The sequence below is a fragment of the Lissotriton helveticus genome, chromosome 5_1 (genome assembly GCF_964261635.1).
Source record: "Lissotriton helveticus chromosome 5_1, aLisHel1.1, whole genome shotgun sequence".
In the NCBI taxonomy this organism is placed as follows: domain Eukaryota; kingdom Metazoa; phylum Chordata; class Amphibia; order Caudata; family Salamandridae; genus Lissotriton; species Lissotriton helveticus.
Window position 1 is genome coordinate 95,250,610 of NC_136065.1, and position 243,793 is coordinate 95,494,402.

The 243,793-nt window shown below is 47.7% G+C and overlaps 1 protein-coding gene across 1 annotated transcript; it reads right to left on the minus strand.

Moving 5' to 3' along the window:
* Window positions 1-16,343: 16,343 nt before the first annotated feature.
* LOC144754205 (E3 ubiquitin-protein ligase TRIM39-like) lies at window positions 16,344-239,482 on the minus strand. Its single transcript, XM_078641791.1, has 7 exons — window positions 239,028-239,482; window positions 218,129-218,224; window positions 188,693-188,923; window positions 152,766-152,788; window positions 104,901-105,128; window positions 56,912-56,961; window positions 16,344-20,419 (listed from the first exon to the last, which is right to left on the minus strand). The coding sequence occupies exons 1-7, from the start codon at window positions 239,442-239,444 to the stop codon at window positions 19,908-19,910; spliced, it is 1,557 nt and encodes a 518-aa protein (XP_078497917.1). The 5' UTR covers window positions 239,445-239,482; the 3' UTR covers window positions 16,344-19,907.
* Between the last annotated feature and the right edge of the window lie 4,311 nt (window positions 239,483-243,793).

Genomic DNA, 243,793 nt, shown 5'->3' on the forward strand with positions numbered 1-243,793 from the left:
CAAGGGGGGCACCAATAAAGTCAACTCCCAAGGGAAAGGGGGCGTGTGGGAGGAATTTGTGTGTTATTAAAGAGGGTGCTATCCAAAAAAGAAAGCGTAATACTACATCTGCCTACTCTAGGAAGAAGGCTAAAATGGCAAAGGCCCAGTATTTTAAGGGTGGGAAGCCCACTGTAGTGGGTGGGGGGGGGGGTACACCCCCTCATGTACCACCAGTTACTGAAATAAACAGCATGAACGCCGATGAGTCTAGCTTGGCTGCAGCAGAAGGGGAACAAGACTTAGTAATTGAAGGTGAGAATGACGGGGTACCTGTATGTGTGGTAGAGGGAAGAGATGTGGAATTTTTGAAAATTGTTTGGGAAACGTTAAAAAAAACTCCTAACCCCTCTGGAAGTTAGATTATCACGCATAGAAAACCAGCTACTCGAGGCAGAAAAGAGCATTCTAACCTTAGCAACCCTTAGTATAGTGGTAAATAATTCTAACAACACTCCTGGTGCAACTAAAACTACACCAGCATCCACTGTTATCCCATCCACAATACCTGAGATTAAACCCATACCTAAACCCCGGTCTAAGGCTCTCGAAATCAAAGCCCATAACACAGTAACGGAGGTGCCTAAACAGTTGCCTGCGCAATCTGTATCAGCCCAGAAAGATATGACCGCCCTGAGGGTTAAAGAATCTAAGACACACCAACACAACCTACAGGGGGTCAAATCTAGGGAGAAACAGCGTGGGGGTTTTATAGATCTTCCCCCAGACGCAAGGCCGTTTGTAGTGGTGTTAACAGGAGTTCCGGAAATTGCCTATCACCATCGGGAAGATTTTGGGTCATTGAGAAATAAGGTAACACACTGGCCGAATGAAAACAGGCCGCTACCCCTTCATCTGAGGAGTAAAATTCTAATGGTGCGAAGGGTACCTTGGATAGGTACTTCGCATAAATCTATTCCAGGTGATTGTATTATTGTCTCATTTGAAGATCCAAACACAGTACATCATATATGCTCATGGAACAACTATGGGGGGAATTCGCCCATCGAAGTTAAACCACTTACTTACTTTTATCCCACGCAAATACGTTCTAACTACGGGGGGAACTGGGCATCGGCTAGAAACTGTGTTCGGGGTGGGACTGGAGACGGTTGGCAGGGCACTCAAAGCTGGTGGAATGGGGCACCCACCTACAACAGATTCAGCTGCCTTGAAGATGTAGATTGACTCTCCCCTGGGATAGTTTGTTCAACTTGTTTCGATGACACACTCTCTACATCTTGCCCTACGCTCACGTTAACTCCATGCATCCTTGAAAATAGTAATCTTCCGGCTAGTATGGCCCCGATCACAGGGGGGGAGCTTCCAATCGTCCAGATGTTGATGCAGTCCCCAAGCTCTCCAGCGAAAAGATAAGCCTGGTAGTTGCAGTTGAACATGGTGGGAAGGGTATTCCCTCTCAAAGGGAGGTGTATGAAACATGTAGGTTGCCCCACGATGTGTTGACTTTTCCGGTGCTACCCCTACTGGATGTAGCCACCCGAAATGAAGGGTCCCCTGGCAGCAGTCCCAACCCGTTATCGCTGTTGGCTATGGGGGGGGGTGTCTGCCCGGTCCCCTGCGGAGGTCCCTGGGGGGGAAGTCCTATCCTTGTTTCCGGATGTGGCCCCTAGTATTGCCTCTGACCCTCATGCGAGAGATTGTGTGCTAGGTTTGGAAGGAGTTGGTGGCGAAGCGCTGAAAGTGCTTAGTTGGAACATAGCAGGCCTTGCACGGAACATTGACATACCCGATTGGAATCTATTTGTAGAATCCTTCGGGATTTGTCTATTCCAGGAAACCTGGTGCTTGGAACCACGACACAAGGTGGGCTTTACCACCTTCTTTGTGCCTGCGTTACAACCACCCGGAGGGAAGGGCCGCCCCTCCGGCGGCCTATTAATCTGGGCGAGCATCTCACTGGGTCTCTCCATCAGGTCCATTGCCACTAAATCGCCTGATCTGCAGAGAGGGGGAGGAAGCTCAAATTCTTTAATATCTATGTCAGAGGATCAAGGGGTGGGTCCTCCACATTGTCCCTTACGGGCATTGAGGATGGCCTCAGTTCTTGTGGTTCTGACTCTTTTGTCATACTAGCCGGGGACTTCAATTGCACATTGAACTCCTGGCTAGGGAGGATATATTGGGTACTAGGGAGGATGATGCTAAGAGAGGTATCCCCCCTCTTACACTGGCCCCTATCAGAATTTGGACACAAAACACCATTGACCTTAATGCTCTCTGTTTGGAATATGGCCTGATGGCAACCAATGGCAGATCAAACTCAGATTCCACAGGAGCACATACGTTTAATAGAGTGGGTCATTCCTCGCGAATCGACTTCATTCTTTTGAACTTTAGTCTCTGGGCCCACCTGATAGATATGGTGGTTTTACAGTCCTCTGCTAGCGACCATAACCCTCTATCTTTGTCCCTGTCTTCCCTGTGGACGGGTGTGACCCCAGCCCAAACCCCACAAGCGTGGTAATCAACGCATGAAGTATTGCCCTCTAATTGTGGTAGGCGCCTAAAATGGAATGTTGTTGCTGCAAACGAGGGAAAGATCCTGGGTGTTAAACACATAATGTCTAATACCGCGTTGCGTTTAGACTCCATTGAAGCCAGCATGCTTGAGGTTCCAATTTTGTTTACCGAAACAATAAACGCATTAGGCGAACTGTTCATGGTCCGCTCCTCAGGCACAAGGGGCAATGCAAGAGGTAGACCCTTGGGTAATGTGGGCTGGTTCTCCTCTGCCTGTCGTGTTGCCAAAAGGGAGCTAATCAAAGCAGTGAAGGCTAAGGATGGGGTCCAGATTAGTTTTGCTAGGCGTAACTATAGAAGGACTTTATCAAAGGCAAGGGCGGAGCATGAGAACCAGTTTTGGTACGATTTGAAGGCGGCCAGCTCAAGGAAGGACTCTAAGGGTTTTTGGGACCTAATAAGAGCTAGGGACAGACCTGTGGACTCTCTTATTATGTGTAACATAACTGAGGGAGTGTGGTTTGATCACTTCTCCAAGCTTTATACAATGGTTGAGGGCCCTGAGACTACCCTGACGGAACAGTACCCCTTGGTTCACACAGAGCCCGAAGAAGTATTTCTATTTACATCTAAGGAAGTAGAAGGGGCTATTAAGTGCCTTGTCCCTAATAAGGCAGCGGACCCTGACGGCCTCCCGGGAGACTTGCTCCGCGTTAACCCAGCCGAGTGGGGGAGACTTATTGCCTCCTTAATGAATGCTGGCTTGGCTGGTGCGGCACTCCCGGACTCATGGAAGGGCGCAGAGGTCGTCCCGATCTTTAAGAAAGGGAGACGGGATGACCCTGCTAATTATCGCCCTATAAGCCTTTTGGATTCCACGCAGAAGGTGGCAGGGAAAGTGGTTCTAGGAAGGGTCTTGCAGTGGGTCGAGGAGAACGATATTCTTTCAGACTTTAAGGCTGGTTTTAGAACTGGTATGGGGACGATCGAGCAAGCATTTCGGTTAATGATGCTCTTCTGGAAAGTGGTTGTACTGGGCAAAGACAGTTTGTACATTGCATTTATAGATCTAAGGACTGCCTTTGACCTGGTCCCACGTAACCACCTCTGGAGTGTACTTGGCATTCCCCCATACTTATTGAATATGCTAATAAAGTTTCATGCAGACAACTTTGCACAGATCAGGTGGGGTAAGCAGGGACAAAAAACAACACAAATACCTGTAAATAGAGGTGTCCGCCAGGGTTGTGTGCTAGCCCCCACTCTGTTTTCATTATATGCTAACGGAGTGGTGGACCACTTGCTCCAACACCCTGCAGATGCACCATCCCTGGCTGGCAGGAGAATACCTACCCTCTTATTTGCAGACGATACCCTCCTGATCTCCAAATCACCGGCGGGTCTGCAGAGTCTCCTAACCAGCTTTAAGACCTTCTGTGACTCAAGGGGATTAGTTATAAACACAGAGAAGACTAAGTTTCTGGTCTTAAACCCCCCGAAGAAGTCAGTTAAACCACCTACCCTAGATTCAGTTCCACTCGAGAGGGTCAAGGAGTTTGATTACCTTGGCATTCGTCTCTGCAACTCTATGAGTTGGAAATCCCACCATCAAAAGATGCTGATGACCCACAAGAGGGTGGTGGCGGCCCTCCTCAAGGAACAACGTGCCTCCTCCCTCAAACCAATTGCTCCGGTTCTCGATATCTACAGGGCACGAGGTGTCAGTGCAGCTCTCTAAGGGGCAGAACTATGGGGTGTTGAGGTACTGGGTTTTTAAGAACCGGCACAGACCCGGTAACCCAGCGGTGTCAGGGTACACCCAGAGACCTCAGGTTCCTCCTGATCCAGACCAACAGAAACTCAGAGTCTTCTAGGTGAAGTCAAGGATCGATTTTATTGGCTGCAACCAAGGTAACAAGTGTCCTAGAATACAACACACGGGGAAGTATATTCTCAGGAGACTGCTCGCCTTTGCAAAATCAGGCGTCTCTTCTTATACACAATTTTGGGCTTCAGGCAAAACATTCTTGGTTGTAAAGTAAATCATTAACATATTTTTAGTACAATGAAAAAGCAGAGTCATGATGACATGTCCATATTTCACTTCGTGCTGCCTACAACAAATCATTTGGCAAGGCCCAACATTTCATCAGATATCACTGGACCCCTAATAAAAACGGGCACCTCCCCACCATAAAGTAAGTGAAGCAAAAGAGTGGAGATAGATGTGAGTCGAGATATGGCAGGTGTGCGTGCTGAAATGGTTTTATGGTTTGTTGAGCCTAGATGCTATCTTGCTCGGCCACTGGGAGGGGAACTGACCTAACGAGTTCGGCCTGGGGCAATGGTTCCAACTTGTACAGGTCATGGAAAAGTCGATTAAGGAGTATGTGTCCTTGTGGAATTGAATTCAGCTGGATTAAGGCCTATGTAAAGGGCAACACATAAATGGGAGCCAAGGGTTTAGAACGAAAATGACGATTTCTAGGTGAAATCGTCACTCGAATATGCTGAAAATATAGGTACATGATGTGCTCGTCATTCTCGGTCTTTTGATACCAAATTCGTCATGTTTCGACGAAGTTTTAATTCTCGAGTCCAGAACGATTATACGAATCCAGATTTTCAGAACCACAAACCCTCCTTTTGCCCTTACATAGGCAATTAATCTATCCTCATGTTAGTCTGAGTCCAGATCTATATTCCTGAAGTCATTGAGATGTTGCTGTAACATCATTCTAGTACTTAGTTCATCTCTTGACACAGGCTTCCTTACACATGATGTAACACAGAGGCCACATATTGCAGGAGCACACTGTATGCATAGACAGAACAGGAAAAGAATGGCTAAGACCATCCCAATGACCATTAGAATTTTCCATCCCCAGGCGGATATCAGTTCCCAAAACCATCCCATTAGTGACCAATCTCCTTTATCCACATGAATAGATTCGGAAATCTTGTGTAGTTTGGAGATGGCCTGGTACACTGTTGGAGCGTTATCAGGGATGAAAATACAGCAACTAGATTGGATTAATCTGCATACCCCACCTCGGTCTGCAAGTATGACATCTAAAGCGGCCCTGTTTTGAAGGGTCATCAGTCGATCCGACTGGAGCTCAGCAGTCAGGTTACTAAGGGCACCAGCAGTTTCAATCACGGTGGACTCAACTACCCTTGTCAATTACCTTATGTTCCTGCTGTTAGCCATGGCTCCCCAGAATGGCAGAAAACCCATTGCAAAGTCACCAAATTCTTGACCTGCAGTGTCCTCTTCACTCAAGACACCTCTAACTATCCTTGTCCTGTGGTAGTTTGCCGCTGCTGTGTAGGTGGGAGGCAACAGGAATGAAACAAAACATGAGCCCGAGAAGTCAGGGGGCAACCATGTATAGGCTCTATCATGGCAGATAAAATAAGTACCCTTAGCGGCTAAAAACGCAGGGGAAGTCTGAGATCCAAAAACATACGTTTCTGTACAGATGCTTTTTCCTAGCTGAGCTCTGGGATTCTTGCCAATACCTTGCAGACATAGATGACCCTGATGGGGTACGATCCAGATTGGGGAGGATCTTTTAGCTTGCTGTTTCTCAGTTAAAGTAGTTCCATATCCGGGAGGAGCCAAGCTCGCGAGCGTAATGGTCGCCTTTTAGCTCGGCTCCCGCAGCCCTCCGGCCTGATCATCTATCCTGTATAATATCCTGTCCGGGGACGACACATTATCGGAGAATTGGAAACGGAACACCTCGCTTGTACTCACCATTTGGCCCGGAGGTTTCGACGTGCAGCGGCTCCGTAGTTGTGCCCTCCGCAAGACCGGGGCCTCCGTGGAACCTAGACCGGGACCTAGCCTGTGGGATCCGATGACTGTCGGCCCCGGTCGAGAGAGTGAACCAATGATGAGAGCCGTTGTGCGAAAATCCCGGCGATCCTGATCTGGGCCTGCCCTGGTGACCGCGCGGCCGATGTGGGTGAGATGCACCGGGGACTGATTCTGTGAAGGGGTCCTCCCCCCGCCGCTGCTTGTCCGGCGGCCCTGGACCTCAGCGCCCGGACTCTGCTTGTTGGGGGCGCCGGTGCTGGTGTAGGCGGAGACCCGCACTGGGCGGACATCCTTTCGGCACCAGGGCTGCCATTGCTGGGAACCCCCCGGAGCTCTGTAAAGTCCTACATTTTTGAACTGTTTTTTGGGGGTCGCGGAGGGCGGCGACTGGGCTGACTTCGCGAAATGGCGGCCGACCCTCTGAAACATGACTCACCTTGTGGCGGCGGGCTTGGATTGCCTAATTGCGCGGGGGTCCGGTCTGGTGAGCGTGAGCTTACGGTCAGAGATATCCTGGAAGCTCTGAGATCCCTGCGCGCATCCCTGGCCCCCGATGTCCCTGTGAGTCTGCCACGATCTGCCGCCATTTTGAGCAGCCGTTTCTTCTTGCCATCCTCTTGTTTCAGTGACTCCATTGTTTCGCCCCCCTCGATTGCTGCAAGTGTTGCTGCCGCTGATCGAAATTCATTTTGTGTGCCGGTGCCTTTGGAGCTCCCTGTTTTTCGAGGTTCTGACCCCGGAGACTTAGACATTGTGCAGCGGCCCTGTTCGGCTCGGATGCCTAGAAATATTGGTGGACTGCCGCCTGCACCTGCTCCGATGGCTTCGCCTTTGTCTATTACAGAGACCCCCTCGCCTTCCCAAGCGGCGAAACTGGACTCCTGTTCTTCATCACCCGTGTTGCGATTGCTGATGTATTTACACTATCTGCTCGGACTTTTGCTCACTTGCGGACCGATTTACCCCCCATGTCTACATGGTAGTCCACATTTTTTTCGATTGTGTGCTGGTCTTGTATTGAGTAGCTCGTTTTACACTGTCATGTGCTGGGTGGGATTTGTGGTTCGGAAGGGATGGGGGTGATATGCACGACTCCTGGTTGATTATTGGTATACGACTTAGTGGCGCAGTTGTTTGTACCCATAGAGCGGTGGGAGGTCCCCTCCTCTGTAAGTGTTATGGCGCTTGATGGGGTGTCGTCCTGGTCTGTTTTTGCTGCGATTGTCTGGTTGGGCGGAGGGCGGCGGCCGACCATATTGATTTCGGCTCTTATGCTCCTCCCTCCTGTTTTCTTTATTTCTGTTTCTGTTTCTTTTTGTCTCGTTCTTCTCTCTTTCTTTCTTGCTATATTTCGGGTTCTGGTTTAGGGCGACAGGCACGCTGTCTGAAGGGTAAGCCATAGCCTTCTACAGGGGTGCAGGGAGGGATGGGTGGGTTGGGTTCTATTTGTTGTTTGTTTTATGGTTCTATGGCCCTTTTGTATCTCTTTATAGTAATGCCGCGTCCGTCCCTGCCTCCCGTGGTGTGTTCGGAGTGGGGTGTGTGGCGTTGTTAACCCTCCTTTTATGGTTCGGTTGCTTTTCTTCTCGATTGCTGTACCCTCGCTGGTGCTGATACTCCTGTTTTCTCCTGTACTCCCGCCACGGGACGCCTGTGTCGGCGTGTCTTCTTTCTTTCGTTTTTGTATTTCATTTCTTTTTCTCATTGTTCCGCCTTGTCCTCCTCCCCTCCCCCCCTTTCCTCCCTCTTCCCCCTCTTTTCCTCGCCCCCGCCCTCCTTTTTCCTAGAGGTCACTATGACGGGTTAATTTTGATGTAACGTTTATCCGATCCCTCTGTTCTGGCTTAGCTGTGGTTTGGGTGGTGGGCCTGTAACGATGATAATGCTCAAGTGTCGATTATGTCTAAATTATCCTGATCTTCCTGTGTAAATTGTGTTGCCTCTCCTGTATTGCGGCCCCATACCCCCTTATTGTCGCTGAGGCTGGTTCTGGGACTTCGGACGTCTCTATATTGAAAGTGAGCCTGTCGTACGCCTTATCCCCATATTATAAAATTAACCTTTTTTGCTCCTGTGTCTTGGCCCTCTGGTTCCTAGGTATATTCTCCCCTTTTTACGATTGTATTGCCTCTGCTTCTTGCTGATTGACTCTGTAATGTTTGCCTTGGAACTTCTGATTGCTTTACGTATTGAGGCCGGCCGATTTGGTTGTAGGCCTAGACTTGTATATCCTTTTGACGCTAATAAAGGTTTAAAAAAAAAAAAAAAAGTAGTTCCATATCCGCTCACGTTCCAACCTACATATGCAAGTATCTCATCATCCGGAGTATCTTCATAAGAAGTTACTTCCCTAATCATGTCAACTATACCTTTGACTAGGGCGCTAGTCTTGAGGTTGTCCTTTACAGAACGCAGGGGTTGGACTTCTCGTGCGTATATGAATATTGTTCTGTATGCCCACACAGAACCATTGCGGCTGAAAGGCAGAACCAGATAAGGGATACCTTTATCCGTAGTGTGAGGCATAAGGCCACACACCCAACAGTTAGTCGTGTTCATTACTAGTTGGTGTTGGTGCAAAAGCTGAACGAAGGAGTTATTAATGAACTCTAACCTTCTACTGGATTCGTGGTCAGGCAGAGGGTGGAAAGAATGAGAGGAGACAGTAGGAGGAGGTATGGGTGATGCAGTGGGCGCAAATGTTACATGGAAAGAGAATAAAACATAACTTATCAAAAAGATCATTACGCTGGATAGCATAAAAATACACAATATTATAAAACTTTTCTTTGTCATCGTGTTACACAGTCTCTGCTTAAAGTTCATTTGCTTGGCAGGTCTCTCCACATCAGGAAACTCCATCCTCTCTAAGGTGCTGCCTGCGGTGGTAGGTTGATTCTGCTAAAGGATGCTTCCGTCAGTCTAGGGCAACTCCCTTGGACCAGCCAGAACTACCGACCTAACGTCGTCAGCTGCACCCCAAAGACTTTTAATCAACCGCGGCCCTAGCAGCGGAACCCGGATGGCGGTTCGAAAAACAAAAATAAGCAAGTTTCCTAAATGGGAGAGCTGCACTTTCAAAAAGAGTACTTGGGAGGAAAAAAAGATTTTATTTGTCCATAGGTCTTGGTTTCAAATCATAAAAAGGAATCAACTCTTATCATTTCGTTTTTCTCGGTCTCAGATTGTAACGTCTTTTTCCTGGTACTGTCTGGTCCTGAAACAGGAGTTCAGGCTCCAAAGAGTTCAATCGTTCTGATGGTGGCACAGTCTCTTGAAAAATGTTCTCGCTTTCACATTCAGGGTTAGTTTCTTTTACACGGTCATCGCTGAAAGGTATGACACGTGGCACAGTTGTAAGTTCTGGGTCAGTGACACCCTTCTGGACCCACTGGTCATGTGGCGGAGGTGAAGGGATTCTTTTGCAGTGGACCCCGTGGATCCAGTTGGCCTTCCCCTCCACTCGAACGGCTGACCTCGTGGAAAGAAGGACGAGGTGTGGCCCGGTCCACCTGGGCTGGTCGTTCTTGGTTCTCTGGAAGTTTTTCACGAGTATCCAGGAGCCAGGGAGAATGGAATGGCCTGGAGTCTCAGAGACCGGAAGCAGGGTGTTGTGGACCTGTTGATGCAAAACACGCAATTTAGCCGTCAATTCATACAGGTAATCAAGCAAAATAGGGTGTTGTAGCTCACTGAACTTCGTGGGCCTAGGCACTCCCCATATGTTGGCTGGCCGGCCAAAGACAATTTCATAAGGGCTGAGTTTCACTCGCGAATGCACAGTCATTCTGGTGGATAGGAGTGCTAAGGGTAGAGCGTCAGGCCATTTAAGACCTGTGCTCGCTTGGATTTTGGCCAATTTAAGTTTTAAAGTGCCATTGTAACATTCTACTAATCCAGCTGATTGGGGGTGATTTGCAGCGTGGAACTTCTGCCTAATGCCTAGCCCTTCACACACTCTTTTCATCACACGACCCACAAATTCACTTCCGTTGTCAGACCAGACCATTCTAGGCATTCCGAACCTGGGGAAGTACTCTTTTACAAGGGCTTTTGCTGTGGACAAGGCAGTATTGTCTTTTAGGGGATAGGCTTCTATCCATCTTGAGAAGGCACAAACAACAACGAGCACGTATTTTAAGTTGTTGCACCTCTCCATGTGTATGAAATCAGCTGCAAAACCTCGAACGGATACGTAGGAGGTGCAAAATGACCAGCTGGAGTTGGGGTTCCCCTACCAGGATTGTGTTTCAGACATACCATGCAATTCTTGACAACATTCTCTGCACACTTGGGAATCCCTGAATTCTTCCACACTGGGGCCAACAACTCGCAAATCCCTTTCACGCTGATATGAGCCATTCCATGAGCCATTGTAACCACTGCAAGCACATATGCATTGGGTAACAACCATCTCTGGTGCTCTGCCAATTCAATCCAACAACCATTTGCATCCATTCTACCCGTACTCTCTCTCCACGTGCTCAACTCTTTCTCTGTGGCCTCAGCTTGGATGGACTTCACACTCTCTATCGTGTCCTCACATATTCCAACATCACCAGTCCATCTTTCAGGGCCTGCAACATACATTCGGCTCATCACATTCTTTGCCGTCTCTCTCGCGATCTCATTAGCAAATGCATTTCCACGACCTACATCATCAGTCACCTTCTTGTGAGCACTACATTTCACAATCGCCATTTGCAGAGGCAAGGTCAGTGATTCAAGAAGCTCATTCACTAACTGACCATGCTGAATCTTAGCTCCATGCGAAGTCAGGAACCCACGCTCTCTCCACAATCGTCCGAAACTGTGAGCCACGACAAAAGCATACTGGCTGTCGGTGTAGACATTCACTTCCATTCCTTTAGACAATACACATGCTCTCGTGAGTGCGACTAGTTCTGCAGCTTGAGCTGAACCATGTGGTACTCGTGCAGTTTCGACAACTGTGTGCAAAGTTGTGACACCATATGCTGCAGTCACGTTTCCATTTGGGAGCTTGAAGCATGAACCATCCACCTATAATGTACCATCACATTCAGCAAGAGGGGTGTCAGATAAATCTACTCTCTCTTTTGTCTCTTCCTCTGTTCTGAGAAAACAATCGTGCTGTTCTGAAGCATCTGATTCCTCTGCGATTGGCAACAATGTGGCTAGATTTAAGGTACTGCACCTTTTTATGTGCACATGACTTGCTAACAGCGTTAATTCGTAACTTGACAGTCGAGCACTAGTTAAGTGCTGTATCTTGGTTCTATTTAACAATGTGTCTACTGCATGTGGGACCATCACGATTAGTGTATTATTCATTACTAGACCAGCAGACTGTCGAATAGAAACAGCTGCTGCTGCTGTGGCCCTTAAGCAACTTGGCAATGCTTTAGCTTCCAGATCCAAAGTGGACGAAAAATAGGCGCATGGCCGCTGTCTACCTCCAAATAACTGAGTCAGCACAGACAATGCACAGCCCTCCTTCTCGTGGACATACAATGTGAAAGGCTTACTGTAGTTGGGGGTACCTAACACAGGAGCCGAACATAATGCTGTTCGTAATTCGAGAAAAATCTTCTGACACTCATCAGACCAGGGAATGGGATTGGGTGTATTTTTACACGTTAATGCCACCAAGGGTTTGGCCAATAACGAAAAATTTGGGACCCACTGTCTACAGTACGATGTAATGCCCAAGAAAGCACGCACTTCTCTCTGTGTTCTTGGCACATATAATTTCGCTATTGCCTGAATTCTTTCTGGGGTCAGTTTCCTTCCCTCCTTCGATAAGAGGTGACCTAGGTAGGTCACTTCTTGTCGGCAATATTGAAGCTTGGAAAGTGACACCTTGTGATGTAAATCACACAGATGACGCAATAATGACAAAGTTGCCTTTTTACAAATTTCCTCAGTATCTGCAGCGATGAGCAAATCATCCACATACTGCACAAGAGTAGCACCTGTAGGTAAAACAATCGTATCAAGCTGTGTTTTTAGAGCTTGACTGTATATTGATGGACTTTCACAGTAGCCCTGAGGAGCGCGTTTAAAGCGGAAGCTGCGACCTCCTAAACTGAAGGAAAAAATATCCCTGCTTTCCTCAGCAATCGGGATACTGAAGAAAGCATTCTTCAGGTCAATCACCGAAAACCAGGAGGCAGAGGCTGGAATCATAGTCAATAATGTGGTAATGTCGGGGACAACTGGGAATTGTGGCACAACTATTTTATTCACCTCTCTAAGGTCAATCACAAATCTGTACACAGGTGGCTGAGCAGGGTCAGTTCGTTTTAAAACAGGCAGAACAGGACTATTGCAAACATTGCCTCGTGTTTCTTCAATTACATCTTTTTTAATCAATTCGTAAACGATCGCTAGCAAAGCTTTTTCACCCTCATTAGATATTTTGTATTGGGGAATTCATGGCATTTTGACATTGGACTTTAATGTTACAACATATGGTGGAATTTCTAGAAGACCTACATCATTAGGACCAGTGGCCCAAAGAATATCTGGGAGAAGTGACAATTCTGCTGGAAGTGCATCTCTCGACAAATACATGGGAGAAACTACTTTCTTACCTAGAGTAAGTTGTACTCCTGAAGGAGAACAGTACAACGTCGCATACAATCTTTTCAGCAAATCCAAACCTAACAAATTTTCACCACAACCCGTTGTCAGAATAAGGGGTGCTTCGAATTCGCAGGGACCAACAGAAAGAGACAAAGGGTCAGAAATTGGATTTCTAACTGGGGCGCCAGAAAAACCTACAGAAACGTTCATTTCGCCAGACAAAGGTGCGCCAGGGAGTTTGGAGTGCACAATAGACTCTTTGTAATAACTCTTTGTAGCACCAGTATCCAACAGAAAAGGCTCTGACACACCTGATGTAATCACCTCAACATAAGGTTCACTCTGATCTACTGAAACTGAAACAACTCCCTCTCTTTGTCTAAGGCTGTCCTAGCAATCATTACCTTCCCAATGCTCATCTTCTGTGTAATAATCATCAACGTAGTATTGAGCTGTCCTGTCAGATACGTTATTTTGCTGATCAAATCTGTTCATAGAGTTTTGTGGTGGAAGAGGACGTGTGTTCTGAGGGGCGTTTCCACGCCCTCTACCTCTAGGTGCTTGCTGACCGCCACGACCTTTCACACCAGAAACTCCATTTGCAGGTTGTAATAGAATAGGACAATTATACTTGAAATGACCCTCTTGTTTGCAATATAGACACTGGTTGGGGCCTACATATACACGGGGTTGGGTATACTCGACTCTCTGCGAGTTCCTCTGATACTGTTGAGGCTGCTGAAAAGTATTTTGGTAGTGATTCTGACCATTATTATTTTGATTACCACCACCACGTGGCGGATAGGCTTGCTGTAGCAAAACCTTCGTTTTCAGTTCTTTAGTTTTCTTTTCTACTCTATCTTTCTCGTCTTTGTCTCTATTTTCATAATATTGGGCAGTAGCCAATATCTGGGCTGAAGATGAGACTGCCCAGGAACTTTCTGAATCTTTTAATTTTTTACACAATTCTGGAAGCAGATTGTGCACGAATTTATCGACAAACAATCTCTGACCACCTTCTGTGGTCATATCTTGACCGCTGTGGTCAACGAACGTTTCTTCAAATCTGGTGAAGAAATCTGAAACGGTTTCTTCTTTCTTCTGCTTGCATGCAGACAATTTATCCCAATTTACGCGTATTGCAGGCATTATCGTTTTCATGTAATCTACTATTTTACCAGGGAGTTCTGCGATCAAAGGCTCAGGCTTGGCACCACCAACTTGTCGGGCATCTGCAGCAGTAATATTAGCCCATGTGTCACCTAATTCCTGGTCATGATCTATATGACGAATTTTACCCCATAAAGGCTGTGGAACAACATTTCCAAATAACATATCGATGTCGGCTAAATTCATTATACATGACCCAGCAGTTTGCGACAACTCTTTACAGTACCCTGCAGGATTTTTACGCGGATCGGGTAATGTTTGTTTGAGTGCAAAAACTTCAGCTCGCTTCCATGGGACATGTACCCATACACGTTGGAAATGTGGCAGAATAGGTGGGACAGCAGTTGTGTCACCCTCTCTCCATTGTGGGGGAACTTCTCTCATAGGGTATTGTCGCACCTTTTTCCTACTAGATGCACTAGGCTCAGATTGTGACTCAGAACTGCTCCCCTTACTCCGATATGATAACAATAGTTCAACTGCTTTCTCCACATCTGGACCTACAATCATACCCTCTCCGAACTTAAACCGCACACGACACATCTCTTGTGGGATGCATTCCTGATCATTGTCTTCTAAATCCTCGCAAAGGAAAACACACATCTGTTCGAAAACATATCTCTGTGTCGCTGCTTCCCATTGATGGAAGACTTCCATGACAGACTCTACATCATATTTTACCGTGCCCATGACCCATTTCCGTGCTAAACTATTCAGTGAATCTCTCTCTTGATAATCAGGCAGTCGACTTCGCAACTGTCTTCTTCCCATGTTAGGGGTCGTAGAAGGCGACCCGAAAAGAGGTAAAAGAAGGTTAGGAACAGTGTTGGCCATTTTCTGCCGAATGGAAGGTGAAACTGAAGGGAGGACGGATGGAAAAACGGGGTGAGATAAGGCAGGGGCAGAGATGGCAGAAGAGGTATCAGGGGAAATAGAGGGGGCACTAGGCAAAATCGTAGAGGGAGTATTAGACGACGTGGAAAATACAGTAGGCAAAATCGTAGAAAACACAGGTGAAACAGAGGTGGTCGGTGGGCCTGGAGAAGGCTGCACCGAAGAAGTAGGAGCCAGCTGAAGAACAGCTGGTGGGTGCTGTGGAGGAGCAGGAGGCGTAGTTTGCGTAACTAAAGGTTGCGGGGGTGCTGTGGCATTCTGCACATAGGGGGGTGGTGAATTTAGTAAATGCGACATTAATGGATCTTTTTCACGCTCTTTTGCTGCCTCTTGCTGAAGAGACGGCAAAACTGGATAACACTTATCTATTGCCATTTTACGTTGCCTGTGCAACTGCTCATTCATCTGCTCTTCTTCATTGTCTTTAAACTGCACAGCAGCTTGTATTACTGAAAGTCCCCCTTCTCTCTTATTTTTCTTAGCTAATTTGATTTCCTTTTGCTTGGCTTCTTTACGCCATAGGCGGAAAGAGTCAAACATCGCCGGCCGGGCTTTCTTTTTAAAGAGTTTTACTTCAAGGTTGTCTAAGATTTCGGAATCAAAGCTACCATATTGGGGCCATTTTAGAACACCATCTTTTCTGGTGTATTTAATCCATACTTCATTGTAGGTGATGGGGCCTACCCCGTGTTTCACATATAGCTCGTAAGTTGGAGTTCCAACTGGAGGAACGGGACAAGAGTCCTCCAATTGGGAGTCCCTATTATTACCACCAAGACAAAACAAATTCCCAAGTCTAAGACCAGGCATCTTCGCTCTCTAGTCTAGTTCCAAACTTCAAAGGATTATCGATTACGATATTTCTCGTGAATACACGAGTCCTTCGGTTTTGGTGCTTGCAGGTACCAACACAAAACTTTTTTATCCCAAGGATACCAAAAGTAAGACCAACGAAGGTCTGGGAGATGCTCCACTTATACTTAACTGAAATATCGTTGACGTCACCAGAAGACTCGTCTTAGTGTTTCGCTCTACCAAACTTCAAGGGTCCAAATCAGGGCGATAGCCAGGGCAGCAGTCCTTGTAGCCGTCGGGAAGCGGGGAACCTCGCAGCAAAGACCTTCGGACCACGTCGACATGCAGGGGTCGATGAGGTGGTTGGCCGTCCTCTGGAATTTCCACACGAAGCTCCTCACGATCTTCTGGCTGACTGGTACCACTGGAATCGCCCCAAACGTTGGGCGCCAGCTGAGGTACTGGGTTTTTAAGAACCGGCACAGAACCGGTAACCCAGCGGTGTCAGGGTACACCCAGAGACCTCGGGTTCCTCCTGATCCAGACCAACAGAAACTCAGAGACTTCTAGGTGAAGTCAAGGATCGATTTATTGGCTGCAACCAAGGTAACAAGTGTCCTAGAATACAACACACGGGGAAGTATATTCTCAGGAGACTGCTCGCCTTTGCAAAATCAGGCGTCTCATACACAATTTTGGGCTTCAGGCAAAACATTCTTGGTTGTAAAGTAAATCGTTAACATATTTTTAGTACAAAGAAAAAGCAGAGTCATGATGACATGTCCATATTTCACTTCGTGCTGCCTACAACAAATCATTTGGCAAGGCCCAACATTTCATCAGATATCACTGGACCCCTAATAAAAACGGGCACCTCCCCACCATAAAGTAAGTGAAGCAAAAGAGTGGAGATAGATGTGAGTCGAGATATGGCAGGTGTGCGTGCTGAAATGGTTTTATGGTTTGTTGAGCCTAGATGCTATCTTGCTCGGCCACTGGGAGGGGAACTGACCTAACGAGTTCGGCCTGGGGCAATGGTTCCAACTTGTACAGGTCATGGAAAAGTCGATTAAGGAGTATGTGTCCTTGTGGAATTGAATTCAGCTGGATTAAGGCCTATGTAAAGGGCAACACATAAATGGGAGCCAAGGGTTTAGAACGAGAAATGACGATTTCTAGGTGAAATCGTCACTCGAATATGCTGAAAATATAGGTACATGATGTGCTCGTCATTCTCGGTCTTTTGATACCAAATTCGTCATGTTTCGACGAAGTTTTAATTCTCGAGTCCAGAACGATTATACGAATCCAGATTTTCAGAACCACAGTGTACAGAACGTGGATCAGTTGGCCCGCTCAGAAAGTAAATTCCATAAGGACTTAATGGGCCTCCCTTACAGCACACCAACTCTTCCTCTTCTTTTGGATATGGGCACCCGTCCTATTAGTGATCAGGCGAGGCTGCGCCCACTCCTCTTGTGGGCACGTATCTGGAGAGTCCCAGACATGTCCAGCTACGCAGAAGGTTTAAAAGAGATCCTCCTAATGCCTGGCTGGGCTAAGGTCCATTGGCTAAGGGATGTCAAGCGCCTTCTCATTGACCTGGGCCTTGAAGACGCCTGGATTACTAGAACCGCCCCGCCCAAGTCAATTTTGAAGAAGCTATTTTGGAGTTGGGTGATTGGTGGCAGGAATAGTAATCCCAACTTGTGCAGGTCCAATGTGGAATTTCTCTCGGTCAAGGAGGTGCATTTCTGCGAACCATATTTGGATACTATCTTAACTACTTGGGACAGGGCTCTATATTTCAAATTTAGGGTAGGCGTACTTCCAGTGGGTAAACGCACTGCCAGTTGGAAGGTCCCGGTGCAGACAACTCCCTTTTGCCCTTGTTGCTTGGACAGAATAGAGACAGTTCCGCACTTATTGTTCGAATGCCCGGCCTATGCAGCCCCTCGCCGCAGATGGCTGAAGCCACTCTGCAGAGAACTCGGGACTAGATCCCATAAGGAGGCCTTAAGAATTTTCAAAACGGACCCTCGGCCCCTGTTTGCAAGTGGACTGGCGAAATTCTTAGGCTGGGCATGGCGCATTAGATTTAACAGACTCTCATACATTGTTTGATATGTATCTTAGATTGTTTTTATGCAATTTCCATGTAATTTGCTGTCTGAATTGTATGTTATTACCTATACACTGGTTTTACTGTCTTTTAACATACATGTTTTGCTTTGCACTGGTTTTTACTGTTTTTTAATATACAAGTATTGCTTTTTATGATATGAATTATATCGAAATAAAGCTATTACTACTGCTATTACTACTGGTTACAGACTCTCTTCCAAGGGAAGACACAGTCATCCAGGATTCACGTGCTTTTAGTCTTCGCACCTCACATATTAACTCTTTCATGTACAACACAGGCAAAATTATGGCATTTCCTCCTTTTTAGGAACACCTAAAAACTCCAGAATGCCCTCCCAACACACATGAAGATTTCAATCTTTTAACAAAAGTCTCAAAGCCACTTTCTCATTAAATTCACTTAATCTATATGCCTGGGAAAATGAATGTTTCCTTGTATAATGTGAGTGGCGCTCGTTTAAAGTGCTGCGATACCTCAGGTTGAGTTTACGAAAAAGAAAAAATAATACTGCCAGTATGTGAGAAGTTTGAATGTGATGGAAGCATGTTCGAACGGGGGCAGCTGCAGTTGCACCTTCGTGAGGTTGAAAGGCTGCGCCACACTGCAGGAGCAACAGTGAAATGATTGTGCCACATTTTGGAAGTGAAGGTGAAAAGATATGTTTTGGGCTCGGCTGGTCCCCGGGCTCTAATAGCCAATTCAGAACCTTGGCTCGGCCCTGGTTCGGCTCGTTTTGTCGGCTCGCGCACCTCTACACATGACACATCGCTCCCTGTGTAACCATAGCCACAGCGCCCCCAACAGCTGACAAGCTTTCACCTTGCGCGTGTGTGACATCCGCACCTCTTCATGGTGTTTGTGTGACATTTAACACCTTCATGTGACGCTGCCAGGAGATGATCAATGCAGTCGCGTCCATGTGAGGGGTTCGGATATTGCCACCGTGTGATATTATGGCAGAGAAATGACCTTGAAACACTGCCCAGGCTCCAGGAGGGCTCACGCACGGTCAGGTACATCCCTTCTGTGCGTGCTCAGTACCTTGCATCCTTGGAGCTTTGTTCTGTTCTTTGTTCATAATGGGTAAAAGCCACCAGTGGCTGTGGCTGGTACAAGCACCACTGATGCTGATGCTTTTGTAACATGTCCAGGCAGTGGTGTTTTGTTTAAGCCAATGGCGCGGTGCACTCTGGGGTTTGTGAGCGCCTGTTACACGGACTCTTGACAACTTAGGCTATTAACACTTCAGACGTTGCTACTCAAATGAGTTTTTATTTTAAGGAACAGCTGCAGTTGTACAGAAGGGTCGGGGCAGCAGCAGGTGCCGGGCACTTTAAAGGGGGGTCTCTTCTTAAAAATCAGCAAACGTAAACACCTAACGCTAACTTTAGTGACAACAAAATGCAGGGCGACACAAAATGCATTCCTGGTGAGACCCGGGTCCAAGGCCATATTACGGAGGGGACGGGTCCTCGGCCTCAACTAACTCAGAGAGGGTCCCAGACACGCCCTATGCCCAGCAGTTCACCCCGACACAGCTGTGTCATGTTAAAGACACATGGCCCAGGCATGCAAGGAAGTAACTATCATGGATTAAACAAGTGACAGTAAGCCATTGAGAGGAAAGCTGTCGGGGATGGTGACTGAGCAGAAATTACAGTGATCCCACGCCCCCCCATCTAACTCCCCCAATCTCCTCTTTCCTTCAGTGTAAAACCACCTTCCTCTGGGCCTTCTGGTTGTCAAGGCAACATGTGGGCATGTCATTCTGAAGAAGATTCTATGGAATGTTGGAGTTGAAACTGTAGATGACAGTTGAGGGGTCACTGGAATTACTGCCCCCCTCCCCTGCAAGCGTCTCTGCTTGTGCTCCTGGAAGGAAGGATGAGGGGCTGAAGCTCCCTGCAGCTCTCACACCAGCCTCAGCTCCGTTCCTCCCCTGTAGGGGGTTGGGAGGGAAGGATGAGAGTCTGAAGCTCCCCGCAGCTCTCACACCAGCCTCAGCTTTGCTCCGTCCCAGAGCCAGAAGATCGGGAAGAGCGTCTCTGTGAAGGGGGCCTGCGGGAAGGAGTAGAGAAGCTCCATGGAGTCAGCATTGTACAGGGACAGCCGCCCCCCCTCATAGTCCAGATACACCCCCAGCTTCAGGGGCTCCTCACGAGGGTACAGAGAGGTCTGAGGGGAGGTGAGAGCCCTGTACCGACCGTCACACCCCTCCACAGCCCAGACTCCCCCCTCAGGTGACCGTGTGATCTCTCCCTTCCTGTTCACAGACTCCGCTGCGACCCCCACCTCCCACCCATACCCCTCCCGCAGCAGCTGCACCTCCCAGTAATGTCTGCCGGAGGTGAACCCCTCGCTCCCCAGCACACAGGGGTCGCAGGTGAATCTCTTGGGGGTGTCCGGCAGGGTCCGTGCTGTGTCCTTCCATCTCACTCGTCTCCCCCCCTCAGACACGAGGAGCCGACGATGAGCTGTGTCAGGATCCAGAGTCACCATCACTGCAGAGAAGAGATTCACAAATAGAGATTTAATGACACAAAGAAAGGCTGTAATTACTGCTTCTGTTTTACATATGACTGATTTACAACACACCTAGAAGGAGCACGCAGCGCTAGAGAGCACAGCACTAGACTGCTGACTACACTAAAGCGCGCATTCATCTAGAACACACAATGCACCAAACAACACAATGCACTACATTGACAGGACATTCAACTACACACTACACTGCACCAGCATATTACATCACACACACTACGCACATTGCACTACACAAAAAAATTGCAGCAGACAGGACACTGTTCTAGTCCGTACACTGCATTAGATGGTACAGACTGACAGAACTACTGGAAGGTATACTGTACTAGTCGGAAAACTGCATTAGATGACAGAGTAACAGAGCTACTAGAACGTGTACAGTACTACTCAGTGCATTGCATTAGATGGTACAGATTGACAGAGGTACTGGAAAGTATACTGTACTAGCAGTACACTACATTACAAGGCACAGAGTGACAGAAGTATTGGAAGATATACTATACTAGGCATTAAACTAAATTAGATGGTACAGAGTTACTGAGCTACTCCTAGGTATACAGTACTAGTAAGTACACTGCATTAGATGGAACAGAGTAAGAGAGCTAGTAGAAGGTATACTATACTATTCAGTACACTGCTTCAGATGGCACACAGTGACAGAGCTACTCGAACATATACCGAGATAAGAGTGACCGAGCTAGTGGAAAGTGTACTGTAAGAGCACTACACTGCATTAGATGGTACAGAGTGAAATAGCTACTAGTAGGATTACAGCCCCACTCCAAAGTACTATTCAGTACTCTAAATTAGATGGCATAGAGAGCTACTCCAGGGTATACAGTACTAGTCAGTACACTGCTTTGGATGCTACAGAGTAAGAGACCTGCAAGAAGATATACTGTACTAGTCAGTACACTGCATTAGACGGCACTGAGTGGCACAGCTAATCCAAGTTATGCACTACTACTCAGTACAATGCAATATATGGTACAACGTGACAGAGCTACTAGAAGGTATACTGTACTAATCAGTACACTGCAGAGAGACAGAGTTACTCCAAGGTAAAGAGAAGTACTCAGTACATTGAATTAGATGGTATTGAATGACAGAACTGCTCCAAGGTATACAGTACTAGTCAGTGCACTGAATTAGATTGTACAGAGTGAGTAGAATGTGTACTGTACTAGTCAGTACACTACGTTAGATGGTACAGAGTTACAGAGCTCAGTGGCAGCTCCTCCGTATTGGCGGAGGAGCGTCGCCCCACTGCCTGGCTCAGAGCCAGCAAACGTAAAATAAAACAATGTTCTTGCATCATTTTCTTTTACACTTGCTGGTTCTTAGCCAGCGGTGTTGGGAGGGGCGGGCCGACCAAAACAAAAGAGCGCACTTAGGTTTTCTCCAGCCCAGCTGCATTGAGCTGCCCGGCAGTAGAAACCCCACAGACTACCTGGTCTGAGCAGGGCATCTTAGCCCGGGTATTGGACAGGGAGTCTGTTCCAGGGGCTGCTGGGATTAGCAGGCAAGAAGAGGAGAGGCAGCGTGAGGAGACGGAACGCTAGAGGAGGCAAAAAGTAAGCTGTGAGTTTATTATTATTTTTATATTGTATTCCCACCCTCCCCACCTGGCGATGCCACCAGCGTGACGCCTCCCATGCGACCACAACCGCCCCACCACCCTTTGTTTATGGTGGCTGCCGATGCCAGACCTACTTGAAGGTGTACTGTTCTATTAAGTACACTGCATTAGATGGCACAGAGGGCCAGAGCTACTCGAAGATATACCACACTAGTCAGTACACTGCATTTGAAAGTGCACAGTAGCTACTAGAAGGTATACAGTACTAGTCAGTACACTGTATTATATGGCACAGAGTAACAGAGCTATTTGAAGGTCTTGGTACTAGTCAGTACACTGTCATAGGAGTAGCAGAGCTAGACGAAGGTATATTGTATAAGTCAGTACACCGCATTAGATGGTGCAGAGTGACTAAGCTACTAGAAGGCAATAATACTAGTCAGTACACTAAATTAGATGGTACAGAGTGGTGGAATTACTCCATGGTATACTGTACTAGTCAGTACAGCACATTAGATGGTGCAGAATGACAGCGCTACTAGAAGGCAAAATGTACTAGTTTGGTGACCCAGGTAGAGTCCATCCTTTAGGGATGCTTCGATTGGTTAGCATTGGCAGATGTAGTGAGTGTAGATACAGCTGTGATTCCAGATCGACCACACCAGGTAAACTCATGCAGTCACCACTCTGCAGATCTTGCTGTTGGTCCCCATCTGTTTTAGATTCCCACAGACTTTGCAGACACTGCCTTTGGGTTTAGCAGTCCAGACACTGGCTCCCTATCCCTAGTAGACCTCAGCCAGGATTTGGGGATCAGAGTTAAGGTTCTGATTAGACGTTGTGTAGACAAGACAAATTTGGTTGTGACGTGAAGGCCAAAAAGACGAGGTCCATCTCTTGGGATGTCCGATCTCAGGTCCGTGTTTTCAGGGCCCCTGTCTAGTCTTAGGAATGTCTAAGAGGGAATAAATATTTCTACCTCAGTCAGTGCTGCTAAAAGAGAGGGTAGTTTTAATCTGATTAACTTCCAGCAGGTGCCGGTCCCAGGTTTTAGCTAAGCTCTAGTTAAGACAAGACTAGTTTTGTGTGGGAGGGTTTTCACTTTGCCCCAAAAATGTATTAAAAAATGCCAGTATTTAGAGAAATAAAGCACCGGACATCATTTGTAGGTTAGAAAGTTACAGTGGGAACAAAGCAAGATTAAAATTTGGGTTTCTGATTATTTACAAACATATTGAGGCCGGTTATCTTGTAGAAATACTACAGGGGCTGAGCCAGAATATCTTACTGAACTCCACCGCCCTATCAGAAGCCACAGCCCAAAGATTCCTATTTGCAGTTTTGTGCCAACACCAATTTGACAAAAAGCTGTAGTTTCTACCTAACTGGTATTCCAAGTTACACAATATTACCACACACAGTATAACCACATGTAGTATAACCACATTCAGAATTACCACATGCAGTGTAATGACATGCAGTATAACCACAAGCAGCATAACGCACTCGGCGACTCCAATAACCTAATCCTTGGGGATCTGAATCTTCGCTGGAATGAGACACACAATCCCCTAATCCAATCGTTATCCAGCCTCCTTCATGATAACAACCTGCAACAACATTGCACCGAGGAGACTCATTACAAAGGAGCCACACTGGATGCTATCATCTCACAAAAGAAATCAATCACGATCAACCACATCCTTCCCGTCGACTGGTTAGACCACCACATGATCCTCTTTCATATCAATCACCCCATTACCTCACATAAACCCCCCCAAGACCCCCCCAAATGGACGAGAAACCTCTCTCAAATACCCCTGGATATCCTGGATGATCAGTTAAGCTCTCTTCTTCCGGCCAATAAATCGCACCTTTCCACCAATGAGCTCCTCGACTGCTACAACTCCGAGCTAGTGTCCATACTCGACAAACTTGCGCCACTAAAGCTCAAAAGAAGCAGAGTTATCCCTTCCAGAATGTGGTTCAATGCTGACCTCAACGCAGAAAGGAGAACTCTAAGAGCCAAGGAAAGAAAGTGGAGAAACAACCCAACGGCCATCCTTCGTGATCAACTTAAAGCAGCCCGAAGGAAATACAACAACCACATCAAAAACAAAAAATCCAGCTTCTTCCGCGAGGGTCTGGACAAAGCCAAAAATAGACCGAAGGAACTTTACAGCATCATCAGGCAACAAACGTCCAAACCACTGTCTTCTTCTGTGCTAGCGTCCAAAGATCTTTGTGACAATTTCGCCCACTTCTTCAATGAAAAGATCACAAAAATTGAACTTTCACTTGACCCCAACAATTCACACCCCAATAAGACCAGTTCGGCTGCTCCTCAGGCTCTCTCTCCCGGCTCTTTGAGCACCCCCTGGCTTAGCTTCCGCCCCGTCCCAGACGCAGAAATAATCTCGCTGATCTCGTCCTCCAAACCATCAGCTCATATCTCTGACCCCATTCCTCCCTCACTAATCATGAAAATGAAACACTCCCTTGCACCTATATGGGGCAACATCATAAACAGCTCCCTAAAAAACGGAGTGGTCCCTGACTGCCTAAAAATTGGGCAAGTTACCCCCCTGCTGAAAAAACCAGGTCTTGACTCAACAGACCTGAACAACTTCAGACCAATATCTAACCTCCCTCTACTAGCCAAAACATTGGAACGCTGTGTACTCCTGCAACTGACTCATCATCTGGACAACATCAATCTCCTAGACCCCCTCCAGTCTGGCTTCAGACAAGGATGCAGCACAGAAACAGCGATGCTGAACATCATAGACGATATCCACCGATCTCTGGACTCAGACAAATGCTGCCTCCTCATTCTCCTTGACCTTTCTGCGGCATTCGATACGGTGGATCACAAACTCCTCACCAAGGCTCTTCAAGAAAGAGCTGGCCTCGGCGAAGTAGTTCTCAAATGGTTCTCCTCATTCATACACAACCGAACACAAATAATAAAAATCAAGAATTTCACCTCCGAAATCCAACAGGTCAAAAAGGGCGTCCCCCAAGGTTCGGTGCTCTCGCCTCAGCTCTTTAACATCTATATGGAACCACTCTCCAAGCTACTCAGAAAAGCCAACATCCGCTTTCACCTCTACGCGGACGATACACAAATCTATCTGGAAACTTCCTCTCTCACTGACATACATAGACTAAATGATGTCCTGAAAGATGTTCAACAATGGCTGATAAACAATCACTTGAAACTGAATCCAGACAAAACTGAGACACTCCTCATCTCGAACAAGAAAGACAACCCTCAAATCACCGAATGGCTAAAAGCTATCGATGCGCTTAAAGGAAATCTTACTCTAGCCGACTCTGTTAAATCTCTTGGCATCATCATAGACCCCAAACTAAACATGGTAAAACACATCAAGAATGCAGCCAAGGGGGCGTGGCTAGCAGCCGACTGGAATGGCTGCCTAGCTGAGGAGCTCTGTGGTGAACGAGACCCCATCCCCTTAATCCGCCTATTAATCCGTGATATCTGCTGATTTACCGATTGCTCTGCTAGGCGTCTCCAAGCGGCAGCCCCTGCCGCAACTCCGGTGTTCCTCCGACGCCGGAATCAGCCCGTGCTGGAGTGCCTGCCTGCGGCCTGCTACCATCGAGGCTGCACCGGCCTGGCCTGGAGCACTGTCCGGCCGGAAGTGGAGGACTCCCGGGTGACCAGACCGGAAGTCCCCGCGTCGCAATTTTGACCGTCGCCCGGAGGGGTTTTCCGGCATCGGACGACGGACATCGCCGGTGGCGGCGCTCTACTGAGGTGGGTCGGCCCCCCCCGAGACCCCCCCCCCCCTCCTCCTCTGGCGTGGGTTGGAACGAGGGGGCCGGTAAAGTACTCCCGAAGGACGGGGACCCGGGGACGTCTTTGACGGCGGGTGGGACCGCCACTGTGACTTCAGGCGGGCACCCGACCCACCACCCATCGCCACGCCTGCCATTGCCTGTGCCGCCGGAGGGGGAGAGACACTCACTTGCTGCAGAGTCGGAGCGGCCCTGCCCCTTTCCTGCCGGGCGAGTCCTCCCTCCTGAGGCTCCGACCCCGCTTGCGCTGCTGCTGCCCACGGGACCACGCCAGTGAGGGGACGACTTCCCGGGCATTCACCTGGGATCGAGCGAGTGCCGGTGCGCCCCAGACGGGGGCCACCGACGTGTGGGCCCGGTGGCACGGTTGCCTACATCTACGGCGGACTGGTTCTGGCTGGGAGGGGGTACATTGGACCAGCGAGGTTACCAAGTACTGACTATTGTGTGCACCCTCATCCCCCCGGGACTAAGATCACCCAAGGTGACAGTGGGGCCGCTGTGGCATAGTGGCCTGCAAACCACCAGACGACCTACATTGGGGTTCCCCTCTGCCGGCGCCTCCTCTCGCCCCGATCTGTCTCCATTCACAGCACTGACCGGCCTGGGCATTGGAGGTCCCGCCCGCTGAGCCGTTCTCGGAGCCTGCCCCAGACGCCTGATTGGAACGGCCTCCTCGACGGCCCATCGTCCTTGAGCGGCCAAACCTGAGGGGATCGCGACGCATTGGGACTCCAGCCGTAGCTGACACGCCTGTCGGCCCACGAAGGAACGGCGGAATGGCGGGGAAGGGAACGCGACACAACGCTGCCCAGTCACGACTTGAAAAATTTGCGTTCGAGAAGAACCCCTCGCAACACTCTGATGGACGCGCGTCTGTAGGCAGAAGCCCCGAAGGTGACAGAGGGAAAAAGGTGACGCTCGAGGATTTGATGAAGACGCTCACTAATGTCCAAACTACAGTGGGGGCCATCTCCTCGGATGTCGGCTTACTGAGGGCGGACCTTCACAAAATGACCGAGAGGGTGGCGCAGGTTGAAGTGGTCGCGAAGTCCCTGGTTGAGGACACCTCCGAATTGCAGCAGGCCATGGAACGAATGGAAGCGGTCACAAAGAAATTGCAGGACAAGCTGGACGATCAGGAGGGGCGGGCTAGGCGTAACAATGTCCGAATCCTAGGAATTACGGAGTCGGAGGGCAAACGGGCAATGGACCTTTATATAGAGGACCTTATCAAGACCGAACTGAAACCAAAAGGTCTATCGAACTTCTTCTCAGTGGAGAGAGCGCACAGGGTCCCGGGTGGAACACCGAAACCGGGGGCAGCACCGAGACCTGTCTTGGCCAGGCTGTTTAATTTTCGAGACAGGGATGTCATACTCCAAGCGGCCAGAAATGCCCCGCCCATCAAAATACAAAACTCTACGTTGGCCTTCTTTCCTGACTACACGGCCGAGGTGGCCCGGCGCCGCAAAACTTTCCTTGAGGTAAAAAAGGCCTTACGAGCAAAGGAATTGCCCTACTCGATGCTGTTCCCGGCGAGACTTAGGGTCGTGGATAACCATAAAGCTTGGTTTTTTGATACCCCGGAAGCGGCGTGGGACTGGCTGGATGGTTGGCGTCAGGTGGCAGGAAATGGATGCGCGGGCAGAGGCCAGCGTAATCACCGCTTCGAGAGTGCAGGGACTCCTCCAGCGACGGCCGGAGAAAATCACGACAGGGAGCTGGAGGAAGGACCGGAAGCCGACGAACTGGGCCCTGATGTATAGGTCTTCTCCACAGATGGCCAAATGAGATGGCGAGGCTGCCGTTGATCTATGAACAGGAAGAGCAGAATGTGACTGATGGGGTCACTAGTACCACGGAACACTTACCCCGCAAGCAAGTACATTGGGGGAAATGGGTGCAGGCACTCTGCTACGTTGGGGGAGCGGGCGGTTTTATGTCCGTATAGCAGGGCGGCAGGGAGGGGGGATGGGCGGGGGGGTTGTTTACCAAGTTTTATTGTTCTTTTATGAGTCTCATGTTTTTCCTAGGGTTATATGTACACACGACCTCAAGACACTTACTCTGGAACCAGGGTACACTGCTGGGTCCTCCACGCCAACAGGGGCAGGTCTGCCTGGTGCGCCTGGTGTTCTATATGGGCCTCCTGGCCCGACAGGGAGAGGGTTTTGTAACCACTACGTTAGTTAGGTCCCGAGGCCTCAATAGTCGCAGATTCCTGTATGGGCTGGCACAGCACACTAGCGCGGGACACTCCCTATGTGGTTTCTACACAGGACTAGGCACTCTTTATCACGGCAGTCAAGGCTTCCCATACTCCATGTTGCGGGTCCCCGGTCCGAATACTATATCCGAAGTTCCTGACACACGAGAGCACCTGCGGTCATGGCTAACCAAGACCTTTTAATGCCGCCCCCACACTCGCAACCACTGGTAACTGCCCCGCTTACTGTCATCTCTTGGAATGTCAATGGGCTGGGCCACAAAATTAAACGGGGCTTGGTCCTCCAATTCCTTAAGAGAAAGGCCCCGACCATAGTTTTGCTCCAGGAGACACATCTGGTGGGAACAACCTGTCAGGCCCTTAACCGCTGGGGATTTAAAATGGTCACACACGCAGAGTTCTCCTCGGGTTCACGTGGGGTTGGTATCCTGGTTTCCAAAACTGCACCCCTACTTATCAAGCACACATGGGCTGACGACCAGGGGCGCTTTGCAGCGATCAGTTGCCAATGGGAGGGACGGCCATATAATATACTGACGGTATACATCCCCCCAGCGTTACATCAAGGAGCCTTCCAAGACCTGGGTAACTTATTGCTTGGACTCCCAGAGGGGGAACTAATTATTGGTGGCGACTTCAATGCGGTGCCGGACGCAGCTGTGGACCGACAGCCTCCTCGTGAGGCTACCAGAGCGGACCACCTGTTCCGGGAATTCTTAGATGCCCTGGGACTGGTGGATGTATGGAGGCTCAAGCACCCCCGGGATCGACATTACACATTTCTTTCAGGGGTACATGGTAGTCTTTCCCGGCTGGACTACTTACTGACACTAGCCGTTCCCCCAGAAAAGATTGTATCCATAGAACATCTACCGCGGGGGATCTCAGACCATTCCCCAGTGCTACTCACCTACGCAATGCACCCCACCAGACGACAACGAATGTATCCGATCTATCCTGGGTATCTTAGAAATCATGCCATTGCTAAAGCGCTCAAAACAGCTACCACGAATTACTTCGACGACAATGTGGGCTCGGTCGACTCACCGTCGGTACTGTGGGAGGCATACAAAACAGTGGTCCGGGGTCAAGCCATCTCCACTATCACCAGGCATAAAAGGGCACAGAAGGCAACCATAGAATCGCTCGAGACAGCGGTCCAGACCGCGGAGTTGGCACACGCCTCTGAACCCACGGAGGACACAGCACACACGCTGAAGTTAGCTTCCCAAGAATTCAGATCGTACGCAGAAGACATGACAAAGGCAAGGTTAACTGACACATTACACAGGGTCTATGAATTAGGTGATAAGACTGGGAAAATGCTCGCATGGATTGAAAGGAAGGAAAGGGCGAGTAGGTGGATAGCCGCATTGACACTCTCGGACGGTACTTGCACGACCTCTCCCCCTGTCATAGTGGAGGAACTGGCTTCCTACTATGAATCTGTGTATACAGCTTGCGCGGGAGTGTCAGAAGACGACTGCACGCGATTCCTCCATGACATTCCTCTCACCACACTCTCACAGGAAGTTGCGCAATCCCTAGAGGATGATCTGACGGGGGAGGAGTTGGGGGTGGCCCTAGCAGCCCTAAACACTGGAAAGGCGATGGGACCCAACGGTCTGCCGATCGAACTCTATAAGACACTGTCGTCAACCCTTACCCAGCATATGCTTCCCATGTACACTGACTGCTTGGAGCGTGGCTCCCTCTCGCCGGATCAGAGGTTGGCCACTATTGTCACTATACACAAGCCTGGTAAGCCACCGGACCTGGCTTCCTCATACCGGCCGATCTCACTGATGAACGCAGATGCAAAAGAGCCAGCGAAACTCCTGGCCCTGCGTCTACAACCTCACCTCACAACTCTAGTGCACCCAGACCAATCAGGCTTTATGCCTGGGCGTAATACCTCCCTTAATTTGAGGAGACTAAACGGAATACTACACCGCATTCCCCTACTCCGGGAAGATGCTGCAATTCTCTCATTAGACGCTACCATGGCGTTCGATCTGGTGGAGTGGCCGTTCCTTTTTGCGGTGCTCAGGAAGATGGGCTTTGGCCCTAACTTCTGTGGCTGGGTTCGACTACTTTATACAGCACCCTTGGCACAGATCATTGCGAATGGGCACACGTCACGCGTGATCACATTGGGTCGTGGCACCCGCCAGGGCTGCCCCCTTTCCCCACTATTATTCGCCCTCATACTTGAGCCGCTAGCAGTGAGAATCCGTATGGATCCACAGATCCGAGGCATCTCGTGGGGAGAGGGATGGGAAGACCGCATCTCCCTCTATGCGGATGACGTCTTGCTGTATTTGACGTCTCCAACCTGTGGTAAATAAATAATTAATTACCGGATCTATTTTTGACTATAATCAATAAACAGGTAGCTCAATAAATAAGAGACAAGATTCGAGGTAGCTGGAGTTGACAGGCTTTAATCAAGCATAAAGGACAGGAACAGGACAGCCTGTACGGGAATAGGATGGCAGCTGCCGGGGGCAGGAATAGGCTAACTTTTAATAACAGTGCACAATATTTATAGTTAAACAGAATACATTACATTCAATATAGTAGGCGTAGCAGTAGGCGGGGTTTGTAGCAGTCGCGAAAGATAAGGGCAACATGATGTAACAAGAAGGCGTGTACAGGGCGTATACATAGACATGTGATGTAAACGTAACAGAATATGTCATAAAAGGGGCGGAAACATGGAGGGGGCTACCTGAGCAGCTGGGACCTCTAACCTAGTGGTGCGCGCAAACGGGCAATGACGTGTTACCAGGGAGAACTGGGGGCTATGACTTCTGCGCTAGAAGAGGAGACTAAAGTCTGGAGTGTCAGAGCGACATGTACCCAGGCATATCTAGTATCTGTTGTTTAGAGTACATGTTGATAGAATCCAAAAGTTATCAGGGCAAAGGCTAATAGACTCTAAGACTGGTGCATGCATAATTCTATATGTATTGCGTGTGTGAGGAATATTCTATGAATATTAATACAGTATTTCTCTTACATGGAGACATAAAGGCTAGACCATGACGGAAACTATTGATGCGATTCAGTAGCTTAGGAATGCAGAGAAGGAAGGGCTGAACTGATAACTAGAAACATAACATACTCTTGGCAGACTGGGAGGCAGAGCCAGGCCGGGCCGGGCACTGCGTGGCAAGAAGTAAGCTAAGGGTCAGGGATGCAGGTGGGGGCTGTATCGCTCCTCGGAGAGGGTTCAGGAGACTGGAGCTCTTTTGAGGCCTAGAAACGGGGACAATTCAATGAATTAACGTGCACACTGTAAAATGTGGCAACGCAGGTTTACATAGGCCTAATATTCGTTGCTTTCACGAAGACTGGAAACTGGCATACTAGAGATGGACACAACTGTAATTGCGTCTTTAATCGATCAGAAGGGAATACATGCATATCGATCATGCACATATAACAAAATATGGGGAACACGTAGGCACATACAACATGGCAAAATTTACTTTTCCACATTCCCTCCTTGTGCCCTACGTTTCCATCAGGAAACATCTATATTCATGATACCATCTATCATTTCATATAGCATCATCTGTTCGTCTCGAATTGTCTTGGAACGGGACTTAGGACTAGGAATACAAGAGGTAGCACACATACCGCAAATCGCAGGGCCACATTGTATACAGAGGCAGCAACTGAATATGATCATTACTGCAATACCTAGGAATGACAATACTTTCCATCCCCAGGCAGATATGATACTCCAGAGCCAACCGGACCATGTCCAGGTGCCTGGATTCTGGTGTAACTGATGGGCAATTTTATGAAGTCTGGTTATAGCTGAATAAACAGACGGCGCGTTATTAGGAATGAAAATGCAACAACTAGATCCGATGACTCTACATGCTCCTCCTCTATCGGCCAGTATGACGTCAAGAACGAGACGATTTTGGAGCACGACAAATCTCATAGCAGATTGCTCTTCGGTTAAGTTACCTAGAGCAGAAGTAGTCTCATTCACTACTGCTTCAAGGGTTCTGGTTAGTCTACGTATTAGCTTACTATTCTGGACAGGTCCTATAAAGAAGAAGAAACCTTTATTAAAGTCTTGATACTGTTCTAGAGTAGTTTCAGTTTGATCGACAATTGGGGACTCGATCTCCCTTCTATGTCTGACGTGTACTAGATGTGTGTTTCTGTGATAATCAGATGGGGCTAGAAAAACTGGTGGCAGTAGGAAGGCAATGTAACATGTTCCATCCCAATCGAGGGGCAGACGAACATATGCGGTCTGACCACAAACAAAATAAGAATGACGTGAGGCTTTGAAAATAGATTTCCCACTGTCACTATACTCGACAATAGTAGTACAATCACTATGTCCTACATATGCGGAACCATTCTTTCTAACACATAATTCGCCTTTGACTGGTAGTACTGAAATAGCAGGCAAATCTGGAGTAGTATCAGACTGAACATTCAGGACCATAAAATTCGAAGAATAATTACCTAAGTCATATACTTCGTTTTCTAGATCTAACCCTGTTCTACGGGAGAGACCTTGCTTGTCTGGAAAACATGTTCTATTCAGAAGGGACATATCATTGGAGGATGACGTTAACGTGGACCATGCTCCACACGAACCATTATGTGAAAACGGATAAGGAAAAAGTGGCAGAACTCCCTTCGGTGTCTGGAAAGGGGGAGTCGACCACACACCCAACAATTAGTAGCATTGCTGGTCTGGTGTGAATAGTGTAACATTCTTATCAATGTATTATTACGCATAGCAAGACGATAGGATAACACGTGAGGAGGCAGATCACTAAATGTGTGCTCTACTGTAGTATTAGAAAACTTATTTACATGTGAACTTGGAAAACATAAATGTAATGCATAACTTGTGCAGGTAACCATCAAACTTAGAAACAATATAAAACTTAGAAAAACAATACATCTTATGGAGTTTTGACTAACTCTCTCACTATGGGGGTCTATCTCATACATGTCAGAAACCTGTCTAACCGTTTCACCCGAGAGGGACTTAGACAATTAAACTGGCTGACTTATTTTACTAGACCTTAATTTCTTTTTATACTCCTGTTGCGGAGTTTCCTCTAACAGAGGAACTTTCAGTTCAGGATTCAGATCAAAGTCTGGTTTCAGGCAGTCTTTAGAAATGGAACAGTTCTTAGAAAATGTTTGTTCTCGAACTCCATGGAACTTCTTGACGTGGGACAGATGGACCCACCCCTTGCGGCCTTCCAACTTCACGGCCGTGCGGGTGGTCAGGAGGACAAGTCGCGGCTCTTTCCAACGAGGCTCCAGCGGACTTGAACGATCAAAGTTCCTTACAAGGACGAGGTCGCCTGGAATGACCTCATGCGGTTTCACTTCGGTATTGTCTGGAAATGCAGCGGCAACCTGTGAACGACAAGAGTGTAGGGCAGACATCAAGGAAGCTAGGTAATCTGTCAGCATATTACTGGAAACATCTGTAATACTGCGGGGTCTAGGTGTACCCCACATGTTTGGGGGGCGGCCGAATACGACCTCATAAGGGGACAGACCTGATCTGGAATGTGCAACCATCCTCATGAAGAATAAAGCAACTGGCAGGGCAACTAGCCAGTCTACACCTTTCTCTTTACATGTCTTAGCAATACGGATTTTCAGGGTCTGATTATGTCTCTCTACGAGACCGGCTGCTTCAGGATGGCGTACACAATGGAACTTCCACTGGTACCCTAACAAAAGGGAAACATGTTTCATTAACTCGGATGAGAATGGCTGGCCGTTATCAGAATACACGACCCTAGGGAGTCCATAACGGGGAAAGAATTCACGAACCAACTGCCTGGCAGTGGTCGCTGCTGTATAATCTGGAACTGGATATGCTTCTGTCCACCTGGACAAAGCGCATACAACTACGAGGACATACTTGAAACCTCAACATCGCTCCATCTGAATGTAATCCATCTGGAGGACTTCAAAAGGGTGGTCAGGGGGTTGGAATCCACCTTGTTCCACCGGGACACTTTTACCTGGATTGAACTGACAACATATCATACATATACGGACTTTCTGCTTGGCTGCAGCTCGTAAATGCTTGTTGAACCAAAGGTTCTGAATACTGTCTAACATAGCTTTTTCTCCTAGATGTGCTGGACTATGTGCGGTATTAATAATGACTTGAACCATAGAGTCGGGGAGAAACCATGTGGCTTTTCCCATCGTCAACCATCCTTGATCTGTCTGGACCCCTCCTTGTTCGGACCATTTCTTGATTTCTTCGGGAGTAGCATGTAACTGTATGTCTATGACATCTTGTGTAGGGTCCTTGACAGTCATACAAGTAGTCTGATCTAGAGTGAGTGTCTGTGTCGTGTTAACTGGAATGTCTGGAGTCTGAGCTGTAAGCTGTGGCTGCAACTGACTTGAGGCACGCAGGCAGAGCCTGGGCTACTGGATCTAATGTGCTCGAAAAATAAGCACAGGGCTTGTACTGTCCTGCTTGATCTTGTGTGAGAACAGATAATGCAGTACCATCACGTTCAGTGACAAAAAGTGTAAAAGGCTTACTGTAGTTCGGTGTAGCTAGAACGGGTGCTTGACATAAGGCTTTCTTTAATTCATTGAAAACAAGTGTATGTTCCTGGGTCCAAGGGAGGACAGTCGATACGGCTGCCTCCTGTATCGTTAACTGTATCAGTGGCTTGGCTAGAAATGCATACTGAGGAATCCATTGTCTGCAATAAGAAGTGAGGCCAATAAAAGCTCGTACCTCCTTCTGTGTCGTGGGCTGTGGAAGACTCGCTATTAACTGGATACGGTCTGGTGTCAACTGCCTACCCCACTTGGACAGTAAGTGGCCTAAGTAGATCACTTGCTGGACACAGAATTGTAATTTTGAAGGGGACACCTTGTGCCCCTGTTAGGCCAGAAAATACAGAACTGTAAGTGACGCACGCTCGCAGTCACGTTCAGAACGGGCTGTGATCAGTAGATCATCGACATACTGGAGCAGGGCAGTGTCAGTTGGCATGTGAATATTGTCTAGTTGTCTTTTAAGTGCTTGACTGTAAATACTAGGACTTTCTGTGAAACCTTGAGGAGCTCGTGTGAATTTATAGCTCCTTCCATTTAAACAAAAACCGAAAAGGTACTGGCTGTCTGGGTGAATCGGAACACTGAAAAATGCGTTCTTGAGGTCAATAACAGTGAAAAATGTAGCTTCAGAATCAATAGCTGTCAATAGGGATGAAATATCTGGGACTACTGGATACTGGGGTATGATACATTTATTAAGCTCTCGAAGGTCAATCACTAATCGATATACTGGAGGTGCATTTGGATCAGTACGTTTCAGGACTGGAATGATAGGAGAATTACATACATTGGAGTCAGTTTCTACAACCACTCCTTGAGCAATGAGCTCGTCAATAATTTTGGATAAGGCTGCTACAGCCTCAGGTGGCAATCTGTACTGTCTGATTCGTGGCAGGACTATACCTTGCTTGAGAGTCACACGATGGGGTGTGATGTGCATAAAACCTACATCAGTTGGACCTTGCGCCCATAGATGCTGCGGGACATTTAGTAACCTTGGATCAAAATCACGTAATACATAGTGACCTTTGAAGTCACGCAAAAACAATCGGACTCCTTCTGGAGAACAGCAAATAACTGCACCTAATTCTTTCAGTGTTTTAATACCTAACAAATTTTCTGGACATGACTTCGTAAGTAACAAATCAGTAGTTCGGGACAATGGACCAACTTCTAGGGAAACTGGTTTTGAAATTTCATTAACAATAGGCTTTCCTGAAAATCCAAGGGAAACATTTCTAGAGCCTGAGAGCGGAGCCCCTGGAACCTCGTCATGACTGATAGTAGTCCTACTTGCCCCTGTATCAATCAGAAACTTTCTGTCTTTCCCTAATACTTGACTGTGTACATAGGGACCCTCTTGATCTACAGGTATCTCGATGAGAGGCAAGCCTACCTCCCTCTCTAGGCTGTTTCATGAATACTGTTGATACTCTGGATACTCTGTCTGGGCATACTGGTACATTTGCTGTGTAACATGCTGTGTTGCAGCGATAGGCTGCGGTGCTGGAACTGTCTGTTGTGCATTCTGTGGTGGCTGAGAAGTCTGTGAAACTTGTTCTTGTCTAGGCGGACGTGGTCTTTCTTTAGTTTTACCAGTAGCTATGTTGTGTTTCAGAACTGCACACTCGTTTATAAAATGACCTGGCTGTTTACAATAATTGCAAGTCCCTTTAACGGGAGCTGCAGGATGACTGGCTTGATTCGGACCCCTCTTCTGACTGTCTTGTGGAACAGATTGTGCAACTAATACTTTCATTTTCGTGTCTTTCATACGTCTCTTTTCGTGTTCTTGCTCTTCCCTGATTCTATTCTGGTGATACTGGAGCATCTGGAGCATTTGTGACGGAGTATTAGCTTGCCAACTACTTTCGACTTTCAAAACTCGATTTTTAACTTGTGGACTTGAATTCTCGACTAGTTTGGTAACAAAAAGATGAGGGTACGACTCGCTACTTGTCTTCAAACCACTGTTAATAATAAAACATTTTTCAAATCTAGAATAAAAATCACTAGTGTCTTCATCCTGTTTCTGTTTGCATGCTGAGATTGCATCCCAATCTTCCTTTTTCGTGGCTAGTAACCTTGGCAAAACCTGAATCAATAACTTGGGCAATTCTTTAACCTTAGCCCCTAGACCGGTACCTGGTACTCGTATATTATCCTCAGCTTCTAGAGCTGTCCAATCAATCTTTTTCTCTCCCACCTCCCATTCTTTTTCCTTGAGTTTTTCATATACCCCTGCGGGCAACAGAACCTTTAACATTTTAATGATATCTGGATACGTGTATTCTCCCATACGGAGCATGTCTTTTAATTCTCGATGGAACCCTGCTGGATCTTTGTCATGACAGGGAATTAACTTTTTCATCTCTAAGAGTTCCATCTTGGTGATAGGGGTGTAAACAAATACTCGTTGCATTTCACCACCCGCTGTCCTAACTGGGTGTACTTCTCGTAACGGATGCTGTCTATCTATGTAAAATGATTTACTTTCTGGAGGTGAGACATGAACAAAATGCGGATTCAGAAACGTTCGATATTTGTGGCGCTGTTCTAGAATGACGCTAATTAAATCGGTACCTAGACCTCTCCATCTATATTGGAGTAACTCGTTCAGAACATCATGTAACGGACCTGGATCAGAATGCTGTCCCTCATACAGTGTAATGAGGTGCTGGATCATATACATACCCACCAGTCGCTGCTCGGCTGGGGGCAGTTTCAGAAACATTTGTGCCACTATTTCATCTGGAAAAGTGGTAGAATCAGTAGTCCATCGGACTGCTGATCGGGCTAATTCTTGTTCATGCATGGTACTAAATTCACTATAACCGATACGTGATTTCAGAATGTGATCGGTAGCTTGAAATACTTGCTCTAGAAAACCTTGTTCTGGTGCCGGAAGATGAAAAACTTTCTTGTGTTCTAGGCGTGAATGTCGGTCGGAGAGTCTAGTTCTACCTACATACGCTATTCTGGTGGGATTCTCGTCGTCTACCTCTTCCGTAGAAGAGTTGTCTTCTTTCTCGCTTACTTGTGCTGCTTTTCGTTTCTCGTGTAACTTTATTATTTCCCTACGGATCTTCTTATACATACTATCTATACAGTTCTGTGTCTTGTGTCTTCCCTCGGCTATATGGTCACTCCACCTGGTCAGGACTTTCATTTCTTCTGGATCTTTATCCGGATAATCTTGTTCTCTTATCAAACAATTAATTAGAAACTTTAAAAGCATGAGCTGGATCTCGACTTTTCTTTGAGACATGGCCTCGCCAATACTTTCTGGATCTACTCCTGTACAGATGAAACGATATATTCTGTCTAGATATTCTTTCATATTTGGTAGGGTGTCCAAGTACTCGGTCACCCGTCTTACACGCAATGAATATATAACCATATTATCATCGCCTGGGACTGGATCATAACGGCATTCGGTAAGGGCTCGCTTGATATCTGCAACGGACTGATGTTTGGGCGAACGCTGTAACGCTCGGGCATGTAACTCGATTAATGTCAGACGTTTGTGTTGGGGCGGGGTACAAGGAGGACTTCCCCCCGAGGCCCCTAAACTAGAATCGTCGACGGGTATCGTACGGGCTGGAAGAGTAACTGATGTAGCTGGTACATGTACTGTAGGCTGGACCGGGGGTACCGTAACAGGTGCTGTAACGGGTGCCCCGGTGGCTGGAGGAACAGGAATTACATTATTTGCTGGAGCTGGCGGAACAGGATTTGCATATTCTGGGACTGTGTCGTCCAAATAGGACGAGAGAAAAATATCAGCTGCGGTCGGTTTGTGACATAGCTTAATCGGAACTAATGGCGGCGGGAAATTACATGGTGCTTCCGGGGTTGCTTTCGGCAAGCCCTCGGCAAGAAGAGGATACATACCCTTAATAAGGGCATTTCTCTGTCTGTCTGACTGTTCGGCTTTAACTCGTTCACCTACTTCGATTAGTTCCCTTTCTTGGGCTCGTTCTGAGGATTCCCTACTTAATTCTGTTTTTCTGATTTCTTTTTCTGTTCTTCTATGAGATTCTTTGCGCCATAACTCGATGGCATCTTTCTGGGATTGTCTGGCTTTCTTTTTCCATAATGCTTCTTCTACTCGCATGATGCACTCGGCATCCCATGTACCTGACATGGGCCATCTATATTTCTCGTCTAATTCCTTGGTGTACTCCACCCATAAGTCTAGATATAATATGGCACTTATGCCATGCTTATGATACATAAAATGACCTGGACTGTCCCTAGGCGGGACAGGAACTGCTTCCTCTAGCAGACCTTTTCTAGTTCTTAGCTGACGTAATTTCGAGAACAAAGGCATAATTTAGGCTGGAGTCTGGACACAATACAATACACGATAAACACAATAATAACTGAAAAACGAATCACTCATACCACGACATTGAAAACACATGGAATAACATTTAGAATAACAGTTCGGACAAAATATTACCTGGAATACTGAGAACAGAAGCACATGAATTTCTCGAGAACAGAACTTACTAGAATTTACTAGATGCACTGCTAAAACAGTACGAAACTTACCGGTCCCATAAAGAGACACGTCAGGACCCGCATCCACCTAGGTGGACACTTCGTGTTGGATCTGTGTACCCAAACCCACGGACCAGAGACAAATTACTTTTGACCCTGTCTAGATACTACCCCAGCAACGGTACTCACCGGGCAGCAAGAACGGAAGGCCTCGGACTGGACTGGACTGCTACGACGACGGACTACGAACTTCGGACTTCAGTTACAGGTGGGCCTCCGGATACCTCGGACCTTGGACTCTCGGCTTGGGCTCTGGTCGGGACTCGCCGCGTTCCTCCACCGCCTCGTCTGGATGCTGGACCGCAACCTCCGTCTCCTCCGTGGGCCTGAGGGATACTTGAAGCAGAAATATCTGCACGTGCACGGTATGGTTCCGTCACGGCTGCAGAGGATCAGGGGGCCTGCGTGGCTTCTCCGGCGCGTGGGGAAAGGGCAAGTCCCTATTCGGGCGCCATTATGTGGTAAATAAATAATTAATTACCGGATCTATTTTTGACTATAATCAATAAACAGGTAGCTCAATAAATAAGAGTCAAGATTCGAGGTAGCTGGAGTTGACAGGCTTTAATCAAGCATAAAGGACAGGAACAGGACAGCCTGTACGGGAATAGGATGGCAGCTGCCGGGGGCAGGAATAGGCTAACTTTTAATAACAGTGCACAATATTTATAGTTAAACAGAATACATTACATTCAATATAGTAGGCGTAGCAGTAGGCGGGGTTTGTAGCAGTCGCGAAAGATAAGGGCAACATGATGTAACAAGAAGGCGTGTACAGGGCGTATACATAGACATGTGATGTAAACGTAACAGAATATGTCATAAAAGGGGCGGAAACATGGAGGGGGCTACCTGAGCAGCTGGGACCTCTAACCTAGTGGTGCGCGCAAACGGGCAATGACGTGTTACCAGGGAGAACTGGGGGCTATGACTTCTGCGCTAGAAGAGGAGACTAAAGTCTGGAGTGTCAGAGCGACATGTACCCAGGCATATCTAGTATCTGTTGTTTAGAGTACATGTTGATAGAATCCAAAAGTTATCAGGGCAAAGGCTAATAGACTCTAACACTGGTGCATGCATAATTCTATATGTATTGCGTGTGTGAGGAATATTCTATGAATATTAATACAGTATTTCTCTTACATGGAGACATAAAGGCTAGACCATGACGGAAACTATTGATGCGATTCAGTAGCTTAGGAATGCAGAGAAGGAAGGGCTGAACTGATAACTAGAAACATAACATACTCTTGGCAGACTGGGAGGCAGAGCCAGGCCGGGCCGGGCACTGCGTGGCAAGAAGTAAGCTAAGGGTCAGGGATGCAGGTGGGGGCTGTATCGCTCCTCGGAGAGGGTTCAGGAGACTGGAGCTGAATCTGAGTCCGGGCCCTTTTGAGGCCTAGAAACGGGGACAATTCAATGAATTAACGTGCACACTGTAAAATGTGGCAACGCAGGTTTACATAGGCCTAATATTCGTTGCTTTCACGAAGACTGGAAACTGGCATACTAGAGATGGACACAACTGTAATTGCGTCTTTAATCGATCAGAAGGGAATACATGCATATCGATCATGCACATATAACAAAATATGGGGAACACGTAGGCACATACAACATGGCAAAATTTACTTTTCCACACCTAGCGACGCTAATGGCCGTGCTTAAGACCTATGGTGACGTCTCGGGGTATACCATTAACTGGGCCAAGTCGCTCCTGTATGTATTACGTGGTCCGACGCCCATGCTGCCACATGGCTGCACCTTGCAAACGGTATCCAGAGGGTTTAAATATCTCGAGATATACATCACCCCAGAGGAGACAGTCTTTATGGAAGAAAACCTACTGAAACCTCTACAGAGGCTGAAGTCGGATGTGAAGCACTGGCGTTCCCTTCCCTTGACTCTACTGGGCAGGGCGGCCCTCTTTAAAATGCTCTCACTCCCTAGACTCCTCTATGCATTACAAAACACCCCGTTTCCAGTCCCTCTCACATATTTAAAGTCGATCGATGCTGAGATCGCCGCACTGCTATGGGACGGTAAACCGGCCCGTATAGCGCAGGCTAAATTATCACGCAGTTGGTATGACGGAGGCATTGCCTTGCCGAACGTCAAGCTATACTACTGGGCTGCTCAACTTATGGTGGTGAACCAATGGCTGCACGCCCCGCAACAAGATCCGGCCTACGCCCTTGACAGGACCGTTCTCCCTCCAGACAAACTTCTGAAGGCGCTATACTCAGACAAACGCCGGCACACACTCACGGGCCCCACGGCACACACGATCAAGATTTGGCATGCTGCACAGAGAGCACTGGGATGGGAGGGAGTCCTTACGCTGTCCACACCGTTATGGGATACCCCCAAACTTGGCACACTGTCAAACTCAAAAGGTTTCAGGCAATGGGATCTAATTGGCATATCGACAATCGGGGACCTATGGATACGGGGGGGGGGTTATTTCATTCCCAGCCCTGCGAGAGAAGTATGGAATGGGGGAGAATGAACACTATAGATATGCACAAATTAAACACGCCTTGCAGGGAGCCATCCCTTCTGACTCAATCCTTGCCGCATCATCCCCCCTGGAGGATAGACTCCTCACTGACCACTTAGATAAGAAGGCGATCTCCCTTACATATCGGAAACTTGTCAATAATCTCCCTGACCCCACGGTAGTCCTCCGTAGCAGATGGGAGGTGGATCTGGGGGACATGGCTGATGAGGACTGGTTACATGCACTGGCCTCGCCCAGGGAGACCACCATACCTTCACGACTGAAACTGGTCCAATTAAAAATACTACATAGGGTGTACTATTCCCGTACTCTACTACATAAACTGGGGCGGACCCCGGAACCTAACTGCCTCAGAGGTTGTGGATCCCCTGGGACTTTTTATCATACTTTATGGGATTGCCCCAAAATACAATCTTATTGGGAGGAAGTGTTGTTTGAGATCTCGGAGGCGACGGGGGTTGTGCTCCAGAATGACCCTAAGTGTTGTATACTAAACATTTGGTCTCCTACCGATATGAACAAGGGACTGCAACTCTGGGCGGCACTGGGTATGGCCATTGCAAAGCGTAACATTGCTAGGAGGTGGGGATCTGGTGTGAAACCCTCATGTACTCGATGGTGTGCTGATATGGACTCGGCAATGGTAGCAGAAAGGGCAGTATATGTGCATAGAGGGTGCCCTAAGAAATGGTCGAGGATATGGAAAAATTGGAATGAATATCGAGGGAACCTATGTGAGCCCCCGGAGGAACTGCTTGAACCTGATGATGACCCATAGGGGGTGTGCTACAGTGTCTTTGCTATCGGATGGCCTTCTGTGAGTGGGTTGTTTGGGATATGGCGGGGACGTCTTTGGAATGAGTATGCTAAGGAACGATTTACGTCCCTACGTTCTATACTGGTTAACTTGGAGTACATCTGGAGGAGGGTCGTGGTTGCAATTATGAGATGTGCCGTACTAGGCGGGGGGAGGCGCGGGGAGTGCCGGGCAGGGCTAGTGATGTAGCTTATGAAGGGGACTGTCTCCATGATATGATGTTGTGCTTAAGACCCTATAGAAAATGCTTGTATAATGTAACCCTGTAGGATGCTGATATTGAATGGTACAATCCTGATTCTCTATGAGACAAGTTATGGTTGTTTATTATAAAATGAGACGGATTAGGTCAGTGAACACTACTATCCGAAAGTTTTCAGATGTTATTTACACGATTTATGACTCGGCAAGGATGACCGTTACCACTGATTTGATGTTTATATACTTTACGTGTGATAAATAGCGGCCAGCCTCCGGGTTGTGTGCAAGACGCTGTGTATTACTGAAGCTTTAATAAACGTCTTTAAAAAAAAAAAAAAAAAAAAAAAAGAATGCAGCCAAAGGTGCTTTCTTTAACCTCAGACTGTTGAACAAGATCAAACCCTACATTCCTAACAAAGATCTCAAACTGGCCACTCATTCTCTGGTATTGTCAAGGCTAGACTATGGGAACGCAATCCTAACAGGCATCCCGAAATCAAACTTGGCACCGATCAAAACAACACTACATGCTGCAGCTAGAATGATTACCGGCATAAAAAAATCGGATCACATCTCCCCAGCGCTCAAGGAACTCAAATGGCTCCCAGTAGAAATGCGTAGTAACTTCAGAACGGCCTGCCTAACACACAAAGCCCTCCATACCGGCAAACCCGAATACCTGGCAAATAAACTCAAAAAAGCAGGCCAAGCCAGGAATCTGAGAAGCTCTAACTCCTTCCTGCTCATCCTACCCAAAACCAGAAAGAAAAGAACAGCGGACTGCTCCTTCACTGGAAATGCCCCCAAAATCTGGAACTCCATCCCCCCGCACATCAGAACTATTCCTTCTTTTGTGGAATTCAAAAGGCAACTCAAATCCTTGTTCCTGATCCGCTCCCTTGGCTGTGGGTAACCGGGGTCTGCAAGCAACCCCTGAACTATGTGACTACAGTGAATCCCATAACCAAAGTAGCTCGGCAACTCACCCATGTTCCGCTTACAATGTCACTCATTGAATGCTTATACATTACATATGTTATGTTCATGTTTATGTTATGTATATGTTTATACAGATTTTTGTCAGTCTATTACTGTAAAGCGCTCTGCTACCTCCGGGTCTTGACAGCGCTATAGAAAACTTCCTAAATAAATAACGAATAGTTTCTTACCTGTCGGTGTAGTTTTGCAGCTTGAAGATCTTTCTGGATTCACTATGCTGTGCATATTCCGCAATCTGGTGGTTGGGTCCGGATTCGTAGTCTTTTTTCTCTTTTTTTTTTTTTTTTTGTCGTAGCCCAGGTGGGCGTCGACGTCCCATCATTTGGTGTACCTTCGGTGACGTCGGCGTGCTTCCGGCGGAAGCTACCACCCTTGGGCGCCATCTTCGGATTCTTTTTTTCTGTCTCTTTCTCCTTTTCTGTTTTTGTAGTGAATCCATGGCTTTGTTTGTTAATCCTTTTTTCAACGTAATTCTTTTCACGTATCTTTTCACATATCTTCTAAGTTTCAACTTTCTTTCTTTCTATGTGTTTCCACCTTCTTCTCCAGCCTCATCTTTCTGGCGGAGGCGGGTGGGTTCGCTAGTGAATCCAGAAAGATCTTCAAGCTGCAAAACTACACCGACAGGTAAGAAACTATTCGTTTTGCAGCGTGAATCTTTCTGGATTCACTATGCTGTGCATAGATTTTGTAGTGGTTTTCCTCACTTTTGTGGCGGTTGGGTGGAAGATGAGCGTTGGTTGTTGAATATATGTTGAAGCACTTTCTGTCCTACTTGTGCTTCTTTGTTCATCTGTACATCCACGCAATAGTGCTTAGTGAAAGTGTGCACTGAAGCCCATGTTGCCGCCAGGCATATGTCCTGGATTGGTGTGTTGGCCAGAAAGGCAATTGTTGCTCCTTTCTTCCTGGTGGAGTGGGCCTGTGCCCCTCCAGTTAGCTCCTGGCCAGCTTGTTTGTGGCAGACTTGTATTGTCTGTGCGATCCATCGCGCTATGGTGTTTTTAGTGACTGGTTTGCCCATGTAACTGTTTGCGAAGGATACGAAGAACTGTTTAGTTTTCCTGTGTTCCTTCGTTCTCTCAATGTAGTACATCACAGCCCTTCTAGCGTCTAGGGTGTGGAGTGACCTCTCTGCGCTTGTAGTGGGGTTTTGGAAGAAGCTAGGTATCTGAATACTCTGGTTCATGTGGAACCTTGACACCACCTTTGGCATGAAGTGTGGGTCTGTTCATCACGACCCTGTCACTGTGTATCTGGATGTAGGGTTCATGCAGTGTGAGTGCCTGCAGTTCGCTCACCCTCCGTAGCGAGGTGATTGCTACCAGAAAGGCCGTCTTCATTGTTAACATTTGCAGTGATGCTTTGTGGATGGGTTCGAAAGGTGCTTTCATGAGCTCCGTCAGTACCACATTTAGGTTCCATGCCGGTGGCGGCATTCTTTTTGGCGGCGCTATTCTTTTAGCTCCTTCCAGGAATCTTTTTACGACTTGGGATGTGAAAAAACTTCTCCCTGTTTCTCCTCTTGTGTATGCCACAATCGCTGCCAGGTGCACCCTCAGCGAGGATGAGCTTAGCTTAGCCTTAATTAGGTGCGTGAGGTACCTTAGCACCGTGGATTCCTTGGTCAGTTTCCTTTGGAGCTGTTTCTTGCAACACCACTGAGTGAATCTCTTCCATTTTTCCCCATAGCACTTGCGTGTGCTGGGCCTTCTTGCCTCTCGCAGCACCCGCAGGGTGCTCTCTGGTAGTTTTAGGTGTGCGAATTCTAAGTCCTCAGGAGCCAGGCTGAGAGGTTGAGGCTCTCTGGTTCTGGGTGTAGGATATCTCCGTTTTCCATGGAGAGTAGGTCTCTTCTTTTTGGGAACTTGTGTGGTGGCCCCTGCGCCATCTCCATTATCTGAGAAAACCAGGTCTGTCTGGCCCATTGTGGTGCCACAAGGATGAGCGTCATGTTGCTCTTCATGCATTTGTTGAGAACCCTCGGGATCAGTGGTATCGGGGGAAAAGCGTAGGCAAATGTTTTCGACCAGCTTATCCATAGGGCATTCCCCTGGGACAGTGTCTCTGGTTGCCTGGATGCAAAGTACTGGCATTTTGCATTCCGGTGTGTTGCAAATAGGTCTATTGTTGGCGTGCCCCATTTCCTGAATAGTCTCTCTGTTTTCTGAGTATTGAGTTCCCACTCGTGGGACGCTGAAGTCTGCCTGCTGAGCCAATCTGCTTCTACATTGTCCTTCCCTGGCAGGTGTATGGCTAGCAGGTCTATTTTTAGTGGTATAGCCCATTTCCAGATCTCCTGTGCCAGGTTTGACAGAGGGAACGACTGAGTTCCCCCTGTTTGTTTATGTAAAACATTGTTGTGGTGTTGTCCGTTTGTATTAGCACCTTCTGGTTGTACAGGTGCTTCTGGAAAGCCTTGAGGGCTAGCAACACAGTTTTCAGTTCCAGGTAGTTGATGTGCCTGACTGCATCTGTAGAGCTCCACAGACCCCTCACTCTGAGCCTGTTCATGTGCGCGCCCCACCCCTTCTGGGATGTGTCTGTGGTGATGGTCACTGTTGGGTCCGGTGGTGTTAGAGGTTTTCCTTCTGTTAATCTCTCCCTGGTCCACCACCTTATCTCCTCCTGCACCCTGTGCATTACAACCACTAGATCCTCCCAATTTCCTGTAGCTTGTGACCATTGCTGTGGTAGCCACTCTTGGAGTGGTCTCATCTGTAGGCGTACATTGGGGACCAAGTGTATGCATGATGCCATCATCCCCAAGATCTTGCTCACAGTCCTCACTGTCAGAGCTCGCCCCTTCTGGTAGTGACGTTTCTCCCTCAGTAGGCTGAGCGTTCTCTTTTCGCTCGGTAAGACTCTGCATCGGACGGTGTCGATCTGGGCTCCTAGGAAGATCTTCACTTGCTCTGGTTCTATTGAGCATTTGGCCCAGTGTATGGAGAAACCCAGGCTTGCTAGTGTTCTTGTCACCTGTTCTGCATGCTCTTTGCATGTCCTGTAAGAGCTTGCCTTTACAAGCCAGTCGTCGAGGTAGGGGTATACGTGTATCCCCTCTCTTCTTAGGTGTGCGGCCACTGCCGCGAGGCATTTGGTGAACACCCTTAGTGCGGACTTTAGGCCGAAAGCGAGGGTCGTGAATTGGTAGTGATCCTCGTTTACTGTGAACCTTAGCATGTGCTTGTGCTGCCTGTTCATGGGGATGTGCAGGTACGCGTCTTTGAGGTCTATGGTGGACAAGAAGTCCCCTGCCTTTATCTGTGGGATGACCTCTTGTAGGGACATCATTTTGAATTTTTGAGTTTTGACGTATTTGTTTAGGAACCGTAGGTCCAGGATGGGTCTTAGACTTTCGTCCACTTTTGGCACTAGGAAGTAGTTTGAGTACACTCCCTTGTTCCGTTCTTTGAAAGGGACTCGTTCGATGGCCGCTTTGAGGAGGAGTTCTTTGGCTTCCTCTTGAAGTAGTTGCAGCTCTCTTCCCGAGTGCTGTCTTTTCTTTGGTTTTCTGTTTGGTGGCCTCTTTTCCAACTCTATGCAGTATCCGAACTGCATAATATTGAGTATCCACTTGTCTGTTGTTATTTTTCTCCACTCCTGGAGAAAAATTCTCAATCTTCCTCCTACCGGCGTTACATGTTCCTTTGTGTCTTGTCCGTGTAGCCCTCTCCTCTTTGTTTTTCCGTGCTCCTCCCCCGGAGGGTTTGGGTGATGGAGCACCTTCTCCCGTGTGAAGTCACTTAGAGGGTGGTTGTTCACCGCCTCTCCTTCTCTGGCCCGTCCATTTCCTCTTGACCGAAAGGACTGGCCCCTGCTTTGGTAGTTCCAGCCTTGCCTCTGCTGGCCCTGGTGGCCTTGGTTGTCACTCTGTTGCCACTGGTGGAAACTCTGGTGAGAATCTCCTCGCTGACTTCCACCTCTGTCGTTCGGCCTCCGTGTAGGAGTGCCTCTTCTCATCCCCCTGAACTGCAGGGCCCCCACGGACCTTGCTGTCTCGTTGTCCTTCTTCAATTGTGTGAGCTTCTCATCAACTGGGGCTCCGAACAGTGATTCCCGTTGAAGGGTGTGTTCAGGATGTTGTTCTGGACCTCAGCCTTGAAGCCTGAGATCCTGAGCCAGGCTTGCCTTCTCTCAGTGATGCCTATAGCCATCAGTCTGCTGGATGTTTCTGCCCCATCCAAGGCTGTCTTCAGGCACGAATTGGTGATGCTCTTCCCCTCTTCCACAAGGTGTGATGCCCTCTCACGGTATTGTTCCGGGAGGTGCTTGAGCAACTGTCCCATCTCATCCCAGTGCTGGTATTGATGCCTATTCAGGAGGGCGTTGGAGTTCGCCATCTGCCAGTGTGCTGCGGCGTTCCTCTCAATTTTCCTGCCAGTTAGATCCATCCTCTTGCTTTCTTTGTCAGGTGGGGGTCCAGACGTTGTTGGGACGTTTGCCCTTTTCCTGGCCGTTGCAGCGATTATAGAATCTGCTGTAACGGATCCCTTGATGTAAGCCGGGTCTTGGGAGGAGAATTTGTATTTTTTCTCCGTCCTCGGCGTTACTGATCTGCACGTAGCCGGATCCTTGAAGGCTTCCTTCCCCTGGTCTGTGATACTCTTGAGCATGGGCAGGAACTGACTTCTTGTCTGTATGGGGAGCAATGTCTCGAGCAAGAAGTCTGCTTCTGGCTTCTCCTCCTCCATCTTAACTCCATAAGCTGCTGCCGCCTTTCTGACCACCTCATTGTATGCCCCAATGTCATCCGGTGGTGAAGGCCTCGAGGGGTATGTTTCTACCGCCTCCTCTGGGTTTTCGGCCTCGATGTCCTGCCATTCCTGTTCTTGGGCCGTCGAGGAACCTGAGCCGTAGCTTGACTGCTGCTCCCCGTAATCCCCTTCTGTGTAGTAGAGGTCTTCCTCCTCTTCGTGCTCCGAAGGCTCCGGAGTTTTCGGCGGCTCTTCGACGTCGAACTCCTCGAGCTCCTGTACCACAGCGACGCTCGATGTCGGCTTCGAGGGGATCTTGTAACTTCTCATTTTTTCATCGATATCCTTCCTTCTCTGAAGGATGTTCTCCATTTCGGCCTTGAGCCTCTTTCTTTCTCTGCATCTCTGCGGCCTGTTCGTCGTCGAGCGTTTCGGCCGCCCTTTTCGGCGGCGCCGTCGACGTCGAAGCTTTCTTCGGCTCCTTTTCTTTCGACGTCGAAGTCGAAGGCCCTTTTTCGGGGTTCTGCTTTGATGACCTTTGCTTTTCGCTGGTTTTCGGCCTCCGGGAGTCCTTCTCGGAGGATCCGCTGGGCTCTTTTTCGGAGGATGCAGCTTCGGTCGTCGATTTGTTCGGCGCCGGTGCTCCTTTCGAGGCTCTGGGCTCAGACTTTCGAGAGTCTGCCTCTGGTTTCCGAGGCCCTGTGGGAGTTTTCGGGGTCGTAGACTCTCCTACCTTATCAGGCGTTTTCTTATCGGTCTCAGCGACCGTGAAGTCATCTGGGCCTTCGGCGATGTTGTCCTCGTCGTCTGTGGAGAGGCCAAGTTCGTAAAGCGTCGGGGCTTGGCCCTTGCCCTGCATTGTGTGGTGAGCCGTCCTCTGTCTTTCTCGAACTCGGAGTGTCTTCGGCTTGAAGACGGAGCAGGCGTTGCAGTCTCTGCTCTCGTGGTCGATAGGCAGGCACAGGTTGCAGACTGGGTGCTGGTCTTTCTGTGCGAACTTGTGGTGGCAGTTCTTGCAGAATTTAAAGGGCGTCTTGTACATCCCTGCGCTCAGGGGGCCCCCTGTGTGCGCATTCCTCCAAGGACGTCGAAAATTTCGAAATTCTCTCCTTTCTTCGTCGTCTCTTCTCTAAAGGTCCTCTTCTCCCGATCTTCTCAGGTCTTCTCTGTTGAAGATTTGCTATATTTTCTCCTTTCCTCCTGCAAAACTCCTGGAGCTTCACGCGACGATCTAGACCCAACGGCGGAAAAAAGAATCTGAAGATGGCGCCCAAGGGTGGTAGCTTCCGCCGGAAGCACGCCGACGTCACCGAATGTACACCAAATGGTGGGACGTCGACGCCCACCTGGGCTACGACAAAAAAAAAAAAAAAAGAGAAAAAAAGACTACGAATCCGGACCCAACCACCAGATTGCGGAATATGCACAGCATAGTGAATCCAGAAAGATTCACGCTGCAAAACCACGTGTAGTATTACCACATGCAGTATAGCCACATGCAGTATAGCCACATGCAATAAAGCCATGTGCAGTATAGCCATGTGCAGTATAGCCACATACAACATAATTGTGTGCAGTATTATCACATGCAGTATAACCACATGCAGCATAACCATGTGAAGTATTACCACATGCAGTACTAGCACATGCAGTATTACCACATGCGGTACCACTGAACCAGATATTATCGGAGACACATTCCGCTTTGGTTGAATTGGCACAAATTATAGCAGGAAAATGACATGGAATTTGGGTATTATCTGCAGAAATCAGTGCAGCAGTACTCTACTGTCGTCTTTTATTGTGAGTGTGTGTGTGCCTGCATGAGCGCAGATGTGTGTGTTGCTGCGGGCCTCGGTGTGGGTGCAAGGTGTGAGTGTAGACTGTTAGGGAATATCTTATAAACTATATGCGTGCACTAGGTCAGTGTAGATGCATTTGTTGGGTCATTGAAGATGCATGCACATGGTCATTGTACGTGTGTGTGTTAGGTCAGTGTAGGAGCATGCACTAGGTCAGTGTAGGTGCATGCGCTAGGTCAGTGTAGGTGCATGTGGTAGATCAGTGTAGGTGCATGCACTAGTTCAGTGTAGACGCATGCGCTAGGTCAGTGTAGGTGCATACGCTAAGTCAGTGTAGACGCATACGCTAGGTCAGTGTAGACGCATGTGCTAGGTCAGTGTAGATGCAGACACTAGGTCAGTGTGGATGTAGACACTAGGTCAGTGTAGGTGCATGTGCTAGGTCAGTGTAGGTGCATGAGCTAGGTCACTGTAGGTGCATGTGCTAGGTCAGTGTAGGTGCATGTGCTAGGTCAGTGTAGGTGCATGTGCTAGGTAAGTGCAGGATTATGTGCTAGGTCATTGTAGGTGCATGTGCTAGGTCAGTGTAGGTGCATGTGCTAGGTCAGTGTAGATGCAGACACTAGGTCAGTGTGGATGCAGACGCCAGGTCAGTGTAGGTGAATGTGCTAGGTCAGTGTAGGTGCATGAGCTAGGTCACTGTAGGTGCATGTGCTAGGTCAGTGTAGGTGCATGTGCTAGGTCAGTGTAGGTGCATGTGCTAGGTCAGTGTAGGTGCATGTGCTAGGTCAGTGTAAGATTATGTGCTAGGTCATTGTAGGTGCATGTGCTAGGTCCATGTAGGTGCATGTGCTAGGTCAGTGTAGGTGCATGTGCTAGGTAAGTGTAGGATTATGTCCTAGGTTATTGTAGGTGCATGTGCTAGGTCAGTGTAGATGTACACACTAGGTCAGAGTAGACACATGTGCTTGAAACAAACTAGTCAGCTTTCGTCCACTTTTGGCACTAGGAAGTAGTTTGAGTACACTCCCTTGTTCCGTTCTTTGAAAGGGACTCGTTCGATGGCCGCTTTGAGGAGGAGTTCTTTGGCTTCCTCTTGAAGTAGTTGCAGCTCTCTTCCCGAGTGCTGTCTTTTCTTTGGTTTTCTGTTTGGTGGCCTCTTTTCCAACTCTATGCAGTATCCGAACTGCATAATATTGAGTATCCACTTGTCTGTTGTTATTTTTCTCCACTCCTGGAGAAAAAATCTCAATCTTCCTCCTACCGGCGTTACATGTTCCTTTGTGTCTTGTCCGTGTAGCCCTCTCCTCTTTGTTTTTCCGTGCTCCTCCCCCGGAGGGTTTGGGTGATGGAGCACCTTCTCCCGTGTGAAGTCACTTAGAGGGTGGTTGTTCACCGCCTCTCCTTCTCTGGCCCTGTCCATTTCCTCTTGACCGAAAGGACTGGCCCCTGCTTTGGTAGTTCCAGCCTTGCCTCTGCTGGCCCTGGTGGCCTTGGTTGTCACTCTGTTGCCACTGGTGGAAACTCTGGTGAGAATCTCCTCGCTGACTTCCACCTCTGCCGTTCGGCCTCCGTGTAGGAGTGCCTCTTCTCATCCCCCTGAACTGCAGGGCCCCCATGGACCTTGCTGTCTCGTTGTCCTTCTTCAATTGTGTGAGCTTCTCATCAACTGGGGCTCCGAACAGTGATTCCCCGTTGAAGGGTGTGTTCAGGATGTTGTTCTGGACCTCAGCCTTGAAGCCTGAGATCCTGAGCCAGGCTTGCCTTCTCTCAGTGATGCCTATAGCCATCAGTCTGCTGGATGTTTCTGCCCCATCCAAGGCTGTCTTCAGGCACGAATTGGCGATGCTCTTCCCCTCTTCCACAAGGTGTGATGCCCTCTCACGGTATTGTTCCGGGAGGTGCTTGAGCAACTGTCCCATCTCATCCCAGTGCTGGTATTGATGCCTATTCAGGAGGGCGTTGGAGTTCGCCATCCGCCAGTGTGCTGCGGCGTTCCTCTCAATTTTCCTGCCAGTTAGATCCATCCTCCTGCTTTCTTTGTCAGGTGGGGGTCCAGACGTTGTTGGGACGTTTGCCCTTTTCCTGGCAGTTGCAGCGATTATAGAATCTGCTGTGACGGATCCCTTGATGTAAGCCGGGTCTTGGGAGGAGAATTTGTATTTTTTCTCCGTCCTCGGCGTTACTGATCTGCACGTAGCCGGATCCTTGAAGGCTTCCTTCCCCTGGTCTGTGATACTCTTGAGCATGGGCAGGAACTGACTTCTTGTCTGTATGGGGAGCAATGTCTCGAGCAGGAAGTCTGCTTCTGGCTTCTCCTCCTCCATCTTAACTCCATAAGCTGCTGCCGCCTTTCTGACCACCTCATTGTATGCCCCAATGTCATCCGGTGGTGAAGGCCTCGAGGGGTATGTTTCTACCGCCTCCTCTGGGTTTTCGGCCTCGATGTCCTGCCATTCCTGGTCTTGGGCCGTCGAGGAACCTGAGCCGTAGCTTGACTGCTGCTCCCCGTAATCCCCTTCTGTGTAGTAGAGGTCTTCCTCCTCTTCGTGCTCCAAAGGCTCCGGAGTTTTCGGCGGCTCTTCGACGTCGAACTCCTCGAGCTCCTGTACCACAGCGACGCTCGATGTCGGCTTCGAGGGGATCTTGTAACTTCTCATTTTTTCATCGAAATCCTTCCTTCTCTGAAGGATGTTCTCCATTTCGGCCTTGAGCCTCTTTCTCTTTCTCTGCATCTCTGCGGCCTGTTCGTCGTCGAGCGTTTCAGCCGCCCTTTTCGGCGGCGCCGTCGACGTTGAAGCTTTCTTCGGCTCCTTTTCTTTCGACGTCGAAGTCGAAGGCCCTTTTTCGGGGTTCTGCTTCGATGACCTTTGCTTTTCGCTGGTCTTCGGCCTCCGGGAGTCCTTCTCGGAGGATCCGCTGAGCTCTTTTTCGGAGGATGCAGCTTCGGTTGTCGATTTGTTCGGCGCCGGTGCTCCTTTCGAGGCTCTGGGCTCAGACTTTTGAGAGTCTGCCTCTGGTTTCCGAGGCCCTGTGGGAGTTTTCGGGGTCGTAGACTCTCCTACCTTATCAGGCGTTTTCTTATCGGTCTCAGCGACCATGAAGTCATCTGGGCCTTCGGCGATGTTGTCCTCGTCGTCTGTGGAGAGGCCAAGTTCGTAAAGCGTCGGGGCTTGGCCCTTGCCCTGCATTGTGTGGTGAGCCGTCCTCTGTCTTTCTCGAACTCGGAGTGTCTTCGGCTTGAAGACGAAGCAGGCGTTGCAGTCTCTGCTCTCGTGGTCGATAGGCAGGCAGAGGTTGCAGACTGGGTGCTGGTCTTTCTGTGCGAATTGTGGTGGCAGTTCTTGCAGAATTTAAAGGGCGTCTTGTACATCCCTGCGCTCAGGGGGCCCCCTGTGTGCGCATTCCTCCAAGGACGTCGAAAATTTCGAAATTCTCTCCTTTCTTCGTCGTCTCTTCTCTAAAGGTCCTCTTCTCCCGATCTTCTCAGGTCTTCTCTGTTGAAGATTTGCTATATTTTCTCCTTTCCTCCTCCAAAACTCGTGGAGCTTCACGCGACGATCCAGACCCAACGGCGGAAAAAAGAATCTGAAGATGGCGACCAAGGGTGGTAGCTTCCGCCGGAAGCACGCCGACGTCACCGAAGGTACACCAAATGGTGGGACGTCGACGCCCACCTGGGCTACGACAAAAAAAAAAAAATGAGAAAAAAGAATACGGATCCGGACCCAACCACCAGATTGCGGAATATGCACAGCATAGTGAATCCAGAAAGATTCACGCTGCAAAACCACGTGTAGTATTACCACATGCAGTATAGTCACATGCAGTATAGCCACATGCAATAAAGCCATGTGCAGTATAGCCATGTGCAGTATAGCCACATACAACATAATTGTGTGCAGTATTATCACATGCAGTATAACCACATGCAGCATAACCATGTGAAGTATTACCACATGCAGTAGTAGCACATGCAGTATTACCACATGCGGTACCACTGAACCAGATATTATCGGAGACACATTCCGCTTTGGTTGAATTGGCACAAATTATAGCAGGAAAATGACATGGAATTTGGGTATTATCTGCAGAAATCAGTGCAGCAGTACTCTACTGTCGTCTTTTATTGTGAGTGTGTGTGTGTGCCTGCATGAGCGCAGATGTGTGTGTTGCTGCGGGCCTCGGTGTGGGTGCAAGGTGTGAGTGTAGACTGTTAGGGAATATCTTATAAACTATATGTGTGCACTAGGTCAGTGTAGATGCATTTGTTGGGTCATTGAAGATGCATGCACATGGTCATTGTACGTGCATGTGTTAGGTCAGTGTAGACGGATGTGTGTGTTAGGTCAGTGTAGGAGCATGCACTAGGTCAGTGTAGGTGCATGCGCTAGGTCAGTGTAGGTGCATGTGGTAGATCAGTGTAGGTGCATGCGCTAGTTCAGTGTAGACGCATGCGCTAGGTCAGTGTAGACGCATACGCTAGGTCAGTGTAGGTGCATGCGCTAAGTCAGTGTAAACGCATACGCTAGGTCAGTGTAGGTGCATGTGCTAGGTCAGTGTAGATGCAGACACTAGGTCAGTGTGGATGTAGACACTAGGTCAGTGTAGGTGCATGTGCTAGGTCAGTGTAGGTGCATGAGCTAGGTCACTGTAGGTGCATGTGCTAGGTCAGTGTAGGTGCATGTGCTAGGTCAGTGTAGGTGCATGTGCTAGGTAAGTGTAGGATTATGTGCTAGGTCATTGCAGGTGCATGTGCTAGGTCAGTGTAGGTGCATGTGCTAGGTCAGTGTAGATGCAGACACTAGGTCAGTGTGGATACAGACGCCAGGTCAGTGTAGGTGAATGTGCTAGGTCAGTGTAGGTCCATGAGCTAGGTCACTGTAGGTGCCTGTGCTAGGTCAGTGTAGGTGCATGTGCTAGGTCAGTGTAGGTGCATGTGCTATGTCAGTGTAGGTGCATGTGCTAGGTAAGTGTAAGATTATGTGCTAGGTCCATGTAGGTGCATGTGCTAGGTCCATGTAGGTGCATGTGCTAGGTCAGTGTAGGTGCATGTGCTAGGTCAGTGTAGATGTACACACTAGGTCAGAGTAGACACATGTGCTTGAAACAAACTAGTCAATGTTCCTATAAGGAGGAAAAACATCCATAGAAAAGGAGAGATAACTTGAGTCGTTCTACTACTCAATATGCAGATGTGAGTTCTGCAGGTGTAACGGCTCCTTTATTCTCGAGTAACAGTCTTGAGTGACCCACAGACCGATTTTCATGGGGCAATATCCCCGCTCTCAAGTGAGTACTACTCCTTGATCTTTCTCGTGGCACTAGATTAATTCAGGACATTGGACTCTTTTTCTTTCCTAAATAACTTTATTGATTGGTCCTGAAGAAGCGCTTTGGATCTCCTCCAGAGACCGTGAGATAGCACAAAACATGTTGACCTAAAGCATCCAATTAGGGCTATACTACATAACTAGCTACAGAGGGACATAACACCCCTCACAGCAGCACTCATTTCTTTGCATCTTTTTAATAATGACAGTGGGATCACTTCTTTAATAAAATGTCCTATACTCCCTCCAGTCATTTTATAACCACACATTTAGGACTTCACTGCCACTTAACCCCACGCACCCAAACAGCTTTATCAAAAGATGTCCGAAAATTATGTTTGACAAAAAAAATTATGTTTGACAGAAGATGTCCGAAAAAGTGAACCTTCGGGGGACCCGTAGGGCTTTGCAGCGCCGGACCGACGAGGAGCACCAGCCCAATGATGAAGCATGACATTCTTCGGGGCATCATGATAAGGACACACTGTCCCCCACACACAGAGTAGTAGAACGACTCAAGTTATCTCTCTTTTTCTCTGGACGTTTGTCCTCCTTATAGGAACATTGACTCTAGTTTGTTTAAAGTATCTACTTGGGAGCACGTGTCACTGGACCTCCCAATCGCTCCCTGTGTCCCCCCTCTTTGTTTAAATAGTGATACATGGGCTTGGTCATTGTAGTCACTAGAACTCTGGAACACAGAATGTATTATGCGGTAAATACCGAATTCTGAGGTAATTTCCCATTCAATAGTGAAAACCTTAGAATACTTCAATAACTGTGTTGGCCGCAGTTTTCAGTCCTAGCAGTATCATTAATTTAAGGTGTAAAATTACTGCATCTTAAATTCCAATAAACTTAACATGAATGATTTAAACAAAGGAAATGCTGCAGCACATATACAGAATGAAGAAGTAAAAATCTTGAAAAGTCTGGAAAAGACACAAATCAAGTAACTGTACCCTGACTTGAGTGCACATTACAATTAAATAACATACCATATCCTTATTTACGATACCATGATCCCACCCCATAGCACACCACACCATCCCATCCCACATAACATTCCATACCATACCATTCCATAGCACACCACACCATCGATCCCATCATAATGTTCCATTCCATACCACCATAGCATTCCATAACATACCATACCACTATAACATTCCATACCATACCACACATGCCATAGAATTTCATAGCACACAACACCATACCATACTACCACATCCCATTTTCATGAACAGTAACACACAGAGCTAGTCATCACAATGACATTTACCTTTATAAGTCTTCACCACCTCTGGACACCGAATCTTCACATTATTACACCTGTAATACACACATCATCTTTGTATTAAAGAGCAATGACAGCCACAGGAACAAAGAATGGACATCACATAAGACCTGTATTTCAAATAAGATTCAGTATTAAGAGCAGTGGCTGAGGACTAGTGCTTAGTGTGTGTGACTATTTATACACAACCATTAAGATGAAAGGGGTCACCCTGTATCCCTCGAAACCTGGGTTAATAGTTATAAAGCTACAAGCGGTTCCGTTGGGTAAGTACCACGGGGTACTGGTTCAGAACCCGATTATTTCTTTCTCAATCAATTCTATAAATGTACCACACCTCAGTAAGTTTTAATCAAAAAAGATATTTATTAAATTATTTGTTCTGTTTTTCTAATTTTCTTGCCAATTGTGTAAACAATTCTATACAATAAGATGATACCAATGGGGGCTGTCTGACAAATAAAACACAATAACAAATACACAGACAATTCAATGGGTGACTGTGGTGACATATAGTGCAAAGGGATGACCTTTCAAATTCAAACAATAAACAAGACAATAATATAAAATCTCCGTCTTTGTCATGTCTTTCACTTTAGCTAATCCTATTTCTTAAATTAATTGCTGTTGTGAGCCAGGACACGAGGTGGTTGTACGTCGAAGTTTCAACCCAGTATATATATATATATATATATTACCTACTGGCGGTCGCCAGTAGGTAGTTATAGTTAGGATTGTTTTCCGTAGGAAATCCGCAACATTCTATTGGGAATAACTTTGGCGCCGGTGGACGAATCTTCTCAAAGAAGATGGCCCGCTCCGCTCTGCTCCTTCCCTGAAAGTTTGGGGGAGATTTGTCAAGCGGGGGCCGAGATAAAAGGGGGGTCCCAAAACGTGTTTTCCCCATGTTAATTTCCATAGGGCGGTTAGACTCACTTTTAGCCCGAACGGCTGAATGGATTTCCACCAAACTTGGCAGAATTGTAGGGACTGGTAGCCCGATGTGCTTTTGCTATGTCTCAAGATATGCGCTCCAGTGGATTTTAAGTATATTAGGTTAAAAAAAAATATATATCTATAAGCGCGCCCCGGTACGCGCACCGGGGCGCGTACCAGCGCGCGACCCGATTTCGCGAGCGGAAAGCTGATTGGCTCTCGGGTGTCTGTCAACATTCCAAACAGTCCGGAGCGGCCGCCATCTTGTGTCTCGGTAGGATCGAGACACAAGAGGTGGCAAAAACAAAGGGGGAAATGACCAAAAGGGGGCAGAGTAGACACCCCCTGACCCCCTAGGTTTTCTGAGGTGGGCCTAGAAGGATTCTTAAGGGCAAAAAAACGTTTTTTTTAAAAAAAAAATTAGTGGGGTAAGCGCTGGGTGCACTCACAGGTGCGCGCTCCGGTACGCGTACCCTGAGCGCACCACGGGGAAAAACTGTAAAAAATTAGAGTGAAAATACAGCTCTTTTTTGAGAATTGGAGGTAGTTCTGAAAATAACTTTTTTCTTCTTTTTTAAATATTTTTTTATACTTTTATATATTTTTGGGATTTTTTTCAGGGGAAAAACAAAAACAGGGATTCCAAAACTGCTCAACAGGAGCAAAAAATTGTGAAAAATTAGGGACGGGGAGGGCAGCGGTGTTCCTGTCTCTTCATAGCAATGAGTTCAACGCTCTGCTCCCCATAACAGAGCAGTTCATCACAGTCCACGCATAGAAATTTTATGCATGCAAATTAATTAATTAATTGTGGGTTTATATAGCGCTAGAATCGACTCCCGTAGGAGTATCTCCGCGCTTCGACCGCTGGGGAACCCGTCCTGGCTCACCCTGAGAGATGGTCCCTAATGGGTATCTCTAAGGTGCAACCAAGCATCCCCGGCGGTCTGGGGGGGCCGTTGTGAAGATGAGGCAAGCTAATGCCCAGAGTTGCCGAGTGTGGTCCCTGACTGGAGTAGGCACCGAGGCGAGAATTATTGAGCCCGCTGACCCTGGTCCACGACCCTGCTGCGTCGGGAATCGAACCCTGGTCCCGGGCCGTCCTCTGCTTACGGGTCTGCCGCCTCTAACCAGTGAGCCACACCACTCCACTGACCGGCTGCACGTTAGGGACCAATCTTCCACGTGGTGTTCCTGAAGGTGTTGCTCCACCAGTGGAGGTGCTGCCGCCATCTCTTGGTAAATTCCGTGCCAGGTCCCTGACACTCTCCCTGGCATAGTTATTTGGATGTATTCTCTGGACATGCATAATTAAAGTGGCATTTCCAAAGCTATATTTCCTATTAGGATTGCCTCTGGATAAAATAGAGCCACTTATCTTGCAGGTTACCTTAGCAGCATTAACCTTTTTTTTCCTTCAGGGATGTCAAAACATTTCAAAATGAAGTGGTCCTTTGTTTTGTGGTGAGGAGGGTCCTCAGGCAAAAAACCATCAAAATCATTGCTCGATGACTCCCTTTCAGTCATTGCTGTAGATCAGGAAACTTTGAGAAGCAGATAATGCACAGAACACCTCTTGCTCTCTCCAAGTACAAAGCAATAGTGAGAGAAATGGGTGGGTTTCTCAATATTTGGAAAAAAAAATGTTCTGAACCAATGAAAAGTTTTATTTTAAAGTCACATGGCTTGACGCGCTTACGCTACGCGCTCCGGAGCGCTTCCGGGGGCGCTTACGTTGCGCGATCGTATGCGCTCGGGCGCATCAGTGATGTCATGAGTGATGTCACTGACCATGTCATGAGTGATGTAATATGTGACGTCATCAGCAGTGCATTGCACGCGCAAGTTATAGTGAGTCCAACTAACTATAACGTGGGAATTTCAATGGTTTTATGCAAGTAAAATTTCCAGCTAACTATAACTGGTGTGAAACCTATGGTTTTTTCAGTGAATATATATATATATATATATATATATATATATATATATATATATATATATATTTGTAGATACATCATGTAGGGTCTTCTTCAGGACAAAAGAAGAAAGCACGAGTAGTAGTGACTGACCGTTAGATGGTGAGAGACATTCGAGAATACAGTATTTTACGGAGGTGTGGGAAGTAAGCACTCCTTGGCATCAATACATGACGATCTCCAAGGACTGAATACAGCGAATACCTTGACCCCACTACCCCCTGAAGGCCGATTAGCACATCCAGAGGGGTACACAGCTAAAGTATGAACAGCTGGTTGATTGATGATCCTTGAATAAGAACTCCTTCCAGGCTCAGAGGAGTTAATAGATTTAATCTTGTGAATTCCCAACCACCAAGTCCTGAAGAAGACCCTACTTGATGTATCTACAAACACCCCCCGATTGCAATTGGTTGTTATCTGTGGCATTCAGAAATGCTGGCATGGTATTAGTGCATTTTTGTCACTGTCCCTCCTTTGTGTTCTTAGCTCCCTCTCTAGCAATTTCACTCAGAGAACATTTTTGCTGGCCATCACACTGTACAGTATGTGATGGCCCCTTCCTCCTTGTAAGGAGGAGGAAAGCGGGGCAGACCGGAAGTGGACTATGACTGTGCCGCTTCAGTCCAACCGAGAAGCAGGCAGCAGTCTAGTTGTGGACCCTGCAAGAGGGGAGGAGTCGCGAACAGAAGCAGACGCGGGACGCATAAAGCATCCAGAGGAGACGTTGAGGGTCTGCGGTATCGGAGGACGGAGAACCCCGAAGAAGGCGAGAGCGGAGCAGGAGAAGGCGAGAACGGAGAGGAGGAGGACGAGAATGGAGAGGAGGAGGACACGAACGGAACGGAGGAGGACAAGAGCGGAGCGGAAGACGGGGGTACCAAGGCGGAGCAAACAAGACGGAGCCAGGAGAGCATTATCCTCAAGGGGACGAAGGGGAGAGAAGATGCCCCGGGTCCCAAAGCCAAGGTCCGAGGCACGGGCCGTGGCTTAAAGCAAGTGCCTATCAGGGGACCATTTGGGTGGGGGGGTGGGGTGGGGACACAGGGAGGTATGGCACTTTAGTGGTGGCAATACGCTGCAAAACTCCCCACAAACCCCTCCTGCACTTTATCTCCGGTGGTGGTAGCACAGACTGACCAAAACTAGTATCGGTACTGACCCCAACCGATTTTTGTTTGCTTTCCTCCCTTCCCTCATCTGACGAGCATACCTACTGAAGACCAAGATCCCTCAAATTCAAGAAAGACCCGAAAGAGGAAAAATCTGGCTCCTGACTGATTATTTTTGTTTTGTTATTTTGGCCTGAGCTACATTTGAGAACAATCTCGGAATACAACCCCTGCCCTACCTTTAAGAAGCACAATAAAGGTGGAGCCAATACATAGCCCCTCTCTTGGCCGGGGAGCTCCAAGCTTCCTACCAGGCCGTCAACCCCGCTGGAACAACCGCATACGAGGATGTGAAAAAAGCTATCCTAGAACGGTTAGGATGCGACCAGGAATACTACAGGGCCAAATTCCGTAAAGAAAGGTGAACCACTGGAGATAATCCGCGCGCTCTATATTACAGGATCAGGGATCTGGGAAACCGCTGGCTGACTCCTCATGTGTCCACTGTGGAAGAAGTGACTGAAAAGGTGTTTGTTGGACTTGGCCCATCTGGCAGGTTCACACCTGAACTTTTTGACTTTTAATATTACATAATGATAGTGATTTCTGGCTTCTGCGCACTTTAGCACTGTGGCCCAGTGTAAAGTGTGTGCGCTCTCTGAGTGCATGGGGCAAGATTGGCCTGCCCTCCCATAGGAATGCATGGGGGATATGAGTGTCCATGGTAGTTCCTGATGAGAGAGGAGTGCAGGGTCGAGTTTGGTATGTGCAAACTCGTGAGATTAAATGCTGCGCGACGGTGTGCGCAGATTTAATGTGTCTAGTGTAGAAGTGCCACTTTTAGAAGTTGGCATTTCTGTGTGCAGTGAATGTGAATTGAATGTCTGGCTAGTGATTGACAGGAGCTGGCTGGTGTGCTTGGCTCCAGGAGTCAGCATGGGTCTGCCCGGTGGTGAATAGGGAGATCTGCATGTTGATGGGAGGGAGGAGTTGCACCCGGGACCTGAATAGGGCTGGACCTGAATAGGGCTGGGCCTTCCCTCCACAATACTGGCACCACCCCCTGTGGTGTGTCTGCTGTCCCTGGCCTGTCCTGTGAATAGAGAGGGGAGCTGAGCACAACAAAGTGCTCCAGTACCAGTTAGATCTGGTTCTCCCCTTGCCTGCACCTTTGGAGACAAAGGAAATGTGTGTATAAAAAGGGGCAGTGACCCCCATGTAAAATGTTCTTGTTCTCCTACTTGAATCTACCAGGGGCGTGCTGCTGCTGCTGGGGCCCAGGGGAAGGCTTGCCTCCCTGGGCCTTGCTCTGCCCCTGGATGCCTGGAAGACTTCTGCCTGGGGCTCTTTTGCCCTGGAGGGCTTTCCTGTGTGGGGAGCAGTCTGCTCCATTCCTTTGCCCAAGTCTTGAACTGAGTTCCTTGTGTTCCTAGGAGGGCTGCTTTCGCTTTGAGAAGCACCTGGTTCTTCTTTTTTTTTTATCTAAAGAAAAAACGCGCTGCCGGCGTTCCCCTGGGGCACTGGAGCTTTGCTGCCCTGGGGCTTCACTGCGCTGCTGGAGGGGGAATCCCCAGCGTGGGGACTCCCCTGTGATGGCGGTCTTGCGGGTGCCACCTCCCTTCCCTCATCTGATGAGCATACCTACTGAAGACCAAGAGCACGGAGGTCCAAGATCCCTCAAATTCAAGAAAGACCGAAACAGGAAAAATCTGACTCCTGACTGATTATTTTTGTTTTGTTATTTTGGCCTGAGCCACATTTGAGAACAATCTCGGAATACAACCCCTGCCCTACCTTTAAGAAGCACAATAAAGGTGGAGCCAATACATAGCCCCTCTCTTGGCCGGGGAGCTCCAAGCTTCCTACCAGGCCGCCAACCCCGCTGGAACAACCGCATACGAGGATGTGAAAAAAGACGTCCTAGAACGGTTAGGATGCGACCAGAAATACTACAGGGCCAAATTCCGTAAAGAAAGGCGAACCACTGGGGATAATCCGCGTGCTCTATATTACAGGATCAGGGATCTGGGAAACCGCTGGCTGACTCCTCATGTGTCCACTGTGGAAGAAGTGACTGAAAAGGTGTTTGTTGGACTTGGCCCATCTGGCAGGTTCACGCCTGAACTTTTTGACTTTTAATATTACATAATGATAGTGATTTCTGGCTCCTGCGCACTTTAGCACTGTGGCCCAGTGTAAAGTGTGTGCACTCTCTGAGTGCATGGGGCGAGATTGGCCTGCCCTCCCATAGGAATGCATGAGGGATATGAGTGTCCATGGTAGTTCCTGATGTGAGAGGACTGCAGGGTCGAGTTTGGTATGTGCGAATTTATGAGATTAAATGCTGCGCGACGGTGTGCGCAGATTTAATGTGTCTAGTGTAGAAGTGCCACTTTTAGAAGTTTGCATTTCTGTGTGCAGTGAATGTGAATTGACTGTCTGGCTTGTGATTGACAGGAGCTGGCTGGTGTGCTTGGTTCCAGGAGGCAGGATGGGTCTTCCCGGTGGTGAATAGGGAGATCTGCATGTTGATGGGAGGGAGGAGTTGCACCTGGGACCTGAATAGGACTGGACCTTAATAGGGCTGGGCCTTCCCTCCACAATACTGGCTCCACCCCCTGTGGTGTGTCTGCTGTCCCTGGCCTCTCCTGTGAATAGAGAGGGGAGCTGAGCACAACAAAGTGCTCCAGTACCAGTTAGAACTGGTTCTCCCCTTGCCTGCACCTTTGGAGACAAAGGAAATGTGTGTATAAAAAGGGGCAGTGACCCCATGTAAAATGTTCTTGTTCTCCTACTTGAATCTACCAGGGGCATGCTGCTGCTGCTGGGGCCCAGGGGAAGGCTTGCCTCCCTGGGCCCTGCCCTGCCCTTGGATGCCTGGAAGACTTCTGCCTGGGGTTCTTCTGCCTTGGCCCTGGAGGGCTTTCCTGTGTGGGGAGCAGTCTGCTCCATTCCTTTGCCCCAGTCTTGAACTGAGTTCCTTGTGTTCCCAGGAGGGCTGCTTTCGCTTTGAGAAGCACCTGGTTTTTATCTAAAGAGAAAACGCGCTGCCGGCGTTCCCCTGGGGCACTGGAGCTTTGCTGCCCCGGGGCTGCACTGCGCTGCTGGAGGGGGAATCCCGAGCGTGGGGACTCCCCTGTGATGGCGGTCTTGCGGGTGCCACCTCGCTTATTTGCCTCCTGATCTCAGATGCCCACCCAGCATTATTGCCACTAGTTGTATATTTTACGTAGCAGGAGCCTACCCTGCTTTTTAGCCCGATTTGGAGGGAGCCTACCCCTCATTTCGCCTTTTTAAACTAATTAAAACAGAAGCGGGGGCCCACCCCGTGCTTTCACCGCCGCAGCCTGGGTGAAGCACCGGAAGGAGATGTTCGGCCTGCTGCCTGATTGAGGACGGGGCCGACGACACAAGCCAGAGTCTCGCGGGCTCCACTTCCGCTTCTCTCCCTTGCCGGGGAGAAGCCGCACCGAGCCTCGCGGGCCCCACTCTAAGTCCCGGTCCCGAAATGGGGAACCGGGTGAACCAGGGCACTGACGGGCGGGGCTCCCATGAGTAGGGAGAGCCCCGCATGCCACCGCTGACAGAGGACTTCTGCCTCCCCCCCCAGCCGGTAAGTTCGGCCAGGGAGTCCGGGTGGGGAGAGGCAGAGTGGGAGCGGGACATAAGAGCGTGGCACAAGTTCCTTTTAGTTTTGTACGAGCGGACCCGCCGTTGCGGGCCGCTCCACCGATGCCCATCTTTTGTTTCAAGGGCCCTGTGGGGGTCCTGAGGTCCCGGGGGCCCTGGTCACCCCAGAGCCAGTGCGATTCACCGATTGGGCATTGTTTTGTACTTAGAGGGCCAGAGTGGCCTATGGGCAGTGTCAGGCCCCACAGTTATTTCCCGAGCCAGAGGGCTCTACCAATGGCACCCTTATTTTATGGCTGGCCCAGAAGTACCCATAATTTCCTCATCATTTCCGGAGCCAGTGCGCTCCTTGGGGAACATGTTTTCTTTTAGAGCCAGAAGGCTCCGTTTGGCGCAATTTGTTCCTACAGGCTAGTGAGGGCCCCTACCGCATTTCTGCTTTCCAGCTGCCGAGCAAGTAGTGGGCAGCTGCACCGTTTAGGCGCAATTTGTGAGAGAGTCCCTGAGAGGGACATAAGTGGCAGAGAGGTGCCAGGCCTTCCCCAGCTGTGCAGCACTTAGTGCCAGCTGCATCGTTTAGGCCTCCCAGGTATTGTTCTCAGCTGCCCAGCAATTAGTGGGCAGCTTCAACGTTTAGGTTTTTGCGCAGTTGCGCAACCTTGACCTTCGCTGCCTAGGCAGCAGCCCTGACTCTGTGGACATAGGGTATTTGAGCCCCCTATTGGAGATGGCCAGTTGGCCAGGGGGGTGGTTACTGTTATAGGGTGCGAGGCCCTAATGTGATTTATGTGCTAATGCTTTTGGGTGATAGGAAATGTGTTGTGTATAGTATGTTTTGCGCAATCTATTTGATTCCGCTAGATATGATTTATGATTATGAGGTTGTTTTACCTATTTAGGTTTGTGTTAGGGAGATCATACTACCCTGTGTGATTTACGCCCTTAATATAATTTTTACTTAGGTGGTTAGGTCTAGTGTATGTAGACTTGTGGGATACTGTGCGTGATGTAGTTCATGTCCCAGACTGTTGCAAAGTACAGTGATTACCAGTGTTTACTGGTTGTACTTTCTATGACCTATTTTACTTGTATGTTAATGATCTAGTTCACTTTTACCTAGTTCACTTTGTGATGGTTCTGACAGTGGCCCATGTGGCCATGTCCGGTGTACATAATCAGTTGTAAATATTGCCCAGTGCCAGTTGGCACAGTGTACATGATGTGTTTACTATTCTAATGTGTTTTGAGAGTACAAAGGCTATTTTTGATATACCCTTGTGTGTAGTTCCTTTTGTAGTGTGCCTAGGATGTTGTTGCTGTTGTGTGCGTGCGCAAATGCTTTACACATTGCCTCCGGGATAAGCCTGACTGCTCGTGCCAAGCTACCAAGGGGTGAGCAGGGATTATCTTTGGAGTGTAACTCCCTTGCCCTAACTAGAGTGGTGGTCTCTGCCTGGCTTTGGCGCAAGCCTTAGCCAACCAGGGATCCCATTTCTAACAGTGTTCCTGGAACAATTCCTCGATGCCCTGCGCGCAACAACCCGTTCATGGGTAAAACAACATCCCAATCTCACAACAGCAACGGCTGTTGACTTGGCTTGTGCTTTCCACTGATCTCCAGGATTTAAGGTTGGTGTACCTCAAACCCCCCTTTTTACCCAGAGAAACACACCCAGACCTGATCCAAAACCCAAGTCCGTTCCCCGTATAAACCCTAGACCGGTCCACCCCATCACAGGCCCAAGTGGGCAGGTTCCCCAGTGCTATCATTGTTCCGAGTGAGGACACATAGCCCGACAGTGTCCCAACAAAACCCCGACAGCAGAACCCATGGAAGTAGGGTATTCTAGGGGACAGATATATGTGACATGCCAGGGTTCCCATCAGTACAGGAAAGAAATGTTGCTTAATTGAAAAAAGCAACAGGCGCTGTTGGATACCGGGTGTCATGTTTCAGTGGTGGATAGAGCCCTGGTTTCCCAACCCCAACTACGAGAGATAGAAAAGGGTACAGGTTACCTGCGTTCACTGGGATACCAAGTCATACCCCATGGCGGAGGGCTTGCTAGACATTTCAAACGATCCCCAAATGCAGAAATTAGGGGTCATTCCATAGTTACCAGAGGCAGTCATTATCGGTAAAGACCACCCCATGTTTGAACACTATTTAGACGAGACAAAAAAAGATATGCTATCTTGGTTACACGAAGCGCCCTTTAGTGACAGTGCCTTGGAGGATAGAACAGGCAAGAACAGGAAAAGTAAAAATGAGAGACCGAGAGCGAAACATCTGTATACCCAGAACCAGAAATCACACCATGCTTTTCCCATCTCCCTTACAGACCCAGTTGAGGCAGCCCCGATTAGCTTCCGTTCAGCCCAGAGGGATGATAAGACCCTTGTCCATGCCTGGGAGCAGGTACAGGAGCAGGAACCAGATAAGGTAGGACTATATTTTTTTGTTAACAAGGGTTTGCTATATCGATCTGTGAAGGAGGGGGAGCATGTAAAAACACACCTATTAGTGCCCCTTTCTTTTTGTGGCCACGTAATGCAATTAGCCCACAATCACACAGGGTGGACACTATGGGAAAGAAAACACACTGAAATACCTTTTGTGCAGATTTTATTAGCCGGGGGTCTATAAGGATGTGGCAAAGCATTGTGCGTCCTGTGTAAGATGTCAATACCCCAACCCCGAAGGGATAAAGAAGGCCCCTCTGTTCCCCTTACCTATCATAAAAGTCCCATTTAAGTGTGTCGGAATGGACTTGGTAGGCCCACTTACTCCCTCCGCTAGAGGCCATAAGTATGCCTTGGTCATCATAGACTATGCTAGCAAATATCCAGAGGTTTTTCCGTTGTCCACAATGACCTCCCCTGCTGAGGCTAGGGCTATGATTTCTTTCTTTTACCGGGTGGGGTTTCCTTCCGAGATACTCACTGACCAAGGAACCCTTTTTATGTCCCGTTTAAAGGCACAGGTGTGTAAGATCCTAGGTATCCGTCAACTCCGAACATCTGTTTACCATCCCCAAACAGATGGCCTTGTGGAGCGCTATAATAAAACCATCAAAGGCATGCTCCGCAAGGTCATCTCCGAGACTGGAAAGGATTGGACCAGAACCTACCCCTTATCCTCTTCGCAATACGGACGCATGAGCAGAAATCAACAGGGTATTCCCCGTTTGAGTTACTGTTCGGGGGAAAACTCCAAACACTGCTTGACATGGCAGCAGAACAATGGGAAGGGGAGGATGAGAAGGGACAACCAATATCCAAATATGCAGCCGGTTTAAATTCCGCTGTATCCAGGATTTGGGGTTTGGTGCACGAGCACATAGAAAAAGCCCAAGCCACCAAAACAGATATATTATGAGCGAAATAGCAAGTTAAGAGAATTCGCTCCCAGAGAAAATGTTCTTCTCTTACCCCCAACGACGGAGAATAAACTTTTGTCCAAATAGCAGGGTCCATATGTCATTGAAAAAAGAATAACCCCAGTCACATACAGTGTTCTATAGCCTCTGCGGGCCAGGGGCAAGCAAATTTACCATGTTAATCTTCTAAAGAAATGGGAGGATCCCGCTTTGCCCGATAGCACAGGACAACAGGCTCTTATAGTAAATACCGAAGGCCCCTAGAGTTATCCACAGCAGGCACACAGGAAGCCCTAGACTAGAAAGCACCTGTTGGAAACATAATGTCCCCCAACCAGTAGACCCAATTATCTTCCATGCTAGATCACTTCCCTGGTCTCTTCCTCTTCCACCCCTGGGTTGACCTCCATGGTTCAACACAATATCATTTCCCTAGACAAGACTATTTTAATACAGAAGCCATATCGCATTCCAGAAGCAAGGAGGGAGGCAGTAGAGCATAGGTCTTCGAACTGTGGGGCGCGCCCCCTGTGGGGGCGCAGCATCCCCTCAGGGGGGGGGCGCGCACTCCACCCCACCCCACCACTTCGCTTCCATTGTTGCTTTCAGCGCGAAATGCCAGTAAGGCTCAAAGTGCTTAACCCCCTGCAGTCGTGTGTCTCAGCTCGAGCTGCTGCGACCAGCTGGGGGCTTGGCTGGGCAGTGTCTGGAGTCTTATCTCCAGCACGCCTAGGCTGTGCCTGCCTGGCTGGATTTCCTCAGCACTCCCAAACTTATTCATTTATATGTTCATTTTTATAAAGCGCAGACATTACCTGAAGCTGTCAGAGCACTGTACAATAGAGCCTGTTACATTACAAAAGAACCGTAGAACACAACAAAACATTGCATAGAAACACAATAGTGGTTTACAATAGAGCCAGTAACGTTACAAAGGAACAGTGGAACATAATAAAACATTACAAAGAAAAACAGGAGACTTAAAATGAAGTTTACGTAGACATAAATTCTGATTAAGCACGCAGGAGAGAGGAATATACAGATAAAATTTTAAAAAATACAATGAGGACCGAACTTCCAAGAGGGGCCTGAGAATGAAAGTATTAGAGAGGGTGGAAATACATGTTTTCCAGGGAGGAAACATTCCTAGCAGGAAACTGTACCAGGAAGGCGATCAAAGGCAGGATTCACACCAGTGGGGCTGGAATCTTGCAAACTATTCAAGAACTGTTAGTCTTTCCTTCTTAGTGTTTTATCATCTGCACCATTTGATTTTCTTAAAGGGAGAATCTTACAAAGAGACATCAAAAATTTCACCGGGTTCCCCTCAATCTGGGAACTTTTTCTCTCTGGATTTTGAGCAGACCTGTCTAGCAGAGCTTTTTTCACTACTGTTATAAAACATTTAATTAACGTTCCCCAGTAAACATGTCACTCCTCATTCTAGAGACAGTTAAGTGTATCGTTTAGCCTACTAGACAGCACATTCTTAATAGTGCATTAGATGCATTGTTTTCAGCATATGGTAAGGACTCTTTGGTTTAGCTAGGTGCCATCTTGGAAATAAGGCTTTCCTCTCTAACAGCAACATGTTTTGCATTATGAGCAAATGTTAAATATGTAAATGCTCAATATTATTGGTCATTTGTTTTTTTAAAATAAAAAGGGCCTCATTTATGAGGTTTTGCCGTAGGGAAGCGCAGCAGGTCTTCCTGTTGTGCTACCCTATGGCAATAGAAAAGGGCAGGAATGCGCCGTATCTATAAGATACAGTGCATTCCTGTCCTTTTCCCCTGCGCTGGCGCACAATGGGCTGCCTGCGCCAATGCAGGCACCTTTGCACCATGGTGCAAGGGTGCCAGCATTGTGGGATGATTATTTTTGTACAGGAAGGGAAACCTCTCTGTACACAAATAATCACAAGAGGCTTTTCCTCTTTCCATGTGTGCTGCAGAATGCAGCATACATAGAAAAATGAAAAACAAGGAGAAAAAGATATTTCTCCCCGTTGTGCCTCCTTTACGTCTGCCCTGGGGAGGCGTAAGCTTTTGGCACTGCCTCAGATTTACGATTCCTCGTAAATCTGCGGAAGTGTCAAAAGGCCATGGATGTTTCTGGGAACGCCCCCAGCAACACTCATTGCACGCCCCTTTAACGTAGAACACTGATATTTATCAGGCAGCATTAAGCCAAAAAAAGTGGCTTAGTGCTGCCTGATAAATATCACGCAGGCTTCTGCGCCACGGAACATCACAAAAAGGTCACTTTATTTAATATTATTTGCCCTATATGACCTGGGCTCTGCAGAAGGGAATGGCCATCTATGATGCAGAGTACAAGCTTCAAGAACATTTTTGTCAGAAGGTGGTGGGGGGCTCGATGTGTAAAAAGGGTTAGATGGGGGGGCTCAGCCGACAAAAGTTTGAAGACATCTGCAGTAGAGAAAGAGGTAACAGCCATGTTGCAGGCAAACATCATAGAACCCTCCACAAGTAACTGGTGTTCACCAATAGTGATAGTACCGAAACCAGATGGGAGTCTGCGTTTCTGTATTGACTTTCATCAGGTGAACTGTGTCACTAAAATTGACTCCTATACGATGCCTTGCATCGATGAACTAATTGAGAAACTAGGGAATGCCAGTTATATGACAACCCTCGACCTTACCATGGGTTATTGGCAAATCCCACTGACCCCTCAAGCCAAAGAGAAAACCGCCTTCTCAACCCCCTCCGGACTCTATCAATTTCAGGTGCTCCCTTTTGGCCTACATGGGGCACCGGCAACGTTTCAGCGCTTAATAGATCGCTTGCTGAGGCACCATACAGTTTATGCAGCCGCCTACTTAGACGACATAGTCATTTTTAGCCCAACATGAACAGACCATTTACGCCTACTTAGACGACATAGTCATTTTTAGCCCAACATGAACAGACCATTTACAACACTTAGCTGCTGTATTTTCAGCCATCCAGGAGGCTGGTCTGAAAATAAACACCCAAAAATCCCTGCTGGTCACCGATACCATACAATATCTTGGGTACACGATAAAAGGGGGTCTGATAAAGCCACAAATGAACAAAATCGAGGCAATCAAGTCCCTTCCTACCCCCAAAACCAAAAGCGACATACGTTCTTTTCTTGGGTTCATCGGGTACTATAGGAGATTCATCCCAAACTTCTCTTCCTTGGCCAGACCCCTAACAGACCTCCTAACCAAAACCTATCCATCCTGAATAGAATCCTGGAAAACGGAACACAAGCACAGCTTTCAAGCTCTAAAAGACGCCATATGTACAGCTTCCGTCTTACACTGCCCTGACTTCCACAAACACTTTGTCCTCCAGACCAATGCTTAAGGTCTAGGTCTGGGTGCCGTGCTACATCAGCCTGACTCAAGGGGTGATCTCAAGCCTGTTATATATATAAGTAGAATGTTATTCCCCAGTGAAAGCCATTACTCCACCATCGAGAAGGAATGCCTGGCAATCAAATGGGCAGTTGAGGCACCTCAATATTACTTACTAGGATGCCCCTTCACTATACTCACAGACCATGCTCCCTTAACATGGCTTGTGAAACACAAGATTCCAATCAACGCATACTCAGGTGGTTCATGTCTCTGCAACCTTTCTTATTTCAGACCTAGAACATGCCCGGTGCCAGACAAGGCTGTGCGGACTACCTGCCCCGGAATCCCTCCACTGAATGGCCCGACGTCCATTCCTAGGGGTGGGGGAGATCTGTAAGGAGGAGAAAAGCGGGCAGACCGGAAGAGGACTATGACTGTGCCGCTTCAGTCAAACCTGGAAGCAGGCAGCGGTCTAGTTGTGGACCCGGCAAGAGGGGAGGAGTCGAGAACGGAAGCAGATGTGGGACGCATAAAGCATCCAGAGGAGACGTTGAGGGTGTGCGGTATCGGAGGATGGAGAACGGTGCACCCCGAGGAAGGAGAGAGTGGAGCAGGAGAAGGTGAGAATGGAGAGGAGGACTAGAACGAAACGGAGGCGGAGAGCAGAGCGGAAAGAAGGTGGAACCAGGGTGGAGCAGATGAGGCGGAGCCAGGAGAGCATTATCCTCAAGGCGAACAATCCCGGTGGGCTGAAGGTAGGAGGAGACGCCCCGGGTCCCAACTCCACGGTCCGAGGGACGGGCCGTGGCTTAAGGCAAGTGCCGCTAAGGGGACCATTTAGGTGGGGGTGGTGGGGTGGGGACACAGGGAGGTAGGGCACTTAAGTGGTGGCGATACGCTGCAAAACTCACCACAAACCCCTCCTGCACTTGATCTCCGGTTGTGGTAGCTCAGACTGACCAAAACTAGTATAGGTACTGACCCCAACCTATTTTTGTTTTCTTTCCTCATCTGACGAGCATACCTACTGAAGACCAAGAGCACGGAGGTCCAAGATTCCTCAAATTCAAGAAAGACCCGAAACAGGAAGAATCTGGCTCCTGACTGATTATTTTTGTTTTGTTATTTTGCCCTGAGCTAGATTTGAGAACAATCTCGGAATATAACCCCTGCCCTACCTTTAGGAAGCACAATAAAAAGAGTAGTTACGCATTCCTGAACCTCGGGTCTTGTGGTCTTCTTCCCATTGGGAACCCTTATATCCTACACTCCTTCTTCTGTAACTTGTTTTGGTTTGCCTGCCCCTGCTGGTGTTTTTGCAGGCCTCCAACTTCCAAGCTCTCAGCACTGGCTACTCCAGCCCCACACTCACACTGAGGAATGCAGACTGGGTTTAAAGTCGTAAATTGAAATAATGGCAGAGCCAAATCACAGGCTGTCTCTTCACAACACAGCAGATGGTCTGCCCCAGTGCTCTGTGACTCATCTCTGCCATCATTTCAATTTACAACACCAAGGTTGTGATTGTTTTTTTTTGGTTACATCTTTTACTGATTTCAGCTGTAATGGGTCTCTGAATGTCCGTGCAGGTTAAGCAGCAGTGTCAGCACTCGCCGGTCTCACTGTTTCTTCCTAATCATTTCTCACTGCTAATTTCGGTGTCACCCTCATTTCTTTTTAAACAATTGCTTTTGAGCGTGTCTGTGAATGGCTCTGATGTGTGCTTCAATTACGGCTTCAGCCTGCAAACCTACGGGGAAGCTCAACATCAGATTCATTTGGAAACAAATGCTCTTTACTAGGCCTGGGAATTTTCTTTGGCACAACAGAGAAGTGAAAATATTGCAAAGATCCACATTTAGCATTGCTTCACCTCCATTAAATGTTGGCAGTTCGCACCAGTTTTTTACAGTTTACATATGTTTGGGCGTGTTCGCTAGTTCATATGTGGATGACATTGCTTGAAAAGCATGACATCCGTCCAGCAGAACAGATTCAGGAACAAACGGAGAAATAATTCCTAGAGTGAATGTGTACATAGGTAGATTTTGAAGAATTTCGCCAGCCACTGCTCTTTACTACAGGAAATGTTTTTTTTCTCACAGAATTACACAAATGTATCGATCACACAGGGAGTTGTTTTACTAGCTTTGACCCATTATTTCGTTTTGTGTAAAGTGTCAAAACCTCTGCCGCTGATTACATTTTTTATTATTAGTTTAAAATGTAATTGTTTCCCGTTTAAGGCCTCTCTGATGCTTTGGAATTCGTCCGTTCCTCTTTCTGCTGGCACGAGAGCGAGTTAATCGCGCAATGTCGCATAGTGTGAGCTGCATCACATAAGTTAGAATCCCAGCTCGGCTGACAAAATCCACTGACCTTGAATGATGCGCTGTTACATTAGGGGGCAGTCACCCTGTTATTTACTACAAAACGGCGAACATGCAGTATGTCCTTTTCAAAGATACAAGGTGAAGCCGTAATTAGCGCAGGCCTTCTCAGCGCCTATCACTCAGTGCTTTGCATGGGGAAAAGTAAGTGCAGGTACTCATTAAAATGAGCTAGAGGTGTAGTGAGTGGGCGGGGCTAGGGGCGGGGCTACGGGCAGGACATGATGATACTTCACGAATTATATAATAGTTGCAGCACACAACAAAACACATGATAAATGTGTTTATATAAACAAAGCAGGTTAACTCGTTACACAAAATGAAAGCGAAATGCAATAATAAGTTAACATTTCCTTTTTTTTGCAATAGTTGCACCTTCTTAATGCCATACTGTTAATTGCTGCTGTTTGGCACAAAACCATATATTTTTGAGCAAGTGAGTAGGAAGAAACTGAAAATACTCCCACTTCGAACCAAAGTTCTTACGCACCAAGCAAATGAAGCAAAACATCATGACCCTCCCCAGAAGATATCTCTAGCTCTTCCATCGATCTATCAATTCATCCTTTCATCCAACCATTTACCTGCTGATGTCCACCATTTACCTTTTACATTCTGTTGTCTATTCAGTTTTTCGACTCATTCCGTCTGTCCACCCTTCATATCCAAACCTATCCATCCATCCTTAAACCTATCCATTCATCATTTCACTCATCCAGCTCTTTATCCACCTTTCACTCATCCATCAATCCTTTTGCTCATCTATCCATCAACCCTTTCACTCCTTTATACCATCCACTCTTTCATTCCATCCACCCTTTAACTCAATCCCTCCTTTCACTCATCCATCCTCCCTACTTTCATCCATCCTCCCTCCCTTTCATTCATTCAATATTTCACTTATCCACCCATCATCCGCCCTTTTATCCAATCATTCATCTTCTTTCACCAATCCATCCATTCACTCATCTATCCATTCATCCATCCATCTGCACATCCACCCTTGCTCACTCATCCATCCACTCACTTACTCACCAAACCTCCCTACTACGTTATTTATGAACCTTTGTCGCCGAGCAGACATGTACACACAAAGGGCCACCCATTTTCCTTAAAATACCTCCTGAGAGTGTCTTTATTCTCTCTCTCTCTCTCACTTTTTTCTTACAATGAACAGGCATACAAATGCAGGCAAACGCACAAATATAAGCAGACACACAAATGACTTCGGTATGTTAAAAGCCATGTTATAGTCTTCACCATGGCTTTTTTAATTGCCACTGCCAGGGGACTGCCATGATTCCTGTGTTTGCACAAATGCAGAGGATAGTGTGAATGTGGTTGACAGCAAATTGCCTAAATGGACCCCATAGCTGCCAAGGTTTCAGATTGCTATGTGTGACATTTTCATATTTTCATTGTAATTATGAGTGACATTTCAATGATATACGTGACACTTTCTCGCTAGCAAAATGAGGTAATCTTATAAATATCAGAAATGACACCGATTTGAGTATAACTGCTAATTTTTCAGATTGCTTATGTGTGACATTTTTATAGATTCAGTTGATTTACAAGAGTCAGGCAACAACTAGATGTGTAACACTTAGAGTGGCACTTTCTTGCGACCAAAATCATGGAATGAATTCAATGCAAATAGATAAATATCAGCAATCACACTCGTTTGAGCAACAAGGAAGTCAAACACTGCAGCAGCTGCTTTTGAAGCTATTATTTAATTTCTATAAAAATCAGCACCCTCCACCCCAACCAGCTTCCGGTACGGCTGAACCACATGTAACGAAGGGATCTCTGTGACAAAAACAGCAACTCACTGAGCTATCCACATACAATACAGAACAATACCATATGCTTTTTTGAAGGAGGCACATTAATCCTCTACGCTACTTAATGGTGAGAGTGAAAACTGCCAGTAGAGAAAACTCTGAACTCTTTCCAGCGGGAACAATATTCACATGACTTACCTCTGACTTAGCAAGTCTAACTGTGCTGAGAAAATAACCCCCGCACTCTGCCCCACTCCAACATGCATTTGCTATCACATTTCCTTTCAGGACTTCCCCTCCGGACAAGAAAGCCACTACACTTTTTCGTCTCGCGGTGGTCATTTGTTGGCCGCAGTTTATTAGGGTTACAAGGAAACATGTATATCTTTCACTAGTTATGTCATTATACATTTCCTTGATATTGTCTCTAGGCCCTTCTGGGCAGGTTCTTTTGTAGGTTGGAATTTTCTTGCGATTCATTTGCACGGGAAGGGGGTAGCCATTGTCCCAGAGTTAGGCCGCCTCACTACCTTGTCTGACTTTGTTGTGCCTTGCCATCCGCCGGGGGCTGGGCTGCGAGCGTCGTCTCTGTTTGCTACCCCTTCCTTTGGTAGCCATGTAACCCAGCCGTGACGCATCCCAGTGTCGCTGTCCTTAGGCCACCTCACCCAGCCGTGCGGCATCTGACGGTGAGTGTACCTATACTGGCGCAACGCCCTCTGGTGTGCCTCCGTACCAACCGTTCTCAGAGAACTCCTTCGCCACGCCGTCAGGGAGGCTGCCGTCTTCCTGCGGCTCCCCCCACTACGTCCTGACTTGTTATTGACAACCAGCCAACACAATGGCGCCCCACAGGTTGCTCCAGAACATTGAAACACACGAGAGGTACTAACAGTCTGAAACCAATGAATTTGCTGGAACCTAATAGTGTCCCACTTTATACTAAGACCACAAAGTTGATCTAGAGACATAACATTGTTATCCCAAAAGACATGAGAAGGAGAAGATACAAAGTCTGAGGAGCTAGAAAAAAGTACCCATCAGCCCACTCAAAAGTGGAATCTCGTCATCTGGGTTTGTTTGTGTTAGAGAATGGTGTCCTATAGGCTCCTCCCCAAGGAGAGTTCCCGAGGTTGCCTAATTTTGGACCCAATGATCAAACATTCAACCAACAGATGGCAGTGTGTGAGCGGAAGGGGCAGAAGTTGCAGTGCTCAAAAGAAGAAAAAAGAAGAAGGAAGATGATCCATGTGATTTAAAAATACCTACTTTGATGTCATAAGAAACTTTATTAGGTCTGCCCATCAATGTGGTATGATTAAAAAGCAGTATAGTGATAGCATGCAAGGAATTCCTATCCACCATGTATGTTATTTGGTCAACATGTTTCAGCCATAAACGGCTTTCGTCAGGACCTATGATGTGCTACTGCAACACTTACTTGAAGTAATGTGATCTATACCCACTCTCCAAAAGAAAAATGGTGTATCTTCTCCTATATATACAATGTGGGAAACAAAAACAAGACAGGATTACAAGTATACACATTTGTCGCATATATCTCATATCTCTGTATGAATTCTACATATTTTCTTAAATGATTATCACTCACCCTAATTGTAGGGGGAGAAACCTCACCTCACCTGGCAACTGCTCAGGATAGAAGGAGGCCACGCACTGGAAATAAGCGCATAAGTCTGAGATTAACTTCAGAATCAGTCACACAAAATTGAATTTTAAAACTTAAAAGCATTTTCATTAGTGATACAAAGGAGGCAAAAATGGCTAGCCTAGATTCTGATTGCATAAGGACGAAGTAGCGTCTAGCTAGATGAAACCCTGACTTGGCTTAATTACGCTGCCTCGCATAATGACTAGAGCAGCTGAGTAAACAGATGTCAGGGACCTAGGACGCCTTCTCCTATGCTGTGAAGTAGTTATTTGCCAGTCTTAGTTCTCTAAGCCATCTATCTGAATGAAGCCAGACCGCAAACACTCACCTCTCCGTCGTTGCCTCAGGTCGAGAACTGAGCCGAGGGGGAGGTGGTGATTCAGAGTTGTACACGGGATTATGTAGGTGAATAGCGGACCTGAGAGGGAACTGGCAATAGAAATGTTCTGATTGGTTTACTGTGTATCAAAGGTCTGGGCCAATGGCAGCTGGCCCTCGGTTCAGCGATTCGACAGGGGCTGTCCACAGCAGTGCTACAGATTGGTTCAGCAAGGACCAATCAGATCAGTTAGCTAAAAGTCCACTTTTTGTTAGCGCATAGCGAACTTGAAAGTCTGTGAGTAGCGGACCTTCGAAGAAACTGTTAGATGACTCAAGGAAGTGCCGTACACGACAGTAGTGTAATTAGTTAGGCGAGGGCCAATAGGACCGGTTAACTAAAAGGCCATGATGTTATCAGCGCATAGCGCGTAGCGGGCTAGAGACTGCAAGTAGCGGACCTTAGAGGAAACTCATGAGAGAGACACGCTCTGATTGGTTAAGCGAGGGCCAATAGGACCGGTTAGCTTTAAGGCCATGATGTTGTCAGCGCGCAGCGCGTGGCGAGCCTTGGAGGCAACTCCTGAGAAAGATGCTCTGATTGGTTACCTCTTCATGGTCTGGGCCAATAGAAACTGTACCTTAGATAAACAAACGTGTGTCACAGTGTTTCTTATAGAGACGGACGTTACCAGTCCCTGAAGTAAACAAATCAATAGGAACGAAAACAATGACACATGCTCATACAGTCTCTGGGAACTGATACCTATATATGTTGCTGCACACATGTTTATGTTTAGAGGCACATATAATTGTGAGAAACTAGCGTTGTGAGAGCAGTAGGATCAGTAGTAAGGACATGGTAATTATGCAAAATAGTGCAACAATCGCCCGTTTCTCAGAATATAGGTGGTCGAGACATAGTTGTTCTAAAATTCAACGACATAGCAGAGAAAGCATAGGTGTGGCGCTAGGTCGCACAGATATGCAGAGTGGTCTAATAGTATTCAAGTGAACCCCTGGTCATATAAACATAGACGGTGGTCTCTCATGTTAGTGGGTGACTGGGGAGATTAAAACAGTTGTGCCACCTGATTTCCAGAGACCTTAGTGGAAAGTGTTGTGAAACACTTGGGGCTACTCTGTTGATCTTGTGGAAGGAAGAGAGGAAGGGAGAACTTCTTGATATGGGAGAAGCTTCTAGTGGGCTTCTTTCTACGTACCACCAATTCTTTCTCAGTAATGGTCAGGTGCAAAGGTTGCCTTGGAGGGTGTACAGATGAGTGTACTAGAAGTAAACTCACAACTGCATCCATGGGATGTCGTCGTTCAGTCCCTCCGTATCGCTGCGTAATTTAAAGACCCATCTTTGCTCTTTCCTTAATAGGAAGAGGGAGACATCTGTGACGTGACCTGGTATATATGGTTGTTCTAAGACAAGCCACCTTAAATCGTCAGGATTGTGTTTTTTATCAAGAAAGTGAGTGGTGAGATGGGTCGCCTGCTTGTTGCGCCTAATTGTGCTCTTGTGTTCTTGGATGCGCAATTTAACTCTTCTTGTAGTCATTCCTATGTACCTTAAACCACAGGGGCAGGTGATCTGGTAGATGACTTTCTCACTGTTACAGTTAGTATGGCGTTTTAAAAGCCATGGTCGAGTAGTGCCAATGTCTACTTCAAGAGTCTTCGTTGTTTGGGGACACACTGAGCAATTCCCGCAAGGATGATGTCCTTGCACTGGCGGAAGATTCCACAAGGTGGACGTGGATTCTTCGACTTCTTGTCGAGGTCTCGTGTGGACCAGTGCGTCTTTCAAGTTGTTAGTCGTTTCGTGCTGCGAACAATCATCGCGAGGCCCTTTTGGAACCTCCAGTCAAGAAACCACCTATGGATAGGTTGGTATGTGTGACCACGTATAACACCTCTTCTTCTAAGATCCAGAAGATAATTAGACAGAGGTGGCGAATCCTGAACAGCTCAGGTGAGAACATTCCTACCCCACTGTTCTCATTCAAAAGAGGTAACAACTTGAAAGACGCACTGGTCCACACGAGACCTCGACAAGAAGTCGAAGAATCCACGTCCACCTTGTGGAATCTTCCGCCAGTGCAAGGACATCATCCTTGCGGGAATTGCTCAGTGTGTCCCCAAACAACGAAGACTCTTGAAGTAGACATTGGCACTACTCGACCATGGCTTTTAAAACGCCATACTAACTGTAACAGTGAGAAAGTCATCTACCAGATCACCTGCCCCTGTGGTTTAAGGTACATAGGAATGACTACAAGAAGAGTTAAATTGCGCATCCAAGAACACAAGAGCACAATTAGGCGCAACAAGCAGGCGACCCGTCTCACCACTCACTTTCTTGATAAAAAACAAAATCCTGACGATTTAAGGTGGCTTGTCTTAGAACAACCATATATACCAGGTCACGTGACAGATGTCTCCCTCTTCCTATTAAGGAAAGAGCAAAGATGGGTCTTTAAATTACGCAGCGATACGGAGGGACTGGACGACGACATCCCATGGATGCAGTTGTGAGTTTACTTCTAGTACACACATCTGTACACCCTCCAAGGCAACCTTTGCACCTGACCATTACTGAGAAAGAATTGGTGGTACGTAGAAAGAAGCCCACTAGAAGCTTCTCCCATATCAAGAAGTTCTCCCTTCCTCTCTTCCTTCCACAAGATCAACAGAGTAGCCCCAAGTGTTTCACAACAGTTTCCACTAAGGTCTCTGGAAATCAGGTGGCACAACTGTTTTAATCTCCCCAGTCACCCACTAACATGAGAGACCACCGTCTATGTTTATATGACCAGGGGTTCACTTGAATACTATTAGACCACTCTGCATATCTGTGCGACCTAGCGCCACACCTATGCTTTCTCTGCTATGTCGTTGAATTTTAGAACAACTATGTCTCGACCACCTATATTCTGAGAAACGGGCGATTGTTGCACTATTTTGCATAAATTACCATGTCCTTACTACTGATCCTACTGCTCTCACAACGCTAGTTTCTCACAATTATATGTGCCTCTAAACATAAACATGTGTGCAGCAACATATATAGGTATCAGTTCCCAGAGACTGTATGAGCATGTGTCATTGTTTTCGTTCCTATTGATTTGTTTACTTCAGGGACTGGTAACGTCCGTCTCTATAAGAAACACTGTGACACACGTTTGTTTATCTAAGGTACAGTTTCTATTGGCCCAGACCATGAAGAGGTAACCAATCAGAGCATCTTTCTCAGGAGTTTCCTCCAAGGTCCGCCACGCGCTGCGCGCTGACAACATCATGGCCTTAAAGCTAACCGGTCCTATTGGCCCTCGCTTAACCAATCAGAGCGTGTCTCTCTCATGAGTTTCCTCTAAGGTCCGCTACTTGCAGTCTCTAGCCCGCTACGCGCTATGCGCTGATAACATCATGGCCTTTTAGTTAACCGGTCCTATTGGCCCTCGCCTAACTAATTACACTACTGTCGTGTACGGCACTTCCTTGAGTCATCTAACAGTTTCTTCGAAGGTCCGCTACTCACAGACTTTCAAGTTCGCTATGCGCTAACAAAAAGTGGACTTTTAGCTAACTGATCTGATTGGTCCTTGCTGAACCAATCTGTAGCACTGCTGTGGACAGCCCCTGTCGAATCGCTGAACCGAGGGCCAGCTGCCATTGGCCCAGACCTTTGATACACAGTAAACCAATCAGAACATTTCTATTGCCAGTTCCCTCTCAGGTCCGCTATTCACCTACATAATCCCATGTACAACTCTGAATCACCACCTCCCCCTCGGCTCAGTTCTCGACCCGAGGCAACGACGGAGAGGTGAGTGTTTGCGGTCTGGCTCTATTCAGATAGATGGCTTAGAGAACTAAGACTGGCAAATAACTACTTCACAGCATAGGAGAAGGCGTCCTAGGTCCCTGACATCTGTTTACTCAGCTGCTCTAGTCATTATGCGAGGCAGCGTAATTAAGCCAAGTCAGGGTTTCATCTAGCTAGACGCTACTTCGTCCTTATGCAATCAGAATCTAGGCTAGCCATTTTTGCCTCCTTTGTATCACTAATGAAAATGCTTTTAAGTTTTAAAATTCAATTTTGTGTGACTGATTCTGAAGTTAATCTCAGACTTATGCGCTTATTTCCAGTGCGTGGCCTCCTTCTATCCTGAGCAGTTGCCAGGTGAGGTGAGGTTTTCTCTCCCTACAACTAGGGTGAGTGATAATCATTTAAGAAAATATGTAGAATTCATACAGAGATATGAGATATATGCGACAAATGTGTATACTTGTAATCCTGTCTTGTTTTTGTTTCCCACATTGTATATATAGGAGAAGATACACCATTTTACTTTTGGAGAGTGGGTATAGATCACATTACTTCAAGTAAGTGTTGCAGTAGCACATCATAGGTCCTGACGAAAGCCGTTTATGGCTGAAACATGTTGACCAAATAACATACATGGTGGATAGCAATTCCTTGCATGCTATCACTATACTGCTTTTTAATCATACCACATTGATGGGCAGACCTAATAAAGTTTCTTATGACATCAAAGTAGGTATTTTTAAATCACATGGATCATCTTCCTTCTTCTTTTTTCTTCTTTTGAGCACTGCAACTTCTGCCCCTTCCGCTCACACACTGCCATCTGTTGGTTGAATGTTTGATCATTGGGTCCAAAATTAGGCAACCTCGGGAACTCTCCTTGGGGAGGAGCCTACAGGACACCATTCTCTAACACAAACAAACCCAGATGACGAGATTGCACTTTTGAGTGGGCTGATGGGTACTTTTTTCTAGCTCCTCAGACTTTGTATCTTCTCCTTCTCATGTCTTTTGGGATAACAATGTTATGTCTCTAGATCAACTTTGTGGTCTTAGTATAAAGTGGGACACTATTAGGTTCCAGCAAATTCATTGGTTTCAGACTGTTAGTACCTCTCGTGTGTTTCATTGTTAAGTTGGGGGACTAGGTACTATTTGGTCTATAAATACATTTTCCCCTCGGACCCTCCACTACTCTTTTTGGTCTTTTTGCTCCAGAACATTCCCATGCCCTGCTGAGAGAGGTGCACCCATTGCTGGCGTAGTATTCCCGGCGGCCCGTGTGTATCAGCCCATGCCTGATTGATCCCAGGCCGTTTGCTCTGCAAAACTTGCTCACTGTGAGGTTTAACTTTTTTCTCAAGTTCTCAACCCCTTTGTACGATTCCGCCCCGCGCCATTCCTTTCTGCTGATCAGCTCGGACCAGATTATTATCGTGCGTCCAAATGTCCTGGATGTCTCTATGAGGTCTTTTTGTATCCCGAGGAGGAGAGCTCTCCGCCCGATGCCGGCCAAGTCGTTCCCCCCGAGGTGTATGATCAGAACGTCCGGGTGCGGCCCGCTTCTTCCCGTAGGCCGTATCGCATGCCAGACCGGCCGAACCATCGGATGCATGTGTGCCCTGGTCGGTCCCCGAGCGTGCGGCCTGTGCTTTTCCACCAGGCATTTATCTGTCTGATAAATGAGTGGCCCACCACCCATACCAGGTGTAGTCTTTTTCCTGTCGAAGCAATAGCAAAATCGCCAGTCACTCCCTTGTTTGCCCCCCGTGCCCACAGGTCATAGTAGCTGGGGCCTCACGTATGTTTTGTATGCGCGCGAGCGCCACCTCCCTAACTCCTGTATACCTGCCTCGGTCATCCCATGCTGTGCTGCAGTTGTGGCTGGCCCTATCCGGAATGAATGGGACCCAAAGCCCCTGGGGGGCAGGCCCGCCCTGCTGAGTGCGAGGTGCATCACTGCTGTGAACTGAAACTTGCTCAGATGCTGGTCGTACGGCCATGAAGGCGAACAGACAGCATACCGCGTAGTGTCTCTGGTCCTGGATGCATTGTAAGCTGACTATGGTCCCCTTGCCAGCTTGGTCTGTTTTTGACCGCCGCAGCACCATTTACACTCCCTTTGCCTTGGCCGTTACGTCGCTGGCCTGTATGGAGTGCTCGGCCTGGCCATCCCTGGCAGGTGCCACTAGTTCGCTGATGCGGAATGCCCCCGAAGAAGGCCGTGGTAAACACAGCCCTGAAGAGCAGAGGCTCGTATCTGTCTGTCGCTATGCCCTCCAATGCCTCTAGCAGAGCCCTCAGCTTTCCAAAATCTATTGTGAGCCTTGTGTCCACCTTTTTACCTTCCTTCCTTTTCCAGCCCTTCATTGCTGTCCTGATGTAGTGAGATGCAATTGGGTTATGTCCTGTTTCTAACTTTGCGTGGTGCGCCACGGCAGCCAGGTGGGCCTGCGCCCAAGACCTAGATCTCTTGCCCTCGTAGGCCCAGCCAATGAACTGCTGTGCCGCCCTGCGTGTGTCTCCCTCATTAGCCGGGGATTGGATGCCCCCCACTCATCACCGTTGCTACGTATTTACTGTACCGTTTTGCTGCAGCCGGGGCGAGCGCGTGTACGACCAGTTCTGAAAGGTCTACCCTGCCAATTCCCACAGCTGCGTTGGAAAGGGGGTAATTTTTGTCTCTGCCCTGGGCGCCAGCTCCCTGAATTTGCTCATCTTGGCTCTGGATAGGGCTATTTCATTCTCCACCCCTGGCACGTGCCTTGCTTGCAGTTCTATGTTGCCATCCAGCTGTAAGGTAACCAGACGTCGCATTAGTCTCAGTGTGTCTGGGGACCTGGCCGACCCTCTGTTAATAGCCTGCACTAAGCCCTTGTTGTCAGACCATAGGGTCAACATAATGTCTCGGAGTTCCTTTTTCCAAATTACCAGCGCCACTATGATCGGGAAGAGTTCCAAAAATGTTTTGTTGCCCGTTATGCCTTGCCTATGTCAGCTGCAGGGCCACTGTCCTGCGCTCCACTTGTCCTTCAAGATTGCCCCAAACCCTGTGCTCCCTGACGCGTCAGTGTATAACTCGATTTGTTTACTGGTCAGCCAGCCTTCCCTCCATATCAGTACCGCATTAAAGTCTGTCAGGAAGGTATGCCACATCAACAGGTCCCTTTTTACGGGGGCGTGGCTTGAGCGCCGACTGCGATGGCGGCGTGAGCCCGGAGCTCCGTCCGAGATCCCGTATTTCTCCTGGCCATACCTGCAAAGGAGCTGTAGAAACGACCGGAGCGGTCGCCCTCCGCACAAGACTCGCAGAGGCGAAAGTTGCGGGACCGGCGGAGGTTCTACGGCGGTGGAGAGAGCCTGCGCGGAGCTCCTGCGGGATCGCGACCCAGCGCCTAAGATGGCGGCGGCTGCAACCAGGGCTGGTGTGACGGAGATTGGTGGCGCTGCCTGGCAGTGGTGAGCGGGGAGCGGCTGCCGCGGGTGCCCAGCGGGACAGCGACCTGACCGCACAGGAGGGGCCGGCGACTCCCGAGCTGAGGAGAGCGCTCGGCTGATAGACGGCTGGTGGGCCGGTGGCCCTTCCCCCACCGCTGCGCTTGGTAGAGCCGAGGAGCGGGCTGCCCCACGACGGAGGGGCCATCACTGGCGCTTACTGTGGGGAGGAGGAGGCGGCCGCCCCGGAAGCTACCGGGTGTCAGCGCTGTGCAGCGGGCCCCAGCGCTGAAGTGAAGCGGCTGCTTAGTGGGAGACCCCAGGATACACCAGACCATCAGCAGGGCCTGTGAGGACGGCGGGGGAGCTGAGTGCAGGTCTTGGACTGCACAGAGTGGGACGGCGCTGCCTGGGGGTCACGCCGTCAACCGCGCTTGAGGTACGCTGCCGGAGGGGACGACGGAGGCCATAACATCGCGCAGCTAGGGGTTCTTGGACTGCCTTGAGGGACCACGGAGGTGGCGGAACTGAGGGCCACGCGGCGGGGCACCGAGTGGCGGAGAGCCGTCCGGGGGCACGTGGGCGTGGTAGGATCCGCACCTGTACTACCATATAGCTGGGGCCTGCCATCTACACGGGGATGAGTTGATCCCGGGGAAGCACGTGGACATTGCCCATTTTCGTGCCTAGCGTGCTCTCCCTTACGCCGGGCGACCCTCAGTGGAGTGGAGAGCGCCCGCTCCCGGCGCGGGTGCAGTGCTGACATAGGACGGAAACCCGGCCTGAGGCGGAACAGTTCACCCCCAAGTGCTGTGGCGAACGTCTGTGGGTTCTTTCAGATGGCGGATGTGGATGGCAACATGGCGGCCGGACGGAGCCAAAGTTTGACGGCTGGGCCAGACGGGGCTGGCGCTCCACAGGACTGCCCGGATGCATCAGCGCAGGAACGCAGGTTGAATGCTCGCCTAGATAGTATCTTGGAGGCGATTACAGCGACCAAAGAGTCATTGCACCAGGACATAGGGCAGGTGGCTACGGGGCTGGGCCTCCTGAGGGCGGATCACGCCAAACTGTCTGATAGGGTGAAAGACAACGAATCGCTTCTTCAGGAGCTTAAACCTGCGGTGGTCACCGCGGAACATAAACTTTCTGATATCCTGGCCCGGCTGGCGACGCTGGAGAGACGAGCGGAGGATTCCGAAAGTCGCAACCGCCGGAACAACGTCAGGGTGGTGGGCGTGCCGGAAAAAATCGAAGGGGACGATGCTGTGAGGTATATGGAGGACTGGTTCAGATCCACTGTTGCTCCTGAAGGCTTGTCTCCGTTCTTTTCCATTGAGAGGGCGCATAGGGTCCCGTCTCGTCCTCCCATGCAGGGCCGTCCCCCCCGACCGATGGTAGTCAGGCTTCTGCATTTCAAGGACAGGGACCTGTTGATACAGAGGGCGAGATCGGCAGGACCCTTCCAGGTGGACAATAGCCGAGTCACAATCTTCCCGGACTACACCCAGGAAGTTCAGAGGAATAGAGCGACATTCCTGGCGGTCAAGAAGGAGCTCAGAGAGGAGGGTATTCAATATTCGCTGCTCTTCCCAGCCCGGCTAAGAGTGATACTGGATGGAACGACCCACTTTTTCCACACCCCTGATGAGGCCTGGTCGTGGCTAGAATTGTACAGGGCGGGAACCGACCGTCAGCACAAGGATGAGAAGGAGAAGAAGAGGCCGACTCAGATTCGAAAGTCCCAGCGGATCCGCAAACGCGACAGGCTAAAGCAGGCGATGAAGGAAGACGTGTTGGCGGCGGAACGGAGGGGAGCGCTGGCTGCCACGGCGTCGATAACGGGTTCGCAGCACAGGGAGTTGGAGGAGGACTCGGAATCGGAAAGCGGAGGCCGCAAATCGGGTGGTGAACTTTCTGAAGCGGATAGCTCTGTGGGACCGTCGGTCACGCCGCAAACGGCGGATGGGCTGTTTAATGTATAAATGTGGGGGTGTGACGATGGCTCTTCAATGATGAACACTTATCCAGTTGATCGGCGTTTTGCAGGTACTCTGTTGTAAATTTTCACATGGGATCTTGGGCATGGGGTGTGGGTTGGCCCGCCGCGGGTTGGTGTCGAGGTACCCCCCTACTGCCCTTAAGGCTCCTGTGGCGACTGCCACAGGTTAGTGGAATGTTTGTTCTGTTGTGGGTTTGGATGGAGGCTGACGCGGCGCAGTTAGGTCCTGTCCTGGGGAGTGGGGTTGGGGAAGTTTGTTGGGGTGTTTGGGGGGGTGGGTGTGGCTGCAACGATGTGCGGGGTTGGTTGAAACGAGTGGAGGGGAGGAGAGACAGGAGCGATGGGGTCATTACCTGATGTAAAGTGCATTACATGGAATGTTCGGGGTCTCAGAACGATGTCTAAGAGATACAAGGTGCATGCTTATCTAGTGAGACGGGGTGTTCAGATTGCCATGCTGCAGGAAACTCACTTGACCAAACTAGAATGTGATGCATTGCAGAAAAGGTGGCGTGGCCAAGTGTTTGGAACCTCTTATTCGGCGTTTGCGAGGGGGGTACTGATATGGGTCAGAGCGGGAGTCCCATTCCAGGTCACGGATCGGGTGGTGGACCCAGGAGGTCGGTATGTGGCAGTGAGGGGGAGGCTGCACGGTTCTGAGGTGGTATTATGTAGCGTTTATGCACCTAATGTTGACCAGGCCCGTTATTTTGATGTCCTCTCGGGCTCCATGGCCCACTTTCTGGCGTGCCCCATTATCCTAGGGGGGGACTTTAACTCAATCACAGATATAGTGTGGGATAGGTCCCATCCGCCGTTGGCGGACTCCCCGGTGCGTAGGCTGTCGGACCGTAGGAGGGACTGGCAGGAACGGTGGGGTTTGCTGGATGTGTGGAGGATGCAACATCCTACTGATAGAGATTACTCCTTTCACTCGACGCTGCAAGCTCTACATGTCAGAATAGATTCCATATTGTGTAGCGCCCACATAGCAGCCATGGTGACCCATACTGAATATCTTGCTAGGACCATCTCGGACCATAACCCCCTGCTGGTGGCGATCAGATGGCGGAGGGCAAGATCTGAGATCCCGACCTGGAGGCTACGGCCGGACACTTTAGAGGACCTGGGGTTTGAGGGAACGGTTAGACAGGGTTTGACGCTGTATTTCGATGACAATGAGGGCTCGACTGCAACGAGATCGCTGGAATGGGACGCAATGAAGGTGGTGGTGCGAGGTGTGTGCATGGGTAGCTTCTCGAATGTACGGACGTCCGTCCTGGCAGATTTGGGTAAAGCGGAATGTGTGCTGAGAGACATTGAGCGGAGTAGGCCGGAACGACCGGAGTTGCAAGAACGACTGCTGGAAGCGAGGGAAGTGGTGGCAAGGGAAACAGAGAGATTGAGATGTTATGATTATAAGCTATACCTCACGAAGGTCCATGCGGAGCGGGATAAGGTGGGCACGTTGTTGGCGAGGATTGCTGACCCAGCACCGAGGAGTGGCCCGATTATGTGCATCAGAACCGAAACGGGGGAGGTGGTCCATTCGCCAGCGGCCATTTTGGAGCGTTTTCGGCTGTATTACACGGATCTGTATGATTCTCGGTTGGAGGCGGGTCCCTCGGCCATAAGTGATTATTTAAGCGAGGTACAGCTCCCAGTGCTAGACGAGGAGCCGGCAAAGGATTTGGGGGGTCCGATCTCTCTCATGGAGATCCGAGGGGCCATTAAACAGATGGCCAGGAATAAGACGCCGGGGGTGGATGGACTGCCTATTGAGTTTTATGCGAAATACGTGGATGTACTGGCGCCCAGATTGTTGGCGGTGTACTCGGAGGCGATGGCCCTGGGGCGCCTTCCCGTTTCCATGAGAGAGGCGCTGGTGGTCCCGCTTCTGAAACCGGGTAGGGATGCACTGGAGGTGACGTCGTACAGACCCCTGTCTATGCTGACGGTAGACTACAAAATCTTGAGTCGAGTGTTGGCTACCAGATTGCTCCCGCATATGACCATGTTGGTACACGGTGATCAAGCGGGGTTTATCCCTACTAGAAACACCGCCATTAACACACGTAGGTTGATCGGTATATTGCAGGATGCATTGGGCTCGGACGGCGCGTCAGCTGTTCTGTCAGTGGATATCGAGAAAGCCTTTGACAGCCTTGAGTGGTGTTACCTGGATGCGGTGCTGGAGAGGTTCGGACTCGGTGACGGGTTTGTGCGCTGGACGAAAGTTCTATATTCGTCGGCCACGGCCAGGGTGCGGGTGGGGCCACTTATATCGTCCGCTTATCCGGTGCGTAGAGGGACTAGGCAGGGCTGCTCGCTTTCTCCCCTTCTGTTCGCTCTGGCGATGGAACCGCTGGCGGCACGGGCCAGGGCGGGGGACTCCTTTCTGGGAGTCCGGTGCAACGGGACTACTCATTACATCTCCTTATATGCCGACGACCTGTTGCTGTATTTGGAGGACACGGAGGTGGCTTTGCGTGGGGCCATGAGGCTGCTCTCCTCCTTCGGCGAATTGTCGGGGCTTAAAGTGAACTGGGATAAGACCTGTGTTTTCCCGCTGCGAGCGGATGTTCAACGCCCTGCTCTTGCGGTGAACGTGGTATGGGCGGACAGGTGCTTCACATACCTGGGAGTCCGGATCTACCATGATGCGGTGAGCCTACTGGAGGGAAATGTGGGGCAGGTGTATCAGGGGATTGCGTGGCTGCATGTCCTTCTGGGCTACCCTCCCTTTGTCAGTGCAAGGACGGGTGGCATTGTTGAAAATGGTGGCACTCCCTCGACTGCTGTATTATTTCAGGACCCTGCCGGTCTGGATCCCGCAGCGGATTTTTCAGGAGCTGCGGTCAATGGTTATTGAGTTCCTTTGGGGGCTTGGCAGACGCAGGGTGGCGTTGCATACCATGATTCGGCCCAAACTTGAGGGAGGGATGGCAGTGCCGGATTTTGAATTATATTACCTGGCAGCCCAACTCCAGATTCTGACACAGAATGTGGCCAGGGAATTTAGGGGTCCTGACCGGGTCCGTGGGATGGGTATCCATAGACACGTCCTCTCCTACATTGTTATGCAACAAGGATTGGCATTGCGGGAGCTTACCTTAGAAGAAAAAACCCTCCGACTCTGTTGGAATAGGAGCCTGAGGCGAGCACGAGCAGTGCGACCGTATGCCCCGGAGATCCCTATAGGGATGCTGACGGCTCTGCCGCATGGGGGAGATTGGTCTCCGCTGGCGGAATGGGAAGAGTTGGGGCTACAGGTGGTGGGCGATCTGTTTGTGGAGGGGGTGTTGGCCCCGTTTGCGGTGCTCCAGGAGCAGTTTGGTCTCCCGGATGGGGATTATCTCCTGCACGCGGCGATATCTGCGGCAATGCAGAAGCACTGGAGGGGGGGACTGACGGAGCCGAGCACGACCATGGCCTGCCAGTATGTGATGATGGCCGCGGGTACAATCAAGGCGGTGACCTGTCTCCAATCGCGGATGTTGAACGATGGGCTGGAACCGCTCGCGGTGCTGAAAGCTAAATGGGAGGACAGTGTGGGCAAGCCTATTCCGGACACGGAGTGGGGCCACATACTGGCTCGGACATGGAAGGGTAGCAGGAATGCCAGGTTCCAACAAATACATTTCTTCCTCTGGCACAGAGCATATCTGACTCCGGGGAAACTCCACCGGCACTTTCAGGTGCGAGACGCGGCATGCCCGAGGTGCTTAGCCCGTGAGGTCGAACTAGACCACATGATGTGGGGTTGCCCGAAGCTGGGTACGTATTGGCCCGAGGTGGGCGCCCTTCTGAATGCGGTTACGGTTAGGGAAGTGGACTTTGACATGGCGGCATGCCTTTTACTATGGTTTCCCCACACAGCAAAAACGAAAGTCACGAGCAAGTTCATTGATTTGGGGCTTATGTTGGCGCAGAGGGAGATCACCTGGCGTTGGAAAACTAAGGAAGGCCCGGCGGTGGGAAGATGGACGAATGAGTTGTTGAAGTGGTCGAGGTGCGAGAGTGTACTGAGATTGCGGCAGGCCACCAAACTGGGGATGGAGAAGAGCTTAGAGGCGGCTAGAGCATGGGAAACGATTGTGCAGGCTTTGTGTGATTACTTGACGGTAGAAACGGAGGAGAGACTCTCGGAGACTGAGTTCCAGGAGACTAGAAGCACGAACATTTGACCAATATTGACGACGCACTACTATGTCCAACGCACATCATCACCGCCCACATCAGCAGCAGTTAGAGGGAGGGAGGGGATAGAGGAGTGCGTAGACTGCCCCGTTAGAGCTGAAATATGGTTGGCGCAGAGTATTCACTGGGTGGGTTGTCATGTTGCTGTAGGAGCGGGACTAGGCTTTGTGGACCTAATGAGCTCGAGTGTTGTTAGTATGGTAGGTACGACCCCTCTAGGGGGTGTTTGGGGGGGGGGGGGAGTTGTTGTTGAGGGAACATAAAATGCGGAAACAGGATTGTGTTGTTGACCAGACGTCCCTATGTACCATGTTGGGAGACCTTTCTTGCACATTGCTTTAACGCCGCCCTGCCTCCGGGATGTGGGCTGATGGGCTGTGTACCAATTTAGGACAAATGTGGTACCTCGTATGAGGACGGGGCTGATGGTTGTCATTCCCGATGTTTTGTCTGAAATTCTGCAATAAAAACATACTTTCCAAAAAAAACAGGTCCCTTTTTACTTCCGCCCGAGCCGGACGTGGTGGTGTTTATAGGTGAGGCCACGTGTCAGCTGTGTCAACCGCCTGGCGAACACTTTGCATGCTGGGATGACCCTGGTTGCGAAATTCAATTTTCCTATGAGCTGCTGTATGTCCCTCAGTGTGGCTTTCTCGCGCCCTCATAGGCTCCTGATGTCCTGTCTAAAGTCCTCTACTTTCTCGGGGGGTAGCCTAGATGTCCCGGCGACCGAGTCCAGCTCGATCCCCAGGAATGTGATTTTTGTGGTTGGTCCCTCTGTCTTGTCTTTGGACAGTGGGATCCCTAGCTCGCCTGCTAACTTAATGAATGCCCTCAGGGTGTCCTTGCACTCAGGGGACGCAGCTGGGCCGGTAAACAGGAAATCGTCTAGGTAATGCAGCTTCCCGCTAGCAGGGTGGCTATCATGCAGCAGACATTCAATGAATGTGCTGAATAACTCAAAATATGCGCATGACACTGAACATCCCATTGGCATTGATTTGTCATGATAGTATTGTCCCTCCCACTGGAAGCCTAACAGGTGGAAGCTGTCGGGGTGAACCGGGAGTAGGCGGAATGCCAACTAGATGTCTGCCTTTGCCAAGAGAGTCCCGCTGCTTGTTGCCCTTATCAGGTCTATTGCATCATCAATCGTGGAGTAGCTCACCGAACACACCTCCGACTCGATCCCATCGTTTACTGACATGCCATCTGGGAATGATAAGTGGTGGACCAAATCGAAATAGCCCTTGTTCCTTTTTTGGTGCCACCCCTAGTGGTGAAATGACCATCTCCCCGCCTTTTGTGGCTGGGAGGGGGCCCTCGATCCTGCCTAATTGCCTCTCCTTCTCTATCTTTTTAGTTACTACCCCTGGGTGCTGCATTGCTGATTTCAGATTTCTCTCGCAGCTGGGGGGAGGCGGCCTCTGAAGGGGATGGAAAAGCCTTTCTCAAATCCGTGCACCAGTATCTCTGCGTCTGTTTTATTATGGTATCTGTTGGCTAGTGCGCGTAGTCTTTGGGTGTTAATGGGGGACCATGCTAGCGTGGCGAATCCCTGTCTTGCCATCCCCTCACTGACCCCCCGGCCTGCCTCATTGCTTCTTTTTCTCCCTTTTATCCCGCTTCGTGTCATCCTTGCGTCTGCATCCTGCCGCAGGGTGCCCTCCCATGCATGCTGAACATATGTGTTGGAATTTACATGCTGCCCCGTATGTGCATTCGTTCGCTTCAAATTTCCAACATATTGTTGGTGGGCAGCTCGAGTGTGCTCCCCTCCCTGCGCGGACATGTTTGTGTCTTTTGAAAGGCCTCCCTTTCCCTCTTTGAAAGGACCCTCGAAAGGAATGATCGCTCCTCCCCGCCATGACCTGACCTCCCTCGCTACCATCATCTTGTGGATGAAGCCGGACACGTGCTCCTCGTTCCACTTCATCTCTGGATGTGTCTGCATTTTTAGCCTGAACCCTTTATCATACTCTAGCCACGCGCCACCTTGGAACTGCCTCTGTGCGCGGTGTATGTTCGCCTCATAGAGCCATAGGTCGGCTGCGCAGCGTGGGAACTTTTCTACTATGATGCATGCCATGATCCTGAATGCGTCCAAGCAATTATCAAAGGTCCTCTCTTTCCGCTCCCTTCTCCTCTCTCTCCGGTCTTCCTCTTTTTTGTCACAGGTTGTCAAGTCAAGCCCTTCTAGCTGTATCTCAAGTAATGAAAAGATGTCTATAAATTCTTTCCGCCATATCCTCTCTTTGACAGCTAATGGAATAAGGCTTGCTAGGCGTGTGTGTATCAGGTACATCTCTCCCTGGGGTATGTATACTAGCTGGCTGGGGATTCCCCCACGCCGCAGAGGGTGCCCAGCCTCCCCCCTTGCTCCTGCCGCGGCCTGTTCTCCTATCCGGCGTTGCCGCGCCAGCCGGGGTCGAGCAAGTACCATGGCAACCCTAAGGTTTCCCCTTCCCCCTGGGCACTTGTGTCTTCCCCCCCCCCTGTAGGGGCCCCTGCCCGCTAACTGCCTGTGCCTTTTCTGGTCATGCACCCTGCAACCCCAACCCCTGCAGTTACAGCAGCGACATAGTCCTGCAACATTCTTGAATGATCGCGCTAATATACTCACCGTTAGCTGCAGTGTCCTTGGTCCCCAGGTCTGGTCCCGCCGCCGCCGTGATGGCTGCAGGTACCTGTGGGGCCTTCTTGGGTTTCTCCGCGTCCACGAGCTTCGCTGGTGCCCTTCTTTTCCTCTTGGCTGCAGTGCCCTGTCGTCCCGCTGTTGTCCGCTTGTTCCTTCTCCTGCGTCGAGCGCCATGTGAGGCTGCAGCCAATCATTCCCGTGCACTTCTGAGGCCGCCCTTATCCTTCTCAGTAGGTCGTCCTGACCCTTCAGTGTGTTCCCCTTTCTTGGCATTCTCTTGTGCGCTTTGTAAGCAGGGTGCTGTCGCCGCTATTTTGCGCCCCAGGTGTGTGTTCTGGGCGGGGTGCTGCCGCCAATGATCTGCACCAAACTTGTCACCTGTGTTTTCTGCGTGCGGGGTGCTGCCGCCTCCGTATTCACCAACTTCTCCCCCTTGTTTTCTTCTATTGGGGTTGCTATTGGGGTTGCTCGCTCACCCCGCTGCCAGTCTCTTTTTTGCGGGGTGCTGCCGCTCGTTGCCTGCACCAAACTCATGCTCCCCTCAGGCCCCCCCTTTTTTTTTGGACCTGCCCCGTCTGGCCTGTCTCGGAAGGGGGGGGGCGCAAAAACCTGGGCGCTCTGTGCCCTGTCCTGCGTTTAGCAGGGGAGTCCCTTGTGTCCTCTTCGGGCAGTTCTATTTACCTCGCGCTACTTCACATGCGCGGGCCGCTGCACTCTGTTCGGCAGCTCCCACGCCCCGCCTGATCTATCCCCGCTGGCTCGGCCGGGTAATCCCAGGACCCAGCGCGAGGTGAGTCTTCCTCCTTGCCCTTAGTGCTGCCGGCTGGGAACTTCGCTATGCTTCTCCCCGCTGCCGGTTGTGAACTCGCGCTCGGCGGGGAATGCACCAATCCGGTCTCCTCAGTTGCTGCCAGGTGGGCACCAGCAGCGGCTCCGCAGCTCGCAGCGGGTAGGCACCCGCCTGGTCTTCTCCTGCGCTGCCGGGTGGGCTCCGGACGTGCTCCTGATCCACGGGCGGGGTAGGCACCCGCCCGGTCTTCACGTTCGCTGCCAGGTGGGCTCCGGCAGTGCTCCTGAGCCAAGCGGGGTGGGCACCTGCCCGGTCTTCACCTTTGCTGCTGGGTGGGCTCCGGCAGCGCTCCTGAGCCACGCGACGGGGTAGGCACCCGCCCTGTCTTCACCTTTGCTGCCGGGTGGGCTCCGGCATTGATCCTGAGTCACGTGGCGGGGAGGCACCCGCCCGGTCTTCTCCTGCGCTGCCGTGTGGGCTCCGGCAATGCTTCCGAGCCACTCCGCGGGGTAGGCACCCGCCCGGTAGCCCTTGCTCGCCGCCGACTTGCTCGTTGCCGGGGGGGCTCTGACCCCACTCATCGCTCCCGCCGCCGTGCGGGGGGATATCGGCACGGCGATCTAGACGGCGTTGATGGGTCGTACCAGTTTCCGCTGGCCTGCCGTCCACAAGCTCGTAACAAGATCTGCTGCTTACGCCGTGCTGCTCCCCCGCTCCTTGAAGATAGGAGCATACCTGAGGGAGCAGCGCTTTTATGCCCCCCGGCTTGCCATCGTGCTTCACGCCCCCCGCCATTGGGGGGTTTGAATCTCGCCTGCACCCCCATTGGCTGAGGGGGGGGGGGGCCTTAGGGGGCTTCCCCTGCTGTTTGTTTGGAGAACCCTGTTTTCGCGCCAAACTGGGTCCACCGCCCCCTCCTGCCTGGGGGCTCGACGTTGGGTTATGACGCCGGCTCCTGAGCCCCCTTCGGGGGCCCGCCTCTGCAATAAAGGGTGGGGCTTTGTAGTGTCACTGTCAAGCAGGGATGTTAAATACTTTGCACTGCTAATAAATCAGCGAAACTGCTAGTTTAGACAAAACCTAGCGCATTTTCAGCACAGACAGACAACTCTAGTGTGCCCATTTGCATGGCCCTATGCACTGATGGAGCCCCCTAATCCTTTTCATAACAAACATTTTAAATGTCAGCTCAGGCGATTATTAAATGAATATCTGACTTAACCTGCATCTCTTTACAGCTGTCAGAACGCTCTACCGAGAGCTTCTTCAGAGAGTTAGACAGCGAGCCCTGCTGCAGTGTCTCAGCCTGTGCCATCTGCTCCCACTATGAGACTCACGCTGGCGTGGTGAGTCTGGGGCAGAAGTTGGGCTCTGCTGGGCTGGGCACAGCAATAGCACATCATGTCGAGGTCAGGAGGAGGTAAGCAGGCGATCAAGTCTCGAACACCAGCTTCCTCCTTTAACTCCATGCAGCAGGGGAATTTCATAGGTGCACTGGGGCCTGGGTGGCAGGCAGGAAATGTAACATCCTGCCACAGCATTGGCATATAAGAAACAGACTGGCCAATTTAGGCATTTGGCATTAGGAAGGTAGGCGCCTCAGTGCAGAAAGCAATTAGATTAGCGATCCAGGGGCCTCTTCGATCGCATTGTCTGAGCATTAACCCTCAGCTTAAGAGAAAGGACGTGTGCGATTCTGCTGCCCTTTCCTCTGATAACATTTATATGTTCAAAGTGTTACCCAGCACAAACTTTTCACTACCTGAAGTGCTGTGCTATGAAAATTACTTGCGCACACTAGCAGGTAAAATGATTCTCGACCCAGCGCTGTCAAGCACAGCATGACGGCAAGCACCGAACATTATTCAAAAGAGCCCTGCTGGAGCTCAGCTGGGGGGCTGCTGAAGCGGCGCCCTGGCTACCAGAGACACGTCCCACTCCTACTCACCAGCACAGCCAATGAGCCTACCTTTTCATGAGTACCAGTACTCTCCTCGGAAGAAGAGAAGTGCCGGTACTCAGAGTGATAAATTTAAGAAGTGCCGGTACTCAGTACCGGTGAGTACCAACCCATTTATAACACTGCTATCACTCACTGTTGACCTCTGCCTTCTACCGTGGCCTGTACTCCTAGGCCTCTCAGCTAGGTTTGTGAAATATAAATATCACATGCTGTATTTATTGGAGAAACATAATGTGGTTATTGTGAATTGTGTATTAAGTACAAGAAAATCATAATGCCACAGACTGTAATTTGTTTATATAGTTAAAGGCATACTTAGTGTTTGACTATACAAACCAATGAATGGCATCCTTCAGTCACTATTAGAACGGGTGAATTAGAACAGGGGTGGTCCCACCAGTGTCCTAATAATCGTGTATATGCTGCCCCCTTTCCTATCTGCTTTCCCCACTAACGCTTAGACAGGGCTAGAACGCATCCCACAACGGGTAGCAAAGAGCCTTACCAATGTAGAGCCTGCAGACAGGAAGCGCCTGACTTGGAGCGTTGCATGCACCAGTGCAAGAATGGATCTTGCAATAGGTAGTCAAAAGACTGCAGACAGTAAGTGCCTCCCGATCAACGCCCCCACCCACATGTTCTCCACCCCCACCCAGTTGCCAGTTTTAAAAGCACCTTGGCAATTTTAGAGTTCATTTAAAACTAATAAAAAGATGAGGCACTTTGCAGTTGTTTTTAAATATAAAGCCCTTTTATAAAACCAACTCCTTATAGTAAAAAGCAGCCTCCGATATATTCATATTGCTAAAGGCAACATATTGAATATGCTACTTACCAGTATGCATCTGTTCTTGGCATGTAGGGCTGCTAACATTCATATCTTAGCATTAGATCGCCGCCTAGTGTTGGGCTCGGATGATTGCACATTGTTGTCCTGGAAGAGTCTTCGAAGTATCCTGAGATAGGTGGCTCCTCCCCTGGACTACAGTGCGCATGGGCATCGGCTCCATCCCCAGATTGTTTTTCGCCATTGTGGCAGAAGATGGAGTGAAAAGTGTAAAGGATGTCCATGCTAATGAATAAATACAATAGTATATCTGCAGCTGCGACAGGCACCGGGGAGGAGGGCGGGCGATATGAATGTTAGCAGCCCTACATGCCAAGAACAGATGCATACTGGTAAGTAGCATATTCAGTTCGAGGCATGTGGGCTGCTAAATTCATATCTTAGCATAGAATACATAGCAGTCCCTCCATCAGCGGCGGTTGCCCGTGCCAGCTGCAGAAACCTGAAAAAGTGTCTTCAGAACAGCCTGTCCTACAGCAGCTTGCTGCTTGGAATGCACATCAACACAGTAGTGTTTAGTAAAGGTGTGTGGTGTAACCCACGTGGCTGCTCTGCAAATATCCTCTAAAGGAATGTTCCCTAGGAAAGCCATGGATGCCCCCAGTTTGCGTGTGGAGTGCGCTCTGGGGGGTATTGTTAAAGTGCGCTTGGCTTTTTGATAACATATCTGGATGCATTTAACAATCCATCTGGCTATCCCTGCTTTGGAAATCGGGTTGCCTTTGTGTTGTGGTGCGAAGGCAACAAAGAGTTGTTTTGTTTTTCTAAAGGGTTGTGTTCTGTCTATGTAGTACATCAACGCCCTCCGTACATCTAAGGTATGGAGCATTCTTTCCGCCACCGTTTGCGGGTTTTGAAAGAATGCTGGTAAGTCAATAGTTTGGTTTAGATGAAACTGTGACACCACCTTCGGAAGGAATTTGGGGTTAGTGCGTAGCACTACCCTATTTGGATGGATTTGAATGAATGGCTCTTGGATTGTGAGCGCCTGCAGCTCACTGACACGCCTCAGAGACGTAATAGCTACAAGGAAAGCTACTTTCCACGTAAGGAACTGGAGTTCACCCGAGTGCAGTGGCTCAAATGGCGGTCCCATCAGTCTGGTGAGAACGACATTGAGGTTCCACACCGGAGCTGGCGGTGTTCTTGGGGGAATGACTCGTTTCAGACCTTCAAGGAAGGCTTTAATGGCAGGCACCCTGAAGACAGAGAGGTGCTGCCTGTTCTGGAGATAAGCCGCTATGGCGGATAGATGTATCCGAATGGAAGTGTACGCTAGATTGCACTTGTAAAGATGCAACAGATAGCAGATGATGTTGGGGATAGATGCATCTAGCGGGTTGATGTCATTGGCTGTACAGTAAATGACAAAACGCTTCCACTTTGCAGCATAGCATGCTCTAGTAGTTGGTTTCCTCGCCTCCTTGATGATGTGCATGCACTCCGGAGGTAGGTTAAGGTATCCAAACTCTAGGACTTCAGGAGCCAGATCGCCAGGTTGAGCTGTTGTGGATCTGGATGCTGAATGTCTCCATGGTTCTGCGTCAAAAGACTGGGCGTGAGGCGCAGTCTTTGATGCGGCACCACTGAGAGTTCGAGGAACGTGGTGTACCAAGCCTGGCGCGCCCACGTTGGAGCAACCAGGATGAGAGTCATCTCGTGCTGCCTTAGCTTTCTTGCGACCAGCGGTATTAGAGGGGCTGGCGGAAAAGCGTACGCAAATTTGCCTGACCAGTTCATCCATATCGCATTCCCCTGCGACTGTGGGTGAGGGAACCTGGCGGCAAAGAGTTGGCATTTTGCGTTCTCTGCTGTGGCAAACAGGTCTATCTCCGGATGACCCCACTGCTGGAAGTACGGGTGGAGAACAGATGGGTGTATCTCCCACTCGTGCATTTGATGGCTGTATCTGCTGAGCAGATCCGCCATCTGATTGTCCTTTCCTGGGAGGTGTTCTGCCATGAGGAAAATGTTCCTCTGAATGGCCCACTTCCACATGCTCTGAGCCAGATGAGACAGCTGTGGCGAGTGGGTGCCTCCCTGCTTTTGAATGTAGTACATCGCGGTCATGTTGTCCGTCCGGACTAGCACGACTTTGTTGCACAGATGTACAATGAAGGACTTGAGCGCCATGAAGATTGCCATCAGTTCCAGATAGTTGATGTGCATCTTTTGTTGCTGCGTCGTCCATAGTCCCTGCACTGTGTAAGTGAGCACATGAGCTCCCCATCCCTGGAGAGATGCGTCCGTTGTCAGGACAATCTGCGGCACGGGCTCTTGGAACAGTCGGCCCTTGCAAAGGTTGTGTGGAGTCCACCAATGCAGAGAGTCGTATGCCCGACTGGTAACCAACACTAGGTCTGTCAATTGCCCACGAGCCTGTGTCCACTGATTCGCTAAGCACTCCTGGAGCGGGCGCATATGTAGCCGTGCGTGAGGGACTATGAAGATGCAGGAGGCCATCATGCCTATCAATTGCATGAACACTCTCGCTGGAAGCGAGTGTTGTGGCCTGAACTTTTGGATCAGAGCCTGCATGCTGTCTATCCTGACTCGGTTTGGCTGAGCCATGGCCGTCAGGGTGTTGATCGTTGCACCTAGGAACTGCTGGACATGCGCCGGCTGAAGATGCGATTTTGGGTAGTTCAGGGAGAAACCCAGATCGTGAAGAAGGTGAATTGTAGTCGACATGTCTGCGGCGCACTGTTGCTCTGACTTGGCTTGCACGAGCCAGTCGTCTAGGTAGGGGTAGACATGGATGTTCTGCCTCCTGAGGTGCGCCGCTACTGTCGCCAGACACTTGGTGAACACCCTCGGGGCTGTTGTGACTCCGAAGGGTAGGACTTTGAACTGGTAGTGCCTGCCTTGAATAGTGAACCTGAGGTATTTCCTGTGTGACGGGTGTAGTGGAATGTGGAAATAAGCATCCTTGAGATCTAAGGTTGCTAAGAAGTCTCCCTGGTTTAGCAAGGGAAGAATCTGTTGCAGTGTAAGCATGTGGAAATGTTCTGATAGTATGTACAGGTTGAGGGGACGTAGATCTAGAATGGGCCTGAGAGATCCGTCCTTCTTTGGAATAAGGAAGTACAGGGAATATACCCCCGTGCCTTCCTCCCCCACCGGCACGAGCTCGATTGCTCCCTTTTGCAGCATCACCACTACTTCCTGCTGCAATAAGAGCAAGTGCTCTGCGGACATAGGCCGTTGCCTTGGCGGGATGTTGGGTGGAGTGGACTTCAACTCTAGGCAATAACCATACTGGACTAGTTGTCGCACCCACCTGTCTGTGGTGATGTTTCTCCAGACGGGCAGGAACTGCTGCAGTCTCCCCCCGACAGGTGTTAGGTGGTCGGGGGGCAGTGACAGAGAGTCACTGTTTGCTGGGAGTAGAGGTGCGGGAGCTGTTGTTTCCTCTGCCGCGACCTCTGTTGCTGTTATTCCTGTAACCTCCCTTGTTCTGTTTAGTGAACGAGGATTGTGCCCCACCTTTTGCGAACTGGGATTGTTGACCCATTTGTCCTCTGGTGACTCCACGTGCACCTGAGCGACGAAAATTGCTGCCACGAAACTGTTGTGACTGTAGGGCCCCCATAGACTTAGCAGTTTCTGTGTCTTTCTTTATTTTCTCTAGGGTGGTGTCAACATCCGGACCAAACAGACTATCAGGATTGACTGGCTGATTAAGAATTGTTGTCTGAATATCCGGTTTAAACCCTGAGATGCGGAGCCACGCTTGTCGTCTCAGCATAACGCTAGTGTTGATAGCTCTAGCAGCTGTGTCCGCAGCGTCAAGTGCACACTTGATGGCTGCGTTTGAGATTAGCTTCCCTTCCTCAATAAGCAGTTTGGTGCCCTCTTGGAACTGTGGAGGCAGGTGTTGTACAATCTGTTCTAGGGTGTCGTAGTGCGCCCTATCATAACGCGCCAAGAGCGCCTGTGTATTGGCGATGCGCCAAAAGTTTGATGCCTGTGCAGCTACTCTTTTGCCCCCTGCCTCTAGCACTTTGGATTCCTTATCCGGGGGAGGAGCTTCACCCATAGTCTGGGAGTTGGCACGTTTCCTGGCATTGGCGACCACAAGAGAGTCCAGTGGCAATTGTCCCCGAATGTATGCGGGGTCTGCAGGTGCAGGTCTGTACTTTTTTTCAATGCGAGGGTTGACCACTCTCGCTCTCGTAGGCTCCTTAAATATGTCCCCAGCATGCTTGAGGACTCCTTTAAGCATAGGCAGTGTCTTTACTGTCCTTTCAGAGACTGAAAAAGTGTCGAAAAGGAAGTCTTCCTCAACAGGGTCGGCATGCATGTCCACATCGTGATTGGCTGCCGCCCTTTCGAGTAGTGCATGAAAACCTGCTGAATCCTCAGTCGGGGATGCCCGTGCATTAAAAGGCTGCGGGTCCTGCCCTGCACCTTGGGTGTTCTGGTCACCAGTGTCATCATATGAATCCGGTTGCACATCAGGTTCATTGATTGGGAAATTGTACTGCTCGTCCTCATCATACCCCTCACCCGCAGAGTGTTCTGGGGAGGGAGTAGGGCTCCGTCTCGGAGGAGGCTGGATTGGTTCCGTGAGGCCTGAGGCGTCAAGGGGCACCCTCTTCTTCTTTAGTGGGATGACATAGGGGTCCACTGGCTCCGAAGTGATTTTCCTCTTATAGAGGGTCAGTTTGCCTGTGTCAGCGTCGATGAAATGCTCCGAATCGTCCTCGGATTCGAGTACCTGACGTGGAAGTGGGCCAGTCGGTGAAGAAATCACCTGTTTCGGTGCCGATTTGGTTGAAAATGCTTTTGGCGCCTCCTTTGGCGGCAAAATAAAGAGAAGTTTCCCAGACGGCTTCTCTGGAGTGTCTTTTCGCGGCTGCGTTGATGGTATCGGAGCCGACGGGGCAAAGGCCTTTTCCCTGATTCTTTTCAGTGATTCGGCAATGGGGGACGGCACACTCACAGTTTGTGTCGGCGCTGACGAGGATGGTCTGATTTTCCCCTCGGATCCGACGTCCTTGTGGGCCTTGTGCGTTTTGGGCGCGGATCCTGTCTTTACCGCCTCCGATTCCTGCGTTCGGGGCACAGACTTCTTTCCGTGTGCCTGCGTAGCCTCCTTGGAGCCGACTTTGGCGGGTTTTGACGGCGTCGTAGCCGCTGTCCCGTGCCGACCATCTTTCTTGGAGGACCCCTCCTCTGGCGTCGGTTTCGATTTCGCAGCATCGGAATCGCCGGACTTCTTCGACTTCTGCGGACCGGAGGTCGACGGAGTCGATGGGGTAGCGGGCACCGTCGGTTTCACCGGCACGGCAGCCATCTTAGGGACACTCGAGTCCTTAACTTTCGGTTTCGTTTTCGGGTCGGCCATTTTAGGTGTTGTCGATCCCGATGGTTTCGGTTTCGGTTTCGAAACAGTCTGCCCAGCAAGTAAGTCCGTGGCCGGGCCCGAAGGCGGGGCTGTGGCTTGCGGCAACGGGTCTTGGGTAAGGCCGACAGGCGATCCCGTGTCCCGGTCGGTATCCTCGTAACCTTCGGGGCAGAGCTCGTCCGCTGAGCTATCCGCCGCGGCCCCATAAATCTCATCGTCGTCTCCTACCTCGTCGACGTATTCAAGGCCTTGACCCGCGACTCCGTCGTCGTCTCCCGGATCCGCCTCGACCTCCGTCTCGGGTGGGGAGATTTGGAGATGATGACCCTGGTCCTCTTCGTCTTGGTCGCCGAAGATGTTCTCCGGATCCGGGGCCGCTTGTTTAGCTTCCATGCGCATCGCGCGCCGAAGCTTGAGAGTCTTCTTTGAGCGGAACTGTGCACACAACTTGCACTTGCCGTCGTCGTGGTCAGGCGAAAGGCATTTGTTACACACGGGGTGTAGATCGATGTGTGGGTACTTGGACCCACAGAGCGGGCAGTACTTAAACGGGCTCCGCTCCATGTCCGAAAAGGCTTGCAGTCGTGTCGCGATGAGAAGGCCTCAAAGTTCCGAGAGCGAAGAAAACTCCGCTTATTCCGGCTCCAAGAGACGGAAGACTCGAGACCGTGCGCAGACAATACCGACGCAAGAAAATCGAGGCCTTTTGGCCGCTAAAAGTTAGTTTTTCTTGGTTCCGACAGTAAGACGTCGAGACCACATCCGAACCCAATGGCGGAAAAAAACAATCTGGGGATGGAGCCGATGCCCATGCGCACTGTAGTCCAGGGGAGGAGCCACCTATCTCAGGATACTTCGAAGACTCTTCCAGGACAACAATGTGCAATCATCCGAGCCCAACACTAGGCGGCGATCTAATGCTAAGATATGAATTTAGCAGCCCACATGCCTCGAACATTGTATATATGTAACTACAATAGAGTGATCTTAAGAACGCAGTCTAACCCATAAAACAATTGGTTTGTTTTATATTACAGATCTATTACATTTTTTATGCAATTGTTTTTTTGTGGATTCATATATGTATATTCAGCTAATGCTATCCACACAATATGAACAATATTTCTGTAAATGTAAGGTATTTAAGTGCACTGGTGACTTAAGCCCATCTTACCCCACCCGCTCCCTTTACCAACACACACAACACTACCAGGTCTATTCACAGGAGCTTGTGTTACTCTTTTATATGGCTTATGAGTTGGTGGGAAAACATCTAAAATTGGCATAAAATGGGAATCTTCAAGGACAGTGATATACACTTAGTACACATACAAAGTACTGTGCGTTCTTTGCCCTATTTTTCCCTGTATCGCTACATCTAAATTTGGCATAAAATGGGAATCTTCAGGGACAGTGATATACACTTAGTACACATAGAAAGTACTGTGCGTTCTTTGCCCTATTTTTCCCTGTACCGCTACATCTAAAATTGGCATAAAATGGGAATCTTCAGGGACAGTGATATACACTTAGTACACATAGAAAGTACTGTGCGTTCTTTGCCCTATTTTTCCCTGTATCGCTCTCCCCAGTTTTCATGAGCACACATGTTTTATATCATGCCAGGACTTAGGGCTTCACATATAATGTATTTATGTGGTAAACAAGCATTGAGTCTGGTAGAAATGTATGTAAAAGATCAAAAGCAGGAAAGATAAATAAATATTCTACAGAAGAGAGAGCAAGAGCTAGAACTGAATTTGAAACAAGACTCGCTTGCATGCTCGTGTGCTTAACAGACATCGCAATGAGACTCGTGAGTATTTCTCTCGTTTTAGAACCCTGCGCTGGGAACTGCACTCATGCTTCATGTGTAAACTGCCAAACACGTGAAGCCCGGGTCCTGAAGACCAGTAGGTCCAGTGGTGTGGCTCACTGGTTAGAGGCGGCAGACCCGGAAGCAGAGGACGTCCTGGGACCAGGGTTCAATTCCCGATGCGGCAGGGTCGTGGACCACGGACTCGATAATTCTCGTCTTGGTGCCTACTCTAACCAGGGATCACACTCGGCAACTCTGGGCATTAGCTTGCCTCATCTCCACAACGGCCCCCCACATACGCCGGGGATGCCTGGTTTCACCTTGGAGATACCCAGTAGGGACCATCTCACAGGGAAAGCCAGGACGGGTTCCCCAGCAGTCTACAGCGCTGAGATACCCCATGGGGTGATACATGCGCTTTACAAGACATCATTACATTACATTACATTACCGACACGAGCGGCAGAGACTATTTAAGTCGCTCGCATCAGTGCTCGTGCGCCTGGTCTCGTCACAGCGGAGGCAGCGCTAGCACATACCTGCTTCTCTTTCCGGATCGAGATAACGGCCCAAGCTTCCCGGAACCTTTCACTTGGTCGCATCTGAGCAGCGGTCCCTCGAGACTCCTCAGCTTTCCCCGCTTGGCTGCTCTCAAGAGGTTGGCTCCTGTTGTCTTCATTCTGACTTTTTCTTCCATTCCCGACATCAGCAACTTCCTTTTTCGGCTTCCCCACACATCCGGTGACATTCTAGAACGCATCCTGACCCTGCAAAAAGAAAAGAAAGACAAGTGCAGATAAGTTTTAAGTGCTCACAATCTCCCGAAGGCGTTGTGAGTTATATTTTGCCTTTTCAAGATATAAGAAGTTATAAAAGACGCATTTGTTTATTGAATCTTGTAGAGGTTATCCAAGAGAAGGCAGTGCATATTATGAACATTGAACTTGACAGATACAAGGTTAACAGTCTAAATTGTGGTGCCAAAAGACTAAGACTCTGTGCTTATTTTTCAAGGAACTTTGTTATTTAATCTTTGAGCTTTTATTTTCCGAGAACATTATTATTATTATTTTTTTATGTGCAGAGGTAACCAAAAGATGTTAAACATTCATTAGTTATAATTTTCAATGTCAGGAATTAGAAAATGAAGTAATGATTTGTTATTCCTTGTAGCTTAAAGAAAGAATCCAAAAGTCAGTGCAAACATATGTACAGAATACAAGAGAGCTAAACAGAGAGTCCTAGATTTAGGTACATATATTAATAATACTAATAGTTAAATGCTTAATGTCATGAAACCTACGTCATAATACCCTGTACATAATTACTTACCTTTCTTACCTGTGTGTTTCTTTAGATTGCATTAGCCAGTGTACCTGACGATACTACCTCTCATACAAATTAACTGAAGCAAGTCTCCTGATATGCAAGAGATTCCAGTCACCTCAGGAGGACTCTCTCTCTCTCTCTCCCATTCCCCCTTTCCCTTCGGGAGCTTCCTGGGAGACAGAGGGTCAATTCTTCTGGCTCTGGGGAACTCTTGGGAAGATTGGGCTCACTCGTCGTCATCAAGAGCAAGGAGATTCAGGTGGGTGTCTTACCTGACTGAATCTGACACCAGTCCACCCAATCCCAAAATAATTAATGCTATATTTCAGTCTCTAACCGCTATCCTTCCTACTAAATTCTAATACTATAATCCACTCTATAACACTATACTCCCTCAAAAACAATTTACAACACTTTAATCTACTTCCTAAGATTACTCTTCAATAATATCAGTGTAAAACTCCACTATACAGCGAGACCTATTTGCGTTGCTAATGCTTGTTTTTAATTGCTTTAGGATTTTATTAGTGTTGTGTTCTCACTAGCGGCTGCCCTCTATGGTGCGGAACTCTGCGGACACACTAATGCAACCACTAATGAAAAAACAGAAAATAATCTCATTAGATCTGTGCTGGAGTTTCCCCGAAACGCACCACTAACACCAATGCGCTTAGATCTGGGCATGAAGAGTGTTGCCTACGCAATTATCCTACGGCCTCTAATTATTTAGATGTGCACATGGGTAAATGAGTCACCACTGCCAATGAAAGAATCGCTACAAGAAATATTATCGCTGGACACCAAAGGTAGTGTCCAGTTACTCAACCACATTAAGAAATGGTTGGGCAAACTTGGCATGAGTGACCTATGGCTATCCCCCGGAAATTATTTTAAAAAATCGGAAAATTTCCTCAAAAATAAATATTGGAGCTAAGTAGAGGACACCTGGTTAATTGGGAATAGTGCAGGGGCATTAACAATCTTATTCCTCAAAATTAAAGACAAAATGCAGCAAGAAAATGTCTTGAACCGAATAGAGCCACCACTCGCAAGATTACTTTATCTAAGATTTAGGTATGGCATCCTTCCAGTTAAAGGTTTGGTTAGTAGCTGGAATGGTGCCGACATCCCACCCAGTTGTCCAGGGTGTAAAGGTGTTCTTGAATCAATTTTCTGTCCCATGTACAAACAAACAAGAAGGACCTGGCTAGTCCCAATCTGTCGAATTCTGGCAGCTAATCGTTTAATAGAATTGTCAGAAATTTGAAAGTGACAGCAAAGAATATCTAGTCTGTGGCCTGTCCAGATATTTGCTCCATGCATGGATGACACGAGGTAGAGCATTAAAGAACACCGAACAAGCACGGACAGGGTAGTGAGTATGCTAAATGCAGGGAAGACTATTCTTCTGCATGGATGAGTAACATTCAAGAGATTGTAACAGAAAGGAACTGTGAAATATATTAGTTTCCCACTATCCCATTTAAAACATCCCAGATATACGTTTTCTTTTTTAATGCATCGACGCACCAACGATCATGATATGATTTTAGCACGGGATGGCTTAACTTATTATGCTGTTATTTTTATGGTTAACTTTATTTATTTTATATACTAGTGATGATAAGATTAATTGTGATTTTATTGTATATATTCTAATTTTCATATGACTTGTTCATAGATGTTTTAAATGAATAAGCACTAGGCACTTAATCAAATATTAGCATAAGCACGATAGCAAACAGAATGCTACCGTAAGGCCTAGAGGTACTTACAAAAAAGAAACAGCCAGCAGGGAATGTTAACATGACTGAAGGACAATGAAAAGGTGTCACATAATGCATCTAATAGCATATTTTCTTAGGAGCACCTGGTGTGGCACTTGTTTCTCTTCCTTCCCCTCCCCACTACCTGTTTGGAAATGTATATACTAAATGTAGTGGTGACGATTGGGGGCTGTGTCAGTCGTATCACCATTTTGTTGGAGACCTTTTGGAGACCTTCTGTTTGCCTGACCACGCTGTGTGGGGCCCGAGCCGGGTCCAAGGATTCCCATTGCTGCCTGTAACGACCCGCCCGCCCTTTCACCACAGAGCGCAGGACTGCCCGGGACCACAATTCCCAAGAGGCAGTGCACTCTCACAGGATCTCGTCAGCCCTTGAAATGGTCAGCGGGGCTACCGCGGCGCGGGACGCGCGCGGGTTCACCCGGGCAAAGCCCGGGCCAAGGGCGGGCCCGTCTGTACCCAAATGAGACCGGGCAGGGCCCTTTCTCTTGGCTGTAACAGGGAATATCCGCATAAGAAACAGTAAGACTCTTAATATTATATAAAAACTTTTGGACTTATCGCATCTGTTTTCCCTCTGGAAATTGTTTTGGTTTGATTTTGGGGCCGGACTTGCATTTCTTGTCCATATATTGTGAGCGATACTGCTACCATTCCATCTTTATTAAGCAAACTGCAATCTAAGGTTGTTGTGGGGATATTATAAGAAGAAGGCCTCATTGAACTACTGGACTCCTGTTTTTATCCTACTGAACTATTGACTAGTTGTCTGAACTACAGGGAGAGAAAGTTGGTGAACAGTCTACTAGTGAAGGAGAGAAAAAACAATCTAAGCCCATCCCTCCTACGGCAATAAGAAAAGATCATCAAGGGAAGAAAAAAGTGGGAAATAGGAAAGGCTCATACAAGGGAAAGGAAGATAGTAATAGAAGAAATAAAATCCATAATGCCGATTTGAAGACCTTAACAACCCTGGTAGAGAGATTGGACTTACACGTGAGAATTACATTAGACCAATTGGGCGTTAGATTGACACATACTTAAAAACGTATAGAAATGAAAATTAGTCAAGACAAGGACAGGGATTTGTTAGCTAAGGAGAACTGTCCCGTAAATATAGATAACAATACACAAATCAGACAATCTACCATAGTTGACATTAGGTCTAAGGAAACAAATGCCCTAAAGCTGCCTATCCACCCAGACAGAACATCTAATACTGGGAACGTCCATCTCAAACTGGGGCAGGTAACTCCTTAAACACTATAGAGGTAGAGAATGGGTACAGGGATATCATGGATCCAAGAATCCAAGAAATGTAAATAGTTTTAACATTCCCCACCACGCTCCAAAGAGCTCTCGTTCCTTACTACCTTCAGTTCCATCCCAAGTCTTTTACAAATATCCAATAGACTAACATCTTGACCTTCCACCTAAAGTAACCCCCTATGTAGTGATTCTGGCAAACGTGCCCAAAAAGGCCCCATTAGAAAAACATGGGAGATGCAGAGAAATAAGTCACTACACTGGTTGGGAAGGAGGACTGGATTTTCGCAACAGCTTTTTTCTGAATTTAAAATGTCAAGAAGAGGTCAGTGGGTCGGGCCTCGAGAGAAAATATTTCCAGGTGACTGTATTATTTTAACATTCAAAACTCCAGCACTTGTGAATAACATACTTTGGGTAGAAGGTAATAGTTTGCTACTAGAGGGTAGGATTAATCTTTTACCGTTGAGATTTTTTTATCCACCTTGTACTATACCCACGAATACTTATAGCACCAACAGAACAGGCCCCACTCATGGTCAATGGAATAACCCTCAAACACACAATAGGTTTGATGTGTTGTCGGGTCTGGAAGAAATAGACTGTCTAAATCAGGGGTCTCCAAACCAGTCCTGGAGGGCCGGATCTATGCCAGATTTTTAAAATAACTACATGTATCTCAATGGGGATATCCCAAAAATCTGGCATGGATCCGGCCCTCCAGGACCGGTTTGGAGACCCCTGGTCTAAATCTAAAGCCAAACAACACATGAAGCAGAATCAATTTACTGGTGCTGGTCCCTTGTACACTGAAATGTATTTAAACTCTAAACAACTATCACCCACCGGGACAACTTCCTTTGATCTCGAACCCTGGTGTCGGTTAGACAAATTCCTAGTATAGCGAAGGGTAACCCTCCATTATTGTACAATACTACTGCCCCAGAAGACAAAAACCTGGGGAATGAAATTAATCAGGACGATAATGGGAGGCCTAATAGAAATATTCTCCAGAAAGGATCTTCCAGTGAGCCCGGGTTAAACATTGTTTATTGGAACATAGCAGGGCTGCGTTCTAAATTAGTTAACAATGAATGGCATGGCTTCACTGGAAAGTTCAATGTTCTTTGTTTACAGGAGACCTGGGCTACCTCCGCTGTACACCTGGAGGGTTATAAGACCTATTTTTCCCCGCTATTTCCTCGATTTCAGGGAGAGCTAAGGGGGGATTGACAACATTTATCTCCAATCTTGTAGAGTTTAAAGAAATAGTTCCAGTTAAATTGGAACCAAATTTCCAAGTAATCACCCTTGGCATGACTAAACACGATATCTATGTGCTGTTTAACTTTTATAATAACATCTAAAGACCTAAGTTAATCACTGTCTTAAAAGAGATTTGTCATACTCTAATGGAACTTAAATATAAGAACTCTAAAAATATATTTATAACTTGAGGAGGCGATTTTAATCTAACACCGTGTGGCTATAATAATAACTTAACCTGTGGCGTGGTAGACGAAGACGGGAACAATTTAACACATTTTCCGCATTCGGAAAGTGGGAACAGATTAAATAATATACTTTCTATCTTGGAACTTGGTTTGGCTAACGAACTAGTAGTACCACCGGTCCCACTGACTCGGACTTTCAATGGTAGAGGAGCGAGTACTATCATTGATTTGATATTTGTATCAAGGAATGCTGCGTCTCGCATTCTAAATTTTAAAGCCCATGACAACGTTACTAGCGATCATTTCCCTAATAGCGCTAATCTATTATATCCTAATAAAACCAGTAGGAGGGAACCGGACAGAATATTAGGACAGAAAACCCTCTCTCTAAGTAGGCTGAACGGGTACTCACTTAAGTGGGACAGAGTTCACCCCCTTCAGATCACAACTGAGGTGATAAATAACTCCCGTAAATCAATAGAGATATGTTTAGATGCTGCTTCCTCTAATCAAGAAATCGTAGCCAATTTTGAGGCCATAACACGAGCAAAAGGAAGCGATCTGAACTGCCAACAGAAAAATAAGGAGACACCTAAAGGATGGTTTAACAGAGCATGCACCAAAGCATACTCGGACTAAAAACTTTCCCTTCATAAAGATGTTAGGGCTAAAAAAAAAAAGAGCTCTTCTTAGAAAAGAATATAACAAGGTTATTAAAAATAGGAAAACTGAATTAAAGAATAAGATATGGGAACAGTTACATAAAAGCTGCAAAGAGAAGGATAGCACGGCTTTTTGGAAATGTGTTACATCTCCTTTTTTATCTGAAGCTAGTGATGTTCCAAATATTGAAATAGCCATAGATGAAAATCTATGGGTGAACACTTCTCGAAGATATTTGGGATCTGTGATAAGAAAAAGAGTTCTCAAAGTTCCAAAAGTTTAGGGGAGCGAGTAAGCCCCCATACTAATTTCTCTGTTTTTCCTATCACCCTTGATATCTCTCTGTTGGAAGTCGAACACGCTTTATTAGCTAGTAAAGGGGGTAAGGCCCCCGGCCAAAACGGGGTACCAGTAGATTTGTTTAAATATAATAAGGACCTCTGGACCCCAATCCTCACAAGGGTTTTGGAAGCCTCATGTGCAGTGGGCCTTATTGATTCATGGTCCGAATCAATCCTGGTCCTGATATTCAAAAAAGGAGCTCGACAAAGTCCATCCTGCTATCGACCTATCTCTTTGCTAGATTCTTTAGGGAAGATAGCGGGACGGATCATTCTCAACCGTTTACATCAATGGTCTGAGGATAATAATATATTGTCGGATCTACAGTTTGGGTTCGGGGAAAGCATGGGCACCACGGAACAAGCACTAAACTTGACACTACTGATGGGGAAGTATAAATTTGCGAAGGGGGGAAACCTATATATGGTTTACATGGATCTAACAGCAGCCTTTGACTGCGTAAACCATTCTAAATTATGGACTATCCTAAGTGAGATGGGTATAGGGATCTCTGTGCTAAATTTCCTACGAGAACTATACACAAATGCTACGGCAAGGGTGCGCTTTGGAACAGGTGGGGAACTCACAGCTTCTTCTAACGTGGAGAGAGGGGTAAGACAGGGTTGTGTCCTGGCACCCTTTCTCTTCTCACTTTACACTAATGGCCTGGAACAAGCGATGCTAGAAGGGTGCCACGACCTACTGTGTGTGAAAAATCATCTAATTCCTGCTTCATTATATGCGGACGACGGTGTGATAATAGCAAGAACTCCACTGGAACTCCAGCGCGCCCTCAGTAGGTATCAACGTTACATGGCCGACTTAGATTTAAGGAACAATATTAAGAAAACCTTTGTTATGTCCTATGAAACAACTCACAAGAAAATGAGGAGTGTTTTTATAGTTGGAAAATACTATCACGTATCCATATCTTGGAATTTTAATTGATAACAAGTGTTCTTGGAGACAGGCGATATAGGCCAGGAAATTATTGTTTATAAGGGCTACCACTGCGCTAGTTAATTTTTCACACCGGCTGGGCAGGAGGTCACCTGTAGAGATGTTACAAATCTACCGAGCAAAATGTGTAAGCGCAGTGATGTATGGTGCAGGGGTGTGGGCTATGGAAAAGTAGATTCCATTCAAATGGTTGAGAATAGCTTCTTGAGGTTCCTTTTATCGGTGCTGAGAAGCACCTCCACCTTTAGTTGCCATCTGGAATTGGGCCTTTCATATGTCACCGACTTGGTGTGGCATCAAACTTGGACCACCCCCAATTTGGGTTTTAATAGAGAGCTTTTAAACGACTGTATCCCTTGAAAACTCACATAAGATAGGTTGGCTTTTATATGTCAAAAAATTCCTGTTTGACTTGGGTCTGGAAAAGCATTATCACGAGCCCTTATTGATTCAAGAGATTTCAAGGAAAAACATAAAGAAATGATGTTTGTTATACTTGGAGGAGTTGCGGCTGACCTCTGAGTCATCCAAAAGTTCAGTCCAACATATCCTCCAAGTACAAACTACTTTAACCATTCAGCCCTACCTGACCTTTAAACTGAGTTCTTATGATAGGTTTGTTCTCATTAGATTAAGAATGAACACATTTCATCGCCTGTTAACTTTCCTTAAAGCTAATGACTGGTCTCACTTGCTATCACCGTGTCCTTGTGACGAAATGTCTAGCCAGTCTACGATGCACGTGGTCCTGTTCTGCAAATTTTATCACGAACCGAGGAAGCTATGGGTAAAACAGTTAATGAAAATCTTGGGTTTGCGACAATGTCGCACTGCTTACCTCGTGATCCAATATCTAGAAGAGGAGTGCTTTGCAAGGAATATTGCTATGTTTTTGAAACTCTGCATAAAGCACAGGTAAAATTTGGATCTGATGTAAATATAGTAAAATGCTATTCTGGTTTTTGTACACTAATTTCTTTATTCTTGATTAGACCGTATTATGAAATTTGTAATTATGGCTGGTAAATATTGTCATGGATAAGATATTAGCTGTGTTTTTCTAAACCAATCTATTGCTTCGAGAAATGTAATTGTATTTATGTTCTTAAGTGTTTTTAAATGAACTTTTATGGTTTTTGTACTCCTAACAACCGAATAAAGGAATAGGATTGATTGATATGCTTTTATGGCCATTACAATAAAATTGAATAAATATATCTATCTATCTATCTATCTATCTATCTATCTATCTATCTACTTGCTGTTTGTGTGCTGCATAAATACTCTACACATTGCCTCCAAGTTAAGACAGGCTGTTTTTGTGCCAAGCTACCAGGGGGTTAAGCACTGATCAATTCAGTGATTTTTGTGGTTCACTCTGTCAAGGATTGTGGTTGTTGCTTGAGTGGGGCTCTCACTCCCTCAACTAATCACCCAATTTCTTGCAGCTACAATAGAGTGAGACTTAGTGAGACCACAGGAGGAGGTAGAACAGTGAAGGTACTAGAGAGACTACAGCAGGAGGTACACCAGAGCAAGCCAAGCAGGAGGCGTTATAACAGTGTGACAACACAGCAGAAGGTACAACTGAGAGAGACCCAATGAGAGGACAGGAAGCATAACTGAACGAGACCTAGAGATCACAGAAGGAGGTACAACAGACCCAGGCCTTGTGAGGCCACCGGAGGGGGTCAGCAGAGCCAGGCCTGATGATAGCACAGGAGGGTACAACAGACTCAGAGCGCATAAGGATTTTAGGAGGCACACAACAGAGCCAGTCCTTGTGAGAGGCATGAAAGGAAATCAGAGCCAGGCCTCGTGAGACTAAAGGAAGGTACAACAGAGCATAGCCTCATGAGGCCACAGGAGGGTAAAACAGGGGCATACCTTTTAAGATCAGAGTAGGTGCACCGGAGACAAGCCTGGTCAGACTACAGGGGAGTATAACCAAGACAGGTCTTGAGATCACAGGAAAGGACAGCAGAGCCAGGTCTCAAGAGACAACAGGAGGAATATGATGGAACGAGAACAGTGATACCACAGCCAGGCCTTACAACACCACAGGAGTGAGAGCATAGCCAGGCCTCAAGGCCACAGGAGGGTACAACAGAGACCAGGGCAGGTGACTACAAAAGGGGTAATAACAGAGACAGGGCTCATGGGATCACAGGATGTCTACAAACATCAAGAAGATTTTACAGGAATCTGTCCTTCTCTGGACTGGCCCTTACCCTCCGAATCTCTTTCCATGTAAAACCTCAATTCAATGATCCTGACACATGTTCTATGTTCTACTGCTCTCAGATCACATCACTCCTCAATTGATGAATCAGCGTTTCTAATAAAAGACCAAGCTCCAAATCTGTCCCCTCTCCCTAGTAAATAGTTCAAGCCCACCCTCTCTTTCGTTCACTGACGAGTCAAACAATCTTAAGCGCAGCAGCAGATGTCTGTAGTACTTATGGAAGTGCAACTGTGAGTCTAAATCAAAGCTGGAATAAAAGCATGGGAACCTGCCTCCTTCTCTTATTTTTTTAAAAACCAGGGCTAATTCTTCTTAATACTTTTAACTTTTGTTCTGCGTCTCATTTGCTGGCAGCTGCAAAAATTAGTGAATTAGCAATTTCTGCACTTTTCTAGAATCTCACACCGCCTTAGGTGACACATTTCGCCCAAACCGAAAGACCAGAACTGTTCTCCTTGCAGTGCTAGATGATCTTAGAATGGCTGTGGATGTCAACACAAAAAGACATGAAGAACTTATGTTTGTTCGCTATTAAATGTAAGAAACTGGTGGTGCCTACGTGCACAGGGTCGGACCAAACACACTCACTGATGGCTGCTGTAAGTAAGTGGCAATGATGATTCAAAGAGTAAGCCATTTTGAGAAAGTGTCATTTTGTGGAAAATTATAATTTTATTAGAATAACTAGCAGCCCATCCCGACGTTGTCCGGGTATGAAATAGAATGTGTGTAATGTGTGTATTTGGCAAGGGCAATTAATTTTAAAATCTCGCGTTAGACAACATTTTTTGTTTCATTAGAATCGGGACGGAGAAGGCCCAGCTGCAGCCCTGGTTGATGTTAGCAGGCGCGTGTAATTGGTGTAGTGATCCGCCGCCTGAGCCCGGCTACAGCCCTGGTTGATGTTGGCAGGCGCGTGCAATGTCGTTGAATGAGAGAGTTATCAGCCGCGGGTAAATCCGTTTAATGAGAGAGTTGAGTGACAGCGAGTAGGAGAGGCTGCAGTAATTGTCCGCGCAGACACGCTCTTTTGCGCGTTCCCCCGCTTGAGGCCCAGATGCAGCCCTGTTTGATGTTAGCAGGCGCGTGTTCCCCCGCTTGAGGCCCAGCTGCAGCCCTGGTTGATGTTATCAGGCGCATGCAATTAGTGTACTGATCCGCCTCTGAGCCCGGCTAGAGCCCTGGTTGATGGTAGCAGGCACGTGTAATTCCGTTGAATGAGAGAGTTCAGTAACAGCGCGCAGGAGAGGCTGCAGTAACGTTACTTACCACGCCTTCAGCTGAACGCGTTTGTCACGCCCCCAGCACACGGCCACAGCAGACGATCATCTGATTAATGTACGACCCACATGGCGTGAAGGGCGGAACGTAGCACACGCACCCCAGCGTTTCTCACACCCCCAGCGTGCCCCGTTCACATGGCATGAAGGCTGGACACACGCCCCCAGCGTTTCTCACGCCCCCATCGTTTCTCATGGCCCCAGCGTGCCCCTTGATGCTGTGCAGCAACGTAATTGGCGCTTGTATGTACGACTCACATGGCATGAAGGGCGGACACACGCCCCCAGCGTTTGTCACGCCCCCAGCACACTCCCACAGCCCACGATATGATGGCCATACCACACGCCCCCAGCGTTAGTCATGCCCCCAGCCCATGCCCACAGCACAACGCAGACACGCCCACAAGGGACTACTTTTGCTGGCACGGTTCTTTTACCTTTTAAATGTATATGGTGGCCGTCTGCATAGCCTATGTCCTTCTGCTGCAACCGTCATTTCCAATGCTATATTGGGTGTTGTGATTGGTGCTGTGGTTACTGAGATTACCCGCCTCAAAGCTTAGGGCTCTCTCTTTATAATATTAGTATGGATATGGATGGATAATGCTTAATATAGGTATGGTTCAAGTGGCATAACTAGACTCAGCCTGGCTGCATTACGTAAGGGGCTTGTTTAAATGTTGTGCTAGTTTATGGTTTTCTATCCTCTTTAGAAAATCTTTAAAATTCAGCTTCAGCCCCTGTATTCCTCTGTATGTGCAAAGCATCTCTCCCCAAGCTTGCTTGGCCGAGGGTCATGCATTGAAACGAGGTTATTGAGCTCAGCCTGTATTTCCACCCTTGTTGTTATAGCTGTGGAACAGTCCATTTTAAGATTAATTTCTCTTGTATGATTTCCTTGCGCAACTAATCATGTGGTTAATGACCAATGAGAATCATTTGGAAGTAGGTGTTGTTTGGGGTGGTTTGGAAACTAATAGTTTGATCGGCTTGCTATGCAAGTAGCATTTTATTGTGTAGTGTGATGCCATAAATCTGTGATGAAATGGCTTGTATTGATTTCTTTAATTCTAACTATTCTTTTCAGGTTGAGCCTAGGCAGTGCACATTCGCTGTCTGTAAGACCTGCAGTATTCTCTACATGGAATATAATGCTTGCCAATGGTTCATTCTCCCATTGCTCTTTTTTAGTGGCTCCGTATTAGTTGTTGGTTCCAATACATCATTTCCGTTTTTTACTGAGCGGCACCAACCAACTACAGTTTACTTACACTGTAAACTGTTTATGTGGTCCTTTAGGGCCTATTTTTTTATTTCCTGCTAGCCATGGCACCAGTTTCATGTGCCACCATGCGCAGAATTTAGTATGGACTGGTGCTGCGCGTGATGTTTTAGCACGGCGCCCATTTTCATGATTATTTTTTCTTACCAGGAGCCGCCATGTGCGTAAATATTACATGCGCAGGCATACCAACTTATATATTAGCAGGGCGCCCTTTCATATATGTAACATGGGGGGTGCTGCATTTGGCAAGTAGTTTTAATTTGTGGAGCCAAGGTTGCATTCCCTATTTCCCCAAATTTTATTTCACTTGAAATCATGCAACTAAGTTTCTTACGTTGAAATGAGGGGTAGGCGCTTTTCTAGTGGAGTGGATGTGGCATACGGCTACGGTGGCCGACTTTGAAGCTGGGAACCAGGTTCGAGTGTGGGGGGAGCTCGAACATCCTGTGATTGTAGACAAACCACATAGTCACATCAGGGCCACAGGAAGTCTCCCGCCCCCTAGTTCCCCAAACGTGCAAAATAATACACAGACATCGTATTAGTTTGGGAGAAAATTGCTGCAGGTTTATTTACATACAACATATGTAATGATGGTGGGTAAACATTACGGGCGATCCCGGGCAGGCCGCATTCTCGCCACCTGCCCGCCTGTTGAGCCAAACAGCACAGTGGCAAAGCACCCAACTGCTGTATAATAAAATTATAAATACTGACACGCCCCCCTGTGGGGCGTGACTAGGCCAACCCCCGGTTGCACAGGCCCACAACCGCCCGAAGGACTACTGGGGCGCCGACACGAATTCCTGCACCTCCCATGAGGATACAGGTTAGGCTCTGGCACCCCCAGGTGCCCGCTGAAGTACATCGTTTGCACCTCTCTTCTTCCGGATCGCCCAGTAACTCCGCCACAGCCTGTGCGGTGGTACCCGCTGCCGCACAGGCCCCCCCACCTTTGCTACCTTTACTACCTGCAACCTTTGCTCATGAGTGCTTCTTTCAAGTCCAGCAGAAAGAGGTCTAAACCTACAGGCGTGAGGTGAACACCATCCTCCTCAAAATAACCCTTCACTTTATCTTGAATCATTTCATGTTTGATAAAACCTAGGCCTCTGCGCTGGGAGAATTTTTTCATGGCAGCATTGATCCGCCTCCTAGACCTCTCGATTGCCTCAGAGGAATTAGCACCCGCCAGGATCTCCTGGGCACTATTTCGGACCACCAGATCTCGCAATCCCGCAAAAGGCCACTGATAATGCCCAAGTCAGTCTTCATTTTTTGTAAAAGAGTGGATTTCCCCAAATACGTAATGTCATTGCCACCCAGGTGGATTACCAAGTGGCGGGGAGGTGGACCACCCCGGGCCATGGCCTCCCGAAGTCTGAAGAGGAGACTATGCCAGCGCATGCCCGGGAAACCCCACCACACAAAGTGGGTACTTGTGAAGGTGCTGGTCCACTGCCTGACCTCTGCCCAACGGGCCAATCTGTCGACCATGGAATGCCCCATGACCCATACTTGCGAACCTGCCAAGAAAAGACGCAATAAGTTCAAGGGTCTTTATTGAGTAAATCACAAGTAAAACAAATAACGCCACACCAATACAGCAATCACAGCATGAAATTTCTTACATCCTTATGTAGCGTAATCAAGGCCTAATGTAACGTCTATAGCAAGAAGATTCCCAGCGCCCCACCGACTGAACCTGTACTGGCTGCATGCCGGTGCGAAAGGCCGATGTGGCCGCCCCTATGCGGAAGGAATGGCTGGAGAACCTCTTTCCCTGAACTAACAGACCAGCCCTGTCCAGGCAGGCCAGCATTATTTTGTCCATCTGATATTTAGTCAAGGGGCTGAGGTCAGCATGGACAAACAAGTAACCCGGCCCCGCGGGCCGGATGGCCACGAAGGCCCGAAGGACCGCTACCGGGCAGGAGCGCGGATCCCCAAGGGGGGAGAGCCTAATGACAAACCCCTTACCAGCCTGATCAGTCTTGGACCGCCTGAGCGTGATGGACAACACATCCCCAAAAGCGATATCCCCCACTCCCAGCGCATCCCCAGAGACATCTGTCTTTGAACGGGCCACCAGCTCGCAACTCCGGAATGCGCCAAAGAATGCTAGACAGAAGGCTGCAGAAAACAAGGCCGCTTCATACTGGGAGTGCACAACTGCGCGCAACACTTGTAGCATAGCTTGAAGCGATGGAAAATCAATAGGGGACCTGTCATCCGGGACCCTTGGATCCTCCCGAGCCCACCCTTTCAGGGCTGCCCTAATGACAAAGGAATTGGCTGGATCACTCCTACCGCACAACCTAGCCTCATGACTAATGGCCGCTAAGTGGCCGCAAACCCAAGAGTGGGACTTTTTCTGCTTCCTAGCCCACACAATGAACGCCTGAACTCTAACCTCCAGTGCCAGGGCCTGCAAGCCTAAGTCAGTGATGACTTTAAGGAAAGTAGCACGTTGACTCGCATAGCGTTTCCTTGTACCCAGTGCTAAAGATTTCTCTCCTTATTCTCTCAATTGCTGCTCCACTCCAAGATGTGCCAGAGCCTTGGTGCAAAGGGGGTCATCTCCTCTCTCGCCTGGGGGCATGCCGCCCGAAAACGGTCCAGCTGTAAACGAGAAAGAGCGTCAGCTGCGACATTCGTGACCCCCGCAATGTGTCTAGCTCTAAACTCAACATTGCAGCGCAAGCACCTACTAGCCAATTCCCGGAGTAGAGACAGCACTAGCGGACAGTTGGCCGATAGACCATTGATTGCCTGCACGACTGCCATATTGTCCGACCAGAACAAAACCTTCCTGTTGGACAGAGTATCCGGCCATAGGTGTAGAGAAATCACAATGGGAAAGAGTTCTAGGACAGTGATGTTAGCAGTAATCCCACGCCTGCGCCAAGCATTGGGCCATCCCTGCGCGCACCAATACTCTCCCAGAATAGCACCAAATCCCTCGCGACCAGAAGCGTCAGTGTACATATTCAACTCTGGGCTCTCCACCCACGGGGACCTCCAAATCACAGTACCATTAAACTCAGAGAGAAAATCATCCCACATTAGCAAGTCTTTTTTGAGTGCCGAGGTCAACCTAACAAAGTGATACTGTCTGTGGACCTTGGCAGTAGCCCTGGCGAGGCGCCTCGCAAAAACTCTCCCCACCGGAATGACCCTGGCAGCGAAGTTCAGCTTGCCTAGAAGACTCTGAATGACTCCCAGAGGTGCCTTATCCCTACCTAGCAAAGCATGGATATCGTTCTTCAGACCCACCACCTTTTCCGGCGGGAGACGAGACACTCCCTGAACTGTGTCGAGCTCAATTCCCAGGAAGGTCAGCACCTGAGCAGGACCCTCCGTCTTACCTGGTGCCAGCGGCACACCTAAGCGACTAGCTAGGTCAACAAAACAGTCCAGACCCTCCTGACACTCCTGCGTGCCCTCCCTTCCAATGAAGAGGAAGTCATCCAGGTAATGTGACACTGCTGACACTTTGTATTCTTCTGTGAGGGCCCACTGTAGGAAGGTGCTGAAGGCCTCAAAGAAGGCACACGAGACAGCGCAACCCATTGGCATGCACCTATCAAAGTAGAATCCCCCTCTCCACTTGAAACCCAGCAAGTGCTGGCTGTCTGGGTGAACAGGTAACAAGCGGAATGCTGCCTCAATATCCGCCTTTGCTAGCCAGGCCCCCTCCCCAGCTCTCCTCACTATGTCGATGGCCATATCTAGGGAACAGTATGAGACAGAACAGGCCGCTTCTGGAAGCCATGAATTGACAGAGTTGCCCTCTGGAAAAGATAAGTTATGAATCAGCCTGAAAGCCCCAGGTTCTTTCTTGGGGACCACACCCAAGGGGGACACCAGAAAGTCAGGAAGAGGGGGGGAAGGAAAAGGGCCCGCCACCCTCCCTAAGGCCACCTCCTTGCTAATCTTCTGGTCAACCACCTCAGGGAGCTCCCTGACCGATTTCTGGTTCTCTGCATCCCTGCTGACCCGGGGACCCTGATATGGGATTTTGAAACCGTCCAGGAAACCAGAAGTCAGGACCTCCCTATCCTTTTCATTGGGATAAGCTCGCAACAGGCGCAACAGGCTGTGGATGATGACTGGAGACGGGCCTTTAGAGCTAAGGGGGTGGGGGTCCCCACAAGGCAGCACAGCGACTGAACCCCCCACGCGGGGGGTTGACGCGGAAGGCAAAGCTGAGGGGGGGGACACAGCAGGGGGGCCAGGGAGGTGTGATGGGATCTCGGGGTCATTATTTATCCTTATTGGCAGCGCTGGCTGAGGAAGACCGCTTCTCACAGGAAGACTCTGGGTGGGAGCCACCACATTTGTTGCAAGCGTGTGAGAATCTGCATGCTTTCCCCCACGTGCAATTACCTGCGTTGAACAACCTGCAAGTGGAAGAGACATTCTTCTTGGCATACTGTCTATTGAAACTTCCCCCCCCACTCCCCCCTCGAAAGGGCTGCCTGAAATTATTTTTCCTCTGAGAAAAAGACTTATCACTTTCTGACTTCTTAACTTGGACAACACTATTGGCGCCACTCTCAGTTTTTCCTTTACCCATGTGTACGATCCACAGTCTAACTTCAATCTGGTCCCACTCAAGTTCTGGACAGACAGACATCTTTTTGCGGAACTCACAGTCATATGAGTACCACCCCATCCCGGAGGCTGCTTCAGCTTCATTGGTTATGATACTATTATACTAGAATAAACCTTGCGCCTGATCAGGGAAGCGCTCTGTGATGACCGCTGCCAGAATAGCGAATGCCTGACGCCAGTTCTTTATTGTCTTTTCTGGCCATGACTGAAATCGGGCCTTCTTGACCTCCTCCTTGGAGCCCATTCTTGTCACATCCGACCCCTGCGCCCCCAACATCAACAGGGAAAAAATGACTATAAACTCTCTACGCCATATGCCCTCCTTCGCTGCCTGCGGAACTAGCCAGGCTAGGGAACATTTGCCTGACAGGAGGGGCGCCATGGTCATCAATACTGTGGGCGCAGGAAGGGCCACCCCCAAAGTCGAGGAGGCCGCGGGATTACTGAGTGCCAAAGGGGGAGGAGCAGCCGGGGACACCACCTGTGTCGGGGCCGGGGCCACCGCGGGAGTAAGGGCCTCCTGGGACACACTTGGGGCCGATGGGAGCACTTGGGTAGGAAGCGCTGAGGACACAATGATGGGTGGCGTGCTGTCAGGCAGAACAACCACACCTGACAAAGGACTGGCAGTGTCCCCCCCTTGAACTGTAAGCCCACCCCACACCCGTGCCACGTCTGCCTCCCCAACGGCGTGAGGTGGCGCCGCAACTGGCGGAGCTGCATTCTGAGAGTGCATTAAATGAGGGAACTGCACAGGAGGTACGCGCAGACCGGCTCTGATTTCCGACATGAACAAAGCCAACGAGTCGGTAATCTTACCCAGGTCTTCCCGGGTAGCAAATTCCACAGTAGGCACCGCCAGGCGAGGGGGTGACGGAGGGCACACCCGGATCACCGCCGGGGGGGATGCCGGGGCGTGCACAATGACATTCCTGACAGGGTCCGCTGCCCTGGTCTTAGTGGGGGGTTCTGCCGGGAAATCCTTCACTGTCGGCTTCCTAGTGCGCTTAGGCCTCCCAGTGGCCGGGTCCTCTGCCACCTCTATTTCAGAGATCTGTGGGGCGGGGGGTGGCCCGGGGGCTTTCGGGGGGTTGGCCAACAAAAGTTCACTGGCCCACGCCACCCCATTAGCTTTTATCATGTCCAACAAGACTTTCATCTGAGGGTCCTGGGAAGGTCCTAGACCCGAGTCGTCAACCTGGGACGTCAGCGTAAAGAGCGATGGGGACCCCTGACTCTCCATGGTGCCTTCAAGTGTATCCTGAAAAAGAGATAACCATGAGCCACCATCTCCAACATCTTTGTTACGAAAGCACACACGCCCCGCCCAATGACTGGCCGCCCCCCCAAACCGCCCTGAGTTCTCCCACCAGGGGGGGAGAAATGGACGCTCGGAATCTGTTGGGAAATGATCGGATATCTCAGGTATCTAAGAACATACTTAGGTCAGGCCCACTCTTATGCGTACATACCTCAACTGCTATTCCAGAGAGAGCTCACAAGGTCCGAACTGAGAGGGTGCCCTGGGATCTGCTTCAATGGCTGAGTGCACTGTGTGAGACAAAGGAAAATAAAACACTGGACCTAACATATTGTACCGGCAGTAACCGGAAAGCAAACGCCCATGACAGCACTCAATTTGTCGATAGGCGACTCCCCACCCCTCCCGTGCCCCACGGAAGGGCATTATCCTTTGATGAATGAAGTAGCGCCCACCTCTCTGAGTCGTACATACCTTGAGCTAGCCCTGTGGGCGGGGGGGGGGTGTCGGGCTGAGGCTCTGAAAATGGGGGGGGGCCACGATGCGTAAATCGAATTCGCGACAGAATCTGCAAAACAAAGTTCGAAATGTCACCCAACGCACTCGCCTATGCAATAACGGCCCCACACGCCTTGAAGAAAATGAACGTTTAAAACAGCGCAGTGCACAACCTGGGAGGAAACAACTCTTCACACTGCTAACAGAATGAGGTCCCACCCGAGCTTGGACCCACGCACCGTCAATGGGTGGGGCAGGGCGGGCAACTTACCACGCTATCAATGGCACGGTAAAGTGAGTGCCTATCCCAGGCGACAACGCAATTCCTAAAGGAAAACGCAACATACATGACCAAATAATTACATACGTCGCTGACCCTGCGCGGGGGCAGGCGGCTGCCAGACGCGGGAAAAAACATGCGTGAGCCATGATGGGGCTGTCTCTCTCTCGTTACTAACACATCCCCTCAGCACTGTACCCTTGCGTGCCCACGAGGTGCCCAAACGATGGGGCCACCCGCCCCCCCCCCCAAGCCCGAGCCAACTACCAAGCGCTCGAATGCCCGCGGCTGTCGGGGAGGGGCTGGAAGCACTCGATTGGATTAGCACATTACGAATACATCATTGGGCCCCAGGAGAATATGCGCAACCGCAATGTTGAACACAACCTGAATACGCCGCTGACCATGCGCAGGGGCGGGCGGCAGCCAGACGCGGGGAGCCCATGGGTGGGCCATGGAGGGGCTGTCTCTTCTGTCGTTCCGAACTCAAACCTTCCGCACGGCACCCATGAGTGCACGCGAGGTGCCTAAGCGCTGGGGCCACTGGCCCCCCCCAAGCCCGAGCCACCTAGAGTGCGCTCGCCAGTTGGCCTCCACACTCTACCCTGTGCGCGGAGAGGCCAGGGATGGATCGCCGTACGGATCAAGAATGCCCGCGTCGGGGGGGGGGGGGGGGGGGGGATGTGGCGGGGGCTGAAAGCACTCGATTAAATTCGGGCATCGACAACATAACATTCCTGGCATACGAAGACATTGCCAGAATACCTCATTGTGCCCCAGGAATAAGCGCAACAGCACAATTGTAAACACTACCTGCAGCATTCGGGTCCCAAACCCGCCTGAATCGGAACTCAAAATTAGACAGGCAACATAGAATGGGTAACAGCGAACCAAGAACAAAATTGAACACGCACACATGCAAAACTTTCGCGTGTCTAAGCGAAGGGAGGGAGCCCGACCACGTGTCCGCTAACATGGCCGCCCGGCACTCCCCCCTCCTAAAATGGCCGCCGGGACCGTCGAAAGCCGTGGTGAGGTGGGAGAGAGGGGGGGGGGTGGGTTGCGAGAGCACTCCGCTGCCAGAGCTAAGTTTAACGTGCCCCTGGACCCCACCACCAAAGGTTTCCCCCCCTCCCACCGCGACGAAGTCACGGATACAAGCGTCGCCACTGCGGTGGGACGGGACAACGTTCCGGGTAGCCCGGCCTGGGGACACTCCATCATCACGGCCGCAAAAGCCGTAGCGAGGCCGACAAATTAAAGGCCGGCCCGCTAAACCCCACCCGCATCAAAAAGGGGGGGGGGGGCAGGAAACTGAGGCCACATCGGGGGAAACGGACGTCCCCCCCCACAGCGGCCCACGCAGCATGGGCCGCCTCGCCAGGATCACGCTCCCACGGAGGGAGCAGGCGGAGGGGAAGGGGGGGAAGTATAGGCCGGGAAAGGCCTCGCTCACCTCCAAAGAGTAACCCGACGAGCTCCAGAGTGAGGCCACATTGGGGAAACGGACGTCCCCCCCCACAGCGGCCCACGCAACATGGGCCGCCTCGCCAGGCTCACGACTCCAGCGGAGGGAGCAGGCGGAGGAGAAGGGGGGGGAAGGATAGGCTGGGCAAGGCCTCGCTCACCTCAAAAGAGTGTCCAAAAGAGTGTCCCGACGCGCACACGACGTCGTCCGGGGCGGCAAAGAGGCCCTCCAACGTGGTGCAGTAACCTAAGTACCCCCGGAGGCCCCTCCCCGCCGCCCCAAACGAGAATCACGACCAGCCGCCTCCTCCAATCCAGCGAGGAGGAGAAGCTAACATCCTGCTGGGGGCGGGACAGCCCTCCGAGACTAGTGGCCCGCCCTCTCTATGGCCACTGCGTGGCCTCGGGCAGGCGCAATCTACCGGTGCTGAAATAGGTCATTTTTTGCCGGCCCTTATCAAGGAGGCCTACGTCTTTCCAACGTCAGAGTGTTCTTATTGAGTGACGATTTCACCGGACCTTTTTGAAACCATTGGTCACGTTTTCACCGCTACATTTCATGACGATAATTTCACTGTTGACAAATAATGACTTTCTGGTGACCCTGGATCTTCGGGAAGCGTACTTTCTTGTATCAATAAACCATTCCAGTCAGCAGTTTCTTCGGTTTGCGGTACAAGGTCAACATTTCTAGTTTCAGGCTCTGCTGTTTGGATTGGCCACATCACCAACTCTCTTCCCCAAGGCCCTGGAGGACCTGGAGATGGTGAAATCAGCCCTTCAGCTTCTGGGGTTCATGGTCAACTATAAGAAGTCCAGTCTTCACCCATCACAGGAGACGCTGTTTCTGAGAGCGCTCTTCAACACTCAGTTGGGGAGTGTGTTCCTGCCATCACCAAGAAGGGAGTCCATTCTTAAGAGCATCTGTCATCTAATAGTTATGTTTTAAATGGCTGCCTTAGTGGTCCCCTCCACGTTGTTTTACTTCCCTGGGACAATAATTGGACATTGACCAGACCTTGAACCTATACCCTAACCTGCTCACACATCAGGACTTTGAACTTGTGGACCTTACCCCAGACTGTGGAGACCAAGCGATTTGGCTGATCCCCTGTGGTGCTACCAGACAGCTAAAGAGTAGATTGGTTCTGGACTGCCCCCCCCTGCCGTCACCTACCCAGCCGGACTTTGGGCAGACTTTCCCTTTACCCTATCCCCTTACCCTTCCTTGCTCCATTCACTTGTCCCCTATGTCCTTTAAATGCTTTTCTTGATACTTATGTAACTTTTAACTGATGTAAATTGCAACGTTATTGTTCCTCATGTAAAGCGCTCTGATTCCTTTGGGTGTAGCCAGCACCATATAATAACTCATTAATTAAATATGTTACCGTTCAGTACTCTTTCTCTCTTTGTCACTTCCCTAGCTCCTATTCCCTCTCTGCTGAACCAATCCCCTTGCCTGCTACTCTGCCTAGCCCCCTGTCCTTTGCACCCTTTGACTAAGCACTCCTTCTCCCCTTGTTGGGGAAAGATCCAATATTTATCCTCTGGAGTCTCAGCGAACCCGCTGAGAGAGTCCACTGCGCCAAGGGAGCCACTCACAGCGGAGGTATGGTATGGCACCCCTTGCCAAAGCACTCCCACTCCCCTTTTTGAGGAAGGATCCAGTATGTAGACTTTGGAGTCTCATAGATCCGCTGAGAGAGTCCACTGCATAAAGGGAGCCTCTCGCAACAAAGATAGGGAAGTGATACCACTTCCCCTGGGATCACAGCTTACTGGACTTTGGACGTTGCTTTGACTCGTCTACCGGTTTGTGTTTCTTCATCGCCCTTCCCCTCCTCTTTCCATGCTGTGTCTCTCACCCTCCAATCCTCTTTCCCGCCTTCATTATTTGTCTACTTCCCCTGCTCCTACCCCTCCTCCCCCTGAATCTCACCCCTTGCCTGCTTTTCACCTTACGTATTTGTACTTATTGTTTATCTCGCCCTTACAAGTAACTATGCTGTCATGCTCTAATAACTGTGTAACCTTTGTAACAATGTAACCTCTAACTATGATCTGATGCTCATGTAAAGCGCTCTGAAACCTCCGGGTCTAGCCAGCGCTATATAAAATCTTTAAAATAAATAAAATAAAATAAATAAAAAATAAAAAGTAAAGCGTGCTGATAGATAAGGGTCGAGTTCACGCTATATAAAAACAAGCATTGTCAATGCAATAGATATCGCATTTTTGAGAGTTAGAGCTAATGTTGTTGTAAATGACAATTTGTTTTACCAATGTGTTTTGGCTTGGAGTGTAGTGAATGTTTGAACAGAGACTCAGCTGCAGCACTGCCCAGAGGACTGAGAATGAGGAATTACCGATGGGACCAGAGAAGCAGCTGCAGCACTGTCCAGGGGACTAAGAACGGGGAATTAAAACTGAGAACAGAGACAAGGCTGCATCACTTGCAAAAGGACTTGGAATGGAGGAGTTACAACAGGACCAGAAAAGCAGCTGCAGCACTGTCTAGGGGACTAAGGATGAGGAATTACCGCTGGGAAAAGAAATGCAGCTGTAGCACTGCCTAGAAGACTAAGAATGGGGGAGTTACTGACGGGAACAGAGAAGCAGCTAGCAGGACTGTATAGAGGGCTAAGAATGAGAAATTACTGTTGGGAGCAGAGAGGCAGCTGCAGCACTGCCTAGAAGATTTAGAATGGGGAGTTTCTGTTGGGACCAGAGAAGCAGCTAGGAGTATTGTCTCGAGGACTAAGTATGATGAATTACCACTGGGAACAGACACAGCTGCAGCACTGCCTCGAGGAGACCAGATAAGCAGGTAGCTGCACAGTTTAGAGGACTTAAAATGTGGGAATCCCGACGGGACTAGAGAAGCAGCTGCAGTACTGTCTAGAGGACTTAGAATGAGGAATTACCATTGGGACCAGAGAAGGAACTAGCATCACTACCTAGACGACTTAAAATGAAGAAGTACCAATGGGACCAGAGAAGCAGCTGCAGCACTGTCTAGAGGACTAGGAAGGAAGAATTAACACTGGGAACAGAGACAAGTCTGCAGCACTGTCTAGAGGACTAAGAGTGAGGAATTATTACTGGGACCAGAGAAGCAGCTGCAGCACTGCCTAGAGGACTAATAATGAAGAGTTACTACTGGGACAAGAGAAGCAGCGGAGCTGCAGCACTGTCTAGAGGACTAAGAAGGAGGAATTATTACTGAGACCGGAGAAGCAGCTGCAGCACTGTCTAGAGGACTAAGAATGAGGAATTACTACTGGGACAAGAGAAGCAGCGGAGCTGCAGCACTGTCTAGAGGACTAAGAATGAGGAATTACCACTGGGACCAGGGAGGCAGCTGCAGCACTGCCTAGAGGTCTAAGAACAACAAATTGCGCATCAAAGGCACTGGACAACCTTATTACAAATCCATCATACCTTGCTGCTCTGCCACAGTTGTGTGCGAAAGTAAACATCCCTATGTGAAGCCAGGCCCCTTTATCAATGATGCTTCTGCTGGAGGCGCTTCCAAATGGGCCGGGCTGCAATTCTTGCTGAAAATAGGGATGACCTGTCCAGACCGAAGCAGCAAGCACATACCATGCATCTAAACAAAACGCACACAGCAAAGTAAGTGCAGCATACTGTTAATGTAGACTGCATCTTCTGAGCCAATCCTGCGCTTTTCTAATGCAAAGATGGTCTTTGAACCTGATCAGGAGCATAAATTCGATCCCGACATAAATTATCTTCAGATAAGCAGCCATCAATTACTGAGTTTTCTGTGAAATAGAGACACTTTTTTGAATTGCTGGATAGCATTGAGGGTTGTGAAAATGAATTATTAAAATAGGATTAAATAGAACAAATTGTTGTGTTTGAGGAACAGTATTTTCACATTTCAGCGACAAACCATGCCTAATTAAGTCACTTTCCCGTTTTCAAGATGAGAGCTTTCACAAAAATGAATGTAAATGCCAATGTCAGTTTAAAACAAAAAAACATGAGTCAAAACTGTAGAGGATCCGGTCTTAGCACATATGTGTCTAAAAACACGTCAGGACAGTAACATGTATGCTGCACGTAAAGTAAATTGGTTTCCTGCCGGGAGGATGGATATGGGGCATTATTGCTTATTTTTTTATTTTTTTTGTCGATTGTAGGTCACCACCATTCAGAGGGGGAAACACTGCCAACAATTGCTTAAGTGCCTATATATTGGTGCATTTACTGTGTGCTATATTATCATTGCATGGCTACAAACTTATGAGGTCCACAATGCAAGACATATTGGCTATGCCAATGCTTGTTTAGGAGCAGCAGACACAGAGGGGATCTTACAGAAGCAGCTGGATCCTAACCATGGGGTTGGGCCCTGGATAAGCATGGGGATTGCCAACTCTCTCACTGGGCCCCAATCAGAGCTTCTTACCCTGCCGGAGAAGGGGAACCCACCCGGGGCCTCTGGAACCCTTTCCTGGGCACTTAGGGACACAGTGGCCAGAAAACGGAGCGCAAGCACACTTGGTGTGGGTTCAAATAGTGGGAGCCCATTGTATCCCTATGCCTTTGAACAGGAGGCCAAAAAACTAGCCCTTGGAGCCACTTCTGGTAGTCCTGGGTGCAGGTGTAGATGCAGGGCTTAGAAGCAGGGCTGGCCTTGGGGTTCAAGGCAGGCTCCAGGCAGCAAAGCAGTCCTTCAAGGTCCAGCAGCAGTCTGGCAGAGTGCACAGCAGGTCACAGCAGCAGACAGTCCTCTCAGAGGCCTTCCAGGTACAGGAGCAGTCTGGCAGAGTGCACAGCAAGTCACAGCAGCACAGAGTCCTCTGAGAGTCTTTCCAGGTACAGCAGCAGTCGGGCAGAGTGCACAGTAGGTCACAGCAGCAGATAGTCCTCTCAGAGGCCTTCCAGGTACAACAGCAGACAGGCAGAGTGCACTGCAACTCACAGTAGCACAGAGTCCTCTGAGAGTCTTTCCAGGTACAGCAGTAGTCTGGCAGAGTGCACAGCAGGCCGCAGCAGCAGGTAGTCCTCTGAGAGTCCTTCCAGGTACAGCAGCAGTCCGGCAGAGTGCACAGCAGGTCACAGCAGCAGGCAGTCATCTGAGAGTCCTTCCAGGTCCAGCAGCGGTCTGGTAGAGCGCACAGCAGGTCGCAGCAGCAGGAAGTCCTCTGAGAGTCCTTGAAGGTACAGCAGCAGTCTGGCAGAGCGCGCAGCAGGCCACAGCTGCAGGAAGTCTTCTGAGAGTCCTTCCAGGTACAGCAGCAGTCTGGCAGAGTGCATATCAGGTCACAGCAGCAGGCTGTCCTCTGGAAGTCCTTCCGGGTACAGCAGCAGTCTGGCAGAGTGCACAGCAGGTTGCAGCAGCTGGCAGTTCTCAGAGTCCTTCGAGGTGCAGCAGCAGTCTGGCAGAGTGCACAGCAGCTATTAACAACATAAGAGAGCCTACAAATTGTGAATTGTTAAACGACAATGTCTAAAATGAGAAACAACAACACAGTGAAGAATTAATTAATTGAAATGGTCAAAAAACAAGGGTATTTAGTGAAGAAAGAAGTTATTTTCTAAGAGAACCCTCACTCACCCTAGTGGTGACATGCTTCATCATGGGGTTCGGTCATAGATGGGGCAGACTAACCCCACCTATGTGCTTAAACGCCTGCGAGTGCAGCGGAGCAGGTATGTGAAAAAGAAGTGGTAGAAGTGATCTGTGGTGAAAAGGTCCTACGGGGGTCCACACACACTAAGGCGTGTCCACACCGTTAGGACTCCAAAGAAATGACAAAAAAAGGGGGATTATACTCTCCTTTTCTTGACTCACGGTTTTACCCGTCTTCAGTGTTCCTGCTAATCGTCAGGGTATATTAGTGCTTCTGAATTCGGCATGCCTCATGGATATGCAGAGGTAAGCATATTTTCACTCCTAGCTCCGTTGTGTGCCGGGAGTCTCGCCGCCTGGAACCTAGTGTGTTCCTCTCTGCAAACCGGACACGCCTTAGTGTGTGTGGACCCCCGTAGGACGTTTTTCCTTTCTTTTGTTTTTCCGGTCCTGATGAAAGCTGAGTCACAATGACATTAACCAGCAGAAACATGTTGACCATTCACATCAAGTCACTGGAATTTTAATATACATTCTAGTAACTTCACTGTTTTTATTGTGAACAACTGGCCTTTAATAAAGTTTGTTGAGGCACAGCTGTGATCTTTTAATACACACCTTTTCACCACAGATCACTTCTACCACTTCTTTTTCACATACCTGCTCCGCTGCACTCGCAGGCGTTTAAGCACATAGGTGGGGTTAGTCTGCCCCATCTATGACCGAACCCCATGATGAAGCATGTCACCACTAGGGTGAGTGAGGGTTCTCTTAGAAAATAACTTCTTTCTTCACTAAATACCCTTGTTTTTTGACCATTTCAATTAATTAATTCTTCACTGTGTTGTTGTTTCTCATTTTAGACATTGTCGTTTAACAATTCACCATTTGTAGGCTCTCTTATGTTGTTAATAGTTATGAATTTTGGGGTAGGAGAGTAGCCAAGCGTTCCCTTCCTCTCCTGTATACACAGAGTGCACAGCAGGTCACAGCAGCAGGCAGTCCTCTCAGCGTCCTTCCAGGTACAGCAGCAGACTGGCAGAGTGCACAGCAGGTCACAGCAGTAGGCAGTCCTCTGAGCGTCCTACCGCAGGTCATCAATAGTCTGGCAGAGTGCACAGCGGGTCACAGCAGCAGGCAGTCCTCGGAGAGTCCTGCCAGGTACAGCAGCAGTCCGGAAGAGTGTCCGGAAGAGTGCACAGCAGGTCACAGCAGGAGGCAGTCCTCGGAGAGTCCTGCCAGGTACATCAGCAGTCTGGCAGAGTGCACAGCAGATCTCAGCAGCAGGCAGTCCTCTGAGAGTCCTTCCATGTCCAGCAGCAGTTTGGCAGAGTACACAGCAGGTCACATCAGCTGGCAGTCCCCTGAGAGTCCTTCCAAGTACAGCAGCGGTCCGGCAGGGTTCACAACAGGTCACAGCCGCTTGCAGTCTTCTGAGAGTCCTTCGAGGTACAGCAGCAGTCTGGCAGAGTGCACCGCAGATCACAGCAGCTGGCAGTCCTCCGAGAGTCCTTCCACAGGTCCAGCAGCAGTCTGACAGAGTGCACAGCAGGTCAAAGCAACAGGCAGTCCTTTGAGAGTCCTTCCACAGATCCAGCAGTGAACTGAGGAGTGGGTATGAAGGTCGGATTTTTATACTCTGGTGCCTTTCTCCTAGGAGGTGTGAGAAGGTTCTGGAAAAGTTCACTGCAGTTCTAGGAACTTCCCTGCCCTGACTAAGCTGGCTGCAGTGACAATGCAGGGTTGTTAGGCCTATTGTGAGAAGACATGGCACAGCCTATTCAGGTGCAAGTGGGGGTGTGCTCAGCTCTGCCTCCCATCAATTCAGTTAATGGCCCATTGAGGCAAAACTAATCCCACTATTGTGTGACTGTCTGGGAGGAATTCACAAAGTCTGTCAGCTAAATCCAGTCACGTGACCCAAGACAAGCTGCATGTACAAAGGGCTGAGGGCAGAATAATGCAGACTCTAAAAGTGCCATTTTTAAAATTGTAATAATCAATTCAACGATAGCCATTAACAAGAATGTATCATTACAATTTCATAGGTACTGAAAATGAAATATCTACCTCCTCTCATTTAGGAATTACAGTTTATTAAATGAATATGAAATGTTATCCCATGGGAGGGGTAGTGAAAAAACAAAATTGGGTGTTTCCACTACCAGGACATGTAGAACTTAAAAGTACATGTCCTACATTTTAATTACACAGCACCCTGCCCTATGGGCTAACTAGGGCCTACCTTAGGGGTGTCATATGTAACAAAAGAGGAATTTAAGGCTTGTCAATGGGGCTAAAATGCCAAGTCAACATAGCAGTGTGACACTGCAATCAGGCTGAAATGGCAGGTTTGAGACACGTTTTAGAGTGCTACGTAGGTGGGTGGCACAATCGGTGTGGCAGGCCCACAGGTAACATTTAATGTATAGGCTCTGGGTATATGGTATACCACTCCACATGGAACTTACAAGTAAATTAAATATGCCAATTGGGTATAAACCAATTTGACAATATTTTAGGGAGAGAGCACAAGCACTTTAACGCTGGTTAGCAGTGGTAAAGTGCACAAAGTCAGCTCTTGACATCACTGCAACACAGGTCACCACTCTGCTGCTACAAACATGTGGCCTCCCTGCAGTATCGCCAAAGTAGGCATCAGCCTCAAGGTGTGACTCTGACTAACAGCCTGTTCCTCTCTGTGTGCTCACATCCAGACCACACAAGATGTCTTCCATCCTCGCTATCAGTCCATTCATGATCTCTTGGGCATCCTCTTCTCAGGCACCTAAATGGAAGGCGTGGCTGGACAGGATAGAGATGTATTTCGCAGGCACCAGTGTTCGGAAGAGAGACCTCCAAATTATCACACCCCCTTGTCGGGTCCGGTCGGTCCCCCACTCCATACTGAGTGCTTTGAATGAATATTTTGCACCCCTGGCAAACCCTAAATATGAAGATTTCATACTCTGTCAAATGAGACAGAACCTTGATGGATCAGTGGATACGTTTTATGCCTGGCTAAAAGACCTATCCTGTGTGTGCATATTAACTGATGAAGCTGGGGACATCAGAGCTCAATCCATACAGGATTGTTCATCTATGAAATGAAGGTGCAGAGAATGAGAAAAAGTCACTGCGTGAGATTCTAACAATCTGGCGCTCCCTCAAACTCTCCAGCTCCAGGGCCTTCCATATGAAGGTGGCCCTCAGAAAACTTTCAAATTGGAGCCTGTGAACATTACCAGATAAGACACCCAAACAGGCACACAAACCAACCCAGAGCCCCTCATGTGGGCATTGCGGAGGACGTTTACTCCAGGCAGGTGCTTGTCCAGCCCTGGGAAAGAAATGTGCATCCTGCAGCAAATTAAGTCAAATAGAGACGGTGTGTTGACAGTGTGTTGATAAGCCACCCTGTAGTGTAGTTCCTATATTCCCAATAGGCTCTGCGCATTGGAATAATATAAACAGCAGTGTAGACGTAGGACTGAGGTCGACTAGGTCTCTACTGACTATATTAGACTTAATTAGTTTTGCCAGCTAGCTCAGAGGTCACTAGAAACTTTCTCGAATGTTCAGGAAAGAGTTAACTCTCCGGATTTAGACAAGAAGGGATTCGTTTCTGACAACCGCATAAACATGACAACTTTGCTCCCTCAGAATAAAGAGTGTATCTCTAGAGTCGTGTGAAAACAATAGACGGTTATTTCACTCAGTCAATCGTGCAAACTTAGTTTCACCAGAGTGCAGAGAAATAGAGAGACGGGCGTTTTCAATAAAAGGTGTTATTTATTGAGCAGTCTTCTTTCTCATGCAAGAGAAATGAATTGCCACAATTGCAATACTTATAAAGTAAAGTGCGTACAGTAAAAGGAGTATTATAAAATAATACTGTAAAAGCATTGATATGGTTTCTTAGCCATATGATACTTTAAAATGGATAAAATATATACATACATAAAATCATTGACTAACGTACTCAACTGGTGCTTCTGAGATACGCCTACCCCGGTGTACCTGACCTAAGCCTAATACGTGGGAAGGAGTAAGTAAGTTGCAGTTTAAGTTAAGTTGGTTTTTTGCCAAGGAATCTGAATCAAGAATTCTCTTAAGGATTTAGTCAGCTCGGTACCATGGTAATAGAATGTAGGAGGTCTTGTATATCTCTCTCAGGACTCGATATCCCAGCAACCCGCAAGGGTGACTGGAAACACCGGAGCTGGAATTTTCTCGGCTGGAGAAAAAGACAACGTCTTTCTCAGTGCGTCAAAAGGGAGGGTCGGATTCCTTCGGCTCTCGCATCAGCTGGGCTTCGGGCAAGTAAATAGCCGCTGTGCTCCAAACCACCGTGTGTTTGCTTAAGGCAACGTTGGTATATTTATACCTGAAAGGTGCCGGATTTGACGCAAGGTTGGACATAAGACCTCACTAAGAACTAACAGTTCTTTCTGGACTCTAGGAGTTCTTGTGCAAATCAAAACAAGAGCAGGGGGATTTCCCGGGCTGCTTGAGGCTTGGTTTGTTTAAAGAACGCGTTGTACTTTCTAGGAGTCTAGGGGAGTAGCCTTGCCGTACTTGGACTGCATGGGCTATTACTAAATATGGATATGATTCTTATGCCTTTATAAGGATATTATTTATTATAACCATACAAGGGCATAAATCGGGGATATCTAATTAGGGTCCTAGATAGAAACACAACACTCACTCCACGTAGTAATGTCCATCATTACTAAAAACTAAGCAATATTAAACATATAACAATGCATGTGTGTTTTCCAACCCACCCCAAAATACATAATTCGCATTTGAAATGGTATATGGTAAGTACACGAAAATGAGTATTGGTACTGTACGCTTGTCAAGCAGTGTCATCATTCAGTTAAATGCATATATATATCAGCTGAATGAATTGCGAAAATTACACATGAAATGGCTCTGTATACAGAAAAGAAGGTCGAGACCATTTCATCACATATTTATACAAATGCTGTACATGTGCTAGAGGCTGAGGTAAAATATTGTCTCTAGAGTTCCTAAAATAGAAGCTCTGTTCTCTAAGAATAGTTCTACTTTAAGCAGAGTACCTTGTGCCAGAAAAAAGGGTAAATATTTTGGAAGTGAAAAAAAAATAATTTTGCTTTCAGAGGAAAAAATAGTTCCAAATGTTTTTCAGTAACTTTTGTTTATCAAAACTGAAGGCCGAATTCAGAGTTCAGGGAACGCTGTGTGCTCGTTGTTTTTAAAAGTTATTCTCGTTGTTCACGGGAGAACATCATATCAGACAGGCTTGAAAAAAATTGGTCTACAACATCAGGCGAAAGTTCGACCAAGTTCGAAATTGTGCATATGTGAGAATGATTGCTATCATCGATGTCAGGATCAGCAATGCTCACAGAAGGTTGTACCTGTGTGGTGCTGCTTTCATCTCGTACTCCACCGCCACCTACTCGTAGTGGTGAAGTCTCAACGAATGCCGTCATCAGAATAGGTAGCCGCTTGGGACAACACGATGCATGAGTCGTTACCGGACCTAGCAAGGTATCGATATCCATTGGTACTGCTGATGGTAGTGTAAGACAGATGTCCAACACGCATTCTTCTCCGCATAGCATACATCGAAGCACAGGTAAGATGCAATCTTGCCAGATTGGTCTGAATGAAAGAAACCAAGTTGTACTTAGATCTCTTAGCCGGGCTAATCCGAGGACTTTAGTGATGCGGTCTCGGTAGCGTATAGCTAGGATCGTTTCTCCCATCGTTGCTGGAGTCTTGTCTGTGGCTTGGCTTGCCATATCGGAGCAGAAGGATCAAAAATTAAATTCCTGCTACGAGTCCCAAAAGAAGAGGCAGGCCGCCAAATAACGAATGGACAACATTCGGGCAAATGCCAAAGAGTGCTAACAGTCCCGAAAAAACTGTCTTAAATACATGCGCGATGCCACTGGTATCAGACATGTTTAAGATTTGACTTAACATTTCTACGAAATGGACGGGGCAATTTGTTGATAATAGGGAATGTATCTCTGCCGCTGTCCTTGCAACTTGCAGATCATACGTCTCTTTTGACGAGGTTAAAGGCACAGTTGTCTGTAAAAGAATTGACTTCATTCTGCTTAAAGTATCAATTCGAATAGAAGAGATATTCAAAGAAGGCCATAATGCAGCCTCCATGTCTGGATTGCTGTGTGGATACAATACTTGCATACAGCAAATGATCCTGGAAGTAACAGTTACGAGATAGGGTTTTCCTGGCACCATGCCACAACAGCTGTGGTCACTTATTAGAACATAACTGCTGTTGGAAAGCTGTCTGAAAAATGGCTCTATCTGTTTTGCAGGAGTGCCATTCAGGTGACATGAAAGGTTGTTTGAAGACCCTTCGCAGGCTCCATGCAAGTTAATACCTTGACACAGAAGTGTACCACTTAGTGATTTTTCACAATGGTTACCACTAAGGAATACTTCCTTTTTTCCTTCACTATAACAATTGTGTGTGTAAGGTAAGTCCCAGGTTGATTTGATGTATCCTTTACCCAACCTTTCATACTGGCCTGCTGGTATATACTCTTGGCAATATTTAAACTGGAAAGTTGTTATCGGAATTGTAATTGTTCCGTGTATTATCCATTCAATGACAGGTCTTTCTGACATTGTCAATGGTAATCTCTCAAATTTTTCAATGCTCAGATTCGTATAGTCTGCTCCTTTTTGTGCCAAACTGATTTGTTTATCAGTAAGGTTAAAGATAGAGAATAATGACGTTATGTTGATTAGACGGCATGGCACATAGCCTGAACGCAGATTTTGCAACGTCCAGCCAAGCTGTACAATAGAACGCAATTGGGACTGACCATGTTGTAACATTAGCAAGTCCTGCTCTATTATATCAATAGCAGATGATACAATGCTGTCCAGTGAATATATTCTGGAGGACAGATTCATTAACCCATTGTCCACTACAGAAAGTGATTTTTCCAAATTAATACGATCAATTTCTCGTATTTTTTCTGCTGTTTCAATTTGTGTTTCTTTCCAAACTTCGTTGTATGCAGCGTATATACCGGCCGCTATGAAACGTTTTTGACGCTGTTTCCGAGGTCCCAGTATGAAATCTCACAAGTCAGCACCGTCTTTAAGTAAAGTCAAGTGTTGCTTAATTTCAGCCAGTGTGGATTTTTGTAGCCATTCGAGGCATAGTTTCCCTACACTGTATGTTGTAACTATCCCTGGATGTTGTCTCTGAGAGTATCTTGGGTCTGGCCTGTTCTGTTTGAACCCCTGTGTTTTGTTCAGGAATCTATCTTGGCAGTTATTAGTGTCTGTGGGCCAGATCAACCATTTTTTCCAATCAGGATTTGTTCTGTTTTGGTATAAAATATGGGATACGTCTATCTCCACATCTGTAGTGCCATTACTATCAGGTATGGGCTTTGGAATAGACGGTTTATTTAAGTCTTTTATCTTAGCTAGGCCAAGACAAGTAATTTGTTGAATTGTGTCATTCAGAAATATTATTTGTTCTGGGATCATGCAGGCCCTAAATAATGCTTCTAGGCCTTGTACCTGCCAGTCTTTTGAACCCCAGATGGTTTTTGTTTCAATATTGTTTTTCCAAAATTCAAAACCAAATGTAGACATTTTGTCATAACATTTTTCAGAATAAATCAATTTAGTATTTGTCAACATTGTTTTCATTCCTGTCTTATTTAACATTTTGAAATAAAACGTTTCTCGATCACTGTTGTTAAAACCTGAGAAGTATTGGAATTTCTCAAAAAATGTTTTCGAGCTGCCTTTTGGCGGAGTTGGACAATGTTCCCATTGGTTTTAAGTTAAAACATTTCTAGGCTGAGCAGTTTTATGCAAATAGTGATCACCAAAATGATTATAACAATATAACTCTTCATAATTTGATGAACCCTGTAAATAATCATGTTCTGTGAATTTAGCTGACATTACTAAATCTGACATCATAGTATTAATGTTTTCAAAGTCCCAATCATCAGAGAAAGTACTTGGTGTCACAAAGTCACTTAAGGAAACCGTAAACTGGTGTGGATATTTCAAGAGCTCAATCGGGCCATAGATTTCATAATCCGTTTTGTCCCATGCTACCCCACCGGGTATTGGATTGGCTGTGATGTTCACTGATGACAGTTCTCTTTTCTCGATGTGAGAGGATGTGTGAGGCTTTAGGACCAAGTTGATGTTCTGACTTGCTGTGTCCATTGTACTATATTTTCCATCAATAAATCTACCCAAACATAAAACCATGATGAGCCAAAGCAGGAGGAAAAGTACACCTAACACAATCCAAAATTCAATCCATGGTGAAATCAGATATGTTTCTTTTAGTTGGTGAAAAAGTTCAGTCACTTTGTCTTTGAAAGTTTTTGTTGCTGGAGTTTCTTCATGCTCGCTTGGATGTTCAGAAAAGTAATCGAAATTGATGAAGTAGCCAGATGCAGTTCTGTCAATTGTTGGAATTGCTTCAGGATTTTCAATTGCCTTTGGGTCTTTCTTTGTTTCATCAGCATAGTCTGAGGCTACATCGTTGTAGATTGGTGTTTCTTGACGAACTGTTGCAATTTGGGTTTCAAGAAGCACAAGTTCCATGGCTTTGTTGCATAGTCCTTTTTTATTCACTGCAGGTTTATCAAATGTGATTAGTCTCTCAGTTTGAACCTCTTGGATTGTAGCAAAATTTGGTCTTCTGCTATTTCTTGGGAGTCCACTGGGCCTACTACTTATTATTGGCCACATGATTGTGGTTTTACCAGGTCGATGGATACAACTCGGTTCTCCTTTTTACCAGCAAGGGGCGGTAGTACTACTGAGCTTGTTCCGTTGATAGCTAAGACAGGTACTGCTTTTCTGTAAGAAGGCCCAAATTCCTTCTTCACCGCGATCTTTTCTCTGACCAGATCCCCAATCTTTGGAATCCAGACAGGTCTTGCTGGGACAGGTGGTTTTTCTTCAGTGGCTGTTGGCTTTAACTTTATATTACTCAGACTTCTTCTTGTTTCATTTAAGTCCTGTAAAACAGCCAAATGGTCTTTGATATCAAAGGCTTTTTCTTCTACCACTGAAGTGTGACTATCTAAGTCCTGAATGTGCATTCTAGTACCGAACAATAGTTTGTAGGGAGTGAAACCTTTTAGAGAATTTCTTGGCAGATTGTTAAGACTACGTTGGACACTTGTTAAATGTTGCTGGGGCAGCTGTTGCGCTGTACAAATATTAATAACATAACATAACATAACATAACATAACATAACATCACCCGAACCTAATACCCTCACCGTTATGGATTGCTTTATGTCACGCTTTTTTCTTTCCACTACCGCATTTCCCTCAGGATGGAAGGGAGAAGAGTACCGCAATGCAATGCCCATGCTGGCCATGGCCTCCTTGTAAGCCCGAGAGCTAAACGCAGGACCCTGGTCAGAATGTAGCATGCCAATTGCGTATGTGCCGATAAAGACTCGCAAATCTTTATAACAGTTCTGGCGTCAGCCGAGCGCTGGAGCCACATCCAAATTAATCTCGTGCAGGATTCCACTGCGACCATGATATATTTATAGTTGCCATCCCTTTGTAAGGGACCACAGTGGTCCAGGTAAACACACGCTAATGGTTTATCTGAGATTAGAAGGGGCGTCTGTGCTGGTCGTTTCACTGTTGATACTTTCATTCTTTGGCATATTTCACATTCTAGAACATAGTTCCTAGTTTGTTTTCTCATGCGCGGCCACCAATATCTCTGTTTTAAGAATGATATTGTGGCAGAAACACCAGCGTGTGCAGAAGCGAGCCTTTGGTGTGCCGCTAAAATTAGTCCTAACCTGTGTTCCATGTTTGGAATTGCCCTATCCCCCACTCCAGGGATTCGAGCAAAAGGAACATTATTTGCATCAGCTATGTATGAGTACTTTACTGGAAAGCCTTTCGGGAGTGTTTTTCTATCATCTTTTACTGAAGCACTGACAGCTTGCATTATATCGCTGTCTATTTTTGTTTTTGACCAGGTGATAGCAGCTACAGAAGCAATTTGCACAGCTGCCTTCGCGGCTTCATCAGCCAATGAATTCCCCGCAACATGAACGCCATCACGTTGATGACTCAGTATATGTATCACGTGAGTCTTTTGTAGTTCTTTCTGTAAAGAACTACTTGTTCCCAAAGCGTTTTATGCTTGATTGTGCCACCTTTTGCATCTTTGAAGCCGTTTTGAACCCAGTTCTGCAAGTATTCATTATAAGACTGAACGCAGTAAATTGAATCGCACACTATTAGGCCCTCATTAGGATAGCGGTTTTTCCGCATCCTCCGTGTCGGCGGAAGAGTCCGCCGGCCCGGAGGATGTGGAAAAACTGCTGCGGAGCCTTCACGGACCCCCCGCCAGATTAGGATGGCTGGGGGGTCAGGAAGACCGTCCGCAGCTTTTCGGCCGCGGTCGTTTTCCGACCGCGGCGGAAAAGCTCTAACATGTCTGGCGGTGTCTATCAGACACCGCCAGGCATATTAGGATGTCAGCATTTCTATGCCTTTCCACGGCGGCATTTCCGCCGTGAAAAGGCATACGGACTTTTGTTTGGGGGCCCGTTGCGGGCCCCCAGGGGTGAAGGTGGGGTGGGGGGTGCACATGGGGGGTACCTATGGTACCCCCCTGCATTTGCGTGCACGAAGCGGCAGGCACCTCGAGGTGCCTGCCGCTTTGTGCATGCAAATGCACTGCTTTCATTTTTAACCTTGCGGCGGGTGCTGCTTGAAGCAGCACCCGCCGCAATGTTAAAAATACAGGATGTGACCGCCAGGGTGGCGGTCACATCCTAATTGCACTGGAGGGACCGCCGCTGCCCCTGCGGACGGTCCCTCCTACTCTGGGGTGGCGGACGGACGCAGGTCCGTCCGCCATCCTAATCGACACCTTAGTGTGGGGAATTCACGATCAGTATTTTCAAGCGCCATCTTAAATGCTAGTAGTTCAGCTCGCTGAGCTGTACAATCTCCTAGAGATTGGGTTTTAGTGACCAGTGGTCTAAATTTTCCTTCGTGCCAACGACCTTTAACAATCGCGCACACAGCTCTATATGCTTGTTTACCCCCAACTGCGGGTTGTGCTGATCCCTCTGTATATATTATACAGCCATTAATGTTCCAGAGGCAGGATTTCGGTTGGCAGAGGACATTCATATTCATATTGGAGAAATTCTTGTGTTTTTAAATTAGGATCAAATTTGTATATTACGTCTGTTGCAGCAAGATAATTAACCTATTGTATCCATCTCGGATGTAGTGCTTTAGCATTTGGAATGCTTGCTTTTGTTACTGCTTCTAGGGCAGGTACTGGTGTAACGATTATTATTCATTTACCTTGTGCTAGGGCTCTTTCTTTTGCTACAGCAGTTTGAACCGCAGTTAGAATTTTTTTAGTAGAACTGAATTTCATTTCAGCTTGTGTGTACAAGTGTGATTTGTACGCTATTGGTACCGTTTCTCCCTCATTAGCGGTTAGGTACGTGAATCCGCATCTTCCTGGGACGACTCGGATTACAAGGTTGCGTACGTTTTCGCGAGTTTGCAATTTTGTTTTAGCTAACATGTCTGTTTGTAATGATCTTAAAATTTCTGTGTGTTTCTGAGTCCAATTTATTGGTTTGAAATCAGGTTTTATTAATTCATAGAGAGGTTTAACCCTCTCTGCATAATTTAGAATGTATGTTCTTCCGAAATTCAGGAAACCTAGTATTGATTGTAAGTTCTTCAGCGTTTTAGGTGCTTGGAGTACAGCATACTTCTCTAAGAAGTTGTCTGCTAGGCTCTTGCCTTCACTTGATAATTCATATCCAAAAAACAGGACGATTAGATGGGCAATTCGTGACTTTTTAAAGTTGAATTTGTACCCTTCAGCTGCAAACCCAAGTATTATGGTGTTCACTCTTTTCAAGTGTGTCTCCAGGTCATCATCTGTGAGATAGATGTCATCGACATAAGATAATGCCTCATCATCATATATTTGTAGTAACTCTGTTACCCTTGCTGAGAATAATCCTGGGCTATTCTTTAATCTCTGTGGGAGTGTTTTTGTGATCCCATTACTGAGAAAGCGGTCAAATACCTGCTTTCAGGTGCAATGTTTTGGCAAAAGAATCCATTAGAGATATCTAATGTTGTTTTATATTTTTGCGCACGATGTTATTCATTAGTGCTGCACTGTGTGAGTTTTGCAACAGGAGTTTAAGTGTCTGTAACTAGACGATATGAATCGTCTGGCTTGGAGACAGGAAACAAAGGATTGTTAATTTGTGAGGTGCATGTTTCAATCATCCCCTGGTATTCAAGTTGATTTAAGATCTCCCTGACTTGCTTTTTAGCTTCTTGTTTAACTGGGTACTGCCTTTGTGCAGTGGGTTGATTTTTTAACTGGATTTTGTGAGGAGGAGAATCCTCATCCCATCCTACATGATTTTTATATAATGCAGGAGCTTGGGCTACTGCCCATTTTCTTGCAAATGTATATTTTTTATGTATTGAAATATGATTTGAGAAGGCAGGCATAATCATTTCTTCGCCATGAGGGCACTCCCTGACAAACTCTGGTGGCCAGTCTTTCTCAGCTAACAGGATGTCATAGCCCTTCGAAAGGTTATCCCAAAAGAGACCCCTTACTTTCCTAGTCTTGTCCCCCTCTATACGCAATGTTATTTCGTATAATTTATGGGGCTTGCTAACTCTGGTGTCTGCAGTTTCCACTTGAATGTATTCATTCGTGTCCACTGTCTCCAGAAGATTCATCAGGATCTTGCGAGCTATTGTCACTTCTGCTGCGCGGTCTAGCATTGTCTGGGCCCACTCTCCGTTTTTCAGTTGTGTCCTCAGTATCCTCGGCATGTTTTATTCTAATACTGGCTACCTTCTTTTTTGGAAATTGTAATTTTTTACTTTGAAATGAAATGAAATGAAAAGATAATTTATATAGCGCGATGGCTACCCTGAGGCGTCCCAGCGCTGTAGAGGTTTGGGCTAAGGCAGAGTTGCTGGAACTTATACCGGTTTATTAAAAAGCCAAGTTTTAAGGAGCTTTCGGAATGTCAGCAATTTGGGCTCTGATCTGATTGTGAGGGGGAGCATGTTCCAGATCTTGGCCAGGTTGTAGGAGAGTGAGCTTTGATGAGCAGGTTCCTTGTCTTTGGACTCGACGTGCTCTTCTTTGTGTTCTGACCGTCCTCTTCTTTCCGATTTCTGTGAGGAAGTCTGAAAAGATCGAGAGGGACGTGTATCAATATCTTGATATCTATCAGGTTTTCTCAATTTATCCCTATCTCTAAGGTTGTATCTTTTCTCAGAGGGCTCCCTCTGGGGAGACTTGTTTCCTCGGTCCGGAGATCTTTCTCTCAGTTGAGGAGACCTTCCTCTGGACTGGAATCGTTTTTCTCTGGGAGTGGATTGTTTATTACCATCCCAACTCTTTTTTGGAGTATTCAGATTATTTTTAATAAAGGTTTTTTCAGGATTTTCAGTTAATTGGGGTTTTACTGGTTTCCCCACCCAAACTATCTCTACCTAGTTCTTCATAGGATTTTTCTATGATTCTAGCAAGTTCAAATGGTTGTTCTGCTATATCTGTTTCTTTCAATTTCTGGAAGTATGTTATATCGTTCATTGCCAATTGAACTAATTCTCTATATGCCTGTGTTAATTCTTTTAGTTTAACTAAAAGTTCTTCGCTTGACATTTTACCTATGTCGGAATGTGGTGTGGGGCTGGCTAGAACTGGCCACGTGGCTCCTGGTCTACCTAGTGGACCGAGCCTGGTGATGTGATTTTGATGTTTTAGGGCGCCTTTAAACCAGAGCAGGTGCTCTTGGTAAGTTAGTGGGATTTCAACGTCCTCAAAAGGAGTGTATTCATCCGGAGGTTCCTCTATTTTGTAATAGTGGAAAATCTTGTGTTACAGCGTTTGCTGCTGGAAAATGTATCCATGAATAGAATACCTCTGTCTGCCGATATTCATGGGCCTCCACCACAAATATGACTGTACCACCTCTTGGTGATAGTCCATTTGCTATAAGTTTAAGAGTTATAGTTCTTCTTACATTGACCGGAATGAGTGTAACATTCGTGTCATTTTGCTGGATAGTTGTGTCATCCGCTAGGAGTTGAGCTGCTATTTTAGCTCTCTCCCTTTCGTCGTCACTTTCCCCCATTTTACTGAAAGAAAGTTTTGTTGCAGATCAAATATCAAGGAAACAAAGATTAAGTGCACAATATTTTGGAACACTGTATCCTTCAACGTTGACTAAACCAAAAACTATACATAGGAATCTCTTCCTACTAAGTTCCGGCGGATTTTAACCTTTACCCACTCCAGACGTCTATTGGAGTTTTTACGGGAAAAAGGGTCTGTGTGAAAAAGCACGACTGAGTTACTCTAATGTCTTGCATTAGATTATCGCCTTACCAAACGTTGGGCGCCATGTAATGTAGTTCCTATATTCCCAATAGGCTCTGCGCATTGGAATAATATAAACAGCAGTGTAGACGTAGGACTGAGGTCGACTAGGTCTCTACTGACTATATTAGACTTAATCAGTTTTGCCAGCTAGTTCAGAGGTCACTAGAAACTTTCTCGAATGTTCAGGAAAGAGGTAACTCTCCGGATTTAGACGAGAAGGGATTAGTTTCTGACAACTGCATAAACATGACAACTTTGCTCCCTCAGAATAAAGAGTGTATCTCTAGAGGCGTGTGAAAACAATAGACGGTTATTTCACTCAGTCAATCGTGCGTACTAAGTTTCACCAGAGTGCAGAGAAATAGAGAGACGGGCGTTTTCAATAAAAGGTGTTATTTATTGAGCAGTCTTCTTTCTCATGCAAGAGAAATGAATTGCCACAATTGCAATACTTATCATAAAGTAAAGTGCGTACAGTAAAAGGAGTATTATAAAATAATACTGTAAAAGCATTGATATGGTTTCTTAGCCATATGATACTTTAAAATGGATAAAATATATACATACATAAAAACATTGACTAACATACTCAACTGGTGCTTCTAAGATACGCCTACCCCGGTGTACCTGACCTAAGCCTAATACGTGGGAAGGAGTAAGTAAGTTGCAGTTTAAGTTAAGTTGTTTTTTTGCCAAGGAATCTGAATCAAGAATTCTCTTAAGGATTTAGTCAGCTCCGTACCTTGGTAATAGAATGTAGGAGGTCTTGTATCTCTCTCTCTCAGGACTCGATATCCCAGCAACCCGCAATGGTGACTGGAAACACCGGAGCTGGAATTTTCTCGGCTGGAGAAAAAGACAGCGTCTTTTCTCAGTGCGTCAAAAGGGAGGGGCGGCTTCCTTCGGCTCTCGCATCAGCTGGGCTTCGGGCAAGTAGATAGCTGCTCTGCTCCAAACCACCGTGTGTTTGCTTAAGGCAACGTTGGTATATTTATACCTGAAAGGTGCCGGGTTTGACATAAGGTTGGACATAAGACGTCACTAAGAACTAACAGTTCTTTCTGGACTCTAGGAGTTCTTGTGCAAATCAAAACAAGAGCAGGGGGATTTCCCAGGCTGCTTGAGGCTTGGTTTGTTTAAAGAACGCGTTGTACTTTCTAGGAGTCTAGGGGAGTAGCCTTGCCGTATTTGGACTGCATGGGCTATTACTAAATATGGATATGATTCTTATGCCTTTATAAGGATATTATTTATTATAACCATACAAGGGCATAAATCGGGAATATCTAATTAGGGTCCTAGCTAGAAACACAACAACCCATCCAAGGAAAACAAGTGCCAAGGCAATCACATTAACATCAGCAGACGTCCCACCTGAGGATGAAGGATATGTATCAGTCCATGTGGTATACGCCATCGACCACGAACACCACCAAAAGTGTGCAAATCCCCACTGCAGTATCCTGGTAGGGAATCAACTGGTCCAAGCACTTATCAACATAATCGGTCAACGTCATATCAAAATTACCACTCAGCCAACACGAAAATCAATGAGGATAAAACTTTATGCCTACAGACATCCAAATACACTACCTTTAACAGGAGTCTTCAACATAGGAACTCACTCATGAGAAACAAGCAGTCAGATCACAGGTGCTCATTACCAAAGAGTGCAGGAATGCTCCTAAGCTGCCAGGTAGCCAAAAGGCTTCAGCTGCTTCAGTTTGTCTACACTGCTGAGCTGGACAATCTTCTGCAGGAATACAACAGCCTGTTTCATGGCATTGGCCATTTGAAAGGAAAGACTGTGCATCTGCAGATCGATCAATCTATAGACATCACGAGTGGCGATTCATCTTCAGGCAAAAGCGGAAAAGGAGATTTGAAGGCTGGGAGAGGATGTCATAATCGAGCAGGATTATGGACCCACTACCTGGGTTTCCATAACTGTTGTCACAAAAAAGCCCAAACAGCCAGGAGAGGTGAGGTTGTGTGTGGACATGCACCTCCTGAATCAGGCAATCAAGAGAGAACATCAAACCACACCTATGTGGATAGATTAATAAGTCGGATCAATAGAGCTGGCTTGTTTTCCAAAATAGATCTTAAATCAAGGTATAATCTGCTGATGCTCGACCCCACTTTTTGATATATCACAAACTTCTCCATACACCTGGGTACGAAACGAGCTACAGTCGATGTTAGTTCCACCTGCCTAAGAGCTGTACTTTCATAAAAACAAGAATGGGGAGCGTGGGCTACGGTGACCTTTGCCAGCAGAGCTTTGACAGATATGAAACAATGCTACTCTCAGATGGAACACGAGGCCATTGCCATCCACTGGGGAAGCAGACAGTCTCCGTCCGCACTGATAATAAGCCTCTTACTCCATTGTTTCAGGGATTGGCTTCCAAGCCTTTCCCAGTGGATCCGCCAGCTACAGGAGGATACTTTCTCAGTAATCTATCCACCAGGATCCAACAACCCTGCATATTAGCAGTTGAGACACCCAGGCTACAACCAGCGAAGAAGAGAGGCATGTTCTTTAGATACGGAAGGGAAGGTAATGATGGTGATGGAATGATCATGTTTCCTCTAATGTCCCTGAAGACATTGTGACTGCCATGAACACCAACAATTAACTCTAACTGACCATCCAAACAAGCAAATAAACAAAAAGTGGGGATAACCTCACAACCACACTTGTCACATATTAACATCATTATATAATGTCAGGAATCGCCTGATCTCATCATCAGAAGGTTATCTCCTTCACGACAATCAAATTGTGATTCTCAAGCATTGGCGATGCAAGAGTACAACTGGTCCATGTGGGCAATCAAAGGCTTGTGGAAACAAAAAAAAAAACTCCTAAATGTATGGTTCCTGCAATTGGATGTCCTTGTGGAGAACACAGTGAAAGAATGCTCACTCTACCAAGCATCGAGCAGGCCGGAGCCCTCACAGCCCATTTTCACTGAAGACAATCTGAATGCTACTTGGGTCTGAGTGAGTGCTGACTTTGAGATTTTACTTGACCGGCGCCTCACACTGATGAGCCTCAACAATTACTCAAAATATCCAAAGTTCCAATAGAGAGGGCCACGTCAGCAGAGAAAAGAATACCAAAGGTTGACAAATAATTGGGAGTCCTCATCCTCTCTAGTGAACTGAGAACAGACAATGGACCTTAATTTCAGGGACAACAAATGGCTGATTACTTGAACCAGTTTCACATGAAAAATATAAATGAGACACCTCAATGCCAATCGGATTATGTGGACCCTCGCAAACGTAACGCAAATTGCTCTTGCAGAACATTGATCGAGCCATCTACTCAATCTTGCGGGTTTACTTGCTGATGCCTCACACTATGACGGAACAAGCTCCAAGCCAACTGCACATGGGGAGAGAGGTGGTGGACAACACCCCCTGCCATCCAAGGTGGACATCAGCCCCAGCAGATGATCATGGCTAGGAGAATCAAGGACAAAACCGAAGCCCGTTGATGACATAGCGTCAGTCACTCTGATCTGTGTGCGAACGATTTGATGCAAGTCAAGGACTGTCAGCCGAGGAGCAAGTTCTGACTCCCCGATTAAAAGAATGTGGCCGTGCAATCACACTTGCACTCAGGAATCTTATGATATGTTAAAAAGATTTCTAAAGCGCATGGCTGCCCCCAGAAGGGGGCTTACTGGGGCCAGTCACAGGTAAGACAACTGCAGGCAGGCTAGGTTAAGGAGTAGAACAACCAGGTCTTTAGTGGCTTCCGAAAATGTAAGTGGTTTAGAATCTTTCTTAGTTAAGACGGCAAAGGGTCCCATGGGGTTGGGAAAGGACACGAAAAGAACGTCTGTCCATTCTAGCCAGATTAAAGTCTGCAGAGCGAAAGACTCTCACAGGGTAATAATACTGCATCAGAGCAGTAAGACTTGGAATCTCACTTCTCTACTAAAACCTCAAGGAGCCACACTCTATATTTTAAAATCTTGTTCACATATAAATGTTGGTCAGCATTAAACAGTTTGTTCCTCCAACGCCGCTTGATCTTTCTTACATTGCAACTTTTGGCCACAACAGACAAATAGCCAGGTTGCACATCCCTTGTGAAACTGACTGGAATCTCAGTTCTTGGATCAGTGTTGAAACCATGTGCAATTAGTTTGTGTTGTTCATCGCCAACTTGGATTTTTTCATTAAGTGATCCAGAGGGGGTGTACCTGTTAAGACTTAGAGGAAATTACATTGTTAGCTTCACAACAGAATAGATCATTGAGATGTACAACGTCTCTTTAAGCTCTGTTAATAATGAGTTAGCAAGACTAACCTATAAACAAGCAGCACATATGTGTATGTCATCTCATGGTGAAGGTTTGGAAGGAAAATGCTACTTATCCAGTATGCATCTGTTCTTGGCATATAGAGCTGTAGTCATATGCTCGGCATAGACTGCCATGTAGTGTTGGGTCCGGATGTTTGCACTTTGTTTTTATTCGAAGAAGTCTTTCCAGTCACAAGGCCAGTGACTCCTCCTTTCGGTGTTAGTGCGCATGGGCATCGACTCCATTGTTAGATTGTTTTCCCGCAGAGGGTGATAACGGAGTTAGTAAGAGTAGTAGAATAGAGATGTCCATGTCTATGTATCTAAGTAAGATATCACTGCAACAGGTATAGGTACCCAGGGAGCTTGGTGGGCGAACGTGAATCTACAGCTCTACGTGCCAAGAACAGATGCATACTGGGTAAGTAGCATTTTCCGTTCGAGGCGTGTGAGCTGTAGATCACATGCTTTGCATAGACTAGAAAGCAGTAATCTCCCAAAGCGGTGGCTAACCTGTAGCTGTTGCAGAGGTTTGAAAGAGAGTACATAGAACTGCTTGGCCCACACTAGCTTGCTGTCTTGCTAACACATCTACACAATAGTGCTTTGTGAATTTGTGTAGTGTAGACCATGTAGCAGCTTTGCAGATGTCATCTATAGGAATGTCTCCTAAGAGTGCCTTAAATGCCCCCATTCTACGAGTGGAGTGCACTCTAGGGGGAATTGTTAATGTTCTTTTTGCTTTTGCATAGCATGTTTGAATGCATTTGACTATCCACCATGCAATACCTGATTTTGTGAGCAAAAGCTACAAAAAGTTGTTTTGTCTTAAGGAAAGGTATTGTCCTTTCTATGTAATAGAGTAATGCTCTTTTAACGTCTAAGGTGTGTGGAGCACGTTCAGCCACAGAATCTGGTTGAGGGAAGAACACAGGCAACTCAACAGATTGGTTGATATGGATGGCAGAAATGACTTTGGGTAAGAACTTAGGATTATTCCGAAGAACCACTTCGTTTTGGTACATTTGTAAAAATGGTTCCTGTATGGTTAGTGCCTGGAGCTCACCTACTCTCCTCAGTGATGTAATAGCTATGAGGAAAGCAACTTTACAGAAATTGCAGCTCCCATTGTGCAACGTTTGTTATTTATTTTATAAAGATTATGCAAAAAAGGATTCAGGTGCTCACAAAGGTAAGTGACACCAAGCGTGACGTGATAAGTGAAGGTGACTTTAAAAACATAAACATTGAATTGACAGCATATAGGGAAACCCCTTGAGAAGTTATATAAAGTGTAGCGAGTTCCTGCTGTAGGGGTTCAACGCTGTTTCGATCTCAGCTATTCGAGATCCTCTTCAGGAAATAGCAATTTGGAGCAAGCTGAATTCAAACATAGACTGAGCCGGGGAATTAACTGAACAATAGAGCAAAAAATCGCTGAAAGTCAGAGAGGAAAGCATTGGGCTAATCCGATAGTGTCCGTCCAGGAGGTGCTCTTCAAACACGGACTGAGCCGGGGAATTAACTGAAGAACGGGCCGCCAGGAGATTTCTGATTGAAGGCCATTGAGTCGAAACGATACGTGGAAAATGGGCAAAGCGATCAAGAAATAACACCGTCGAGGGTAGTGGATTGCGTTTCAAAGGGAACGCGAGAAACGGTGCCGGACCAGAGCGCAGCAATTCACATCCGAACCCGATGGCAGAAAAAAATAATCTAACAATGGAGTCGATGCCCATGTGCACTTTCACCGAAATTGACTGGGAAGACTACTTTGAAGTAAAACAAAGTGCAAACATTCAGACCCAACACTAGTGGCAGGCTATGCAAAGCATGTGATCTACAGCTCACATGCCTCGAACACTTATTTACAGATTTAAGGATTGACATGAGTCCAATGGAAGGATCGCTCAGGATTGGAGACACTCCACAGGAAACTGAGATGTGGGAGGCAGTTTCTGCAGGTGAAGAAAGGTAGGCTGAGATGGCTTGAGTCAGACCCCCCCATAGCCCACAGGAATGGAGACGTGTGTGGACATACACCCTGGCGAACGGTGTAACCATTATGCAATAGTTGTAAAGAAATGTCTCTTCATCTTATTTTAGAATTGAAAATGACAATGAACTGGTGCCCCCAAACGATACTTCATGTTTTCATGATACACAACATGTAACTGATGACGCTGAACCACTGATGTTTATTGTTTGAATCTGTATTGTTACCAAAAAATTATAATTAAAGACCTTGAAAAAATGGATTGAAAAGAGGCTTTGGAAGACACACTAGGAAGTCTCTGAGGATTTGAATAAGGATTCGGAGTCTGGAATGAGTGTTCAGTGACTCGGGCAGAGGTTTGAGGGTTAAAATGAGGCTTCTAAAGACTCAAGATGATACTACGAACTGGAGGGAGGTCACTGCAGACTGGAGAGAGATTTCTTATGATTAGGGGCAGATCTGAGGATTACAGTGAGGTTTATGAGAACTGGATGGACGAGACCTCTTTTTCTTTGAGGGAATTTACTAAAGAATGAGGCCAGGACTGGTGGCTTAGTGGACTAATGCATCTATTGCAGTTGCCTGAGTTACACCTCATGGTCACAAGTTAAAATCCTGGCAGGTCTACTCAACCTCTCATCCTTTCTGACGTCGATAAAATGAGTACCATTGAGTTGGGTAACAATAAACATCTGTTATTCAGCGCCAAGATACCCCTTATGGGGTGAATGTGGCTTTACATATACACATTTTATGTTATTATATGACTTTAATGACATATCAATGATGTTTGGAGGCACCGAGGGGACACTTTAAAGACTGGCTTCATAGTTCGGAAACTTTGAATGAGGTTCTGCACAACTCCTAATTGTGGAAAACCAGAGAGGAAGTTTCCAGAATGTGCTTGAGATTTATGTGTGCTCAGGGTACTTTTCTGAGGACTTCCAGTAAGTTTTATAAATACAAATTTGTTTTGTGAGGACAGCAGCTCAGTTCTGTAGCAATTATTTCAAGACTCAAAGGAGTTTTAGTATGACTCTCGGGGATTTAAAAATATTTGAGAGCTTCCTGATGACACAAGGGAGTTTTCGGAGGACTTAAGTTTACAGAGGAATAAAAGGTATTTTCTGAGGATTTAAGAGGGTTTCTAAGGATGCAAATTGATTTTATGAGGATATGAAAATTTCCTAGCATTTTGTGTGAGCTCAGTAGTGGCATTTACACACTGCAGCAGCGAGAACTGCTCCTTACACACAGAGAAGTATAATAAACCAGCCTTACCTGCTTAGGGTGCTTCTGACATCCTGCCAACAAAAAAACAAACACAGTGAAATCAGTTTCCAGAGAAGATGTTAAAGTTATGGAAGTATTTTTAGGAGTGAAACACTTCTATCTATGGTTAGAAAACAGAGACTGGAGTCACATAACACAGCACATTCTGTGGTATTGCATGACTAAGCACTGATTGTGATATTCTGAATGAGGTCACATGACATAAGAAACTGATATTCCCAATGGTAATGACATAGCACACTGTCTCCCTGACCTCAACACTTTGGACCCAAGAATGATTGTAGTATAGAGGCCGTATAAACTATTAAGACCCTATACTTTGCAAATATAGTAGGACTATCAAAATTGCATTTGAAGACTGATGAAATTATTGTCATGTATGCTATGTTTAATTGTCACTGTACATAGAGTCTTTGCAATTTGTCTATTGCAAAAGTCATTGTCATGTTTATACAATAGTCTTCTATGTTTTGAAAAAGAAATCTATGAAAAAAAGAAATGAATATAACCCCGTCTTGAACATTTTGACTTTTTAGTTTTGTCTACCCAAATCAACAATTGTATGTTTGCTCAAACCATTTCTCAACAAATTTTAATTGTATTAAATATTGTTTACTAATCAAAATTTACCTGCAGGCAAAATAGATGACCTGTGGATAAAAAACGTATACAGTATTGATGGACCAAGAGGCAATTGTTCACTGCCTAGATGTTGTATGTAAAAAAAAATATTGTAATGTATGTAGTGTGCGCGATTGTGGGTTAGAGTGTGTTTGTGTGAAACAGAACATGTGTTTGTGAGTGTGTGTGTATATGTGAACATGAGTGTGTGAGTGAAAGAAAGTCAGTGACAGCTAGTGAGTGAGAACCACTAAAAGGTAGTGAGTGAGAATAAGTGAGATCGATTGTCAGTGAGTTGTCAGTGAGTAGGAGTGAATCAGAATGAGTGAAAATAAGAGTGGCTACACATGAGTGAGATAGTATTATTGAATAAGAGTTAGAGTGAATGTCAGTGAGTGTGAATGAAGGAGAGAGAACGAGTGAGTGAGCGTGTGTGAGAATGACAGTTAGTGCAAGTAAGTATAAGTAAGTGTTAGATTTGGGGTCTCTAGTTGGCAGAGGTAGGTAACTTTGACCAAATAGGGACCCTTGCGTCTAGGCAGCGTAAGGGGGTACACTCCTAAAATAACCCCTGCTCACCCCCTTGGTAGCTTGGCACGAGCAGACAGGCTTATCTCGGAGGCAGTGTGTAAAGTATTTGTGAACACTACAGATGGACACCACACAAGTTGTAGTATAAAAATAAGTATTTTTATATAGACTTAACACAAGACCACAAACGACAAAAATCCTCAATACTCTACTTAGAATGGTAAAATTAGCTTAGTTCTCTTTGATGTTAAAATGCGACACTTTGAGTCAATGTAGCTTAGGATGCATACCGCTATACAGCGAAAGTGTTGCAGGGTAGGTGATGAGTCAGTTCCTTACACGCAAGAACAGTGATGCGTCGGGTCCCTACTGATGCGTAGGGGATGCGTGGTTCTTCTTGGCGTGGGGAGGTGATGCATTGGCTTCTTACTGCGCTTCCGTGGAGATGCGACCAGCTGCGCCGTGTTGCGATGAAGATCCGGTGCAATGAACAAAAATGGCGTCTTCTCCTTGATGCGGCACGATGCGTGCATGCCTGACGGCCAAGCGGCAACTCAACGATTCTTCTGTGCCACAATAGACCCTGTAACACGCTTCCGGGTGATGCGGCGGCGTCTGATGCGACGTCGATCCTCTTCTCTGGCGATGCAAGGCGCTTCGGTAACAATGCAACAGCTTGCAGCGGCGACACGCTTTCCCAGCGATGCACGACAGCGGCTGCGGCTGAGACACGCTTCTCCGATGATGTGGCGGCATCTGGTGCGACATCGATCCTCTTCTCCGGCGATGCGAGGCGCTTCGGCGTTGTGAAGCGACTGCAGCAGTTCGGCGACACTCTCCTCCTTCGTGAGTCGCAATTCCAGCTCTTTGCGACATGCAGTCCCTCAGAAAGCCCCACACAGCTGCAGGCACTTCCAAATAACTATTGGGGAGCTGATGGTTGATGTCTGTTGTCCCTGAGACTTCAGCAGGAGGCCAGCTCTGTCTCAAGCCCTTGGAGATCCTTCACAAGTTGATGAAAGTAGACACAAAGTTCCTCTCTCCTTCCTTTGGCAGTCAGGCAACCACTGCAGGCCAATCCCCCAAGCAGCACTTCAGCTTAGGGATAGTCTCTCCTCAGTATCTCTGGTTCCTCTCCTCAGCAAAGGTTTCTTCTTTTTTCCCAAAAGTGATCTAAAGTTCTGGGGTCTGGGTCCCCTCTTTTATACACAGTTTCTCTTCATTCTCTGAAAGCAGGGAGGCCTTTGCTTAGTCCAAACCAGTTCTGGTCAGTCCTGGAGAACTCTGTTTACATGACTCCTTATTTCGTTTCACTGTGCAGGGCAGGGACATCAGATGCACCACAGGAGGTGGAAACAGCATTGTGGAGGGAAGGCACAGCCCAATTCAGGTCCCAGGTGCAACTCCTCCCACCCATCTGCATGCAGATCTCTGTATTCAGCCCTGTGCTGTCTCACTCTGTCTCCTGGAATCCCCCAGCCCCTTTCAATCAAACTTCAGACAAGGAATACACAACCTAGCAGAGGCAAGCTTGGATAGTTAGGCAAGAAAGTGCCTACTTTCTAAAAGTGGTATTTACAAACATAGAATGTTAAAACCAACTTCACTAAAAGATGTATTTTATCATGCTGAGTTCAGGCATACTAAACTCGAATTTCTACCTAGTTCCCTGAGTCAGTTAGGATTATAAGATGTAATAATCAAACTGCCCATGCTGGCCTATGGGGAACAGAGGCCTTGCAATAGTGAAAAACGAAAATGGCTGTAATTCACTATTAGGACGTGTCACACGCACCAGGGCATGTCCTACCTTATACTTAAAATGCACCCTGCCCTTGGGCCTACCATAGGGGTGTCTGATATGAAGAAATGGGAAGGTTTAGAGACTGGCAAGTGGGTGCACTTGCCCAGTCAACGTAGCAGTACCAGACTGCACACAGGCTCTGCAATGGCAGACCTGAGACACACTTTTACTGGCTGCTTCTGTAGGTGGCACAACCAGTGCTGCAAGCCCACCAGCAAAACACACAGCAGCATTTGATTTACACGCCCTGGGCACACTCAGTGCACTGCACTAGGGTCTAACAAGTAAACCAAACCAGCCAATCATGGAGTCACAAATCCATACATCAATTTACAATAGGGAGAGTATATGCACGTTAGCACTGATCAGCAGTGATAAAGTGCCCAGAGTCATAAAACAGCCAACAACAGGTCAGAAAAAAGTACAGGCGGAAGGCAAAAAGTTCAGGGATGACCCGGCAAAAAGGGCCAAGTCCAACAGTAAGAATGAGTGAGAGTGAGTTAGACTGAGTGAGAATAAATGAGTGCTAGTAAGAATGAATAATTGAGTGTTGTTGTATGTAAATATGAGTGATGCTTGTTAGTCTGCCATTGGCCCTTATATACTGAAGGTAATTTGTGGATTATAGAGGGAGCCATGGAAAACCTCTACCACTGGCATACTGGAGGCAATTGTTAGCACGGCAGGCACCTGTGAAAAATATTTTAAGTGGCATGCTGAAGAAATTTCTTGGCATAATGGGAAACCATTGAAAAATATTGGCACACTTAAGAAAATTGCTGCATAGGGGGCACCCATGACAAAATGTTGGCACCAGCTCATTGGAGATTAACTTCTTGGCATAAGGGAGGAAAACCATTGCATATGGGAGGACAAGCGGGGTAACCATGACAACATACTAGCGCCATTCTAGATATAATTTTACCGAAGTGTAACCTAAGGTATGTGTTGGCATTAATTGCAAAATTCTAACATTGGGATATTGTAGGTAACATGTGGCATAAAGGAGAACACATTGCATACAAGGGGCACCCCTGATAAAATGCCGGCCCTGGCACAATGGAGGTGATTTTGACCTAAGGGGCATCCATAGCACATTCCGAAAACAATGGGATGAACTCCTTGGGAGGGTCAGGTTTCATTGGCTTGTCACACCTTGAAAGTACTTGAATATAAATGAGTGCTTTTTCAGAACCGCTGGCTTTTTAATAAGCTTATGTGAAATTTGTGCTTTCTAATACACTATTAGCTTTCACTTAAAAAAAATATTTGCCCAGCCCCGCCCCCAAGCATACGAGAAGAGGTCTGGCTCACTACAATTCAGGGTAAGTATTACATCCCACCACTTTCAAAGATCAGGTCTCCACCCTAATATAGGTGGTTTCTAAAATGGGCATTTTGGCTGTGTTACTAATACTAACCATGCAGTTAATACAGAACTTCAGTGATGTCAATTATTGGAACGTCTTCAGAGTTAAGGTTGTTTGACACGACTTCCAGGGGACATTTAGGATCAAAGGTCATATGATATCACTTCCTGGGATGTGATTAAGGTCAAATAATATGTGTTGTCACTTCCAATACCACTGGCATTTTGGTAGTTCAACGTCCTTGGTCACACAACACTGCAGTGGGTGAATATAAATGAGTTCATATGACACAATCTGCAACATTCTGAATGAGGTCACATGACCCTGCATTGTCTGTTGTAGTCTAATCTGTGTCACTTGACTCAGCACATGGCGAACTTCTCATAATATTACAAATCATGAATGAATTCCATCCGTAGAGGAGACATTTTCCAAGACCTACAGGTGATATCACACACACTGAGAGCACAGGCAGAATGGCAAACAGAAATTAGTTTCTACCCCTAAACCCTCCCTATTTTACATTCTGAATACAGGTATTTGGACCTCTGCAGTGACATGAGCCTTCCTAATGAAGCCTCATCTACTATAATCTTTGTTATAATTGAGCTACTAGCTGTAATCTGTAGCGCCTAGACACCTACAGAGAGAGTGCATGTTACATGCGTGCTGCATGTGGGGGTTAAGGTGAGCATGGAGTGTGTGTCTATTGTGATTTAATGTATAGGGTCAGGACTCCATTTTTGATCCCCTATGTGTGAATAGTACATATGATGGAGGATGGAGGGAGCCTGCCAGATAGGGAGGTAGATTGTGGAAACCTTCCTGAGGTCTTTGAAGCAGACCAGACGTCTGTGAAAGGAAAGGAATAAGGGAGACAAATGATGCTCTGAAGGACATTCACTGCCCACTTCCTGCATCCTTCATCCCCAGAAGAGTTAATGCAGTTCTGTGCAGCAGCTGAGTGGAAAGGCCTCTCTTCTGAGCCTTCGTCTCAGATTCCTATGTCACGGCGCACCCAGCTCCACTCTCTCTTCCTGCCAAGATTGAGTGACAAAGACTTTAATCAGACCAGTCTGTGCTAATAAATAAAACATTCGAACTGCCTGAAACCAGCTCCAGAGAAGGAGATATCAAACTTTCATCAGCATCTAAAAAACCTAGGACAAATATTAGTGAGAAACTCAGGCCACAGTGCCAGGAGTCTCTTTGACCAGTGTCAAGACCCACAAAGCACAGATGGAGATAGATATTTCAGTTCTAGAGCCAGGACCCTTGATTGCCGCTTCCTTACAGGGGAGGACAACCTGGAAAGGACCCCTGCAAGGAGACGTGTAGGGTGCCTATACAATAAAGGAGACGTCTGCTGGAGAGAGGCGGTTGGCGAATTACAACCCCAAGTGAGAAGCCGGCCTTGTGAAGTCATCAGCCCATGTGACTGCTGAGTAAGGAGTGGTGCAAGGGACTTGGGACCTAACCCTGCTGACGGAGCTGGATCTACTTTGGTGGAAGAGACCAACTCACTGAGCAGAAGATGCACTGGAAGCGTGGCCAGGAGAAGGAGGTACGAGCAGAAGAGGTACTGGAAGTGTGCCCAGGAGGAAGAGGTACTAGAAGAGTGCCTGCAAGAGGAGGTATGAGCAGAAGAGATACTGGAAGCATGCCTAGAGGAAGAGGTATGAGCAGAGGAGGTACTGGAAGTGTGGCCAGGTGGAGGTATGAGCAGAAGAGATATTTAGAAGAGTGCCATGCAGGAGGAAGTATGAACCGAAGGGGTACCAGAGTGTTCTTCAGAAGACGGAGGTAGGAGTTACTGGCAGAAGGGGTTACCTATCAGTGGCCTACAGGAGAAGGAGGTACAAGCAAAATGGATCCTAGAAGAGGGCCCAGCAGGAGGAGGTACAGGCAGACGGGGTACCATAAGAGTGCACGTAAGTGGAATCCATCAAAGAGATGATGTAACAGCTGTCCAGGAAGAACAATTAAATGTGACCACCTCTTGTGCAGTTATGGACCTTTAAAGGGTCTGCTTGTGTGAAGCTCCCACCAACTACTGGCTTAATTAATCCCAAATGGGGTGAGCTGTAGGAGAGAAGAGGCTGAGATGGGAGACTCTCTATTAAAGTTTAAAGAAGAACCAGGCAAGAGTAAAGGATTTTGAATATTGGACTTTTTATGACAAGTTGTCTATGACCCACATGCGGCGTGGCTAAAGTTCATGTCAGTATAGGGACTCAAATGTACTGTTTAGAGGGTGACGCCAGGTTCACTGCTGGCAAATGGAACATGTCCTAATAAGAAATAGAGAATTACCAGAGAGTATGGGGGCGCTAGGTGGCGCCAAACCAAGATGGCCGCACTGTAGTGAGGCTCTCGCCAGATCGAGCCTTTGACCGATCCTGCTGACCATCCTGACCGAGGATACCTGTTCTCTCTCCCCACCGTGGTGACCGCAGCGCTTTCCTGCACTCGGCGGTGCCAGCAGCGTCGAAATCGCCCGCCTGGAAGCGGAGATATCAGCGGCTTTGCTCGGAGGCGGCTCGGGTTGTCTGTCAGTGACCTGCCGCTCCGGGACAGACTGGCCAGGAAACTCCGGGGATTTGCGGCCTGATCGGGGCTGCGGACAAATCAACTGCGGAGCACACGTTCAACCGCCGCTTCCTCTACGCCTGCCTATTGCTGGATGGAGACCTCCCCGCATTGAAGGTGAGCCCTTCCTCTTACTGCCGCGTCCTGGGAGTGACTGCGGACGGCCGTTAAAGGCGGAAAAAGGCGCGAACACGGCCATTAGCGGCGGAGCGGATTTCAGCGAGCAGTGACAGGACGCAATATCAGGAGCCGCCTCCCACACTACTTTAGGGTCTGCAGAGGCGCTGATACGGCTGGGGCACTACTGAACTCTTGCAGGGAGCAGCCATATATCCTGCGCTGTAGCGCATTGAAGCTACGCTAGTCCCACTTGCTATTTCTGACCCTCCCGCCGCCCTCACAGCACTGTGGTCTACCTGCTGGCTCCCTTAGGGCTGTGGGCTCGTTCATGCTGCTTGTGTGACCCTGCATGCATCTCATACAGCGCTCTCTGCACCCGCCTGCTCTCCTGAAGCGTCCTTCCCGCCTTTCAACACACGAGGTGCACTGCCGGGGGGTTGTCAACACACCGGCCCAGAGAGCACATCGTTTCCAGCGCACACTGGCGGGGCGCGGAGGCCGCCTCACTGCTCCTTCGCATGCCTACGTGACCTTGCCCTCCGGCTACACTGAACATTGACACAGGGCCGACGATATCTGCCCAAAACCACTTGCTCTGCTACAGGACGCAACTTGCGATGTGATCTGGCCCCCCTTACAGGTACTGCTTTCCTGGTTGCTCTTCTGGTTACTCTCCTGTTGTAGTCCGCACAGAGGGACCCTGGCTGATGTGTCGATGGGCGGATCTAGCTAAAGTTGATTGCTTCTCCTGCTTCACCGGGGGCCGGGGAGACATTGTTCACTAGCCCTGCCTCACTACTTTGGGCTCGTGAGCCGTAGAATTCAAACAGACGTCACCTCTGAACTGCACTGCGCCCATAGTGCCACTTCCACAAGTGTTCATTCTCGCCCTGCCACTCCGCCTTGTCACATAGACGCTACTTCGCGTCACCACACACTGGCTGCTCCTACCACGCCGGCTGCGCGTGCACCTAGACACGACATGGGCCGCAATGACGCCAAGCAGACCAAAATACCGTTTGAATCTAAACGGGCCTCCAGAACCATGCACGAACCCGACGGTAGCCCTCCTGCCCGTGGACCACCGGGGGACGATTGGAAAGCCTTGCTGCTGACCATGCAGCAGAGTCTGACAAGCATTGACGCCAAGGTTGACACGATCAATACTCGCATGGACAGTGTGGTTACCAAACTGGAACAGCACGACACCAGAATCAAAGAAGCGGAAGATAGAATATCAGATCTGGAAGATGGTGCCACTACGAACGCCAGGCAGGTGACCCAAATGGACAGGCTCTTAAAAATCATCGCGGAGAAAAACGAGGATTTAGAAGCCAGGTCCAGGCGCAACAACATCCGCGTCCTGGGCCTTGCAGAGTCCACCAACACTGGAAAAATGGAGGTGTTCATTGAAAATCTGGTCGTCGAACTCTTTGGTAAAGAATCGTTCTCCTCGCACTTAATAGTGGAGCGAGCCCACAGATCCTTGGCCGCACGCCCACCGCCAGGTGCCCAACCTCGGCCCATCATAGCGAGATTTCTCAATTATAGAGACCGGGACGCAGTGCTCCGACGAGCGAGAGAAATTGGCACGGTGAGTTACTGTAACACTACACTCATTTTTCCCGGACTTCACCCAAGCAGTACAGGAAGCCAGGAGGAAATTCATAGGTGTAAAGAAAAAGCTCCAGGATCGAGAGATGACATACGCCATGTTGTACCCGGCTAAATTGAAGATTTCCTACGGGGGCAAACAACACTTCTTTCAAAATCCTCAACAGGTGGAGGACTTTCTTAAGCACCACAGGGCGGACGAAACCAGAGGAGGCGCTGACTCCCATCACTCCAGATCCACTTCGCCTATGAACCAGCAGGAATAATCCATATTCACAGTGACCGCTCTATGGACAAGAAGTGGTGACGGTCTTGAAGCCTACACCACGGTGAGATACAAATCGATAATGTTGCTTGACTTGGTACACATATTTGGCAGGCTCGATCGCCCACCTCCGTCCCACGCCGAGAGACCGGGTCTTTGCATGGTTCCAAGTGGGTGCGAGTAGGGAGGTGGATGGCAGGTTTGGTGCCCCTAGTGCGGTACCCCAATGGGCGAGCCCCAAACCCCCCCTTCTTGTGGTAGAATGGAGGGATACGTGACATTTCTAGGGTTTTTAAGTTGGGGAGTGGGAGGGATAATGGGGATTGGGTGAGTTCAGGATGCCCGGCGAGTTGGGGTTGCCGGAGTGGGTGGGGGAATATTCCGACATGTTACCTGCGGGACAGAAATGTTGGTTGTCCACGTTAGCAGTTGGGCATACCGAGAGGGTAGTTGGGTTTCGATTCCTATATTTGCTGCCATTTGTTATTTGTGCATGGATGTTGTGGATGATTGGCGCTCACTTTTTCCGTTAGAAATATGGGAGACGTAGCTGAACCACTGCCCGCTTCGCAGTTCCGAGTAGCCTCCTGGAATATACGGGGGCTGAACAACCCAAAGAAAAAAAGACAAATACTGGGATATCTTGACAGACACGGGATATCTGTAGCTATGCTGCAAGAAACTCATCTGATGCCTAGCGGTTCCCCTCCATTCGCTTCTAAATGGGCTGTGAGCAGGGTGTTCTCCCCCTATTCTAATTACGCTAGAGGTGTGGTAATACTGGTGAAACGGGGAATACATTTCACTCCAGCTGGAACTGAGATAGATGCTGAGGGGCGCTACTGTATGCTATGGGGGAAATTACACTCACACACAATACTGTTTGCATGTTATTATGGTCCTAACACGGATGACCCTGATGCTCTTCTCACCCTATGGGGGAAAATACAGGCTTTGGGGATAGATCACGTGGTGCTGGGGGGAGATTTCAACACGGCCCTCATACCCGCACAGGATAGATCGCACCCACATGCCTCTCATTATACTAATACTCAGAGATCACTAATGGGAATACTGAAGGAGCACCGCCTGGTGGATGCGTGGCGAGATATGCATCCCACCGCCAAACAGGGTACTCATTGCTCTGCATTCCACTCCACATGGGCCCGCCTTGACTATATATTTGTCTCAGCAGGTCTATCCCCATGGTTAACCAAAGCAAGTCACCTGGCGCGTACATACTCGGACCACTCCCCGGTTCTTCTCTCCCTCACCATTCCCCTTACAACTCCCCCTTTCCTGAACTGGCGCCTAAATCCCGCACACCTGACTGACGCTGCCTTCACTGCTGAATTGGAGCAGGAAATCACAGAGTTCTTTGAACGAAATATTAATTCAGTTTCTAGTCTCACTACAGTTTGGGAGGCCTTTAATGTGACAATGAGGGGGAGCTGTATCGCCAAAGGGGGGGGAGTTCTCAAGGCGCTGCGAACAGACATACACAAGCTTGAATTGGAGCTCCGTCAGCTGGAGCGAGAAATGGCGAATGGAGATTGGGACGGCGCAGTACATGCTCAGATCAGGGACAAACTGAACGAATACTCAGAAGCGGCGGATAGGGAAGGCAAATTTCTGGGTAAGCCCTTTAATGCTCGGATATATGGTGAGGGAGACAGACCTGGCAAGGCGCTTGCCAATGCAGTCAGAACCCCTCGATATCAAAATTATGTCCCGACTTTACTGGACAAACATGGCACACCGCACCACGATACCAAGACACAGCTCCAAGTGTTAACTGAACACTACACCTCGCTTTACACCTCACATAGGAACGACACGCTCAATTTGCAGGAATATCTGGAGGACACTGCTATTGCCTGGCTGGGACCGTCCCAGCAAAAATTCCTTCATCATGAGCTCGAACTTGATGAGATCAAGGATGCCATCATGTCCATGAAGTCAGGGAAAGCACCGGGGTCGGACGGCCTTCCGATAGATTTTTATAAATCCTTTTTACATGTACTAGCACCCATACTGAAACAGGTCTTTTATGCGGCATTGGAAGAAGGCTCACTCCCCCTCACGATGCGGGAAGCCTTAATAACGTCGCTGCTGAAACCAGGTAAACCACCCGAACATTGCGACTCCTTCAGGCCCCTCTCGCTATTGAATACGGACAGCAAGATCTTAGCTAAAGTTCTCGCTACATGTCTTAACCTCCTTATGGAAAGACTCGTCCTGCCAGATCAGGCGGGGTTCGTTCCGAACCGTGCCACGTCCCATAATTTGCGTACCTTACAAGCAGTACTGCAAGATATTAACCCCAGGTGCGAGGCTGCTGCCATTTTCCTTGACGCTACAAAGGCGTTCGATTCCCTGGAGTGGGACTACCTTCTTACACTGCTCGAGAGGATGGGAGTCCCCTTTAATTTTCTTGACTGGATTCGGCTGTTATACTATAAACCCCAAGCTACGGTGCTACTCAATGGGGCGCGCTCCGCTCCGTTTGAAATCTACCGGGGTACCCGACAGGGTTGCCCTCTGTCCCCGATACTCTTCGCTATCGCCATCGAACCCCTAGCCGCGAAGCTTAGACAACACCACAAACATCGTGCACTAGTCTACCCGGAACGGCAACTCCTGATTGCACTATACGCTGATGACATGACCCTATACGTGGACAATCCACGAGATAATCTAAATCCCTTATTGCGCGAGATTACTAAATTTGGGGCTATAGCGGGGATACAGATCAACTGGGCGAAATCTGCTATGTTCCCCTTGACAGACAAGACCTCGGAGTTTCCCCTTGACTACCCCCTGGTGTGGAAATCCGATGAAATAAAGTATCTAGGCATCACAATCACCAGGAATAGAGAGGACCTTATCCGAGCTAACTATGGGACGGTCCTGGACAAATTGACAGACAGCGTTACACGGTGGATACATCTTCCTCTATCCATGGCGGGCCGCATATCACTTATTAAGATGGTGGTCCTCCCCAAACTATTGTATCTTTTTACGAATATTCCCTATAGCCCGGGGTCTTGCTTTTTTAGGGCCCTCAACTCCCAGCTCTCGCGACTGATCTGGGGAGGCAAGCAAACTAGACTTAGTTTAAAAACCCTGATGTTACCTTACCACCAGGGAGGGTTTGAAGTCCCGGACTTCCGAAAATATTACGATTGTGCCCAGGGCCATTTTGCGGCGTACTGGTTCCATCCCCCTCCATTTATGGCCCACCTGGCGGTTGAGGATGGTTATATGAGACCAGAAAAACCCTCTGGGTATCTCTACACTACGGTCAGTATGACCGACAGAGACCCGTCTACGGTGGACTGTACTGTCAGAGCCTGGAAGCGCATTGCAGGGCATATGGGAGTACTATTCGCCTACTCGCCTCTAATGGCGGTGGCTAATGACCCCAGGGTGAGTATCGCCCGAGAAGAATTGGGACGTAAATTCCTTGCCAAATACGCTATAAACACATGGGGAGATCTTTACCTGCAGGGCGCCTTCCGCACTGCTGTGCAGATTTTTGGGGACAACACCCCCACGATGATGGATACTTTCCTCTATGTCCGCCTCCGACAAAACATAAAGTCCGTCACGCCCAATTTTCCGGACGAACCAGAAATCATGGCGCCTCTGCACTCCCTGCTCCAGGCCACGGTCCCGAAGCATGTAGTCTCCATGTTGTACAAACACGTCCAGGTGGCTCCATCGCCCCCCGCCTTTAAAGCCCGTCAGGACTGGGACGCTGACCTACCCGAACCCATATCAGACGAGCAGTGGGAGACGAGCTGCTCTCACACACATGCTGTAACCGGAAACACACGTCTCCGGCTGATCCATTATAAATTCTTGCACCGGCTCTATTTCACGCCGGCAAAACTGCACCGTCTGGGCCTCAAAGACAACGATAGATGTCTCCGATGTGGCATCCCGGGGGCAGATTTTATACACCTAGCATGGGGATGCCAAGCAGTCGCCACGTACTGGGTGGAAGTGTTTGAAGCTCTCTCGGAAATGCTCGGACTATCCATAGACCCTTGTCCTAGGATAGCGCTGCTCGGACTAGCTCACCCTGCTGTTAAAACTAACCGAAAATTTTTTGCACTGAGCCTCCTTCTGGCCAAACGTCAGGTGGCATGCAGATGGGGCAGAGGGCGGGCACCTAAATTTAAGGACTGGTTGAGTTGCATGGTTACCTGGCAAGAACAATTACACAACTATGCTGACCTCTTACCACCTAAATCACGACCCAAAGATCTATGGGGCCCTCTTACTTCGTACCTACTTCACTTACACAATGATGAGCATTCTGTGGAGGGGGATAATTGAGGGGTGGACTGCAGCGATAACCGCTCCGTTCACACACGGGGGCTGTGCCCATTCACACACTTTCAATGGCATTACCCCAACACGCGCCCCCAACATATGCTACCCCCTGCTGGACATGGCTTACTTTAGGGCCTGCGTAAGTGAACACGCGCAGCACATACTGTTACGCCCCCCCTGGTACATAACATACGGATCGAGGTGTGACGGGATTGCGGGGTGACGAACGTCCCCCCCTCCCCCTCTCACCTCTTGTATTATTCGGCCTTGGTTCGGAACTGATATTCTCATTCAGACGATCATCCACTGCAACACATCCATAGCAAGACACAATATCGCACTCTCTACATGGCAAGCGAGCAAACTACCTTCTCCGGGGTTGAGTCAACATTATAGCAGTAGTAAAGACACGGCCAGCATTGCCTGGCGTCCGATGCTGGATAGTGACTTCGAACCTGCGCCCCCCGCGCGACTAAGCTCCGTCATTCCACTGCCCCGGTATGGAAGAGTCGCTGGGGGCAGGAAATGGAAATGTTATGTTGTTAAGTTGTTATAAATGTAAAAAGTAACCTCATTGCTTTGCTGCTCAGGACTCCCAGTGTAACCAAGATGATTGCCTGCAATTTCCTCTATGACCCATGTTTCATACTAACGCGGCCGGCCCGGATGGGTTGTAGGCGGCTTGCTGTGTGCATCCCATAACTTTATTAGGACTACAAGTCCATCCTCTTTCGAGGCACTGTGAAAGCCGGCCCAGGACTGTGGGTTGTAGGCTCTGAGCTGTATTTCATGTGTTTATGACCAATAAAGGTTTTCAAAAACAAAAAAAAAACAAAAACAAAAAAAAAAAAATTACCAGAGAGTATGTAAACTATTAACGAAATAATTGGGAAGGATTTTGGGTTCAATGGTTCCAACCGCGAAACATGTGTTGGCTGTAGTGGCTACATTGATTCGCAGCAAATGACTACACATTGATGACCACTCTCAGAAGACCAGCATTTGTGATATAATACTCTGCAACATCAGAGCTTTTAGGAAGAATTGAACATAGGACTACTATAGTAATTCATGCCCATCAATGACGTAAATGGGGTTTTTGATTCAATATATTTCAGAATGTGTTAAAAATATATATCTTTCTAATAAACATAGAATTTGTTATATATTAAAAAAGTATTGCCTGTTATTCACTTGTTTCTCTGAAATTCTACTATCTTTGAAGGTACTGCTGTATTGTCTATTGCTGGGGTCTCCAACCTTTTCTGTAATAAGAGCCACTAATGATAAAACAAAAGCATCCAAGATATTATTATTTGTGTCCCAATAGTGACCACAACGGACAAGATTACAGTATTGGTCATAACAACAATTTGAAATACCTCCGCAAGAGTAATACATACAAGCAGTAGGTGCAATGCCCCCTGCCCATGGTAATATTACGTCTCTCCAAAGCTGCATGAGAAATACATGACTGCAGTAGCAGCAATGCCCCTGGACCATGGTAATAATATTAATAATACTTCTCTCCAAAGCTGCATGAGTAATACATGACGCCATAGGTGCAATGCCCCTGGACTATGGTAATAATATTAATGAATATGCTACTTACCAGTATGCATCTGTTCTTGGCATGTAGGGCTGCTAACATTCATATCTAGTGCATAGATCGCCGCCTAGTGTTGGGTCCGGATGATTGCACATTGTTGTCCTGGAAGAGTCTTCGAAGTATCACGAGATAGGTGGCTCCTCCCCTGGACTACAGTGCGCATGGGCATCGACTCCATCCCCAGATTGTTTTTAGCCATTGTGGCAGAGATGGAGTGAAACAGTGTACAGGATGTCCATGCTAATGATGAATGCAAGAGAGTGTCTGCAGCCGCTACGGGCACCGGGGAGGAGGGCGGGCGATATGAATGTTAGCAGCCCTACATGCCAAGAACAGATGCATACTGGTACGTAGCATATTCAGTTCGAGGCATGTGGGCTGCTAAATTCATATCTAGTGCATAGAATACACAGCAGTCCCTCCATTAAGGGCGGTTGCCCGTGCCAGCTGCAGAAGCTTGAAAAAGTGTCTTGAGAACAGCCTGTCCTACAGCTGCTTGCTGTTTGGAATGCACATCTACGCAATAATGCTTGGTAAATGTGTGTGGTGTAGACCATGTGGCTGCTCTACAAATGTCTTCTAAAGGAATGTTCCCCAGGAAAGCCATGGAGGCCCCCAATTTGCGTGTGGAGTGTGCCCTTGGGGGTATTGTTAAAGTGCGTTTAGCCTTTTGATAACAGATTTGAATGCATTTAACAATCCATCTGGCTATTCCTGCTTTGGAAATGGGGTTGCCTTTGTGTTGTGCTGAGAAGGCAACAAAAAGTTGTTGTGTCTTCCTAAAGGGTTGTGTTCTGTCAATGTAGTACATTAGCGCCCTCCTAACGTCTAATGTGTGAAGCATTCTTTCTGCTACCGTTTGCGGGTTTTGGAAAAATGCAGGCAGGTCAATAGTTTGGTTGATATGAAACTGTGACACCACCTTTGGAAGGAATTTGGGGTTAGTGCGGAGCACTACCCTGTTAGAGTGTATTTGGATGAATGGCTCTTGGATTGTGAGCGCTTGCAGCTCGCTAACACGTCTGAGCGACGTGATAGCAATGAGAAAAGCCACTTTCCACGTTAGAAACTGAAGTTCGCATGAGTGCAGTGGCTCGAAAGGTGGGCCCATCAGCCTAGTTAGGACCACATTGAGGTTCCACACAGGAGCTGGTGGAGTTCTAGGAGGAATGACTAGTTTCAGTCCCTCTAGGAATCTTTAATGGCAGGCACTCTGAAAACAGAGAGGTGCTGCCGATTCTGGAGGTAAGCCGCTATGGCGGATAAATGTATCCGAATGGAAGCGTACGCCAGATTGCATTTGTAAAGATGTAACAAATAGCAGATGATGTTAGGAATGGATGCATCTAGCGGGTTGATATTGTTGTCTGTACAGTAAATGACAAACCGCTTCCATTTTGCAGCATAGCAAGCTCTGGTCGTGGGCTTTCTTGCCTCACGGATGATGTCCATGCATTCAGGAGGCAGGTTGAGGTAGCCAAATTCTAAGACCTCAGGAGCCAGATCGCCAGATTGAGCTGTTGCGGATCTGGATGCTGAATGTCGCCATGGCTCTGCGTCAAGAGGCTGGGTGTGAGATGCAGCCTTTGATGCGGTACCACGGAAAGTTCTAGAAACGTGGTGTACCATGGTTAGCGTGCCCATGTTGGAGCAACTAGGATGAGAGTCATCGAGTGTTGCTTTAGCTTTCTTGCCACCAGCGGAATGAGAGGCGCTGGGGGAAAAGCGTACGCAAATTTGCCTGCCCGGATGAGGGAACCTGGCGGCAAAGCTTTGGCATTTTGCGTTTTCCCTTGTGGCAAACAGGTCTATCTCTGGATGACCCCACTGCTGGAAGTACGGGTGGAGCACTGATGGATGTATCTCCCACTCGTGCATTTGATGGCTGTACCTGCTGAGCAGATCCGCCATCTGATTGTCCTTGCCGGGGAGGTGTTCTGCCATGAGGAAAATGTTCCTCTGAATGGCCCACTTCCACATGCTCTGAGCCAGATGAGACAGCTGTGGTGAGTGAGTACCTCCTTGCTTTTGGATGTAGTACATGGCTGTCATGTTGTCCGTCCGGATCAACACGACTTTGTTGCACAAATGTACCTTGAAGGACTTTATCGCCATGAAGATTGCCATCAATTCCAGGTAGTTGATGTGCAACTTCTGTTGTTGAGTGGACCACAGTCCCTGCACAGTGTAGTGGAGCACATGAGCTCCCCATCCTTGGAGAGATGCGTCCGTCGTCAGGATAATCTGTGGCACAGGCTCTTGGAACGGTCGTCCCTTGCAAAGGTTGTGTGGATTCCACCAATGCAGAGAGTTGTATGCCCGACCGGTCACCAACACTAGGTCCGTCAGTTGTCCCCGAGCCTGTGTCCACTGATTTGCTAAGCATTCTTGGAGAGGACGCATGTGCAACCTCACGTGCGGGACTATGAAAATGCAGGAGGCCATCATGCCTATCAACTGCATGAACACTCTCGCTGGTAGGGAGTGTTGCGGTCTGAACCTTTGGATTAGTGACTGGATGCTGTTGATCCTGGCTGGGTTTGGCTGAGCCATAGCAGTCAGGGTGTTTATTGTCGCGCCTAGATACTGCCGCACATGGGCTGGTTGAAGGTGCGACTTTGGGTAGTTTAGCGAGAATCCCAGACTGTGAAGGAGTTGAATAGTGTGGGACATGTCCGCGGCGCATTGTTGTTCCGACTTCGCTTGAACAAGCCAGTCATCTAGGTACGGGTAGACATGTATGTTCTGCCGTCTGAGGTGCGCCGCTACTGTCGCCAGACACTTTGTAAACACTCTGGGGGCAGTAGTCACCCCGAAGGGTAGGACTTTGAACTGATAGTGTTTGTTCTGAATGGTGAACCTGAGGTACTTTCTGTGGGATGGGTGGAGTGGGATGTGGAATTAAGCATCCTTGAGGTCTAAGGTTGCCAGGAAGTCCCCTTGGTTTAGCAGGGGAAGAATTTGTTGCAGTGTTAGCATGTGAAAGTGTTCTGACAGTATATACATGTTGAGGGGGCGTAGATCCAGAATAGGTCTGAGGGATCCGTCCTTTTTTGGGATGAGGAAGTACAGGGAATAGACCCCTGTGCCTTCCTCCTCTATTGGTACGAGCTCTATTGCGCCTTTTTGCAGCATTACCAAGACCTCCTGCTGCAATAAGTGCAAGTGCTCTGCCGACATAGGACGGTGTCTTGGGGGAATGTTGGGAGGAGTGGATGTTAACTCCAAACAATAACCGTATTGGATTAGTTTTCTCACCCACCTGTCTGTGGTGATGGATGTCCAGACTGGCAGGAACTGCTGGAGTCTCCCCCCGACAGGTGTTGGATGGTCGGCGGGCAGTGACAGAGAGTCACTGTTTGTTGGCGGCAGAGGAACGGGAGTTGTTGTTCCCTCTGCCCCTGCCCTTGGCACTGTTACCTCTGTAACCCCCTCTAACTTGCTTGGGGTAGGAGGATTGTGCACCACCATTTGTAAATTGTGATTGTTGACCCAAGTGTCCTCTGGTAACACCACGCGCTCCTGAGCGACGAAAAGTGTTTCCCCTGAATTGTTGTGACTGAAGTGCCCCCATGGACTTAGCAGTCTCGTTGTCCTTTTTATTCTTTTCAAGTGTGGTGTCTACATCTGGGCCAAACAGTCTGTCAGGATTGACGGGCTGGTTGAGGATTGTAGTTTGGATGTCAGGCTTAAATCCAGATATACGAAGCCAAGTTTGTCGTCTCAGCATGACGCTAGTGTTAATTCCCCTAGCCGCTGTGTCTGCCACATCAAGTGCACACTTTATTGCAGCGTTTGATATAAGCTTCCCCTCTTGTATGAGCATTTCGGCTGCTTCCTTATACTCATCAGGTAGATGTTGAAGGAGCTGTTCTAGGGTGTCGTAATGCGCCCTATCGTAACGCGCCAATAGTGCCTGTGTGTTTGCTATACGCCATACATTGGCAGCCTGCGCAGCCACCCTCTTGCCGGATGCCTCAAGCACTTTCGACTCCTTGTCAGGGGGAGGAGCTTCACCCGTAGTTTGGGAGTTTGCCCTCTTGCGGGCATTGGCGACCACCAACGAGTCCAGAGGCAACTGTCCTCGAATATATGCAGGATCTCCAGGTGCTGGCCTGTATTTTTTCTCGATACGTGGGTTCACCACTCTTGCCCTGGTAGGTTCCTTAAAGATCTCTGGGGCATGTCTAAGGACGCCTTTGAGCATAGGAAGTATTTTAACAGTTCTTTCTGAGACAGAGAAAGTGTTAAACAAAAAGTCTTCCTCCACCGGGTCAGCATGCATGTCTACATCATGATTTGCTGCTGCCCGTTCGATTAAAGCATTAAATGCTGCAGAATCCTCTGTTGGAGATGTACGTGCCCCAAAACCTTGTGGATCTTGTACCATCTGCTGTCCACCTTGGTCCCCAGTGTCGTCATATGTGTCCTGCTGAACATCAGGGTCATTGTCCACTGGGAAATTGTATTGGTCGTCTTCCTCATCATCCTCTCCCCCTGATTGGTTTGGGGAAGGTGATGGACTCCTTCTTGGTGGTGGTAGAATAGGCTCAATAAGGGCAGGACTGTCCTGTGCGGTCCTCTTTTTCTTCAGTGGAATAACAGAGGATTCCAGTGGTTGGGAAGTGATCTTCCTTTTGTAAAGGGTCAGTTTCCCTGTGTGGGCATCGATGTAATGCTCAGATTGTTCATCTGAGGCTTGAAGCGCCGAAGGAGCCGAAGTCTTTGGCACCGATCTAGGTGCAAATGCCTTTGGTGGCACCTTTGGTGGAAGAGTGTAAAGAAGCTTGGCTGATGACTTCTGAGGAGTGTCCACCTCTTTTGGAGCCGACGGCGTGGGAGCCGTCGTCGACAAAGTCTTTTCCCGAATCCGTTTCAGGGAGTCGGTGACCTGTGTAGTGAAGGAGGCGGAGGGTGTGATAGCCGACGGCCGGTGTCCGGTGGCGTCGGAGTCCCTCGGTGTCGACGGTATTTGCGTCGACGAATCTTCAGCTGCAACGTGGCGCGGGTCCGTTGTAGACTTTGGCGCCGACGCCGATGCTGCAGATCCGACATCTTTGTGCCGATGCGTAGTGCCTGCGGCCTTCGGGTCGTGGCTTGTAGTCGACTTTTGTTCGACTGGGCGTTTAGTTGGCTGCGCCGTAGGAGCGTCTGAAGGCGTGTGAACAGACTTCGACGACCGTGCCGGAGTAACAGAGGCCGACTCTTGACGGACGGCCTTCTTGGAGGACGAGTCCTTGTGCACCTTCTGCGGCGCTGTTGGCTCGACAGCCTTCTTCGACTTCTGTGGGCCGGAGGTGGACGGAGCCGATGAAGGAGCAGGCTTTGATATTGTTTGTTGGACGTCGGCCATTTTAGGTGTTGTCGCGTCCGGTAGTTTCGTTTTCGATTTTGCCTGGACGTCGGCCATTTTGTGTTTTGTCGAATCCGTTGGTTTCGGTTTCGATTTTGGCTGGACGTCGGCCATCTTAGGTGCCGTAGAGACCGAAGGTTTCGTTTTCGGTTTCGATACGGTCAATGGCGGCTCCGCTTGAGTGTCCGTGGCTGGGCGAGAAGGCGGGGCCGGGGATAGCGGTGCGGGGTCGTGGGTAAGGCCGAGTGGCGATCCCGTGACCTGAGCCTGAATTATATAGACTTCGGGGCATAGCTCTTCCTCCGAGCTATCTTCCGCGGCCCCATAAACTTCTTCGTCGTCCCCTACCTCCTCGACGTATTCAGTGTCCTGGCCGTGTCTTTCGACGTGTTCCTCGGCATCGGACTGGACCTCCGTCGTCGGAGGCGAAATTTGGAGATGATGGCTACTGCCTTCCACCGCGGGGTCGTCGAATATGTTGTCGGGTGCCGGTGTTGCTCGCTGGGCCTCGAGGCGCGCTGATGCTTGAGCGTCTTCTTTGACCTGAATTGAGAGCAGGCCATGCAGTTGTCTTCGTTGTGGTCCGGTGACAGGCATTTATTACAGACCGGATGCACATCGATGTGTGGATATTTGGATCCACAGATAGGCCAGAACTTAAATGGGCTCCGCTCCATGGTAAGGTTGTCGGGTTTTGCTGCGACGAGAGGGCCTCGATGTCTGAAGAGTAACTTGACTCCGTAGATTTCCGGCCCCGAGAGTCGGACGACGCTCGAGACCGTGCGCAAACAATACCGACGCTGGTAACGAAGGCCTTTTGGCCTTAAGAACAAAGTTTATCGGTTCCGACAAGGAGACGTCGAGAACCACATCCGAACCCAATGGCGGAAAAAAACAATCTGGGGATGGAGTCGATGCCCATGCGCACTGTAGTCCAGGGGAGGAGCCACCTATCTCGTGATACTTCGAAGACTCTTCCAGGACAACAATGTGCAATCATCCGGACCCAACACTAGGCGGCGATCTATGCACTAGATATGAATTTAGCAGCCCACATGCCTCGAACTAATACTTCTCTCCATAGCTGCATGAGTAATACATGACACCATAGGTGTAATGCCCCTGGCCCATTGTAATATTAATAATACGTCTCTCCATGGCTGCATGAGTAATACATGACAGCCATAGGTGCAATGCCCCTGGACTATGGTAATAATATTAATAATACGTCTCTCCAAGCTGCATGAGTAATACATGACGTCATAGGTGCAATGCCCCTGGACTATGGTAATAATATTAATAATACGTCCCTCCAAGCTGCATGAGTAATACATGACAGCCATAGGTGCAATGCCCCTGGCCCATGGTAATAATATTAATAATACGTCTCTCCAAAGCTGTATGAGTAATACATGACGGCCACAGGTGCAATGCCCCTGGACTATGGTAATAATATTAATAATACGTCTCTCCAAGCTGCATGAGTAATACATGACGTCATAAGTGCAATGCCCCTGGACTATGGTAATAATATTAATAATACGTCTCTCCAAGCTGCATGAGTAATACATGACGTCATAGGTGCAATGCCCCTGGACTATGGTAATAATATTAATAATACGTCTCTCCATAGCTGCATGAGTAATACATGACAGCCATAGGTGCAATGCCCCCGGCCCATGGTGTTATTATTAATAATACGTCTCTCCAAAGCTGTATGAGTAATACATGACGGCCACAGGTGCAATGCCCCCGGCCCATGGTAATAATATTAATAATACGTCTCGCCGAAGCTGCATGAGTAATACATGACGTCATAGGTTCAATGCCCCTGGACTATGGTAATAATATTAATAATACGTCTCTCCAAAGCTGCATGAGTAATACATGACGCCATAGGTGCAATGCCCCCGGCCCATGGTAATAATATTAATAATACGTCTCTCCAAAGCTGCATGAGTAATGTCACGATCTGTCTCCACAGGATCAGGGCGATGCTCAAGGGGGTCCACCTCCTGACTGCCCGAAACTCTGACAGCTAAGTACACAGAGCCTCTAGGAAATCAGGCGAGGGAAAGGTAAGGGAAGGGGCTGGAACGGAAGGGACCACTGAAACGAGAAAAAAATAAGACACCACGTTATAGCACAAATCACTGGCTACTCTCATATACTTCTCGCTAGTGGAACACCTACCCCAGTTACTCCACTGGATGCAACCCCTTCTCTGGACAGTAAATGATAGATACTTCTCTATCCTGATACCTGATATTTATTATTTTATTTATTTTTTGAACTTATATGGCGCAAACAGCTACCCAAAAAGGGTTTCCCGGTGCCTAAGAACACAGACAAAATGATGATAAACAGCAGTGGATATTTTAAAGACACTGGTCAAACAACCAGGTCTTTATCTCTTTCCGGAACCTGGTGAGACTTTGCTCCTTTCGAATATGGATAGGGAGGGTGTTCCAGATGGATGGGCCTAGGTAAGCAAATGATCTTCCTCCCATCCTGGCCAGTTTGAATCTAGGTACGCCAAATTTTTCAGCTGATTTTGAACGTAGATTTCTCTCTGGAATATAGGGAGAGGCCAGTGTTTGGAGGTATTTGGGTGCGGTACCAGTTTTGATTTTGAACATATAGTTCAACGCCTTGAACCTGATACGATTTTCAACCCTTAGCCAGTGCAGCTCACGTAGGTAAGGAGACACGCTGTTGTTCTTGGGTATAACACAGAGAAGTCGGGCTGCCGCATTTTGTACAAGCTGCAACCTCTTTGTGACTGCCTTGTTTGCACCCAAATATAAGATGTTCCCGTAGTCAAGCCGGGATGTAACTAAGGCGTTGACCACTGTTTTTTGCATGGGGACAGGCAGCATCCAAAGGATCTTCCTGAGCCACCTCATGATCGTAAAGCAGAGGCCCACTACTTTGTTGGCCTGGTGCTTCATGGACAAGGAATTGTCCAGTATTACTCCCAAGTTCCTAGCATGAGTCACTGGAGTTGGAAGATTGCCCATCTGGTCAGGCCAGTGTGGAGTACCCCACAGCTCTGGCTGTTTGCCCAGAAGGAGAATATCCGTTTTGTCCCCATTTAGTTTCAATTGGTTAGTTGTCATCCAATTGAAGACTTTCAGAAGGCCATCTCTTAAGGGAGACGAAGATGAAGCCTGGGGTTTAGATAGTGAGAAGACAATCTGAGAATCGTCAGCATATGACATAAAGGTTAGTCCTGCCTCTTCAACAAGGTCTGCCAAAGGTCTAAGATAGAGATTGAAGAAGAGGGGGCTGAGGATGCAACCCTGTGGTACTCCATGTGGGGATTTGAAATGTCCCGAGCATGCATCAGCCGAGGCTATTTGGAATGTCCGCTGGCTCAAAAAGGATCTGATCCATTTCAGAGCAGTTCCACCGATTCCATTTTTTTCCAGCCGGGTGATTAGTTTTGTATGCGACACGGTATCGAAGGCTGCGCTTAGGTCGAGTAGAACAAGCGCAACCGTCTGACCATCATCGAGGAGTTTCCTGATTGTTTCAGAGATACCCAGTAGAGCGGTTTCCGTAAAGAACCCTGTGCGGAAACCTGATTGGGTGGGGTGAAGAAGGGCATTTTTCTCTACAAAGAGAGATAAGGCAGAATGCACATGCCTCTCCAGACATTTAGAGAAAGCAGGTAGAAGTGAAATAGGCCTATAGTTGGCCAGTATGTCGGGGTCTGCTGTCGGTTTTTTAAGCAATGGGGTCACAATAGCGTGCTTCCATATAGAGGGTACTGTGGCAAGCTCCAGAGATGAGTTTAGAATGTCAGCTAAAATTTCAAGGGCTGGTACATCCAGTGTTTTAATTATATTAATGGGAATGGGATCCTGTGGAGAGCCAGACTTGATTGTTTTCATAATGGCTGTAAGGGTGTCTGTTTTAATAGGAGGCCATTTTTGAAGGGTCTGGGTTACAGTCGGCGTATGCTCACCATCTTCTTTAGATGGGTCAGATTTGTTCCCATCTATCTCAATGATTAGTTTGTCGATTTTGTCTGCGAAGAATTGAGCTAATTCCTGACACTGTTTCTCATTCAAGGGGCGTGATGGAGCAGTAGTTTGTGCTCCAGCAAGGTTTTTTACAGTGTTAAACAGTACTTTTGCTTTATTTGCAGCTCCCAAAATGGTGTTAGCTACATACGAGGCCCGTGCTTTTTTGCATGCAGTATGATAGAGATTCCTAGCTGTGTGGTATAAGGTTTTTTTAATTGGATCAAAGTCCTTCCGCCACACTCTTTCGAGGGCCTTACATTTCTTTTTCCCTTCTTTTAGTGACTCATTGAACCAAGGGGCCGGGGGACGATGTAATTTCTTTTTGACATTAGGGATGGATAGGCAGGACTCAGCTGCATTTGTCAGCCATTGTTGTGTGGCCATCGCAATACATTCCATGGTTTGATTAGTACTAGGTGGATGCCTACTGAGTTCTGCATTGAGTTTAGGGACATCTAAGGATTTCCAGTTTTTCTTTAACGGGGGCACCAACTTGGCTTGAACAGTAGAAGCATTAAGTGCCTCAAGCTTGAACTTAATTAGGAAATGGTCAGACCAACAGATGGGGATAGTATCCAGCCAGATGAGTTGGGGGAGATTGGACAATAAAGGGTCCAATAAATGTCCTGCCCTATGGGTGGGCCCTGTGTTAAGTAGGTGAATATTGAGTGCTGTGAGATCTTCCAGCAAATTGATACATGTCGAATTTGATTTCTCGTCAAGATGAAGATTTAGATCTCCAATGATGGAGAAATTTTTGGCTGCCAGAAGGAAAGGGGCTATGTGATTAGCCAATTCTGCTGCCCATTTACTGCTGTTTCCAGGCGGTCTGTATATAAGAATGCCAGACATTGTGAAATTGGGATTGAGGCAGATTTTAAAAAAGGCAGACTCACAATCAGGGATTAGTATTTCCTCAAGAGAACATTTGTATTTTTTGTTATAAACAATTGCAATTCCGCCCCCAGTTTTCCGAACTCTGTCCATCCTAACGATCGCATAGTTCGGAGGAAGAGCCATGGCTACATCAGGGCCAGACCCCGTGTGAAGCCAGGTTTCCGTAAGGAACAGGGCGCTTGGGTTTTTGTCTGTTAACAAATCATAGATATCTAGCCTGTGCATAGGCAGGGAGCGACAGTTTGTGCTATAGAACAGGTAGGGGTCGTTAGTGAGGAAGGATTGCTTTATTTGATTCCTGCGTCTATTCCTACGGGGAGGATAATCAGAAAGACACAAACAATATTATTCCTGGTTGAGGCACACTTAATCCGGTAATTCACCACAAACACACCATACATACCATTCCCATTTTTGTACACAACTGAAAATAATTCCTTCTCCAGTAACCGGTTATTGAAGGAAGCAGTATAAGGTAAACCAATGTCAATAAGTAACCAAGGATAATAAACAACTCAGGAAGTTCCAATGTTCCAATGCAAACAAAGTCGGTATGCCAGTAACCAGTACAAGCAATGTTCCAAGCACAAGTTCCAGATTCGGGTAATAACAGATCAGCAAACAAAGTAGCAAAGGTACTTATCTCCCTCACTGGGTTTTGAAGAAAGAAAGAAGCCGCCCGCTTCTGAGTAGCTGAGGCAACGTCTCAACCGAGAACTCTTGCGGGCATAGGCCGCCACAGCCGTAGGCGGATAAATCCAAGGTAAGATTGCTTCTTGAAGAAAGGCAGCCGCCCTTCTTCCGTGAGAGGATTCTGAGCGTCTCAGCCGAGAACGCTCCCAGACGATGTCCGCCGCAGCCGCAGGCGGAATTACAACAAAGGTGCGTGCTGGAAGGAAGAGAGACAGCCGTCCCTCCTCAGAGTACCAACACAGAGCGTCTCAGCCGAGAACGCTCACAGGCTAGGTCCGCCGCAGCCGCAGGCGGAAAGAACTCAGAAACAGTCCAAGGCCCGACAGAGAGCAGCCGCCCTCTCCGAGCAATTGTCCAGCGCCTCAGCCGAGGACGCCAAACCAGGAAGAATCCAATGATACAATAGCAACAGCAAAGCACTCAGGAACCGTTCCGAAGGGAATCACGTACAACTAACGCCTGCATCCCAGAAGCCTTCATACCAATGACTCCTCCTACTACCCGGCCTCCTGGGAGTTGTAGTCCGTAGGCGCAACCTGGCAAACCGTGACAGTATGCCCTCCCCCCAAGCGCCTCCTAGCTCCAGGCTTGCCCGGACACCGGGCATGGAAACAGCGCACAGCACGCGGGGCATGGACACCTGAGCTCGGCTCCCACGAATCGTCCTCCGCCGTGTAGCCCTTCCAAGACACCAGGTACCAGAGCTTTCCCTGCCGATAGCGGGAATCGAGGATCCTACGCACTTCGTACTCCAACTGTCCATCCCGCCTCACCGGAGGCACCACTTTACGACGCGCAGACTTCGCAGGCTTCAGAAGGCTGCAGTGGAACACCGGGTGTATCCGCAGGGAGGCTGGAAGCTTCAACTTGTATGCCACGGGGTTGACCTGGCGCACCACTTCGTAAGGACCGATGAACCGTGGATGGAAGATACTGTGGAACCGGAACCGGATGTTCCTGGTGGACAGCCAGACCCTGTCACCAACTCGATACAGCGGTCCCACTCGCCGATGCCTATCCTCCCATCTCTTATAGGACGACTTGGCCTTTTCCAGTTGAGCCTGGACCTTCCGATGCATCAGCAAAAGAGCCTTCACCTGACCCAACACCGTGGGATGACCTCACTAGGAATTGTCAATGGCAGGGTGTCAGCATGGTAACCAGTATTGGCTTGAAACGGCGAAACCCCCGTGGAACTATGCCAAGTGTTATTGTACGACAGTTCTGCCAACCATAACAACGACACCCACGAGTCAGCAGCTTCCTCCGCATAGCAGCGGAGATACTTCTTCAGGGTCTGGTTCAGTCTCTCAGTCTGACCATCAGACTGTGGATGAAAACTGGTTGACAACGCATCCTCGATATGCAACGCCTTGCACCACATGTGCCAAAACCGAGCCACAAACTGAGGACCCCTATCGGACACTATGATCTTCGGAATGCCGTGTAACCTCACCACCTGCGTTAAGATGAGTTGCGCTGTTTGAGCCGCCGTAGGCAGATTCCTACATGGGATGAAGTGTCCCATCTTCGTGAAACTGTCTATCACCACCAGTATCGCGTTGCTGCCCTTGTCCATAGGTAACCCAACGATGAAATCCATGCTTATGACCTGCCAGGGGCGTGAAGGCGTAGGAAGAGGCATTAGCAACCCCTTGCTCTTGGCTTGTTCATTCTTCGCCCGGGCACACGTTTCACAACGGTCAACCCATTGCCTCACATCCTTATTCATTCCTTCCCACCAGAACTGTCGTTGCATGGCGTTGATAGTCTTTTGCTGCCCTGGATGACCAGCCACCATCGCACTGTGACACCAGTTGAATGCCAACAACCGCAAGGCGAGGGTGGGGAGAAACAGCCGGTTCTGATACAGCGGAATGCCATGTTGCAAGGAACGGTGCGAATCCACCTTAGCCCACTCCTCCCATTGCAACGGAGACCTATTCTTGGACACCTCCTCCAGAAACGTATCAACAGTACAGGCACACACGACCTTCTCAGGGGGCAGTATGGATCTAGGTTCCGCAAGCAACGGGGTAGCCAGGTCTGTCTGTCTAGAAAGGGAATCAGCCTTTCTATTCTCAGCACCAGGACGAAAAGTGATTGTAAACTCATATTCCGAGAAGAATAACATCCAGCGCATTTGCCTTTGGGACAAATGCCGGGCGGTTTTCAAGAACTGCAGGTTCCTGTGGTCTGAATACACTGTCACCGGATGTTGGCCCCCCCACAAATAATGCCTCCATTCTTGAAAGGCCTTTTTCACGGCCAGAAGTTCCTTTTCGGCGATAGTGTAGTTGACTTCGGAGGCAGTGAGTTTTTTAGACAAGAAAGCCACGGGATGGAGCTGTCCTGTTTGCTTGTCCCTTTGTGACAACACAGCCCCTATCGCAATGTCCGACGCATCTGCTTCCACAACAAATGGCACATCCATCTGAGGATGTCGGAGGATGGGTGCAGAGCAGAATGCTTCCTTCAACTGGTTGAACGCTTCCATAGCCTCCGTTGTCCAACAAAAAGGCGCCCCCTTCCTCAACAACCGGGTTACTGGAGAGATCAGCTGAGAGAAATGAGCAATAAACCTCCGATAGTAATTGGAGAAGCCAAGGAAGCACTGCACGTCTCTCACGTTCTTTGGTGTTGGCCACTCACTCACAGCTGTCACCTTTCGCTCTGCCATTCGAAATCCGCTAGGCGTTAATATAACCCCCAAAAACTCCACTTCGTTGACACTGAACTCGCACTTGCTGAGCTTACAGTACAATCTGTTGTCCTGTAGTTTTTTGAGAATCAACAACACCTGACTAACATGCTGGGCAACCGTTTTGGAGTAGATCAATATATCGTCAATGTATATTACAACAAATTGATCAATATACTCCTTCATGATGTCGTTTAAAAAATATTGGAATGCCGCCGGGGCGTTGCACAACCCGAACGGCATCACCAAATATTCGAATAACCCAAAACGAGTTTTAAAAGCCGTTTTCCACTCATCCCCAGCCCGAATTCTCACCAAATGATAGGCCCCCCGGAGGTCTAACCTGGTGTAAATGGTCGCCTCTCTCACCTGGTCCAACAGGACAGGGATGAGTGGAAGTGGGTATCTGTTTCTCACTGTGACCTTGTTCAGCTGTCTATAATCTATGCAGGTCCGCAACTCTCCATTCGCTTTAGAAATAAAAAACAAAGGAGAAGCTGCTGGTGACCGTGAGGGGCGTATGAAACCAATAGAACAAAAATGATCCAGATAGGACTTCAAATGAGTGGTCTCGGACTCAGACAAGGCATACACCCTACATGAGGGTACCACCGCCCCCTCGATCAGGTCGATCCGACAGTCGTATTCACGATGAGGCGGAAGGACCTCGGCCATCACCTCACTGAACACGTCCTCATACCCTGCATATTCTCCCGGCAAGACCACCTCCTTTTCCGCCGCAGTAGCGACCTGATAGGCTTGAGCCAAGGATACCGTAGGTGAGGTTTGTGTTTTCATACATTGAGCATTGCAATACTCGGATTCAAACAACATAGTTTTTGTTTTCCAATCCATCGTCGGATTATGGTGCCATAACCACGGCATCCCTAAAATCACCTCATACTGAGGAGCCTCGATAATGTTCAACACAATGTCCTCCACATGTCTCAACGGATAACCAGGCACAGTCAACTCCAAAGACTCAGTATGTTCCACTACCGGCCCTGATTTGAGAGGAGTGCCATCCACGGCCAGAACAGTTTCAGGCTGAAGAGTTGGCACCTTCCTCAACCCCAATCTCTCCACCAACCCACTGTCGATGAAATTGCCGGTTGCCCCTGAATCAATCATGCACAATGCCTGGCTTTGTTGAGACCCTTTACCCAATAACATGGAAATCACTACATGCGATTCTGTGTTGTTACACACCGCAACCTCTAAGGATGGGATTTTCCACTTCTGTTGAGCGAGGCCAGCCCTTTCCATTGTGTTAGGGTCCACCTGTACCTCAGGAGTTAAAGCCGGAGACAGAACCGCTACCTGTTTCCCTGCATAGAAAGAAGGTCTTTTCTTTGGTTTAATGGTGCAATCCTCAACATAGTGTCCTTTTTTTCCGCAGTACATGCAGAGACCCTGCGCTCGTCGCACCTCCCTTTCTGCTTTAGACAATGGAGGACGCATGGCCCCGATATCCATCGGTTCTGCCACACTGTCTTTAGGTTTGTCTTGACCAACTTGAGCCATCCCACCTCCTGCTCTATCATGTCTCTTCCGTTCCCCACCTCTTTCAGACATGCGATGATCTAAGCGCAACGTAAGGTTAATGAGATCCGTGCATGTCGTAGGTTGTGGATCTATTTGAGCAAGGACGTCCTTTATGTCCTCGTTCAATCCCTGATAATAGAGCGCCATCCTTTTTTCCTCTGGCCAGGCCGTTTCTACAACGAGCCTGTTAAAAGTGGTCATATAAGTCACTAGGTCGCTCTTTCCCTGCCTCAACCTTAGTAATTCACGGTCAGCGCTCAAAGTGGTCGCACGTCTATCAAATACTCTCTCGAATTCCTTTCGAAAATCATCCCAATCTGCCAACAATGGGTCGTCGTTTTTTACTAAAGGAACCGCCCAATTGGCAGCATCCCCCGTAAGATACGAGATGGCGAATGCCACTCTCGACAGATTAGTAGGAAAGGAGGCCGGTCTACAAGAGAAATGCAGGTTGATTTGTGTCAGGAAGGTCTGGATTTTTAAGGGATCGCCTGAATACCTCTCAGGACTGGCCAAGGGTATAGGTGGAGGAACTGACACCTGTATTTGAGGTACTCCTGCTGAGGCATCAAAAGGGTTTCTGCCTTGCCTATCCAGCCTGTCTTTTAACGCAGCTGTTTCTGCTTTAGACGTAGCTAATTCCTGTTGGACCAAAACCAGGGCCTGCAATACATCATCTAAAGTGGCCATCCCTTCAGCAACCCCTGACCGGGTGGAGTCGACTACGTGGGTACGTGATTCTGTCACGATCTGTCTCCACAGGATCAGGGCGATGCTCAAGGGGGTCCACCTCCTGACTGCCCGAAACTCTGACAGCTAAGTACACAGAGCCTCTAGGAAATCAGGCGAGGGAAAGGTAAGGGAAGGGGCTGGAACGGAAGGGACCACTGAAACGAGAAAAAAATAAGACACCACGTTATAGCACAAATCACTGGCTACTCTCATATACTTCTCGCTAGTGGAACACCTACCCCAGTTACTCCACTGGATGCAACCCCTTCTCTGGACAGTAAATGATAGATACTTCTCTATCCTGATACCTGATAATCAGAAAGACACAAACAATATTATTCCTGGTTGAGGCACACTTAATCCGGTAATTCACCACAAACACACCATACATACCATTCCCATTTTTGTACACAACTGAAAATAATTCCTTCTCCAGTAACCGGTTATTGAAGGAAGCAGTATAAGGTAAACCAATGTCAATAAGTAACCAAGGATAATAAACAACTCAGGAAGTTCCAATGTTCCAATGCAAACAAAGTCGGTATGCCAGTAACCAGTACAAGCAATGTTCCAAGCACAAGTTCCAGATTCGGGTAATAACAGATCAGCAAACAAAGTAGCAAAGGTACTTATCTCCCTCACTGGGTTTTGAAGAAAGAAAGAAGCCGCCCGCTTCTGAGTAGCTGAGGCAACGTCTCAACCGAGAACTCTTGCGGGCATAGGCCGCCACAGCCGTAGGCGGATAAATCCAAGGTAAGATTGCTTCTTGAAGAAAGGCAGCCGCCCTTCTTCCGTGAGAGGATTCTGAGCGTCTCAGCCGAGAACGCTCCCAGACGATGTCCGCCGCAGCCGCAGGCGGAATTACAACAAAGGTGCGTGCTGGAAGGAAGAGAGACAGCCGTCCCTCCTCAGAGTACCAACACAGAGCGTCTCAGCCGAGAACGCTCACAGGCTAGGTCCGCCGCAGCCGCAGGCGGAAAGAACTCAGAAACAGTCCAAGGCCCGACAGAGAGCAGCCGCCCTCTCCGAGCAATTGTCCAGCGCCTCAGCCGAGGACGCCAAACCAGGAAGAATCCAATGATACAATAGCAACAGCAAAGCACTCAGGAACCGTTCCGAAGGGAATCACGTACAACTAACGCCTGCATCCCAGAAGCCTTTATACCAATGACTCCTCCTACTACCCGGCCTCCTGGGAGTTGTAGTCCGTAGGCGCAACCTGGCAAACCGTGACAAGTAATACATGACAGCCATAGGTGCAATGCCCCTGGACTATGGTAATAATATTAATAATACGTCTCTCCAAGCTGCATGAGTAATACATGACGTCATAGGTGCAATGCCCCTGGACTATGGTAATAATATTAATAATACGTCTCTCCAAGCTGCATGAGTAATACATGACGCCATAGGTGCAATGCCCCTGGATAATGGTAATAATATTAATAATACGTCTCTTCAAAGCTGCATGAGTAGTACATGACGTCATAGGTGCAATGCCCCTGGACTATGGTAATAATATTAATAATACGTCTCTCCATAGCTGCATGAGTAATAAATGACAGCCATAGGTGCAATGCCCCCGGCCCATGGGAATAATATTAATAATACGTCTCTCCAAGCTGCATGAGTAATACATGACGCCATAGGTGCAATGCCCCCGGCCCATGGTGTTATTATTAATAATACGTCTCTCCAAAGCTGTATGAGTAATACATGACGGCCACAGGTGCAATGCCCCCGGCCCATGGTAATAATATTAATAATACGTCTCGCCGAAGCTGCATGAGTAATACATGCCAGCCATAGGTGCAATGCCCCTGGACCATGGTAATAATATTAATAATATGTCTCTCTACAGCTGCATGAGTAATACATGACAGCCATAGGTGCAATTCCCCCAGCACATGGTAATATTATTAATAATATGTATTTTCAAAGCTGCATGAGTAATACATGACGCCATAGATGCAATGCCCCTGGCCCATGGGAATAATATTAATAATACGTCTCTCCAAGCTGCATGAGTAATACATGACGCCATAGGTGCAATGCCCCCGGCCCATGGTAATATTAATAATACGTTTCTCCATAGCTGCATGAGTAATAAATGACAGCCATAGGTGCAATTCCCCCAGCACATGGAAATAATATTAATAATACGTCTCTCCAAAGCTGCATGAGTAATACATGCCAGCCACAGGTGCAATGCCCCCGGCCCAGGGTAATAATATTAATAATACTTCTCTCCTAAGCTGCATGAGTAATAATGACAGCCATAAGTGCAATGCCTCCGGCCCATGGTAATAATATTAATAATACGTCTCTCCTAAGCTGCATGAGTAATACATGACAGCCATAGATAGGTGCAATTCCCCCGGCCCGTGGTAATAATAATAATACGTCTCTCCAAGGCTGCATTAGAAATACTGGACAGCCATAGGTACACTGCCCCGGGTGCATGGTAATAATATTATTAATATGTCTCTCCGAAGCTGCATGATTTATCACTCAAATAACAACTTCAAATATACTTTCGAAATACATTTTTCCTCACAACGTCAGTTCATGAGTTCTGAAATTAAATACATATTCATTTCAAATACAGGCTTCAGAATTTTAGTACACACACATTCATTCAACCAAGCAAAAACATCTAATTGAGTAGGCTGGCTACACACATGAGCTACTTGTAGGTAGCTGGAGAGCTACCAGTATCTCACAAGCTACAAGTTGGACAACCCTGGTCTATTCAAATTATAAGTCAATAGGGTTACCGACTTAGTGGGTGGTAGCAAGCAGAGGACCACTATTATCAGATAACCCAAACACATGGGATTGTTTGAGGTTCATCAACAGGTCATGGGTCATCTTCCTGTACTTACAATAGAGGTTACATCAGAGGGTCACGGGAGATCATCCAAGAATGAGTCACGAGGTCATTCCAACGGGTCAGGGTCCATCATCCTAGCAGGAGGCAAGAGTGGTCCTCTCTTGTAAGAAGGATCATCCTCCCTTGGATTGTGGGTCTTACTGGTCCCATTTTTGATCAACACTGACACAAAACTATTCTCCAAACTTTTAGCTACATTGGTGGTGGTGGTGGTGGGCTTCACCCCCAAATTGGTCACCAAATTGGTCACCCGGGAAACATAGGTTTACTATCTATCCTTTTCCTAGAAGCAAAAATGGCATTTGAACATGTGCTTAGATTAACTGGTGAATTACATGTTTGTACGAACATTGATAAGTCATGGTCGCTACAAACTACTTCAACACAGGAGGGAGGGAGGGAGGCTCTCTGTCACCCTTGGAGGGATGCTCTCTGACACCCTTGGAGGTATGCTCTCTGACGCCCTCGGAGGGATGCTCTCTGACGCCCTCGGAGGGATGCTCTCTGATGCCCTTGGAGGGATGCTCTCTGTCACCCTTGCAGGGATGCTCTCTGTCACCCTTGCAGGGATGCTCTCTGTCACTCTTGGAGGAATACTTCCTGTCACCCTCGGAGGGATGCTCTCTTTCACCCTCAAAGGGATGCTCTCTGTCTTTCTCAGAGGAATGCTCCCTACCACATTTGGTGGAATGCTCCCTGTCACCCTCAGAGGGATGCTCTTTTTCACCCTCAAAGGGATGCTCTCTGTCTTTCTCAGAGGGAGGCTCCCTGTCACCCTCGGTGGAATGCTCCCTGTCACCCTCGGAGGGATGCTCTCTTTCACCCTCGGAGGGATGCTCTCTGTCTCCCTCAGAGGGATGCTCTCTGTCCCCCTCGGAGGAATGCTCTTTGTCACCCTCGGATAGGTGCTCTGTGACAATCTTGGAGGGATACTTCCTTCACCCTCAGAGGGATGCTCTCTGTCGCCCTCTGAGGGATGCTCGCTGTCACTTTCATCTAATGCCCTTTACATGGAGCTATTTCTCAAAAAGCTTCTTGGCTCTAAACTAATACTATTTGAGTAGATCATCACTGTTAAAGTGACAGCGTATGACCACAATAAGGAGGTTTATACCTCCAATCCCACCCTAAGCCATATTGGTGAGGAATTTGGTTGCCGAATTAGGGTGTCAAGATAATAAAGTAATAAATCAAATTTATTTTGCTGCCGGGCAGCAATTTGTGGACATTCATTTTGCATGCTCTGTAATATAATCAAGGGTTACCCATACTATAAAAATGCCACTATTCTTCAAATGAAAGAGTTTACTGTGGCAATCTCTATCTTTATCTGAGGAATGGATATACCTATTCCAAATGCCCGGTTATAGAGCTGTTCACCCTAACAAGAGATTGTTGCATGCGGAAGAAAGTGGCCACATGTATCAGGGGAAAAGTCATCAATTTAGAACAGAAATGGTTTAAAACTTCTTAGAAAAAAAGGACATTGGTTTATTTTTCAATTCTCTGAGATGCTTGCTCACACTATGCTTCCCATTTTTATCCACATTTTCCTTCTTGGTCTCCATCTGTTAATTACTGTCACTGGAATTGCTTGGTGTGTTACATTAACTTATATATAACACTGTAAGAGGTCACTGTACATCTGGAGAAGTGTGGCTCACTGGTTAGAGGAGGCAGACCTGGAAGCAGAGGTCACCCCGGGACCAGGGTTCAATTCCCGGCTCGGCGGGGTCTTGAGTCCTAAAATGTCCATGGACTCGACAATTCTCGCTCCGGTGCCTACTCGATTCACGGGTTCACACTCTGCGACTCTGGGCAATAGCTTGCTTAATCTCCACAACGGCCCCTCGCGGCGGGATGCCTGGCTTTCACCTTGCGGATACCCTGCCGGGGTTATCTCACAGGGGAATACCAGGACGGGTTCCCTAAGCAAGCGCTTAGAAACCGCTTGGTGATTTGCGCTATATAAATTCCTGTACATTTACATCTCACTGCTTGTACATAGAATCGAGCTTTTAGCATCAAGTAGGACAATGTAAAATATCCATGTCTGTATAATGTGTGCAGCTCTCAGGGTGCGTGGGGTCACTGTGCATTCACCTGCCAAGAGACAATATGTGTTCCACTCATACATTTATTAAAGCACACAAAATATGAATATTTCACTTCCTTCTTATGTTGTATTTACCAAACAGTATCTCACCTTCAGGAGTTCCCACGCAGGCTCCTCGCACTTTTTTTCTATCTCCGTTATCAGGGCCTTGAGAGAGGTGATTTGATTGGACAGTTTGGCGATATTTGCATTTTCTACCACAGTAATTTTCTTCTCCATTTCCTCCAGTCTCCTGTGCAGTGTTTGCTCATTTTCTTTCAGGAGCTGCAGCAGTTTTTTAAACTGAGATTCAATTTTACTCTTCTCAGTTCTTAACTTCTCCTGTCAGAAGCAAAGAAAAGATGGTTAGATATAAAAAAAAAAGGCTTCCTACAAGCCGTCCTGATGGCGAGAGTCCAGGGGAAGGGTGGATGGCTTGTCTATTGTAATGGTCATCACCTTGCACAAAGGCTGTGTCTGAGAGACATCCCAAAAATGACATTTGAAAGAGAATCTAACTAAACCAGTTTCACAGCTTTAGAGAGTGGATCAGGTTCCCTTGTCTGCAATATGAGTACAATAAAGTTGGATCCAATTCATCCCACTTTCTTCTTGACCAAGGACGGGAGGGCTTTGTATGGTACTTGGATGGCTGTGTGTCCAAGACTAATGTCTGTGTAATAACAGTCTCCCAGAGGTGAGGGAACATCACCTGAAGTCTGCACTGCTTGCTGCAAGAGCCAAGGGTCTGCCTAGCACTGAGAAGCCCCCCTGAAAAGAGAAGGAAGGACAGTGTCACGAGATAAAAGAGTAAAGAGTACAGGCTGTCAAAGAGACAAGCCCACAATGTTCTCTATTTAAAAAACACGCAGAGAAAGTTGACTGCCAGTGGGAGGGAGGACAGGAGCGATCTGAGTAGTGTGGGGTCTCCCAGTCTCCCTGAGCAGTTCCCATAGTGAGCTGTGCCAAACCATTCAAGGAGGAATCAACATTGCGTCATTGGTGCCTGACGTCAGAACTGCCCTTAGAAGACTCACCATCAAGATCACTGATCAGGGTTGGGAAGTCACATCTGCCAAAGACAACCACTTGCTGAGGACTCTACCCTGCAGCACCAACTTTTATCACTGAACATCTGTGAGCAACGGATGTATGACGTTACAACGCATACTTTTACAACGCCTACCATTACAAAGCAGTTTTTACAACGCAGGATCCATTACAACGAAGTACCATTACAACGCATGTATTTACAACGAAAATACCTTTACAACGCATACCATTACAACGTAAATATTGGTAATTTTATAATATTTTTTTTAATGTAAATTAATTAAAATTAATATAATTTAATTTTATTTAATTTAATTTAATTTAATTAATTTAATTTAATTAATTGTATTTAATGTAATCAATTTAATTTAATGTAATTTAAATTTAATTGTATTTAATTTTTACCCTGTATATAAATAATATATTATATTTAATAAATAATATAATAAAAAAAATACCCCTTTACCCAAAAACGACCCTGAACCCTAAAAATACCCCTTTACCCAAAAACCCAAAACTGACCCTGAACCCTAAAAATACCCCTTTACCCAAAAACCCAAAACTGACCCTGAACCCTAAAAATACCCCTTTACCCAAAAACCCAAAACTGACCCTGAACCATAAAAATACCCCTTTACCCAAAAACCCAAAACTGACCCTGAACCCTAAAAATACCCCTTTACCCAAAAACCCAAAACTGACCCTGAACCCTAAAAATACCCCTTTACCCAAAAACTCAAAACTGACCCTGAACCCTAAAAATACCCCTTTATCCAAAAACTGAAAACTGACCCTGAACCCTAAAAATACCCCTTCATCCAAAAACTGAAAACTGACCCTGAACCCTAAAAATACCCTTTTACCCAAAAACTGAAAACTGACCCTGAACCCTAAAAATACCCCTTTACCCAAAAACTGAAAACTGACCCTGAACCCTAAAAATACCCCTTTACCCAAAAACTAAAAACTGACCCTGAACCCTAAAAATACCCCTTTACCCAAAAACTGAAAACTGACCCTGAACCCTAAAAATACCCCTTTACCCAAAAACTGAAAACTGACCCTGAACCTTAAAAATACCCCTTTACCCTTTACCCAAAAACTAAAAACTGACCCTGAACCCTAAAAATACCCATTTACCCACAAACTGAAAACTGACACTGAACCCTAAAAATACCCCTTTACCCAAAAACTGAAAACTGACCCTGAACCCTAAAAATACCCCTTTACCCAAAAACTGAAAACTGACCCTGAACCCTAAAAATACCCCTTTTCCCAAAAACTGAAAACTGACCCTGAACCCTAAAAATACCCCTTTACCCAAAAACTAAAAACTGACCCTGAACCCTAAAAATACCCCTTTACCCAAAAACTAAAAACTGACCCTGAACCCTAAAAATACCCCTTAACCGCATCGTCGCGGCCCATCTTCCCCTGCTGTGCTGGAATATGCAAAAACCCATTATTCATGACGAGCTGGGCTCGTCATGAGCGTGCTGGGAGGCTACCTCATGACGAGCCCAGCTCGTCATGAGCGTCGAAGGGGTTAAAAAAACCCAAACATATAAAATTTTAAATATAATTATATACTTACCAATACTTACGTTGTAATGGTATGCGTTGTAAAGGTACCTGCGTTGTAAAAACATGCGTTGTAATAGTTTTTGCGTTGTAAAAATTTCGTTGTAATGGTAGTTCGTTGTAAAAGTTGCGTTGTAAAGGTTGTTTCCCGTGAGCAACTGTCCTGGAGCCCACACCTGTCAAAGACAAGTGGCACCGTGGAGACCTGGCAAAGTGATTAGCGCTAGCAGTCATTGGCTTGAATGAGGCTGCCCCACAGCTCCGCACAACTGAAGCCGCTGCTACAGGAACGGGTACTCCAAGCACGCCACCATCGAGTAGGTATAGCAGGGCAGAGAAACCTGCAGTCAGAGCAAAATTGTTTTCACCCACGTGAAATCTTTGAGGCAAAAGCCACTGAACTGATCTACACAGTAGCCAGTGGGGTGACCCAGAGTCTGTGCTTGATGACATACAGGGGACTATAGACACTAGAACTCTTACAGAGGGTAGAGGCCAATGCTATGCTCTTATGACATACAGGGGACTATAGACACTAGAACTCTTACAGAGGGTAGAGGCCACCAGAGGTCTGCTGCGCTATTCCGAAGAACGTACATTGGAACTCTATCTTTGTATGTTTATTGAACCGGGTGGTATTTATTTTGTCATGACCTTACAATATTTCTAACTAAAAATAAGTACTACGCTAGACATAACATTATTGTGTCGGTTGCTTGACTGTTGAGTTCTGAGTGCTTGCCCCGCCCTCTAACTCCGTCAGAAGCCTTTGACTGCTCGACCTCGCTATCCTGGGAGACAAGTGCAGAAAGGGATGTTTTAAAGCCATAGTAGGACAGAGTAGACCCCAGGACACTAGAGGCAAACAACCTCAACCAACAAGATAATTAGCTCCTCTCTGACTTGTGGCCCTCCTCCCCTGATCGTGGTATGGCCATGCTCAAACCCTGACCCTTGTGTCCAGGGCTAGGATCTGGTGCACAGTGTTTGACAGCAATGAACGGACACTCAGCTGTCAGTACTATCAGGAGGTATAGCGACAAGTGAGGTAGCAACCACTACAGAATGAAGAGTGTACTTTACAAAAAAACACTACACGAAAACTGTGGGAGAGTTTATGGCAATGACCCCTGTGAGAAGTTAGCCGAGAGCATGTGAAGCAAGTTGTTTTACCAATTATAATCCCTTGCGTACCAAATGAAAGGACACCACACAAGGTACATAGCAAATATATATGTATTTAATCTAAACACACCCCTCTGCTCTCTTTATGAGGTCAGAGGCCAAAGTACATTACAAGATTCTGAATTAGCATACATAAGTTGCACAAATAAAGTTATGCCCTAGGGGCCTCACAAACCATATACTAAAATAGTGGTATAAGAACCACGTGAGAAATAGAAGGCAGGCCTGGGGCCTGTGGAATCGCTGGGGCTACTCTAAACAACCAATGGTTAGGAAGTAGTGTCCGGAACGCATTCACTGAATGCAGCCCTCCCTGCCCCAATACACTACAGCCTGTCTGGGGAGGTGCTAGTGTAGTGTAGTTCCTACATTCCCAATAGGCTCTGCGCATTGGAATAATATATACTATAGAATTGACGTAGGACTTATGTCGACTAGGTCTCTATCGAATATATTAAACTTAATTGTGAGTGCCAGCTAGCTCAGAGGTCACTAGAAATGTTCTCAAATTCACAAGAAGGGATTAGTTTCTGACAACCGCATAAACATGACAACTTTGTTTCCCAAGAATAAGAAATATATCTCTAGAGTCGCGGAACAATAGATAGATATTTCACTCAGTCAATCGTGCATGCTTCGTTTCACCAGAGGTGCAGAGAAATAGAGAGACGGGCGTTTTCAATAAAATGTATTTATTGACCAGTCTTCTTTCTCGTGCAGAAGAAATGAACTGCTACAATCGTAATACTGGTTGCAAAGTACAATGCGAACAGTACGAAGAGTATTATAAAGTAATACTGTAAAAGCATGGTATGGTTTCTAAGCCATAAAATACATAGAATACATACATTAATAAAGAAGGACCTAGTGCCAGATGTAACTCACCAAATACCGGTCGGTAACGGCCTATTTCGGCCGTTACCGACCGGTATTTGGTTTGTGACATGTAGGGGGCCTGAAATGTACCGATTCGGTAAATTTACCAAATCGGTAAATCTACATGTAGGTGGCACTGAAAACAGTGCCACAGGCCCTTAAGAATTCGTTATTTACCATCAAATACTATTTACATGTATACATGTGTACATGCACATCTGTGCATGTACACCTGTGCCATGTGGCACACATACATGCCCTAAGGGCATATATGTGTGTCACATGGCACACAAGCCTGAATCAGGGGTGCAACAGGGTGTCAAAGTGACACCCTGTCCCCCTTGTCAATTCTGTAATTTTACAGAATCGGTATTTACCAATTCGGTAATTGCCATTGGTTCCTGTGGGCCTCAAGGCCCATAGGAATCAATGGCAATTACCGAATCGGTGAATACCGATTTGGTAATTCCCGAATATTGCCGATTCGTTAATTTATTCGGTAAATATACCTACATAGCATTTACCGATTTGTAAATACCGAATCGGTAAAATTCGGTATTTACCAATCGGTAAATACTAATTACCTACATCGGGCCCTAAAAGTACTCAACTGGTGCTTCTAAAATATGCCTACCCCCATGTACCTAACCTAAGTCTAGTACGAGGGAAGAAGTAAGTGAGGAGTAGCTTAAGTTTAGTATTCTTTTTGCCAAGAATCTATCCAAGATTTCTCTTAGGCTCTAATGAAGAAGAATGAAGAAGGTCAGGCTCAGGACTAATTTCCCAACAACCCGCAAGGGTAGCTTGGAAGCACGGGAGCCGGATTTCTCGGCAGGAAAAAAGACAGCGTCTCTCTCGGTGTGTCTGCTGGAGGGTCGGCTTCCTTTGCACTTGCTGTGGCAGGATGCGTCGGGCAAGTAGATAGTCGAACTGCTCCAAACCACCGTGTGTTTGCTAGGGCAAGTGTGGGCATATTTATACCTTGAAGGTGCCGAGTTTGACGTAAAGTAATGTCATCAAAGGGTCTCAGTTCTTTGAAAACTCCATGAGTTCTTGGACAAATCAATATTCAAGCAAGGGGAAGTCCCTAGCTGCGGAAGGCGAGTTTTCCAAGAAATCATTGTGGATTTTCGGAACTAGTGGAAGTAGCCCTGCCGTATTTGGACTGCATGCGCTATGTCTAAATATGGTAATGATTTCTATGCCTATATAAGGATACTATTTACAACAAGGGGTGGTGAGGGACAGAGTCTCTGAATTAAGCAGAATACTCTCACCCAGTCAAAAGATCAGGGCTGGATCCAACACAGTTTTTTAGCTCATTGCACCATCCCAGTTTCAGAACCTGGCTGTATGCAAATTAGTCTGTTCCTGTCCCAGTGCATGATGGGAACAGGGCAAACCAAACTACAAAAGCCAATTCTTACACTGGGAAGGAAACAAGCTTCCGGGGACCGGTTTCTGGCATTACAGCCGTCTTCGGCCCGGCTTGCTTGAATCCTGATGGTGCAATGAGCAAGGGACTCATGTCTGAGTATACCCTTCCACGCTTAGGGTGGACAAAAATATTTACAACAAGGGGTGGTGAGGGACAGAGTCTCTGAATTAAGCAGAATACTCTCACCCAGTCAAAAGATCAGGGCTGGATCCAACACCGTTTTTTAGCTCATTGCACCATCCCAGTTTCAGAACCTGGCTGTATGCAAATTAGTCTGTTCCTGTCCCAGTGCATGATGGGAACAGGGCAAACCAAACTACAACAGCCAATTCTTACACTGGGAAGGAAACAAGCTTCCGGGGACCGGTTTCTGGCATTACAGCCGTCTTCGGCCCGGCTTGCTTGAATCCTGATGGTGCAATGAGCAAGGGACTCATGTCTGAGTATACCCTTCCACGCTTAGGGTGGACAAAAATATTTACAACAAGGGGTGGTGAGGGACAGAGTCTCTGAATTAAGCAGAATACTCTCACCCAGTCAAAAGATCAGGGCTGGATCCAACACCGTTTTTTAGCTCATTGCACCATCCCAGTTTCAGAACCTGGCTGTATGCAAATTAGTCTGTTCCTGTCCCAGTGCATGATGGGAACAGGGCAAACCAAACTACAAAATCCAATTCTTACACTGGGAAGGAAACAAGCTTCCAGGGACAGACTAATTTGCATACAGCCAGGTTCTGAAACTGGGATGGTGCAATGAGCTAAAAAACGGTGTTGGATCTAGCCCTGATCTCTTGACTGGGTGAGAGTACTCTGCTTAATTCAGAGACTCTGTCCATCACCACCCCTTGCCGTAAATATATAAGGATACTAGCAGCCCGTCCCGACGTTGCCGGGTATGAAATAGAATGTGTGTAATGTGTGTATTCAGATACGGTCATTCGCGTGTTCCCCCGCTTGAGGCCCAGCTGCAGCCCTGCTTGATGTTAGCAGGCGCGTGTCCCCCCGCTTGAGGCACAGCTGCAGCCCTGGTTCATGTTAGGAGGCGCATGTAATTAGTGTAGTGATCCGCCGCCTGAGCCCCTGCTACAGCCCTGGCTGATGTTAGCAGGCGTGTGTAATTTGGTTTAATGTGATAGTTCAGTAACAGCACGCATGAGAGGCTGCAGTAATTGTCCCCGCAGACACGCTCAGTCTCGTGTGCCCCCACTTGAGGGCCAGCGGCAACCGTCTAACAAATAGAATTATGTGAGTCTTGAATGATTGTTTCCCGCTGTTCTTATTTTTTATGACCCACACCGACGCTCTTCGGCCCGAGTGCTTTTTAGACGCACCCAGGCCAAGCCACACACTGCGTTCGGCCTTTTCAGACGCACACAGGCCAAGGCACACACTGCATTCGGCACCCCCAGTATGTGTGAGACAACAGGCAGTCCCCCAAGGGAGTCTTGCGAATGGTTACTTACCACGCTTCGAGATGAACGCCTTTGTGACGCCCCAGTACACGGCCACAGCAGACGATCCGATTAATGTACGACCCAGATGGCATGAAGTGCGGAACGTAGCACATGCCCCAGGCGTTTGTCTCGCCCCCAGCGTGCCCTTTGATCCGGCGCAATTGCGTAATTGGCGCTTCACATGGCATGAAGGGCGGACACACGCCCACAGCGTTTGTCTCGGCCCCCGCGTGTCACGCCCCCAGCGTGCCCCTTGATGCGGCGCAATTAAGACTCACATGGCATGAAAGGTGGAACGTACAACACGCCCCAGCATTTGTCACGCCCCCAGCACACGCACACAGCAGAACGCAGACACGCCCACAAGGGACTACTTTGCTGGCACGGTTCTTTTACCTTTTAAATGTATATGGTGGCCGTCTGCATAGCCTATGTCCTTCTGCTGCAACTGCCCTTTCCAACACTGTATTGGGTGTTGTGATTGGTGCTGTGGTTACTGAGCTTACCCGCCTCAAAGGTTTGGGCTCTCTCTTTATAATATTAGTATGGATGGATGGATGGTGATTTATACCTATATAAGGCATGAATCGGAAAAATTACAATACGGTCCTAAAATGCTACACAACACTCACTCCACGTTATCATGTTCATCTAAGCTCAAGCACTAACATATAATCTAGGGCATGTGTATACAACCCCCAAAAACTCATATAAAATGCATTTGAAATTGTTGTACACGGAAAAAATGAGCATTTGTATAGTACGCATTTAAAGGCAATGATTTCACTGTAAGCATATGATATATAATGCTAACCGAATGAATCACGAAAATTACATTTATGAAATGGCTCTAAGTTACAGAAGAAAAAGTCAAGACCATCCCATAGCAGAATATATAAACTGTTTCAGTTTTTAGATTAGGTCAATATTGTTTCTAAGAAATATTCAAAGAATTCTTGTTCTCTAAGAATAGTTCTACTAGGGGAGGAGCCTAGCCTGCAACAATGATGGCCGCTTAAACCCTCGGCTCCGCCGACCCTCCCGCTTTCCTCCAGCATTGCGATCTATCCTGCAAATTATCCTGTCTATGAGCGGAGTTTTCTGAACGGGGAAGTGACTCCGATCCCAATGGTGTGCTCCCCGGCATGTTTCTAGCGGCGAAGGTGGAGGAACGTCTTCGCTTCTTCCCCGGCTTTTCATGGCGGCGAGACCGGGTCTTTGTGCGTGAGAGACGGCCAGCCCGACCACAATAACAGCGGCCATCGGAGACGGGGAGGAGTCGGACGGCCGGAGAGAGGTAGCCTCACTGCGTTCCCACTGCAGGGATCTACTCTGCTCCGCGATTCTGCACGTTGGGACAGTGTTGCAGTTGCGAGGGATACATCGTATCGCCTCCCCAGCCCGTAGAAGACCCGGACAGTTCTTTCATCTCTCTCTGCGCTGTGGTGGGAGCCATTTTGTGTGTCGCTCACTCGGCACTTGTGACTGAAGACCCTGGGCCGCTACTGGGGGTCCAGGTGATTGCCGACATTGCGTCAGCGCTGTGTGGGGTGACGGAATGAAGTCTGCTGTTCCTGCGCCTCTGGCCCGGTTGTGCTATGCAGAGTATCGGCGGGGTGAACAGCTGGTCGCAAGGGATGATGGCGGTCAGCATCGAGGGCTATTACATGCCTGTGAGCCCCGGATGAAGAGAATTGCTGCATCCTTTCTTCCTGGGGCACCGCTGGTGATCAGCGATATTCTGGGCGCTCTAGGTGCTCTGCGAGCTGCCCTGCATATTAGTGCCCAGGATCTGGGGGGCCGGCTGGATGCTATTGCTTCTGATGTGCCCTTGACGGGCCGTGATTGTTCTCGAGTGCGGGGTACTGCGCCACACCCTGTCACCGAACGCAGTGGACTGCCTATCCGGGTATGTACGGAGGTATTGGAGGAACGGGATCTTGCTACCGCCGCGGTGCTGACCGCGATGGTCGTGAACAGGCCTGGTGTTCGTGGATTCGTGCGATGGCTGGGAAATCGTCTCCGGATGCCATGTCCGGCAACTCCTTTGTGGTCTGATGGCGTGCCTCCCCGTCCTTTCTCGGAACCGATGTTTTTGCTCTGGCCAGCCGGCCTTGGAGGATTGTTGCTGTGCGTTGCTTCTTTTTGTACTGTTATTGAACTCACAGTGTTGGATCGGACAGACTTTATTGGACAGCATCCAATTCTGTCGTGGCCCTCCTGTTCGCCTTTTTCATCTAAGATGGCGCCTGGACGGCTAGTCTTAGTCGACGCACCGGATCGCAGGGGGCAGGGTTGAGGATGTTTTCTTGGTTGCGGTTGCTCGCACTGCTGAGATTCTGAAGGACTGGCTGGACATTGACTGGGTTGAACGTTGGTATTTATCGGTTCGGGGGTCGGGGGTTGGGCGGCTGAGAACTCACCTGTTGGTTGTCTTCCTCCTCCATCTTTTCACTGCCGGCGGGGGGTGCTGGGTGTCCGAGGGTGTATTTGTTTCTCTCCTCCTCCACTTCTTGTACTTTTTCTCTTCTGTGGGGCAGTTCCGGGGCGACAGGCACGCTGTTAGTGGGTTAGGCCGTAGCCATTACAGGGGTGCAGGGTGGAGGGTGCGGGGGGGGGGGTTTGTTATTTTAGTTTGTTTTGTTCTATGGTCCCTATCGCTCTTTTCCGGCTTTGGGAGGGTTCTTTCCTCTTTAGTAGGGTTGGCTGTCTCTTGGTCTTGCATCTTACCTCTTCTTTCGGCATCTCCACTAGCCCCTGTTTCTTTGTTCTTGGGGGTGGGCTCTCTGGGGTGATATTTAGGAACGTTGTTTACTGTAATATTGTTTGTAGTTTAATGTTACCGCCGCGGCTGCCTAGATTATATTGTTGCTATAGCCATAGCCTATCTCTGACTGCCATTGGGGTGCGTCCCCCTTGTCTTTTCTGTATATCTCTCATGTAAGGTGTTGTGTCCTTGCTGTTGCAGCCCCTACTCTTCTTCAAAATTTAAAAATGAAAACCTCGTATCCTGTGTTGCGAGCCTCACAACCGCGCCTGGTGTACTTTACCATATCCTGTTTGCTGATTGACCTGAAATTTCTCCTGTTTTTATTGAATGTATTTGCGGCCGGCCATGAGGGTTGTGGGCCTGCGCATGTATCTCCCTGGTTTTTTTTTAATAAAGGTTTTAAAAAAAAAAAAAAGAATAGTTCTACTTTAAGCAGATTACTTTGTGCCCCCAAAAAAAAAAGTTCAATTTTGGAAAAAGTCAAATCAAATAGTAGAAAAATATAGTTCCAAAGTTAGAAGATTTGTTTTGAAAAGGCAAAGGTAGTATTTTCAGCTGAGAGAACGCTGTGTGCAACTTTCATAAGTTATTCTCGGTGTCAGGAGAAAACATTAAATCATCAAGGCTGGCAAAGAAGTCGTCTACCACAGTAGATGAGAGTTCAACCACTTCATTAAGTAGATCAATTGTACACAGATGTGAAGCATCGCCATCAGCGTCAGTCGCATTAGCAATGTTCATAGCAGATGGTACCTGTGTGCCTGGTGGTCCGCGTATCTCACCTCCAGTTGGATTTGCCGGCTGTCATCGGGATTGGTAGCCGTTGGGGGCAACACAACACATGAGCCGTTACCGGACCCAGTAATGCGTCAACATCCGTTGGCAGTGCTGATGGGAGTGTCAGACAGATATCTAACACGCATTCCTCTCCACAAAGCAGGCATCGTAGAACAGGTAAGATGCAATCTTGCCAGATTGGTCCAAACGATAGGAACCACGTGGTATTCAGATCTCTCAAACGAGCCAAGCCAAGAATCTGTGTTATTCGGTCACGATACCTCATCACCTGGAGCGCATTCTCTATGCTGACTTGGGTATTGCTGGTGGCTGGATTTGCCATAACGGAGCAGGAAGAATAAAAATAAGATCCCTGCTACGAGTACCAAAATAAGAGGCAGGCCACCGAACACAGAGTACACGAAATTTGGAAAAATGCCTAGGACTGCTTCAATGGGTGTTAACAGTCCCGCAAAAATCGTCTTAAATACATGTACAACACCGCTGGTATCAGACATGTTTAAGGTACGACCGAACATTTTTGCGAAATGTATTGGACAATTTGACGATAAAAGGTTATGTATTTTAGCAGAGGACCTTGCAACTTGCAAATCATACGTCTCTTTGGACGAGGTCAGTGGCACCGTTTTTTGTAAAAGAATGGGTTTCATTCTGCCCAAAGTATCAATTCGAATAGAAGAGATGTTCAGTGAAGGCCATAGCGGCGACTCCCCGTCTGTCTTCATTTTAGGAAACAATACTTGCATACAACAAGTGACCCTGGCTTACACGCTAACGACATAGGCTACACCTGGCTTCATTCCACAACAGCTGTGCTCATTCTACATTATGTAGCTGCCATTGGAAAGCTGCCTAAAAATTGGATCTATGACCGCTGTTGGAGAACCTTGCAGGTGGCATGATAAGTTGTTTGAAGAACCATCACAGGATCCATGTAAGTTAATGCCCTCACAAAGAAGTGTACCACTTAGTGCGCTATTACATTGTGAACCACTGAGAAATACTTCCTTTTCCCCACTCCAACATTTGTGTGTGTGTGGTAAATGCCAGGTCGACTTTATGTACTCTTTACCCAACCTTTCATACAGGCCTGCTGGTATGTGTTTCAAGCAATACTGAAAATGGAAAATCGTAACTGGCAAAGTGATGGTGCCATGTATTATCCATTCTACTGCTGGTTTCTCAGAAACGGTTAATGGCAATCTTTCCAGTTTTTCTATGCTCAGCACCGTATAGTCTGCTCCCCTTTGCACCAAAGAGATTTGTTTATATGTAGGGTTAAATTCCGTAAACAAGGACGTGGTGTTGATTATACGCCAAGGCACGTAGCCTGAACAAAGGTTTTGTAACATCCAGCCTAGCAGCATTATAGAACGCAATTGAGACTGCCCATGCTGTATAATGAGAAAGTCCTGTTCCATTATGTCTATGGTAGAGGATACAATGCTGTCCAAGAATAAATTCTGGATGACAGAGTTGTTAACCCATTGTCAACTACAGAGAGATCTTTCTCTAAATTAATACGACCAATCTCCCATATTCGCTCTGTAGTTTCCATTTGCGTGATTTTCCATGCTTTCTTATAAGCAGCGTATATACCGGTGTCTATGAAACGTTTATGACGTGGTTTACGAGATCCTAGTAAGAAATCTCTTAAATCAACGCCATCTTTAAGTAAAGTTAAGTGCTGTTTTATATCTGGAAGTGTGGATTTCTGTAGTCACTCAAGGCATAGTTTTCCTACACTGTAAGTGGTTATTATCCCTGGATGTTGTCTCTGGATATATCTTGGATCTGGCCTAGTTACTGTAAACCCTTGTGTTTTGTTCAGGAATCTATCTTGACAGTAATTCGTGTCTGTGGGCCAGATTAACCATTTTTTCCTATCAGGATTAAAGTTCTGTTCTGTTGTAAAATATAGTTTACGTCTACCTCCTCATGTGGTAGTTCAATTACCATCAGGTGTGGGTTTAGGTATTGACAGTTTGTTTAAATCTTTGTCTTTGTCTGTTGAACAGTGTCATTTAAAAACATAATTTATTCTGGGATGATGCATGCTCTGAATAAGGCTTCTAAACCTTGCACCTGCCAGTCTTTTGTGCCATAGACAGTTTTTGTCTCAATGTTGTCTTTCCAAAAATAAAAACCTAATGTGGACAATTAAGCATAAAAGGCCGCAGAATAAATGTGCTTAATATTGCTCAACGTACTTTTCATTCCTGTCTGATTAACATTTTTAAAGTAAAAAGTTTCTGGATTTGTGATATTGAAACCTGAAAAGTATGGACATTTTTCATAACATGTTTTAGAGCTACCTTTTGGTGGCGTCGGATAATGTTCCCATTGATTATAAGTTAAAACATTTATAGGGTTTGCAGTTTGTGCAAATAATGATGACCATAGTGATTAAAACAATACATTTGTTCATAATCTGATGAACCTTCTAAGGATTCATGTTTAGTACATTTTGCTGAAATTTCTAAGTCTGCCATCATTTTGCTAACAGTCTCAAAGTCCCAATCATCAGAAAATTTTCTGGGTGAAATAAAGTCACTCAAAGAAACCTTAAATTGGTGTGGAATCTTCAACAGCTCTACAGGACCATAAATGTCGTAATCAGTTCTGTCCCATGCTATACCACCTGGTATAGGAATGGCTGTGATGTTCACTGATGACAGGTCTTGTTGTTCACGATGAGATGATTGGTGTGGCTTCAGGCGCAAGTTGATGTTCTTACTGGCTGTCTCCATTTTACTATATTTTCCATCTATCAACTTTCCCAAACTTAAAAGAAGAATGAGCCAAAGTAGGAGAAAAAGTACACCTAACACAATCTAAAATTCAACCCATGGTGAAACCAGATAAGTATTTGCAAGTTGTTGAAAGAGCTCCGATATTCGGTCTTCGAAAGTTTTATTTGCTGGCGTTGTTTCGGGCTCACTGGGATCCTCAGAAAATGTATCAAAGTTGATGAAATAGCCAGAGGCAGTTCTGTCAATTTTTGGTATTGCATCCGGATTACTTGAAATCGCTGGAGCTGCTTGATCCCTTGTCATATTATACTCCGAGGCTATATCATTGTAGACCGGAGTGTCTTGACGAACTATTATTTGGGTCTCAAGAGGCACAAGTTCCATGGCTTTGTTGCATAGTCCTTTTAACACTGCAGATTCTTCAAAGGTGATGAGTCTTTCAATTTCAACCTTTTGGATTGTAGCAAGATTTGGCCGTCTGCTACATCTTTGGAGTCCACTGGGCCCATTACTTATGGATTTATTTATTTTTTATTTATTTTAGCGATTTGTATAGCGCCTGGTGACCCAAGGGCATCCCCGCGCTGTAAGGAGATTGTTTATCCTGTAAGGAGAGGGAGGGAGGAGGAACAGTTATTTCGGGAATAGGTGCGTTTTCAGTTTTTTGCGAAAGGTCAGGTAGATGGCTTCCAGTCTGAGGGTGCGTGGGAGGGAATTCCATCTCACGGCCGCTTGCACTGAGAATCGTCGGCCTCCGGTGCGGGTCCTTTTGAATTTGGGGACGTTGGCTAGGTGCTCACTGTCTGAACGGAGGGATATGGATGCTTTGTAGGGGGTGACCAGGCTGCTGAGGATAGTAGGGCCAGATCCGTTGATAAGTTTGTGTGTTGTACACATGGCTTTGAATTCCACCCTTTGGCGAACAGGGAGCCAGTGCAAGGCCTTGAGGGCTGGTTTTGCTGACACTCTCGACGGAAGGTTCGTGAGCAGACGGGCCGCAGCGTTCTGTGTCCGCTGTAGTCTAGTCAGGGTGGCCTCTGGGGCGCCCAGGTAGACCATATTGCTGTAGTCAAGACGGGACAAAACTAGCCCCTGGATGAGAAGTTTCCTAGAGGGAGGAGGAAGTAATGGGAGGATCTTACGGGTGGTGCGCATGAGCCCAAAACAGGTGCCAGCAGTTTTGGCCGCTTGCGTCTTCATGGTGAGCTCCGGTTCGAGCCATACTCCAAGGGTTTTGATTTCACGCTTCGGGGAGGGGATTTCTCCGAATACGTCGGGCCAGACTGTTGGGGGGATGGTTGCCCATTGTTTTCCCAGGAGCATCACTTCGGTCTTAGACCCGTTTAATTTTAGTGATGAATCACTCATCCAGCTGTGTATTTGGGTAAGGCAGTTCGCCAGTTTCTCTGGGTGGTCGGCTAGTTGGGATAGAGAGACGACCAGTTGAGTGTCGTCAGCGTAGCTTACCATTTTTATGTTAAATGGTGTCACCACGTCTTCCAGGGGAGCCATATATGCGTTAAACAGCGTCGGGCTCAGGGAGGATCCCTGCGGGACCCCGCTTGTGAGGGGGAGGGTGGCTGAGTGGTAGATGCCGTCCCATACCTGGAACGTGCGTCCGGTGAGGAAGGATTCTGTCCAACTAAGTGCCGTCCCGGTGATCCCTGCTGCCTCGAGCCGATGGAGGAGGACACGGTGGTTGACTGTGTCGAAGGCTGCGCTGAGATCCAGGAGGATCACTGCCACTGACCCTCCTGAATCCAGTATGCGCCTTGCCTCCTCGATGACGGCGAGGAGGGCAGTATCTGTGCCATGGCCCGGGCGGAAACCAGTTTGGGATTCCCGTAAGATGTTGTTTGTTTCAAAGAACTGGGACAATTGTCTGTTGACCAGTTTCTCAGCTAGCTTGCTGATTGCCGGTAGGAGAGAAATTGGTCGATAGTTTCCCATGTCTGCTGGATCGAGCTGAGGTTTTTTAAGGAGTGCTTTTACCACCGCGCTCTTCCAGCTGGCAGGAACAGATCCCTGGGTAAGTGAGCTATTAATGAGCTCCGTGACCGTGGGAACAATGACAGGGGCAACGGTTTTGAGGAATCTGATGGGAGCCGCATCAAGTGGTGAACCACTTCTCATTTTGGTCATGGTTCGCTCGACTTCCAGACATGTTACTGGCCTGAATGTCTCAAGTTGAGGACGAGGATGACTTTCGGTTTGACTGGGGGGTGTCGAATTGTCCAAGTGGCTGGTGGGCCCGGGCGGGGGGAGGGAAACTAGTATACGGGCGATTTTATCGTTGAAGTACGTGGCTAGGTCATTACTTCGGTCCACCGATGGGACACTGGAGGACGGTGAATGGGGTACTTTGAGCAGCTCCTTTACGATTATGAAGGATTCCCTGGCTGAATTAGAAGATTCTGTAATCCGCGTGTCATAGTGGGAGGCTTTGGCGTGCCTGATGGCATCTTTGTAGAGTCTGACTGTATTGTGGTATGCATCCTTGCTGGAGTGCTGCCAGTCTTTCCTCCAAAGCCGTTCGGCTCTTTTGCAGTTTTTACGGAGGAGTCGGAGGTCAGTGGTATACCACGGGGCGGACCCAGGTTTTCCGTTTTTATCCTCCCTAGTTCTTAGTGGGAGTACGGAGTCCAGGGAGGTGGTGATCCACTCTCTGAAATTGCTGTCAGCGACAGCCGGATCGTCTGCGCGTGCCGGGCAGGTGTTTTTAAGAATGCTGGCCCACTCTTCGGTAGGAAGTCTGGACCAGGTCCTGTCCCTGATGTAGGTGGGCGGTTTTTGAGGTTTCCTGAAGAAACCTGGCAGTAGGAAGGAAATTAGGAAATGGTCTGTCCAGGGTAAGGGGGAGGAATCTTTCACTTGCATCGATGGAGTGTTAGTGAACACTGGGTCCAGCAGGTGACCCTTGGTATGAGTGGGTCCGGAATTAAGGAGGTGGATGTCAAGAGCTGCCAGATCAGCGATCAGGTCAGCTGCTGTCTGGTCGGTAGGGTCTTCGAGATGGATGTTAAGATCTCCTATTATCAGGAAATTCGATATGGAGTGGGCCAGGGATGTAACAGTGTCCAGGAGAGCGCTCGCGAAAGGGCCTGGATGCCCGGGAGGGCGGTAGACAAGGACTCCTGTCAGAGTGTTGGTCGAGTCTAGTTTGATTGTAAATTGCAGGCTTTCAGAGTCAGGGATCTGTGCATCCTCAGATTTGCAAAGAAGGTGGTCCTGGTGGATGATGGCGACACCGCCACCTCGGCCTAGGGGGCGGGGTAGGGACTGAATGAGGAAGCCTGGAGGGGTTGCTAGCACCATGTCTGCCTCAGAATGTGGGGCGAGCCATGTTTCCGTGAGGAAGAGGATATCAATCTTTTGGTCTTCAATGAGGTGGTTGATCTGCGTCGCATGTTTGGGGAGCGAACGGCAGTTAAGTGAGGCCAGTATCAGGGCAGCAGGCTTGTGAGGTTTTATAAGTAATTTGCGTTGTACTGGCTTGCAGAGGGTGCAGCGGATGAAGGGTCCATTTAGGTCGTGAGTGTATTTACAAGAGGGGGTGGGGGGTCTGAGACTTAGTAACTCCCGACGTGAGTATCTTACCTTATGGGCATCTGTATCCGGCAGGGGCAGTGGCCCTAGGCCCGGTCGTGCGCAGACGGGCGCAGACGGGCTTGCCTTAGGCACGCCTTCGGCACGCAAACGGCGCTCCCGCTGCGCTCGTCCGCTGCGCTGGTATGGCCGGCACATTTGTAGTCTCTGGGGGTGGGAGTGGCCTCGCAGTGGGCGTGGCTACCGCCTTGGGCGTTTCCTGATTCAGCGCTGGGGTCGCTGTGTCAGGGGTGGTCGGGGGGATCTGTGAGGACGCGTTCAGGTCAGCGCTTCCAAGCAGGTGAGTTCTAAGGTCTTTGAAATTCTAACAGAAGTGAAGATGGTGCAGTTTTTAAAAACAGATGAAAATACAGTCCTCCGGCTTCAACCTCAGATCTAACACAGGTGAAAATGGTGCAGTTTTTAAAAACAGATGAAAATACAGTCCTCCGGCTTCCGCCTCAATTCTAGCACAAGTGAAAATGGTGCAGTTTTTAAAAACAGATGTAAATACAGTCCTCCGGCTTCCGCCTCAATTCTAGCACAAGTGAGAATGGTGCATATTTTAAAAACAGATGTAAATACAGTCTTCCGGCTTCTGCCTCAGAGGATAAGAACAGAAAGATAAAGGTTAAGAGTCAGAGTGAGGGGAAATGCCTTAAAGGGTGTTTAAATAAATCTGTCAAGAGGTGGGTGGTATTCAAAGTAGCATAGAAAATGGGTAGGTAGTGAATATATATAAGAAAGATATAAGAAAGATATAGAAGGAAATAGGGGATAGGAAGTAGGAAGATGGAAAATGATTATTACAGAGGAGAATATTATTCAGTGTTCCAGTCAATCTGTCCAAGCCTAGCTCCATGCTGTTGTAGAATTTGTAGGCCAGAGAAGCCAACCATGAGCATAAGATGGGGGGGGAGGCCTTTCCTCGGCCTGCAGCGCGATCTGGTAATGATGGGGGGCAATGTGACACTTTCTGTCCAGAGTGGCGGACATCTTAGGGTCAGGCATCATTAGTCGGCAGATTTCAGCTCAGTCCAATGATGAATTAGGCCTGAGGGGCCCATCATATCGACAGGAAGGGGGGGCCTTGCCCAAGCTCGCTATAAGAATCAGTGAGGTGGAAGGAACCTCAAAAGTCTTCCTCTCAGAGCTATATGTCCTGGGCGGCGGCCATCTTAGGTCCAGGCGTTGCCAGCTCTATGTGATCCCCGGCTGTGGCAGTGTGCAGAAAGGATCGGTAGTGGGGGGGTGGAAGGATCCGTCCCACCATGCAGTGTTGGTGTGGGAATTGTGAATATGACCTTAACCCTCCTTGTTGTGGCCTCCAATGTGCAAGGACAGTTAAAGAGTGTCCTGGGCGGCGGCCATCTTAGGGCCAGGCGTCGCCAGCTCTGTGATCCCCGGTTTTAGCAATAAGCAGAAGGGTCGGTCCCACCGTGAAAAAGGGGGGGGGGGGCGCGCCTCGCCTCACCTCACCTCCTCGTGTTGAGACTTCCGCTGCGAGAAGGGGGCCTCCGCGCTGCTCCTCAGCGGTCGTGACGCCTGCAGCGCGTTATCATTGGGCTCCGCTCCGGTCCCATCTCCCGCCCGGACTCGATCAGGCAGTGTGGCAGGCTGTTTGGCTCATAATGCGGAGGCCTCTGTCTCCGTTCAGCTAGCATCCAGGCCCGGACTGGTGAGTCTGGGCACCGGGCAATCCCCCGGTCGGCTGGAGGGGGTGGGGGGCCGGTTTTTGAAAAGGGGGCCGGTTTTGTGGCTGGGGGCCGATTTTCAGTCCGCCCGTCACAGCCTGTGACGATCGGACTCCCCCGGCCCCAGCCACAACAGCGTGCGTCACTCACGTATGTCCATCATGTCTGAGAGTTCACTTTCAGTCAGACTTCCAAATAATTTACAGTTCCCGCCGGCCCCTGTATAATTCTAGGGCCGCCGCCAGCAAGCTTGATAGGCACAACAGCACGGACGGACCTGTTCTCCTTTTTTCCAGCAAGGGGCAGCAGTAACACTGCTCTTGATCCATGGATTGCTAGTACAGGTACTGGTTTTCTGTAAGAAGGCCCAAATTCCTTCTTATCTGCTATTTTTTCTCTGACCAGATCCCCAATCTTTGGAATCCAGACAGGTCTTGCTAGGACAGGTAGTTTGTCTTCAGTGGTCGTTGGCTGTTTGTTGGTGTTGCTTAGACTTCTTCTTTTTTCATTTAAGTCCTGTAAAACAGCCAAACGATCTTTGATATCAAAGGGTTTTTGTTTTCTTTCACTATCAAATTTCCCTCAGGATGGAAAGGACTTGAGTACCGCAATGCAATGCCCAAGCTGGCCATGGCCTCCTTGTAAGCTCGAGAGCTAAACGCAGGACCCTGCTCAGAATGTAGAGTGCCGATTGCGTATATGTCGATGAAGACTCGCAAATCTTTTATAACAGTTCGAGCGTCAGCCGAGCACTGAGGCCACATCCAAATGAATCTTGTCCTTTTAGTTGTGGGACCGCATTCGTCCATGTTGACATCTGTGTGTAGAAAGCGTAATGCTGTCTAACAATGGTGTCTGTACTGGGCTGGCTACACTGTAGTCCGATATCTGGTGGTGTTCAAAGCTATGATCTCTGTAGCAGACATCACAATTTATTCCAAATTTGTAAATGTGGAGACTCATCCCTGGTCTCCAGTACATCTTTTCTAGTTCTCTTAGTGATTTTGAGATCCCTTGATGTGTCAGACCCTCTCCCATATGTGCTTCTTGAATCAAAGCACCTCTCTGTTTCTTGTTTGGAATTACTCTATCCCCCACTCCAGGGATTCAAGCAAAAGGAAAGGAGTTTGCGTCAATAATGTATGCATATTTGAGTGGATAGTTCAGTGGTAATGCAGCACTGTAGCCTTTCTTTGTGGCATTGACAGGATAGGATAGGATAGGATGTGAATTTATACAGCGCGAATTGCTGCCCGGAGGCGTCCAAGCGCTAAGAGTACCATGAACCCACAAGAAAACATATAGGGAGGCTAGGATAGAGTTAGTTGGGCAGAATGAATAGACAAGTTTTCAACTGTTTGCGAAACGCAGACAGATTGGGGTTGGCTCTGAGGTGCAGTGGAAGGGCGTTCCTGGACCTGGCAGCATTATAGGAAAACGTCCTGCCTCCAGATCTAGACCTTTTTATTCTGGGGGCCATTGCGAGGAAGGTCTGACTGGAATGGAGGCTTCTACTAGGAGTATAGTGGGTGATTAGGTCACGAGTAATCCTGGGCCAGTGTTCCAGGAGGCCTGGTGTGCTATACACATTGCCTTGAACATAACTCTCTGGCGCACCGGTACCCAATGGAGGCTTACCAGTCCGGCCCTCACTGATTGTCTGCGGGGGAGCTCGAGCAGAATGCGTGCTGCGCAGTTCTGCACTATCTGGAGCCTTCTCAGAGTGTATTCTGGGGCACCAAGGTAGAGCACATTGTTGAAGTCAAGGCGTGACTGTATTAAGCCCTGTATGGCCACCTGTTTGGCTTCCATGGGGAGAATAGGGAGGATGGGGACAGCTAGCATTGTTTCACCATCTATTTTTGTTTTTGAACGAGTGATTGCAGCTACGGAAGCCGTTTGCACAGCTGCCTTCTCGGCTTCATCGGCCAATGAATTCCCTTAAACGTGAACGCCATCACGCTGATGACTCAGTGTATGAATCATGTGAGTCTTTTGTAGTTCTTTCTGTAAAAGAACTATTTGTTCCCTAAGCATTTTATGCTTGATTGTGCCACCTTTTGCGTCTTTGAAACCGTTTTGAACCCAGTTCTGCAAATATTCATTGTAAGACTGGACGCAGTAATACGAATCACACACTATAAGTGTGGGGAATTCACGATCGGTATTTTCAAGCGCCATCTTGAAAGCCTGTAGTTCAGCTAGCTGAGCTGTACAGTCTCCCTGAGATTGAGTTTTTGTGACCATAGGTCCGAATTTACCATCGCGCCAGCGACCTTTAACAATCGCGCAAGCAGCACTATAAGCTTGTTTACCCCCAATTGCGGGTTGTGCTGATCCGTCTGTATAAATTATACATCCGTAATGCTCGAGAGGCAGAATTTCAGTGAGCAGAGGACATTCTTGTTCGTATTGGCGAAATTCTTGTGTCTTCAAGTAGGAGTCAAAAACGTATTTAACGTCTGTTGCAGCAAGGGAATTAACCCATTGTATCCATCTTGGATGAAAAGCTTTGGCATTTGGTATGCTCGCTTTTGTCACTGCCTCTAAGGCAGGTACAGGCGTAACGACCTTTATGCGTTTTCCCTGTGCGAGTGCTCTTTCCATTGCTACTGCAGTATGAACCGCTGTCAGAATTTTTTCTGTTGAAGTGAATTTCATTTCAGCTTGTGTGTACAAGTGTGATTTGGAAGCTATTGGTACATTTTCACCTTCATTAAAGTTAGGTATGTGAATCCGCATCTCCCTGGGATGATTCGGATTACAAGATTGTGTACATTGTCGCGTGTCTGTAAATGTGTTGTTGCTAACATGTCTGTTTGCACTGAACGCAAAATTACTGTGTGATTTTGAGTCCAATTAGTTGGTTTGAAATCAGGTTTGATTAATTCGTATGAGAGGTTTAACCCTTTCTGCGTAATTAAGAATGTAAGTTCTTCCGAAGTTTAGGAATCCTAGAATTGACTAAGTTTTTCAGCGTTTTTGGAGGTTGGAGCAGCGCAAATTTTTCTAAAACGTTGGCTGCCAGGCTTTTGCCTTCACTTGAAAGTTTATATCCCAAAAATAGGACGTTGAGGTTAGTAATTCTTGATTTTTTAAAATTTAATTTGTACCCTTCAGAGGCGAATCCAAGTATTATGGTGTTCACCCTGTTCAAGTGCCTGTCCACATCATCGTCTGTTAGATAGATGTCATCGACAAAAGATAATGCCTCATCATCATACATTTGTAGTAACTCTGTTACTCTGGCTGAAAATAACCCTGGACTGTTCTTGAATCCTTGGGGGAGACGACAAAAGTGTCACTGTGTCCCCATTAATGAGAAAGCGGTCAGATACCTGCTCAACGGTGCAATGTTTTGACAGAAGAAACCGTTTGAAATATCTAATGTAATTTTATATTTTTTACACACAATATTATTCATCATTGCTGCACTGTGTGCATTTTGTACTGCAAAGGTTTTGCAACAAGAGTTTAGATGTCTGTAGTCCAAAACTAGACGATATGTATTGTCTGGTTTGGAGATAGGAAACAAAGGGTTGTTCATTGACGAGGTGCATATTTCAATCACCCCTTGGTATTCAGGTTGATCTAAGATCTCCCTGGCCTGTTTTTTAGCTTCCTGCTTAACTGGATACTGCCTCTGAGCAGTAGGTGGATTTTTTAATTGGATTTTATGGTGAGGAGAATCCTCATCCCATCCCACATGATTTTTATATAATGCTGGAGCCTGGGCCACGGCCCATTTTCTGGCATAGGTGTATTTTTTGTTAATAGGAATATGATTAGAAAAGGCTGGCATAATGATTTATTCGCCATGTGGGCACTCTCTGACAAATTTAGGTGGCCAGACTTTTTCAGCTAAAAGGATGTCATAACCCTTAGAGAGCTTCTCCTAAAAGAGTGCTCTTATTTTTCTAGTTATGTCCCCCTCTATCCAGAGTGTTACTTCATATAACTTATGGGGTACACTAACACTGGTGTCCGCAGTTTCAACCTGAATGTATTCATTCAGATCCTCTGTCTCCGGATGATCATTCAAGATATTGTGAGCTATGGGAACCTCTGCTGCGCTGTCCAGCATTGTCTGGGCCCACTCCCCGTTCTTGAGTTGGGTCCTCAAGATCCTCGGCATGTCTGATTTTAAGACTTGCTACCTGATTCTTGTTAAATTTAGTTTTCTTATTTTTTGGAACGTGTTGTTCGTCTTTGGACTTCACACGTTCTTACTTGTGTTCTGATCGTCCTCTTCTTTCAGATTTCTGTGAGGAAGTCTGAAAGGTACGAGAGGAACGTGTATCAGTATCTTGATATCTATCAGGTTTTTTTCAAATTATCCCTATTTCTGAGGTTATACCTTTTTTCAGAGGGCTCCCTTTGGGGAGACCTTCCTCTGGATTGAGAGCACTTCTCTTTAGGAAGTGCCCGTCTAGTATTTTTCCATTTCTTTTTAGGAGTAGTTAGATTATTTTTATTAAAAACTTTTTCAGGATTTTCAGTTAGTTGGGGTTTTACTTGTTTTCCACCCAAACTATCTCTACCTAGTTCTTCACAGGATTGTTCAATAATTCTGGCAAGTTCATATGGTTGCTCAGTTACATCAAGTTCTTTTAGTTTTTGGTGGATTGCCACTGATGCTGCTTCACCTTTAATGTTAGCTAATAAGATAGCTGAGGCCTGTTTGAAATCCTTCAGTAATTTCATACCAAGATTCAAGGCCGGTTTTGGACCGTATTCATTTTGAATCTGTCTCGGAACGTCTAATATTACCGCCATAGACGGGACACCATGTGTTTTTGTGTAGATTGAAGCAAAGACTGTACCCAAGTGTGTCAGTCCTCCACGTGTGGTGCGATCCCCATTGGTAACCAGATTGTTAGAATCCTGTGTTTCTCATGAGGTGTACTATCAGGAAATACTGCCTCTATTTCAGTAATTTTTTGAGCTAACCAGAACAGAATGTGTTCCTGTTTCGTGGGTAATTTACCAATGACTGATTGTATAGTCTGTGGTGTCATTTTGTTTGTGTTCCCCTGGTGAGGGGTGTGCTGTGGAATCCTTATAGCAGGTTGGACTGTTCGAGTCCGCATGACATATTGAACCAATTGTCTGTGTATTTTAATTATTTGTTTTAGCTGAGCTAACAGTTCTGGTCCTGTCATTCTTTCAATGTCAGGATGTGGTGTATAGCTGGCTAGTACCGGCCATGTTGCTCCTGGTCTACCTAGTGGACCGAGCCTGGTAATGTGATATTGATGTTGTGGGGCGCCTTTAAACCAGAGATGATGCTTTTGGTAAGTTAGTGGAATTTCAATGTCCTCAAAAAGAACGTATTTCGCTGGATTTTCCTCTTCTTTGTAGAAGTGAAACACATGTGTTGTTGGATTTGCTTGTGGAAAAACAATCCATGAATAGAATATCTCTGTCTGCCGATATTCATGTGCCTCTATGACAAATATCACCCTACCATCTCTCGATAGGCCATTTGTTATATGCTTTATATTGATGGCTTTCCGTATGTTTTCCGGATGATTATAGCATCCTCGTCGGTTTGTTGAAAACCTGTTGTCAAAACCCGGCTGGTTTGCATTTACTGCAGCTCCACCGGCTTTGTTGTTGTCGCCGTTAAGCGACATTGTTTAATGAAAGTTTGCAGAGCAAGTTTCAAGGAAACAAAGATAAGGTGCACAATATTTTGGAACACTGTATCCTTCAACGTTGAACAAACCAAAAACTAATACACAGGATTTTTTCATCATACTTAGTTATGGCGGATATTTTTATCCTTTAACCCACTCCAGACGTCTATTGGAGTATTTTACGGGAAAAAGGGGTCTCTGTGAAAAGCATGACTGAGTTACTCTAGTATCTAGCGTTAAATTAGTGCCTTACCAAACGCTGGGCGCCATGCACTGTAGTTCCTACATTCCCAATAGGCTCTGCGCATTGGAATAATATATACTATGGAATTGACCTAGGACTAATGTCGACTAGGTCTCTATCGAATATATTACACTTAATTGTGAGTGCCAGCTAGCTCAGAGGTCACTAGAAACTTCCTCGAATTCACAAGAAGGGATTAGTTTCTGACAACCGCATAAACATGACAACTTTGTTTCCCAAGAATAAGAAATATATCTCTAGAGTCGCGGAAACAATAGATAGATATTTCACTCAGTTAATCGTGCATGCTTCGTTTCACCAGAGGTGCAGAGAAATAGAGAGACGGACGTTTTCAATGAAAAGTATTTATTGAAGTCTTCTTTCTCGTTTAGAAGAAATGAACTGCTACAATCGTAATACTGGTTGCAAAGTACAATGCGTACACTACGAAGAGTATTATAAAGTAATACTGTAAAAGCATGGTATGGTTTCTAAGCCATACAATACATAGAATACATACATTAATAAATAAAGACTAAAAGTACTCAACTGGTGCTTCTAAAATACGCCTACCCCGATGTACCTAACCTAAGTCTAGTACGAGGGAAGAAGTAAGTGAGGTGTAGCTTAAGTTTAGTATTCTTTTTGCCAAGAATCTATCCAAGATTTCTCTTAGGGTCTGATCAGCTCTGTACCTTGATTTGGAATGAAAAAGGTCAGGCTCAGGATTCGATTTCCCAACAACCCGCAAGGGTAGCTTGGAAACACTGGAGCTGGATTTCTCGGCAGGAGAAAAGAGAGCGTCTCTCTCAGTGCGTCTGCTGGAGGGTCGGCTTCCTTCGGCACTTGCTGTAGCAGGATGCGTTGGGCAAGTAGATAGTCGAACTGCTCCAAACCACAGTGTGTTTGCTAGAGCAAGTGCGGGCATATTTATACCTTGAAGGTGCCAAGTTTGACGTAAAGTTGGACATAATAACGTCATCAAAGAGTGTCAGTTCTTTGAAAACTCCATGAGTTCTTGGACAAATCAATATTCAAGCAAGGTGAAGTCCCTAGCTGCTGAAGGCGAGTTTTCCAAGAAATCGTTGTGGATTTTCGGAACTAGTGGAAGTAGCCCTGCCATATTTGAACTGCATGCGTTATGTCTAAATATGGTAATGATTTCTATGTCTATATAAGGATATGGTGATTTATACCTATATAAGGGCATGAATCTGGAAAATTACGATAGGGTCCTAAAATGCTACACAACACTAGCACATCCCTGGACAGGAAACCTAGTGTCCAAGCCTCCCCTGCCGGAGTTTCGTCCAGCAGCAGGAGGTCAGACTCGTGTCTGCGGCTGCAGCATCCATTTTGTGATGCTGGGGCTCTGTCTAACTTTTACCTGGTTTAACAGTAACTACATGTCTTCTCCCTCTAGAAGGGTGGAATGCTACCCCCGCCGCCAGGACTGGCGGGGGGAAGTATTCCAAAGTGTTTGACACCTTACACAACATGTTTTGATAAAGCCAAACGAAAGTTAGCATTACCCGCGAGGATTATAATGCACTTAAGAGTATATGGTAGGGCTATATCATAGAACAGCTATAAGGAGATGGTGCCGAAAGCCGCAGAGGGGCTCAGCGCATGCTAGGGCACTCTCTCACATAAAACCAAGCACTCTGCCTCCAGGATTGTCGAGGCCTACCGTAGGAGTGGCTTATAGGTGTATATGTGTCTATATATATATATATATATATATATATATATATATAGGTAGATATAGGTATACTATATCTAAGTAAGGCGTGATTACACCACCTTACCTAAGCTGAGTGAACAGACCTGTTGTGTCAGTTTGGAGGGCCAGCCAGGGTGGCATAATACATTCTGCAGCCCCTGATAGGCCTTGGATGCACCCATGCCCTGGGTACCTACGGTACACTCTACAGGGACTCACAAAGGTGACCCAATACCCAATCTGGTATGTACCTTAAGTACATGGAGTCCAATTTATAGAGAAAGCAGACAGACTGAGGCCCTGCTTAGCAGGGTCCCAGTCCAACTAAGTCGAAAACCAGCAAAACAGCAGGAAAAAAGTAGGGGCAACCATATAGTCAGATTCCACCTTCCTACAACACCCTTGTTAACTGTATCACTACAGATGCCCCTGTTGAACACTTAAATATCACAACCAATGGCTGTGTCAGAGAGGTGATTAATGTGCACCACTGCTGAAGGGGCTTCCACGTTACAGGCCTGCCATTTCTTCCATCCTGAGGCAGGGTTAAGTGCACTAGTTATCCTGGGACATTCCAGTCAGCTGTGGTCTATCCCTGTAAGAGAAATCTAATGAAGGTATAAAATTTGACACGTCAAACTATGGCCGATTAATTAGACTGTTGCAGAAAAACCTTGCGGATTGAACAGAACAGAGAATGTCCAAAGTCAGCGGTGAAGCTGAGCTGTGCCCATGTCATTAGAAATGCAAATGTCCTGAAGAAGGGAATGTATGTCACAAAACGTGCTAAGATTAGACGCCATTTTGGTTTAATGAACCATTTGTGGAATAAATACCAATCTACACAATGTTGGAGTTTTCATGCTCTCCTTATTACTTATATAAACTCTGTTGGATGTTCTGTGGTTTCATTATGTATATAACGGCCCCCACAACGCTAAGGATGCCTGCCCCCCACCTTGGGGGTGCCCAGGAGTGGACACCTCACAGGGAAAGCCAGGATGGGTTCCACAGCGGTATTCGTACAAGCGCCTTGAGACCCTTGCGGGTGAGTAGTGCGCTATACAAGTATCAATTTACATATATACAATACCATAAAGAAAACACAGTGGACGGACCCACTAACAACTACGATTCACTGGTGTTTATATTTGTATGAGTGCCAGAAACCCATTAGGTTTATTAAAAGACCCCTCACCCACCAACCTAGTTGGTGTCATGCTTCAACATTGGGGTCTTAACTGGGTAGCCGAATGCCACCCAGTTGTGCTACAACGCCTGATTACAGCTGAGCTGGATTTGTGTGGTTGTGAAAAAAGTGGCGCGAATTAAAATCGTCTCTGGGAATCCTTACCAAATAAAAACTTTATTCCCAGCGGCCCAAGACCAGGTTAATAAAGGAAAAGGACAACTTTGAGATAAATTGATCTAGGTTGTCACTGTGGTTGGTCTACATGTTTCAGCCTCTTAAAAAGATGCGAGGACATTCTTCAGGACCAGGTGAATGTAGTGAGGGTGTGGCAAAAATAAGCCACGTTTTTCGTGTTATCAACACAAGCGCTAAGGTGTGTTGTGTGATGAGTGGTGTCTGTGTACTTACGGACTCACTGGAACAAACAGACTCACAGGAAAAAACACTAGCTACGTGTTACTTGTAGCCGTTTGCAGGTCCTGGGAGGGGAGCCCGTATGTAGTAACACATTTGTCAAGACGGGACGTCCGCCTTCTGCACCCATTGCGGTCTTCTCGCGGTCCTGGATGTCAATACCGTAGCACAATTACATAGCAAAATCCTTTGATTAGGAAGGGGCATGCACCAGGCTTGCCTGGTATGATAGATGGATAGATAACTCCAGATCCATTCATACACAACCCCACAGAGGTGCACGCTCATACAGATGCACATATTAATCTGCACACTCACACAAATCTTGTACAAACTCCCAAATGGATAACTTCAGTCCATGCATACACAGACTCATAGAGACGCCCATCCATACACATATAGACTCACACACAGATGCATATAAAATCTCACAGTTGTGTAACTCTCGACTTATGCATATACATACACAATGCACACATGTATTTACACACTGACAAATGCCACCAGACCTTGTGATATACATACTCATAGGCAGGCATTCACTTATGTAGGTACAAACTCACAGCCAATAAATACGGATTAAAGCATACACAATCCTCAACCACACATGCACGTAGACATGCACATGTATTTGCATACTCTGTGTCTCAAAGTCCATAAATGCAGTCACACACAAGCACTAATCCAAGCCCATAAAAAGACAGACAAATAGATGCGCAGACATGCATGCACTCCCAAAGATAAGTAGAGGACCATCCATACATGAACACACACTGAGACACGTACACCTAAGCATGAACATACATACAAACACACACATATGCACACACACACACGCAGGTACGTACTCGCAGCCAGACAATGCCACACCTGCGCACACATGCACACACCGTGTAAGTATATAAGTAAAACCTTAAGGTCAGAAAAGTAATTCTTGTTTTTATGTATTTTAGGACGAGCCCTTGGCTGATTTCAGCTCCAATATCCAAGTGCAGTGACTCTGGTCAGTATATTTATTTGGGGGGGGAACATGACCCAGTCTGTAGGGCGACTCACCAGCCTCTGTGTGTCGTGAACTATAGGAGGTCACAAAAAGACATGGGCACATTCATATACAGAGACACAGCACTGACTGCAGCCACTCACCCTCATTGTTTTATATTGTTCATCGTCCTTGACTTTAGACTCCACAAAATATTTTTCCTCTTTCTTCAGAAGACGCAGCCACTCTTGAAGTTTTACCTGCAGAGATGAGCGTGCAAAAAAATAAGTGTAGATCCGTACAGTGCGGACTTACTTACAAAACAGAGTCACTACAGTACCTGCCACATGTACCCAAATGGTACGTACCAGTCATACATTAATAATGTAAGTACCAGCTACACAAGTCAAGTAAAAAATAAAGTTTATTTGGACCGTTTGTCTTTCAACCACATAAAAACATGACATTATTTATAATTACAAATTCATCACCCCTCGCTGTAAATCCCTAGACATCATTGCTTCAACCTAACTTACAGCCAGGCATTTCCTATTCCATAAGAAACCTTTTAACAGCCTGCATATACTTCGCAACTGCTATTGCAATTTCAAGATTTATCATATCAGTGAGAAGTTCAATTGCATGTATACGTGACCTAGTACCATATTTTAAGAAATGTGGGCGTAAAAACTGTTTTCGCTGAGCTAACAATTTTTAACAGTTCATTAGGATGTGTAAACTATTACATTTCATACCCATCCTTCATGTGCATTTACCATCAGGTCGCATCAATTCTATTTTTATTTTACCATTTATCATAGCAGGATTGATACCAATTTTCAACCTTAGTACTTCCATTCTAAGCCATTGGTTAGGTAGTGTGTCTAGATAAGGGTAGCAGATTTCTTTCACCCAACAATTTCTCATAAACTTCACAGATTCTTTCTTTCTCAGGTACTCCATTTCGATCAATCTAGACGTTTCCTTCCCTAAAGATCTGAGTACACTCTTTGTTTCATCTATATGCAGTCTGCAGATCGATTTTCACCATCAACTTTTCATAAATGGTGTAGACTTTCTTTTTTGTCGCCTTGGCCCATTTTAATTCACTATGCTGAATCTCTTTTATACACCATTGTGACACATTCGTATCTACTCCTATCCCCAAACATTTCCAGAATCTAAGTAGACCCACTTGCACCTGTACATTCCATGAAGTCATTCCTAACTCCAATGTAATTTCCTGAATCATTGATGAGCTAGGAAGTAACAATAACGATTTTATGCATTTACGCTCCTCGCTATCCCAGGTACTTTTACTGCCTAGGCAGAGAATTTCTGCTTCATACTGACGTTGCAGGGGATTCGTTTCATTGTAGGCCTTCAACAATGGCCTATGGGACATATCACAATAACTGCAATTACATTTTTTCAGCCCACATACAGATGCTTGGGCTTTTACTTTCTGTGCCTCCAAGTGCATACCCCACTTTAGTGACTTGTCAAAACATATTCCGAGATATTTGTACTCATTGACCATATCTAATTTGGTTTGCCCCAAATACCAATTGAACTTCTGATCTCTCTTTCCTAAACACAGGATTTTCGTTTTATCCATGTTTACTGTTAGTCGTTTTGTAGCACAATTTTTACTAAAAGCATTTAGCTTCCTTGGTAGACCCATCTCAGTCTGATCAAGAATTACTAAATCTTCGGCATACAGTAGACAGGATAATTGCTTCCCATTCACTTTTGGGCTAGCACTTCTGTCAGTCACCAGAGTAGATGGCAGGTCTGCTAAAAATATGGCAAAAAGAAGCGGGGCAAGTGCACAGCCCTGTCTTAGGCCATTATTATTTGCTAATACCAGCCACACACATCCAGATTCTAAGCACCAGCCCTAAGTATCACAGAGAAGGACACAGACGATGGTGTCAGTGTTTTGGCTCCGTTCTTGAATGTGTTACATCTACATCTCATTGACTGAATAAACATATCAGAACCTCTTTCTAAACAGGTGCAAGCCACATGCAGGGTCTGTGACAGAGAACAAACACAGGAAGAGAGTAGGTACCAACCCCAGGCAGGGTCTGTGACAGAGAACAGACAGACCCGGGAAGAGAGCAGGCACCAATCCCAGGGGGCAGGGTCTTTGACAGAGAACAGACACAGAAAGAGTGCAGGAACAAACCACATGCAGGGTCTGTGACAGACGCAGGAAGAGTGCAGCCACCAACCACAGGCAGGGTCTGTGACAGACACAGGAAGAATGCAGGCACCAACCCCAGAAAGGGTGTGTGACAGAGAGCAGACAGAGGAAGAGTGCAGCCACCATCCCCAGGCAGGGTCTGTGACAGAGAACAGACACAGGAAGCGTGCAGCCACCATCCCCAGGCAGGGTCTGTGACAGAGAACAGACACAGGAAGAGAGCTGGCACCAACTCCAGGCAGGGTCTTTGACACAGAACAGACATAAGAAAAGTGCAGGCAACACACACAGGCAGGGTCTTTGACAGAGAACAGACACTGGAAGAGTGCAGCACCAACCCCAGGCAGGGTCTGTGACAACAGATAGACACAGGAAGAGAGCAGGCACCAACCCCAGGCAGAGTCTTTGACAGAAAACAAACACAGGAAGAGTGCAGGCACCAACCATAGGCAGGGTCTGTGGCAGAGAACAGACACAGGAAGAGTGCAGCCACCAACCCCCGGCAGGGTCTGTGAAAGAACAGACACAGGAAGAATGCAGGCACCAACCCCAGGCAGGGTCTGTGACAGAGAACAGACAACAAAAACGAGAGTGTGTGTACCAAACATGTACATGGTCTGTAACAGAGAACAGACACAGGAAGAGAGAAAACAACTCCTACAGGGTTGGTGACAGAGAATAGACACATTGAGAGAGCAGTTACCAGAGTCCTACAGGGTCTCCGACAAAGAACAGACAGAGGAAGAGTGCATGGACCAACGACAGGCAGGGTCTTTGACAGAGAACAGACAGAGGAAGAGTGCAGGCATCAACGACAGGCAGGGTCTGTGACAGAGAACAGACACAGGAAGACAACAGGACAGCAACTATCCTCATAAAGGGTCTGTGACAGAGAAAACAGAGAGCCAAAGTGACAGTAAGCACATGCCCCATTTGTGTTTGCCACAGCGAACAGACAATCATAGCAAGAGAACAGGTGCCAGCCTCATACGGGGTGTGTGAGAGAGAAGAGACAGCAGGCACCATATAGAGTAGAAGACAAGAAACAGGCAGCGAGAGAGGGTGAGCGCAGACATCAAGCCCTTTCATGGTCTATGACAGGAGTCAGACTGTTGTCCGCTGAGAGACTCTGCAACAGAGCAGGTTCCAGCCTTTACAAGGTCTGAAGCAAGAATCAGACACCCGCCTCTTACAGGGTCTGCAACACAAAACAGGCAACTGACTCATAAAGGAGTCTGTGACAAGCAACCTGCCAGACTGAGAGAGCAGAGACTAGCCCTTTACAGGGTCTGCAAGTGGAAGCAGGCACCAACCTAATACAGTGCCGCAGCTGAGAACAGGCAGGATTAGTGAGAGAGCAGGCAACTCTCTGGGGCAGAGTCTGCAACAAGGAACAGGCAGCCAAGAAAACAGGCACCGACCCCAAGCATGGAGTATGGCAGGATAGCAGCAGTTAGATTGAGACTGTGAACAGTACTGTCAAAGGTTTAGGCGCAGTGTCCATGTGACAAACTGCTTCCGTTTTACTATCCTGACCCAGGATATCTTCTCATGGAGGGGACCCGCACCAGGAGCCCCCCTGCTCTCAAACAGAGCAGATTGAGGTCCACCCAGAGTTGTCCTGCTTTTAACCCAAATGGATCTTCTTCCAATGACCTGCCCATGACACTACTAAAGGTTTGTAGCAGCCGAGTATATAGTGGGGTAGATGTTGCCTCTTACTCAGAGGAGAGTGACTAATACTACCTTCTGACTCTGTGTAGTATGTCATCTCTGGACTCCATCTGTATGTATGGCATCTGTAGCATACATGTTGTGACACAGATCTGTATAGCACTCTATTGCTATGAGGAGGGCCTCAGTGCTGTCAGGCTCAGGCCCCTTCAGGCTCAGGTCTATAGGATGCAGTGCATGTGGACATGTGAGGTGAGGTTCCCATGTGCGGTGATGGGGACCTCGGTGTGTGTGAAATGCTTTCTGTTGTAGGAAGTATCAAAGTCTTAGTTGTAGTCAGTGCCTCCAGTCCCCCTTCTCGTTGTCTCACCCCGACCCCCTCACAGCTCCTCAAACTCCTGTCCTATATTAGAAGGTTTCAAGGCCTCGTACCACTGTCTGTCTCGACAATCGGTCTTGAATGGAGGAGAGATTGTTTGGGGTTCACCTACAGTTTCAAAGGCTCCCTTCAAAGATTTGGGGTGAACAATGAATCTGATTGGACAGATGGATTGCAGCCAATAATCCTGGGACAGGATATACACTGAGCTCTACTGCACATCCGATGCTCCTGATGACATCAAGGAGCTCTGCACAGCACTGAGGAGTAAGCCAAGGCCAGAGAAGGGAATCCTGGGTGCCTCCCTTCTGCAGGTAATGTAATGTAAATTGGAATTTATAAAAGCGCACGGCTACTCAGAAGAGTATCCCGGCTCTAAAAAGACCTCATGACAGAATACTGAACTATACTAAAAGAGAGAGGGGTTTTCGACTATTGCTGAAATTAGCCAGGTTTTCAGCCTCTTCCTGAAGATGAGTAAATCATGCACCTGTCTAAGTGACAATGGCAGGCAATTCCACAGACGGGAGGCCTGTACTTGGAAGGAGAGGCCACCATTGCGGGCAAGGGAAAACTTGGGAATAATCGCCTGCTGCTGCTTCAGAGTTGTACCCGGGATGCTGGATTCTATTACAGGACCGGAGGCTTCGTATTATGCTTTCTCTTTCATTTATTGCTACACACAGCAGCCAATGAAATTTTGTATGACATATCAAAAACTACATTTCCCATGATGCAAACAACACATCACATCCTGTCATAGCCCATAAGAGCCAGTCAATACCGGATATCTTCCTCTTTCTTTGCTGCTCACGCAGCCAGTTAAGTACATTTACTCGATACTTATGATTATGCTAATGTATTTGATATATACCGGTTGAGCGTTATTCTACTCATTGTCGAGCTGATTATTGCTGTGTTTGCACTGTTGTTTCTTGTTATTGGAACTTTTGGCTACCAACAGCTTTGTTCTGTGCTAGTCGGCTGACCGTGACACCCCGCTGTCAACAGGGGTGTGCGCGCGGCTTGCCGATGCGTCCCTGCGGGGCCTGGGGTTTACTGAGCAGTGCGAGCATCGCGCACAGGGTTTCACCGGCCGAGTCTCTCTCGATAGGCAAGAGGGGAGCGTGACGCTCCTGCAGCGGTCTTCCCCAGATGATTCACCCGCACGGCGGGTCCTTTGCATACAGCGGCCGCTGCGGGCCGATTCCAAGTGTTAAAAATCACCGGTACCGACCCGCCGACGGCGGGGGTAATATTTATATAATTTTGAGCACAGAGGCCCCCCTCATTGGCCGGAAGCGCTCGGAGCTTGTTTTACTTTCACTTTTAGTCGGAATTCGATGTGCGTAGCCCAATTGGGCTGGTTTTTGGTAGGATTGGGCTACCACATCGCTACTGCCCGTTTTTTATAGGTTTTCTGGCCATTCCACCTTGGATTCTTTCCTGAGCAGAACCCCTACGCTTGACAGGCTGCAAAAACGCTGGCCTGGAGGGAGCACACCTCCTGGGTATTCTTTTCACTGCTCTTTGCTCCATTTTACGCCCTGAGGTCTGCAAGAACTTGGCTACAGCTTGGGCTGAGGAGCTAGGTACCTGGTGATTGGCTTGTGCTGTGGGTTGGCTCCCCCAATTACTCCTCTCAGTAAATTATTTACCTCATGAGCAGGTCCATTTATAAATTTGGCACCACCATGGAGGATTGGGTTACTTATGAGGAGGATGATGTTTATGAAGAGGAAGTGGTTAATCCTTCCATTGAGGAGAATATTGTTGAGGCCCTGGATGCCTCGGTCCAGGAATCCGTCAACAAGCCCCTGGAGAAGACAGTTACGAGAACTGTTCAATAAGCATTGGCAACTGCTTTAAAACCGATCACAAAGCAGTTGGAGAAATTCGCTAAGCGCCATGGATTCACTTCGCCTACAGCCCCTAAGGACGGTGCGGCTTCTGGTTCTCAAGCTGACTTCTGGCCCCATTCCTATACCTTGTCCTCACTGCCTGCCCCTGATCCCAGTAAGTCCAAGGTTCCGGACACTGATACTGACTCTACATCCACTGACACCCCTGATGAGTCTCCTCCCAGGAAGAAGACTAAGAAGTCCAAGAATGTGGAGCCCGCTCAATCTGTGTCCACTCCCTTTACCTTCAACCCTGCAGACATTGATCATCCGAGATCCTCTGTTTGGCTGCTGGTGCCGGCGGTCGCCGTATATATACATGACCACCCCGTAAGAGTTTCGACAAGAAGGTGAGGAATAGACTCAGGTCTGAGTGCCCTATGCCAGACATTGCTGATAAAGTCGCGGAAACATCCAACATAGACTCCAGCATGTTGACCTTTCTCAAAAGTTTGCGACGGATCCTAAAAAGGGCATTGATCGTGCCTGGAGAGGGTGCCAGGATAAGCTCCTGGATGTTGTGGGGCCCCTGGCCAAAATCTTGGAGATGGCCCCGGAAGCACAAGAATCTGGTACGGTGATGGACCCGCATGTTCTGGCAGGCTGGACCCAGAGGTCGATATGCCTCTTGGGCAACGCTAATTGCGCAATATCCACAGAGCGTCGTAAGTCCCTCCTTATGAGGATGGATTCCAACCTCACCAAGCTCGCAGCGGCAGAACCTGGGCCCCTGGCGGATGCCAATTTATTCGGTGAGCGTTTTGTGAAGGACGTGGCTAATTATGTGGGTACATTCACGACTCTCGACGAAGCCTAGTCGGAAATAAAGAGAGTCTTTCAGGCTGGTGTTTATAACAGGGCTGGACGAGGCCGGGGACGCTCGTTTGGCCGCCAGTCTTTCCAAGGCCCCCAGAGAGGCGACTTAGGCCGAGGTAGAGGCGATTGGGATTCCACCCATTGGGGAATGTTCTACCCTACCAGGCAGCGCTTTAACAAGAGGCGTTTCAACAGGGGAGCCTACCGTGGTGGCTTCCAGGCCACAGAATCTTCAGGTGAGTGCACCAGACACTACCCCACTCCCTTTGGGGGGTCATATTCGTTACTTCTTTCAAAATTGGGCTCAATTGTCTCAGGATGCTTGGATTTTAGAAACTGTTCAGGGGTTTCATCTAGATTTCTTTCAGGTCCCCTCTCAGGACAGACTGCCTAGGCAGCTGTCTTTTTCCCAAACAGAATGTGTTTTCATAGATTCAGAAATTGAAGAATTGCTGCAGAAACATGCGATAGCACGTTGCGACGAGGGCCCTCGCGGTTTTTGCAGCAATATTTTTCGGGTTCAGAAGAAGGGCGGGGGTTACAGGTAGGTACTCAATTTGAAGGATTTCAATCACTAAATGGTTTTCAAACACTTCAAGATGGAGGGATTCCATCTCTTGGCGGATCTTCTTAAACAGGGGGACTGGATGGTCCGTCTGGATTTGAAGGACGTCTACCTATCTGTTCTGATTTTTCCTCCACATCAGAGGTTTCTGCAATTCCAGTGGAGAGGCCGGTGGTAGGAATAATTAGTCCTTCCTTTTGGACTTTCCTCGGCCCCATGGTGTTTCACCAAGGTGTTGAAACCAGTAGTAGCCTACCTCAAAGAGCAAGGGATTCGCATGATAGTGTATTTGGACGATATAGTGATCATTGCGCAGTCGCCAGAGATGGCGGCACAGCACCTGTGCATAACTATTGCTACACTGCAAAATTTCGGGTTTGTGGTCAACAAAACCAAATCCGTACTGCGTCCATCGCAAAAAATAGATTTTCTGGGTTTTGTCATAGATTCTCACGCGGCACAGTTGAGCCTTCCCCATTCCAAACTGTGCGACATACAGAAGGAACTACGCTCTCTGTTGTCCAAACAGACAGTCTCGCTGGGAGCCATCGCCAGGACAGTGGGTCTCCTGGCGTCATCTATTCAAGCGATCTTCCCGGGCCCCCTTCATTATCGTGCCCTTCAGAGATTGAAGATTCAACACCTACAGAAGGGTCTCTCATACAGGGACCTGGTTCCTCTGTCATCGGAGGTCCGCCAGGAGCTTCAGTGGTGGCTCAGCCACGTGGAAGCATGGAACGGTAGGGCCATTTCAGGCTCCCTTCCAGACTTGTCATAGAGTCCGGTGCCAGCCGTTGGGGCTGGGGGGGCACGTTGCGGAAATATTTCCACAGGAGGTAGGTGGTCCCTCCAAGAACTAGACCTCCATATCAATTGCCTATAGCTGCTCGCCGGCTCATTCACGATCAAGACGCTGTCACCCAAGAAAGTCTCATGTGGCATCCTTTTAAGGATGGGCAACATATCGGCAGCTTGTTACATCAACAAACTGGGAGGCACAAGATCCTCTATGTTAGTAGAGATAGCGAAGGACTTGTGGCACTATTGCCTAAGTCACCAGATATCGGTCATAGCGGAATATATTCCGGGCCAGTCGAACGTGGTGGCAGACTGGCACTCATGCCACCTCAAAGACTACAGCGACTGGAAACTCCAGCGGCAGGTGGTTCATTGGTTACAGGCAATCTGGGGACCATGCCAGGTCGACATCTTTGCGTCCAGGTTGAATCGGCAGATGTCTCAGTTCTTCATCTGGAGACCAGATCCGTTAGCTCTGGCAACGGATGCTTTCACTCAGGACTGGTCTCAGTCTCTGAATTATGCCTTTCCCCCATTCATATTGATCCCTCGAGTGTATACACAGATAATGCGACAGAGGGCGGAAGTGATCTTAATGAAACCATAGCTAATTTTTTACTCTCTTTCTTATATAGGAGGCACTAGTGTCATGTAAAGCTTTGAAAGCCAAAACCAACACTTTAAACTGAATTCTCTTTCGGATCGGCAGACAGTGTAGGGCTTTCATGTGGGCGGCAACCCGCGCTCTAGGGCCTAACAGGAGAATCACCCTGGCTGCTGAATTCTGAGCCACTTGAAGCCGGTTCAGTAGATATTCTGGGAGGGCCAGTTACAAAACTTAGACATAGTCCAGCCTCGAAACAATAAGAGCCTGAACTACAGTTTCCTATGAGTGACAGGTAGTAAGGGAAGAAAGTTCTTAAGCATTTTTAATAGGCCAAAACATGTCCCCACTACGGTTTGGAGTTGGGCTTTCATAGTTAAATTGTCATCTAGCTTCATCCTCAGGTTCTTGACTGTGCTCACTGAGGTAACAGGGGGAGACATGTCTGAAGGCCACCATTGACGCCAGACGTCCCTGGCAGAAGACCCAAAGAAAATGATCTCCGATTTCTCAGGGTTGTACTTTAATTGGCTCAATCTTAGCCAGGAAAACACCTCTGTCAGACAATTGTTATTCTCATCTCCCCTGAAGTTAGTACCCTTTTTGCAGGTGAACAGCTGTTGGGTATCATCTGCGTATGAAATTTTTGTTGGGACATGTAGCTCTGCTAGATGGGCCAGGGGGCCATGTATAAATTAAAAAGTGTCTGGCTCAAAATCGAGCCCTGTGGAATCCCGACCTTCATGGGAGGAATGGTGGCAGCAAAAGGAGGAGACCAAATTATTTGCTGTTGGGCCTTCAGAAAGGAAGCGTACTACTAAAGTACTGTGCCACCAAGTCCGCTCTCCTGAAGTCTCTACAGGAGACTGTCATGGGGCACGGTATCAAAGGCCACCTTTATCTAATATCTCTTTTATTGCCTCAGAAACTTCCAACAGGGCTGTCTCTGTGCTGAAGTTTGCTCTAAAGCCAGACTGGCTATAATAGAGCATATGGTTAACTTCCACATATTCTGTAATTTTTTTTTTTAATTTTTTTTTTTATTGTCCTCATACATGCCACCAGATAATGTCAACTCTAGGTAGGCGCTCTCCTGGCCACAGGCATAAACCAACTGTTCCGGCCCTGGGGTCTATGGATAGCCGATGGAGGTCACCAAGAGGTAGGTTGTTTCCTAAGCCAACTCCCATTCACGATGTAGCTTGCCACTTTGGGAGAATAGGACCACTAACCTCTGGCATAATCATTGGACTCATTGGATGTTATCGTTCAGTCCATGCATTCAGAGCACACCAGATCTCATTGGCGCTTTCTCCACCACACAACATATCTAAACGACTGACCGCCATGATGTTTCTAAGGCAGTCTACAAATCTGGGAGGGTTAATAGACTTCCACTCCCTACAGATTTCTCTCCTGGCAATAACAATAACATAAAAAATAAACTGCGACACACAATTTCGAATATTATAATCATTAGGGAGACCAAACACAATCAATCTGGGGCTGGGAACAATTGTGGATGATACCACTTCTTCTATGAATTCACACACCTCACTCCAATAACCCTTGATAGACGGACAATCGAAAAACATATGTCTATCATCCGCCGCTGGAAACTTACATCTTGGGCAAAAATATACTTCTGCAGACAGCTTAGCTAGTTTTGCTGGAGTCCAATAGACCCTATGCAATGTGAATAGGTGGTTTCTTCTAAGATTGGAAGGTTTTATAATTTTTTGGGAGAGTGTAAAAGAATCTATCCAGACCTTCAGGACCTCCCCAGCATCAGGGTCTAAAAGGTCATTCCATAGCTTAATAATTTCAGATTCTAGATTTTCTTTAACCCCCACAAATTTATTATACCAATGCGCAACCTCACCTTTCCATCCCCTGTCCCTATTAATTAATTCCAATGAGAGTATTTCCTTATTATAGGCCCAACACTGCCTCGCCCACCACGAGGACAATTGATAAAATTTGAACCTAGTAATAGTACCCTCCGTTAGGTTCGAGAGGGATTCCCAACTTAATAAAGCCGAATTGATACACAGGTCCCCCCAGTTTGTGATACCTGCCGCCTTCAAAGGTAGCGCTAATCGGTCCAAAAGGCATTCTGGTGTGCCTGGGGAGTCCCAAATTGGGGCTAGGGAATGGTAATAAGGTATATTAAACATTCGACGTAATGTTTGCCAGTTGTTGAGTGCAGTTTTTAGGAGCTTCAGTCGAACCTTTTTAAAAAACTTGTGATCCCCGAATTTGTAAAGAAAAAAGTCTAGGGCGTGTGGGAGATCAGAAAGCATAGCCTGAAAGAGTTTACCCTGAGATGAAGAATCAAGTTTATTTGCTAAAAGTCTGAAGTTCTTAAACTGAAAAGCATAACAATAAAGAAGCAAATCAGGAAGAGCCAGCCCACCCAACTTCAACCCTCTTCTCAATTTCCTCCAGGCGATCCTTGGAGATTTAGTTGCCCAGATGAAGGAACCAATTCTTCCTTGGAGATTAGCAATATCTGTTTTTTTGAAATTGAGGGGGATGGAATTAAATAGGAAGGTGATTTTCGGCAAGATGATCATTTTGACCAGATTGACTCTACCATAGATATTAAGCGGCAAGGTATTCCATCTGGTCAATAGTTTCCTCACTTCCTTTACTACAGTCTCCCAACTTACTTTCGTGACATTATCCAAATTATGGGTAACATAAATTCCTAGGTACCTGATTTTTTGTTTAGCTTCAGGTATCTGTACTGTATTGTTCCAGCTCATAATGTCTGTTTTGTCTTTATTTATTTTATATCCAGACACAGCGCCAAAATCCTCCGCTAACTCAAACAGCCTAGGGATAGCCTCAACCGGATTGGACGTATATAGGAGGAGATCGTCAGCATATAATGCTGTCTTAAGCGTCAAATCCCCTATTTTAAAAGGTAGAATTACTGGATCTGATCTTAAGGAACACACAAAGGGCTCAATATATATATCAAAAAGGAGGGGAGACAGGGGACAACCCTGTCTTGTTCCTCTTGAGATGTTAAACCAGTCTGTAAGGCAACCGTTGACCAAGATTTTGGCCCGGGGATTCCTATATAATGTTATAATGCCCTCGATAAATACATTCGGGAACCCAAACTTCGCCATGGTTTTCCACAAAAATGACCAGTTCACCTGATCGAAGGCTTTTGCTGCATCGATCGCAACGATAGCAAGTGGCAGCCCCCTGTCTGTTGCTATATCTATTGCTCCTAGAACTTGGAACGTGAGTTCATTAAGTTGACGGCCAGGTATGAACCCCCTCTGATCCGAATTGATAATAGATTTAATTATTTTTGCCAACCTAGATGCGAGTATTCCGGAATATATTTTCTGGTCACAGTTAAGCAAGGAAATTGGCCTGTACGATTCTATTTTTTTGGGATCTTTATTAGGTTTCACTATCAAGGTAATCGTAGCCTCAGACCAGGATGGTGGTGCTTGATCTCCCTGCAGGAAGATTTTATTAAACAGAGTTAATAAGGGTGTTAAGACTTCCTCCACATTATCTTTATACACCTCGGATGGCAGACCATCCGGACCAGAGGCCTTATTCCTAAACATCTTTTTTATCTGGGCCCGTATTTCTCCTTCGGTAATCCCTGTACCTAGGAAAGCTATGTCACTTTCACTCAGCTGGGGTAGCTCTCTCTGATCCCACCACTTTTCAAGCTCCTCTAGTCCACAGTTATTTTCTTCGTGGTAGAGCTCCTCCATGAATCTTCTTGCCTCTATCCTGATTTCTACATCCTTTGTTAAGAGCATCCCAGAGTCTTTCTGAATAAGCAAGCTTATGTTATTCCTACTTCTCTCGGTCCTCGCCTTCCAGGCCAGGAGTGAGCCACACTTTTCTCCATATTCAAAATTGTGAAGCTTGCTAACTTCCCACTTATCTTTGTTTACCTTATCAGCTCTAGCCTTAAAATCTATCTGTAGCTGTAACAGCTCTTTTTCAAGTATGGGAATCCTGCCTCTTTCTTCCAAGACGGCTAACTGCAACTGTAATTCCTTCTTTTTGATTAAGTCGAGGACCTTAGTATTCTCTATTTTCTCCAGTTTTCTTTTTAATGCCATATGTGAACCAAGGATACCCCTAAGATAGGATTTCAAAGTGTCCCAGACTATTTGCTCTGAGGCAGTCCCAACGTTAACTGAAATAAATTCTAAAAGACTAGCTCTGATTTTGGTTTTAATCTCGTCATCGAGAAGAATAGTTCTATCCAGGGTCCACCTGAACTCCGAGGAGCTAAGCTTGAAGTTGATATTTAACTCCACAGCAAAGTGATCGGACAATCCTGTGGGAATGTGTGAGACTGAAGTAATGTCAGGCACAAAAACACGATCTAGGAGAAAGAAATCTATTCTGGAGTACTGTTTATACTTCTTACTGTAGAAGGAGTACTCTCTGAGGTTGCCATGTTTTACTCTCCATACATCAATTAACGAGAAATCTTTCATGATATTTTTAAGAGCTAGGAGGGATTTATTTGGGGGATTATATTTAGCGTTTGAAGTACGGTCCAGCTGTGTGTCTAATAGAAGATTAAAGTCCCCTCCTAAGATGACTGGAGCTGAATGTAGAATAATATGTTCCTCTAACTTCTGAAGATAATCTGGGCTGTCCTCATTTGGACCATAGTACACAGCACACTGAAAAGTGAAACTTCCGATAGAGAGGACTGCCACCAGCCATCGACCCGATCGATCGGTTTCCCAGTTCTGAACCTTAATCCCCCTGTTCGCACGCACAACTAAAGCTACTCCTCTAGTAGAACCCCTCTGTTTAGAGCAGAGAACTTCCTGTACCCAACTAAGTTTTCCAAATATTTGAGCACAAATCTCCGCCTCAAGATGAGTTTCTTGCAAAAGGTATATATACGCCTCGGTATTTTTTAGAAACTCACATATTCTTTGTTGTTTCCTCAAACTTCTTATACCATTCAAATTCCAGGAAAGGAACTTATTGTTGGAGACTGTATTAGGAATCATCAGAGACCATGACCAGACCTGCAGCTAATAGAAATTTCTGTTTAAGCTCTGTGTTGCAAAATAGCAATTTATGGCATATGAGGACATTTTTATATGATTTTTTCCCCTCTCCCCTGACCCCCCCCTGACCCTCCCCCCCGAGGAACCCTCCCCTTATACCTGGCGTAATCACGCCTTAAGGAGCTCTACACCCTTGAAACACCATCAGTATCTGAAAAATAAATAATTTTTCCCATTTACTCGGTGCTACATCTGACCCTTGTCTATGTGTAATTTATTTTTATTCTTTGTATATATATAAATGTTTTTTTTTTTTTCATTTTATCACATTTTTTTTTTTTTTTTTTTACGCAAAGTCAGTTGCATCCTATTATATAAACACAAAAAAAAGAATAAAATTTACCTCTTGAGTGTTCCTTACAGAATCAAGCCTAGAAAGTAAAGTGAGTATATGGCCTACGTATGGATATTAACTTACTTTTGACTTCTTATTAAGTCTTCCCAAATTAAATTAAATCATATGAGCCAAAAAGGGTTATAAGGAATATGAATCTTTCTCATTTACCCTCATACCAAAGGACTGGAATTTACTATTATCTCTATTTTCTCATTTTTTGAAGCAGTTCATCTACCTCCTCTGGATGATTACAATTGAACATCTTATTGTTCCACATAATCTTAAGTAAGGCGGGAAACTTCATTTGGACCTGGGCACCTAATGCTCGAAGCTCTGGCATCCTTGAACCCAACTCCCACTGCCTGTGGGCTGCCTTCCCCCCTATATCAGATCTAATTTGGTAAGGGTTTGCACGATAATGGAGGGAAGAACGTGCAAGACATCTAGTCAGGATTAACTCCTTAACACTATATGTCTGGAAGTAGACTAAGATTTTCCTTGGAGCTTTACGATCTGCATGCAGTCTAAAGGGATCTCTGTGTACACGCTGGATCTCAGCCTCTAGATCGATATCTAACCGGTCCTTCAGTATGTCCTCTCGCAATAATCTGCATACAAATCCCTTGATATCTTCTACCTCTTCACCTTCTGGTATCTTAAGAATTCTTAGATTGTTCCGACGACTCGCAATTTCCAATCTCTCCAAGTCCATAGTGAGGGTTCGATTTTGAGCTTTGATAGCGTCAATGTCTCTGGAATTCCCTGATGATGCTTCTGACAGTGAGTTAACTTTACTCTCCAACACACATGTTCGAGTTGCCAGCCCCTCCAGTTTGGCCTCCAGAGCGTCAAATCTATCATGCAACCCTTTCTGATTGCTCTCTGAGATTTCAAATTTCCCAAGCAGGTCTCCTCTTAAAGTCTGGAATAAAAGACCCAATCTATCGACTTCGATCTCTGCCTCAGCTGGTTCAACTGACGAACTACCAGTCTGCTGCACAGTGACTTGTTTATCGGAGGTTGGAAGGGAGAGGGTTTGCGACTGGAAGGCAGTGTTACCTGTCTGTGAGCAGAGAAGGATACTGTGCGACTCTGTCCCAGACAGAACTCGAGCTAAGGGTATCTCAGAAGTTAAGCTCTCCATAGCTGTAGCAGAAGCAGTGGCAGTGGCAGTAGCAGTAGTCAGAATAGGGGAACTCTGAGCTGTTAAAGGTAGTGAAAGGCTGGAACAGAAATCGGGACCGGGGGTAGGGCTATATACTGTATTAGGATGTATTAGATGAGTTGGAGCCTCTGACTCCCCCCCGTTAGAAAGCTCAAGTACTGTGTACCTGTTACTCAAAGGTACCGATGGAGAAGAGATCACATTATCTTCGGAGGAGTGAGCCCCTACCCCCACATCCCCTTCCACTTCAGCATCAACTTCAGCTAGTACCTCTCCTCCTATTCTCGTATCCGCTGTGCTAGTAACCTCTACGTCTAGCGCTCCCAATTTAGCCCCCGCAGTCTCTTTAACTTTTTTCTCTTTAACTTTTACAGCCTGCTCCATTATTTTAAAATAACTTTTGAGCGAGGGGGTGCCCTTATGAGCCTGGGACTGCCTCACAGCCTTTGTGACTACCACCTTCCTTGTATCTCCCTTTCTCTTCTGTTTAAAAGGGGACCGGGGTGTTGGACCTCCTTTCTCGGGAAGCTCTATTGGGTTCCAGACCGCCTGCCTAGACCTGAGCTGATATCTATTCCAGGTCGGAGGCTCTGTGTTTTTGGAGACACAGTGAAACCCCACTGTACTAAATATGACCTCCTCACTTGGTTTTGCTCTTGTGGCAACCTCCTCAAGGACAGCGCTGTCAGGGCTGGGGGGGGACTGATCTGACTCAGTTAGCACTGCCGTCGAGACTGCTGCCTCCATACAGGACCTCCCCGTCAATACCTCCTTACCGCCAGTCTTCACCGACTTGCTCTGTAAGAGGCTCCAACATACCGGTCCTCTAGCGCGGAGAATGAGAGCGCCCCTGGAGCGGCACCAAAGACTTCTCCGGCTGTCTCCTGTTCTCTGCCTGCCCACCTCGGGCTCCGAAAATCCCGCAGCTGCCCTTCTCAGTCCGTTGAGCGGCTCTTCCACCTCGCGCTTCCTGACTGGACGGCAGAGTGACTCGGGCATACCGCGCAGGTCCTAGTGCTCATCGGGTTTCGAAATGGAAAAAAAAACACCAAAACGGCGATAAAGTATATGGTGGGAAAACCAAACTAAAGAAACGTTCTCGCTGCTCACCGCATAATTCTCGTCTGCTGGCTAGGTCGATTTGACATGGGAAACACCGCTATACTATGCTGTGGCGTTCTTCAGGGTGCCGAGCTCCACAGCAGCCGTCAGCCTGCCGCCGCCATGTTCCTCCCTTCTGTAATGACTAAATTCACATATTTCTCCAGGGCTTTTTGAGAAAAAAGGGAGTAATGATATTGGCCTATAACTTGAAGCCACCAATGGGTCGGCCGAAGGCTTCTTTAGCAGAGGGAGAATTTTTGAGTTTTTCCATCTGCCTGGCACCTGCCCCTTTTCCAGCGAGGCATTGAGGATCAAATTGGCAGCAGGGTTGGTAATCCCTGCTACAGATGCCAATACTCTGGCTGGACATGGATCGGCGGGAGAGTCTGATTTCAGGGCTTTCATGATCTCCAAAGATTTTTCCTGGGGAATTGGTGGAAACTCCCTAAGAAATGACCCTGTCACAGGGGGGCCGGGAGAAGGTAGGCACTATACCCCAGGACTCAGGAAGAAACTCTGTGGCTGCTGCTGAAGGACGCCGCCGAAGAACCCCGGAGGTGGACGGCCTATGAGGAGAGGACTCATCTGGATCACCTTGAGCCAGCAGCAGTGTTCAGAAACTTGACATGAGGAAGTCGGAGACTCCTAAACTGCCAAGATCAGGCCCTGCAATCACTGTCCAGCATGACATGCATTCAAGCATTCATCCTGAAAGGGGTCCCAGACCAAGTGTGCCTTGAAGCTGTAACTCTAGCACACCTGGCCCAGCATTTGCTGGATTCTCTGTGGTTGATGATCGTGTGAAGCTGGTGAGTCTTACTAGACGACCTGCACTGCCAGAGCCATGTGCGCCAATGTTAATGTGCACCCATGTGCCACACCCTGCATTACTGTACCTCTGGGTCTGCACGTCTTCTGCTATCTAGCATGACCGTGTGTGCCACACCCTGCACTACTGCACCTCTTCTGCAGTGTAGCATGACCATGAGACCGTGTGTGCCACACCCTGCATTACTGCACCTCTTCTGCAGTGTACCATGACCATGAGACCGTGTGTGCCACACCCTGCATTACTGCACCTCTTCTGCAGTGTACCATGACCATGAGACCATGTCTGCCACACCCAGCATTACTGCACCTCATCTGCTGTGTACCATATCCATGAGACTGTGTGCAACACCCTGCATTACTACATCTCTTCTGCTGTGTACCATGACCATGAGACCGTGTGTGCCACACCCTGCATTACTACATCTCTTCTGCTGTGCACCATGACCATGAGACCGTGTGTACCACTGCACCTCTGCGCGTACACCTCTTCTGGTGTGTATCATGTCCATGAGATCTTGTGTGCCACACCCTGCATTCCAGCACCTCTTCCGCTGTGTACCATGACCATGAGACCGTGTGTGCCACACCCTGCGTTGCTGCACTTCTTCTGCTGCCTCCCGTGACCATGTGACCGTGTGTGCAACACCCTGCATTCGTGCACCTCTTCTGCTGTGTACCATGACCATGGGAGAGTGGGTGCCACACCCACCTGCATTACTGTACCTCTGCGTCTGCACCTCTTCTGGTGTGTATCATGTCCATGAGACAGTGTGCCACACCCTGCATTACTGCACCTCGTCTGCTGCGTACCATGACCACGAGACCATGTGTACGACACCCTGTATTACTGCAACCCTGCGTCTACACCTCTTCTGGTGAGTACCATACCCAGGGATGTGGAATTCCTATAGCCCGACGCCCAGGACTTATTGTTTGGGGTCAAGGGCAACAAGTTTTAATGTGTATTTTGTCCTTGGGACAAGTAGGCCCAACCCCTTGCAGCACAAACCCTTTGGCTGCCAGTTTGCAGTACCACATTAAGGGTCAGGGAATGGCACTGCCTACAGTTAAGTTAATGTTTGTGTGCATATGTTAATGTTGTTCAAACTTGTATTTATGGTTCATTCATTGAAAGCCTTTATTATTAGGGTAAGCGCTCTAAGTAAATGTAAGTTCTGACTGCACTACGGACAGTGGTTCTAGTATAAAAATGTGTACACACGGTTTCAAAGTTTAGCAATATGAGGCTATGCATAATGCTCCCAGAATACTCTGATTAGATGCATATTAGCAAAAGCTTGAATGCAAAATTAATGATTCTTTGCTTTCAATATAAAATGTTCCTAAACAAATGAAAGTAGGGAAAAAACATTTAGCTAAACTACTGTAAAGTTTCTGGTACCCTTTCTTAGCAGAATCATTTAGCAAAATATGTTCATGCATGCTAGAATTTCTCAAAAATATTCGCATTGCAAAATCAGTGTAACCAGTTTCAATAAGGTTATGGGAAACAAAATCAAACAAGCATTGGCAAAGCCAGTAGGTCTGAAATTGGTGGTCGGCCTTTTAGTTTTGGCAATGCGTGACTTGTTTTGGCATGGTTTTTGTAAAACCTTGTTGATGTGAGAGCTACCAGGCCCTCACCATTATAACAAACATTGGCAAAAGCAAAAAATAGTTTTTGTTCTCAAAAAAGCACACACTGCCACATTAGTATTGGCACTGAACAAAACTACTCTGAGTGCCGATATGCTCCTTGTAAAAGACAGAATGCTGTCACCACAGTGAAGCCAGCCAATACAGAGAGAGAGAATTTTAATAAACACAAACAGTCATGGTTAACGCCAGACCAAATTAGGGGCCCAATTATTAAAGAAAGTCTCAAAAGTGCACCCTTGCAATAAGTGCAGCTATGTCTTTCGTGAATTCACAAGAATTTACAGAAGTAGGGCAAGAAATTGTACTCCTAGAAAATATTTGTGAACTTTATTTTAGCATGAGCAAATATGCATGTATAGATTTGCTAATGCGAAAACCTGAGTGTTTGCAAGTTCATTTTCCCTCCAAACACTTTTTCCCAACTCTGGAAGAAGGTTTACCTCTGCCAATGTCTGGAGTAAATTTCCAACATTTCTCAGTATGGGAAAATATTAGAGAAGAGTTGTTGAAAACCCTTAAAATATGCAAGTTAGTAGGTTTGCACAGACTCAAAAGAGTAATCCAACCTTGGATCTATTGCGTGACATTACCTTCAGTCCCAGTATGTAGATCTGCCGAAACGTGGTAACATATAGGGATTGCTAGTATTCAAACATGACTATAATATGAGCCCTGCATAATCAGAGAGGATATATAAGAGCTCCAACATAATGAGATTGGTGTCATAATGTTTGCTGGCACTACATGGCACCAGAGGGACAAGTGGATTTTGTTACAGGACAAGTAGATTCATGAAGCAACCTTGCCCATGGACAAGTAGATATTTTAAGAAATTCCACACCCCTGCATACCGATATGTCTGTGTACCACACTCTGCATTCCTGCACCTCTTCTGGTGTGCACCATGACCATGAGACCGTGTGTGCCACACTCTGCAGTACTGTAACTCTGCGTCTGCACCTCTTCTGGTGTGTATCATGTCAATGAGATAGTGTGTGCAATACCCTGCATTACTGCACCTCGTCTATTGTGCACCATGGCCATATGAGCCCCTGAGCTAATTCTGTATTGTCACAAGTCTTGTGACACTGACACATGTGTGAGCCTGGGTGCGACACACTGCCCTACCCATTAAACCCTTTGAGTCTGTCTCTGTATCCCAAAACACCCACATACATATGACTTCTGATTTTCTGCAACTGCCTATGTGGTGCAAGGAGCACACCCTCTGATCTCGGGGCCCTGACAAGACACCCAGTGCGATCCTCTGCAGTATCTTACATAGGTCTCACTTTGACACTCACTTACAACTCGCAAACTTATCTCATGCTTATGGGCAGCCTCCTCCAGGGACCCGCGGAGACCCACTGAGTGAACAGTAATCCTTGATTGATCACAGACATACCGTGCCCTCTCTTCCAGCCCCTTCTATGAGGCCCAACTAACCTGTAATCCTAAAATTCTGATTTAAATACTGTGTATTCCTTTGTGGGACTCATAACATGTCTTTATTAGGGAACGCTGAACACCCCATCACATACCTTGTGCTCTTGGACAACCATCTTTATGGGACCCACAAGGTGCCTTTGATCCCTGAACACCCAGAGATGCTGCATCTTCTGAGAGACTCCATCAGTGAAGTCGCTTGTGAATCTTGAGCACCCACACACACACCTTGTGCTCTTCTGCAGCTCCCTCTATGGGGTACACTGCATGACTTGTCACCTCTGAAACCTTCCACACATAGCTCCTCGTGGTCTCAAGCTGCCTCCTTGATGGGGTTCACAGAGGGCCTTGTGATCCCTGAATTCAGACAGACACACCCTGTGATCCTGACGGGTAGTTCCATAACACCCACACACACACCATGTGCTCCTTAGCAGGTTCCTCAATGTGGCTCACAGTGTGACTTTGCAATCCCTCATTGGCCATACACATACCTTGTGCTCCTTTGCAGCCTCCTCTACAGGGCTTGCTACGTGATTTCTATGGTCCTTGGACTCCCGGCACACCAAACATATCGGCCTCTGATCCTCTGCACAGAACAGCAGCAGTGCCTGGTTATGTTTCTCACACAGATTCTCCCCCTGGGGCATCACGGGGGGCAGATGAAGCTGTTTAGCAATGTCCACCATGTTCCCCAGTTGCCTGTTGGGTCGGAGGTTTTCCCCAGATATCTCCCTGCACTGTGGACAGGGGAAGTTTCCATCTCTTCCCTCCCAGCTCTGAGTGATGCAGGAGCGGCAGAAGTTGTGTCCACAATCGATCATCACCGGATCAGTGAAATATTCCAAACAGATGGAACAAGTGGCCTCTTCCTGGAGATTCCCGAGCTGAGCTGCTACTGCCGCCGCCATGCTGCAGGAAGTGAAGGTAAGTTTCAGTTTCTCTCTTTGTGAAGTGTCTGTGCGTCTGCGCCCCTCACGTGAGACCTGGGACTTCCGGGTTCATGTTAGTAACATGAACCCGGAAGTAACTGTAACTGTTGTAGACAGTCACGGAGCAGGAGGAGGACTGACTCCTCTGCTGCGTGTGATTTACTTTTAGTTTGACACTATTTACGCGTCATGTGGTTATTATATTTCGAGATTCTGTGAATGCAATAACTGGAGCTTGAATAAAACATTTTTTAAATTCCTCTGTGTTATCTTTAATACGTCAATTCGGCAAGTTTGCTTTTTTAATCATTTAGGTATCACATAAACCGTTCTGAAATCCTTTCTAAAGTGTCTTCTTCCTGTATTTGCTATTTTAATTTCTGGTGCAAAGGCTGAAAAATACATACTTTTACTATATTTCTCAAAGTTTCTACTGGCCTTACCACAACAATTGTGGTCATGCCGGTCAACTAGTAGTTTGTGTGTAAGAAAGAAGACATTGATGGCTGTTATTTCCTGTTCTGTATTTCATTGACGCCTAAATTACTGTTGCCTGCACTGAATCTGTTCTGAGAGGTACCGGAAGCTTGCAATGCCGATGCCCCGGAGAACCTGTTCTTTGTGCGAGGGAAGCTTGCACCGCTGATATCCTGATGTACCTGTTCTGTGAGTGAGGGAAGCTTGCAAAGCGGATATCCTGATGTACCTGTTCTGTGAGCGATGGAAGCTCGCACTGCTGATGCACCTGTTCTGTGAGTGAGGGAAGCTTGCACTGCTAATACCCCAATGTACCTGTCCTGAGAGAGGGAAACTTGTACTGCTGATGCCCTGATGTACCTGCTCTGTGAGAGAGGGAAGCTTGCACTGCAGATTCCCCGATGGACCTGTTCTGACTGTGAGGGAAGCCTGCACTGCTGATGACCTGGTGCAGCTGATATGTGCAAGGGAAACTTGCCTTGCTGATGCCATGATGTACCTCTTCTGTGAGAGGGAAGCTTGCACTGCAGACATCCTGGTGCACTTGTTCTGTGAGGAAGGAAGCTTCCACTGCTAATGCCCTGATTTACTTGCTCTGTTAGAGGTACGCTTGCACTGCTGATACACTGATGTACCTGTTCTGTGAGGGAGGGAAGTTTGCACTGGCGATGCCCTGATGCATCTGTTCTGTGAGTGTGGGAAGCGTGCACTGGTAATGCCCTGATGTAACTGTTCAGAGAGAGGGAATCTTGCACTGCTGATGTCCTGATGTATCTGTTCTGTGAGAGCGGGAACCCTGCACTGGTGATATCCTGATGCACCTTTTCTGTGAGAGGGAAGCTTGCACTGATAATGCCCTGATGTATCTGTTGTGCAAGTGAGGGAAGCTTGCACTTGTGATGCCTTGATCTAACTGCTCTGTGAGTGAGGGAAGCTTGCACTGCTGATTCCCTGATGTGCCTATTCCGTGAGAGGGAAGCTTGCACTATAATGCCCTTATATATCTGTGCTATGAGTTAAGAAAGCTTGCACTGCTGATGCCCTGATGTACCCGTTCTGTGAGTGAGGGAAGCTTGCACTGCTGATGTCATAACGTACATATTCTGAGAGCCAGGGAAGCTTGCACACCTGATGTAATGGCAAACGTGTTCTGTGAGAGAGGGAAACTTGCACTGCTGATGTCATGGCAAACCTGTTCTGTGAGGGAGGGAATCTTGCATGCTGAATTCCTGATGTTTCTGTTCTGTGAGTCAGGGAAGCCTGCACTGCTGATTTCCTGATGTACCTGTTCTGTTAGTGTAGGGACTTTGCAATGCTGATGCCCTGATGTACCTGTTCTGACAGAGGGAAGTTTGCACTGCTGATGCCCCGATGTATCTGTTCTGTGAGTTAGGGGAGTTTTCACTGCTGATTCAATCAATCAATCAATCAATCAAGGACATTTATAGAGCGCACTACTCACCCGGAGGGTCTCAAGGCGCTAGGGGGGGGAGGGGGGGGGTGCTGATACTGCTCGAACAGCCAGGTCTTGAGCTTCTTCCTGAAGGAGAGGTGGTCTTGGGTCAGGCGCAGGTCGGTCGGGAGTGAGTTCCAGGTCTTGGCGGCCAGGTAGGAGAAGGACCTTCCTCCTGTTGTCGTTCTTCAGATGCGGGGGACGGCGGCGAGGGCGTGACTGGCTGATCGGAGGTGGCGTTTGGGAGCGTAGAAGTTGATGCGGTTGTTGAGGTAGCTCGGGCCTTGATCGTGCAGGGCTTTGTGTGCGTGGGTGAGGAGACGGAAGGTGATTCTCTTGTTGACGGGGAGCCAGTGCAGGTCTCTCAGATGTCCGGAGATGTGGCTGCGTCGGAGGATGTCGAGGATGAGTCTGGCTGAGGCGTTCTGGATCCGCTGGAGTCTCTTCTGGAGCTTGGCGGTGGTTCCGGCGTAGAGGGCGTTGCCGTAGTCCAGTCGGCTGGTGACAAGGGCCTGGGTGACCGTCTTCCTGGTCTCAGTGGGGATCCACCGGAAGATCTTCCGTAGCATGCGCAGGATGTTGAAGCATGACGAGGAGACGGCGTTGACTTGTCTGGTCATGGAGAGGGAGGAGTCCAGGATGAAGCCCAGGTTGCGTGCGTGGTCTGTCGGTGTGGGTGTGGTGCCCAGGGCGGGGGGCCACCAGGAGTCGTCCCAGGTGGAGGGCGAGGAGCCCAGGATGAGGACTTCCGTCTTGTCTGAGTTCAGTTTCAGGCGGCTGGTCGTCATCCACTCGGCTACATCTTTCATCCCTTCGTGAAGGTTGGCTCTGGCAGCGGCGGGGTCGTTGGTCAGGGAGAGGATCAGCTGGGTGTCATCGGCGTAGGAGATGATGTTCAGGTTGTGTTGGCGTGCGATGGGCGCGAGGGGGCTCATGTAGACGTTGAAGAGGGTGGGGCTCAGCGAGGATCCTTGAGGGACGCCGCAGATGACTTCGGTGGCCTCTGACTTGTACGGTGGTAGACGGACTCTCTGTGTTCTTCCGTCGAGGAAGGAGACGATCCATTCCAGTGCCTTCTCCTGGATTCCGACCTTGCTGAGGCGCTGCACTAGGGTGCGGTGGCAGACAGTGTCGAATGCCGCGGAGAGGTCTAGGAGGATGAGGGCCGCTGTTTCTCCGTTGTCCATCAGGGCTCGGATGTCATCGGTGGCAGCGATGAGGGCGGTCTCGGTGCTGTGGTTGGCTCGGAAGCCAGACTGTGAGGGGTCGAGGGATCCATTCGTCTCGAGGAAGGCGGCCAGCTGTTTGTTGACGGTCTTCTCGATGACTTTGGCTGGAAACGGGAGGAGCGAGATGGGGCGGTAATTCTTGAGTTCGGTGGGGTCCGCTGTTGGTTTCTTTAGTAGAGCGCTGAGTTTGGCGTGCTTCCAGCCCTCCGGGAAGGTGGCGGTGTCGAAGGAGGTGTTGATGATGTCCCGCAGGTGGGGTGCGATGACAGTGTCGGCCTTGTTGAAGACGTGGTGAGGGCAGGGGTCGGTCGGATATCCGGAGTGGATGGAGTTCATTATGCGGACGGTGTCATCGGTGCTGATCGGAGTCCAGGCGCGGAGGGTGGTGGTGGGCGGCGTTGCTGCGGTCGTTGTGTGCGATGGTTGAATGCTGAAGCTGTTGTGTATGTCCGTGATCTTGTTGTGGAAGTAGGAGGCGAGGGAGTTGCAGAGGTCTTGCGATGGGGTGATGTCGTTGTTTCCGGCGTTGGGGTTGGAGAGCTCTTTCACGATGTTGAAGAGTTCCTTGCAGTTGTGTGCGTTGTTGTCCAGTCGGTCCTTGAATGCAGTTCTCTTGGTGGCGCGGATCAGTTGGTGGTGCTTCCGGGTGGCAAGCTTGAGGGTGGTCATGTTGTCCGGTGTTGGTTCCCTTCTCCAGACTTTCTCGAGGACTCGCCAGTTCTTCTTGGAGCTCTTGAGTTCGTCAGTGAACCATGGGGCTTTCTTGCTGCCGGGTCTGCTGGGCGGGGTCCTCAATTAGGCGTGGGCAGTAAACACCACTACGCTGGCAAAGTTTTTTGCAACTCTGGGCTCTGTCTGGTGTGCGAAGTTCGGTAAAGAAACTGCAACTGCAGGATGGCGGAGTTTACCAGAGCCCACCTCTACTCAAGGCATCTCTTACAGGCAGGGCCACAGCATCTTTGAAGATGACAAAACCATCCCACGGTGTCAGATTTGGGAAGGGTATATTATGGTGACTGTTTCTTTAAAAGAACAAAAACTAGGACAATGAATGAACAGCGAAGTAGTACTGTCTGTTAATGTTAACAGCAACAGTGGTCACAGAAAAAGATCTACAATGATGACAGCTGTAGAAGGACTGCAGTGTAGTCTAATGCATAGAAAGAAAC

Excerpts from the sequence above, each read along its gene's own strand:
- LOC144754205 (XM_078641791.1), bottom strand. The coding sequence starts at position 239,444 with ATGGCGGCGGCAGTAGCAGCTCAGCTCGGGAATCTCCAGGAAGAGGCC. Across the intron at positions 56,962-104,900 it reads CGATCCGGAAAGAGAAGCAG|GTGTAATAATGTGAAGATTC; the intron begins GTATGTGCTAGC and ends TGTGTATTACAG. Across the intron at positions 20,420-56,911 it reads GGTGGTGAAGACTTATAAAG|TGATGGTGACTCTGGATCCT; the intron begins GTAAATGTCATT and ends TCTTCTCTGCAG.